This window comes from Coturnix japonica, chromosome 4, assembly GCF_001577835.2.
Source record: "Coturnix japonica isolate 7356 chromosome 4, Coturnix japonica 2.1, whole genome shotgun sequence".
NCBI classification, from domain to species: Eukaryota; Metazoa; Chordata; class Aves; order Galliformes; family Phasianidae; genus Coturnix; species Coturnix japonica.
The window spans coordinates 34972550-35258870 of record NC_029519.1 but is presented as its reverse complement, the minus strand read 5'-3'; the positions used below and the strand labels follow the sequence as shown (position 1 = coordinate 35258870).

Genomic DNA, 286321 nt, shown 5'->3' with positions numbered 1-286321 from the left:
GGTTGTAAAATGAGATCACATTTGTCTATTTCAGTAATGAAATGAAAAAGTCATTCTCACTTTTTGAAGTTATATCGAACTTGTAGAGGTATTTCCACGCGATCTTATCTCCTTCAGTGCCACCTAGTGGAATTAGCGTGAAATATCAAGGCTATGCACAGAAAGGATATACATAAGCACCACAGCTCGCTAAACAGCTCTGTATTTTCCCGAGGTACTGTTCCTACCAGGTAAATTGCAGGTTGTCAGGGATATTGCTATAACAATAATGAAAAACAGAGCCATGGTTTTCAATAGCAATAATTCAAATTAGATTTGACATTGTTGCCTGAAGTTTCAGGAAAGCTCCCTATTTCATTTCTAAAATAGTTATTTGTGGCTGCAAAATATGCAGTACATTCCAAACTGATAGTGGTACAGCATGGTATAAAGATTTCATAGCATCCAGTTGTGTAATGCAGCTATCTGCTGCCCAAGCCAATAAATTATTAGATGTAATTTTTCTCTTTCTCCAAGGCATGAATAGTTGGACTGAAGGAGCAAGGGTAACCAGATTTGCAGCTGCTTACACTCTCAATAATGCATCCTAAAAACATCATCACACATAACTACACTGTATTAGGGGTAGATGTGTGGGTGTGCTTGTTTGCATGGACATGCACATGTATATGTATGCATACAGAGATGTGCATGAATAAAAGTTTGTCTTCTTACACATTTAGATTCCAGTCGAATCACAATGAACTTCCACCTAAATTTGCATTATGATTCTTAATGCTGTTTTCTGGCATTTTCCATCTCTAGGGCAGAGCTGTCTGCCAAAGGCCTATGGCTTCCTATCTGAAAACCCTTTAGAGGTGGTCTTACAAGATGGCTTCCTACAGACAAATGGGTTCTTTTTCTTTTGGTTCTTTACTGCACATAGAAAAGACAAGAAAACACCAAACCATCTCATACAACATTAGAAAGGGAGAGTATTTTCTTCCTGTTAGTTCTGCCAGTAGATACTTGCTGCAATGGAAAAAAAAAAAAAAACTGATTGAAATGCTGATGTCTCTGTGCACCCTTTCCCTTCTCCAGGTCTGTTCAAATCTCAATGGTTCCTCTGTCAATGCTCTGCTTCCCATCACTGCTTGTCCTCATGCTCAGAGTTGAGCTTTAATTTTGTCTTTTTCTGCTCTGATTTCCTCACTGGCCTCCAGATCTATTATCTCTTAGTTCTAGGCTGCCGGCATACAGCCCCCTCATCTATATGTACTTGTCCCGCTGCCTTTAACTCTTCTTCATTCGCTTCTCCTTGAGAATTCAATTCCTCCCTCACCTATTGCAGCATTTGATTGCTATTTCTCACAGGTTAACCTTTTCTCCCTCCTAGCAATTTCAATCTCACCACATCCTCTACCTTAGTACTTAGTACTTAGTACTTCCCTCCCCTCATTCAGACCCTTGTCCTCTCACCACTCCCATCTGACACCCTCAAGCACCAGTAAAGAAAACAGCAGCTTCAGGGGAGCACAGGGAACATTCTCTGTAGCCTCACTTCCAGTTCTGTTACATCCCAGTCCAGTGTGGCAAACAGAGGACTCTTGTGCCCCTGCAAGCTCATAAGGGGAGTAAACTCAGCTGCAGTAACAAGAGTGCTAAGGGTGCATTCTAAGTCAGGAATGTAGACAATTCATTTCCCCAAAGCCCTATAAAATTTGCCAAGTGTATTCGAGAGACCAGACACCCTCCACATTGACCCTCCCCAATTCAGGTTTTCATAACAAATTCCAAATCTGTTCCAGAGCATGAAGACATTTAAGTTCTTCAAAGATCACCACAATATTTTAATCAAGATAAAGCAATTTTATTTTTTTTTCCTCCACCTTTGTTCTTAGATCACATTTTCTATCTGGAAAGCCATCCCAGGCTTCCACCTGCAGCATGGAAATGTTCATAGCAAGCAATGGATGTTTAGCAAGTTGTATGCTTTAACAAACTCACATAACAGGAAACAACTGACAGCCCTATTGTAGGCATTGCTATTTAGTTCACTTACAAAGTGTTACTAAATACAAAATAGTACTTTTAGCTGGTAGTAAAAGCACCAGTGTAAGTGAAAATGATTATCAGTACAGTTCTTTGTTTTTACCTTTAGTTATATCCACTGCTACGTCAGTCAGTTTTCCTCAGCGGAGAAGTCTCAAGAGAGTGGGTGGCTTCATAATCCACAGCTGCTTACAGTAGTATAACTGTGGTGAAAATGAAAAATAGATTTACTCTACCTTTCCTCCCATTGGCAAGCTTACATAGACATTAATGCTCTTTTAGCAAGTATTTTCTGCAATTCTAAGGGCTATTTGGAACGGTTGTATCTAACACACTTCCACAACCCCAGGTAATTAGATGAGAAGGCAGACGTGCACTGCTCCAACCCCCGGCTCACTGAACAGTAATGACAGGTTACCTTGGCACACACAGATGTGTCCCCCTGCAAGTGTTGTCCCTGGCCAGTGTAAGAGACCTTCAACGCTCTGCTCCAGCAGAACAAACTGCATTCTTAATGAACACAAGGCAGGGTGTGCAAGTGCTTACTTATTACAAGGATCAACCTACAGATGGTCTTCAGAGGATTTATTGGCCTGGGCAGTAAGGTCCCACTGACATTACCCTTCAATGGCAATAACTCTGAGTTTTATCTTTAGCACTGCTGTGATGTTAAGGGTACACTTCTCATATTAAGCTGAACAACGAGTGTCACTATATATTAACCTTAACAGCACAGAACATAATTGAACTCACTGGGGCTGCTGCCCTCTGTGTTTCAGCAGGACTTGACTCCGGAAAAATAATAATTCACTAGTTTACAAAGGCAGAAATAAACTTTATTATACAGCAAGTGCAAGTGCAATACTGTGATTATAGATGCCGGTATGATTCACCTTGAGATTTTAGTTGTATCTTGCCAAAAGAAGCTATTATCAAACCCCAAATGACTCTAACAACACTACTATCAATGTGGTATTTAGAAGATCCTTCCCTGGTGGGAACAAAAACATCTCTTTTCTTCCAATCTTAAAATTAAATGCACAGTATTAGCACCATCAATGAGGTGTTTAACTTCAAAATTGCCTTTCCTGGTGAGAACGAAAACACTACTCGTTTCCTTTTTTAAAATTAACAGCAGTGTTTTTCTCTCTTTTCTACTAAACACGCTTTTTTTAATCAACTCGCGACACAGTATGTGTCTAATTCTCAGAGAGCACGGCGGGTAGACAACTGTATGTCTGTGTGAGCACGTGCACGACATTCCACACTCTGGGGCTGAGATCTGGCCTGCTTCCAGCATGACACCAGCACTTGGTCGCCTTTGTCCCAAGAGAAAGGCTATGTTGATTCAGAAGCAGCATTGATTAACCACAAATAAAGGGTACAACGTGCTAGAAAGGTGCCAGAGCCCAGAAGATGCTCACAAAAACTTTTTGTGGCACAGAAGCGGGAAGGATTCTGACTTCTCCAGCTGTCATCTGTGGTTGTGTTCACCCATATGGTCAGAGGGCAAGGAAGCAGTCTCTTAAGTCGGGGAAAAAAATGTTGTTCTAATCAGTTCCCGAGTCACTCTAGAACTAGATAATGTGTCAGGCCTTCTAGCTGTACAGAGTGCAATACAGTCCTCAGAAGGATGCCTTTGGAGGAGCCCAGGTCTCACAGGTGAGACCATGTTACCTTACATGCATGGAGTGACCAAGAGCAGACACAAAATTCTCAACTGTGGGGGGCTATCTCTGATGTTTGGCACCAGGAGGCATCATTTCACCAGCAAGCCTGGAAATACCACTTCTGGAATCTCTCCAAGTGTATGGCATTGCCCCTGCCACTCTCTAGAGTCTAATTCACCCAAACTGCTACTCTTAAGTGGTAAGATACTAACCTAGCGTGGACTGGTCCTCAGTAGTTTCACTTGGCAGCTGAGTTGGCTGTGGAGCATTCAAGGTTGTGCTGAGAGCTCTGCTACGTTCACAAGATGACCAGTAACTCAGCAACAGCTACCCAGACCTGCCTGAATTCTTGCCATCCCTGAAGAGCAGCTTTCAAGTCTGGACCAAGCCCTAGCTGTGTTTGTTAGAAAGAGGACTGGTTCTTTGGAGAGCGTTACCAGAACGGCCAGCAGCATGGAGAGCTGGAGAGCACCCTGAGGCCTGTTTGCTAGGGCTTCCATTCCATTGGCCTTTGCCTTTCAGTGTCTGTATTAACTCTGAAGTGAAGAATTGTGGTAGCACGGAGTCAGAGGCATGGAAGACAGGTCCGCCCCATCTCCACATGGAACAACCTGAGTGCCAGTTGCATCCTTCAGGTATTTCAGGTTATTCTGCCTGATAACCCCCACAGGATGGACTGACATCTGGATAGAGTAGTGACACCACACCGGTGATGCGCATGGTGCCATTTCTGAACGTCCTGACACTGTGAATGAAGCCATGTCACTGAGTCCCCCACACAAGGCGCTGCCCTTTCCTTGCTCTTTGTGCCAGGTCCCCCTTCATGCCCGTGACCATTTGTTTGCTCCTGGCACGAGAGAACAGCGGGTGCGTTAACCGACAAAACAAAGGAAACACTTCCGTTCAGACCACGAGGACTGAGAAATCCCGCCGTATCTTTTCCACAGCCCAAACAAAGCCGCAGTGAAACCCGCAGCACGAGCGCCCTCCAGAGGGCGGCAGCGGCACATCCCGCTCTGCCCCGCCCCGCCCACGGCCGTTGCAGCCGTTGTGTCGGGGCCGCCCCTCGCGCCGGTTGTGAGGTCATCGCGCGCGGCCGGAAGGAGCGGGCGGTCGCCGAGCCGTTGTTCCGCCGCGGGGCCTGGCGAGCGGAGCGGGCGGGGCGGAGCGGGCCCCGCGCGGGCGGAAGGAGCGGCCATGGTGAGCAGGACGGCGGGCGAGCCGCTGGGCAGGACGGACGAAGAGGTGGCTTGGGCGGAGGCGCTGCGCGGGGCCTGCGAGCCCGAGCACCACTGGCGGTACCGGCGCGAGTTCCTGCTGCGCAATGTGGGCGAGCCGCCCGCGGCCGGCAGCGCCCAACTGCGGCGCCTCGTCTCCCTGTCCATGGTGTGGGCCAACCACGTCTTCCTGGGCTGCCGGTGAGTGCGCGGCGGGCGGGCGGGCGGGGGCGGCCGAATGGCTGGCGGCTGACGGCGCTCCTCCCCTCCTCCCCATCCTCCTCATCCTCCTCATCCTCCTCCTGTACGTCCCCCCTCCCGTCCCGCTGTCGCCCCTGCAGGTACCCGCCTCAGGTCACGGAGAAGGCGCTGGAAATGGCCGAAGGCATCCAAGTGACCGGCGCGCCCGTCCACACCACGAGAGACGAACTGGTTGCCAAGGTGAAGAAAAGAGGCATATCAAGTAGCAATGGTTAGCAGATAATAGCTGTGACAATACATAGGAGTCTAGAATATGCTTGTGTTGAATGTGCTAGCTTGGCCACGGGTTGACAAAGTAACGGGACGGCTGACTTTTAAAACTCCTCCTTATTTTTTTCCCCTTCTTTTTACTTGTTGATGCCTTTAAAACAAACGTAATGCATATACATTCAGTTGGCAATATCGAGCTCTTTTGATGGCAGTAACACTTCTACAGCTGTTGCCAGCTCCTTTAACATGATGTGGGTGGTTGTACTGTAGCTTATGTGTGTTCTTGTCTGCCTGGTGCTGAAAGCAAAGTAACATTAAAGCTTTGTGAGAAACTCGGTCTTTTGTTTCTTAAAAAAATATCCTAAAATAGTATTTTAAATACATGTTCATGATATTACTTAACAAAATACGCTTATTTTTAAGGTCAGCTAATATGTTAAATCTACTTTGGTCACTTTTGCTTTGGCCTTCAAGAATGCAAATACGTATGGGCCTTCAGATCCCAAACTGAAACTGAAAGTGTAGCGTATGGCTGCTGTTTGTTGGGGTTTTTTTTTTGCCAAACAAATGTTAAAATGATTTGAAACAGTAGGTTGTGTTTCCAATTTTTGTGTCAAAAATTACTAAAATATTCTGAAATAGTGGATAATTATTTGAAATTGCAATTGAAGGTATATTCCCAATAAATACATTTAATATTTGGAGGGATGACTGCTGGGTTTTTTTAGAAAATAAGATAAATCGCTTCACGGTGCAGAAACCCAAAGAGAATAACGTACCTGCCTTGTTTTGCAGAAGGGGTAGAGGAGCCCGCCAAGAAGCGAGCTGTTGAGAAATGCAAAGAATCTAAGGACACTGGACAAGATGTGAAAACAACCAAGGCTGAAGTCCCTATGGAAACAGAGAGCCCGTTGCCCAAAAAGCAGGATAAAGATACGAGCAAAGATTCGGAAAGCTCCCTGTCAACTTGCAGTTCAAATCAAGAAGCACTCACCACATCCATTGCAAAAGCAGAAGAAAAGCCTACTACTAATGCTGAACATACTGTTGAGCAAAGCCCAGCACCATCTTCATCAGAAAAAGAAGCAGGAGAGATTCCATCTAAGGAAGGCAAGTGTGAAAATGTGCCATCACCTGAAAAAGCTACGTTAAGTTCAGGGTCACCGACTGCTGCCCCACAGGCGGTAGCGGTGCCATCGGCTGCCAGCACTAGCGCCCTGCAGGCACCGGCAGTGCCGCCAGCTGCCACCAACAGCACCCCTCAGGCAGCAGTGCCACCAGCTGCCACCACTAGTGCCCCGCAGGCAGCAGAGGTACCAACAGCTGCCGCCAACAGCGCCCCACTGGTGGCAGAGGTGGCACCAGCTGCCACAAACAACGCCTCGCAGGCAGCAACGGTGCCAGTGACCCCTACCAAGAGCACCCCGCAGGCGGCATCAGTGCCGCCAGCTGCTGCCAAGAGCACCCTGCAGGCAGCATCGGTGCCGGTGACTGCTACCAAGAGCACAGCACAAACAAGTGCTGCATTGCTGTCTTCCAAAACCCAAGTGAGTGGTCTACCATCCGTGTCCAAGAGCGGCGCTCAGGCGGGCCCCTCTCTGCTGCTGGCCGCCAAGGGCAGCGCTCAGGCAGGCACATCACTGCTGCTAGCGCCCAAGAGCGGCACCCAGGTGGGAGCCTCGCTGCTGCTGGCTTCTAAGGGCACTGCCAAAGCGGGTTCCTCGCTCCTGGCCTCCAAGAGCAGTGCGGAGGTGGCTGCCTCATTGCTGGCTGCACGGAGCGGCACGCAGCAGGGTGCCTCGCTGCTCACCTCCAAGAGCAGCGCTCAGGCGGCAGCATCTCTGCTGGCCGCTCGCAGTGGTGCACAGCAAGGCCCCTCCCGCATCGGGGCTCAGGCTGCCAAGAGTACACAACTTGCTTCCAAGAGTGGTTCGCAGGCCAGCGAAGGCCCTGCTAAAGCTTTGTGCAAACCGTTAACCAGTGAAGATGCAAAGGAAAGACAGCCTTTTTTCAACAGACTGTATAAGGCCGTAGCGTGGAAACTGGTTGCTGTGGGAGGCTTTAGTCCTAATGTAAATCACGCGGAACTTCTTAACTCGTCTATCCAATCTGTCAAAGCTACGTTAGATGTCGCTTTCGTTCCCCTGAAGGAACTTGCAGACTTACCTCAAAATAAGAGCTCTCTGGAAAATATAGTTTGTGAACTGAGGTGCAAGTCTGTGTATTTGGGTACTGGCTGTGGTAAAAACATGGAAAACGCCAAAGCAGTTGCTTCAAGAGAAGCTTTGAAATTGTTCCTCAAGAAGAAAGTTATTGTGAAGATATGTAAAAGGAAATACAAAGGTAGTGAAATTGAAGATTTGGTACTTTTGGATGAAGAATCAAAACCCTCCAATTTACCTCCAGCTTTATTAAATCCTCGGGAGATCATCTAGGAGGAGAATCGCTGTTTGTACTGTGTATAGTATTTCGACACGAGGACTGAAGGTTAATTTTGTACTTTACAAACGTAGGCTTCCAGATAATTTTGTATTTCTTTCTCAGTTTTGCAAGACAACTCGATCCCTTTCACTTGGTAGCAATCGTATGAAACTTGTTAGAGATGACAAGTGTGGATTTAAAGGTATGCCTTAATACATGGCACACTAGTGTGCTCTTTTATTTGCAAAATAGTCTACCTACTTCTTCTATTTTTAATTAACCGGTTAAGGTACAACTCGCTGTTTCAAACCTGATGATTTTGTAATTCCTATGATACGGTGGCAGTGTGCTGAGTTGTCTGCCATGACTTTTTTTAGCCACGTAGGAGTGTGTCTGTAGGGACCATAATACTTGAATGATTGAGAGTCGTTTAGAAACTTCAGTTGAGAAGTTGAGTCATCCATTTCAGATGTATCGTTCATAGTGTTCACTGTTGCTATTATTAGGAGAGAAACGAGTCGGTTGACTATTTCTATGAGACCTTGTAAAATTTGCAATAGAAATGACACCCTGATCTGATTTAATGTTACACTAGCAGTGTAGATCCCATTTAACATTATATTAGCAAATAACCAATTAGCGGGCGAGTCACAGCTACTTCAGCCACTAAAACTCTGTAAGTAGACCTAATTTATATTGTGAAAAAAAATCCTTTGCAGTTTTTTCAAATAAACATGGATTTCTATACTAAGTATATTTGACTGCTACTGAACCAATAAAATCTCTGGGATGTGCGTTTGTAGTACTTTCTTGGAGCTGTTTGTTATTGGAGCCATCTCATTAACTGTGACACCCTCAGAGAGGTTTTGAGCAGCATCAAGGTGTAACCCCATAGCTTGAGTTGTCTTATTGGGATGGGTAATTCAGTACTGTACCACTAAGTGGATCAATTTGATAATAGATTGTGCTTATCTGGGCCTTAGTATGAGGTAGATGAACACAAACATGCTGCTGCTGTCTTCCAGATGCAGCGCTGTCAAGTGTTTGCACTGAGCCCCTTGCTGCTACTTTCTACGTTATATTCACAATGGTTTGAAGCAAAGCAGGAGGTCAGTGTTACTTTCAGTGTGGAAATACCTGCACAAATGGCACGTTCTGACTTAGTGGTTAACGATGTGTAATTGTAAAAGCATTATGTCTTTAGTGCTGTTGTGGATTAGTCTTGTCTAATTACAGTAGTTAGTACTGCTTAATGGTGACCTGGCATTGACTGACAGATCCACTGAGTGAGCAGTGCAGGATCACATAGGGATTGCTGGGATCTTGGTAGTAATAACTCCTCCATGTAAATACTTTGAGTTGTGACACTGGGACTAAAGCACAGCAGCGCTGTGTTGCTGTACAGGATGTGAAGCTGAATAGAAGCAGCTGCCCAGCCTCCAAACCCAGATGTGTTGGCCGGCCTTGCCTTCGGGTGGGTTTCTCAGTAGTTCCCCACACGTTTCTGCATTGTGGCCCACAGTTTGCACTGCAGCCTGTTACACTGCTTCCTATGCAGTGTGAAATAGACTCGGTGCTCACTTCTAGCACTGGGCCCTCAGGCGCTGTGGTAGCCTTGATGCCCAATGGCTGTGGGGGTGTCCCGTGTCTGTGCTGGGCTCTGGCTGCAGGTGGCAGCGTCTCATGTCCAAACCACAGAGCTGCCCTGGAGCGTGATGGGGTGACTGCAGGGCGCTGAGGGGCTCCATGGCTCCGGTAAAAATGGAGTACTTGAATTTATAAGCGTTGTTCCTCTTCTCTATTTGGTTATGATTCATCAGAAGAGGAGTGTGGGGCCACTCTTACAGTAACTCAAAGTCCGACTGTGGTGTTTTTATTGTACGTTCTGAGCGGGATGTGGCTAAACGCGTCGGTTCTACCAAGATCGAGCAGGCGTTACGGGCAGCCCTGAGTGACGAGCGCACAACAAACAAACACCCGCCCACACACAGACACTGCACCACAACGCGCATGCGCTGTCAGCCTGATTTGCATAAAGTACCCACAGGGCACCGCGCGGCGGAATTGCCGTCCGTAATGTATCTTTGCGGCTGGTACCGTGCCCGGCCGGCTGCGGGGTGCTGCACCGAGTTGCGGCTGAGCGGCTTCAATGTCAGTGCAGAGTTCTCTGAGGTCGGAAAGGGGTATAAACTACGTGCGAACTCACCGTAACCTTACAGAAACCCTATTTACAGAGAGATAAATAGTCTCTGTGGGACAGAGTTGGTGGGATGTTCTGAAGACCTGCTCTCTAGGCCACGCACGGAGGACACTTGGTTCCTCGAGGGCGCAGTGCCCGCCTAGGGGAAAGTCCCCGGACCGCAGGCAGAGAGTGCCACGCGCCGCGGGCGCCCGCCCCGCCCCGCAGCCCACGTGACGCCGCCGAGACGCCTCCGGGCCGAGCGGGTGAGCGCGGGGCGGGCCATCGTCACGGGCACAGACACGCAGGTAGTGCCGAGCGACCCGGCAGCCGGGCCGCAGCACCAACAGAACGGGGCTCACTCTCAGGCCATCCCGTTTTGTGGCTCAACTTTATCCGCGTCGGCTGCTCCGCCAAGAGTGAAAGGCTGCATCCAAAGCTGTGTGAGGCCAGCGTCAATGCAGGTACATGGTGTGCGCGGAGATGCTGCCCTTATTTTGACAAGTCTAACCCAAATCCTTACCGAGTCTATAACAAATGGCACATCCGTAGCTGGTAACTGTAGGCGCCTAATTACCCCATTTCAGCATACGGAATGGAATTCAATTTGCCGACATCTGTGACAATAGACCTGCGCTCCCTTGTAGTCAGTGGAGACATTTTTAGGGCAAGAATTGCAGTGAGTTACTCCCACCTTTATTTCCCTGCGTGGGAAGGAAAACATCCTCACACGTGACAGTGTTACGAATTCCTTAAGCCAGGCTTCCATCAGGTGACTGGTGTCATTTCAAACGCGTGAACTCAATTATCTCATGGCTTTATTCACTATCCTTCAAGATGTTTTTCATAGCACAGCAGTAATTAACTGTGGCACTAGGTGTTACATCAGCATAGAGTAACTCGGCGTGTTGAGAAATTCTTGAATGCGTCCTGGTAATTAACTCTTAACAGTCTTAATTAATAGCCTGCAGTCTGGATCTACCTGATAGGTGCAGCTGTGTCACGGGGCTATCAGGCTGCAGCACACAGTCTGTAATTAACGCTGTATCTTGCTTTACTCCTACGCTGCATGGCAGGAATCTGTTTCTCAGCTCTGTTTCCTCACAGAACCGCGACCATTCAGACTCATCGCTGCCCTTCACGTTCCGACCCTCCGCTAGCTCTGCCCACCCCCCTGTTTCCGTTCCTTTCCACGCTGCTGACTCGGGCCATTACTCCACACCTCGGCATAGCGCCGTGCCGGGACAGCCGGGCAGCACGAGCCGAGAGCCAAGGCTGAGAGCAGCCGGCTGACGAACGGATCCGCGCCTCCAACGCCCCCACAACCGCCGCCCGCCCACACGCGGCGCTGCCGGGGCACCTGGGGCGATCCTCCGCCTCACGGCCGTCCGTGCGCCCGCCGCCACGGCAGGTGCCCCCGGCAGGGAGCGGCCCCGCCACGCTCCCCGCGGAGTCGGCGCCCGGCCGTCAGCGGGGGGAGGAGCAGGGTGCGTGTGCCTTTAAGGGAGGCTCCGCCCCTGCGCTATATCCCGCCCCCCCGCCCTTCGGGCCAATAGGAGCGCGCGAGAGGGGAAGGCGGGAGAATGCGAACCCCTGGCGGCGCCTCTAGCCGCGCCTTATAAGGGCAGGGCCTCGCGCATGCGCGTAGCCAGGCGACCAGGGGCGGGGGCTCCAAGTGGGTTTCGCTGTGGCGGCGGCCGTTCCGCCGGGCGCTGAGCGGGACCCGAGGCGGGCGGCTCGGTCCGGGTGGGTCGGTCCGGCCCGGCGGTGCGCCGGTCCCGCGGCATTGAGCGGTCCGGCCGCTCGCGGGTAGAGGGGCGGCAGGCGGCAGGAGGCGGCAGAGCGGAGCGGGCCGGGCGGGGGCTGCCCCGTGAGCCGGTGCCGGCGGTGGATGTGCGGCTGGAGCGGCTGCAGCGGGGGGATGATGCTGGCGGGGCCGCAGCTGGTGGCGGGGCCGGCGGCGCCGGGCGGGGAGCGGGCCCGGCTGCTGTCGCTGTACGTGCAGGAATACCTGGAGTGCGTGGAGTCGCTGCCGCTGGACATCCAGCGCAACGTGTCGCTGCTGCGGGAGGTGGACACCCGCTGCCAAGGTGGGTCCGGGGCTCGGCCTCCTCCGCGGGGCAGCGGGAGGGAGGGACCGACCGGAGGGGAGGGGAGGGCGGCGCGGGGTGGGGGGGAGGCGGCCGCCCGCCGCACATGCGCTGGGCGCGGGGCTCCGGGCTGCGGCGTTAGGCCCCGGCCTCCCCGCTCAGCTTGAAATCCGGCGGGGGGTGGAAGGGGAAGCGCCGAGCAGGCAGGGCTGTCGCCTGTGAGCACGAGGTGTGCCCGGGGCTGCGGGGCCGTTACGAGCCCTGTGCTCCGCCCCGCCATGGGGGCCGTGCCCGCCGGGGGCACACGGGGCGGTCAGGATGGAGTGCTGGTGCCTGCAGGATTTGCACAGCTGCTCCGTGCTGACAGCGTTGGAACTCTCTTTTCTCAGCTCCACCAAACTCAAGCAGATGAACTGTAATGGACGCTTGGTCCTGGTCTGTTTTTCTTAGCCTCCTTTTTAAGCAGAGGTTTTAAAGCTGTCTAGCTGGACACGGGTACCTCCTCTAATTAATAAGGGGTTAATAAGGAAGTACTTCAGTGAACCTGTCGCTCTGTCACTACACATTTTCTAGTCTTTCTAGTTGTTCAGACTACAGAGTGCCTTACTCGGCACTTCTCAGAGCAAATATTTTATCCTGTCAAGGCAACAGATGCAGCTGAAAGCTGTAGGAAAGCGAAACCTGTGTTTTCAGTGACAGCTGGAGTACTGGCACTGTGAGTTATTAGATGGGCAGAGCACTGACTTCATCTTCCTCTGGTGAAGGTCTGCAGTAGAACAAAGTGCTGCTGGTTACTGTTTCCATACAGATTTCAGTATTTATAGTAAAAAGTGACCGTTCCCTCTTAAGGTGCTGTTTCAGGATGTCAGCAGGAAAAGAAATCACTGTGAGCAACGCTGAGATAATAACCGTGGCTTCCATTTAGCGCGAGCTTGAATCATTCTAAAACTGCACAAAGCGTTTAATTTAAAAATGAAAGGCAGCCTATAAACAGAGCTGTGCAGGATGAGAGATTGTTCCGTGTCCATTCTGGTTGTGGAATCAGTTGAGTATCGTTCATAAATTCGCTTACCCGTTACAGACCTGTAAGTTAGTTGTGAAGGGATCGGTGCTGTATCGAGCACCCCGTCACATCTCGCTGTCAGCTCCACTGATTTAGTTCCTTCTGCTTCAGCAGTTCCTCTGTCTTTCTTGTGTAGATGTAGTGTCGCTTTCCGTCTGGAAAATAGTATTTTAAAATCCATCAAAAGGGAAAATGTGGAGGACAAGTTCTGCCTCAATGTAACACACAACTGGATGTAACTTCTTGGTACAACCAGCACCACTTGGAGTGGTTTAAGTTGTCTTAGATCCTGATTGTACATCTGTTAATATGTAGCTTCCACTGTGGTACTTTGTTGTAACTAAGGGCTGTTGAAAAGGTAGTGCTAAACCCTCGTGTATAGAAAGGAGGAGGCAGAGGACCTGCATATCCTAATTTTGGATTGTAATGTGATGGTTACACGATTATAGTGAATTCTGAGATTCTTCCTATGGTATGAGAAGCTTTGGTTTGTAGGCCAGGGCTTTGTAACTACTCTAATATGGAACCTCAGCAAAAAAATCCTGCTTTGTCAGATGCTGAGTCAGAATTTGGACCATTCTGGCTTTGGCAGCAGCGTTCACCTTTCTGGGCTTACCCTTCCCTTTATCCAGTGCTCAAAAGCATCTTGCTTTTTCTTAGAACTTGAGAAGCTTTTTATGCAGTGGATTACCACCTTAAACACTGACTTGATGCTCAGGTGTAACTTGAATTAAATACCTGATGTAGCCCACTGGGGTATACTGTAATTAAAACTTGTACTGTTTCACGTCCGTTTGAACGTGCTCAACAAAATACAGATATGTACCTTCTATCTCGTGTAATTATTCGTACTGTGTTTGTTTTGTAGAAGCTTTAAAAGAAATAGACGATGTCTATGAAAAATACAAGTCTGAGAACGATCCCGTTCAGAAGAAACGCCTGCAGCAGCATCTCCAGCGTGCTTTAATCAACAGTCAAGAACTGGGAGATGAAAAAATTCAGATAGTTACTCAGATGCTGGAACTGGTAGAGAACAGAGCCCGACAGATGGAAACTCACTCTCAGTGTTTTCAAGACCTGTCTGAGAACGACAAGCCTCTAGAAAAGGCAAAGATGGAGTCCTGCCAGCCGGAGAGATCTTCACGTAGACCCCGTCGGCAGCGGACCAGTGAAAGCCGCGACCTGTGCCACATAGCAAACGGGATCGACGACTGCGACGATCAGCCACCGAAAGAGAAGAGATCCAAATCTTCCAAGAAGAAAAAACGCTCCAAAGCCAAACAAGAGAGAGAGGTTTCACCCGTGGAATTTGCGATTGATCCCAATGAACCGACTTACTGCTTATGTAACCAGGTGTCTTACGGAGAAATGATAGGATGTGATAACGAACAGTGTCCTATTGAGTGGTTCCACTTCTCGTGTGTTGGACTCACCTATAAACCAAAGGGGAAGTGGTATTGCCCCAAGTGCAGAGGAGATAACGAGAAAACCATGGACAAATGTACTGACAAATCCAAAAAGGATAGAAGATCGAGGTAGTGAATGCGATTCGTGTTTTAAAGAGTCGCCCCTTTTATATTGAAATGTTTAATTTCCAGAGAATGCTGTTTTAGGAGATGCATAAGACTATGCAATAATTTTTAATCTATTATATTAACGGAGTATTAAAAGCTGTCATACCTTCTGTGATCTTTAACTTTCTGCACTGAATAACCAAATAGTTGAAACAGGGTGGCTTCAGACCTTCACAGAAGACATTACAAGCATATGGCGCTTGACTGCAATTTAACCCCATTAGTGTTTTAAAAACAACTTGTGAATCTTGAAATAATGGTGGTGGGAAAGATACTGGAGAACTTCTTGTCGCGTTAGGGAGGAGGCAGTGGGATGCCTCACCTGACTGCTGTCATCTTAACAACTGCATTTGTTCTTCATTCCAGATCTTAAGTTTCCAGTTTGTGTGTTAACATCACGCATTTAGAAATAGGGGTTTTTAATTCAGCTGTAACTGTAAAAGTCTTCCGAGCTAAAAGCAGAGCTCTTCAGTGACTCTCACATGACCAGTATGTTATTTCAAGGAAGAAAATACCACTAACTTAAGCTCTTTTTTTTTTTTTGTCAATATTAAACTATTGTCTTTGTGACTTTACACTCAGGAGTCCATTTTTGGATTTGACAGACTTGTGGTGTACAAGCAGTATCAGATATTCCTAGTGCCTTTTGTTGGGGCTCTGCAGAGCATCTTGATGTGGTCTTTATTAAGATGGGTTTTTTTGTTTTCCCACTGTCTGTGTAAGCCTTGAAGTGGTACAGAAGGATCCCTTGAGAGGGGATGTAGACATCTCAGGGAACAGCAATTGCAAACGTGATGAGACTTCCATTATAATCACCTGCACACCTGCTCCAGGTGGGCTGCAAATGCTTATAAGTCTGCACAGTCCCCTGTTCTCTGTTGTTAAGGTCATCTATGAGGGTACAGGGAAAGACAGATCACCCCTGGCCGAGCCTGTCTGGAAAGCAGTTATACTGAGCTGAGAGCAGCCTGGAAGGTAGAGGACCAGAAACAGGTCACAGTGGAATCCCATCAGAACTCACTCCTGCATTTCCACTAGAGGGCTGTCCCAGCTGGGGTTGGAGGGCTGGGTGTGCTGCACATGGTGCTACTCAGTCGCATGGTATGGATCGATGTGCTGGTTTCCAAGTGCTACAAGCTACATAAAGTACTGAGCATATTTCCACAATTAGAATCTGATTCCTTAACGGGACTTAGCATTTGCCAGTCATATAGCAGGGAAGTGTGAATGTTTTTGAGTTGTTGCTCTGTAGTTTTAGTTTCATTATGTAGACCAGCTTCACAGGGGAGTGCTGTACTGCAGTAAACAGCACACAGAAAATGGTGATGCTTTCTAGCTTTCAAAGACACACAGACAAAAAACACACCCATTCAAGTAAACACTGCAATTACAGTAACAAAATAACAGTGAAACTGTAACTATTAATACTGGGAATTTATCTTGAAAGCTATGCTTGTATTTCTACTGGGTATTTCAAGAATACTTGCTTGAAGACATAAGAAGAGAGTTAAGGAGCCCTGTATGATCACCTGAAGTAATTGGTGAGGTATGAACAGTGTATGCTGTGGTGTTACAGAAAGGAAAGTTTAGACTGTTTCGAAATGGTTCAAATAAAGAAAGCATCGCTGCATTAGAGAGATTTTATGCTAACAGCCCTTCTGGTAGGGTGTATCAGTTCTTAAAGCTCCCAGTGGAGATATGTTGGGGAAACAGTGTTTGCTTTTTTAATACCTGAGATCACTCAAAAGTAGCAGTAATTTAGTACTGGTTTATAAGCAGGTCAGCAAGGTAAAATGACCTAAAATGACCACCTTTAAATAGTCCCAAATCATTGCTAAAACCTCCAAGAGAAAAGGCCTGATGCTACCTGGCATTTAGCATTTCACTGCCTTTTTAAGCCCAGATTTTGTGTTTTTACATCTGTTATTGTGCAAATTCAGTGGTAATTACTGAAGACACACAAGATGCTACTACAAAGAGCTCAAATGTTGCTTCTTGATGTTGCACTCCTTTTGTGACAAGCATGAATCTCACTAGTGAAATTGAAGTAAATGCTGTTACATCAGGTAAGCTTGAAAAATGTGTACTGGCTATCGTGAAGCAAAATGAGCTTCTTAGAAAAGAATGCTCAAAAAAAAAGTGGGGAAAAAAACCAACTAATAGGAAGCATAGTGCTTTGAAGGCCAGATGAGCCATTTAATTGTATTTACTACCTATACTGTGATGCCATTGTGGTACCTCCAGCACTTACTGCATGTTTCTGGGCTGGTCTTGAACGCTACGCAAGATCTGTAGATGACTCCTCCAGTTGCTGCGTTTTACTTTAATCTATTGTGTAAGGTACCTGAATTCAAATATGGTTGGTTATCAGTTACAGTAAGTACAAATACCTTAAATGTAGTCTTCTGCATGCCATCATGTGTTCATACCTGTTAACTGCTAAAAAGCACAATCATTCCTCTATTTAAGCTGCTTTTAACAGTTTCCCAGCCAAACATATTACCTACGCATTCCAAAATGGTGAATGTGGTACTGCCGAGTCTTGGAGCTCATACAGAAGATGGGTAAGTGGAAAACCCCAATTTTCCCTGGATTTAGATAAAGAGGATGGCGTTCGCTAATGTTGAAGATCTCCCCATTTAAAGGTCACTAGTGTCAGCAGGAAAGAAGGTATTACATTTCTCCTGAATTCAAGAAAATGAGCAGTTTGGCACCACCATTACTTGTACCACTACTGACAGTAGCAGACCAGATTAAGACTTTAAAAATCTGGGATTCTGCTCTTTAGACTCAGTTGGACTGAACTGTGCTCTGTTCAGTTTTCCCTGAAGTCCAACCAGTCTGTCTGGGAGAAAAATATAGTGACTGCCACATGAGCAAAGTGAAGGGCCTCGAGTTCTTTCTCCCTCTCATCTGCATACGTGTCTTTTATCTCTGGTAGCTCAGTAAGCTTTTGATACTGGCACCTGAAGCTGAAGAAAATTCCATAGGTTTCATATAAAAGCCCTTCTTGCTTTAAGTGCTGCAATTTAATGTAGTCTTTTTCCCCCCTCTGCGCTATCTGGCATACCTGTATCTAACAGAGCAATGATAAAAGCTCCTCCAGATCCTGAAGACACTTTATCATGTCAGGCAGTATGTCTGAAATTCTTCTGTTGCATATGTCAAAGCTAATGCTATCTTGGTAGCTCTTGCTGAGTCTTGTTTTCAGCTCAAGTGACATATATATTAGTCCCAGAAGGCAGCCTATCTAGTCATTGGCTCGGGGAAAAAAGAGAGAAAGTATGTGCAAAGAAAAACACAACTTGTCTGTTATAGCTTGGAAATAGAATACCTAGATCAAGATCTTCATCTTCTTGCATTCTTTCAGTTTACTGAGTGGGGAATGTTTAAAGTTTTAACTGCAGGCATTAGACTGAACTTGCATCTCTGTTCTGCTGCAAACAGCAAGGAATAGGGCAGCACTGCAATGTAGCAGAACGTCATTGAGTGTAGCGTGGCCAATTTTGTATTTCTCAGAGAGGTACTTCACCCTCTGCACACTTTTGTTCTTAAATATACATCAAGAAGTTATAAACAGCACATGTACAGATTCAAATGCAATTACTTCTCCTTTACTAACAGCCTATATCTTATGGTGTAGGGATTAGTGCTCACTGAGCACAAAGAAAACATTGCTGCCAAATGTTTCATTCTTATAGAACACCTCCACTGAAAATGGTACAACCAGTAAGTGAATTCACTTCAGCGATAAGCCACGTGTATGGAACTAGTAGAAAGTTACAGCTTATAGTTGGAGGAGAGGGGAAGCAACGGGGTACTTCTGTGTTTGAATGTAATGCCATTTAAGAAGCCTAAAAGGAAACTCTCATCTCCTGCCGAGAAAAAGAATAGACTAAAATGAATTTGAGAACTTCTGAGAATGAAATCCAGTAGGAAAATGAGGGAAAAATCCTGTCCCAATTTAACTAAAATTCAGTAGAGCAGGGCTCTACTCACCATGCAGACTTCCAGCATCCTTTGACTAAAGCCTAAAAAAAGATTAAAGCTCCATGGCAACTGCTATCTTAACTCCTGACAGCCATAGTATAAATTACATCTTGGAAAAACCTAACACTGAAAGTTTTATTTAGGTCACCATTTCTTCGCTTGGCTGCTAAGGATTACAGATACCACCCTCAATTTTGTTTTGCCCCTGCATGATCTCAGTGAGGCAAAGGTTTCTATGGGAGGCAAACAGGGTGCTATGTAATCAGATGCCCGGTTAATTTTAAACTGACGAGTTTTAAGTGCATTTATTGGTTCCATACTTTGGAGGAAAAGGCAAGGATTAACTTGCTACTGTAGTATAACAGTGAAGGATACAGCAAGGCTCATCTGGGAGGCAGCAGCTCAGAGGGGTACTGCGTGAGGTTGCCACAGTAACTACATTTGTTGGTGGTGGGGGAACAGTACTGCCTTGTTATTGTTTACATGGAAGGGGGAGGGAAATGGACAGATTGTATTGAAATGTGATTTACTTGCTGCCTGAGATATTCATAAGTACAGATAGGTTATTAGTTTAAGTGGTGGAAAAAGGACATCAGAAGTCTAGAGTAGAGGGGAATTTATGGTAAACAACAGCAAAACCAATTTTCTGCTGTTCATGAGATTACCTGGTGCTGTTATTTCTTAAGCCTGGCTTTCTCACTCTGACAACTTGAGCCCCTGTCCTTTCTGCTCCACGCTTCTCAGGCCTTGAAGAATCCATGTAATTGTGGAGCAGTGGCTGCGTGCCCCCTGCTCTGTCACCTGCTGCACAGTGCAAATGTAACATTATTCTAAGGCTTCTTTTGGCCTCATCAGAAAAGCCAAGCTTAAGTCCCCAGGATCCCACTTAAAATGAGAAAGTAACTGATCACTTTTCAAAACTAAAACAAAGATAACAGTAATAGAGCTGCAGCCCACTGTGTAATTACATTATTGCCTTCTCAAGGATATAACCTTGTAAACATTTTAACCCTGGCAGGACATCTATTTTCGTGTTCTGTAGGGGGATGAGAAATTAGAGCTGTAGAGGCATTACCAGGTACAAGAATCAGTATTATGGACCTGGAGTAACTTTGTCCCAGCACTCAAAACGAATCCAGAATTTTAATCCTAGGAAGAATATATTTTATATATATATATATATATATATATATATATATATATATTCAAATACATATAGGTGATAAATTCTATCAGAAAAGCAAACAAAAGACTAAAATTAAGGGGTTTTCCCCCTAGGATGTAATAGTGAGATGCTAACAACTGTAATGTCAGCTGAACGTGGTGAGTTATCCAGTAGAGCTAAGACGCTGGCCACAGATCATCTTATCAAGATTTTCAAGAAGAGATACCCACCTATGAGCACGTTAATTCTTGTGGCTGTGCTGCAGCAGGCCCTGTTTGTTGTAGGGAGCGTACTTTGATGCATTAGCTGATGACGTTTCATTGAGCCACAAGGTGTCTTCATTATAAGCAAGCTATGCGCTGTTGAAAGCTGAGTATAAAATAGGATGCTTCCTTGAAAAGTGTCATTTTAAGTATTCTAATTTTTCTGTAGAGAAACCTTGACTATTTTGTCACACACTTGTGGCTGTTGCCAGGGAGACATAATTGGTTTGGGGGAAGCAGGTCAGACATAAGTCTCTTATTAAATAGGTTTTTTTTGCTAACAACTCCCTTATATTTAATGACTTGTCACCCGCACTTGCTGGCAGGAGGTACAGCAGCAGCAAAGAAAGCACCCACAGATTTGAAAGGTGGATTTGGTGGAGTGCATTATAGAAAATGAGCTGCAGCTTCAGTAACTGCCAGCTGCAAAAGGCTACAAAAACCTACCAGGATTAAACAAACCTAAAAGAAACTTCAAACTTTTCTGAGTATTTTGAATTCTAGAAATGCATTGCAGGAGGAACTTGATGGCTGTATCCAGAAATATTCCTGCCTCTATTTCATCTCCAGATGAATTATTAACAAAAAAAAGCCTTTCAATATTTTGGCATACAGCTTCTAGGCAGAAGCTTACTTGAAAAACTAAATACAAAAATACGTTATTAATGTTAAGATCATGTTTGTGTACTTGCTGAAACAACAGATCTTTTGTTAAGGCTCTTTCTCAAGCCTTATGGCCAAAGTAAATCCACACAGATATGCAGTGTGTGCCCAGATTCTATTCCTGTTTTCCCTTCTCACTAAATGAAGCACAGCTTCCAAATGCAATTATCTGATGAGCAGAAAAACGACAGACATGCTTTCATTCAAGCCCTTATCACTGAAGCGAGTTCTGCCAGGCTGGCTGCTATCAGTTACCTTTTCTTTCCTAAGTGACACAAGCTGCTGACATTTTCTGTCCACTTGTACCTTTCTCTCTCAGCTGTTGCCCCTGAAGTGTTATACACATACACACCTTCAGCAGTCTGTGCCCCATCCAACAGCCTGAATAGCTGACTGAGGTGCACAGAGCAGATTCTGTTCAAAAGCTGGCTCAATGTATTAAAAAACCAAAAAAGATGAAGACATAATGATGTTGAAACTTCTTATTTTTGCCTTGCATAGCAAAAATGAGCAGAGACGCTGTGAAGAAGCTCTTGAACAAAAGCCAGTAATGCAAACACTGATTAATGAGATGGTACTAGGCTCACTCTTGTGAGATACTGTTTGTGCTTTCAGCAGAGAGCCCAGGCTTTTACTGAAGGTTTAAATGCATCAGCTGAATGCATTTAACTAACGTGGTGAAAATCATCTACTGCCGGGCTCTAAAACAGGGCCGATCTGATGGGTGAGGACTTTTACACGCAATGGGGAGTAACTGAATACTGTGGTATTGCAATATTTGTCATGCTTTTGAACAAGAGAAGAACATAAAATATTTAATAGGGTATTGCGGGTTTCAGTAGAGCACAGTGCTGTATAATCAACTCTTAAAATACTGACTGTAGAATTGCTTTGACATAGTTTTATTTCAGTTCATCGTTTCAAGGAGATCTCTGTTTAAACCTTAAAAACCATTGGAGGTCACCACATATGTTATACTTTAATCGCTACACAGCACAGTTATTAAGGCTGATTAAACTTCTAAGAGCTCTAAACAGTTTGCACAATTTCACTCAGTTGTCTCTCATTACTACTGTGCAAGGCTTAAAAAGAACAGTAAGTTTCTTCTAAATCTCACTTTGATATGAATACAGACAAGGGAATCCCATTGCCTTAGACTAGAATATCACTCGGTAGCTGGGGATGGAGGAAATGGCTGGTTGCCATTATAACCACTTTTTCCCTGGGTATCTTTATTTTGGTTATCGCTTGGACTTCTACATTGTACCTCCTTCAGCTCAGAGTATCTCTATGCTGTTTGTATCGAGACTACATATTTACTCTGGAATGGAATAATCAGGACCTACTTCAGCTGGAGGAAAAGGAGACTTCTCATAAGTGAGTTGCGCATATCCCATACATATATAGATAGATATAGACATGTATAAATACAACATTGCTTGATAGGAGTGTTCACCAACCTTGGAACAGTTTTTCAGTTCAAAAATTGATCTAAAAGGTGACAAAGATTAGTTAAAAAACAAACATGTAACCCTTGTGTAATGACTGCCCAGCTGTCCTGCTCAAATACAAACCAACATATGTGCCATTGCAGGCCATTGCTATCTGTTATTTGTCTCAATTTTAAGGTAGCAAAAACCTAGCAAGATACTCAACCACAGCTTAAATGTCTTTAGTGATAAGGTGCAGTTGAGTGGGAGAAAATGATGCAAGGGCTGTTTTATTGAAGACACCTCATAGCAATTTTTACAAACACGCATAATCTTTTAATCCCCAGCAGAAGCACAAAATCCATTCACTGACTCTTTGTATTTGTGAATACAAAGAATATTTGTATTGTGAAATAACTTTATCAGCATTAGCCAGCTTCCTCACTTTATCTCTGTCCAAGTGAACTGTTCCATAGAGGATTCTGAAGTAATGATTATGATGTGCCATACACATAATAACAAAACACAACTATTTTCAGGAGTTTACCTGTTTTCCATCATGACTCCAAAAATAAATCTACTGGAATAATCAGTAATTGTGAAGAGGTACAAATGTGGTTAATTCTTTAACCAATTTTAAATCTAAAATGAAAAAAAAAAAAAATAGCATGTCAGATAAAACACCATCCTTAGTTTGATATTCGTTTTAAAGAATAGCTCTTTATTAATGATTGATTACTATGCTGTATTTAATAAGTACCACTTATAGAAAAGCATTTGAAGAGGATAAGACAAATATGTTATTACATTTGTGGCACTGCCAAAGAAGATGAAACAAAGATTGCTGTTTTAAGACCTCCTATTCAGTTTCGTAAACTAGGCTCAATGTGTTTGAGTTCAAGTAAGCAACAGGAAGAAAGGTGTAAAAAACAAATATTTCTAATGAAATATAGAATGAAGTCAAGAAACAAGACTATACGATTATAAGAAAGTTTGCTGGTGAGAGGAAAAGGACAATCTAAGTCATGCCCTTCACAATGAGCTTTAAAGACTTAAAAAAGACTTAAGAAAAAAAAGAAGAATCACCCAATCATAATGACAGCGAAGCATTGGCATGCATTAGTTTGGAAAGATCTCCAGTGACAAAGCCACTATAACATAGGTTAGACAAACACGTCAGCATTGGTTAAATTATAACTGATCCTGCCTCTTGGCACGGGAAATGGATTGGATCAGCAGTTCTTGAGCAAGCTATGCTCTGCTTTCTTTTTGTTGCACAGGTAATTAATTAATCATAAAATAGTAATGTTCTTCACACTAACAGAATATATGATAGATGCTCAGGCATTTCAAGAAGCAAACCTGAATCTGATGCTTTGGTTTCTACTTATTCAAGAGTCATAGGAAGAATGTTTCACAGTATTTTCTTTGATAACTGCTCATTTTTGGTGGGAGATAAAGTGAATGGCAAAATGAGTAATAGTATGTGAATTTTAGGAACAAGAGAAGGCACTCAGTATACAATTCTAATTTGATGGTCATTTCTGAGTAGTTTCATGCAGATACCTGCGATCCAAACTCTCGGCTATTCTTATAAATATTACATCTAGCAGTAACTTTTCATGATGAACAGCGTATTTAAGCTTACAAACATAATGCCTACTGTTCCAGATTCTAGGTTGAACAGTGTGATAGCCAGTTTTCCCTTCTTCACTGCAGTTTGGAAGCAATAAGCTCTGGCCAATAAAAATCATGTCAGAAGTGTATTGGAAAAGGATGGATGTGTTGCTTTAAAGAATACGGGTTTGCAAACTGAACACAGCAAGACAGCACACGTGGAAGGAGACCTCTGCCAAGTTAGCCACAAACTCAAGAGCTTTTCTGCAGGCGTGTATTAGCACTTATTTTATATCTAATTAAAAGTATGTATCCTTTTCTCAGTTCTCGGTGTATCTATTTATGGGAGTAGTTAAGCGTTCAATGAGCCATATGGAGCTGTAGGAATAAGCCCTTTCATATGTATCCACATATGTACACATGAATTACTGTATGCACAAGCATATGTACATATGAATAACTTCTACAGCTGATCTGTTGATCCACTGTTGTAACTACTGAGAATATTAGGGTTAATTATGTGAAACTAACACAGGACTGAGACTGTATACAGTTAGATAGGAAAGTGTCAATAGTAAAGCAATCACAGTCCACCACTGGTATTTTTTTATATGCAGGTGAAAGTAAATAGCAAAGATAACTAATAAGCTTTGGCACAAAAGCTTTGTCTTTGTACTCTGGCCTCGGCCAACCCTTTGCAAGCCCTGCATCCAAATTCCCAATGACAAAAAGGTCCCTAGGAAAACAATGGGATTCTTTGATATCACATGAACCATGTTCTGGGAACAGCACCAAAAGATCTTATCGAAACATTTCTCATAGAAAGGATTGCTGAAATACGCCAACACAGAACGTGCAGTAACTAAAGAATATGGAATTATGACATTGATAATTTGAGATTTCCATCTGTATGATCCTTTTAGAAACGAACTGATCCACAGAAACGATTCTCATTTATTTAACAAGTAGCAACAGAAATGAAATTGCTGCCTTCCAAAAGGGAACAGAATGTAACTTGGTCACATGCTGGTGGTCTTCAGATTCCCAAATATCATCTCCGTGGTATTAGTATTTGGAATACATATGAATACAATCAGATGAGAACTCAGACGATTAATGAGGAAGGTGCAAATGAGGTCATCAGTGAAATCTGCTGCCTTCAGATGGAACTCGGATAGTAAAGTTAGGGCTAAAAGCAAGAATTTTACCAAGAATTAGGCACCTAAAGTTGCTGGGAAGCTGCCAGCATGATTTTCAAACAACTCCTACAGAATTCAGGAAGGATGTTCTCAAAGACAACATGGACCACTCAAGTATTTTTAACAACTGGGTGCAAATTCCTTTTCTGGAGAAGAAAGAACATGGCTTCTAAACCTTTGATACCTGGAGACCACAAGGGAGTACTCATTAATTCCCAGCTGCTTGCTTGCACACTGGCCACAGAATCTTGGCATACCAGCTTAGCAGGTACGTTGCTTTTGCTAGCACTGAATGTTCACAGTTTCTTTTCCATTTCAGTATAAAATAAGAGAATTAATATAGAGAGAAGTTATCTGTACCTTTATTCTGTCACAACACCAAATAAAATCTGGCACATACACAAGGAAGACTGATTTCTGCTTCCAGATATCCTTGTGTAATGCGCTGCAAGAGTGCAATGTGACCATGTCAGGTCTATACTGTTAGAATCAGCTATTTGGGTGCATTAAAGAATGAAACCCAGAAGCTCTGATGAAGCCTGATGGGCTTTTCTTGCCACATATAACTTAACTGGGAGTTGGGGCAACCTCTCTACTCTGGCAGTGACAATTAATGAATAAAAACTGATTACCAAATACGCTAATTAACACACAGATTTAATGGCTTCTATTTTCAGCTTCCATGTTATTTACTCCCTCCCTATCCTGAAGGGAGTAAATGCATCACCTCAATGCCTGATGACTAGTAGAGTTAATAATGTGTTTGCAAACTTTGAAGAAAATAATACATACACGAAAACATGCTGGCTCAGGAGATTTTATAGTAGGAGGCGTCTGCGATAAGCCTTCAGGTTTATCATAGATAAGTTAGCTATATCAACATACTGCAGAAAATTGAAAATTTGGAAAGAAATATTTCTTGTTGGACTTATCAGGCTCCTAACCATAGCACCCAGCTTTACCTTAAGTAATTTCTAGAAGCTTGGGCTCTTTTACATGTAATAATGAAAACAGAGCTTCATACAATTTAAAAAATGACTAACCTGAAGACAGAGGCCTGAATCCAAAACACTGTGAAGTGGGGGAGATGACTTTCAGTAGGGAATCCTCTGAAAATTGGACGGCAAAGCAAAATCTGACAGCTCTTGGCGTCGGCTCCCCCTGGTGGGTAATGCACACTGCAGAGAGCAACAGAATAGTACTGCTACAGGTAACAGCCACGAAACAAAACGACATTCAGGTTCTCATAAAATACACAGAAATACAACAACAGAGCAACGATTATAATTGAGATCAAAGCTTTAAGCAACAACTCAACCCACGTATGCTGAAAAGAGGATATTCTTGTTGAACAGAACTCTTCCAATTCAGAGGAAAAAATAGAGTCTGGCCAAGGTGGAAATCTATTTTCAGCACCTAACAGTTATTATATTAAAACAAGGAAGCAGTTAAACATTGCTTTTTTGACAAGAATATTTTCTAGGATTTCCATTCTTGACTGATACTTTGAAGCCTAAAGTTTGATGTCCTTTCTTAAAAACATTTTATTCATTATATATTTTATAAGTATATATTTAGCATAAATATAAAAGCGTTATATTCATTATTTCACATATTTTGTAGCACAAAGATTCTTCATTTGTCACAAAAGGTTTAGATCCAGAAAAGAAAAACAAGCTTTTAAATCTGCAATACCTTACCTACAAACCACTCAGGTCTACATATTTATGGGTTGTGAATAAAGGGCTAGTCTGTTACACTGTTAAAACTGGAAGAGTAGTTGAGCATGAAGGGTGTGCGATCATTAGTAAAGGGTGGAGTTTGGGGTGTAAAACAGGCGTGGATTATTGTAATGAACTCCTAGAATTACTTGTAATTACCACTCCTTGTACCCTGAACATGCATGTATTCCCTCTTTAAATAGGGATGTTTACCTGTTTTCAGTGTGCAGGCTATGAAGGAGCTATACTCCCTGCACCCAGCTGGCCAAATAAATGTACCTGCTCTACAACTACTTCATGGTTATAGAGTTTGTTCCACAAGTCAGTTGGATCATGTGAAAATTAAAGCAAACTTTATCATTTATATTCTTGAGCACATATCTCAGTCCTTTGACAAGAATGATGAACACAATGCATTGAAGTGTCTCAAATGCACGTGTTATGGTAAGTTGTCATAAGTATACTATTAAAATAAGCATGTGAAGTCCAAGTTCCAGGTCCAAATAAAGAACCTGATCTCAGGAGCTCCTGACTAGATAGACAGTTTTAATTGGAATTCAAAACAACAGATAGAATACCCTAGAAACCTCTCTGGAATTAATATAAGTACTTCCCTTTTCCCTCAAGCTGCTTCATACTTGCTTCTTACATTAAATAACGTAAGGCTCTTATGGAGGAAGTTGTATTCAGCACTGACTGGCTTGTCTGTAAGCATGTAGGACTGCAGCATCCTCATGGTCTCTGCTGACTAATTAATTTGTGAATTTATGTGGGTAGACTGGAGACAGGATGGATTTGTTACTGACCTGCTTACAACGCCCACAGTCCTGTGATAAGATACATGTAAGCAAAAGCCACATGTCTTTATAAACTTTCCTCCTCTTATTTCATACGCTGTGGGGGTTTGTTCCCCCATGAAAGACTATGCCAAGTGGAATGAACATTTTTCTAGGCTAGCCTAGAAATTACTGCAGAAGGCTGGTTAATTGCGGGTTCACCTTTCTACCCTAAGGATTTTGGCTAATTCTTGCTGGGATCAGACTAACCAAAATCCTCACCCCTGTGAGAATGTGTAGCAATAAAAGAGCAGATACAGATTTTAATTAAACATAAACAAACAACTGCTTCTAATATTTTGATTCTTGATTTTCATTGTCTTAATTTCACGTTAGTGCCACTGTTTTTCATGGGGTCAGTGGTGAAGTAGGACACCCAGGGCAAATTATGATGAAGTGACCCGAGCCTTCTACATCACTCTGACCCATCATGACTCCTCAAGGATTTAAAATGACATGACCTCTCCCCTAAAAAGCTTTTTTCTTGTAAATGATTACTGCATTATTAAGGATATTCTATAGAGCGTAGCAGTATCTTCATTCGCTGCAGTTAAACAGAATTTCACAGCATGTATTTTATTTTGTTTGGCCAAAACCCAGTGCTCTCTGCTTCCGTAGGAGAACCTAAACAGAAGCCTGCAGATTGTAGCAGTTGCATATGCTTAATGGACTGAAATACAGTGAAAAAAAAAAGGCATTTAGTGTTACTAAGAATTATTCTCTCTGAAGTTCTATTTTATATATATATATATCACAGCAATAACACACTTAGGTATGTTATTATAGGTACTGCTTATCCTATCCCAAGATTCTGCCAAAACCAGCAATGTTTAACTCATTTCATCACCAAAATTAAAGTTTTTCCTTTCAGGGAAATGATGTATCGTTAGTCATTCCAGCTGTGACATTTTGGGTTTCCAGTCTCACCTCTCTTTAAGAATCTCAGTGGATGCTTCCTGTCTGAGAGCAAGCAGGGCATACACCTGCAATATCTTCTGTAGCTTGGGGAAAGAGCTTTAAGCTTGCTGCCTGTATGCAGGATCACTGCAGAAAACATTCCTGTAGAATGTGCCACGAAGACCAGGAAACACAATAAGAACATCCTGAAAAGTTAAGAATTAGCTGATCATAAAACATAATTAAGGGACACAAATGCTTTAGGTAGGTGCTGCACAATTTGGTGCATATGCAGATACAGTTTGGAGTCCTGTTGTCTCTGCCCTAACAAGTGTGAATCTCAGTTACACCATATCTAAGACAAGGGGTCAAGTTTCATATTGATGACCCTGTTATAAACATTATTAATAAAGATTCAAGCTATATCTTCAAACTGTACACCTTATAATAGTGCTCTTCATAACATAAGCACTGCTTCTCATTTGAATAAAGATACCATTAATTTGCAGATAGTAATGCTGAAAGTAACTTCTCAGACTTAGTATGTCTTTCATGCAAGTGCTAACAACAAAGCTTCCAATGATTAAAGGAGTGAATCAATTTCAAACTAACAAAGAATATATTAACCTCCTTAATGGACTGGAAGGAAAAACACTTATTCCTGAACCAAACAACTTCAGAACTAAAAGATCTAAGCACTAACCTGATGGGCTGGAGCTCAGAAATACTTGAAACCACATTTCAGCCAGTTTGTACCACTGGTTAAGAAGCTGCAGCTCCCTGTTATATTTACCTGCAGGTTAATGCATGAGGAATGAAGATGACACATTAAACAGATCCTGCTGATCTGAAACCGATCATCATTTGAGTTGATTCTTTGCTAGATTGCATTCCAGCTGTATTTTCCTCTGATTATTTGCCAGTTCCCAGGAACTGCTGATTACATCTGCCTGATCAGCCATCCACCTTTTGATTCCCCATGAGATGCAACACTTAGCATTTTCTTATCTTTATTTCAGTTAGTTTTATTCTAGCAGTTATACCTTTAATTTTCATTTTATAATATGCCTGTGAAGACATGATCATTGGGCTTTTGCCCAACAAGAGCTGAAAGTAATGAAGAAAAAGAACACGTATGTAAAGGAGAAAAGTACAATCCTGATTTAATACAGCATAAAAGCTAATCCGACAGATTTCTTACAGTGTTAAGAATTTACTTCATTATCACTTCTTTCACATTCCAGGTTTACAATAAGCAGTTTCTTTACACAGTAAAACCAGCACTTACCATGCCCTCACCAAAATAAATAAATTAATGGATAAATAAATCCCCCAATACGGTCTCCGAAACATAACAACAACAATGGAAGTGGAGTCTTGTCTCTGGCACTTCCTCAAAGTTTCCTGATGTAGAACTGTGAGGTCATCACTTCTGATACTATCTCAAAAGCTCCCTCAGGTAGATCAGCTGGAAGTTAGGACTTCTTTGTTAACAGCAGTTGTATATGTGAAGATAGGATTCTTCCATCAATGCATTTCTACCTGTCTTTGAATCTTTGTGGTGTTGATTTTTTTTAACAGAGATGAGAGCATCTGTACTTGGAATTTGCATCTACACACTAAAATCCAAAACTATTAGAGCATTCACCCCATTAGTATGAAAAAGGACAACATAACCAGCCTTCTTTAAGAACACCACAGCAGCACGAGTTTTTCAGATAGAAATAATTCAGTGATGACCTCATATAAACATTTTCTATTATGTACTGAATTGACCAAACTTTTCAATAAATAGGCATTTGTTTCATGGCATTGCTCACGTTTAGATACATACATTTCTGACTCTGTAATTCCTATTGAGATAGCAAGTTCTCCAGGGTAGACTTTTCTTCTTCCCACTTCTTTCTCTTCCAGTTTCCTGGAAAGGAAGCAGACAACAAAGAAAGGCAATTCACCTTAAGTTCCAATCAAAAAACAATGAGAACCCCCAGCTTTCCCCATCATGCTTTTTTTGCCTTGTTTGCATGTAACATTTGCAGTAATAATTAGCAGACAACCCAGGAACTGACCTCCATAGGAACTGGGACCAGTTTTATAACAACATAACTCGATATCTTCTGAAAACAGAGAAAATTTCTCTCTGGATCATCATGGTATGTTGGTGTGTCCCTTAATAATTGCTCTGTGTGGATCGCTGTCTGGATTTCTGTTCTTTTTTTTCCAAGAACAGTAAACATATCTGAGCTTCATGGCAATATGACACTGCCAAGAACTGTTTTCTGCTTGTTTTAATGCTTTTTGGTTTGTTTGTTTTTTCAGATCTGTTTGCAGGCTGGGGTTTCTTTTGAGCCATTCTCTGTATTGAAGATAAACTTGGAAATAAACTTTAATGCTATCCCGGGCCATGTGTTCATTTCTAATTACAACAGGTTTTCGCTGCTGTATTTTTCCACAAGTGTGTCAGCACTCTATTTTCCATCTTACTGTTGTATATAAAGAGTTGCCAATGAAAACATTTCCATGGTTCTCAGTACTGGCAGACCCTCCCCATTTACGTGGAACTTTTTCAGTTTCTCTGGTAAGCATCTTTGGAGGAACGATTCCCTCCAAACAGCCGACCGAATGTGTCCTTATTTTAAAGTTGCCTGAAAAGAACACTTGGACCTCTGTACAAGCTTGCTGCTTTTCCTTTGCATTCCAGACAACTAAAATGCTTGTGTAAGTAATGTAATTACAATACACATCAAAGTAGCTACAGAGGAAGGCAAAATTCTGTACCATAAAGATACACAGTTTTCACCCAGGTAACTGGGTGACACATTATATTATATACAGTGTGACAATGACTGTGTTAGTTCCAGGTGTGAGTAATCAGCACCACTCAGTAGTTAATGTAACGTATTTTTTTCCTTCTTCCTCCACTCAACACACTATTCTATATAAAAGCTATGAGGGAAGCATGCAGTGATGCTAAGTACCATTCTTGCACATGCTGGGAAGAGAAGGAGGTCTCTCTAGAGGTACATACTGCAAAAGGAGCTGGAGAGGTCCCATAATGCCATGAAATTAGGCTAAAAAAGGCAGCAGTAGTTAAAGACCCAATTTTTGAACTCTTTAATTAATCCACCTGATAAATGAATATTAAATGGTAATTTAAAATGTTATTTGCAAATCATTTAGGGATGGCTTTGCTAAATTGGAGCTGCTAGATGGCTTTTCAGGGATGATTTCTTACTTTTTTTGTAGGATTTTATTTCTTAGCACTGACTGATGTTCCTGAGCGATTTTTGCAGCTCAATCAGTTAGTTCAGTTTTTGAAAGAGACAATTCAAACATCTGATGTTTAAAAATGCACAAGAGATAAATGTACAAGTGTTGTTTATCAGAAATACTACAAAAGTGTATACAAAATGTATGTAGCAAATACCTTTAAGTAGGCCTTCACATATGCACATAGTTCACATAGTTTTATCACTTACTTGTGTAGGGTACATGCCACAAGCAATGCTATCTATAGAAGTAACAATAATCAACAAAAGTCAGAAACTTACTCATTCACACTACTCAAACAATACTGGTCATGCTTTCTGCAAGTAATATTTTAATAATTTAAACCTGAAAAAATGCTCAATGAACTAAATTCATCCTAACCTGAATGGTCCATCTATCAAATACATTTCTGAAGATACGTGCACTGATTCTCCGTGAAGACTGAAGACATTAACTTTGGCAGTTGATCTCAAGATTGTGAAAATAGAGCTGTTCCACAGAAGTCAATTCCTCACATAGGTGCTCCTACTGTGAATCATTATTGGTCAGCTAAACCCAGACTGTCCTCTGTCACAAATAATCTCATTGGCATAAACAGTCATTAGCATGAGTGAACTAAATTGTTCCAGCTGTACACGGTTCTTTTCACCACTAGAAAATAAAGCAGAGAAATAAAGCAATAAAGAACGGCTCTCACTACACTTGTGATGGTCACAGTCCTATTAGTTAGTACAAGCTTTGAAAGCATGCTATCGTAAATTCAGAATGAAGAGATCAGTCAATCTCTCTCACTTTACTGCATAGTTTATCCTTAGCTACAAACATATTTAACAACAAGTAACTTTTGGCAAGACTTGCTAATATGTCGTTTGAATGCTTGCTATCATTGGATTTTCCAGAAACTTCCTGGAAACTGAAGGCCAAGTTGTTCCTCTGTATTCCTGAAGGAAAATACCGCAGTACAGAATGTCATGATACTCCTAAAATTATACTCAATTCCAGTAAATGCCTTTTCTCATCATCAAGTCTCTAACTCCTTGACAGCACTCCAGCTACTTATGAATTATTTGACTGTTTTGTGACTGCAACTTTATACAGTGAGTATATACACACACTACCCCGGAACTAATCTACAAATTAAGGTTTACCCATAATAAAAGTGACAAATATCATCACACATGGCTTAAACTAAGATTAGAGATTCTTACCATGCTTAGAAGTTTCTGAAGAAGAACTTTTCCATAAGCTGCACGTGGTTCATTTTTTGTTGTTGTTGTTGGGGTTTTTTTTTGTTTTCTGTAGAAGAGTTGAAAGAACTGATCATATAAAACCAAATAAACCAATGAGTAGAACCCAAGATAAAGCCCAATTGCAAGTGTGTCCCTATGGATTCTATGAGTAACTGAATCTCTTCTATTTTGCTGATACCACTGTGCAGCTGAGGAGGGAGAAGACTTTTGAGCCAAGGGAGTGTATATGAATCCTTACTTTCCCTCTCAGAATTAGGATCATACACAAACTAAGGCCTCTGTACCACTTCCCTCCTAGCAAGAACACTAGGAAGCAAGGCACAAAGCACCAGCTTGGATACCACTGCTGGTGAGAAGCATGTAGTAACATGTTCTATCCATTCTTTTTCACATAAGTATCAAACAGGCAGCTTTAACTTTGGCATGTCCTTACCTCTGATGGAGACTTATCTCCTGATTTGAGTGGATCTTTAACTTTAGCACTATTCTCATCTAGGAAATAAAATTTCTACAGCACAATTTGTACTTCTATCATCTAAAGATATATAGAAGAAGGAGAAAAATCATAATCATGCTATATGCCAGACAACTGAAACATGGTAATATTCTAGTATTGATCTTCAGAGAAGAATGTAAAACTGACAATGCTGTAAAAACGTATTAATTATCTATAGAGGCTATGTACTTTCTATCAGACTTTTATCAATGGGATGCTGCACCTTCCCTGCAGTTATAAAATCTCTCTCTTCAAGGTCAACTGAACATAGCTTTTCTAAAAGTAGAAATCAAATGGATCCCCTACAGACAGCAGCTCTTCAGATAGTAATGCTTTCATTACATTTGTTTTTCCTGCAGGAAATCATAAAATGCATTACTGGCAAAGGCACTTGATTTAAAGTAAGATTCTGCTCTGAACAGTGACTCCATACAAGACCGTGTTTATTGCTTCTCAGTGACACTGTAACTGATACTTGTTGTAGAAAGAAAATATTATCTGTTCTTGAATATCTTCCAAACTCATCCTAGAATGACTTTTCCCTGTCACTGATCATTACGAGTTATAAGCACACCACAGATGAAATTATGCCCTCAGAGATATCTGTGCAACCTCATTACTCTCCACTAAGGCTGTGCAGATATAGTTTGGCTGAATCTGTCATTGCTGTGACATTATCAGATCCCAAAAGCAACTTGCAGAATGAAATCATAGTAAGTTATAAAATTTCTGCCATACTGTAAAGATGAGTACATAAAACACACACTACTGTATCAGCAATAAGTATGAATGGTCGAATACAAGGGATAGCTAAGTAAAACTTAAAAGCAAATGACAAACTTTGAGTCTAGCATAAGACACTGGTATCTGGATTTAGATCTTCACGTGTCTGGAGTAATCCATCCATGAGGAGTCACTGCTCACTTTGCTTTGAATGAAAATGAGAGAAAAGAAACTGTTAATTCTTTCACTCTTGTAAAACATTCTAATGTCTTCTTGCAGTGCTAGTCAACACGTTTTTTATAAGTCACTGCTAAGAGTACAACAGACTTTCTTTCAGAGGTTCTTCAATGGACTTGGAAAGAATGACAGGAAGTGTAACAGTCAGAGGAAGAGAAATTCTTCTTACAGACACTGAGTAGTCCCATTCTGAAACAAAGCCAAAGCTATGTTGGTGAAAGAATAAAGTGGTGATGACAGAAAGAAAACCTATTACCCTCTTGTCTTTTGCCATATCCCAACCTCATCCAGAAATTTACAGCTCTGCAACTGTAAGCTTTGCTTTTGCTGTAGGTTATTGCCTCACAGAAATTAAGACTTACCTCCTGTGTGCTTCCTTCCTCCTCTACTTCTTCCTCTAATCCATCCAGAATTCTTGCATTTCTGATATTTTATCTGTTGAATGAACATTTCCTTGCCCCACATTCTGCTGCTAGGCACAAGCGCTGAGGGAGCCATACCATAAAACACAGCTGAAGGAAACAGTTTCCAGAGGGGACATATTCTTGGTGTAGTCCAGCTCAAATGATTTTGAGTTCACAGTACAATCTGAAACCACTTGTGCTGCCTTGGCTAAAAGGAGCATATCCTCCCTCTGCACTTCTACCAAAGGTCCTATCCATTTCATGAAATGCTGGCATTTTGCCTATCCTTTCTTTTAGTCACTGAAATCTAATTACTTGCCAGCCAGGTGAGCTTTAAATGCCCACCCCATATTGCACCAGTTACAGTGGTACTGCAGACAGCCTTCATTTCAGCATCAGCTCTGTAAGCCTACAGGGTGAGCAGCAGGTGCCAAATACATACTGGTGATCAATTACAGCTGTCAAGCACTCCACCCAACCTTCTTAAAGGCCGGCTGCATTATTACCTGGGATTTGATGCGCTACAGTGCAGTACAGCTCCTGGTTTTGGTACTAAAAACACTGAACACACACTTAATATCATGCAAATATGACTGAAGAGCACCTTTCAGCATCATCCAAGGACAGAAAGGTAGAATTCCAGTGTGATGGTGACAACCCTTCTGCTTCTACCATGCACTTCTAGTTTTTCAAATGTCCATTATCATAAGCAGCAAGAAATGGGCAGGTTTGGAAGCCGCTGTGTTTAAGGCACTAAGTTGTTTAACAAAAAATGTGTACACCCTTTGCAAACAGCTCCTGTAACTTGAGGCTGGGAAGGGCACTGCCTAGTGATGTGCACCAGGGCACTGTAAGGACTGAGAAAACAAATAAAAAAGGAGGAGAGGGAGCAGAGGCATTCCTCCCTCTTAACACCAAGCAAACAAGTCATAAATGGTGGATTCTACCCTCTCGTGCTGAATGGCAACAAACATTTGGAGTAGAAATGTACATAATTGTTCTGCTTTTCATAGTTGGAGAATTCAGTAGGTTTCTTTCTCAACACCTACATGATTTAAAGAAAAAAAGTCAGTAGACAGAACAATAATCAGTACATTCTTAAAGTGTAATCCTTGCTTCACAGGGAATGGATCAATCACAGAACAACAGCTTTCCAAGGCACCAGGAATATCAGCCAATGAAAACATGCACTGAAAGGCTGAAGCAATAACGTTCAGTCATGCATAGAATGACACGTAGATCTGCATTTCTTGATAAAAATCATTACTTTCCCACTCCTCCATTTCCAGCGCTCAGGTCTCTCCATCATATTAACAACTTGGACTTTTAAATAACTTTTCTCCCAAACATTAAACTACATGAATTACCTTTTAAAAATAGCACAGAAATGAAGAACCAATACACATAATCCCAATGCAAAATATTTCCTGTTCAAGCAGACTTCAAAACACGTTCTAAATCCCTGCTAAAAGAACCAGGAGAGGTTGCTAGGACATCTCCCTCCAAGCACGTGATACATAAGCAAATAAGAAGCTGAATATTTAGGCATTTCGCAAGGTTAACAAGTTTGCTGTTACAAACAGCAGCTCTATAAAAGCAAGAGATGTGGTTCTTATCTGTCTTTCCTGCGTGACCCCCAACTAAACTATTCACATAAATTGTCATGGCAACTTAAGACACAAGGATACTAGCAAAAGCACGTCTATTCCCCTTGGAGAGATTTAGAATAGCAAAAGCTCTATCCATTCTGATGCTGGCAGAGACTAAAGCCCTTCCCTGATACATGATCAAAAACCACCCCAACTTCTTGCTGAGGCGTTGCTCCCAGACACTTTTGCTCAGGTTGCAGTCGTAAGTCTCCAGCCTAGGTCCAAAATGAGAATGGATCATTTGGAAGAAGTTCTATCTTGGGTACTTCACTGACTCTTACTAAATTTGATTTGAGTTCAGAAAGAAATCAGCCTTTCCAAAATGAAGCATATAAGTCATCCTTAAAGCAACAAACACAGCTACACTGAAATGGAAACATGCACTAAAAGAGGGAAAGCATCTTTCTGCCAGTCATTAGGAACACTCTCAGTAAGAGAAAATCCTTTGCAAATTCAAGTGGAGCCTCATTAATACAGCAGGCAATACAGGAATCCAAAAAACAGAAACAAACACAGATGACAGCAGATAAATAAGTATTTATTAAGGTTCATCTCAAAACGCACAAAAATGATAAAGGACATTAAGGCATCTCGTAGTCAATAACCATTCATATGGTAAAGATGAGTTTTCTTTCTGATAATAAGAGCACAGTAGAAAAAAAGTTTCTCCAACACATTTGGCAGTGCTGACTTGTCACGCTGTTCCACCATTCAGCCAGCAAAACCCTTCAAAGAACGCCCACTTCTCCCGTAAAAGAGCTACAAAATCTAAGAGTCATTGAGAGACACACTAGATAACACTCTGCTTTCCCCTCAAACACACGACCTTCTGTAAAGATGCACACTGGAGAAAGACTAACAGATGCATACTTCAGAGAATAAAGAATGCAGTCTAGTTGGAACCACTAATTTCTTTGAGAAACTAGAGCACTTGTCCTTGCTTTCGCTAGTACTTGCTATTTCAGCCAAAAACGAGTTAAAAGAGAACAAATTCTGCCTCGGGATGCAATAATGTTAATGCTCTACTTCTACATTTGTATTAGATAAACAAATGACAAAAGTTTTGTTTCCATGGAATAATTTATTTGGATGAATTAAGCTGTCAAGTGAGTAATCACTGTTATAGTGCTGTTTTCTTCCATTGGAATAACAACATCAGGATGTTTACAGCATCATCAGGTTCACTATAAAAGGATTTTTCTACAGAGTAAGATATAAATTACTAAACACCGCACGTAGCACTATTCATTTTACCACATTCACCCTCTGTATCCTTTTTTCACATTTTTACCTCCATTTAAGGCAAGTTTAGTTTTCGAAGAAGACTGCGTAGTCTCAAGACAAACTTGTTTGTCTAGGTTTACGAGTTAGAAAATTGAGCTTTATAAAATGATTACTTCAACAAATAAGAAAGCTATTAAGAGAAAGACGGTGACCCAAAATTGCACTGTATTAAGAGGTTGAGTTTCCATGTACCAAAGTCCTTTATTCATCATCTTTAGAACCAGTTTTGCTTAACTATAGAAGAGACACAAAAAGAAAGTGTTCAAAGTTTAGACTGCCATTCCATTTATTAGGAAACAAGAACAACGTTATTTCCATCTTCCACAGACCACATGTATACTGAATTCATTCTATAGACTGAATGTGATAGTGTATCAAGGGATTGAAATGCACCAAAAATAATTCCTTAACTTTAAGCATTAAATAAGCTTATTTCCTGAACCTGAAATCCTATCTTTGTGTATTTTGCAAACTATTTGCAAAAATACAGAAAGCAAACAAGCAAAACAAAAAAAAACCATAAACAAACAACCAACACCCAAACCAACCAACCAACAAAACAAACCACAAAAAAGCTGAGGGTACAAGGTCTATTTCGTTTGACAATCAAGTCACCTGCTCTCCAAAATAGAAGATGTAGCAATTGAGAAAGTACCCCCACACATCTCTGGAAGACTTCCCTCGCAGAGATTCACACAACGCAAACATTAACTTATTACTTCCCTTTTTCTTTTTCCTAAAGCTAATTTTACAATTATTGAACATTGTGAACCTATTGGGAAATAGGTTCCAAGACATCCAGTAGAAACTGCTGCTTTCCATTCAGGAAAACTGCCTACAACCACCATCATCATTTGCTCGCTGTAATTTAACACCAGAGCTGGTGCTGGGCCTTACGCTGTGCAATTATAGTTGTGTAAAATAAAGTAGTTTGCTATCAAAATTGTCAAGCAGCTACATTGACTTCCTCTGAACAAACAAAACCTGGAAAGCATTTGAGGGCTACATAAATTAGAATCTAAAATGAGCAACAGTCTTACTGTTCTTGCTACTGCATGCAAATCTTTTCAATATGAAAAGGTAACTTGAAAATACTTACATGCTAGATGTATACACATATGAATCAGATGGCACGGTCAAATCCAAACAGAGATGGAAAGAAAAAGATCAGATTAATTTTCTTCAGATGTACAAATCAATTGAAATGCACAGAGGCAATATGCTCATAATACCGCTTATCATACTGCTGTACTACCTTAATGACGTCCACCCAGTTCCATCCTCGAGGAAGATCTCCTTTGTGATCTGCAGAATAACAAGGTCTTATTTTCAATGCACAAATGAATTAAAATCAACACACACAGTTCTAAAGACTGATAAATCTTAGTTTTCCATTACAAAACAATGAAGACAAAAAACATATTTCTGTCCTGAATGCATCCTGTACTTCAAAGTAATTCTGCTAAAAGGCCTCAGACAGTCCACCTGAATTAACAGACCATTTCAAAATGAGCTGACTCAATGATTAGAGGTGCATTCTTTCAACATGAATTTTAAACAGATTTTGCCATCATTACAGAGATTCCTGCATTTAGAATGCCAATTATGGATTTAAAGTAGGTAAGTTACACAGATAAATTGCTATAATGAGATATGATTTTTGCTGCATTGACAAAGCATTACCTAGGTCCTTATTAAAAACTGAAGCTCAACACAAAATTCATCAGCAGGGCTATGTTAAAACACTGAACTCTTTCCTATAAAAAATGCAGTATTTCAGTGAGAGCTCAAAGTGACTACAGCAGCACCTCTACCTTGAGGATACAAACTAATTAAAAGATTCTACTTTGGGTTCCAAGCAAACATAGTCATAGTTTCATAGTTTCATAGTTTCGTGCGGGTTGGAAGGGACCTTAGAGATCATCATTTCTTTTAGAAATTACATTTTTAATAACGTGAATTACTTATCAGGGTCTATCAACAAAAGCTGCTCCCTTTGTTGAAAGGGACTACTATGGCGTCCCAAATGCCTTCCCCAAACACTGTGTTTGAAAACTTTTGTCACAAACTGAAAGAACAAAATGAAATTAAATCAATGACACTTTGAAGTCCCTACTCTACAAGAAGCTGCTTTTACCAGAACTATCATCACAGGCAAGAATCATAAATCTCTGATCTCCTTTGCTTGTCTTAAGATTAAAAGCAGTTAATCACATAAGCAAGAGACTACTGACTCTAATTACATAAATGACATAACAATACTGTAGTGGACAAACCTGTTTTGTCAGCCAGCTTTCTCTTCTGGGTTTTGGATAACTGTTCCTTTTTGTCTTTTTTCTTATTTGCTGGTACATCGGGAGTTCCAATAGAAATACTATTGCTTACTGAAGTCTGGGAAAGGTGAAAACTGTTGTTAATATTTTGCATGCTAGTTCACCATCATACTCCAGAATCCAATACAAATACAGTGTAAAAACACATATACCTCTGTGTGCCATTGCTGTGAAAAAGAAAAGCCATCAGCAGTCAGCAGCTTTTAATCAACATACACTGATGACAGAAGTAGCTTTAAGAACCATGAAGAAGAGACTGGAATTATTCCCTTTCTGAATTGCAAGGGGTACTTCTTACACTATCAGAATTTGATGGTGAAGTGTGAATTAGTCTGAAGCAATTCAGACTTCCAAAATAAAAACAATGCTTTTTCCTCAAAGCAAGTCTGCAGCATGACAAGGGCCAATAAAGAGGAAGCTACAAAACTTGCTGAAGATCCTGAAGGTACATTCATGCAATTTATGGCATCCCAGGAAGCTTTCAATAACTGGCACCTGAGCAGGCATCTTTAATCTGGTCCAGTTCTCTTTAGCTTTGTTTCTGTTCCAAGTCTCCATTTTTATGTCACTTTGCGGCCCACTCACATTTTGCTATGACAGCAAAATAACAAACATGGCAGTTATTACTACAGAGCACTGTGGCACCATGATCTATGGGCCACTGTTTAGTTACAGACATGTATTAGTCAGTATACTGGGTATAAGCCCTACAAGTAGAGCAATGAAGTGAGTTTTTTACTAACTGCTTCTACATTTTTAAGTGAGGGATTTAAGTGTCAATTTATCAACTTACCACAGTGTTAACGGGCTGATTTTCCATGAACAACTCTTTATTATCTTTGGCATATTCAAAAAGTGTGTATGTCATAGCAGTTCCAAGATTAGCTTCAACTTCTACCATTAATTTATCCAATATACTTTGTTTAATAGCTGAAGATCTGAAAAAAAAAATAATCATAAAACTCATCTATAATCTAGACAGAAGAAAAGAAGCTCATCAACGAAAAAGGTCCCACGAGTAAAGTTAGGGAGCGAAGCTATTATACATACTTACATTCTGTTGTTGAAGAAAGCATCCATCGATATGACTGGTGCTGTTTGTGGATACGTTTCTGGCCAAGAAACTTCTATTAGAAAGGCTTTGGGATCTCCATTTTCGCCTATCTGAAAAGAAAGTGGGAAAAAAAACAACTAGAAAGCAACAATTTCCAGTCAGTTATCAAAGATTACATTGTCAATACACAGGTCTTTCTCTTATCTAAAACTAATCAAATTAATTAAGATAACAACTGTTTATTCATAAAGTTATTGGTCAGTAGTTAAAACTTTTATCTGGAAAATTTTTATCTAGATGTGAACATTAATCTCTAACCCATGGTTTTTATCCCAGGAAAAGCACAATAAGTTTTATACATATATATACATATTTACATATATATATTCAAGGCCAGGCTGGATGGTGGTGTCCCTGCCTATCGCATGGGATTGGAACTAGGTTATCTTAGAGGTCTCTTCAAGCTCGGTGATTCTATGATACATAAAGTTATTTCATTTCCAATGTCTGTACCAGTACAGCATAGTAGCTGACATTCAGTAGCAGCTGGCACAGAGGTAAAATACATTAAACTTCAAATCAGGCATCAGCAACATTCATCAAGACTTCACCTACACTGTAGCTGTCGGGTTCCCAGCAGTATCAAAGAAGAAAACCTGTAATATGGTTTACATACAAGTTCTCCCTTTCTCAGGAAAGCACTGTCTGTGCAATGAGTAAATCCATGCAGAAAGCTGCACAACCATGTTCCTCCTTGGCAGGGCATCTAAAAACCAAGCAGCCTTACTTTCAACAACACTACATTTCCCCACTACCTGTAAAGACTCTTCTTTTGTCTCAGTTTCTCAGCAGACACATTACAGAACACCTTTGTTTTATGTGTAAGACCCACCAGAGACCAACGAGACACCCCAACCCTTCTGACTTCCTCATGCATCTATTGCACTATGCTTTCTTAATCATAAAACTTCGTGTCAGACAAAAGCAATAAGGCACTTATTCTGTCACAGGAGTGATGCGTTACTGCTTTTGCCTGAATCACAGAATTATCAAGGTTGGAAAAGACCTAGAAGACCATCTAGTCCAACCATTACCAACACTTCCCAGCTAAATCATTCCTCAGCACCACATCCAAGCGTTTCTTGAACACTCCCATGGTTGGTGACTCCACCACCTCCCTCATTAAGTTTGATGATACTTAATTGAGTTTTCCTACATTTTGACTTCTTAACCGGCGACAACTAAAGCTGACAACATACAGAACGACGCCCTACAGGCTGGTCACGATGGGTCTTTTCGAAGAATAAAGTTTACTTAGATCAACGCTACCTGTGTCAAGGGAACAGCGACATCGGCCTATGGAGCACGGTGCTGCCTTACCCGGTACTGGAAGGACACGGGGCTGAGCTCCCTGAAGCAGCCGTCCCCTTCATAGATGGAGCGCAGCGCCTCCAGTTCCATCTGAGGGGGGGGCACAGAACACGATCAAAGACGTCGCTCCCTCCCGGCCCCGCATCTCCGGCTCTTCCCGCTTTCTCCCCCCCTCCCGGGCCGTTCCCCCCCGCCCCACTCCCCCATTCCCCCCGTCACCTCCTGATCCTCATTAGCCGCCATGGCGCGGCCGGCACCACGCGCGCACCCGCCCGGGGCTGCGCGGCCCCGCTGCTAGCGCGCATGCGCGGCAGGCCGGAGCGAGCGCCGCCGCTGTTGCCATTCCCTTCCCGTCCGCCTCATCTCTTCCGCCTTCCTCTGACTGGCTCCGGCACGGGGGCGGGGCTCTCTCTGATTGGACGGGCGGAACTGCGGGGGCGCCGATTGGTGGATTTTGCTGTCAGTCACCCGGCCGGCACCTGCTTCCTGAGGCGGCGGCCCGCCCCGCCTCCCGTGATCATCGCTGCCGCCGGGCGCTCCGAGCTTTGGCCTCTGAGGGCAGCGGGCAGCAGGATGACTGCGAGCCAATGGGACTTGCCCGTGGAGCTGTGCTGCCGGCCCATGGCCTTCGTCACCCTCACCGGCCTGGACGTGGTTTACAACGCCGTGCACCGGGCCGTGTGGGATGCATTCTGCGCCAACAGGAGGGCCGACCGCGTCCCCATCTCCTTCAAAGTGCTGCCCGGAGATCACGAGTACCCCAAGTGCAGGACCAAGGTACCGAGGAGGGAGCCGGGCTGGTTGGGAGCGGGGAAGAGAGGGCTCCGGGCCTGCCGGTACATAAAGAGAGCGAACGGAAACGTGGGGAGGGGGCCTTCGTCGGGGAGCGCAGTGACAGCACCAGGGGTTTGAGCTGCAAAAGGGGGGAGGCTTAGGTTGGATGCAATGAGGGTGTACTTCAGTGGTGCTGCTGCCCAGAGCTGTGGGTGCCCCATCCCTGGAGGTACACAAGGGACCATGGGCAGCCTGAGCTGGTGGGGGGCATCCAGCCCATGGCAGGGTTTACAGCTGGAGGGGTTTTAAGGTCCAGTTCAACCCAAACTATTGTACACTTCCATGACTCTGTGCCAAACTTAAACCAAGTCTACCTGGTACCTGTTGTTTGTTTGGTGCTATTGCAATGTTGGGCCCTGTTGCTGGGGGCTGAGATATGCTTTGCTTGAAGGGAAGGTTCTCAAAGGGAAGATAATAAACATAGCCTCAAATGCCAAAAAAATTGCTGCCAGTTCCTCTTTTCCCTATAACAAAAGGATTTAGTAGCCTGTTCTAATAACCTCAATGTTTTCAGAGGACCTCCTATGAGTGGTATATTCCAAAAGGGATCCTGAAGACGGGTTGGATGAACAAGCACCTGAATTTAGTTCCTGCTCTCGTGGTGGTGTTCTATGAACTGGACTGGGATGAGCCACAGTGGAAAGAAAAGCAGTCAGAATGTGCCACTCGAGTTGAAATTGTCAGGTAGTGCTCTATCTCCTTTGTAAGGTGCTAGAAGCTATTGATGAAACGTAAATTGTTTCTGTGTTGTAAAACACTTAAAGATGTAATCTGCTTATCTGCAAATTAAGGGGATCTAGAGTTTTCTTTTTAATGTACAGCTAAAAGTAAAGGCAGTTTTTTGTATGGCTTATTTGGAAGAGTCACTTAAGTAATAACAGCTTTTGAAGTGTTGTTTGTTAAACTCAATACATTTTTTTCCCTATCTTAATGAAGAGATGAACACCACGTTCTGTAGGTGACGTGGCGTATTGTGTTCAATTTGATTTCTTATGTAGTGTGCTTTCATTGCTTCCATGTAGACTGAAATAGAACTTTCATCTGATTCTTCACTAATATGAAGTGAAGCCTTAATGAGTTGTGTGATTTTTATTCTAGGCAAAGTTTGCAAGGAAGAAATACAAAAGTTGCTGTGGTCCTGATTCAGAAAAAAACTCCGTTACCTCCAGGTACTGGGAAGCTTTGTATGTAGTTTGATTATCTCCTCTTTCAGAAAGGCTGACTTTAGTTTGTTGCATTAAGTGCAGTTCTTAATGTAGCATCATCTGCATACACAAAATACATTGAGGCTGCAGGGAGGTGATGCTAAGTGCAGTTGGTTAAGGATGAAAGTTTCACATGTTTAATTACTTAATCTCAGATCTGGTCCCTCTCTTGATACAATGTATCAAAAAATGGTTTGTTAGTATAACGCTCATAACAACGTGTTTTCATAGTAAGTTATATTTTTAAAGCTTACTTGAGATGAAAAAATAAAAGCACTGAGAACAGAGAGTGACTGAAGAAGCCTTTGGTTGAACTCTGTATTAATCAATAAAACTTTGAAGCATAAAAGAAAATAGCTTGTGATTTTTCATGCATTCTCAGCTAGCATTGGGAGGTGCTTTTCTGCTTGGTGTGTTGTTGAGTATTCTTTGAGTGCCATTTTTGAGTGAAGTTAAGCAAAATACATATACATATTAGTGGAGAAATTGAGTCTTCTTTTCAATAATCTGTGATGCTTGCTGTTTTCCTTCTGAGCAAGAACTTTTTTTGGAAGAAGTGCTGCAGAAGTCACGTCTTGAATGATCCTTTCTTCCATCAACTTTAGATGTAGTAGGGAAGTCACTGTGTTTCTCAGATGGCTGCTACTCTTCTGTGGATTTGAAGAAAATCCATTGTCCTTTACGTAGGAATGAAGAAGCCTTTTAATATCAAGATTCAAAGTGGGAAATGTAGAGAAAAAACACGAGTCAAAGTGGGGCTGTGAAACTTGGTGTGTTTTAACCTTATGCTTTTCTAGTACCACTGTTTCAGCTCTAGGTGTGTACTTTACAGTGTCAGGCAAGCTATTATTTTACTTATGGTAGATGACATTCAATTTTAGGAAGCAGTTCAGAAATTTAAGGAAAGGAACAGTCATCCTTATGCCTTGTTGCTAGATAAACCGCTCCTAGAAGGTTTGTGTAATATGGCCCACTGGATGAAGCATGTAATATTCAGAACGAACTAAGAAGGAATTTGGCCTTTATTTTGTTTGTGTTAGGTTTTCTTGTACCTTGCACTGATCAAGGTTTTAGAGGTCGCTTGACATTGCAGCACCACATAGTGTTTACCTATGGTTTTCTTACCTTTACTAGGGGAAGATGTTATTGCATCAGAGAGGGCAGCAGCCTTATGTAATGCGTGTGACCTTTCTGGAAAATCCCTCTTTGTGCTTCCTCACACTGATCATCTTGTTGGCTATATTATAAGGTAAGTGACTGTAAATCACTGTTTTGCTCAGTGTGGCAATGGAGATGGTGAAAGTTGATAGGTTGAGATGATGGCTGTCTGGCACGCTTGTTGTAGAGCAGCAGTGAATGTTTCATCTGTTCACTGGAATTCTTTCTGTTATTCTCTGACCCGATGAATCCCCAGATTCTCCCCTTTCTAAGTAAGGCTGAGTTATGATGTTGGAGATGTTGCTCTGTGGGCTTCCAAAGGAATATTGTTAAGTATCCCAAGATGTTCCCTTCTTCGTGTCAGATAAAGGGAAAGCAGACTAATCTACTTCTTTCATGGCTTTGTTAGTGCTCATTCTAAACGTTTTTTCCCCACAGATGTTTTGTTAGGTGTAACTCTTATTAGCGAACATTTGCACTTTTTTTTCTCTTTGCCACCTCCACTTCCTGCCAGTAAAGCTATCTATTTCTATTTGTATTAAGTAGTATTTCTTTGGGTGGAAATACTGTCTTTGTCATTGTTATTACATTCATCATGCTTTTTATTTTATTGTATTCAGATAAATTATCAAGGCTTTTCAAATAACAGAGCAGGGAAGAGTCTAAAAACACAAGCTCAAGCTAAGGCAATTCATAACTGTCTCCAGCTTTTTGAAGGCAGGGCTACATTGTTAAGGATTAACAGTTCTTTATAAACATTAAAGAAACAAACAGTGGACTACATATTCATGTACAGAGTTTCTGATTCTAGTTGTATTGACATTTAAATTGATGTTTTTGTCTGAACTTATAGTTGTTGTTCAGTGCTCCCTTCCATTGTTTCCATCCACATCCTCTGTTGTGTGGCAAATAGAACTTGAGTTGTGATCTCCTTTAGCCTGTAGTCATCCCTCCTTAGCGAAATCACAGGTCTGGTACTTCATCCCTTATTCTCTCTGTGTTGCTCTGCTACTGAATGTATTTATCTCCTGTTCTCTGACCTTCTCTTGCTCTGGTTGATTTTACTCCTTGTCCTGATTGTGCAGCATATACCTCTTACATCCTCATTCGCTTTGTACTGTATTCAGTGCTCTGGGCCTTTTTGTCTCTCCTTTCCCTGTGACTTGTCATTAGGCTCTTATCTTGTGGACACAAGCTTGACCATCACTTTTATAATCCAGGTAGCTTTTGTTCTTTGGATAGAATGAGGAAACCTAGTGTACTTTCATTATCTTCTTACACTTTACAGCCTTTTGCCTTCCTTCCTTTCCTCTTTCCCCCATCTAGCCCAGACAAGAAAGGTTCTGACCTATTAAGACTTACCTCAGGAACCTCTGCAAGGTTTGCTTGCTTTGACTGACTCATCTCCGTTTTCTACTGCCTTGTAAAATCCTGACAACTTTTCAATTGAATTTCTTACCTTAAATATTAGAGACTGTTGTAATCAGTACATAAGGATCTCAAAGCTACTTTGTTTCGTGCTACATCTCCGTGAGGTTTTGTGTGAAGAGTTTTTGTCTGCGTGTACTTACAGTGTGTGGTAACTTTCAGAAGACTGTAGTAATATTTCAAGCACTTTTGCCGACCGTAACATAAGCATGTTTTAAAGTAACTTACTTAGAAGTTATTCAGATCCCTTCTATGTGAGAGAAACTTAGTGAAACTTATGGGCAACTTTGTTGCAGGTTGGAAAACGCATTCTATGAGCATGCGCAGACTTATTATTATACAGAAATACGAAGAGTCAAATCTCATAAGGAATTCTTGAACAAAACCACTCACCAGGTAATGTTTACTCCATTTTTGCAATATCGTTCAAGTTGAATTGCATGTTGAAAGAGGAAAATAAGGGCTGTTTGTTGCTTAAACATTTTTATTCCACTCCTTGCTGCCATCCAACTTAAGAGTCCTTCTGTCTTGGTGTAGAAAGTTAATTTGCTTTTGTTTTCTGCAAGCTAAACTTTGATTTTGATTGGTTCTGCTGCAGTTTTTATCTACCTCACATTTTAAAGGAGAAACTATAGCCCAAGAATGAAGTTCTCCTATTTCAAAAGAACAAACAATTATCTATATGATTTAACCAATTTGAATGTAGTATCTTATCAAGCTGTGGGAAATTCTGTCATTACCAGCTTCATACTTGATCTGATGTTTAGCTTTTGCTTTTTAATTTGTCAGATATTTACTTAGGTACACGACTGCTGTTAGGTTTGCTAGTCTCCCTCTTTCTATTTTGGAAACCGGGGTCCAACAGTCATGCTCTGAAGCAACATGCAGAAATTCTTGTGTTACTGAGCTTCTCCCCTTTTCCAGAGTGAGAAGCTTAATGTAGATTCAGTCTGTTGGAAGACTGATTACTACTGTGTCATGGAGTCACAGAGAACTAGGAAATAATTGCACAGTCAGCCTTTGAAGTCAATGGCTCTATTCTGTAAACTTCTGAAACTATTAACTGTATCTGCTTCATAGTTAAAAGACATGTTCAGATGATTGTGAATGATATGTGCTGGTTGTGTTTTGCAGCTTCTATTTGTTAGACACCAGTTCAAAATAGCATTCTTCAGTGAGCTGAAGCAGGATACACAAAATGCTCTCAAGTAAGACTTGTATTATCTTCCCACATCCTCTCAACCCCAAATTATCAGTCTATTGCTTAGCGTTAGATTTTTTTTCTCAAATACAAAATTAGTTAAATGTATAAGTAAGTAATACCTTCTTAATTGGGAAGGACACTCCAATTAGACTGTTTACTGCTGTAAGTAATCATGTTCTTGAATTGTATTATCTTGTATGAATTAACTCTAATTTAAGTATTTATACTTAGAAATTACAGGACTGCATATAATCTTGTACATGAATTAAGGGCTCATGAAACAAACATGCTGGAAATCAAGACCATGGCAGGATTTATAAACTACAAGGTAACAAGCATTCTTCTTAACTTTGACAGCCTGTACTTCAAATAAGTATATAATTTAATTAGTTAGTGCATCTTTAATGTTTAATCCTTTTAGTGTTCTGTTTTGGTTTCTTGTTTGTTTTGCTAAGGAGATAGTTTAGAAACAGCCATCAATGCGATACCAGTTACACTCAGGCTTGTGAAGACTGAATTCCACACAAAAAGATCCTTAGCAGAAGATAAGGAGTGTCTTGAAGATTTGCAGTTAATTTTAGGTGCAGTCATTTTGAAGACTAAACTGCTTTGACTCTCTGTGCAGGGGGAATGAAAATAAGTAACTCTTGTTTCTTGAGTGTTTTTGTTATAAACTTAAACTGTGGTAGTTTAGTTACTCCTTGTTTGGAGGAGGAAGATAGCCCTTTAAAGCAATCCTTTAAGAATCAGTTCATACTTTGTTGACATTCTGGGGGGTTTTAGGTGAGGTGGTACTGTTATACCATTTAAAATAATCCTGAGGATGGACTCCAAGTTTCATCATCCTTCTTGAAATGACTACAGGCTTCAAAGTTAATGTTCTTTCTAGTGGCTCCATTCAGCTCCACCCTGAATTGGCTGAATTTTCTTTCATTGATTATGTGAGGGAGGAGGGAATAAAAATAACATTAGATGTATTGGAGAGCCACATGGTTTCAGGTTTCATTTTACATCTGTTTTTCTTCCTCTGTTTCCCATCCTATTTGTACTCTTGAGAAATACGATAAATTAGTATAGTTTGTGTTTTTTGGTTTCTTCTAGATCTGTCGTCTGTGTTTTCAACACAATACTCCACTGGATGCAATTGCTCAGTTTAGGAAACACATAGACTTATGCAAGAAGAAAATAGGAAGTGCTGAACTGGCTTTTGAGCATGCTGCCTGGATGTCCAAACAGTATGTTTTTGCTTAGTAATATTTGTTTTACCTCCTATGTATAACTTTCTGATGTTCATTGTTTTGTCTGGGTAAGATAAACTCTGAACTCTTTATGTAAGGAAGAAGTGCACTTGTTCGTAAAAGCTGTATGCTATGATTTTTATTTTGGATTGATTATTGTTACCTTTTCATTGGGAAAGAATGGAGTACAACAGAAGTGCAGCTATGGAACTTAAATGCAAAAGTTCAGTGAAGCATCGTCTATTGTCTATCTTAAGTCTAAGCGGAACTTTTAGCTGCAATGCCCCTTGTGGTTTATATTGTTGTTCTGTAACTAAATTTAATTATTAACAAAAAAAAATCTTTTAATAGGTTTCAGGCTTTTGGTGACTTGTTTGATGAAGCAATTAAGCTGGGCTTGACAGCAATTCAAACTCAGAATCCAGGTTTCTACTACCAACAAGCTGCCTACTACGCTCAGGAACGGAAGCAACTAGCAAGTATGCTTTGTAACCATGATGTAAGTTGGGAGGGGAAAAATTGCTTTGCAGGTAACCAATTAGTGAATTACCTGTGTTATGTTCTCAAATGGTAGCAGAATATTCTGTAATACATATTAACAAAAAAAAAAAAAAGGAAAGATTATTTGTTTGCAGCTGCTTATTAGCAATTGCTTGTGATGTTTTATATTGGAAAGATTAGTCGTGATCAAATAAATTAGTTTTTATCTTACTACAAATTATTTTGCTACGTGCTTAAAATAGTTGAAATACCTTTGGGTATACAAAACAGTAATGTTTTATTTCTCTAGTGTACTTCCCTATACTTACACTGTAGTATTTTTATACACGTGGACTGCCAGGTTAAGTTTTAAAGTAAGTTCCTTTTGTGTGCCTGCATACTGAAGCATCAGATCACTTTCAGTGCTTTAAAATAAAGTGTAAATCTGTTTTTCTGACCATGTTTGCTTAATTTACAGTCCTCTGTGGTATATCCCAACCCGGATCCCTTGGAAACACAGACTGGAGTGCTTGACTTCTATGGGCAGAGACCATGGCGGCAGGGAACATTAAGTATGTTTTATTGTCTTGTATTTGTTCAGTTCTGGCAAACCTTTTGACTCACTGACCCTATCCGCTAGCTTAATAGACATGATCATATAATCCCTTCTCTACAGAGCAAGATGTAGGGCTGAGAATTCACTGTTGTGTTAGCTGGTGATGTGACATTGTGTCATACTGCCAGAGGTCAACTGGAAGCTCAAGAAATGTTTAATCTCTCTAATATATATGTGTGTGTGTATAAATATATGTCTATATCTATCTATTTATAAGATTGTCAGGCTTGTGCAGAATCAGGTATACAGCAAAACTGCTCAGGCCATACTGAAGCGCTGCTGCTGCTGTTTCTATTGCTGACTCAGCTACCTGTAGTCAATGTGCTGCAATGAACACATTCTGGGGAAAGAGACGCTGGAGAATTGGGTACAGCAAAAGTAACAAGTGTTCCTGAATTGCTATAAATTCATCTGTTCCTGTCGGCTGTAGATATTTTATGTGACTTTCTTTTTTTATTGGATTGCAAGAATATTGTGACTAGATTTTCTTCTAAGAAGGAAATTTATTTTTTTTCCTGCTAAAGAAGTTCAAACTTATATTCATATTTATTAATGTGCACATGTATATGCATGAACAAATATGAATATATATAATATATACAAATATATATATATATGTAGTTATGGTTGACTAATTTATTTTAGTATGTGTTGTCTCCTATTTCTTTATCCCTCTATTTTGGGCACTGCAACTTTTTCCCTGTCTTCTGAAGATTTTATTTCCTGTTCTGTATGTACTTGAGTCTGACCTGTTTTACCTTCAAGTGTTACTGTTTAAAAATGAAGTCTACTGCCAAGGTTAAATGGTTTAGGATGAAGAGAAACGTTACCTGCTAAGCAGTTTATAATTCTGGATTCAGGCAAGGGTGTGCCATCTCTTGAAATGTAAGCTTGAATTCTTACTTGAGATAATATAGGAAAGGAGCTACAATTTTTTAACATGTGCTAAATATTAATAAATGCAATCTAAAGACTTGGTTGCCTTACTCAAAAAAAGGAAAACATGGTAGCTTCAGGCCACTTATTTTGATCAAAATGTAAGATATTTCTTCCAGATCTTGCCTTCTAGAACAAGAGAAATGAGTTCTTAACTCCTTAGTGTTGTATCCATCTCCTAGGAAACAGAATGTTTAAGGATTTGAGTGTGTTTGTGCTTGACCTCGTATTAAATGTGTCTCCGCAAATATAGTTCCCTTTGAGCCTGAAAAAAAAGCTCAAGTGTCATGGATTTTTCACTGTCTTATGCAGGCTTTGATCTTTCTGATCCTGAAAAGGAGAAGATGGGAATTTTATCCCTCCAGCTGAAAGAGAAAAATGTTCTTCACTCAGTAAGTCTTATTCTATTAAGAAAGTCTCTTCTGACATAACTCTTAACATTACATATATAATAATATTAATTTTATCTGTCAGGAGCTGATAATTACCCTGTTGAGTAATGCTGTTGCGCAGTTCAAGAAATACAAATGTCCAAGAATGAAAAGTCATTTGAGTGAGTATAAGTAATCAGAAGTATATCTTAAATTCTCTTTGCAAAGGCTTCCAGCATTAGTCTTATACATCTTTCTTGTTCATTTGATTTTTAAACAGTGGTTCAAATGGGTGAAGAATATTACTTTGCTAAAGATTACGCCAAAGCTTTGAAGTGAGTACCTTCCCTGATTGCTTCTTTTACACGTTGCTTTTCTCACTGAAATGTCATGTCTTACTGATGTGGTGTAATGTTGGAAGCTTATCTGAGATGCCACTAGTACCTGGGTTTAATCAAAGCATGAGTTTTGAAGTGTATCAATCAACACAATTTCTACCGAAGAAAGCAAAGCAATGTGATAAGTCAGTTGCTTGAATAGGACAGCTTCCAGTGTACGTTGTGGTTGGAAATTACATTTTTGGCCAGGTCTTTATTACTGCTTTACTTCTGGCTCACTGATGGAGTACTGTCTCACTTCCGCAGGAATGGTTTCTGAATTGATTTATTATGGAGTAAAGACTCTGAAGTTACAAAATTATATGTATATATATGTATATATATATATAACTGGACTTAATTTTTATTTTACATAACAAGATAATTAGCTGAAGGATTTCCTTTTGGTGTCATTTTTTTCCTATTAAAGAATACAGAACTGGGAAAGCTTAGCACTGAGGTGTACAGCTGCTGTCTTTTCTGAAGGTGTCTCATTTAGTTCCTTAACTTTGTGTTTTTAAGGGGAAACAGAGCCAAGATCATATGAAGTTGGAGCTCCTCAATGTTTCTTTAATTACGTTTCAAAGATCACATATTCTAAATGTTTGAAAAAATATGTATGTTTTATAACAAACATATGTTTGAGCTTGAAGAAGTGCTTAGTGTTCTTGTTAACTAATTGTTAGCTACATAAAGGAGAAAATAGGGTAGGATAAGAGATCAATTTGTCTCAAGCCTGATTTTTGTGTGAACAAGGGTGAGTTTTAAACTAGCACTCCTTTGTGGTTAGGTGTACAGAAGCTGTTTTTAAATAAAATCCCTTCTCTGCAGTGAAAGTACTAAGTGAGAATTGCTCAGTGTTGAAGCTGTAGTAAGATGTGCAGGTTTGCATGATAAAGCCTTGTATGTTGGCTGGAGATTCTTGAAACCCGTGAAGGGAGACGGACATAGAAGTATGAATAAACATCTCAGCATGAGGAATGTTAAGATTCCTTGGTTTGGAAGGGAGCTTTTGTATGGCTTGGGTTTGTTTTCCTGGAAGCTTGCAGTAAATCCAGCGCTGAAGCATGTTTCTAATACAATGCTGGACTATGACTTGTCTGTTCAGTTATTTTATTTGTTCTTTGTGTAGTGACAGATGAGTCTTCCTGTTTTCTTGGGAAAGTTATTCTAGCCTGAAACAGAAAATCCATGCTGTATATTTCTTTACAGTAATTTCATGCTTACTGGAATATATACTTCCATATACAAATAATTGTCTTGGATTTAATCTAGTGTTTGTTTTAGTAAAGGTAATTTTTTTGTGTGTTAGTGATAACAAATGAGTGTCATAAAGTACATGGAGTGTATAACTTGTTTTTCCTCTCAATTTTAATACTTTGCAGGCTGTTAGACTACGTTATGTGTGAATATCGCAGTGAAGGATGGTGGACTCTTCTCACTTCCATACTGACCACAGCTCTCAAGTGTTCCTATCTGATGGCCCAGATAAAGGATTATATAACGTACTCTTTAGAATTATTGGGTAGAGGTACTGTCTTCAGAAATGTACTTAGTTTGCCTGTGTGGAAAAATTAAAGTACATATGTGTGTGGAAGTTTGACAAAGCATTGTCAGACACAATGCTTACATTACTTCATATTAGACTGCAGGGCTACAGGAAAGATGGGAAGGCCATTACAATAGAAGACCATGAAAACTCAGTTTTCTGCATACAAGAAAATGAGAAATCAGCACAGGCAGATACCAGTCTATACATACACACGCTTCTGCAATCTAATATGAAGTAATGTAAGCATTGTGTTAGCTAGGCATGCTATCCTACTTCATTATTAAGAAGCAATCATTAAAACAAAACTACCTTCATTCTTTTTTCAAGAGAAGACCACTTATTTTTAATTGGCCTTGAGCTGCTCTTTCTAATCTTATCCAAGTTTCTTTGCTCTTTTCAGACTTATTTGTTCTCTACTTCATCTGTTTTTAAATGACAGTAACAAGAAGCTGTAGATATTTTTGTTGGGGGAAAATCCCAAGGAATGTTATGAAATGCTGGTCTAACCAAACAATATTTTACTTTGTTCTTATGAAAATAAGTAGAAACACTTCAAAGGGGGACCAAAGTATTTCATAGCTGTGCATTAAATTGGGGGGGCAGGACTTATTTTTCAGAGTATAAGTTTTCTAAAATTCGAGCGAAAGTGTTTACTTCAAAGATTTAAGTAGTAAAGTAACATATTTCTGTGTTGTAATTCTTGGTTTTGTTTTGTTTGCTAGCATCTACTCTTAAAGACGATCAGAAATCTCGAATAGAAAAGAATCTGATAAAAGTTCTAATGGTAAGTGGCAAATCTCCTATTACCCTTCCTTGTGTCCTTAAAGATAGTATCAGTGCTTCATACCCTATTTTTTGGTTGTTTATAACCTTCTGTCTGGATGCAGAATGAAAGCCCTGATCCCGAACCTGATTGTGATGCTGCTGCTGTGAAAGCATCACAGAAGTTGTGGTCTGATCGTGTTTCTTTGGCAGGCAGTAATGTTTTTACAATAGAAGTCCAAGATTTCATACCCTTTGGTAAGTAATGAGTCTTCCAGTACATGTATGGGAAGTTAAAAAATGTCAATGTAGTTGTCTTTGAAATAACTCATTAGGAGAAAATATACACTGTGTATTGAAGTCAGCAGAAATATAACCCTTGTCAGCACTACCGTTCTTCATCTAAATGACTGAGAAACAGTGAAAGGACCAGTGATCTCTTACTCTCTGTGTAGACTACTGGAAAACAACTGTTTTGAGCTTCATGCATGATGGGGGAGAAGAAATCCTCTTGGTTTCCAACTGTGCCCATCTGTGCCTTCATATGTATTGGAAGTAGTAAACTTTTAGTTTTTTGACAGACTTCTGCTCTTGTGTGCTTTGAAATAGAACTCTGAGGAAAGAGAAGAATGTGTTCAAAGCACTGCCTTGCATGGGAAGAGGGTGTGAGAGAGAATTACCTGCTTAAGTGTCCAGGTTTTGTTTTTCTGCTCAATATCTACTTCTCTTCCCCTCTGCAGAAGTTTCAACCACGTGCTGAAATGTAGCTTTCTATGAGAGTGCCAGTAGCCAAATCTGCTTTACGTCTTCATAAACACAGAACAATTCTTTTCTATAATAGCTGGGGGGAAAAAGTGCTTCTGGAATTTAGTGGTGTTGTTTAACAACCCTTTTCTTGTATTCTAGTGCAATGCAAAGCAAAATTCCTTGCTCCAAGTTTTCACGTTGATGTTCCTGTGCAGTTTGATATTTACTTAAGAGCTGATTGTCCTCATCCTATCAGATTTTCTAAGCTCTGCGTCAGTTTCAATAATCAGGTAATCCTGTTTTATTTCTGTTTTTAGTGACAGAAGCTTGCAAGAAGAGCAGAATATTCTCGTTAGCCTTTTCAGACAAAAAATAATGATTTGAAAGTGCTTTTCCAAAACCTGTGTTAGAAGTTCAGATGGAAAGATGTATTTTCTTTTTGCATTATCACTTTTGATTACTATATTGATGTTATGTTTACTTCCCAAATCCAGTTTGATTAGCTGTGGTATCTCTGTTCTTCTATGAAACTGTTCACAATTATCCTTCTGAAACTTTGATGTCTTATTTCTTCTGATGTTTTTGCATAAAATTACATTAGTGTATGTAATGGATGTTTTTTCACTAGAAATTGTATTATGATGTACCTGCTAAGCCTGGCTTCAGCAGTGTGAAAGACATTAAGAACTACTATAGCCTTATCCAGTAACACAGAGCATTAATATCTGCTGTGCTGTTATTATTCTTGACAAATATCTGTAGTTACTAATGTTATTCCCCATGCTTCCACTGTAGGATTACAACCAATACTGTGTGGTAGAAGAAGCCTATCAAAAAAGCGATATTCTTGAACAGTCGTCACAAGGAACAATGTGCTTAGTCCCTGGTAAAACAAGAAAGTTCACCTTCAAATTTGTTGCAAAAACTGAAGATGTAGGGAAGAAGATTGAGGTTTGTCAGTTTGTTACACCTTTCTTACTGATGTTTGTGAAGAACTCAAAACTACAAAGCTATTTTTAATCTCGCACCAGTTATGACTGACACTGAAGTTCCAAATGATTGAACTTCATTCTTGAAACCGAATGTCAAAAAGCAAGCAGAAAATTTTTATTGAAAATGCCAAAACAAAAAATAAAACTTTAAGTTTAACTCCAAGTTTTTAAAAAGTGCAATGCATAATCTTTGCTCTTAAGTATATATGTGTATATATGTGTGTGTGTGTGTATACAACTACAGAGAATAGAAAGCTGGAGGATATTACACTGCACACACTTGATCCTTTTCCTCTAAAGTTTTTATTAAGTAAAATCTTTATGGTAGTGAGGTGTCATGGCTTCAGTGTGCAAAACCACCAGAAGCTTTTAGGTGATATACAGGTACAATTAAGGTGCTAATGTTAGAAGTCTGTGTTTTTACAATCATAGAATCATAGAATGTCCTGGGTTGAAAAGGGCTACAATGATCATCTCATGTCAACCCCCCTGCTGTGTGCAGGGTTGCCAACTACCAGACCAGACTGCCCAGAGCCACATCCAGCCTGGCCTTGAATGCCTCCAGGAATGGGGCATCCACAGCCTCTCCGGGCAACCACCCTCTGGGTGAAAAACTTCCACCTGATATACAACCGAGATATCAGTCTTAGTTTAAAACCATTCCTTCTTGTCCTGTTTCTTTCAATGCACATGAACAGTTGTTTCCCCTCCTGTTTATATGTTCTCTTTGAGGACTGGAAGGATCACAATGAGTGATCTCAAGTCACGGGACTGGAAAGTTAACAGTATGCATTCAAATTTTTATCTATCAGATCACCTCTGTGGATTTGATCTTGGGTAGTGAATCTGGCCGATGTGTGATTCTGAATTGGCGTGGAGGCGGTGGAGATGCTGCTTCATCTCAAGAAGCACTGCAGGCAGCCCGTTCTTTCAGGCGGAGACCTAAGCTTCCAGATAATGAAGTTCATTGGGACAGTTTGGCTATTCAAGCAAGCACTATGTAAGTAAAGTTTGAAAACTTATTGAGTCTTCTGTGAAGTCCTTATCACTGTCTAGAAGATCATCTACTTGTTGGGACTTCTTTAGTGTGAATTTCTTAGTTCTTTGCTTAACTGGAATAAGATAGATACTGTCTTAATTCTTTGATTTCTGGCTTCCAGATAGTAAGAGTTACAGATAAACCTTAATCTGATCTTTAAGCATGCCAAGTATGCTTTAGTTGTTCCCCTCACCTAACTCTATTAGGCAGACTTTTGATATTTTTGTGCAAACCAGGAGCCATCATATTCACAAAAATGCACACACAAAGTATGTTTTGTTGGAAAATAATCATTAGTAAGTGGTCTAACACTAACTATATCTAGTCAAAAGAATTAAATCAGATTGCTCTTGGTGGGGGCACTTGCTTATTTCCTGGCAGAAAACCTAAGCTATTCATGCTTTCTAGTGGGCTTTCAGTCAATATTTTTAAAGTTGTTGCCATCGTGCTGTTTCTCAGAAGTATTGAATCTCCTAGTTGAATAGCCCAGTAGCTGTCAGAACTATCAGAACAATAGGCTGTTCTAATCTCTTTTAAACTCTGCTTAAACTCATTATTTAAGAAACATACAATAACTGAGTCTTTTCTCTCAAAGGATTATTTCTAGAGTTCCAAACATTTCTGTTCAGCTTCGTCATGAACCTCCTGCCCTGACTAATGAAATGTACTGTTTGGTTGTGACTATCGAGTCACATGAGGAGACAGTGGCCAAAGATGTTAAGCTTACTGCAGGTTTAAAGCCAGGTATTTTGAGTTATTTTCTTTAATCCAGCATTATCCTAATAAATTTATTGGCTGTTATGCATTGAGAACTATAGTAAATGGCTCTCCTGGAGTAATTAAAGGCCAAGCCGAGTGTTGGGAACAATGAGTGTTAAAGAAAAAAGCTAGCAGTCTCATTTGGTTATGATTATCCCAACTTCTGCTTGTCAGTAGTGTTGCATTCTCAAAAGAGGGGTTTTACAAGTGTGAAAGAGAGTGTGGAAGCTTTGGTATTCTTTCCTAATCCCTTATTTAATTTGCTCAGAATCAAAACTGTGAGATTTTTCATTTGTTTCTCTTGCTGAGAGGTAGGCATAAAACTGAGCTGGATGAATATGTTCTAAGAATAGGTCTATGTGGGTTTTCTTCTTCCCCCACTACGCTTTCCTCCTCTTCCTCCCCTCCTCCACAGTCTGGAGAACAGTGAAAAAGACGATATTCCTTTGAGTGAGAGGGAAACTATACAAATATTTAATGTTCCATTTAGCTGGGTGCAGCTATTACTGGCAGTTCTCAAGATGTGAAGGCTAAATGTGTATTATCAGTTTATCAGTATGCCTGTCAGTAGTTGTTATTCTAAAAGGCAGAAATATTTTCTTCAGTGACTAGTATATAGGATGTGATGAGTGCTCTGAAGTAGCACACATCCTTCCAAGTCAGTGGAGTGTTCTTTAAACTTATTGATGTTTGGGCTCAGGTCCTAAAGCAGTGGGTAACAGTTGGTCTTTCATTTTATTTTTTTTTCCCTTTACCTCTCCCCTTTGATCTTGATTCCCAACCCTTGATGCACAAAATTGTTATGAACTTGCTAATTTTACAGTAAAAACAATTGGAATTTGACACTTCATTAACAGTGAAGATGGTATATTTTCTGCAGTTGAATTTTTTTTGCAAGATTTGATTTACTTTGCTTTGAAATTTATCCAGTGTGATTGCAGTAATGTTATTATTCTAGTCAACCCCTGACTGAAGAAAAGCGTCATTTAAGATTTATGCATTTTTCTCTGTTCACCTGTTTTCAATGCAGATATGAAAGAATAATTTTAAAAGGATTTTAAACCATTAAGTTGTACTTTTGAGAATGTGAGAATCACAGAACTGTGCAACTTAAATTCCTACTTCATGTAAAATACAGAGAAAAAGCTTGAATCATGTAATTATGTTGTGTTTTGTGGATGGTAGGGAATTTGTGGATAGGATTTCTTGTCGTTTTTATTTCTGGCCTAAATAAAATGGGAAGAAGCTGCAGGCTGTGAACCCTACATTTAATGAACTTAAGGTGCTGTCTGATCCCTTCAGTCTATACTTCAGAAAGCTTCTGTTAACCAAATGGCAATGTTAATTCCTAGTGTATTGCTTTCTGAGCTGAATGTTGTAGTCTTAGTTATTGCTTATAAGCTTCAGTGATTGTAAGCCTGTGTGGATATGTGTAGATATGTAAGCCTGCCTTTAATCCTAGGGCAAGATGCCAACTTGACTCAGAAAACTCAAGTGACTCTTCAAGGAACAGACACATGTGATGACTCCTTTCCTGCATTGCTCCCTGATATCCCTGTAGGAGATCTGCAACCAGGGGAAAAGGTAAAAGCTTACAACCTTATTTCTATATCACAGTAAGGAAAATAGGGTCAAAGAACAAGACTAGCGTATTTAGTTTCCACTCTCTGAGTTGATAAATGAGATACTCATGGCATAGTTTGCACAGTGTTTACTTGTAGCATGGTATTCCTTCAGCTAGATCACCTTTTTGGCTGATCTAGGAATAGGCATATTCTGGTGCTGATGATACATCTGAGAGGATATAAAATGAGGAGGCTAATCTCAGTTGTTAATTGAATTTACTAGCTACTGGGCAATGGATGAGAATCAGGAAGTATGATTCAACTTGGATAGAGTCAAATATGCAGATGCTGTACCAAATTGAGATTGTGGCTAGTTACCCAGAAGTCTGGTATATTGTGTTACATGGTAATGGTTCTTTTCTGGCACTGTTAAATAACAGATGATCAGTAGGGAAGTAACAGGAGCTGTATTACTGTAAAGAAAACCTTATACTCTGTGATTAAGATGATGCAGTTTAGGAGATTGTTAATGGTCAGAATAATATCCATTGTACTGTTGCTCTCTTGGCTCAGGTGAGATGATCTAAATTTTTGGACTGTTTTAGGCCTAACTAATGTAATTTAAGTAGAGCATGACTCCTATTATTTCCTTTATTTTGCAGCTGGAAAAACCGGTATACATTCGATGTGGAACAGTTGGTGCAAGGATGTTTCTTGTCTATGTCTCTTACTTGATCAACACTACTGTCGAAGGGAAAGAAATCCTCTGCAAATGCCACCGGGTAGGGTATAAAGATGCTCCAGTTGCTGGAGATTCAGTCTTTAGATTGAATATATTTCTTCCATTTTATTAGTGTAACTCCAAGACATTTAAAAGCACTTAGTAGATGGTGAAGTGGAGGCAGGAGGCAAAGTCATCAGTATGCTAATCTAATTTAGGATGAGCAGCTTTGTAAGTGTAATCAAAATAGAAAATTGTTGGTGTTTATTCCCTCTAAAAATTTTTAAAACATTAAAATAAAACCATGGGTGTATTCTGCCCTGGAAGAACTTAAAATGATGATTAAAAGTAGAATTGTATTAGTAACCTTTGACATCGGTTGCTTGGTCTGAAACTGCGTGTAACTTATTCCCTCTCTTCTTCTCGCTCCTTTTGTTACCTATACAGGATGAAACTGTAACTATAGAAACAGTATTTCCTTTTGATGTTGCCATCAAATTTGTCTCCACAAAGGTATGTGTTCTGAGAAGTTGTTGGTATTATGGAATCATGCCACTTTTAATAATCACGTCCTGTTTAGTGAGAAGTAGCCAGGTCTTGTGTTTGTCTTGACAGCTGGAGCACTTGGACAGAGTTTTTGCAGATATACCATTTTTACTGATGACAGACATCTTGAGTGCCTCTCCTTGGCCCCTCACTATTGTAACCAGTCAGCTACAGCTGTCATCTTCCATGACCTCAGTAGATCAGCTGGAATCTTATGTGGAAAATGGTAAGTTTTCTTAGGTTGTTTTTTGTTATGAGGATATTTTATTTATGTAAGTAGAAACTAAGTTTGGATGACTTTTGAACAGTATTTGCTTATCAGACTCTAGAAGAAGGCTGCTTAACACGTTCTTCATTTGCCAGAACACAATTTAAACAACTTTAGTAAAGTTCAAAATGTAGTTCTGCTTCACTTGGTCAACTAAGTAAATTTGATAGGTAGTATCAAAATCCTGAATATAACAGATAAAAGGGAAAGCACCAGTAGATATGTTTGAAAAGATAGGCAGTATTTCTACTATTCTTCTATTATTCTTCTATTCTACTACTTCTACTGAATAAGTATGTTTTTCATTTTAAAATGTGCCAATATCTTGGAGTCATCTGTGGAAGAGAAATACAGAGTTTGGTTTGTTGCAGGCCAAAAAAAAGTTGTAAAACAAACTCTGAATTGGCCAATACTTGTTCTGTATACACATGGAAAATCTTCACAATGCAGTCCAGAAAGTAAGCTGTCTATGTTTGTATATTCCACCCTTTTATGTGTTGGGATACTTCACAGCCTATTGAATTTGCGTATGGTGTAGCCATAGTTCACAAAGTACTTCAAAACCTTTGTCTGAATGTTTTTGTCTCAATAATATTGGCTGTTTAGGCTTAATAGTGTCTGAAGTATTGATTGTGCCTTGATTTTTAAACAAAATCTTGCTGATAGTTGTTTTACAGACAGGTGAGAGTGCCAGCGAGTGCTTTTGCCTGCGATGTCCTCCAGTTACTAATAGTGGTGGAGTGGCAACTGGATGCTATATCATTTCCTGGAAGAGGTAGGCAGCTCTTGGCCCAGACTGGGAGGTGGGGGGGAGAGTCAGCTGGTTTGATTTTGGCATGATGGTGTTTTTTGGCCTTTTTTTTTTTTTTTAATTGGATCTTCCAGTAACAAAGACTGTCTAGACTTTGGATCTTAGTAATAAACTGGTTAGGCTCTGGAGTAAATACCTATTTCACTTCTTTAAAACAAAACAAAAAAAACCCACAAAAGCTATATGATTATGGTTTTAACATTCCATGAAGCTTTATTCTTTGTATGATCTTAGATCAATTACAAAGCCTTTCACTCTGTTTTCACTAACCATGAAATATTTCACCTGAAGCCAAGTCAAAGTAGTAATTCAGAGATAGTAAAATGAACAAACTTTTAAAATGGGAAAACTGAATATTTTCCTTCCCTTGACACTGGGTTTGTATTTACTCCATTTTCAAAGATAAATGCTCGGGCACATCTGTCTTCTAGTTGTTTTTTAATGTAGAGCAGTTTAGTGTTCTTACTTGCCTATTGCTTTTCTTATCTCAATGCAGTGTCTCTGTTTGTGTTCATTTCCAAAATAAGGAGATTTTTTTCCCACCACTGAAATTACTGTAATTTTAGTTTTAGTCATGTATAAGTGGTGTTCTTTTAGTATAATCACTTAATGCTTCATGTTGTGTAACTCTCAATGTGTGTGTTTTTTTCCTGCAGAAGTTCACCTGTGGAAAGTGTGCCCGTTGTTAGTACAGTCATCACTCTGCCACATGTGATTGTAGAGAGCATTCCCCTTCATGTTAAAGCAGGTAATGTTAATTTGGCAACATACACCTTCTGCCTCAATGTTTTAAATCTTCCTGGGTAAATGAGTGCTGAATTTTGCAGCATCACATTTTGTACCTTGCATTTGCTGTAGCAATAGATGAGGAATTACCAGTTGATTCTATGGAGCTAGTGAAAGAAATAGTCATATTTCAGCTACATTGCTCCTCTTCTTACTCCTCAATTATAGGAAAGAATTGGGAAGGTAGGTGTGTGAATGTGCACTCTCAAAAGCTACTAAGTTGTATTGCGTGGCAGCACAGAGGCCACATTCCCTCTACTGACACAGCCTTCCCAGTAGGGTTTCTCTAGATGCCTTTGGCAATAATTGTTCTATCCACCCACACCCTGGCCGCTTCCCAGGAAAGAAAGAGCCTGGAGAACTGGAGCTGCTTGCGGGCAGGTGAACTGTTTCTCTTTTGGCACTTGACCTGCACGAGCGCAGAGCAGTAGTGCAGAGCTCATTGCACACACGCAATTCCTATGACTTCAGTTTGTTTTCATTTGTACTGATCTTCTATCATTGACTCTTTAGTTAGCATTCCTGAATAGCGTGAACAGCTGAGGCTTTGTAACTAGATATTAAGTGAAAAACCTAATAAATAAAGTTCTGATCTTTTTTTTTTTCTTCTTGAAAATCTCTTGAGAAATGCTGTAAATGCCTTGCTACTTTATCTCTTTTCAAACTTTTCACTGCTCTCTGGGCTTGGCTGTTTTGTGTATGAAACTTCTACTTGTGCTTTTTAACTTGGTGATTACTTTTTTCCTAAAGATTTGCCATCATTTGGTCGAGTTCGAGAATCCCTTCCTGTCAGGTATCACCTGCAAAATAAGACCAGTTTAGTCCAAGATGTTGAGGTGTCAATGGATCCCAGCGACGCATTCATGTTCTCTGGCCTTAAGCAGGTATAAACATGTCACATTTCTTAATCCTTTTGGTTAATCTAGTAGTGAAAAATATATTGATTAAACTTGCACTGATGTTCAGTGATGACAAATTCATTTTGCAAATGTTTTTATGGTAAATTCTGTCTGGAAGGACACATACATGAATGCTCCTTTATAAGAAAGGTCATAAGGAAGCCTGATTAGGAGTGTCTTCAATGCGTCACACTGTTTATAGGTAACATGGTCTTTCAGTGTAAGTTGTTAGTTTTAACCAAAAGAGGAAAATAGTTGCATAGTTTCCTTCCTCCAGCTCAGAAGTTGGGGATAATATATAAATTAAGCATAAATAGTAAACTGTTGTTTACCACAGAATTTACCTGTTTGTTTTTTTTCTCCCTTCAAAGATCCGGTTAAGAATCCTTCCTGGCACCCAACAGGAAGTATTATACAATTTCTATCCTCTGATGGCTGGATATCAACAGTTACCATCCCTTCATATTAACTTGCTGCGATTCCCAAACTTCACTAATCAGTTGCTCAGACGATTCATACCTACACATATCTTTGTAAAGGTAAGACTGTGAGAAGTGGTTTTATGTTCAAAGGCTAAAGTCATAGAGGTTGAGCAACCTCTGTGATTTGAGGTTCAGAAACACTGCAGTATTGCACGCCTCCCTAAATAACTTCTGAAAACATATCTTCTCAGTGAATCATCCCATCTAGATTTTCTTTAAGTGCTGTGGATCTGAAGACAGCTCAGTCATACAAGACAAACAGATCTTGTGCTTTAAAAAAAAGATAATAAGTAAAAATAGTACTTGATTGTTTTCCTGCTGCAGTCCCCAGAATATTGTATTTGCTTCTTAGTCAGAGTCTGAGCAAGCAAAGAACCTGAAGAGTTTGTTTATATGAGTAGAGCTGGACTTGTTCAGGCGTCTGTAATCCTGTTTTTCTAGGACACAGGCCTGGCATTATTTCAGTTTTATTTCAGCCAAGGGAGATAGGCAGAACTTAGTTTTTACATATGCTGTCAATCAGTGGCTTTTCTAGACTGGCTGTTGAGATGTCGTCTTAAGTCAACACAAGAGGCTTTTTTCTTCAACAGCTCAGTGCTCTCACCACTTCTGTTGAATCTCTTTAGGGTTCAGAATGCTTTTTGCTTTGGAGTTGTCAAGGCCTTAAAGCACCTTGCTCTAAGAGTGCATTTTTCCTTTTTGTTTTTCAAGCACTTTTTTCTCTCAGTCTCTGATTTTGCTTAAAACTTTACCAAGAAATTTTAAGTTTCATTCTTGTTTCTCATACTGCAGTAGTGCTCAAAGCTCTAATCAGCCAGGCCTTGTGTAACGTTGTTTGAATGTGTATGGAGATGCTCTTGACATTTAAACAGGACAGTCATAAGGAGCTGTAGCCTTGGCAAAGTACTGACTATGCCAAACTCATATTTCAGTTGGTTGCCATCCATATTTGTGCTACTTCTGGAAATCCTTAGAAATAAGGGTAGACTTAATGCCACACTTGTACTAGGAACCACATGATGTATTGTGAAGTTAGTTTCATAAACTATGCAGGTCAAGGCTGTTAAAACTCTCTTCTTACTTTCTTAAAGCCTCAGGGTCGTCAAGCAGATGAAAACTCAATTGCAGCTGCATGACTTCAAGACTTGCACCTCTGCACTTAAAGAAGATGGGAAGTTGGACAGAATATATAATGCTTGCTTTGGAAACATGGCTTTGATCAAACCATAAGAATTATTTGTTTTTAATTACACCTCTTAACAGTACTGATGTTTAAAATTAAGTCTTTCATAAAATGTCCTTAAGGAAGAAACATGGGGAAAACTTGGTGCTTTATTTAACAGGAACATTATTTTGAAGGTAACTTTGAATGTCAAACTCTTTAAAGTATTACATTATAGGTATATGAAATGTCTCGAGTGTTTAAGTGAAGAAATACAAATCTGTTTTACCAAAACCAAAAGATGTTTTCATAATAGTAAGTTGAAGTGCTGGGTTTGTACTTTACAGCGCTGAAAATGATCATCCTTTACAAAAACATGTTCTGTGCCACTTACGTGGAGGGCAAAACAGGTTGTGCAGTAGCATAGGAGGCTGAAAGTGATCAACTTGTGCTGTTGGGATCGAGTGGCTTACTAGTTGTTTAAAAGGGTAAATCTGAAAGGCACTTCTTTTGGGTAAGCCATACATCTGGATTTGAATTCAGCAGTATCTGGTCTGATGAACACAGATTCATTCATAACAGGTGGACTGTCCAACCTCAACTTGACGTGCTTTTGAATTACTTTGCACACACAGCTTCCAGATTGAAGATGTCTTGATAGCCCCCTGCTGTGTCAATTAAAAGAAAGACATCCTACCGTTGTACAGCTGCAGATGAACTGGTGTTTAAAATACAGTAAATCCTGTACATATTTAAAAAGAACAAACAACAAACATTGTGGAAACTTCAGTTGTTTAACTTTCTAAATAATGACATTTTGCTTGGAGAATATCTTATTTATTGTCAAAGTGAAGTTCTAATAAATAGCTTGTAACAGAGCGCTTCTGAAACTGTTGTTAGCTGCCTTGTTTCCAAAGCTATTGCTTCATAACTGTGTGATCTGTCTTATGGGCTGGCACATGCATTCATGGTATTGAAGTCTAAAATAACAGCTCTAATACTCAAAGGCCTTGGAGAAGTGTGGGAGTTTTCCTTACCAGGGGAAGGATTGTAGTCTCTCCAGCAATCCCAATCTAAGATATGAATGGGCATATATAGATTCTCTGTAGAGTACAGGTGGAGCTGTATTATGAGGTAGTTAAGCAGTAGTGCAAAGAGGGAAAAGATGACAGACTAACCATGCTTGGAAAAACAAATGAAATCTTTATTCTTTGCTGACATAGCATTCATGGTGTGGGTATCTTATCTCACTGTTTAAAAGACTGGAATGGAAAAAAGTATTTCGTTTCCAGAAATGTGTTCTTCTCTCAATAAACCACTCAGATTACAGTAACTTTGGCACCTATGCTACTGCTTCTTACCAGACATGTTGATGCAAGTGATGAAGTACAGTGGAGAACTATGATGCCTTTTTTTGTCTCCCCCCCACCTTCTGAAACAGCCTAACAATGAAACAGTAATGTGAATTCTTTTGAGAAAGGAGAGGGCATAAATGCTCTTGTGATTGCAGTGATACTAAAGTCTAAAATGAATTACGTAAATGTTATTTAAAATTGTGAGTAATAAAAATTGGCGCTGTGTAAAGAAATAATACAGAGATGTAAACTTAGGCTTTGGAGGAAAGATTACTCTATTACCATAGCTGCAGTTTCTATTCTTTTGCCCATTTGCAAAGATAGTATTTTCTTGTTTTGTGTGATCTTATTACAGCTGTGAACACTACAAAGCAAAGATTCTCATCTTAGCTGTCTGTAAAGTACTGGGCACGCCTTTTATGCTATGTAAATGACTGATGTGAGTAAAAACACGCAGAAAGCAGGAACCACCTTGCTAAAAATGCTTGAGAAGTGATTAATGATGGCTATCTTACTGACTCATGGGACTAATGCTGAGGGGGGGATGTTTGTGATTCCCTTTGGAAATCTTGAGGAGATAAAAAGGTGCATTTACTTAAGTGTAAGTGCAGGTTTTTTTATCGCTTACTCTGTTTTGATGAGCACCATTCAAACTTAAATGTATACTACTTAAATGTAGTTTATTTTAATTGGAACTAATTAAGCATCAAAGAAATGAGAAGCTACTTTTAGACTGGCTTAAAAATAACTTTAAGGAAAAACAATTGAGATCAACGTGTTCAGGCTGCTACTGAACATGAAACAGCACTGCCATCATCATTTCCTCCCCTCATGTTACTAAGTACATGAGGGGGGGAAGAAAATACCTCATCAGATTTGGCCTATAAGTGATGCCCTGAGCTGGGAGAGGTACTCTGGCCTTCTGTTTGCTCTGACTACTAAGCTCTACTTGTCAGAAGTTTAGGAAAGTAAAGGATTAAAACAAGGGTTATTCTGTTGTTTCTAACTTTTATGGTCTTGCACAACCTTCTCAGATCTCTGGTTTGCAGAGAGGCTTTGGAGAGCTACCAGTTGCGTGTTGTAATGAATAATGTGTTTCTCTCTATGGTTTCTTGGCCTCTCCTTGGGAGACTGGGAGTTCTTAGGCAAGAATACTGCCTTGATTCTCCAGGTTTGAGGTTGCTGTGTGTGTAGTAGGAAGAAAAAAAAAAAAAGGAAGTTGTCAAAAATCAAAGCTAGTACTTTTTCCAAGTACCTCATTCCTTTACCTGCTTTGTTTTCTGAGAAGCAATGAGCTTTGTGGCTTTTCAGTGAAGCCTGAGAGTAACAGGGATGAGGAACAAACTTAGTGAAATGAATAAACTTAACATGGTTTAATTAAGGGCTAGTATGCTGGACTACACCTCTGTGCACCTGCACAAAGGTGACTTCAGATAATGCAGATACAGGCTGGTCCTGATGCATGTGAACCTGTTAAGACTCATTTTGGCTGTTATGCTCTGCTTCTCCAATATCAGAGATCTCTCCACACCAGTCGGGTACCATCCATGTGGAACATGAGGGCCCTTCTCTTTGCTGGCAGAGGAGGCTGTTGGGAGCCAGGTCCCTGGGTTCCCAAGAAGGTTGTGTTTCGCTGAGGCTGTGAACTCTCAAACTCTGCGTTCCTGCTGTGCATCACAGCGTGCTTTACCAGGTCGTTTGCTGAGAACACAAATGTCACAGTTCATCTGAACAAAGAGGAGCTACAACTTCTGGAGGAGCCCTTTCCTCCTTATACCTGCTATCATCATATCTACCTGTGCTGTTTTTCCTTGCCTTAAGCTCTTAAAGGAAAAGCAGCAAAAGCAGTTTTAGGCCTTGCTGAAGACAGGGCACTACTTTGAAGAAGAAAGAGCAAATAAAATCCACTGAACAGTTGCGGCAGTCTGATGCACTATATTTGTAGTATGGTACAAAGTCAATAGTACATTGAAGAGCTGTGCTCCTTTATTATCAGTTTCTGAATCTCCTTTTGCACCTTACAGAGTATAATCTAGAGCTTAGAAAGCCCCTCACCTTAGTGTAAGTACATTTTTTTGGTCATATATCTGGCTGTGTCTCAGGTTAGCAGTAAGCAGACTTCCTTGCCTTTTACTGTAGAGGGCTTTGTCTCACAGGTAGAGAAGTCACGAAATGCAAGACTATTTTGCACTGTGGGATGTGAAGTTAGGAGTCTTGAGCATGATAAGCTAGATGAAGAAGAACAGGTTCAACTGTCTCCCCTTTTTATTTGCAAGTCTTAAGGAGGTGTGCTGTCCTGAAACAATTTTGATTTTAGGAGGTGAAAATAAGATATCCAAATACAAACATGAGTCAGATGTTAGAGAAGCAAAGCTCTCGGTTTCCCAATGTTGCAATTTTTCTTATTTCCAAAGGGCTGTCGTGTTGGATAATTAAAACCAGACATTTGTGTGTTTAAATAGAATGTTAAAATACCCGAAGGATTTGGTTAAGATGGTATAAATTCCATCACCTGCACAGAATGTAGATATGCCATTCTAGTACTTTAGAATGAAATTGTCTGGTTTCCTCACTAAATCTCTAGGCGTTTTGCTGGAAAACGTGATCCTGTACAAAGGCAATCAAGTCTGTCTAGCCAGGCTCGTAGGATGCATTGTATCAATGCAGAACTATGCTAACTATGTATGCAAGTTACCATTGTCTGAACTTGCCATTGGCATGGGGAAACCTGGGAGTCAAACGCTTCTCCCTGGAAAGTAGGTAAAAATGTAGCTGCCATTCTTCTTCCTGCATTTAGGAGTGATTTGTACCTGATTCCATTGGGATCTTCAAAACTGACCTTCAAGCTGAGATTCCAATTACTCTAAGAACTGAACTGTTAATCATCCAGCAGTTTTCTTACGCCAGAGCACGCACGTGCTTTCTCCCTGTAAACCATTTAATATGCAAATGTTTGCTTTTTACCTTCCCTGCACTTTTCAACTACTGGTTTTTTTAATATTTTTAAGATCTTGAACTTTTATAAAGAATATTTTTTCCATACCTGAAATAAATGTTGACTACCCGCTATTTAAATCATTCATTTCCCCAACTGTTGTATTAAGTTGTATGTAATATATTGAACTCAGATGTTTCTCACTATGCAGCTCTTATATATATACATATATATAAGGTATATATATGGATGTGTATATATATATATATATAAGGGCAGCTCCTCTCCAAGGGGTTATTAAAACCATTAGCTTCATCCCTACACTGTCATTGAAGCATTTGCTGTGCAGTACCCTGTTGGTAAGCTGTTTTGGCTAGCAGGTTGCCTAGAGGTCATCATTTGAAAATGTCTCTCTCCAGGTCACTGTTCCATGAAGGCTTTTATGTAAGGAGCACCATGATTGCCTATGTTACGTTCTGACCCTGGAGGTGCTCATCGCTTGAAATGCATTTGGATCTGAGAGGCTTTTAGCTCTATGCTCAGATCCAAAGGGGATGCTGATAAGGATGACTAATGAGCCCAGTGAAGGAGTTTTCAGGTAGTGAGACAGGAATGCTATCACCCCCCTTAACCCAGCACTTCTTAGCACATGGTAATGTAACAGAAATGCCCCAGTCTTACAGGTCAGTGACACATCCCTAGAGGCCATGCTCCTTACAGGGGTGTGTGGTACCTGCTTGCACACAGGGAAGCTCACAGGATTTCCTTGTGCCAGGTGGCACCAGGATTTCATTGCCACAGGGAATGCAGTAGGACTTGCAGACTCAGAGATGAGCTATCTGTGCTCTGGAGAAGGCATTGTGTTTTCCATATGGAGATGTACAGCTACAGCTAACCCGCGTGTATGTTACTGTAATGCAAATCATAGTGGTAAGCTTTGACTTGCAACTGCTGTCCAATTTCTAGATAAATGAGTCTGATGTTTTAATAATTTCTCTGTGTGAGGAAATCAGCAAACCATTTGAACACTGCTGTATGTCTGTGATGGTGGGTAACTTGCTGCCTTTGGTCACAGATCCAGTGCACACCAAGGCTGCAAGGAAGCAGGACTGCAAGATAAGGTTTCAGGGACACAGCTCTGAGTGAGGTCATTAAACCTCAGAGAAATGATTTTCTAAGGTCTCAGTTCTATCTGGGGGCTCTACTCGATCTCTTGAGTTTCCTCTGTTGTTTTATTTCCTGCCCACTTCAATAAACCTGTGCCATCTTCCAGCCCATGCCAGTAGGAACAACCTGAAGCTGTAGCATCTCTTGAAAGCAACAGTGGATGGTCTCAAAAAGGAACAGCTAAATCAAGCATGGTTTTAGTGACATTAATAATTGCAGCATCTCTGAATGTGTTCTTTCAGCTCCAGGAAGAAAAAACCTAAAAAAGCTACTTGGTAGGTTCTGTAACTAGTGAGATTTCCTACAGTAAAAAGAAGGAATAGTCTAAATGTGCCACATCCCCTGGCACAGCTCTTCCTCTTATGGTAATGGTTGCCCAGTCTTGCCTTTTCCTTGAAAAGAAATTATCTGGTTCTTGGCTGTTATCACCCATTAAGAAGAAATAGCAATGATTTCATTTTTATAATCAAATAGACAATCTCACTTCTGTGAAAACAAAGAGAAATTTGATGTACAAGGGTGGTGTCTTTGCCACCCTCTCTGGAAAAATTATTTCCCCCTGGGTTTCTCATTTGCCAGCGAAGCAGCTGCCAGAATTTGCTCAGAAATGAACCCAGGAGAGTTCAGAAATTCCCCACTACAGCTTATAGTGTGGATAGCTATGAGCTCTTAGCAGAATTTCCACTTGAGCCAACTCTGTATCCTAACAGGGCCAGGTAGGGTGTATCAGGTAAAGGTGAGGGGTTGCTGGCTGGTGCTGTGCAGGGAGGGAAGCAGAAAAGAGGAGCACAGTGGGGAGAAACTAAGCATTGGGGTGAACGTCCATTAGCATGCCAAGCAATAGGAAGAGATGTTATGAATGTTGCTCATGCTGTGATGCTGCTCACTGTGCCTGAGATGAGTTAAAAGAATAAAAAGAAAAGCCCTTAATGGCTATTGTTCCAGGAAGAACAAAAGCTGAACTTTCTGGTTTAGCGTGGTGCTGGGTCTGTGGATAATCTTCAAAGAGAAACTACCAAATTTAAAAGGCATTAAGCTCTGAGAAATCTGAAATCTGGCACACCTGCTTTACAGAGATTTTATTTCTTTTTTGCCCTGAATGCTGCTGTGTGTTCATTTTTCTGTCGGAGCGCCAAAGGCGTTTTTCTCTGTCAGATGTAGGCTCTTGACCTTGGGGTGGGATGACAAGGAGTTATCCCAGGGTGTGCCCTCACCTGTCAGGCAATACAAGGCACCAAATAGAGCTGTCCGTCTTCTTTAGCTGAAATGGTTTCACAAATACTTCATTAACGCCTGTCTCCACAGAGCAGAGAGTTGTCTGCTTTACCTTGCACGTCCAATATTGAGATTGATGACAGCTGGGGTCATTGGTTAAACTGCCTCATCCTGACAAGCTGAGGCAAAGGGAGGAGCCAGGCGAGCAGCAGGATGGCTGCAGCAAATACCCACTAGAGGCAGCAATTCCCAGTGCAGACAAAGCACTTCAGGTATTGGCATGACGTGCAGGCCACATCCTGCTGTTCACAGACCATGGTGCTGGGAGACCTGTGGCCGATGCTTGCTGGGTTCTCCAGTGCCCCACACCAGCTATGAGAGCAGAAGAGGATGGCTCATATGGGGTCCTATCAACCATTTTCAAGGCCCACAGCCTGTTTTAAAAGCAATAATTGTCCATTGCAGCTGTAAGGTACCTGATACTTTGCCATTTGTAAACTGAGTGTGGCCATGACCATGCTAGCTACTGAGGGTGAGGGTAAGGCAAATGGAAAGGGAACAGCTTTTCCTTTAAAAAGTTGTTGTTCTCATGGGGATATTTTTCTCAGAGCTTTGTCATTATCCCCCAGAGGCACCTGTGACATTCAAAGCAACACCAGATATTGGTAATCAGACCAAGAGAAGATGTGCTTTTGTTAAACACGTGCTGGTAGGGTGTCACTAGTTGGGCTGGGAGCAATGAACTGATGAATGAGGTAGGAACTCACATGGACCTTGGCGACTGCTTTGGGGTGCAAGCTGAACCTCTGCTGAAATGGGCAGATATTTAAGGCAAACAAGCATGATATTTTCATAAATAAAACAGCATGCTACCTGCCGATATGGAACCCTATATGGCTGTGGAACTGCGCAGTCTGAAACAAAACCCTGTCACTGTCCAACGATTTATTTCACTCTTTGCAGCTTCACAAATAAATGATATTAAAAGGCCTTCCAATCCCTGAGTTTCAGTGCCCCAACCTGACCTGGGCTGGAGGCGACAGCCCCATCCCTTGTGTTATTCTCACCCTGGAAGCAGTGAGGACCTGTTCTCCCTGTCTGCTGGGAGGCGATTTCACTTCCCCGCTCTACATGGTCTATTGTTAAGCAGACAATAGCTAATTGAACCCTACCTGCTCACCTACCACAATGGCATCCATCCCCATGCCAAAACTCAATCCTGTTGCCAAAGGTTTCCTGAAGAAGGTGGCACTGTTGCCACAGCTGGGAATCTCCGCTCCCTCCTCCCTGTATTCCACCACATGCTATTGCCCCCGTATCCTTCCCAGTGCCAGCAGGGCTGAGTCGGGCAGAATCGTGAAGCTTAAAGCTCAGCAGTCAGCTGCTTCCTGTGCTGCCCTGTAGGTTTAATGACTGGGCTGAAAGAGGCTCATCACTCCTCACGCAGGAGACTCCCAGGGATTTCACTGCCTGAGTAAGGGCTTCTGTGCAGGGCTGTTGGTGAAGGACGGCAGAGCAGGGCCCAGCACAGAACATCCTGGCACCTACCAGCACAGAGATAGTCAAGGAGCACTTCCTGGCAGGGATTTGTAAGAGCAGGTCTCCAGGCATTTCACAAATACGAGCAGTATTACCATCCTCGAGTTACAAAAACAAGCTACCAGAACCAAAGGGTAAAGCTAAACAAAGTGCTGCCTTGTGAACCCTTGGTTGCATATCAGTGGTTTCATGAAACACAAGCTAAAAAACGAAGCACTCTTTTCACCTACAAAGGCTGCCACAGGTGTGGGAAAAGTTTTCAGACACACCTACCAGAATGCCTCATCCACCATCTTGCTTTTCTCAGAAGCTGCCATTGCTGTCCACTATTTCCACTGCTTTAAAGCATTCACGTAACAGTGCTCCTGTGTTTCCCAGGTTTCCTGGTCCTTCTATTCCCTGCACATCTCCTGCAGCAGAGCCAGAAGCCCGAACCAGTTTGCATCGACTGGGTGCGCACCAGGGCAATACTGGCCGTGCTTTGCTGGGGTGGGAGCACAACAATGAGATCTCCAGCAAGGCAAACTTCTGCATTTCCAAGCATTTGAGAGGCACTTAGAAGCATCACCCGGGGTACAGAAACCTCCAGCCGGGCTGAGTCCACAGTCCTGCCGGGACTGTGGGGTGGCACAGAGCAGCCCGGCACAAGGCTTTCCGGCCCGGAGGAGGCGGGGGGAGGCCCGGCCCGGTGGCAGGGCGGGGCGGGGTTGTGCCGGAGGTGCACCGGGGGCGGAGCGGCCGAGCCGTGCCGGGGCCGCGCTAGGGGCGGCCCGGAGCGGTGCGGTGCGGTACAGTACAGTACGGTGCGGGAGGTGACGGGGCATGCCGGGCGGCCATGCCGCGCCGGGCAGAGCGGTGCCTGCAGATCGCCCCGCACTCTCTCGCCATCGTCCTGGGCGCCGAGGCCGGGGGGCGGCCGGCGGGGCCCGGGGGTGCGGCGGAGCTGGGCCGGCACCGCATCGGCTACGAGATCTTCGCGGACTTCAAGCGGGAGAACATGCAGCACTTCTGGGACCAGCGGGCCACGACGGCGGTGGCCGAGACCTTCTTCCTGGGCTGGATCGACGAGCAGGTGCTGCTGGTGCAGGGCAAGGAGGAGCACCTGGAGGTGCTGCGGCAGGGCTGGGCTCGCCGCTCCCTCAAACCCCCCAGCGGCTTCCACATCAAGTGCCTGGGTACGTGCCGCGACGGGACGGGAAGGGACGGGACGGGACGGGACGGGACACCCCCGCGGAGCGACCCCGTTAAGGTCGCTGTCCCCGTGTGCTGCCCCTGCCCGCTGTGTCTGTGCTGTGGGCAGCTGGGGCGGGACACAGAAAATCCCACTCTGCGGTAGGATTTTCAGACCTTTAAAATGCTCTGATGCAAAGTTAACCGGGCGAAGTTCGTGCGGAGAGCAGAACTCAAGTGGTCTGTGTTTCTCAGCGCCTTGTTTCTGGATGCTGCCGAGCAGCCTTTCGCTGTCACTGTTTCCCTCCGACGGCTGTCTGACTTGTGCCGAGGAGCAGGCACAGGACCAATCTCCCCCTCGGAATAGGAGGTAGATCCTATGCTATCGATAGAAAGGTTTTTCTGTGCTTTATCACTGTTTAGAAGAGGGCCCTGTGGCCCACAGCGCTTGGGGTTTGGTTTCGGGGTGCCCCATCCCATGTCTGCCCTCTGGCAGCATTCCTGAGGCACAGAGTGCTGCGCTCTGACCTTGGCATTGCCGGCAGGGGAATGCAAACAGCCCTCTGGAGCCCACTCTGAGATACGGAAATACACTTCTGCCGGGAGTTGGTGTTAATAAGTAAACTCCCCTGTGTGTGGGTAATACACGTTCCTTGGGGGTTATCTTTGCTGTGGATTTACAGAAAACTTGAGCCAAATGTTTTCATTTGACTTTAAAAACAGAAAGTGCTTTGCGGTGTTTGATTAAAGCTATGGAAGTAGAGCTGGAGCCCTCCCTGTCATGTGTGTCCTCGGCTGCACTGAGGGAGATGGGAACAACTGAGCTATGGCTTTCCACTGCATTCTTCCCACTGGAGCCAAACTGACCCTTGGGGTTACAGGAGAAAGCAGGGCAGCACTTGCTGAGTGCTTCCCAAGCCTCTTGCTGCTTGGAGGGGAGCACCTCCTGCTTTTCCTCACATATGTGCATGTGGAGGCTTGGACAGGCCCGAGCTGCCCTGTGCCTTGAAGTGTTTGGTGAGCCCAAGCTGGGTTTGGCTTCTGGTCCTCCACAAGTGCTGCTGATGGTTCTTACCAGTAAGAACAGCCCCTGAGTGCTCTGTTGCTTGTGGCAGGTGTGTCTGGGCCAGCAAGTCCCTGGGAGGGTCTGATGTCCAGGGATCCAAAGAGTAACAATAAGCCCTGCTGTAGTGGGCAGGGACATAGAGTACCTCAGAGGGCTGTTTTAGCTAGCTCCTTTCAGCTTGGGGTTTGAGGATACAGGGTGTGAAGTTCTTGGTTTTAATGCTCACCTCTGGGGCAGTGTAACCCAAGGGTTACATGAGAGCAGCCTGCCTGCTGCCTGTTTTTGCTGGGGTCGGAGTTATCGGGCTGTTAGGAAACTGGGGATGAGGAGCCCACATAGGTTTTGAAAAGAACAAAGCCCCAAAGCCAGCACACTGTATGTTTGCTGATTCAGAGGCCCAAGAAACCCATCCATAATCCTATAGGTCTTGGAATGAAATTCACTGTCTTGGGTAAGAGTGACTTGACGCTTTCTTGTAACTTTGCAAAGCTTTTGTAACTTAAGTCTTTAATGAGCGTTATTATTTTAATAGCATTTCTTTGACACGCCTTCCATTTGCTCCCAGATGTGTTTGTCATCCTGGAAGCCGGATTTTTTTTCCCATTTTCAGCTCTTTCGTGCCTCCCAAGCAAGGTTTGCGAGTGCTGCACCTCAGTTTGCAGTCTCCATCTGTGTTCATGGATGAAACTTCCTTCTGCGTTCTTTGCACTTGATTTTTGCCTTTTGGACAATGGGCGTCTTTGAGAGGTTTCCATCCGCTTTGTGGAAGGGCCGTGCCCTTCTATGAAAGTGACCAGACTTTGTAACAGCCTCGCGGTCACGCTCGGAGCCATTTCTGCAATTAGAAGCTGATGCTTCCAATGGCATTTTCAAGAAATGTATGGGCAATAATTAAACTAACTAGCACGAGTTACAATTCAGCGCTTTCAGTGGGGCTGGGCTGGTGTGCATTGTTTGTGCTCGGCCAGGCGTGGGGGGGGGAACGGGGATTTTACTGCTCCACGAGCTGGAGCTAAGCGTTCCCTTTCTTCCTCTGCCTGCTTTCTTCTCTCCTGGCACCAAAAATTAAATGAACACCCAGCCAGTTGAGGTGCGTTAATTTTCACAGTGAGTTCCCCCATCATTAATGGGTGATTATGGTGCTGTGCAGACTACTGGGCATTATGTGTAAAAATGTTATTCATTATAGCCAATCTTAAGATGTTACTTGACTGTTTTTGGTGTTGTTTTTGTTTTTTCCTCCCAGTTATCTCCTTTAAATGATGAACATTTCAGTTGTCTGCAGGCTCACCTACACATTATGTATGCCTCATGGGCTTGACTTAGGAACTTCAGGGGATCCAAGCTGGTGACTTGATTGAGGTACTAAGGAATCTGTTCCCAGCTTTGAGCAACAAAGGAGTTCAGAAGTGTTGGGTTGGGCTTTCAGTGTATTTTCTAAGAGCAGTTGTTAGAGTCTGGAAGAGGAAAGAGGTGTGTGAGTATCTGAAGGGGGGCTGTGAGAAAGAAGGGGACGGACTCTTTAGCAGGGTCTGCTGTGGTAGGACAAGGGGAAATGGTTATACACTAAAAGAGAGGAGATGTAGGGGGACATAAGGAAGAAGTGTTTTACACTTGGGGCAGTGAGGCACTGGTGCAGGTTGCCCAGAGACACAGTGGATGTCCCAGCCCTGGAGGCAGCCAAGGTCAGGCTGGAGGGGCTCTGAGCACCTGACGGAGCTGTAGGTGTCCCTGTTCAGTGCAGAGGTGTTGGACCAGGTGGCCTTTAGGGGTCCCTTCTAACTCAAATGCTTCTGTGATTCTATGAGAATGGGCTGTGTGTGCTGTGTATGACTTCTGGGTATGTGGCTGGTGCTTGCACTCTGGTTGCAAAACTTTGGAGTTAGAAATGCTTTTTGTTCTTTCATGAAAGCTGCAGATGCATTATATGTATAATGCAGGTTACCATCTTGATCTAAAATGCACAGCGAAAGTGAAAAACACACAGGAAGGAAAGATAAGACCTAATTCATTTCATTTACTTCTCTTTGCTTCTTCACTCCTCATGAAGTAGCAAAGTCAAACACACTGATGCATTGTGCTCATTGAGCAACACGAGTCAAGGATGTGTGAGGTTAATGGTCAGCTCGTGCTGTCTCTCCCCTTTTCGGGCTCTTCTCCCCCACAAAGTGTGCCATTGTGTAGGACAGCCCTTCCTGGTGGCTAGGATTTAGCAGTGAACTCTTCTTAAGCTTTTTCCAGGCTGCCTTCACTGCAGACTGAATAAGCCCATCTTGCTCTTCAACCACCCTTTCACTTTTTTTAGGAGGGAAGCAAAATTTTCTGCTCCTTTTTAGTCTTTTTCAACTTCCAGTGTAGTATCGAAGCAGTTCTTCCTTTTGCATCATGGTTAGGTTTTCTTAGCTATTTACTTGTAGAGGCATCTTGCCTAATATTTGTCATCTAGGTGATGACCCCATCCTCCCGGCCAGCAGAGTTACAGCTTGTCCCTGAGGTGGGGCATTCCACAGCTCTGCCACATGCTTGTCTGCATGTGAGACCTCTGTTAGGGAGGGTAATAGGGGAAAATGTAACCCAGGTGTCATGCAGGGCTCTTGGCACCCTGTGCCTTCCCAGCATGCTGTTGGCTCCTGCAACTTGTGCCATGCTGCTCTCTTGCTTGATAGTCAAGGAAAGCCAGGAGCTTTCAGAGAAAGTAGAATAAAAACTGCAAGCAGACGGTGCCTTCCAGTGCAGAAACAGTGGCTGTGAAAAGTGGGGATGGAAGGGATATCTTAGTAATCAGTTTCTGCAGTAGCAGAAGTTTAATGGGCTTCGGAAATTTGCAGGTCTCTCCAAACCATTCCTGCTATAAATACAAGAACATAAATGTTTTGATTATTTTCTAATGATGCTGACTGCTGGGAATCATACTGCAATATCCAGTTTCCACTATTGAAACTGCTCCCTGGGTGGGCCAGATCTGCAAAAGTTTTTAAGGATATTCTGTTCTTCTTGGAATAAGTCCCTTCACCTACTATGTAAACATGCCCACTGTACCCAACCCTTCAGTTTGACCAGGAATTTCACCAGAGACCTCTGATGAGAAGTATATGAATGCTAAGAATGTACAAGTGTGTATGTTTTGATGCAATGGGATGCTTTCCTTCGGACATTTGAACAGCTCTTCATGTTCTTTTTTTAAATCAGATTCCTGCTCTGAGCAGCAATAGAGTGTGCAATCAGAGGTTGATTCAGTGGCTCTTCTATTTGCTTTTTTTGGTAGAGGAAAAAAGGTGTAATATTGCCTTCAGCACTTATCAAGTATATATTGGTCAGGCTCTGGACTGAGCTGTGCAGGGAAGTGATGGAGTCACTGTCCCTGGAGGTGTTCAAGAAGCGTGTAGATGTGTACTTGGGGACATGGCTTAGTGGGCAACATTGGTGGTAGGTGAACAGTTGGACTGGATGATCTTCGTCTTTTCCAACTTCAATGATTCTGCGATTCTATGATTTTAGTTTTTCTTAGGGAAGAAAGTTAGTATATGGTGCACTTAAATATGCTCTATATAATAACTTCTGCAGTGTTTCCTGGGGCTGGGTGTGCTCCTAACTGTGCAATGTGAGACTGTGTTGTTCTTTTTCCTTGGGGCATAGGGACCAAAACAGAAGTCTGGAAACAGTAGTGCAAAAGTACTGGTGTAGCTTGACCTCAAATTTTACTGTCAGCTGGTTCATAGATGGCTGTCAGCAGTTACCCTTTTAGAGAGGCAAACCACTTAAATGAAATAACTCCAGATTTGTTTCTTTACAAAATTTATATGCTGTGGCAGTGAAAAATGCTAATATTTCAGGAGCATGGTTTGGGTAGCTTCACAAAGGTGTTATTTTTGAAGCAGTTTTTGCCAGCTCTGAAGTGTTTCTTGATGTCCTTAGACTAGCTCATGCCTGCCTTTGGGGGAAGGCAAAGATGCTGAAGGGCACAGCACTATCCTTGGAATGTGGAATCCCATTGGAAGAGAGGAGGGGGATGGTGACAAGCCTTGGTGGATTTCCCAGTGACCCAGCAGGTATTCTGGAGGAAGCCCTGGTTAGGGCTGGACTGTGTATGGCAGAACAGTGACTCAGTCTCCATGTTGGTAGTAGAGCAGTGCATCACTGCATCCATCATTGCTTGTACCTGCAGCTGTGGGAACTCCTACTCCCTTGGGGTTGCACATGCTCTCACTGAGTGTTCAGAAGCTAAAAAGGAGTGAGACTGCAAGAATGGTGTTTAACACTGGGGTTGTAAAACTCCTAATATATTATTAGCATCAGGGGAAGCTGGCTGTGACCATTGTGTTTGAGACCTGGCAGCAGAGACTAATGCGGTATTGTGAGAGTATAAAATGAGTATTTTATTTAATAAGGGAATTCTTTTGATCCTTAAAAAAAAACCAAAACAGAACGAAAAACAATGTCAAAGCTAGAGAAACTTATAGCTTAAGAAAAACAGGCAAATTATTATTCACTCTTGCAGACTCCAGCTGTATTTTCTAACTTTGGTAATGCTATCTATGAATATCTCTGATTATCTGCAAAGGATGTAGAAGAAGCTGGATGTGTGAGACGCTCTCCAGGTCACTATGAGGAAGACCTGATAGCCTAATGAATGCATTGAGTCTAACTACCTGCCTTGTCTTACTCGTATCCTTGGATCCATGTGGTTACAGAGTCCTGCAGCAGTGCAAATAGCAATGCATTCATTATCAGTGTTGCGTACTGAAGAGATTAACCCAGCATAAATAGGATTTATTGCTGCTTGGTAGAGGTAACTTGAATCTTGTTAGCTCCACATGACACCACTGAGAACTGCTGAGAGTTTGGAGTATTTTTTTATCATTTATTTCTACTTAGAAGGGTTCTCACTGTGTTATTTTGGCTGCTGCCTTACCAAGCACTGCCCAGCTCATGTGGAAGCAGCCGGGCTTTGCCTGGTGCTCTGGCACTGTTCGGTGCTTGCTCCTGCGCTTGCGTACAGCATGGTTGGTGCCCAAACATGTTCCCTTTTCACTGACAGATGACACAACAATAGATGGGTCTGAGAGCAAGCCTGGTGTTTGCTTTGGGTTTCCCTGAAGGGCCTCCTTTGTCTCCATCGGCCCCACTTAGGGAAGCCCAAACACCTTACTTAATCCCAGGGTGCAGCTGAGGTGCTCTGGCATCTGAAAGTAGGCCAGCACCCGTACAGAGGGCTTGGGAGCTGATCACAACATGTTGTGCCAAAGAAGGAGCAGACAGGGGATAGCTGAATGAGCCTGAATGGAGCTTTGCAGGCACTTGGTGCCGTGTTATGTGTGGCTGTAGTCGAGTCATGAGCAAACCAGCAACTGGCTTCCTCTGCTGGCTTGTCCTAATTAGCTGCATGTTCACAAGGTGGTTTAACGAGTTCAAAATTGGAATTTTATAAGGCAAAGACATTATCATAGAATCATTAAGGTTGGAAAAGACCTCTAAGATATTCTAGTCCAACTGTCCACCTACTGCCAGTGCAGCCCACTAAACCATGACCCTTAGTGCTGCATCTGCATGGTTATTGAGCACCTCACATGCTAAGCATTATTGGCATGAGTGGTTCTTACATTTTTTTTTTCTTTTGAAGTGTGTGAATTTCCCCTCTAGAGTAATTTGGGGGATAGAATTTGAAGGAGCACACTCACCTACTGTTTCCAAAGCAGAGCTGAAAAAAGCTTTGAGGACTGAGCTTTCCTGTCTACATAGGTCGTTTGTCATAATATTCCTTTTGGTTGAAAAGAAATACATTGTTACTGGCTGAAAAATCCTATGTGGTGAAAGAGGAGAAGACTAGTTTTGTAAGAAACTGTGGCAAATAATAGAAGTGAAGAGGTAACATAAACAGCAAGTAAAGAGGGAGCTGGAGAATAAAAGTTTCCGTTTCTGCAGTCTGAGATACTCAAGAAATAGGGGCAGCATTTCTCAACTGGGTATCTTTAGATGTCACCCATGTGGAGCGGCCTCTTTGATGTGTACAAACATCTGGAAGGAGTGGGAGACTGAAAGAAGAGGGAGGCCAGACGGGTTTTCAGCCATATAGAAGGATAACCTTGAACACAGTGCTTCATGTGGTAGAGAAGCCAGTTTGATTGGTGTCCGGTCTGTTTTGTTTTTATCAAAAGTGTAGACTTTGATAGTATTTAATGCATTTTCTTAAGAGGTCTACATGGTATGACAACACCTGTTGTTCAGCCATCCTGCGAGGGGTAGAAGGAAATGCATAGGACTTGTAAGGCTCTGAAGCGTTGCAGCTTTTCTCAGAGAAATTTTAGGTGCTAAAGCATCTCATGGGGAAAGCTTAGGGCAATTTTCATTTGGATTCCTTGCTACCTTCATATAGGTGAGTCTATAGGGATGTATACAATGTTTTAATCACTGCACAGATAGAAGTTTCTCATTACTTTTCCTTGATTAGTCACGAGTCAGCAAGGCACAGATGCCTCTGTGTGAGCTCAGCTATTTAAGTCTGGCTTCAGTGAGAGGACTGGCTGTTTCAGATGTAGGCACACTGCGTGTTCTTGTGTTTGCCTGACTGTCATTAAGAGGTTCACCTGACAAGTTAATCTGTCTGGTTACATCCAGAGCAGATTGTCTGCATCTAAGCCAGAAGCTCCTTCTTTGAAATCTAAGCTTGCAAAATCAGAAGTCGTGTTCTTTGCATTTATTTTTTTTTTTTTAGTACTCTGAAATCTAACAGCAGAAGAGTTCATCCAGGTGTCTTCAGGAAAAGTATCAAGTAGAAGCCTTAATTCTTTGCGAATTAAACTATCAAGAGTAAGTCTTAATTAATCCTTCCCAATAAAGACAAAGTTGCCTGTAGGTCTTGGGTTTACAAGTTCCCTTGTAAGTTTGTTCTTTACTTTTTTTTAACTATTAAAAAAAAAGGTGAGGTTTGCATAGGTACTTCTGTGAGATGACCCGTCTTTGCTTCATCATTAAGTTGCTTGATTTCTTCTTGGCTGTGCTGCAGCCAAATATAAATGTACCTGAGCTAGTTTTGAACTAGACAGCTCAGGTACAGTTTGCATTCCTCAGCTCCAGCCATAATTATGGATTTCAGCAGTGGCTAACTTGTCCTGCTGAGCAGGCAGCCTGTGATGAGCTGCTGTATTAAATGACTTAAGTCCCTGGATGAAAGCTAGCTCAGGTTTATTAGACTATACTGCGATGCTGGGGTACTGCAAACTTCCTTTACAGACTGTTACAGTGAATTCCTTGTGGCTTTCCAGTTCCTGCCTCTTGGATTTCTTTTTCTGTCGACTTAGCAAGTGTGGCTTTTACCTTTATCCGTAAGTGACCTTTTCTCAGCACTCTCTTCCCTAGTTAAATCTTGTGCTGACATGCAGGTTCTGCTCTTCCTGTCCATGGGTGGCTTTGTGCCAGGATCACGCCAGCTTGATGAAGCATGGAGAGCAGCCTGGCCCTCCTTAGTGACACAGTTTTTCTCTGTGGCTCTTCTCTAGCTGATTCTACAACCACCATCTTTCTCTGTGATATCAGGTTGCTCCTGGTGGTTCCAGAATTGGTGCTGCTAGCCAGGGCTGTCAAAGTTGGCTCTTAGAGCCAATATTGTATTGATTTGCTGTTTATATTTTGTAACAGCGTGGTTTTGGCCTTAAAAACATGTGGAAAGTTCTTGAGCCAAATCTTTACCAGTGTTCCCTCACTTTCTTTTTTTTACTTTAATTTGCTGCTGCTTCATTGAGGAACATGTAAGTTTCCCTTCAGATGACTGACTGCAGGAGTATCATCCTTTCTTAACTATTTTAGCACCACTGAGGTCTCCTTGCCTCTTGCTCCAACACGAGAGCCCACAGTAAGCCAGCACCTAACCTAGATTAGATATTTGAACAAATTCTTATAGGCATGAAGCCTATACACCCTCTGCATTTCAGTCTACAAACAGGTATTGAGGGTTGATAAGGCAGTTCAGGCGGGAAGGGGCCTCTGGAGGTCCCTGGACCAACCAACCTCCTGCTTGTTTCAGGGCCAGCTGTGGAATCAAGCCTGGCCATCTTGCATGCACCACTTATGACTTGGTGGCAGCCATCTGAAGATCTGGTGGATGGTTTCCATGTTTTCTGTGTGTTTTGCTGTGGATGGGTCCTTTTGTAACTGGCTCCTGTTGAACAGGTTCCCCTGGTCCTTCTACGGGTTTCTCTGCATAAATGGGAGACCCAGAAGCACGGAGCATGTCTGGCTGTTCCACCCACGCTGCATGGACAACTTTATTTTTTGAGGCAAATGGAGCATTGCACAGATACAGAGCAAGATAAGGCAGCTGGTGCCTTTGGATGCAATGAGCTCCTTCTCGAAAGAAAAACAAAACAGAGCAAGAAACACCACAAAGTATTTGGCCACCTCAGCCTTGTTAGTCTGTTCTGACATTCTTAAGGTGACTGGCAAAACCATAGCTGCCAGCAGCTTTATATAGCATGATCTTTCTTTTATGGCACTGCTTGTTCTTGTCAGCCATCTCCATGGTTTCTTTATTATTACTTTTTCTTTTTTCAGAAACCCAGCAATAACTACTGTATGTAGTTGTTACAGGCCTTTTGAAATGGCCAATGAGCCTGACCTTTCCTTAATTTTAAATGCTGAGAACTGAGGTTGTAATGACTCTGTAAGGGATGTTAGAGGAAACTAATTAACCAAATGTTCTTTTTTTGTTTGTTTGTTCTTGGGTTTATTTTTTTTTCACTCATAGCTTTGTTTTTTGCAGTTGACATGGTCCTTGTGCAAGCACAGCCTTTGCTCAGCTCACAAAGTTGTGTTTTCAGTCTGGCTTCAGGCTTACTAACTACATTGTTAGGAAGCATTTCCTTCTTATCTCTTGCCTTTTATTCTTATCTCAGCCTTTGGGCAGAAAACACTTGACAGAGGCTGCAGGCCTTGAAGTTGGTCTCCCGGAAGGAAAGGGAGAAGGAGGCATTGACCGTTCAGTCTTTTATTGTTTCTTGCAGCCTGGCTGATACCCTCTGGGCTATGAGAATAATAATTTTCATTCATCTTCTGAATAAATGATTAAAAATCCCACACAACCTTGAACCCTAGTTACGTATTTTTGCATAGACCAGGATGTCACTGAAAATGTAGGGGCTGTACAAAACTTGTAAGCTTTCTGGCCCACCTGCTACTATTGCTATTAGAGCAGGTCAGTCCTCTTCCTAAAACAGAGGTAGGCTGGTTGTGTTCAGTGACTGACTGGAGATGGGACTACACTGCAGTGAGCTGGGAAATGACTAGTTGAAGGAAGAAGCCATCCACATGGATGACTGTTCTGCATTTAGCAGGATTTACCTAAGCCTTTCCAGGGTGCTGTGGGAGGACTTTCTTAAATACAAGTTTGGCTTTTATTTGTATCAGCAGGAATTTTCCAGTCATAGTGCAAGTTAGACTGGTGAAATGGGAAAGAGAGATGCCTCAAGCTAAGTGGAAAACAGGAGAGAGAATATATGAAACCTTGATTATTGTTTCTTTTGACTTTTTTTTTTCTTACTAATGTCATTTTACCTCATTCTTGCCCAAGAAAATATGTTTCCCTGTTGATTTATTAACAGATCAGTTTCTGAAAATCCAGCCAGAAGGTACTTTTTAAGTGTCCAGAAATGAATGATCTTTCAGAAACAATTTTCAGCTTTTCTTGTGGTTGTGAAGATAGCGTTAATAACGTTGGTTAGGTAAAACTTTTCTGTAAATGATGGAACCAAACTCACTCTGGACTTGATAGGAATAGGAAGTCATGCTTTTTACTGTTATTCCAGGGTAACTTTGAAGGTGACTGGTAAAATTGATTGATTACACACGTTATGTAATTGCTAGCAAAAGTAAATACTTTTTTCTTTCCTGTTGTCTTCTGGACAAACTGTGTATTTCTTGCAATGCTGGAAGTGTTTCAGGTGAGTTGTAGAAGATGCACTGAGATAAAATCAAACAACTCCCTGCTTGTGTCTCAGCTTTCCCATTGGAGGATGCGATTTATATTTATTCTGGCTGGAAAAGAACATTAGACCAAAGGGTTTTGCTCACCCTTCTTTAGGCAGCCTCCCACGTACTCAGGCACTTCAGTCTAAAGGATAGAAGCATACTCAAGCTAGCAGTAGAAAATGGGAGAAACCAAGAAGGGAACTTAGGCTCTGATTTTTGAAGTTCATGGTGTTTTAATAGTTTGTTTCAACTTAGTAGTGTGTGATTTTTTTGTAAAGATATTGCATAAAAAATAGGAAATGAAACTAAAGATGACATTATGCAGCCGGCCCATAGCTACTGTGGTATGTAGGTATGTCAAAGACTTTGTGAAGTGGATTTCCTCAACTTGGAAAAAAAAAAAACAACATCAGAAGAAAACAAACATAAAAAAAGAAGTAGAACTGGAAAAGATATGAGGAAATGTAACAAGGATACTCCAAAGCATAGAGCAGCTTCAGTACAAGAAAATACAAGATAGGTCCCAACTCTATAGCACAGGGGAGAGATGTCTGAGGAAGGAATATTGTGAGAGCTTGCTGAGTTATGAGTCCTCTGGAGAAAATGAATAGGGAGATGATGTTCTGTGTTTTTTGATGTAAGAATCTGGGAGCATGCAAATAAATTATTAGATGGTAATTTTGAAAGAAATGAAAGAGCTGCTTCACAACATATAATTAAATAATGAGAAAGTCGTGCTTTATATGTTTAGCCTATGCCACGGTTCTCTATATTCCCTATGTCGTGGCTGAATGGGGTCAGTGCACTGGTATGCTGCTTATTGTACAATCTTCCCTTTACAGACACATCATTTTCTTCATCTGATAATTTGCTTCAAGGACCAGAAAAGTGAGTCTGTGGTATTTGCCCCTGTCACCAAAAGAAAAACACAGGGACCTCCCAAGAGCTTATAGAATTGCAAGATCCTACATGAAACCAAGGTTTCCTGGTGTCTAAGACCCTTTACAAAAGGGGTTATTTACTGCAGAATTAGTTTACAAGTGGACTATTTAACTTACAGATGCTGTGAGTGCAACAAATTGAGTTCAGCACATACACAACTTTCAGATTCTGATCTCAGCAGATGCTGATAAATATTTCTTCACAGGAGTAGTTATAATAACTTCAGTGTGATTACTCATGTGAATATTTTCCATAGCATGACGGTAAAGTACAAATATTCAGGGTAATGTGTAATCATGGAGGTGAGGAGAATTCCTTCTGCTACTTCTTCCAAACAGCACAAGCAGAACGAACATCACACAGTTTGTTTATTCCCCCAAGAGACAAATGTTAAAAAGATGCCACTGCCTGTGCTCTGTGAAGCTGTTTGGCAGGTAAAAATTTTCTTGCCAGTCTTTTTTTTTTTTTGTTGTAGCACAGAATCTCATTTGGATTTATCTATTTATTTATTTGTTTTGCTAATTTCTAGTTGTTGCTTAGGTTGCTTTTTTACTAGTATTTATTTTAATGCACCTTTTTATTGTTTCTGGAGAAACTGATAGTGCTGAGTAACGTGGCATCAAACAGTGACAGTGGGCTTTCTTTCTGTTGCTATCATTCCTTCAGCTTGGGTCTGGCAATAGTAACAGTTTGCCAGTTTTTATTTATTGTATTGGACTGCATTTAAGGGGTGATAAGGAGGATGGGCAATAGCTGGGTTCCCTATAACTACTCTAGGGAATACCAGGGGTGAGTTACTCACATGAGAGAGGCCATCCAACAGCTTATGCAGTGGTTTGACAGGTAATGACTTAGGCTTCTTTCTTTGCACAGATCTGATGAAGGAGTTGTTCCAAAGGATGCATCCAGCTGAGTTAAGGGCTTGCCACATCCCCTCTTTCTCCACTGTTTCTGCTACTTATCTTGTACTGACATGAGCTCTTACTGGGCCTCTCCAAGAGCCGCTTTGATTTGCTAGTCCTAAAGAAAACATACCCAGCCCAGTTTTGTCTGTATTCTCTCTGCCAAATAGTCATTGTGCACCTGTAAAATACACAGAGCAGTGGGAGGTTGAGCATAAGGTCCATCCCATGTGGAGTTTCAGCAGCATGTAGGAGTTAGGAAAGAAGTTGGGAGCGGAAAGCTGAGTGACTGGACAGAAATAGTAAATGTGAAAGGAATAGCTAGAATATGCATTCATATGAAGAGGAAACCCACTAGAAAGCAAGTCAGCCTCTGGACATTGTATGTGTGTGTGTTGTGCTGCAGCTGTGTGCCTGGTTTGGCTGTGGCTTCAATGCTTTGGGCTTCTGATCACTGTCAAAAAGAACCACTGCTTTGAAAATCTAGAAACAGCTTGTAAAAGTTTAATATAAGTTTGAATATTGTTTCCCCAGTCTACCAGTGTGCTCTTTTCACCCTGAACAATTGTTCCTCATTAAAAAGTTCGAATCAGATTTGTTATATTAGTGTGGCTTTCCTTGTTGTCCAATAGGGTTGCTCCTTTGAGTGCTCATCCATGTTTTAGGGGTTTTATCCCTGCTTGGCTCCACTGACATTATGGCTACTCATCCTGAGCTTTTAAGACGGTGGCACAGCTTTGTAAAATAGAGCCTTTATATTCACTTTTGGTAAGCTTCTTTTTACTACAGGGCAGCAGTCTAGCAAAAAGTATCTTCACTCGCACTGGGCTGTTTAAAGAAATTGCTTTGACCCTCTCCTTTGTTTCTGTCTTTGTCCAGCTTATTGGCTGCCCTATGGAAGCTAAAATATGTATGTCTTGCTGGCTGATGTGTAGAATGAAGTTCATTTTGCTCTAAAACATTTATTGAGTTCATATTACAAAGGGTAAGACCCTTTGACGCAGTGCAGAGCAGAGGTTCAGCTATTATGGAAGCAATTATCATGATGAAGAATGAAGGGTGTTTAAGTGCTGTTGTCAAGCTGTGCCACATTTTAAACATAACTGACAGGTAGAGAAGTCTAAGATATAGCCATGATGTTTCAAATGCCAAAGCACCACCCAGCATTCACACTGTGGGTCTTTGTTTTTTTCCATCAGCTGCATAGCTGGCAAAGCTGCTCTGGTCTATAAAGGAGGCATTTGGGAGGGCACAACAGACCACTGAATTCTTTTCCACAGCTTGAGGACCCTGCTTACCCGTGTCTTGCTCCAGTGTCCTCAATGAAGGTGATACACAGCCTTCCTCCTGCTTTTCCTCCCCTCCTAGAAAAACCCATAAACTTTGATGAGGAGCTGAGCTCATGTTCTCTTCCCCCCGCAGTTATGTGAGCAGTTCCAGCTTGGCGAAGAATGCTTGATGTAATCTCCTGAAATTATATGTGTAGGTGTGTTGTCATTATTAGCCTGCTAGTGGCCATTTAGCTGTTTTATCTCAGTTGTAATTAAATGCTTGTTACCTGGGAACGAGTGAGAGGAGGTGGGTCAGGAAGTTGAGCGTGAGGCTGATCCCAGGCAGGATACGTTTGGGCCTGCGGACAGGAAGTGGCTGGCAAAGAAAGTACCTGCAAGAGTCCTCTAGATACCATATTATCTTTTTACTGGGAGAAAAAAAAAGAGATTTTTGGTCCCTCAACATCCAATTTGTGCTGTTATTTGAAGAGTTTCACTTGCCACTCTATAGGGATTTCTTCTGCGTAACTCTCTGTACACCAGTCTGTCAGTGTATAGGATGTTGCTGTCCAACTGAGTGGAAGTATTTTCCTCCTGATAAAAGTACTTATTTTCCTCTACAGAGAAGTGAGAAGGGTTATGGAGTTTAAAAATGACCTGCACAGCATATGTGTTTGATCTGAAGTGTTTTAGGATCCCATACAATTATGACAGATTCTAAGGGCAAAATAATCACCACACATGCAACCAGTAGTATTGGCAAGGAGGTGGTAAAAGGATACAAGGCAGTTCTTCTTAGTGTCTGGAAAGCTGTGCAGAGGAAAGAGATCTGGGAGTGCTGGTTGATGCTTGGATGAACATGAGCCAGCAGTGTGCTCTGGTGGCCAAGAAGGCCAGCAACATCATGGCTTGTATCAGAAATAGTGCAGCCAGCAAGAGCAGGGAAGTGATTGCCCCTCTGAGAGAACTGGGGTTGTTTAGTCTGGAGAAGAGGAGGCTCAGAGGAGACCTGAAGGGAGGTTGTGGTGAAGTTGGTGTCAACCTTTTCTCCCATGTACCAGTAATAGGATGAGAGGGAATGGCCCTAAGTTATGCCAGGGGAGGTTCAGGTTGGCTTTTAGGAAAGACTTATCCAAAAGAGTGGTACTGCATTGAGACAGGCTGCCCAGGGAGGTGGTGTAACCACTGTCCCTAGAAGCGTTCAAGAAATGTGTAGATGTGACACTGAGGGACACGATTCAGTAGGCAACATTGGTGGTAGGTGGACGGTTGGATTAGATTATTGTAGAGGTCTTTTCCAACTTTAATGGTTGTGTGATTCTGTGGTTTTCTTCAGCGAGGTTGTGGACCAAAGTATTCTGGTAGGAAGCTGATATCTCTTTCTTTAGAGAGCAAGCTGGGATATTGAGACAGATCCAGAAATAGGCTGAGCCTCGGGGCTGTGCTTATCTCCGGAGGAAGGAAACTGCTGCAGCAGTTGTCAAGGAAGGGGTGCTGCTCCACACAGCCCAGAGGAAAGGGTGTGAAATGTGGCAATAATTGTAGGAAATAATTGTCACAATTGTTCTGGCTGCATAGCCCATTGTGAATGGAAATAGGCATGGTCCTTTTGGAATTGTTTCAAACTTCATGGTTCAAGTTGTTACCTAACCATGAGCTAAAAGGGATCTGACCAGACTTTTACTTTCCTTTGTGGGAAGTTGAGCAGGCTTTACACTTGCCCTGCAAAGTATATGCATATGGTTTCAGTACTTCATGGCCCTGCACTAGGCAAAAGACCTATATAAGCTCCTGACTTCTTGTACCCATGGGCTACCTCAGTTTGGAACTCTGGTTTTAGCATTATACATTAGGGTGGTTTTTGCTGTGCTTTTATTTTTTTTTCTTCCTCCCCCCCCATCTTTTCTTCACTCTTCCCTGTATTTTTCCTATAGGCCATGACTGCCCCCAGATACCCTTTCCTAGTCCCTGGACACCTTTGCAGTCCCTTCCCATGGGCACACAAGACATAGGTTCCTGCCTTTCCTTCATCTCACGCATCCAGCTTATGTGTGTGATCCCTCAGCTGTGAACTTTCGAGGAAATCTGCTGTCTTTACTAGCTTAGACCTCTGCAGGCTGTAATTATCTCTTGCTGTCATTGCTGAGACCTCTATCCTGCTGGTTTACCTCATGCAGGCACACGTGCACACACATACACTTACATAGCACCCCTACTTCCCTGGGTCTTGTTAGCCTGGGCAGCTGTTGGATCATCCTCCCTGGATCTTCAGTCACTGTGCACCCCTTGTTGAGCTGCTCTGTGCTCTGCCTGATTTTCCTGCTGTCTGCTGAGCCAGGTATCCCCCTTGAGTTACCCCTTGCCCATCTGGCCCACGGGGAGGGTTTGTGTCCATATGCAGTGTCTGTCTGGGCTGGTCAGGCCTTACTTCTGCTACATTGAAATACCCTTGATGGTTGTCTCCTTGGAATGTTGTCCTTGATCGCTTCAGTGTATCTTGTCCGCTTGCAACATTCATCTTCATAGTAACTACTTTGCTTTTGTTGTTTGGCTTCTCCTGTTGTCCGAGGCAGGCAGGCCCTCAGCTAGACGCAGGTGCTTTCGTATTTTGGTCTTTGGAAAGTGCACATTTGGTACTGAAATATTTATTAGCCTTATCCCCTGATGACATTTCCTGTCAGTGAGGCCAAGTTCTTATACTCACCCTTGTGCACCAGAAAACAAACAAATAAAAAGCACCCTAGAAATTAGTTGCAGGGGTGTCTGTGAATTTATGGGGTGTGTAAAAAGGAAGTAAAAAGTGTGTAAAAAGGCTTTCCTGAAAGGAGCACGTGGCCCTGCTTAACCTAACCCTTCTTTCCTCAATTAGTGCCATTTTTTGAAGGAGCTGGGGCTCTGATTCCTTCAGATGTACCTTGGCAAAGCCTTTGGAAAAGGAGATGTGCAGGGACAAAATGGTGTGGGATGCCTTCCCTCTCCTCCTCAGCACTGGAACCTACATGATGCTGAAGGGCTTTTGGTAGTCTGAGCTGACTGGCTCACTTGTGCTTATTACAGACAGAAAAGCCTGTGAATGTGAGACACAAGGTAGCATTGCTACATTCGCTCTAGCTTGGATGCGCTCATCTGACTTTAGCATAATTGTAGTGACCGTGGTATCACCCTTCATTCTCTCCGTGCCTTTTTCCATGTAGACCCTCTGACAGAAGAGAGTATGCATTCCAGGATGAGCTGATCCTGCAACTGAGAGCAGAAATCCAAGAAAGCATCATTTTAAATGCACATAAATCCATGCATACTCAAGTGGGAGCTTCCCTGCCCCATCTTTTGTCCATTGGCTTCCTTTTCCCAGCTCCTCTAACTGTGGTGGAAGTGAACTCATATGCTTCAAGCAGTGGGGCAGCAGAACAGAGCAGTTTTTAAAGAAAAGAAAGCCATTCATTTGCTGGTTTTCATTTGTTTTTCTTCTATTTGGTAAGCTGTACGATATTAAATAATGGAAGACTTGCTGGTTCTTGTATCACAGGCACTGAATTATTAAATCTCACAATCTCTGATTTTGCTAAGAATAATTAATGTGTGCGGAGTCTGCTTGATAGATGCTACAGATGTAATCGTGAGCTGGGGTGCTCTTAGCAAGAGCTTTGTTGAAGTTTACTTTAAAATACCATCTTGCTGGAAAAGGAAAGAGCCTGTAGTCATGTTTAATATAAATAAATAAACAATCTCAGAAACTGAGAGATTTGGGAAGGCAGGATCAGGTACGAGTCATGGTAAAGTCTGTTCCCATCTACTGGATTTATTCTCTGTTAAGTTTTCGGTGTAGGTCCTCATAGTAGAGTGTCAGCAGAAATGTAGGCAAAGCTTAAAGGATTGCTCTGATTAATGTGAGGATGCGAGTTTGGGGTTTTGCTTGTTTCATTAGAGCTGAAGGAGCCGTCTGGGTGCTTAGCTTGGACTCCTGCCCACCTGTAACCATATGGTGCAGTACTTGATGGAATGCAGATAATAACTTCATTTTCTTTGCTATTTAGGTTCAAACTTGTGCTAACAGGTCCCCTCCCAAGCTTTATTTCTACCCACTGAGTGAACTTAGTAAGGAGATTCACCTCTCCATGCCTCAGTTTCCCTATATTGCGCACAATAATGACACACCTCTTCTTGTAATGCATTTGGACTGTACAGATGAAAAGCCCCAAATATGAGCTTGCCATATAATTATTGGGTCTTCTGCTTACACTCCAATTTGTCTGACTTTGAAATGGAAATACCCATAGCTGCAAATTCTGGTGGTGAATGGAGTTAAATACAACTGGCAGCTGGTCACAAGTGGTGTTCCTCGGGGGTTTGTTGGTATTGGGGCTAGTCCTGTTCAATATATCTATTGACTGTGTGGACTAGGGGACTTATCTTATGGGTCTTTCCAGCCTTAGTGATTCTATGAGTCTCCTTCATTAACGAATGGCAGATAATGACCTTGCACATTCCAAGCCCTCAGATACACTCTATGAATGCAAATGGTGTGGAGCTATTCCTTTTTAACAGGATTAAACTTGAGAAGAATCTGCTTTAGGAGTTGCTCTCAAATTTTGGAGGCAGGCTAAAGGGGCTCCTGGGCTGCTGATAGCAATGTGTTTGCTATCTGGATGTGCTATGATCTGATGACAGATGTACGTGATCTGATACTCTCTGTACTGTTTTGCATCATTCCAGTTAAAAGAAACACTTAAACTCTGCAAATAAACCAGTGGTTGCACGTAGTATGGAGCAATTGCACAAAGCACTGGGTAGTGCTGTGGTGTGACAGTGGCCATACAAAGTCTATACACAAAGGCTGATTCCTTGGATTTAGTGCACTCATGATGTGTCATGATCTCACTGCAGAAACTGTTCATGGGAGGCAACTGGTTTGTGAAAGCAAGACGTGTTGTTATTAGCAGTTCCTCAGTTTCCTCGGTACAAAGCTCCTTGGCTTGAAAGCAACAAACAATCTATGAGGCCATTTGACGTAGCTTGGAGCTGATCTTCAAAGTCATATAATTTTCTTTTTGTCTTCAAGGAACAGTCTAATTACAGTTGCATGTTACTCTATGAAAAGTTAAGGGGTCAGAGAGGTTTGCATGGACATCAGTAGATTAGACCATAGCCATGGCATCTGCTTTGATTTTTTTAAATCAAACTTACATCCCTGTGTTGCTGTATCTGTGTTTTGCTAGGTTTCACATTCTTCTCATCCTGTGCTGTTAGGTAAAGTGAATATGAAGTATAAAACTAGATCCCAGTGGCTCTAGCTTTTACAAGTCCTGAGGTGTTTTGCCATCTAGGAGCTGATGATTTCTATTTGCCATGGTTTTGTCCTCTTGTGTTTTTTTCATTTCAGTGTGCTTATCCAGTTTATGCAAACAGTGGTATCTTTCAATAACAAATGTATGTTCTTCAGATAACATAGAGATTCCTATTTCTCTTCTCGGTATGTGAAATAGAAATTCATGGATACAGTCTGAAAATCTCTGTTTCAGAGTATGCCTGCTGTCTGTGAGCTTGTTCCAATCCAGCCATCCTGCTGCATCTCAAGCACTACCTGATATATCACTTGTCTTTCTTCCCTCATTTTCTCATTTTCCAGTTCCACTGCTGCTTCACTTAGGTGGAAGCAATGACAATATTTTCTGTTCTGTGTGTGCAAGCTTTCTTCTTCCCCTTTCCTTCCCTGTGTCACTGCTGTTATTTCTTCCACATACCCAACCTCCCTAATACAGCCCTGGGTGCCTTTTCTTTTCCAGGAGCCCCATGATAAACTTTCCCATAAGTGTAAGCCAGCAGTCCCAGTCTCCATTTGGGACAAACAGATTGAAGTGCAGCAATGCATGCGCTTCTTCTGTGTCAGTTTTTGATAATACAGTGAAAGTGAATTACAGTTAAAATTGCCTGATATTTCTGGTAGGTAGACTCCCAGTAGCTGAAAAGCATGAAATTGAAGTTATTAAATTTAAACAGTATCTCATCTGTACCTAAAAGATAAGTTTTTATGTACAAATAATGAAATTGTTTTAGCCATAAAAGAGTTAGGAGGACATGAGTCTGTGCTTGATTTTGATGCAGTAAGTAATTGCTTGTTTATCTGAATGCCCTAATTAACTTGGGTCTAGGTTCTGCTAATGTGCATGGTCTGCAGATATCTGGGCTTGGAGAATTATTTGTGCGTGAAGTAGTTTACGATAATAAAGCTTTCATAGCAGTGGTGTTAGAATGTCTTGCAATGCCTCTTTCAAATACCTTTCATACATTGTTGGTTTTTGTTGTTGGTGGTGGTGGTGGTTTTTGTTTGCTTTTTTTTCTTTGGTTATGGTTAAATTGCAATCCCAGAACTCGTTCCTAAACGGTAGTTAAATATTTGCTTGGTATGCAAGCTGTCTTACTACATGGGACTGAAACCACGGTAGCATAAAATCACAGTGCAGAATGCCAGAGCTATGCAGAATCCAGGTCGCTAACCATGTGAGGTGAGAGAGGAAAACCCTGCAGCATCACTCACCAAAGACACCATTCAGCAAGCTGTCAGTTGCCGTCCTCACTGGTGTTGTATGGGACACAGTTCATATGCCAAAACAGTGGACAAGCTTGCTCCCACCTATTATTTTAATGCTTGTGGAGAGAAAAATAAATCCTCTCTTGCATCTCTGAATACATTTCTTCTGAATGAAGCGAGGTGTTGCAGTGTGGTGTGGCAGGCATGCAGGGGACTTGGAAGTGCTGGTGGATTTCAAATATTTTTCCCCCCTTCCTCAATGACTTTTACAGTATTTTCTGAAGGTCAGGAGCTGCAGGATGCTTGCTGTCAAGCTTCCACTTGTTCAGCTGCTTTTGAAATTGGAGCTCGTTTTGCCTTCTTCCAGGCTTCCTGAATGACTGTGGGCCCTCCAGGTTTGGGGCTTCAGATTGCTGAATGACTGTCTGCTGCTGATGGTGTATGCTGCTGGCTTCTGGGCATGATTCTGAGGCTCATCTCACTGTGTGCTCTGGTCTGGAGGCACCTTTGGTTATTCTCTGGTAGGAAGCATATCCCACAGCTCTCAGCAATGCTTCAGGGGTTCACAGAGCAGCACTGACGCATCCAGCCCAGCACTCTTCAATGGAGAGCATGAATGAGGTGGTGAGAATTAGCCTTTTAGCATCGGCTAACACTTTGGAGTTGTTTGAACATGTCCTAAGCTCACCGTGCTTTCAGGCCCTGGGATCCTGGGAACTGCAATGGCTACGTGCTGGGAATCCCACGGTGACACAGTAAACAGATTCTGCTTTTCGCATGCAAAAACATTCACAGCTTCTCTGTGGTCAGAAGGACACAACATCTGTACAACTCTGGCCAGGCCTATGTGGCTGCAAGATGTTCTCTTAACTCATTGATGGAAAACCAGATGTCACAATGAGAAGTGTTAGCAATAGGACAAGAGGTAATGGCTTTAAGTTACTCCAGTGGAGCGTCAGGTTGGCTATTAGGAATAACTTCTTCAGAACAGTGGTGAGGCACTGGAGTGGGCTGCCTAGAGAGATGGTGCTATAATTGTCCCTGGAGGTGTTCAAGAAAAGGGTAGATGTTGCGCTGAGTGACATGGTCAGGAGTGGTCACAGGCATGAGCTGATGGTTGGACTGGGTGATCTTAGTCTTTCTAACCTGAATGATTCTATGGTTTTATAAGTTCTGGGGGAATGTTGTGACCTTCCTGAGCCTGATTGTGCTGGACCATCTCTGAGATACAGCCCAGGAGAAGTGTTGGGCTGTCCAGGGCTATGAGAAGGTGTCACATCAACCTGGGAGTTTCCTTGGTGGGAACATCTGCCTAGATTGACCATCCCATCAGCATGCTGCCTCTGAGCAGGCTCTGCAGGCTGGTCATGTCACAGAGTGGATCAGGAGATCTTTGTGCAAACCTACGGTGGTGTTGGCCTCAGGAATTTCTTCTGGCACCTGCTCACCTACCTGAGTGCAATGCAGCTTGTGGAGCAGAAGATGGGTTGGGGAGCAGAAACAGGAGGAAAACCAGACGGGGAGCACAATGGGCAAAAGTGTCTCCGTGGGACTAGAGTTGGTAGATGACATTTGTATTGATTTGTGTGGTTGGGATCACCTTGAACCTTAAACACTGCTGTTTCCTGATGATCATCATTACCTGTCAGGAAACAGGTGGGAAAATTGTCCAGGAAAAACAGGACAGATTTTTATGTGATTTTGGCAAATGGGGCAAACAGTTGTGTTTCCATTTGCCATTGTGTTCTCGGTGCAAAATGGCAGGAAATGGGATTGAGAGATCACTTTCACACTTGTCTGTGCATTAACTCAAACACCTCAAATATTCCCCAGAGGAGAGTGTCATCAACACTACATTCAATCTCCATATTGCAAAAATCTGACATAACATATTTTGGTTGCTCATACCAAAAACGATCATTGCCTTCTGCTTCCTCATTTTGGTTTGGACACCCTCTCCATGCATTTCCCCATAACAAATCTTTCCAGTTCCCTTGATTGTGGGAGTGATGCAAGGGTAGTGGTAATCCTGTCTAACTCCTTCCCTCTAGATTTGTGCCTGCTTAAATGTGCTTTGCGTAACTGCAGGTGGATAATCTCATGTGTTCCTGTGGAGGCAGGAATAAGAGGACTGTCAGGAAACTCTAGGGTCGTGAAGACCGGTGCAACTTCTCAGGCTCTGCTTTTAACCAGAATGATTGCAGAGCCCTGACATTTTTGTGTTTGAAGACTTGTTGATCGAGGTTAGGACTGTGAGCCCAGAGGGAGGTATAAAAGAGTGAAGCAGAGTCAGGGATGCTCGCTGTCGATGTTCTGCCAGCAGCAGTACTTGAGTTCATTGCATGGCCACCTAGGAAGGGTCCTGATCCACATGCCTGTGCACCTGTGTGCTGAGCAGTGGTAACTGTCACGCCTCTGTCCCATGCATCCCGTAATAAAGCAGTGCCATCTTCCTTCAGCCTGCATCAGACCCTGCTTGAAAGCCCTGCACCCAGCATCTCCTTCTCCACCACAGTTTCTCTCTTCTTTCCTTTGCAAATGAGTATGAAGTTCTGCTTTCAAACTTCTTTTAGTTTGTGGGGTGGTCAAATCCCTTCTGCAATGATCAGCAGGGTTACATCTTTAAATCACTTGAAAATGAGAAATGGTTCTCTCTAATGCTACATTAAAGCAGTTTGCAAATACCCAGCTACCCCTGTTAGCTGAAGATACCCTCTTTCTTTTTCTCTTTTATATGTTTGAGCTGCCCTGAAGCAGAGATGGAAACTACTGAAATTGCAGCGTGACAGTAATTCTACACAAATGTATAATCTAGGATTTCTTTTGTGTCTCCTTGACGGACTAATCTCTAAAAACAGCTGGAATGAAAGGCATCCAGCGTTGTGCTTGGAGAAAATAAGTCTTGAGGTATTCTTCCCATTAATCGCTGAAGCAGAGAGCAGGAGGTGGTGGTGGGGCCCCTTGCTGACTGAGCACTGCTCTCCTTGCATTTAGGCACCAGTGGCCCTGGGGATGGTGCTGCTCTGGACTCAGAATTCCCTTCTGCAGCAGCTACCTCTGGTGCTCTGGCTGGCCATATTACTGCGGGGATTGTTCTCTACAGTGTGGAAATTGTTGTTTCTTTTTGTTTGGCCTTCCACTGGAATATGCTTCCAGTGAAAGTGTATTGTAGAATGTTTGAAAAATATGTATATACTTGTGCTATTACCCAACACAGAGCAGTAAAAGTAGTTCCATCCAGACAGTGATGGCTTTTCTCCTGAGTGAATTTTGTGATGTACATGGCTTACTATGACAGCCTGCATGTCTGCTGCCCAATGCATTTGTCTTTGCTTTGTTCCATTGCTTGGCATTGCTATTTACGGATGGGGTCTGCTAGGGAAGGGTGCTGGTAGAACTCTACTTTTTGGTAGCACTTATTACGGTGCAGATCCTATTATATTAACCACAGAATGGTTTGTGTTGGAAGGCACCTTTAAGATCATCTTGTTCCAACCCCCTGCTATAGGCAGGGACACCTTCCACTATACCATGTTGCTCAAAGCCCCATCCAGCCTGGCCTTGAATGCTTCCAGGGAGGGGCAATCCACAGCCCTGTTGGCCAGCCTGTTCCAGTGTCTCACCATCTTCACAGTAAAGAATTCCTTTCTGATATCTAGTCTAGATCTACCCTTTTCCAGTTTAAAGCCATTTCTCCTCATCTTGTTGCTACAAGCCCTTATAAAAAGTCCCTTCCCTGATGTACTTCAGAGATTAAATATCTATCACTGAAGCTTTCAAGTTTTTCCTTAGTGGGGCCATTTTGTAGACCTTGGCTCTCCAACCCAGTGTCCCACCTTGCTGTTGGAGATATTTCCCACTAGTAGTGCTCATCCTGGATTCATTCCAATGTTTATCACAGGTGAGAGTGTCACAAGCAGAAAGAAGAGGCTGAATGGCAGAACACTCTGCTTGCTGAGCTCTTCTCCAAGTGGTCGCCACGCATACTGGCCAGGCAGGCACAACAGTGGTTCACACACCAGCGATGCTGTGATTTGTGCGGCCTGCAATTGAGCAGCCACTCCTCTCCAAAGAATGTGCTCAGGAACAGTGGCCTTATTAATTTATTTTATTTGGCATTATTAGGGGGAAAAAAAAGCACCCTGTGTTGTCAGTATTTTCTTTAAATAGTTGATTCTGGAAACAGGAAATTCCTTTAACTCTGGAAAGAGGAAGCAGATATGACTATGACATATTTGTTTTAAATCTTTCGATTATCCGCTACAGCCCTTCACCTCTGACTTGCTTTCAGCTGCTCAGCAAAATTCTCTGTTTTTGATAAGGCAGTGTCCGTGGATACTGTGCAAGATCCAAGTGTATGGTTAGCTGCCATGTAATAATTCAGAGTATTTTGTCACAAAGCTGGCAGAGCTGTTGTTTTTTTGTATTCATCACGTTTATTACATGTGCAAACAGCAGAAGTTCTGTGCAGTGAGGTGTGTGACATGGAAGTATGGTCTGACAAGTCAATAAAATCAAAACAAGAGAGAAAATGAGGACTGTCAGGATGAAACTAAATTAAAGATGCTATTTTATTATGTTATTAATTTATTTAAGGCTAGAATAGACTACTTTTAGACATTCAGGACTAGAAGGGAGCTTAAGATATCTTCTGATCCTTGCCTCCAAGAAGGATAGATGCTTGTCTCCAGAAATTGATACCTATCTTCAAAAACCTTGTGATTTCCCAACCTGTCAACAAGCCCAGTTCCAGGGTTTCATTCTCTTGGCCGTCAAAAGGATTTTTACTGCTACCCCCAAATTAAAACTTCCTGCCCATAGAGGAAGGGTTTTTAATGCTTGTAGGAAAACTGTTGTCTTTCTTTTCGTATGGCTATCTAGTCTCAAGAGCATATTCTCAGGATGTATTTGTCACCTCTTTAAGCCTTCTCTTTATTCAGTCTTCAGAACTTTTGCCTACAGTTCATGTTTCTAAACATGTTGCTTGCTTCTTGGATCCTACCCCAAACGTGCCCACTTTAGTCTGCAAGGGTTATTTCTCAGGCTGGGCAAAGTCTTCCACCCAAAGCCTCACCACAGCTGAGCAGAGAGAAGCAGCTGCCTCTCAAGGTGTGCCTGTGGTTTCCTATGTGTGCCTTGGTTGTCTTTGCAAAAGCAGTATGTCATTGGCCCTAGACTGGTTTGCCATCCTCTGTACCTTTGGTGTTTTGGAGGAACTGCTACCTCCCCACTTTTATTTTTGTGGATTTTTTTCCTTTTAAGCAGAGCAATGTGCTATTAACGATCCTGGGAATGTGTTGGCTTTGAACTAATTGCAAGCAGGGTCACAGTGCCAGGTTTTGGTTTGGAGTAACTGTTTTTTCTGCTTCCAAACCTTGATGTAGCTCCAGGAGAATAAAGGTGTTTATGGATGTATTATGAATTAGCACCTTGGTTGCCAGCCCTCTGCAGCCAGGCCCCAGCTCTGGTGGGATGCCATGATGCCTTTCAAGCTACAAAGTCCTCAAGCTACAACAGGTGTGTGGACCCTGCTGCTGTGGCTGGGAGGCCTGTCTTGTTCAGCAGCTCCTCAGATGTATTATGGTTTTAATCCACTTTAGGTTAGTTCACAGTCCGTAGTATCCCATCCATGATTTTAGCAGCATGTCAGTTTTAGGGACAATACTCCTCATGGCTCCATCATATAGTCTCTGTGTGATCCCTGGTGCTGGTCTGGCCCAGGACACGGCTCCTTTTGAGGTTAACTTCATTAGTTCTTAGCAAAGAATTTTCTGCTAGAGATCCTGAAACAGTTGCCACACTAGTGATGTAATAAAACAAACCAGGGATGAGGCTTTGTTTTAATTCCAGCGTAATGGATTAGAGCAGTTCAGGTGTGCTCTGACATACCAAATGTTCATGGGGATTTTTCTACATTCGTTAGTCTGAAAAAACAGCTATTGAGGGCAGCTGAGAGAAGATGCGTGTCTCCATACATCTCTGAGATCAATGGTTCTGTGGCTCAAGGGAAGACTGCATTGAAGCTTGTAAATGGAAGAAAAACAAGAAGGAGAAAGAATTATTTCTTTTTCTCCATCAGTTTTGATTCTGTCTTCTTGTGTTGCAGAAGGGCAGGTGACTCTGATTTTTATTCAGTGAGTCCTTGGGCCAGGGTACTGAATTGTGCCCACTGTTGTGCAGCAGCTCGTGACTGTGTTGGCCCACTGGGTATGCTGGAGTTGTGTTGTACAGCCAGGGGACCTGAACAAGTAAATGGGACCAGCCTGGGTGCAGTATCACCCTGTCTCTGCCCAAGGATGTGGCTCCTGGCCATAGCAGAAGAGAACTGCTCCCAGAGAACTTGCCCAGGTGCCCTGTGATTTCTTCACTTTTTGAGTTTTGTTCAGGCCTCTCATCTCTGCTAGAGGTGAGTTTTGCTGGTATGCAGAGGGAATGGGTCTCATGCAATCTATCAGCTCTACATTTTCTCAAAGTGTTTTGTCACTGGATGCAGTCATGCAAACTTCAGGTTTCAGCCAGAATTTCCTGGAAGAGATGTTACTCCCACTAACGAATGCTCTTCTAATGAATGCAACTGCCAGTGATGTGTGTGAAGGTGCCAGTCATCCCTCTAACTTTCCCTGAGTTCAGGGCACTGATCGTGGTCTCTTGGACTACAGCACGTGTTTGTCTCGTATGGTGTCTGTCTTGCTACAAATAATTTACTTGTGTCGAATTACCATCATACTCCTTTTTGGTTGTAAATCAGTGGGCTTCTTGGGTATAAAACACACTAGCATTTCAGAGCATGACTCATACTGAAGACAGTAAGTTTTAAAGGCATTTAGCATGCTCATGTGCATTTCATAGTGAGTCATGACTTGTGAAAAATGGTAGCTAGGTTCCCTCTGCTGCCTTGACGGAGGGTTGCCTTTTTATGGCAACTGCATATGATCTCTGCTGCTGGCTTTTCATTTCAGCAAATGTGTAGTTAACTCTGTTGCTGGTTTGTTAGACAACCACCTAATCTTCCAGCTGTAGCTTCACACATGTGCATTTTAGCATTTGTAGTCGTTTATATAGGAGTAGCAAATCATGTTTACCAGTCAAAGTACTGGATTTTCTGATGGCTGAGGCCTGGAGCACCTGCCCTGTGAAAGAGGCTGAAGGTCAGGGCTGGAGATGAGGTGGCTCTAGGGGACCTTAAAACAGCCTACCCATGCTATGGGGATGTTAATGAAAAGATAGAGCCAGGCTCCAAGGGACGACCACTATGAACTGAAGAGAGATTTTCAGAACAAATATTAAAAATATTATTAATATATATTTTTTAAATCTTTGTGAGGATAATTAAAAGCATTGAAAATTTGCCCGTAGAGGCTGTGGGAGAATTTCGAGGTCCAGGTAGACCAGGCCCTGTGCTGCCTCAGGTAAATAAAATATAGAATGAATGCAGAGCTGCTGGAGCAGGTCCAGAGGAGGGCCATGATGACGATCAGAGGGCTGGAGCACTTCTCCTACAAAGACAGCAGCATGGGCCTCAGGGCAGCCTGAGCTGGTGGGGGACACCCAGCCTGCGGCAGGGCTTGGGGCTGGGGGTGTTTAAGATCCTTTCTAACTCAAACCATTCTGTGATTCTATGCAGTCAGGGTTGGTCCTTCTGGGAGCAGAAGACTATGCTGGAGGCCTGCAGGGGTCCCTGTATGCATGTCCTGTTCCACAAACCCATGAGTGAATGCTGCAAGGCTGTGCATATGACTCAGTTGAGACTTTGAAAGCCCAAGTTTGGGAAAAAACAAACAAACAAACAAAAATGTTCAAAATGGGGGGGGGGGGGGAGAATCTTTGGTTCTGGCTGGAGGCAGCTCAACCTGCATGGCTCTCACAGGGGTGCCTGTCCCTGTGCTGAGCAGAGAGCTCGTAACTAAGAGCCGTGTGCGGGTGAACTCATACTCAGCACACAGCTCGACAAAGGCTTCTGCTGCTGGTGCCGCTAGGGGCCCCTCCAGGCGTGGGGATGGCGGCTGAGCCTGCCTTTGTGTGAGCTCTCTGGGATATTTAGTGTAAAACTTACATCTCCTCCTCCCTTAAAAAAAATAATTATATATATATTTATGTATGTATATGTGTGTATATGTATGTATATGTGTGTATATGTATGTGTGTGTGTATATATATGTATGTATGTATATGTATATATTAATGTGAGGCAAAATATACCCTCCTGCTTTTAGCAGCACTTGTGGATGGCTGGCCCAAACAGATACAGTGCTCTGGTGCTGCCAGGTGAATTGGTCTGTATCATGTATCCAACTCAGCTAGGGATCAGAGAGTGGCTGACCCCTGCTTTTTAGCTACAGATTATTTTATTCTGGCTCCTTTTGGCGTGTTCTCCAGGAAACCTGTGTTTGTTTGTTTGTTTGCTTGGTTTTTTTTTTATCCTCATTTATTCTTTGTTTTCTTCCTTTTTTCCCCCCTTTCTTTATCTGTGACTCTCCTACTTTGTTTGTTCACTGCTTTTTCCTTTCCTACAGCTCAACTTTTGCATCCTGTAGTGTTTTGGGGTCAGGCTGCTTGTGGATTCAGATAGACACAAAGTACTGGGGTAGCCTTGCTTCTTATCCTGTATTTTTCCTATATTTTCCATTGGTCCTTTAGAGTCATGAAGGCTTTAAGGCAAGTTACCAGTGCTCTGAAATTTCAGCTGTGCAGTTCTATCATATGGACTGTGTTTGGCCATTGCAAAGTATATTTGACAGCAGCACTAAGTTAAGTGGCTAAATACCTTGGTGATTTATAGACCACTTGTGGAGGAAACACAGTTACTCATTTGCCTCATCAGAATGCAGATAGTGGGTGTATAGTATGTGAATAACTGTAACCATCCTGCATTTAAAAACTGTCCAAAATTATTTTTCAAATGCGGGGTAACCCAACAGTTATAGAGTCACAGAATCATTGAGGTTGGAAAAGATCTCTAAGATTACCTCGTCCAACGATCAACCTACCACCTCTATTCCTCTATTGCTCACTAAGCCGTGTCCCTCAGTGCCACATCTCTAAGTTTCTTGACCACTTCCACCACCTCCTTGGGCAGCCCATTCCAGTGCCTCGCCACTCTATTGAAGGCATACAGAACTGGTGTACACCTTCACGTTCAAAACCTCTGCTGAAGATCAGGCTAACACTTTTGTCAAAATGATATCTATCTATCTATCTATCTATCTATCTAGAGAGAGAGATGATTGCTTTCATCAACTGATTAAAAGCACCTTTTATGCTGTTCTTTCCTTCCTTTACCTTTATGAAATTGTTTCAAAGTAAACATAAATGTGTATATTAGAGACTCACCAAATCAGGTTTTTCAGTATGTATGCAATTCTTTCATAAATGTAAGTAATGGCAACATGAGGAATGTACTCCTTAGCTGAAACTTGAGCTCCCGACTTCCAGCCTTACAGTGAGACTTTGTATTTGCATTTTTAAGCTTGTAAAACTAGGGAGTTAGAAGTTCTGGCAAGCCGTGTGATAGCATGGTGCAATAACGCTCTGGCTGCAGTGCATGTCTGCACAGCTCACCATCTGCCTGTCTCCAGCCTTTCCCTTTGTTTTCTCTTTGTATTGCTTTACTTTAGTTCTGCAGATGTTTCTCTTTAGCAGTAGGGAGTATAGATGGTAGGATTTTGTTCATGAGCAACCTATGGAATAGCCCAGTGCTGTTCCTAGAAGACTCTTTTCCCTTGCTAAATGGGTCACTGAAGTTTGGAGCTAAATACTGCAGCAGGAAGAAGAGAGAAGCAAATCGGGAAATCATTTCCTGAAAGTAAGCAGAAAGAGGTGGCTATATGTACTCACCTGTTTGTTGAGGCAATCTCAAGGTGTTCACCTGATGAATATGTCCTCCAGGGTTGAGGGACTGACCCAACTGGAGGTGCTGCCCTTGTCAAAGAGATAGGAAAAAACACCGCTTGTAGGGAGCTGGGCAAGTGCTCCAAGCGGGGCATCTGTGTTGCTTGCAGGGAACTGAGGAATTGGGAGGGGGTGAGTGATTGTATTCCTGGGAGGGGAATAGGTTGTGTCTGAGCTTGCACCGGCATGCTGTGATGGTGATAGTGTCCTACTGCAGTCATGTCCAACCTGTGGCAGCCCAGCCTGGCTCTCCCTGCGGCCATGTAAGTTTTATTACTTATATACATGAATTACTGTAAATGTGTTATGAGGGCTGCTCCAAAAGTAATGCCTCCCGTTTTATGATTTTGGCCCATAAATTCAGTAGAGGTTGAACCTTCCCACGAATACTCCATTACATGTTGTTGCCATCTGACAGATGGCAGCAGAGAAGCGCTTTGACACAATTATGACTGTCATGGAAGAGTGTATGAAGGAAAGGTTTTTCACTAATCTCCATGCAGAAAGAAATGGCATCCACTGACATTCATTGACACTTACTGAACATTTCTGGAGAACAAACAGTGGGTGCTCTTTGTATCTGTTGTAGTTTCCATGGAAATAAATAGGAGCCATTACTTTCAGTGCAACCTACATATATGCAGCCCTAGACAATTCCTCTTCGCTCAAGGCAGCCTAGGCAAGCCACAAGATTGGATGCCCATGGTGTAGCATGGTGTCCCTGTTAGCAGCCACAGAAGGTATTGCTATAGGCTGCTTTGAGTTGGATGTGCATGTTGGTGGGCTTTTAGTTGTTTCCTTAGTTATTTGAAAAAGTGATAGAGATCTTAAGGGTAGATATGCCAGAACAGTCATTCTCTTTGTAAAAACTGTGGAGATGCTGGCCTTGCTGTACCTGGGTGACAAGGCTATAGGTGGTGGGAAGAGCTGGAAAGTGGAAAGAGTTGGAGAGTGGAAAGACAGCATGGGTGGTTTGGTGGCCGTCCCTCCATGCTTTTGTAACATGGTAGGTCTGGGATACAAAGGCTGCATTGGGATTTAACTGCCATGTCTATTTTGTAGCTAGAAGGAAACAAGGTACATTAATGTGCAGCATCTGCATAATCAAATTATGCTTCTTTGCCATATTTCACTTCTGCAGATGCTTCTAATAGGTGCTGATGGGTATGCCATGGCAGAAGAAAATAACATTTGTGGTGCCTGTTAAATTAATTACACTGATAAAATGAGGCTACTAAGATGAGCCATCTGACTCCCGTGATATTTTTATAAAGAACCAAATTGAGTTCTGCTGTTATGATTAGTGTATTAAAAGTATTAGGTTTGTTGTCTTAGCTGTACTGTGTCTTCTCATACTCTCTGTTATGCTGATTGCTAATGACAGGTTTTGGCAGGAGCTAGAATAGGCAGTCTTTCCTGAGATGGGAACCAGATGGATGGTTTTGCTCTGGCTACCCCTCCCATCCAGCAGAAGGAAAGGGAGAAGGGGAACCCTTTAGGGGGAGGATTGGTGGAAAAGTAAGTGAATGGTGGAGGACCAGTTCTTCTTTATCCTCTGCTTCTCTTGCCTTGAAGCTCCTGGTTTTGCAGCTTTCAGTCTCACCCTTGGCATAGACTTCTTGGCTCTCAAGGGATTGTGCTGTACGTAACATTTTCATTACTGGCACAATTGATGGAAAAATCACATTTTATTATGTGAAAAATGCAGTGTTCTTGACTGTCAAAGCTCCGTTCAGCTGGAAAAAAAATCTATGTGAGGCACTCTTTTATATTTCATGTATTTTGTGCATTGGTTGGAATGAAAAAATAATGAAAGGCTATATTTTGTCAACTTCTGCATCTGTGTGACTGGCAGTGCTGACTGATTTGTTTTTTAAATGTATTTATTTCTTGTACTAAGCACTATTGTTCTCCACCCATTCACGATAAATGCAAATAGTATGTGGAATGTTGGGAAAAGATAGATGCAAATTAATCAGTCCCTCCAGGTAGGTCCGCAGAGGAACTGGAAATGTGACTGCAGCATGGAAAAGCTTGGAAAAATACTGCCTTTAGATGAGCTGCAGCAATGATAACAGGGCGGCCGTCTGTCTGCATTTTAGGTTTCTGTTGACACATCTATTTTATTTTGTTTCCTCTTATTATTTTTCCCTTTCCTCTTTTGCTGTGAACGTTTAAACTCCAGGAGCTTTGAATACTTTCCTGAGATTTATAGATACCAGAGCAATAGTGGAACTCCTTGCTGCCTGGCCAGAAACATCAATTGCAAAGGCAGAGTTGATGGTGACCCATAACCTGCATGAAATATCAATGAGCACAGGGCTGCCTGTGCCTGTGCTGCCCATGTAGTCTCTGGTGCTTTTGCTGTAGACCAGAAGCAGGGATTGGTGGTGTAAACCTCACTGAGTGTCACACAGCCCACAAAGAGACATTTATCCATGCACCTGGCTTACGCTGCCATCCTCTTCTTCACCGCTGTGATTGCCTGAGCTACCTGGACTAAACCTGGGGGAGCTGAGCTCTTCTTTTCTACACCACACCTCTGCCTGTGGGGTCAGTGTTTCCATCTCCTCAGCCCAGACGGACTGCTTGATTTTTGCTGATGACTGGATGCTTTGCTTACGTCATATGAGATGCATCTCACTGTCCATAAATCCCTCTGTCTCTCATGGGACTCCATCAGCTCAGGATGATGCTCTCCAGAAGTGCTGAGGTGATTGGGCTGGAGAAGGCTAAAAAGTCACAGTTGACAATGAGAGTGACTAGATATATCCAGACAGATAAACCTTTTTGCAGGAATCCATCTTTCCCTTAGAGGAGAAATATAGCTTCCTTCCCTCCACAGCCATGTACCAACTGAGGTCAGAATAGTAGAATTGTTTGAGTTGGAAGGGGCCTTAAAGACCATCTGATCCCACTCCCAGCACTGAACTGGGACACCTACAGCTCCATCAGGTGCTCAGAGCCCCTCCAGCCTGACCTTGGCTGTCTCTAGGGATGGGGTTTCCACTGCCTCTCTGGGTAACCATAATAATATCCATGCCTCTTTTCTCCTAGCCCTGTGTGTACTGTGTGTGCGCACCTAAAAGCACTTTCACATACCTGAAGTTAACACAGTTTGACTTGGCTTCCTTTTCTGATAAACTGATAGTTGTTGAAGAAGAAAATGAGCTGAGAAAGACAAACTATCAGTTACATTGCCCAGGCCAAGGGTGAAAAGGGCAAACCTGTTGTTCCTGGCTGCATTTGCACATCGAATTCATGACATCATTTCAGTTAAACTAGCACATGGCTACATTTCCCAAAGCTTTCTGCACAGCTGCAGGAATGGCTTCACGGAGATTGTGTAAGGCTTTGGGGGCATTTCAGGAAAATTATGGGGAACTGACCTGTTCTGTGAGTTACAGAAGAACTGTCATTTTCTCAAAATGGGAGCTCAGCTCTCTACTTCCTTTACAGAAAAACTGATGTAGACCAACTGGAAACTATTCATCAGGAGACTGCCATAGAGATGGTTTCTCAGGCTATCTGAGCAGCCAGCTTTTTGTCCTTGAGGCCATCTAGTTCACTATGAGCTCTTCAGTGAGGACCATGAGGGAAATCTTAGAACCTGGAACCTTCCTGGCCAGAAGGAGAGTGCCTTGCTCTGCTTTTAGAGTGATTTGGCTTTGAAATCCTTGTGCAGGTTCTGGATTTATGAGAACTTGCTGGCCTGGCTGGTAAATGGTCATTAGTGCATTTGTTTGATGATGCAAGGAGTCCAGAAATGAGTGAGGATGTCCAACAGAAGAGGATCTTACTTTTTTTGCAAGTTTTATAACTTGACACACTATTTATGCAAGACTGTAGTGCTGGGATTTTGCTTCTTTGCTTCTTTGCAGGTGAGGAGCTTGGCAGAGAGGTCAGGGAGATGAATGGTGTCTTGAAGAAGTACAGAAGAGTCAATAAGATGAAGAAAATAATTGTGGAAGAGGGAGTGAACTGAAAATGAAGAAGTGCAAGGTGGAGGGAAAGAAAGGTGATTGTGGTAGAAGAGAATCATCTTAGGGATGAGCAAGCAGCTGTTCACAGTGTAGATGAGAAGAGTGAATACATCCAAACTAAGGTGGGGATGTTTGCCCTATAGGGATTTGTTGCTTCCTGGTGCTGGCCCCAAACCTTCAGCCCTGTGCTGCTGGCAGGGGGCTCCATCTGAGCCCTTTATCCTGGCCAGACCCATACAGAATGGAGCCTACATAGGTCTAAGTAGCAGTGGTGGCTGCCAGAATCTGGAGTGCATACACATTTGCAGCAAATGTCCCTTGCTGTGTGGTGTGGGGATGAGTTCACTGGTTCCTTTTGTTACAGTGTCTTCTCAGAATTCATTCTCATGGCTTTCCTTCTGCTGCAGGGCTGGGGACTGGGGATGCCATAGTGCCTTGCTTGGTGCCCTGGTGTAAGAGTTCAGATAGTTACACACCTTCCAGTACCCGGGTTGCTGACGGGAGGCCAAGTTCTGCTGGCCACAACACAGTGCTGGACTCTGCACATTTCTGTTTTCTAATCTGCTGCTGAAAGCGCTGTGTTGCTTGCTCAGGCAAGTCCTTCACCACATCAGGAGTGTGTGGGAAAATAACCGAGTCAGTACAGCTGGAGGAAAATACACGATTGTCTGCTTGGCCATTTGGAGCTGAACTAGCTTGTACTTTCTTTGTTTTTCCTTTCCTAAGCAACACCCTGAAAAAAAATGTGGTGTGAACGGGTATGAAATACAGTCAGAGTTTGCTTCTGTTAACATACAGCCAGCTACTCTCAGTTACTCTGGTACTTCGGTATGGCTTTAGAGAATGCCAGGGCTCAGCAAATGTGACTGGTAGGGTACTGCATCTTCTCTGCTCAAATTAGCTTTGTGTGTAAATCCGTGGTGCTGAGGAGACACTGCGTGATCACCTGGGCTGTGTCAGCTGTGCCACTGGTCGTCAGCAGCACGCTTCTCTTCTCCAGTCTGTACTTGTACTGAAGGACCCAGGCATCAGGTAAGCACGGAAGGACAAACCATGTCCTGGGCTAATGGGAGGAGTAGGGGGCTGTGGGTGGTCAGGTATAGAAAGGGACTCGGAAAGGAGAGAAATGTTTCCAAACTAAGGCAATTCTGAACTCCTATTGAAAATTCTGAGTTATTTCACTTATTATTACAGATGTAATCTGTACCTCGCAGCTCCTGTTTGCTGTTAGTGTTTAAGAGATGCCAATGAGACAGAGCAGGATAATGGGCTTCTGCTGCAGCAGAAATGACAGCGTAAATAATTAACTTGCTAATTAGTAGACACTGCTCTAATGAAAGAGAATTTTTACAGCAGATGATTTGTATCATATCAGACCCTGTATTCTAGAGGTGGCCATTCATATTGGGCTTTCTTTCCCCTGCTGGGTGTTAGCGCAGTGGTGAGGATTAATCACTCTGTTATGTGGCAGAGCTGCTCTCTACCAAGAGATTCTGGGAGCTGGGGCTTTGGCTTGAGGAAAATCCCATCCAAGTTTTGTAAAGTATATTTTGGAAATAAAGGCTAAAGTTTAATAAATAAAAACTAATAAATAAATAGAAAGAAAGAAAGAAAGAAAGAAAGAAAGAAAGAAAGAAAGAAAGAAAGAAAGAAAGAAAGAAAAGCACTTCTTTTTCTTTTCTTTTTTCTTTATTTTCCCCCCCACTAAATGAGGTCATGCAGCCTGATTGCCTCACCCATCTGCTGCCATTCATAAGTATGTTATTTTTTAAAAGGGCAATACTAAGTGGTATTATGTAGCCTACCTACTTTTGTCTGCCTCTTGGCTTGTCAAGCGCTGTCATTATCATACCGACCATTGTTCTTAAAACAGAATTTGGGTTAAAACAGTATATACCTTCCATCTGGTTGAAAAAATGTAAGCTTCCTACACAGCTAAGCGGAGTTGTACTGTGATATTAGGAATAGCTCATGTTCTCTTGAAAATAGCAGCTGATGGCAGATTGCAGAAATCAGCCAGTTATCAGTTGTCATTAAGCTATTTGATATCTGACACGTATGGAAAACATGCTATTTATAAGCATGCGATCGTGTCGTATAACTATTCCTCTCTTTTGCCCTTTGCTTGTTTCAGTGTGTCTGTTGGTCTAGACTGGAAAGCAAAGTTCTCCTTAATATCATAGAATCACAGAGCTGGGAGGGACCCCTAAAGGCCATGTGGTTCCACTTCCTGCAGTAAACAGGGAGTTCACAGCTCCGTGAGGTGCTCAGAGCCCCTCCAGCCTGACTTTAAGTGTCACCAGAGCTCGAGTCTTAGAAGCAACCAATGCTACAGCAAAATAATCAGGAACATTACGGGAGTAATTAATTGCTTGAGCTGCACGACACTCTGAGGACTGTCATTAACCTGAGAGCTTAATGCTAACCACCAAGCAATGATTTTGCCTCTGTGTACAGTGCAGAACAGAGTATGATGCTGGAGGAGGCGATGTGATGTGGTGATGGCTTGATCCCTTGCAGTGTTTTTTGAGGGAAACTCTGTTTGCAGAGAAGGCGAAGAGGAAAAGCATTAAGTATCATGTCTACAAGTGGAAACATGAATATTGAGAGAGCCAAAGGAGGATGGTGTGCTGTAAAGACTTTTGTACTAAAAGATGGTATGAGGAGCTATTATTTTAATGTGGGCTGGGGGTTAGGCCATGTTAAATATGCTTCAGTGACACTGAAATCTTGTGAGCGCATCCTGCTTGACTTGGTCAAAAATGCTGCAAATAGTAGCTCGTTACTCTCTCAAGATTTTGGCTCTATTAAGGCAGAAGTGTTACGAGAACCATGAGGAGTTGTTAACCCTAGCAGTGGCCTCCAGGATCTCCTTTCCTATTTGAGGGTTTTATTCCACTGTGGCTGGTAAATTAAGCTCTTTGCTAGTTTGGTGTTTTCTTTCAGCTCAGTCTCAGCTGGGCCTGAATCTGTGGGCTCAGACCCAAACCCTCCTGGATTTTCAAATGTCTGCTCTGAAGTTGTGGTCACAAAAGGTATTTAGTTACTTGGCTTTTAAAAGTTGTCTCTCTCACGACAGTCCATCCATGGCAAAGATGCAGTCAGCTTTATAATTACAGGATTTAAGGTGTTAGAACAACCACACTTATGTTCTAACAGAAGACTGGGCAACAATACTGAAGGTCAGAGGTTGCGATTTCTCACCAAAAGAATATTTGGAAGCTTTATTACACTGTGTTTGCTTTCCTTTGGGCTCCTGGAGGCCTTTGGAGGCCATCAAAGCAGCTGCAACAAGCTCAGCATTTCAGCAGTTTCACAGCTACTTCTGCCACAGGGCCAGTGCAGAGGGAAGTGTGCAGGAGAGAGGGCAGTGCCCAAGGCAAGGGCAACTCTCTGTCATGGCACACGGGGACTGAGAGCCCTGAGAAGGAGGAGTGCATCTGACTGATTGCTTGGGGCAGTTTGGCAGCAAAACCTGCTCCTTGCACCCGCTTCCTCAGTGGCTGACAGTTATTTGCAATTCCTGGCTGCTTATTCCCTAGCGTAGCTGCTAACCACCTATCTGCTCAGTGCACTCCTCCTCCCGCCCCACCACCAGCACACCCTGCTCGCTCACTTGCTTGGCGGCTGACGGCAGCGAATTTTGTGCTCAGGTCTGTCCATCAGCTCCAACCGTCCCAGGCCATTACAGCTCCCCAGCTCTGGCAAAAGGTTAGTGAAAGCCTGCTTACTTTCCTCCGTGCCTCCTGTTTGTAATTTCTTTGCATGCTGTTGTTTAATCCAAGATTTGGAGGGGAGGGTGGGGGGGGGAGGAGGCATTGAAGAGAAACATGGCAGGAAGAAAATGCACTCATGAGCCAAAGCTGAGTACGCAATCATAGGATCACTGAAGTTAGAAGGGGACCCTAAAGGCCATCTGGTCTAACTCCCTGCAATGAACAGGGACACCTACAGCTCCATCCAGCCTGACCTTGGCTGTCTCCAGGGATGGGGCTTCCACTGCCTCTCTGGGCAACCTGTGCCAGCATTTCACCACCCGTAGTGTAAAAGGTGTCTTCCCTATGCCCAATCTAAATCTCCCTTCTCTTAGTGTGAAACCATTTCCTCTTGTTCTGTCACAGCATACCCTACTAAGAGTCTGTCCCTTTCCTTCTTACAGCCCCCCTTTAGGTACTGAAAGGCTGCTCTCAGGTCTCCCCAGAGCCTCCTCTTCTCTGGGGTACACAGCCCCAGCTCTCAGTCTGTCCTCGCAGGAAGGTGTTCCATCCCTTTGGTCATATTTGTGGCCCTCCTCTGGTCATATGGAAGGACAGAACACAGCATGGCATTCTACTTCTCACATTTAAGGAAAAAAAATAAATTAAAATTAAAAAAACAGATTATAGTTGAAGTAAACATTTGAAAGTGTCTCAGAGCTTGGAAGGACACCCAGAAGGGGTGTGTGGTCACTGAGTGTCTGTGTGAGAAGCACTCTGGCAGCTGGGGATGTTTCTCGGAGAGGTACTTGATGGCTTTGCAAGTGCATCACAAAGTTTCTGTGCATAGAAGGCAGATGCCAGTAGTGCTGGACAATATGGTGGTAGCATCTGAATGAGGAGATTAGGGAATGACAGCAGGATACTGCAGCAGAAAGGTAGTGTTTTTTCAGGTGGGTTTCGTGTCCAAGTGAATTATTTTGTCAGGTGTAAATGTGAGAACTTACCCTCAGCACTCTTGAGCTGCTAAACTTTCCCCAGTAGAAGCTTGCCTTTAAACGAGCTTTCTGGATCATCATCCCAGTGCTGCTCTCAGGTTAATTGTTCCAGGTTGAATTTTCTTTTGGAGACTTAAGTCATTTCTCACGTTCTCAAATTATGACCTCTTTGCGTCAGCAGGGCATCTGGTAACACCTATATTTAGGCTACCAAATGCACCGTGTTATGAAAGGGTTTTTTTTTTCTCCCTTTTTAGGGGAAGCAGGGGGTGTGGGAGAGGAGCTCTAAAACTGGTTCTGTTTGTAGCAGGCTTATTTCTGCCTGAGGAGGTGCCTTTGGCTTAGAGGAGAATCTTTTCTTCAACTCACGAAGTTCTAATCTTACCGAGAAAGGTTTGAATGTGAATTGTTTTTTTACTGTGGCCTCTATTCCTTGAGAAAATTTGAGGTGTGCTGGAATATATGTGCTCTGTCTCACCACACAGCCTTAAAGCAGCAGCCAGAACAACTCTGATTTCCTAGGAAATTGCAAGGCTGAGACTAGCTTCCCAGCACATACCCGGAGTGCCTTGCTGAAGGGCTGCAGGTGGTAAATGAGTGTCTCATCTTCCAGCCTGGAGCTGGCGAGGGGCACCCCCAGGCCTTGCATTTGGTGCTGCCATTGCAGTGATTTCTTGTTCCTGCTTCCTCCCAGAGTAACCACAGCCTTTCCCTGTCATGTGATGTTACTCAAGTGCAGAACATGCATGCTGAAGCTCCGGATCAGGTCCAACAGGCAGTGTCCAATGTGACCTGTCTAATGTGGGATTTTTTTTGAGTAGTTTGTTTTTGATGAGCATAATGTAGTAGGTGCCGGTGCCAGTAAGCATTCTGCATATATATTACTGAGTATATTGCACAGAAAATTAGTGTTTTGGCCTGAGATAAAACAGAAGAAAGGAAAACTTCAGAAGTTTGATGTAAGCCTGTGTACTTGGCACAAAGCATTCTTGGTGGCAGGAGCAGCAGAAGCAATGCAAGATTTGCCTTGGGTAGTGAGGCCTACCAGGGCAGTGCTTTCTGGAATAATGGCTTTCATGATGCAAAAAAGCAGATATCCAGGGTTGTACATGTATAATGCGTGTGTGTGAGGATAATAAGCCGCCTATTTTCCTTAAGATAACTTCAGAATTTGTGTGCTAAAACCTAAAGTTAAAAGTTCTGAAGGCAAGTGCTAGGAGAAAAAAAAAAAGGTGGGGGAGGGGGGAAATTTGTGATTTCTGGTACAAACTTAACTTTTGACACTCTTTTACCTCTGGATTATGACAGACTGAGGCTCTGTTGGGGTGTATGTATGGGGTTCACTATCTCTGTAGTAGAACATATATGATGGTTTTCTGTTCTGTGATCAGAGAAACCGCTTGAGGGAAGGAAGTCATGCTGCTAACATTTCGCAGCTGAGAAACAGAATTTGTGATCATACACTGTGGTGTTCCACAGGTCTTCTGCCTCGTACTAGCTGTGCAGTAGGTGTATGAGGAAAATACAACAAGGGCCACTTGAATTTAGGCTACTGTGCTGTAGAACATGTCTTATGTCAGTGGACTTGTCTGACTTGTGACATTATTACGTTCCCATAGGTGTTCCTACATTTTCTCAGAAACAGGTCATCTTTGTAAGAAGACAAAGGGAAATCAAAATGCTTTCCCTAAAACTATGCAAGGATCCTTGTTAGGCACTTTCAAGGAAGGACTCATCTCATGGCTGCAGTTATTATGTGCAAATGAAGAACATTTGACTTTGAAGTATTCACTGCGGCCTGCTGGAGAGCGTGGCTCTGCCATGTGACTTTCAGTGGACTGGGAAGGAAATGAGCTGCATCTTCGTCATCCTGTGCTGTTTGCTTTGAAAGAAAAGTATTTCTGTTCCAGATAGTATAGAGAATTACTGTAGTGCTTTAAAAGGGTATTGCCCTTTGGACTACTTCATCATGAAAGTATTCTTTTTCATTGACTACAGGAAAAATGCAGACGTTGGCATGTCCGTATGCCATGCATCACATTGGCTGCTGAAGTAGCGAGCAGCAGCCCATGCAGCGCTGTAGTTGAGGACTCATTTGGTTGCCCTTGGGTTAGGGCCTTGCCTAGATGAAAGGCTCGTGTTGAATTATGTAAGGTGCTGAAACTGTGTCATGACAAACATAAGGCTGTTTGACTTGCTTCACATCTCAGGGAAAAGCCCCAGAGCTAATAGCACAGAGATGATGTTCAGATAGGTGGCTCAACTACAAATTGACTACTGAGGAAAAAAGCAGGAATGCAGGTATGTGCCCTGCCGGGTTGGCTTTGTCATGCTGACTGGGCCCACCTGAAGCCTTACAGTGCATTGAAATGCATGTTAGCTCCTGAATTCTGCCATAGCTGTAGAGCCTCCTGCCCCCTCCATTGTAGCATCTGCCATTTAGTTCAGGTCATACTGGCATCCTCAGATTTTAACAAAAACATTGCAAGCTTTTAACTGTGGCCCTTTGCCAACCAAGCTTATGGAGCCGAAATGGGAAGACTGATCCGTGCCTTCACTTTGGGGGAGCAAGCATTCTCCTATCCCTTCCCATTTGGTGGAAAGGAAAGGGGAAAGACAAGCATAAAAGCTGGACAGTTCTGTGGATTGGCAGGCCAGAACCAAGCATGGACATGATGTTAGCAAGCTGCAGTCTGTGTAAGACTGTAAAAAGGGTGTATGCATGAATTTCTCCCTCTGAAGAGCTTCTACTCCTTTTCATTCCAGGTTAGGGCAGAAGTTTTCTGTTTGGGAAAACTTTATTTATTTCAGAACTTTTTTTGCTGTGACATCTTCACGTCTGAGTGTTTTTCAAGATCAACTTGAACAACTTATTTATGTTTTACTCTCTGTATGTGGGTGCCGTGTGTTTGCACCATGCTATATGTTCATATGCAAATATTACTTTTAGGATGTAACTTAGAATCACAGAACCATTCGAGTTGGAAGGGAACCCTAAAGGCCATCTGGTCTCACTTGCCCGCAATGAACAGGAACACCCGCAGCTCCATCAGGTGCTCAGAGCCCCTCCAGACTGGCCTTGGGAGGCACCCACCACCTCCCTGGCCAAGCTGAGCCAGTTCCTCAACACCCTCATTGTAAGACACTTCCTCCCTATGTCAAATCTAAATCTCGCCTCTTAGTGGGAAACCATTTCCCCTTGTCCTATCATCACACACCCTGCTAAAGAGTCTGTTCCCTTCCTTCTTATAGCTCCCATTTTGATTCTGAAAGACTGCTCTGAGGTCTCCCTTCTCCAGGCTGCACAGGCCCAGCCGTCTCAGCCTGTCAGCCTTCCTTGGACAGATTTCCATTTTGACCACCTCTGTTAAATTAGATTTTGAGTGGGATGCTAATAAAATTAGTTAAAATGTGCAAGTCTTACTTCTTGACAAATATTTGTAGTTCTCACAGTGGATCAGAAATTCATAGTCTACTACAAGATAATTTATGTTAATCTTCTTAAAGGCAGTAGATAAGATTTCAGAATCAGATTAAATGTTTGTATGCCACATTAGGAGACCTCACTGGCTCCATCTGACAATTGATAAATCCTCTTTAGGCTCTCAGTTCTTTGGTCTGCACTTACCCCTTTCATGTTGCACGTGAAGGACCTTTCATAGGCTCTTAACGCACGTTTATTTGGAAGTTGGAAACTACATCAAACACTTGACTTCTCTTATGTCTGTTTCTCTTTGTTTTGTTTCTTCTAGCTCAGAGCACAGAGATGGGTGCTTGCAGCACATTTGAGTTCATCACTTCCAGAATCAATTTCTTACTTTCCAAGCATTTAGGACAGGAGCAGCCGTGTCACACTGTGCTGTTCAGCCCTGGTGACTATATTGTAATTAAATCTTACCATAGCAGGGCTGGACAGCATCTCTGCTCCCTCTCAGCATGATATTTCCCAGTGCCCAGAGATGGGAGGTGAGGTGGCAGACAGGCTGCAGACCCAGCATAGGATGGTGGACGTGCAAACATCTGCTGTGAGCCTGTACTGAAGATGTTTGCATCATTTGTCAGTAATTTTGGAAAACAGCAGTAGTTAACAAAATAAATGTCATGCGTACAGTATATCTTGTTTAATATCCAATGATGTCATTGTTTAGCTGTGTGTAGCCTATTGCTTGTGTATGCAGCAGGGGGCACTGTGTGTTGCTTAGCTTAGACTACAGCAAAATTCTGTCTGCTTCGCTCCGGGAGCTGCTTTGAAAATCCTTCTTCTGTGTCTCTATCATCATTGAGTATATTTTGTGCATGTGTTTTGCTAGATTCTACCCACTGTGTCTTCATAACACCTAGAGAGGCCACCCATCCACGGGTAGTCTGTCAGCAGTTTGCATTTTGAAGTACACATATATAATATAATAATTTTTATTTAATCTGCAGTCATCTTTGTCGTCATCAGCCCTCACAGTAACAAGGAAGCACAGACAGAACCCTGGCCCTGCAAGATGTTGTACCTGATCCTGCTGTGGTGCTGTAGATGATCTAGAAAAAGAGGGTCGGAATTTGAACCATTTGCCAATATAGAGCTTGGAGACTGAAGTGTTTTGATGGCTTTAGAGGCAGGCTGTTTTGCACAACGCCATAACCACTCTTCAACTGAAAAATAATCTGAAAATAACTTTTTGGGAAGCTGTCTGATATAAAAAGTGTGTGGGATGGTTCATTACAAGTTTCATCACCCTACACTAGAAAGTAGTTTATATCTCTATCATCTTTTTAGTACGTTCAACTTGTCTGTTTCAAAAATAAAGCAAGGCAAGAGTTCATGGTGTTTAAATGCAATGCATCAGGGATGAAAACTTTCTTCAGGAGATGAAGTCATTCTCTTAAAAACGAGTGTATTGTGATCAGAGTGTCATGTGGGTTTGTGAATGCAATCTAGGGTGTATGTTTTGGTATCCAATAATGACACTGCTGGGTTATTTCTATGCTACAAGTGATGCCCTCAGTATATACTGAGGTTTCAAGTGCCCAGTAGCTGATATTTTATCCAGTCAGGAAAGGTCATTAATGAGTGTAAATCTGTGGTAGTACATGGAGGCTACTCACCAAAGCTCAAGTCCCTTGAGCTGGAAATGGCAGGGAACAATAAGATGTTAGAGGGAGATGCTGCTGTCTCCATATTCTTCCTTGGCTGTGCACTGCTGGCCACTTTAGGAGACTGAATATGAGGCCGGAAGTGTATTGGAGTTTGCCGTGGCCTTGTATTTTAGCCTTATAATTCAAATAGGGGAAAAAAAGAACATATGAAAGTGTTTCTTGTGCAAATGAATCATACATGTAAAGCAGTCTCATGTGCCTAACAAACGGCGTTCACTGCTTGGCTATCAGAACATAAATCACAGTTAAAACCCACACCCTTGGAAGGTTTCTGCTTACTTTGTTCAGATGGCTTTCAATCCTCCTTTAAAAATGTGTTTTGTTAGATGTTTTCAAATGCTTTTGCGTATTTTTGTTGTTGTTGTTGTTGAATATCTTACTAAAACTATATTAACTGGATAATTGTGATATTAACATTTCCTCCCCCCTACCTCCCATATTCCGTCAGCTTCACAAATAGCTCTCTAATTTGCTGGGTGCTGGAACAGCAAGCTGAATTAGTTGCTTTATTTAATGTCTTTGTGTTGTCTTGAGAGTCAGTGTATTTGCACAGGTCACAAATGCCGTCTGCTTTTCAGATGACAAAAAAAACCAGATGTGGGGATGGAGTACATTGTAGGATACCCAAGGCAGTCTTTCTTTCAGCCTGGGTGAATTTCACATTCCTGTACAGGTGTCAGCATTGTGAGTATTTGTGCCTCTTAACTTTTAACTAGAAGAAGCTCATATTCATTTACAAAACTAAGAGCAGTATTGTGGGAGATGAAAAGTACATTTGGACTTCTTTTTTCTTCACACCGTATAGGAATGGAAAATGTAGGACTGCATTAGTGTACTTTCTACTGTCACAGACTATTACGTGCCGGGGGGAAAAAAAAGTCAGATCCACAGCTGAGCAGATGGTGTTCATGAGTCTCCCTGCGTAACACCTCCCACATGGTGAGGTGGGTGGTGAGCTGGGGCCCAGCACTCGGTGCTGGAGGCAGGATGGGTGCTGTGCAGGACACAGGGCTGCCTGCATCAGGCCTCTATGGATAGTTGCAAGTGCCCGCGGCCCAGCTTCCCACCCACATTGCTGCCAGCTTCGTGCCCCAGAGGCTGCATGCCCAGGCTTGGCAGGTGATAGATACCTTTTTATCACTTTACAACAACAGTGTTGGTTGCTAACTGTATATAGGGCCATGGCGTTAGTGTTGCTGTGGATAGAAAGTACTTTCTGCTGTTTTTCAGTGAGTTAAATGGGTGCACAGTGGCATTTCTTTCCATAATGTCAGCAGCTAATTTGTCACTGAAGTACGTATATATGTATAATTGTTATGTGCCTGGGAGGTAATAAGAGCAGTCAGAGAGAAGGTAAAGAGAACAATTCTGAAGAAGGAGTGAGATGACCTAAGAAGGACCCGTATTTCCCAGCATGGCCCATGTGACAGGGCTTGCTGACACACAAGCTGTGCTTTCTGCTTCACACCCATCTGATGGCAGTTTCATCATGCATCACACCGAATCAGCGTGGGGTTTGCATTAACAGTTTAGTCAAGGATAGCCTAGAAAAGTTTATTGCAAAGCTTTGGTGACCAAGAAGCAATGTCATGGTGTGCACCTGCTTGCCCACTGACAACAGCTTTAACATGACAAGAAGGTGTTCATCTTAATACCTCAGTTGCTCATCTCCTAGCAAGGCCAGTAAGGGCTGGTGGTCCCCTGCCTGGGGATGCTGCTGGTGGTTGGAAGGCAGAGCTCCTGGTTGGCAGGAGGCTGCAGTCAGCAATCACTGCCTCCACTCACTCCCCTGCCCTGCAGTGACTGGCCTCCTTCTGTCCTGCCTCCAGCAGGAATACTGTGGGTTCCTGTTAACCCATTCTTGAGCTCCAGCAGTTGAAATCCTTGTTGCTTATCTCCTTGGCCGCAGGAGGGGTCAACAGTGACTTTTGTCATCGTAGGAGAACATGCAGCGATTTGAGGGTATATGCTTAATCCCTTGATGTTGTGTGTGGGCAGTGGTGTGTTCTGCATAGCTGCGGCTGCCTCAGGACCACATTCAGAGCTGCTGCCAACATAAGGAACACTTCTTTTTTGCAAATATGTAAGTAAATAAACAAGTTCAGCCCACATAAGTCATCAGACCCAGAGTGATAACTCACTGGCCATCTGCTTCTCTCTTCGACATTGTTTTTGTTGTCTGCTTTTCAAATACAAAGTGTATCATGGAGAGCTCAGCCTGTCATTTTCAGATAATTCAGTTGTTACTGTCATCCATGGAAACAGCAGGTGACTGGGGTTTGTTCCTGGACACAGGATTCATGGTATCCAAAAGAAGATGACTTCTAAGAAAGCCGAGCAAACCATGAAGGCATGCATGTATTATAATGACTTATGACTTTATGTCATATATATATGACTTAGTTTGTCAGAACAATTATTTTGTTGCTGGACTTGTTTGTTTTTAATCTAAAGACAGTAATGATCTTTTCCTGCAAATATGGCACCCAGGCTTGTGCAGGGAGAGCTTCAATGGCGGCTTAACAGAATTAAGTTTCTCTAGGGATGTTCAGTACCCAGTAAGTGGCTTCCATCCCTTGGAAGATATCCCTACTCATAGTTCTTGTAATAATTTGTATTCATGTTTCTAGCTACATCTCTATAACTGGCACTAAAGATATACACTGTTTCAGAAAGAACTAGCACAGTCCCTTCTACTCCACCTGGTATTTAATGTCCCTTATCCCCCCTTTATAACATCAAAGAAAGTATCTGAATTTCTGAATGTTCTACTTTTTCAGCACTGGAATGTGTCACCATTGGTGAGCCCATGTTTCTTCTCTTAAACGTGATGCTGTGACCTAGAAGGTTTGGGTTACTTACCTGATCATTCTAGGGGTGGTGTGATGCTGCTATTATAAGACGGGCATGGTGAGATTTGTGTTTCTGGTAAAGTCCTTTCTCAGTCTGTTCTCAAATCAGCAGGTTTCACACTAACTTTCAAGACTGAGTAATCAAGGCAGAGTGTAGTTTTCTGAAGTGGCACAGATAAATAGGAATCTGTTCTGGCACCTTCTGAATCAAGGTCTTATCACTTTTGAAGTGGCCTGCTCAACATCTCGTCTTGTTGAAAGGAGATTCTGCATTATTGCAGCTGTGTGCTCAGAGGCCACTGTTGCTGTTTGGGTTTCTTTGTCCTTTAAAAAGGAAAATATGTTTGAAAATTGATCTAGGTGGTAGCACTGAAATGAAAAGTAATGCTACACATTTAAATGAGTTGTACGTCATGAACATCATGAAGAAATCAAAAAGGGCTACCCATTAGAAATACGTGTTTGTTTGCTTTTTTACTAAATATTGAAACCATCAAAATGATTTTGAACCAAATGAGTAGTTGATTGCTTTAATTGAGGATGGTGAGTACCAGTAGTTTTGTTTCATAGCGAATGTTTATTTTGTTCTTGCACCAACCAGGTTTTTGTTCATATTGCAAGCAGTGTGAGTCATGGCAAGCCTGAAAGAACTGTGCTTATGAATCGTTTCTCCTGACTCCTGAGGAATTCTACAAACCAGATTTCCTCTAACAATGAGGTAGTGACCCAACCGGATTCCTCTAGTGATGCATTTTTAGCTGCACACCTTGCTGTAGCTTATGTGCAGCACGATGTGCAGCTGAGAGTGTTGCCTCCCTCATCCTACCTCACCAAATCCGTGTTCCTGAGCTCACTATCACCTTTCACTCTTTTCTGAAACATTTCTTATTTGGAACATTTCTGTGAACAGACTTTCCCTCCTAAACATGAGTAAGTGCCTGTAAACCACTCATGTCTAGAAGGAGAGGAAGGCAGCTCATCAAACACACAGGCAGGCCCAGTGATGGCTGTTTCTGTAGGCTGGATTGTGTTAGGTTGCAAACAAATCAACATTAAATGGCTTGAATAACTTTAAACTTCAGCAGCCTGGCTTTTCAGGGTCACCAGTGGTTTAACTATGCATTGGCTGCTGGCCGGAGTGCTTGCTTCCATTAACCGCTTCATCTTATTAAGGGTTTTGTTAAGTCTTGGCACCTTTCCTGAGAGTGAAATCGAGTGTTCCTCAGACTGCTGCTGTCGCTGTGACAGCCACTTACCTTCCTCCTCACTTACGCAGTCTGTGAATCTGGACGGCGATGTTTCTTGATTTGTCTGGTGAAGCAGCTAGCCAGGAGCTAATATGAACAGGGCTTGCTTACAAGATAAGCAAAGCAAACGTTCTCCAAGTGAACGCAGAACTCATTTTTCAATTATTTTGAGATTAACATGCCCAAATGGAGAAGGGGAGACATCATGTGCCTGGGCTAGGTGAGGGGCCTGAAATACATCTCCTGCCATCCTGCTTACCTCCGGAGCATGCAGATAGACAGGAGGACTGGGCCACCTACCAACAATCCAAGCTTTGTCCATCACCTCCAGCTTGGTGCCAGGACACCATTTTGGTTTGCCTTCTGCCCATCCCTGGAAGTAACTCTCTTGTAGTTTAAGCTGGCAGTACTTCTTGGCTAGGTTGCTAAACTTAAGGTTTTTTCCTCTTACCTTGGAAATCTCATCCTCCTACATAATTACCTGCATTTGTTGAGAGAAATTGCAGCAGAGAAAAGGCTTGTTAGTTTACAGGATGAGAGGATAAAACAGCTCTCTCAATCCTCATTCCTTTTGTGTGCATTGGAAGGCTCTTGGCAGAGAGGCAGCTGGATTTCCAGTGCAGCAGGGAGCCATGCTGGCTTGCATTGAAGTGATTGGTAGATGCTACAGAAGATTATGTGATAAAACTTATATGTTACTTTTAAGTGGCCAGGCTTTTGATAATTGCCCCAAGGACCATTTATTAGGTAAATAATTAGTCTTTCTAGATAAGGAGTAGGATACAATTTACATTTGAGAGATTTATGAATGCTAAAAAGGTAATACATGCACATATTGGCAGCAGTGTTCAGCACTAATTTGTATGTTTCATTTCATTTCTGAATTTTATTTCCAAAGCTTCAGACAATGCAGAATTGAGAGTATGGAACTGAAAGCAAAGCAATTGAGAAATATATTTGAAAAGCCTGCATATGATATCTGTTCCTTTATAAGGAATATTTCCTTTATGACCTCCTCCTGCTTTGCATTTATCATTTCAAAGAACTTTGGGGGACTGTCTGTAGGCTGCATCTTCATGAAGCAAGTAGCCAAGGATTTAAAGTATTGTCATTGCTGGCCTGCAGCAGAAAACTGCAGGCGGTTTTAATCTCAGGGTGGGGGGGTTAAACCCAACCTTTTGTGTTCAGATTAGGAGTGCAGGAGGATAGACTTAAGGGGTGTTAGTGGGAGTTTTTTCATTGGCGGTTCAGTAATAGCATCAGGCTTTGGAGAAACTTTTTTCCTCTTCTTTGTTATTTCAGTAATTACTATGTGGTGGGTAGAAATCCATAGGGTTTGTGTTTCTTTTTAAGTACTACAGCAGTGACACAGGGGTGTGGGCGATAAGAAGTACTTGCTTTTATAACTTTTTACTCCTTGGACAGCTGAGGGCCCCTAAATGCCTTCTCGGATAGTCTATCATTGTTTCAGTCCTTGATGTCTGTATTTATTTTGAATCGGATCCGTCAGCTGGGATAATAACAAGATCCATCCTTGAGGGGAGGTAAGATAAAAAAAGAGGATTTGGCATTAGCATCACACTGGCAAATATGAAATCTACCAGAAGATTGCCTGACCTACCTTACACTGCCTGGGTGATGGAAAGGTTCCCAAACATCTCCCTGGTCAAGAAACAAAGCACAGGCAAGTCCCTGCATTTTTGTTTGTGGAGGTTCTTCTGCTTTCTTTTAGAAACTAGGAACTGCTTGGCTGAGTATTGGGTGATTTCTGGGACAGCTGGGGTAAAGAGTGCTTGCAATTTTTATGTATGGAAACACAGTGACTCCCTACTGGAGCTGCTGCGATGAGTGCCATAACTAACAGGATTTACTGCAGTTGGTTTGGAAAGTATTGAGTTCAGCTCAATAGTGATCAGTTTTAATGAAGCCTAAAGACTTCCCAGCTCTTCATTTTGCACGTAGTTCTACTCAGTAGAATTCTAATGCTAAGAAATGTATCCCTTTCGTGTAAATTACCTCACTTAAGATGCTTGTTTCTTTTGAAAAAGATCTTTCTAGATATCCAGAAATATTAAGTATAAGTGGTTTTCTGTGCCTCACAAAAAGTCATTATAATATGAAAAGCATTTTGAAAGAAACCTTATCCTATGCTAGTGCCATTCACGTGCTTTAAAGGATATAAGTACTCTTTTGTGGTGGGAGTGAGGAGTATGCTTTTCAGAGCTAGAGTGGAGATTGGGGATTGTTTGTTGTTTTGTTTTCTGATGAGATTTTAGTTTATTTTTCTTAATTTCACAACTTATTATGGCAATATTCCTTCGTAATATTATTCATTTTCTTTGTAACATCTCTATGTTTCACTTGTTCTCAGCCTTGACTTTGGTAGGAAGGTCGTAAGTTGAAAAATTCACAGCAGAGACTGCTCTTATATCCAGCGTGACACTGAAGTGCTATGTTATAAGCATTTCTCTAAGCTGAGACTTTGGGTGCTGCTTCCTTCTGCTTAGCACATGGAGGAGGTAAGATCTTGTATTGACCTTCTGAAAATCTGTGAGATAACAGTGCTCTGTTGGAAGCAGGTCCCTCTTCATGTCTAAAAACAGACAAATGAACAACAAAGCAACCAACAGCCACCCAGTAGTATATATAGATAAAGTAGCGAAGCTTCCTCTGGCTGGTGCTTCCAAAGTTAAGCAGAAGGGACAGCAAGCCATGGTGACCAGCAGCAGGGCAGGGCAGCTGTCCATGCAGTGGAGAACAGGGCTTCTCCAGCATCCCACTGAAAACCAGCAAGTAGAGTGATGCCTCCATGGGGACACGCTGCATCTGTACTGCAGTAGTCTGGTCTAGAGAGTGTTCAGGCTGAGAGCTTTGTGTTGCCTTTTGGTCAGGCATGTGTTGAGTCACCTAATTTCTGTCTGTGTTTATGGCTTCTCTCTTGAGATTTTTCTGCTGCCCAAATACTGGGTTATGCCAAGACAGCCTCTGAATCTAAGACTATAATAAAATATCCAAGAAGTAATTGAATTACTCTGCTGTGAGGTGATGAATCAGTGCTTTTTCACTATTGGGAGCTTGTCTTGCTTGCGTTCTCTTCAAACTGTTGAGTGGGAACCATACATTTTCAGTGCTAAACCTCTATTTTGAAAGCCTGTTTGATACAGGCAGAACTTCATGCATGCGTGGAAGTAAATTCATGACAAGAGGTTGTTTACAGAGGGTGGGGTACTCTATATTCAGGCTTCCCAACTTTACTAAGGCTTTAAAGATCTTTGTCTGTTATACACAATATATATATATATATATACATATATACATCTATAAAATAGGGTTGCTATATGGCACAGCTGTATAAGCAAGAATTTTTAGAGGGAGCTTAGTGCCGGGTTGTTCAGCAAATGCTCTGTGGAGCTAGAGCAGCTGCTGGGATTTAGTTCCCTTGGTATGCTCCTTTGGTTTTGAAGGCTGTCAAATATGTGCATTGCCCCCTTTTGCAAAGATAGCTGTGGCTTTTTGTTTAATATGTGACATGTGATCCTTACAGACAAGGACTTGGAATTTAAAACTAAAGTATGGTTAAATCACAACCATGCAATGAGCAAAGCAATGTCCACTTGCTATAGCCAATGGCATTCTCTTCTTTCTCAGTAGATTTCTCCTTTACAGGTACCTACCTAACATGCAGAACCTGCTGGTGCTTTGTGTTGCTGTAGCACAGAGGAGCTTCATCAGAGCCCAGGGCTTGCTTGTAATGGTATGGTTGTATGAACTCTTCTGCAAGCATGCAGCAGAAACACAGGCTTAGGGAGGAATGGGAAGAGATGTGTAATTAGGCTTTAAAAATATGATCGATAATGGCTTTTACTGCTGGTGAGTTCTTCACTAGATACTTACTTCTTGCTCTCTGTTTCAAACTACCAAGCTAGAAGGATTGGCTGTTTTTCTAACACCGTCCAGCTGGCCCCCATATATCAGTAGGTTACTTAAATACCAGAGTACTAATGACATGTGACACCAGTGGAAAACAAGAAAGTTGAGGTCAACATTTTTGGCAAATCTTCTGCTTCTATATCCTTTGTAAGAGCAGCCGATGAATGAACTGGGCTGCTGTAGCTCTACTTCTCCGAGGTTTTGAATTCTATTATATGTGTGGGGTCTAATCAGTGCTTGGAAGTCCTTATGCTATTCATGGCTTCCCTCTGTCTCCAGTTCTGTATGTTGTGGAGTTCCAGACCATCTCCCATCCACTTCAGGTATCCTGATGAGGAAACTAGATGAGAAGTGTGTGGTGAGGCAAAGACTGGATCCTGCAGTCTGTGTTGCAGTCGGGTTAGTCTTGGTATCTGACACTGATAAGAAGAGCCTCAAAACTCTTGGGTACCCAGATTCACAGCCCTTCTGCATCAATTATCTCCAAGGCAGAGGGAGCACAAATGCAATCAGAAAGGTCTGGACTGAAAAACATACAGGGCAGTCTTTCTTCTTATAACAGAGGCAGGTTTTTCTAAAAAGTCATGCACGTTAAAATAAATAGCACAGTGTATAAGCCAGCACACAGAAAAATGAATCGGTGAACTACAGCATGTGTGCAGCAGCAGCACTGCATTCCTGTCATCACGCATTCCCGAAACATAACAGTGAGAGAAATATGATCCGAAACTGGTTTAAGAGGTGCTGTAATTAAGCCAGGATTACTATGCCAGTATAACACAACCTGATAGCATTCTGGAGCGAGACTGCAGACTTGCTTGTGATAAGCTCTGAAATATTTTTCTTTTCTACATTCGAAGCTCTTTCTGTCACACCTTTGACTCGGTGATCTTTCTCTGCTTTTGGCAGAGTTTCCCAGAAGTCCTGGTTCCAGAAGTCAGAGTCAGCCCAGCTTCTTCAGTCCCACAGACCCAGAGGGGCTGCCTTGGTTTGTGAGCTGGGCCACAGGCATGGGCGAGTACTGGGCTTCTCTTGAATGTGTAACAACTAGTGCTGCTGAGAGGTGACAAGCTGAAAGCGTTAGTGGGGGAAGTCTGAGAGCTGCCAGGAAAAGGGATCATAGAATGAATCATAGAATGGCCTGGGTTGAAAAGGACCGTAATGATCATCTAGTTTCATCACCCCTGCCACAGGCAGGGTTACCAACCACTAGACCATGCTGCTCAGAGCCACATCAGCCCAGCCTTGAAGTGGCCAGGATATGCTGCACTGTGAGCTTTCTGCCTGATTATCTGCTTACAAAGGCTGAGCAGGGGTAGCAAGTACTTCCCAGAGCCAAAGACAATTGCAGACTGCTGCCAGAAAGGGGTGTCTCAAAAGCATCTTATTCAGAGACCAAGTTCTGGCCTGTTTCCATGCTAGTGGCACATCTTATACCGAGCCATGCATAAAAGTGGGGTCAGTTATGCAGCCAGCTGTTTTTCCCCTTCATGGATATATTAATATATATGATGTATATCCATGGCTGGAGGATGCAGGTTGTATCTTTTCTCAGGGAGGTCATTGTGCAGAGCTATACCTCTTAACAAAAAACATATCAGTCACAGGCTATTGCCAAGGCCTATGATGTTAAGCCTCAGTTCAGTGTTTTACTCCAGTTCTTAATTTCATATTTTCCACCTCTTCTCTCATTAAGCCTTCTCCCCTCTCCTTCTTTTTACCGCTTTTCATCTGCTTGCACTACAGACTTTTTTTCAACTCTTTTATTATTTATTTATTTACTAATTCATTCATTTCTCCCACTTTCTTAGGTCCTGCATTTCCTTCCCAGCATCTTGCAGCACACCATCTCCCACATTAAATAGTTGAAGTTTAAAAAGCTTACAGAGGTTTTCCCTATAGATGTGCTGGATAAGGGAGAAACTGGCCTCAAACGCATAGGCTGAGGTGATGATTTTACAGGGGAAGCACGCAGTCCTCTTAGCAAAGAGGGGCACCACTTTCCTCCCTGTGTGTCCTATTTCATCTGTTTTGACGTTTTTATGACAGTGCTTGCTCTGGTTGAAAACTTCATGCAGTTGGTCTCCAGGCCAGTCAAGCTGACCTGGCAGCAGCAGCCTTCCCTTCTATGAAGTCTGCTCCTCTCCCCTACAGAAACCTGTTTGCCAAGGGGGGGAAGAAGAAATGCTGCACTGACTGAAACTTGAAATACCAGATTACATGAGAGCAATTACCATGTACACACACATACACAGAGCTCAGAACATATAGTATTTTTCTATATTATAGAATCGTAGGTATATAGAATGGTTTGGGTTAGAAGGGACCTTTAAGATTATCTCGTTCCAACCTCCTGCTGTACGCAGGGACACTTCCCTCTAGACAAGGCTGCTCAAAGCCCCATCCAGCCTGGCCTTGAATGCTTCCAGGGAGGGGGCATCCACAACCTTGCTGGGCAATCTGTTCCAGTGTCTCACTACCCTCACAGTAAAGAATTTCTTCCTAATATCTACTCTAAATCTACTCTCTTCTAGTTTAAAGCCATGTCCGCTCATCCTGTCACTACATGCCCTTCTAAAAAGTCTTTCCCCAGCAATCCTATAGGCCCCTTCAGGTACTGGAAGGCTGCTATAAGGTCCTCCTGGAGCCTTCTCTTCTCCAGGCTGAAAAGCTCTCAGCTTGTCTCCATAGAGGCTGTGCTCCAGCCCTCTGATCATCTTTGTGGCCCTCCTCTGGACCTGCTCTAAAAGCTCCATGTCCTTCTTGTGTTGGCAGCCCCAGAACTGGACACAGTAACTCCAGGTCTCGTCTCACAAGAGCAAAGTAGCGGAGCAGAATCACTTCCCTTGACCTGCTGGTCACACTTCTCTTCATGCAGCTCAGAATATGCTTGGCATAGCCCAGGATACAATTGGCAACCATATGTAATTATTAATAGTTGCCAAATATAATTATTAATTTTCAACAGTGGAAAAATAAGCTTATCAAAGTGAAGTTGGGATCTGTGGTTGTTTAGCAGTGTTTTTGTCACTGTCTTCCTATGCTGTTTTGGGCCCCTTGTGTTCTTTTCTTTTTGCCTTTTTCCATCAACAAAATGGGAATAGAACTGCTTAGCAACTAGTAAGTGCTTATGAAGATAAAAGTGATGGATACCAGGACTAATATTTGTTTTTTCACTTTTTAAGAGATAACATAGAAGGATTTCAGAAGTTAGCATCTTTATTGCTTCTCCAAAAGCCATCAGGCTCTCAGTGATGAATGTTGGCTGAAGTAGGGTTGTGATGAAAAGCTTGAACCTGTAAGAATCATTTATGGTGTCTTAAGCTTACCTAGACCCCTTTTCATGAAATTCAGAATGTTCAACCAGTGCCTTTGGAATGGCTGCTGTTATGTTACTGATTGGGAACTGTTAGGCTATGATCTATGGGTCTATTTAAGCTAGTTTCACCTCTTCAGTAATTCAAGAAGGTACCTGCTGGACGTTAAATACCAGTTCTGTCCAGGGATGTGGTGGAATCACCATCCCTAGAGGTGTTCCAGAAAAGGGTTGATGTGGCACTGAGTGACATGTTCTAGAATTAAACAAAACTTTACCAGTATGCCATGGGCAGGAAAAATCATGTGTAAATTACAGCAGAATTGCACAACTGTTTCAGCCAAATAGAATCAAAAGTCCCCTGCCTACCTGTTGGAACCTTCTGATTGATCAACAATTTTGTATTTGTTGCAAACTGTGCTTATAAGACCACCATAATGTCATTCCAAACAGGAGAGTTGCTTGTAGCTGGGAGCTCTTCTTTCCCTACCTTGCTCTAACGTAACTCAGTATGAGTCCACGCATTTATTTTCTTCTATTAAAAACAACAACAACCTACACTAATTTGAAATGCTTAACAATGTCATGTTCTTTTTTTTTTTTTTTTCCCCCAAAGCCCTAAAATTTTAGCTTTCGATTCCTATGAAGGAAATTACTTCATTTCAGTTTGGTCATTGAAGCAAAAAAATCAGTTATACTCACAGCTCTAGCTCTTTTTCCAAAGAAAACAGCCAAAATTTAAACGTGGTCTTTAATTATATATTTGATTCATCCCAGTAACAAAACTCGACTTCAAACAATGCAGAAACAGGAGGAAACTTGCTCTGAATTCCTCTCTTCAAAGCAAAGAACTCTTTCAGACACCATGTCAAGAAAACTTGCAGCTGAAACCTGAAAAGATGGAGTAGAAGAAGCTTTAGCTTTAGCTGACCATAGCCATAATGTCTCAGGGCTGAGAGGAGGCTTCCAAAATGGTTTTAAATGTATCTCCCTGCACTTGAGAAGGTGGGCTTTGCTAGATGGATTCCTTATTTCTTCCCCCTGCCTCCAACTTGAATATGAAAAAAAAACCTTTTGTAGTCATGGGAGCAAAATATTACTTGTTCAGAATTGTCACACACAATGGAGCCTCATCCTGTTAACCATCCCAAAACCAGCCTGACTCTTACAGTCAATGAGTAGATGACATCGTATGTAAATTGCATACACTGTACTGCTCTTGTGACCATTCCTACAAGTGTACAACTTAAATCAGTTCAAAGTACTCAAACCATTCCTGTGATCTGTCACTGGTTCATCGGTGTACGACAAATTACTGGAAAAGAACTGAGACATGTTTTTCCCTGATGGTTGCAGTGGGGCACAGCTCTGACTGTGATAGAGCTGTCCCCTGCTCTCTGACTTGTTCAACTAGCCCTAAAACTAGACTCATGTTTTTAGTTTAGAATCATGACACAGAGAGACAGTGTCAGGATCGCTGTGGTCTTGTTTGTCGCTCCCCCAACCCTGCTTTGTTCTGTCTTTCTACTTCTTGACCTCATTTTTCCTCCTCATTGCTTATTCCTATTTGTCTCACTCCTCACATAATGCATCTTTTTCCCATGTCTTTTTTAATGGAACAGAATGATATCTAGGGCTGTGTCTAGACTAGAAGAAAGGTTGAGTTTAGTTCAGACGTAGGTTAAAGTCAGCCGGACAGCTAAAGGCTGCCTTCAGCCACTTCCTGTACAGCATGGCCATCATTTGCTCAACTTCCAGACAGCGGGAGTTCATGCTCCTGGGTAGGATTTCATTTCCTTTTACATTCAGTGAAATGGGGCTTGGGGGGGGGGGGTTGACTTAGTTAGGTTGTGTTAACCAACCTATCCAGATCTGTCTTGGATTAGGAAAGTTGAGCGATTCTAGAAGTTCTCCTTAGGTTTTTTTCTTTGAGTCTGTGGATGAAGATGTTCTATTATAAGCCTTGCGTAGGCTGATGAGTAAATTGCTAGATGAGTAAGTTGCATGATGGAAAATATCTTATATTTTCATTAGTGATGATCTGGACCAGCTTTTTGCTCATCTTACTTCTTTATGTTTCTCCCAGTATACGGACATCAATGGAAAAATGTAGCCCTCCCTGGTTTTTCACACTGTTGGAAGGAAATGAGAATGAATTAACAAGGACCCAGTGGTGTTTGATTTCTTGCTGGGTTTCGTTCACATCACTTCAATACTGTGTGAACAGGGTGGCAGCAAATGGAACCGTGAATGAGTCTTTGGTGCATTGTCTGTCCAGAGGCAGAGCAGGGCCTGTGAGGTGGAGGATGGGGGGTGAACCCAAGGCTTCATGGCCATGGCCGCGATGGGAGTGTGTCTCCAGGCCTGTTTGCTTTGATGTCCTAGTCACTCGCCGTCATCTTTTCCGTATGGTGACACTACTGAAAGCGTTCAATTGCTGTCCAAATTACAGACCTCTGATTTTTCCATGCTTTTCGAAATGAGACCAAACCCCGTGGGACGGAGCGTTCATTAATTATGTTTTAAAAATAACAATAAGAAGTAAGCACAAGTGATTTATTAGCTGAGCTCAGGCAGCATCTTAACATCCCTGCATTGGAGTTTCCTTCGCAGGTAACACTGCAGCATCACCTGACTCCAAGTGCACCCAAAGAACCGAGTCCCTCAGCGCAGTTTCGGTCCCCAAACCCTGCTCCATTGGTGGCCGGGGGGGTCGCGGTGCTTCCGCCGGCCCCGCGGCCGGGCGAGGCGCTCGCTCCTCCTTCCCCTCCTCCTGCTCTTTCCCCTCCTCCATCTCCTTCTCCTCCTCCCACCGTGCCGGGAGCCGCCGCCGCCTCTCCCCAGCGCCGGGCGCGCTGCGATTCGGGTCACAACCGGCGGCCGTGGGCTTTTCCTCGTTTGTTTGGGTCTTTTGTGTGGCGGCTCACAGTTGGCTAAGCACGGCTAGGCTGAATCGGGCTATTGTTTGGGATCCCGGAGCGTTCACGCCGCAGATCTCCCCCCTCCCCTTTTTTTCCCCTTTCTTTTTTTCCGTTTTTTTTTTCTTTCTTTTTTTTTTTTTTTTTTCCTGAGCAGCCACATAATGTGCTTTTCCTCCTCACGAATCTGGATGCTGTAAGCCGGACTGATTGCAAATGAAGTGTAATGCATTGTGGGACGTGTGTAAAATTGGATCATTCGAGGGGGAGAGGGAAAAAAAGCTCGGCCGGGCCGTGCCGCCCGCGCCCTAGAGCAGGCAGCGGCACCATGGGCGCAGGCTGCGCCCCGGCGGCGCCGGCGCTGGGCTGACGGGAGCGCCGCGAGGCCCGGCCCGTGCTGCGCTGCTGCGGGGGGCACCGCTCGGGCATCCTCAGCATGAAGAAGACGCGGAGCACGACCTTGCGGCGGGCCTGGCCTAGCTCCGACTTCTCCGACCGGGCCTCCGACCGCATGCGGTCCCGCAGCGAGAAGGACTACCGGCTGCACAAGCACTTCCCGCCGGCTTTCATCTCGCAGGCGTCGCGGGGCTACATGACATCAGGTTGGTGGCACCGCCGGCGGGGCTGCGGGGTGCGGGCGTGCGGCTGCGGGGAGCCTCGCTCGCTATGAATAATGCAAAAAAATAGATAGCGTACATCCACCATTTTGTACCTCGGCGAGATTCACGGCGAGGCCCCTCGCAATATGGTGTTTAAAATCTATTAGCGGAGTGAAATAAGGCGGGGGGCCCCGAACGGTCACGTCTCAGCGCCGCGGAAGGGCAGGAGGAGACGAGCGGAGCGTGGAGCCCTTTGCTCCTTTTGTGCTGGGAGCATGTGCTGAGAATCTGCTGCCGCATGTTAGCTTGTAATGCAGCTGGCCCCGCTGCAACACAGCGCTCTGCCTGCCAAGGGAAAAGGGTCACCTGCACGGCCAGCTGCCCCTCGTAGGGATATAGAACCGCGAGGGTTGGAAGAGAGCTCTGAGATCGTGTGGTCCAGCCGCCCGCTAACACCGAGCCGGGCTCCGGCTGCGCGTTCCTGCTCCGGTGCGAATGACTGTAAACACGTTTCCGTTTGGTATCCGAGGTGCAGGAGGGGAGCAGAGCCGCCTATGCGGGCAGCGCACACGTGCGCCTATGTTCCCCCGGCCGTCACCATCGGGGGAGGCCGTAGGGAAATAATGGGCACTGCACCAATGTGTTTGTGCGTGGGGAAGGGAGGGCACGCACCAAACAAAAAGCAACGCGGGGAAAGGCGGGCATCGGGAGAGGCTCGGCCTCGGTGCCGCTGCGATGTCGGAAAGCCTCGGTAACGTTAATGGAAGCTGCTTCATCTCGAAAAGCATCCGCACGGGCTCGGGATTCAGACCTGTCATAAACGGCAGAAGGAAGACTTGGGAAAACGCTGATGGGGAGGGGGACGGGGGCAGAAAATCCTGGAAACCTCCTTTGTTGTTGTGCTGCCTGTTTATTGTGATGCTCGGACATAACGTTTCATTCCCACTGCATCAAATCCTAGTTTATCACGAAGGCTCGTTTTCCCTCTAAGGCTCGATTTAGGTTTAGTAGGCGGATTCCTTTAAAGGAGAGAAAGAGGGAGAGAGAGAAAACGAAGGTATTTTTCATGCATTACTGAAAATGTTTCCAATGCCCCCCTTTACCCCTCCCCCCCCTCCCAATTTCTGCTGCAAAGGTTGAGCCAAAGATTGTGGCTGTCAGTTACACACTCGCTTTGCTCTCTCTGTCTCTAATAAACGTCTCTCCTTGGTTCTCATGGTTTGGAAATGCTCTTTCGTTAACCTCCAGGCAGAAGGGGAAGAACATGCATTTCACTGCAAAATCTGCCCGCGCGAGAAAACTGTGCCATTTTGGCAGTAGCCCTTCTGATTTTTTTCCCTCTTTCCTGGGAAACCACGGATCGGGAGGAAATGACAAGTGTAATTTATGCCTGAGCAGCTGAAGAAAAGGAGAGCGGTTGTTGGGAGGGGGTTGTTTGTTGTGTTGGCGCTGCAGGTTCTGCAGGCAGCTGGAGAGCCAAACCTGAGCGTGCGGCGAAGATTTGTGTTGTTCTGCGCGGATGCAGAGATACGGAGCTGTGTTGGTTCTGTGCAAGTCAGTGCTTCGAGGCTGGAAACCCGTATTTAAAAGAGAAGGCGCTCACGTGTGCCAAGTGGTGTGGGTTTTGCTTGTTTTTAATTCTTCAGGGAAACACTTTGGCTCTGTAAAAGCTTTATCTTGGCAAGGTTGCCTCAATCCACGTAGGTGTTTGAGCACGAGCGATCCTCAGAATGAGATGTGTCACCCAGCGTTCTCTGGCTGATGGCTGTGTTTTTAGGGGCCTGTGGGTATGAAATCCACCCTAAAATGAATCTCTGGACCCCCTGGGTACTGTGTTTATCTGGCGCGTCGATTTAAAGTGCAACAATTGAAGAAGGATGAACGTCACTTTTAGTTTGAGCAACCTGCTCGAGTTGTTGGAGGAATGCTATGCTGAAAATTGAAGTCAGTACCCGGTTGGCTTCTAGCTGGAAATGCAATTGTTCTCTCTTGATGGATGGTTTCCACGCTCATTTATTTTTAAAGAATCGTAGTCCACTGCCTTGACAAATATTAGTTTTGGGAGGAATGGCCACTGTATCTAAACACATTGCACCGTTTGAAGCACAGGGGCTTTTCAGAGGGCTGCGTTCTGTTTATCCAACCATTTAACCTCACCACCATTAGTGTTGTTGTGGTTTTCTTTTAATTAAATGCTGCATTGTTTGAGGTGGGGGTGGAGGGTGGGAAAGAGGCCTTGGGTTTTTTTGCCTCAGTTCCTCTTGGTAGGAAAGCAGTAGAAAAGAGCCTTCAGTAAGATGCTAAGAAGCTGGTTGCACTACTAACCAAGTGTGTCTGAACTGGGCATGGGGAACATATAGGTATGTTTCTTTCAGCAGCACTGAACTACCGAGCAGTGGTGTTGCAGCCAACGCTATGGTGCTTTCTTGGAGGAGGAAGGGCAATCTCTGTGGAGAACCTTGTTCATAGGGGAAATGCAGAGCTCATGCTGGAGTGGTGAAGCACACCTGGCTTTAAGCAGCATTTTCAGCAAAGCTGAGTAAGGACCAGTCTGAGGCTTATTTGACAAGAAGCAGCACTGCTGGCAGTCACGCTTTCAATACTTTAGGAACAAACTGCCCATAATTACAGAAAATGACTGCGGATGCCGTTGCAGTGCGTGTGAAATGTAGAGATTGTTTGACAGATGAAGGCAGATGGAAAGAAGGAGAGGGAAAAGAAAAAGGCAGGGAATTTAGAAAATCACACATTTTTACTGTTGAATAATCTCTTGATACGTGCTATTAAATGCGCTGTACTCCAGGGTTCCTTTAGGCCTCCTAGCAACCGCGAGGTTCAAAGGCCACGCGAGGAGTTCATTGTTCATGCTGAATATTAATTTCCCAGCGGAGGGCTGACTTGGGGAAAAAAACCCACCAGAAAAGAAAACTACAACAACGTAGAGCTTTGACCTTGTGAGAAACGAGATGTTGAAAAGTTTGAATCCAATCAACGTTGCTGAAAAATGGGAAATAGACTTGATGGTTTTGATGGATTGTTACTTAATTGAAGGGGAAAGAAAGGAATCATATAAAACTGCCAAGCAGGATAAAACTTGCTGAAACTCAGGAATGAGAGCTCTGAGAAGTCACATGAAATAATATGCGTGTAACTCGAAATGTCAAAAGCTTTTTTTTTTTTTTTTTTTTCCCCTCCTAAATAAAGAAGGGAAATCCTGGATTTTCTTGCAGTGGAGAGATGAGCTGCACGCTGTGGTTGACCCAGCTGTAAAACGTTACCAGACGTGAAGAGTGATCTGGAAAGAAATCCTTTATTCCTGCAGCCTTTCCTGAGCTGTTGGAGCTGAAGGCCTTGGTGGTGGAAGCAGCATGTCAGGTTGGGCTGGAGGTGGTGTAGGGTAACAGCCTTGCGGACACAGCATGAAGGAATGTCTGAAGAACTCTGCAGTGGTAAAAACTAATGGCGGAGCTTGCTTGTTTGAAGGTCGCCTTCTGAAAAGTTTGCAATGACTTTATTGCTCTTTGCTGCAAAACTTCTTTGCAGGCGTTTTGGTGCTCTGAAGCTGAACAGCGGAATTCAGTCTCAGTGTTGCCCTATCATTAGTGGAGCTTGGTTGGCAAGCTGAAGCAGAAGAGAGACAAGAAATGCCTAACCCTGGGAAGCCTACTGGGGTTGTTTGTGTGCAGACTATGATTTGTAGGAGGAAAAGGATGCTTAAAGGATGTTTGTTGGAAGTGCTAGGGCCACCTCTTCAGCCTTCTTGAAGAAAATAGAGGATTTGGGGAGTGAAATTTGAGCAAATTGGTGAATCATGAACCATATCTTTTCCTAATCTTCAACTCCTGACTCATAAAAATTAATCTTTGGAGATAACGATGCATGATCTGAAGAAGGCAGTTTAATGTAATTGGAAAATGACAGGTGTGCACAAAGCCTTGGACCTCTTTCAGTTCTCCCCTCACTTAGTTCACTTATCTAGGGGAGAATGTTCTAACTTGAAAGTAGCTGTACTGTAATTAATATTTAGTGGAATAATTGGTATTGCATCACTTTTTTCTCTCCATGCAGAATTAAGAAACACCTAACTTGTCTGCTTACCAATAACGTGAATATCCCTCAATTCTGAATAGTTTAGGTTTAGGCCAGACCCATTCCTAGAACAGTAAAAGCAGAAGAGCAGGTGGATGCCAGGGACTAGCAGAGAGAGCTGTTGCCCCTTGGCTCCTGTTTTGTCTCCCTTGCTTCAGCCTGTGCTGAGCAGCCCAACCTGGGTGGCTCAAGCTTGTATTAATGGCTTAGGAAATTGCTTCTGGGCTGCCTGTGCCTTCCAGTTCATTTTGGTCCCTGGGGTATCCGCTTTCCTTGAGAGAGAAGCAGGAACTTTAACTCAGCCTGGTGTGGAGGGAGGAGGGTCCCGTCCTTAGACCACAAACCTTGCATAAGTTCATGGGCCAGCCTTTTTTTGCACAATTTCTGGCTTGTTTTCTTCTCTTGGTTTCTTGCCAAGGAGAATATGAAACACAGTCTTCTCTAACCACCATTTGTGGATTTCACTGTAGCGGTTGCTCATGCAGTATTGACTCCGGTATTAACTCTGCGGTCCTGGTCCTTTCTGACCAGGCACCAAGATGTTTCCTGCATATCCACAGCACTTTACCTTCACACCAAGCTATGGACAGTCTCCTTTGTGTTAATTGTGCTTTCTCCCAGCTGAGTGAACTACATTGGAGTACATGTCCTTCCTGTCTGCTGTGACCTACAAGCAAGTGGATCCAGGGCTTTTTCTTTTGTGGCGGTGCAAGTCAAATCTAAGAGGAATGACTGTAAGAAAGAAACAGAAGTCTGTGTGTGTGTCTATCTCACCTAGACCTGCTCAGGTTTCCATCTCACTTCAAAGCACTCCTCTCTGCTGGGCTAAGTTTCAGGTTATTTTTCTTTCCTGGCCTCCCTCACTGCTGCTGGGAGCCCACTTGCATTCTCAGGCTCTGCATTGTCTTTGCTCAGTCGCTTGCACCTTGGGCCAGGTCAGGGTGTACAGAGGGGACTGGGATCAGATCACTGAAGGGTGTTTGCACAGAGATGGCATCCTGTTCTGAATCAGAATACGTTTCCAGGTGTGTTTTCCAATGGTCATGTGATTGAAGTGACTTCTTGTATTCACATTAGACATCATGATATCTATTGAAGGTACAGGAGGCTCCTCTGTCAAGGACAGACAGGTGCTCAGAACAGGCACGATACTGATTTATCGCAAATAGCTCCCGAGCTTTTTGTCACAGGTGCAGAAGCTTCAGTCTGCCTTTGCCAGCAAGTTGTGATAAGCCTGAAGGGTGTTGAATGTCTGGCCATTTTGGAATTGAATTGCAGCTGCATCTTTGCAAATTGTGATAAGCGTTGAGGGAGTTGAAATGTGAGGATTTTGCAGATTACCTTGGTTTAGGCCAGGGACTGTTATCAGCTGTGGGCAATAAGCCTTTGTTTGTAGGCAGGAGAGTAAACTACCATCTTTGCAAAGTTCTTCACACGATTAAAAGAGAGATAAATAAAATCAGGTAGGAAGAGTGGAAGAATAATACTTTGCTAAGCACACTGTGGAAGTCCTCCAAGAATTAGGCGTTTCTCCTCAGTGTTCTGGGGATGTTCTTTAGGGTGACAGCTGTTGCGTAACCCATAGCAGGTTGTAGGATGTTTCTGTGCACAGCACTAAAGTTGAGTCAGCTTCCCGTCATCAAAATTGTGGGCCATGACGTCTAACCTGTAATTGAAAGACTGGAAAAGGTGTTCTGGTACAACTTATTTGCGGCTCCTCCTGAGCCTGCTTTTATCTCGTTGCAAAGGGCCAAGCGATATTAAAGTCATATGAGAAAACGCTGATCTAGATCTAGTGCAAGAATTGCTAAATAATCCCTTTTTTTTTTTCCTTTCGTTTCCTTTTTTTTTCCCCTAGAAAAGCATACATTGCATTATTGTAAATGGTCAGGCTGCTGTTGCACTATCAAAAATGTCTGCTTCCAATGGGGTAGACCTAAACCTGTCTCTGTCGCTGTGGTCCATTAGAAGTATAGGTAGCCAGGCAATATGTTGCATGTTTTAGCTTTCAACTGTGAAGCCGCTTTGAAATGGTTAAGTTGTAACTGCTGTTAAACATCTGCTTAAAAGTTGCTCGGATAACTTGGAAGAGCTTTAGCCCTTGCCCTTCTTTATGTTTTGCTGTCAGAAATTTACTCTGAAAGGGTGAAAGTGCGTTATCTACCAGAGTAGAACAGATTCCTTGACACTAACCATCATGTTCCCAAGGGTGATGGTGATTGCTGTTTGACCAAGATGCCAGAACTGAAGCACTGTGAGAATCTATTCCTCAGTGTGGGTACAGTCCTCATGTCTGTAGAGCACCTCACACTCCTACATGTGGGTTGTGGATTAGAAACGTACACTCAGTGGTCTCAGAGCAGCTCCTTCTGCCACCGTTTTCTTTCCCAGTTGCATCGCTTAAGGGAAAAGTTGAATGGCCCTTTGTAGTGAATTTATCCTCAATGTTTTAAAGCACAGAGAGTATAATAGACAATTCAGAAATACTTACTTAATGTGGCTTGGAAAAGGCAAAGTTCAGTAAGAAAGCTTAGTTCATCATAACACAGGAAGCAGTGTTGGGAGAGCCCAGATTACATAAACTACTTTTCATGCCCATTTGTGTTCTTTTAATTTCCTCCGTAATTTCCTATGAATTTCCTGTTGATGACCTGTGACCTCGTTTCAGAGGATGAACTTCTGGCCATACATGATAAGGCTTTAGGTGCCATAAATGGGGTTGCTTATCTTACAGGCAAGGGAAGATGGTGGACTAAGTTTCAGCATGGTGCCCAAGGGGACCTTCAGCCTTTTGTGTTTGCTTCAGGGTAGGGTGACAAACATTTAGAATAGAATAGAATATAGTAGAGTGCAGTACAATAGCGTGGCTCTGTTGGAAGGGGCCTACAGAGATAACCAAGTCCAACTGCCTGCCCACCTCAGGGCTAACAGAAAGTTAAGGCGTATTTAATGAGGGCATGATCCATTTAATTCTCTGCTTATTTGCAGAAACATTGCTCAGTATTAACGTGTCTCTTGGAAACCTCAGATTAGAAAGCATGTTTGTAATTACTGCTTTTCACAAAACAGTGCATTGCTTATTTTAAAAACATGTATAATAACTTTTCATTAGATACATGATCTGCTGTAAGTGATCAGTTATGCAAGCTCACTTGTTACATTTTATGTGTTGCTAAATATTATGTGTCATGGAAGTGGTCTCTGTACATCTTCACTAATTGTCATACACTGGAAGGCATGCTAAGTCCACAGGGGTCCAGTTCAGTTTGTAATGGGAAAGTGAACAAATCTTTGACTGCTCAGGCAGGAAACTTATGTGCACTTCCTGCTGCCACTCTTCCCTGGGTGATGTGTGTACTTGTCTCTCTTGCATGTATCCTTTGCCTCCATCAGGAAATTGTAAAGGATGAGGGGGGAATAGCTGCTACTTCTGAGTGATGCTCCGCTTTAATTGAAATTTGCCTTTGAATGAGGGTCATAGATGGGAGAGGTGGAGAAAGTGGGACAGGCTAACCAGAAACAAGGGCGGATATGATGTCAGTGAACAAAAATAATCAGTGTCAGTGCGTTTCTGTTGTGCTAGAGCAGGCTTGAGTCCTGTGTTGTGGCCATAAGTAGGTTTCCTCAGCTCACCTTTAGATTTCGATGTAAGTCATTTAACTAACTGGATTTAAATTACAACTATTGCTCCTTCACTTGAGTGTCTCTGAGCTCATTTCAAAGGCTAATAATTGATCGAAGTCTTTTCTGCCTATCAGATAAAAACCTCATTCAGTTTCTGTCCTGTTGCTGATTATTCCAAGTATGCAATGCAACAATACATGCACTCAGCTTTGCATGATTATCGCTTTTCATCCTAGTAGGTTTCCCTTCTTTTATGTCTTCCAGAAATGTGTGAAAGTAAAATGTGGTGTTTCACTGTAGCATGCCTTTAAATATTGTAAAAGTAAGTTTAAAAAGTTGAGGAAAGAAGCTTTGCCTTCCTGTGTTGTTGTAATTCATTCACTAGCTAATGGGGCAGTTGAATAGGATAGTATCTTTCAAACAGGACTAAAGCATACAAATTGATTTTGACTGTTAGATTCTACTCATGGGTTGGTATCAAACCAAGGTCTGTAAACACTGAGGCAAAACTGTCTAATGCAGTGGCCCTTAGGAGCTGTCATTTGTCCCTAGTAGAAAACCCAGCTTTTCAGATTGGAGTATTTGACCTGGGTATTGTATTTCTAAATAAATGTATTATGTGTTCATGGTGCATAGAGTTAGAAAGGCTACGTCATGGGACCAGCAGGAAGAAATAAGTCTGAAACCACTTGGGAGTATGTTGCCATACAGTGGTGTGTTTCAAAGCAAAGTGCAAGAGCTGGAAGGAGCACAGAAAGGGCAATAAGGCCGCACTTGTGAAGAAGGCTGTGAGGATTTTGGTGGTGAACATCAACATGTTGACTTCTAGCTTGGGAGGCAACATCAGTTCTCTTTCTCCAGATACAACACACATGAGCTCTAGAGTTCTGAAACTGGAATATTAATAATGTGCACGTCATCACACATTCTCTTTTTACGTAAGATAGGTTGCGAGGTTGTGAAAGGAGCATTTCTTCACTATTTCTGTGATTCCACTTATTCCTGCTTTCAATTAGTTTTATTCCCTGAGTTTCCTTCCCTTCCCCTCTGAGTTCTGAGCGTCGTGAGCCGTCTCATCTCAAAGGTGACACATGCCTAGATGAAAGGCTTGCATTAAGCAGAAGCTTCTTGTTACATCAACTCTTGACATTCCGAAAATGTCAACTCTTAATTTACATTGCAAGTAGGATCTGGTGCCAAGACATTACCAGTTTCCAAGTCTTCCACTTATTAATCAGGCAGAGCTGCTGTTGTCCTGAGAAAGTACTGCAGAATTGGATCCAAATGTTTCATGCCTCTGAGGCGCCGCTTTTCCTTGTGTTGGAATTACTGGCTGGCTTGTGAGATAATCTTAGGTGAGAAGCAATTGTTCAGCTAATAGGTGAAGACCATAACTTTTCTACTGTGACTTCCAGAGGCTGTGACATGTTGGATGTCTCAGCAAAAGCCCTAATTTTCCCGGAAGATGAATGTCCAGTGTCTTTGAGAGCTGTTAAATTGAGCAGTGCAGGTTTCAAAATCTGTTTACCTGGTTTTGCATCTGAACTGACCCTGTATGCTTGGCAATTAGGCTGTCTTTGAAAATGTTACCAGTGTGTTGAGCTTTTCAGGTGCCATCATTTCTCTATGGAGGTACTAAGACAGTGATCTTGTATGTACATCAAATTTGTGTCTCTGAACCCCATTAGTTCACAGACCTGCATCACATAAATGTGTTGTCCGAAATAGATTGTGGGTGTACAGTGCAGATGAGGCTGGTGGTGATGACAGTGACTCTTTCCCTGTCACATAGTGAGCTGCTGTACATGTGCCACGGGCCTTCATGGAACAGGCAAAATTTGCATGTTTGTGTGAACATTTATATGCATGTAAACATACTAAAGCGCACAGCATAAATGGCATTTATGTAGGTTATAAATCATTTTACTTTATTGTTAGTACTTGTAATTGATGTTGTAGACATTTTTCCAAGCAAGACTGAAGTATAAACACTGGAAAAACAATGCAAATGGTAGAAAATAAGTAGAATGCAGAATGGTAAAAGCGTTGGGAAAATGGTGAATTTTTAGGAAATAATTCAATTTAAAAAAAATAAATTAAGAATTCAGTCTCAGATTCTTAGAATCTGTCACTTCTTGCTTGCTCTGCAGAAGTGTTAACCACCACTGTGCCACTGAGATTCTCATGATGTATTTTCTTCCCTTCAGTTTACAGTCTAATGTCTTTCTAGTGTGCAATTAAGCAGAACAGACATCAGTAACTCCCAATTTCAGATTTTTAGAATATGAAATTAGTATTGCATATTAAAAAAAATTAGCATTTTAAATTCAAGTGCACAGTAATAATGTATTCCTTATAGGAACTAAAGACTGTTTTACTCTTGAAAAAAAATTATGTACTTTTAATCGGTACTGGCTAATCTAGAAGCAGCAACAGAGTTTGAATGTTGAATGTTTAACTTGACTTCTGAAGTTATAGGATCATTTAAAATGATCTGATAAATCATAGGATCTGATTCTCCTTTGCATATGAGTGCAATTCTGTTGATTTTAACTGAATTGTTACTGGTTGATTTTAGAATGAATGCAAAAACAAGGTCCTTGAATCCATTGCCAGCAACAGTAGAATGGTTTTTCCAGACAGAGCCAGACAACAAATTTGGTGACACTCAAAAGATGAAGAAAGACTAAGGATCATTTTCAGAATGACAAACAGCACTATTTAGCCCTTTGTTTATTAGCGTTGGTTTACTGTCTGTTGCCTGATTTGAAGAGGGGTGGTCACACTCATATTGGGTACTATGATATCTTTGCAGTAGTGTCAATGAAGTGATAGATGTTACTGCTGTGGAAGTGGTGGGCCCCATTTGGTTGTGTGTATGAGCATAGACTGGTGGTCTCCCTTTCAGGGGACCTGGGCTCTTGGTGTTCAGGGAGGGGAAGGAGAGGGCTCTGGGCACTTATGTAAAAAACATGTAGGTTAGGAAAGGGGAAAACTGCAGCCTCAGGTGGCTATTGCTGGGTATTGTAGGCAACCAAAATGTGCTACGGTGCAATGTCATAGAGTTTACCATTCTCTCCTGTAATGCTGGGCTGTCATTTGCCATCATATCAGTATGGTAGTCTCTCCCCTTGATTTTACTGATAATTTGGTGGGCAGGGAGTTGGACCAAAGGCTGATTATTATGTGAAGTTTGGAAGTGGGCAGTAAACTCTGGAATTCAAAGGATGATTTACTCTGAGTGGAGGCTGCAGGGTTACCCTCAAGCAGTTACTCTCGAGTAGCTATGAAAGGGAAGAAAACCAGGAAGTTTTTGTGAACTGTGGGACTTCTGAAGCTTAGTTTCCTGTGGTTTTCTTTCATAAAGCTTTTCTCCCATGTGGGTGCTCTGATGTTTTCTTATGTGGCTGAGCTTTGGCTTCAGTCTTTACCTGAGAAGATCTTGTGATGGGTCACGGAAAGTTGTGGTGACATAAGACATGTGAGATTACCCCTCTGCCAAATTTGCTTGATATTATTGAAAAAAAAAGTACTGTGCTAGGTTACACTCAAAGCATTTTGTTATGAGTAAAAGGTTAATCTGATTAATTCCAATTTCAGAGCTCTCCAGGAACAAGCTGTTTAAGATTTCCCCCCTGCCTCTTCAGCAGTGGAAAGGAATTAGCTGGATGACTTGTAGAAGCCTGTAGGCCTTGGTCTATATAGCAGAGTATAACTGCCCTGTTATTACTTTGAACTGTAGAATCACAGACTATCCTGGGTTGGAAGGCACCCAAAAGGGTCATTGAATCCAACTCCTGGCTCCACACAGACTGAATTCAAGCCCTGTGTCCAAGAGTACTATCCAAATGCCCCTTGATCTCCAGCAGCTCAGGGCCACGACTGCCGCCATGAGCAGCATGTTCCATGCCCACTGCCCTCTAGTGAAGAACTTCTTCCTAATGCCCACCCAACCCTTTTCTGATGCAGCTCTGTGCTGTTCTTTTGGTCCTGTTTGTGTCCCCTGTGAGGAGCTGCAGGCCGCAGCATCATCTGCTCTGGGCTGAACAAACCAAGGGGCCTCAGCAGTCACATATCTTGCCATCCAGCCATCTTTGTAGCCCTCCTTTGGATGCTCTCTTGTACCAGATTTGTGTCCTTACACTCAGTGAATGTAGGCACAAAAAAACAGTTGAAATTCATCAGAATTTCACAACCCTGAAACAAACTGTACAAAGTGCTGTGTTAGCAAATGTTTATATAAAATGCTGCCGTGTTAACACTGAACAATTATACTTCTCATATCTCAGGCACTTATCTCTCACCAAAGCTAAGTGGCTTCCAGGTTGGAGCTGCTCACTGTTTTTGAAGTCATTGTGGTAATGAAATATGCTAAGCAGCTTGGTTTTATGAAAGAGCATTTTGGGTAGATTTTTTGGCTTGACTCCTTTTATCTTTGAAGATATAAAAGTAACATTGCAAGGAAAAGGCCAAATCTTAATGAGTTGAGTTACAAAGAAGTGATATTTGTAGTTGCATTTATATCTTACTTCTAGGATATGTATCTCAACTTAGCCATTCTTGGAGGTCTGTAATAATATAAGTCATATACATTTTAAATTTTATGGATAATAAAACCATATAAGTATTATATAAGGATATGTCCTTTACTTTCTCCTGTCACGTCTTCACAGCTTTGCAGGGCCCTGGTATCAGTGGGTAGGCTGCTCCTGCTGGTCTGGGGCAGGGTATAGGACTCAGCAATCTTCTGTGCAAGGAGCTGGTGGCCAGCCACCAAGCCTGTCTGACCAAGCTGTTGTGGATGGAGCATTGCAAGCTAATTTGCTGGATGTGCCCAGGCTCCTCCTGCATTGTATATATTATGAAAACTTCCTGAAAGCAGCTCAGAGAGCTGCAAAGAACATCTAGGGACAGCTTTTTAGAGATCTAGAAAATGTAGTTACACTCACATTTCTCTTGGTCCATGTTAATTCATTGTATAATTTTTTTCTTCTGTGAAAAGCAAAAGGAACAAACTGCTTTTGGAGCTTGCATTCCAGTAGGAAATTAATGTGTACTGTAACATTTAGAATGCTATAGGTCTTTTTCTTTTAATACATGAACCATAAAAGTTAGGATCTTATGTGGCTTGTCTTCACTTTTAGAGGACAGTATCATCACTTGTTTACAATAATGGCTCACTTACTTTTGCAGCTATAGTTTACATGGAGGAATGACATTAGGGAACAAATTAATACACTTACAGCTTTTCTTAAGATAGACCAGGCAGCTCTTCATCTGAAATCAGCAAATGTTCTGTGGCTTATACACAGAGCAAACCTCAGTAATAATGTGGTCTAGTGTTGGAGGTCTGAGAAAGGATGCACTTTCTTATGGTTCTCAAAGCATCAGCTCTGAGAAACAAGTGGAGGTATTTTTGTTGTTGTTGGTTGGTTGGTTTTTATGGTCTTTAAGTGCACGTGCCTTTAAGTGGCTTTTTTTGTTGTGTTTTTTTTTGTTTTGTTTTTATAATTTCAAATGCAACATTCCTGAATTTCTCATATTGACTTATTCAGAGTTATCATTATCATTTACTCTGTACTAGGGCAGGTGAAGCTAAAGAAGCAGGTACTTCCTTATGGCCAGTGAGACAAGGAACACAGCAACTTGGTGTTGTTTAAGTGCTCATGCTGGTCTGTTGTTCTTAACACATTATTCCATGTCTGTCTTTCCCACACTGTGATATATTGTGGTAAGTTTATATACTTTGTTGATATCTTGAAGTGCTCCCTTGAACTTCTTCAGGCATCTCAGGACATCAGTGTCCTCCCACTGAATAGCTGAATTATATCATCGATAAAGCTTTTATCTCTTCCTCTGCGCTTTCCCTACAGCTTTCAGATTTATGTGATGTCTGAACTGTTGTTGTGTCTTGTTTTATTATTTGTTTGAAAGTATTTTTGTTTGTTTTTATGTATCGTAAAACTACATAGAGGCGAATACGTGTTTGTTGTGTAAGAGTTGCTAGTTGATGACTGTAGTAAAACTATCTCAAATTAGTTTAGCTAACGTTTTATAGTAGGAAGCAAAGAAACTTCATTCCAGTAATATCAATCCAGGTGTTGAATGATATGATCATAGTTTTCCTCCGTCTCATGCCTTTCACTAAGAAGGATAAAGATTGAAATGCTCTGACCGTCATTCTAGTTATTCTTCTGTGCAAAACAACATTATTTGAAGGTCACATGGCTCACTTATGCTGCACTTCTGTTCCAGTGGCAAGAGTACTTGTTCTAATTTGAGTCTTGAAGATTTTAAAGTAGCTTATTCAGACTTATACAGTTGAACAAAAATAAATAGGCATATGGCAAGTAGAAGAACATATAATCACTCTGTCGCCTCAAAATTCTTTTGAGGCCAAGAATTTCAAAGCGGGAACCTATAGTGAGGCTTGTGAACACAATAGGAACAGCTGGTGCTCAGCACTTTTGAAAATGAGGTCACTTTATTCTTGGTTGAAATGTGCAAAATGGGTCATCTGGGCATAGGCTTAAGACAGAGGCAAAGTGTGTGGCCCTTCATAACCAGGTTGTCCACGTTTCCAGAACCACTTGGTTGACAGCATCCTTTTGTACAGGGGAACACTCTGATACATCTGGATTTTCCCAGCTTTTGGAAGCATGGCTCCCACTCAAACTAAATTGCTACTATACATTTTCAAAGATCTGCTCATCCTAAGGATGACATCATTGATATTTTCTGCAACCACCCCTCCCTCTCTTGCCTTTCTGCTCATCCTTCACATAACCTACTTTAGGAAACACTGCTCTATTGTATGGTCCTTGAGAACACCATCACTCCACCATTCTCAGCCCTGGACTTCTCTGGTCCTGCCAGCAAAACAAATGAGGAAATTCCAAACATGCACAAATCTAATAACATCATTAGCTGAATCTATAGATGCATTAGGAATGATAACAGCAGCTGTACTTAGATTCGACTATGGCATTCTCATTATAAAAATTCTGTTGAAAAGCTTTGCACAAGTGGTAGGGCTAAGGTCCAGTTTCTGCACATTTGCTTAATTGTGCTGCTGTCATTGACGTGCCTTAGGGGATGGTGTGTATCACAGGATACAGCTATGTCAGAGTTTGCAAACCTCAGACATGGTATTGATCACCATTTACTGTTGCATAACAGGCATCAGAAGTTTAGCTTGAGAACTGATCTGTATTTTCAATAGAACCATGCAGGTCTTGGTTACTAGACCCTGCTTCCAGTATAGAAATTGGCATCCAATTGACCATCTGTGTACTGGAGTAGGAGATTAGGAGAATTTAGGTTGGAAGAGATCTCTGAAGTTTATATTCTGATCTCATGTGAATACAAGACATTCCTCTCAAGTAGATTAAAGTATTTGTGCACAAATAGTGCTTTAAAACTAAACTAAAGTAAATTAGCTGAGGAGTAGTACATGCAAAATATGCCTTTGACAAGAATAGCAAGACTAAGCAAAGCAGAGGGGGGAAAAATGCTCTTCAATCTTGTACAGTCCACCTCCTGAGACAGAACTGTAACAGTTAGCCAGGGCTATATATCATAGTACCCGATTTCAGATGTGCCCGAGAGAATGGTTCTCATTATTTTATTATTATTGTAAGTTCAGTTTACTGGGGCAAGCTTGATGACTGCTTCTGTGTAAGTGAGGTAATTTGGTCATATACATCAGACTTACTTTTTGGCTAGTTTTTAGCAAGAGCTGTCTCAAAGCACATGGAGGAAGAAGACAAGTGGTAATAGCAGCAGTGCATTGGATAATAGCATCGAAAAAGCAGAATACAAGAAGGCAGCTCCATGGCTGGCAAAGCACAGCTGGGGCTCAGCACACTTCACCACAGAATACAGTGCTGCTTCTATGACATGTTTGTTCTGTGTTTGGTTTCAAAAGCGCTTCATGTCCATGGAAGGAACTTTCACAGAAAACTTTCACATGGACATGGGATGGGGTAAGTATTGAGTGGCAGCTAAGTGGCTAATATGAAGATGCTTTTTTCTTTCCCTCTCTCTGGGACAAGATCTTGGTTATCTTTCATTAGGCAGAATTAGCATCTTCATTTCAGCAACCAGAAATACAATATAAAGGTTCCATGTGGCTTTACTCCTTGTATTTCCACTGGTTGAGGAAAGCACTCAGAAACATAAGATTCCTACAGTGTCTTACTGTTTCCAAGGTCTGGATGGATGAATTGCTCTGCTGAAGAGTGATTAATCACTAGCTGGGAGATGGAACAAGGGTGGCTGGCATACCACAGAAGCAAAATTGTCTGCTGAATGCCCGCATGAATGGGCTGTGTCTGGAGGAGCCGTAGTGGTGTCTCTCTTGTTTAATGTCCTAAATTGTGTTTTCCTTTTGACTGTATCCCAAGTTTTAGTAGATGGTTTTCATGTTACACAGGAGGATGCCCCAGCTTTTTCAATCACTGCAATTGATTCTTGCTTGGCAGAAAAGGTATTTAAGGGGAAATGGCAGTCTCTACTGTTCATGTCACAGCTCATTTTGAACTTAATTTCATCCTCATTTCAGGCTGTTGCTGGATGAATAAATGTAATGCTTCTGGCTATTTCTCTAGGATTTCACATGTGATCATTTCCATCCCTGTAGAAATTGCATGTTCAAGAAGCTGCATACAGTGTGAGGGATGTTTAGGAGGTAACTGTTTCTGGCATCTTTGCAAACTTTTACATGACCAAGTTTTTCATTCTTATTCAAAGCGGAATAGTTTGTGAGTGTGCTGTAGGAATGCAGATAATTTTATCACTATAGAAATATAGCATTGATTCTGGAACTCTGTATTATATTTCCCTGAGAGTGGGTTGTTTTCTTTTCAACTGTGTGCAAAGCCAGTGCTTGAAAGCAGCCAAGATGTAAGTACTAGTGTAGGTTGTGAAACAGATCTAGTTGTGCTTTAATTTCTGTCATTAGGAACTTTTAGTCTGGATTTGGCCACATACCGTGGAGTGAGAAGAACAGTGGCAGCTCCTTAAGGTGTGTGACAGAGAATGGTCCTTGAGGGATATGGCTGTAATGAAATCCTTGACAGTTGTAGTCAAGGTACAGGGAACCCAAAGGGGCTTGGAGTTGCCTTCAGTGGGCTTGGTGTTCCCTGTGCAAGCAGCAAGGAGAGGGTAACCTGATGTGCTAGATGTCTGCCCTGCAACAGTAAAATGCATAGATGTTAAATGTATATGTTTTAAACAAAGGTCAGACAGTCTTCTGCAATGCAGCTCTGCCCAAGTTACAGTTAAAGTGCTTTTCTTCCTTAGGTACCAAGGGAGTGGCTGCATAACAGCTCTGATGCCTTCTGTGAAATGCGGCATTTTAGCTTGCCGTGCTGAGTGTTGCATGATGTGCCTAACCCCTTGATTTAAGCGATATTCAAGGCCTAGTGACTTTTGTTTTCAATAGTCTGGTATAAGCTGTCATAAGGAATGGTACCAAGCATCTTACCTTTGCCAGAGTCTTTCTTGCCTATGCAGGACCTCACACGTCCAGTTGGGAGGAAAGTTTGTTCAATAAGTGCTACACTTTTACTTGCAGTTACACATTTTATAGATGTGCACATGCTTCTGTTTATGATTCTGCAGTTTTTCTCTTCTTATTTTTCCACGCTTTTTTCATTTTCTGTCATGTTGTTCATTTCAGCACGGCGTACTGTAGTGCTGAACTCTGTACCTGCTTTGATTGATTTTTGTACTGTTTTCACATTTTCTGGTGAAAGCAGTGGGGGCCTATATAGATTTTTCTTTTTTCTTTTTTTGCCACGTGTACGAGCGCACTACAGGCTTATTTTGTTCACCAAAGAACAATTCAGATTACTAGTTACAGTCTGCAAGAGAGACTTCACTTTGGAATTTGAGGAGTGAGTAATAAATCATTCTCTGGGAACTTTTTTGTTTTGTTTTTTCTAGCAGAGCCATTATCTTTCGTATCCTCATAGTTACATGCAAAATAGCTGAGTTAAAAACATCCTCCAGAAATGATTCCTTAAGTGAATTGGGTTTTGTTTGAAAAAATACTAAAAAGAGGTAGGAGTCATTTTTAACCTTCTGTCTTACAACCATTGTCCAGTAGTGGGAACCTGTGTGTATCTGAGGGTAAATACGTAAGCGGAGTAAAATTTTGTTGGTATAGACATGGTCCTGTCAGCAGCAAGGGTGTAGTCTTCTTTTTAGCTTTCAGGTCACCTCACTCCTGTGGCTTAATGTTTATCTCTCTGTCTTTCCAAGACACTGGAAGGGCTTAAGGTGAAACTGGGAATTGCCTGCCTGCTTCCCTATTACTTTGCCTACTGACACCCGTAGTCTGTCAAAGTATTCTGATTTGCTAACAAGCTGAATTAAAAAGATAAATAAATAAAATAAGGCTTTTGAGGTCATTCTAGCTGCTGTATTTTGCTTTAAATGTATAAAATGAAGGATGTCCTAGTTCATGGGGAAAAAGAATTTCTCAGTTCTAACTGAGCTTTTAGTCCTCATATGCGGTGGATACAGGGTCTGGTATGAGAAGGATGGGGCTTGTGAGTGTATAGTACCTGGCTGTATATTCACAGGAGATGTTATTTGTTCCCTGTGTAACTTAATGTATACCCAGGAATGGAGGAGGTTGGTAACCCATTGAGGCAATCACTGGAAAATTAATCTACCTAGGGTCTCATAAAATGCTTCTTCGGGAAGAGTTCTCAGGTGATACATGCCGAGACTGGGAGATATTTCAGGTGGATATTAACAGGATGTTGAACTAATCGCTGACACAGAGCTGGTTCCCCTTCTTTCTTTCTTTGAACCTTAATTACATCCTGAGAGTGGAGACGACTAAGAGAGCAAGTTCTTGGGAATCTGTATTGGATAGCAGATCATGGGGCTGAAAGCAGGGAGCTGCTGCCTGCAGCATATGCTGCCTTCTGCAGTCATCTGCATAGGAATCCCTCCTCTCTCCACTTGTTTGTCTCATGACTGGAAGCACAGAGTAGCATTTGAAGTCTGTGGGTTTCATCCCACATATGGTGCTGCCTTGCCCAGAGCCTGCAAGTCAGGTCTGTGTTCAAATAGATGTGTGGAAAATGTGTTCAGGATGCTCAGCCTGCTTAGTGGTGAGGGACAGCCTAGGGCTTCTGCCATGAAGGGCTGTTCCTTCACTGCTGGCCATGTGCATCACTGGAGAACATCTATTGGAATCACAGTTCTTGCTCTCCGTGTATTCAAGGCTTGAGAGAAGTCAGGTGTATTCTTTTGGGGATCTTTTGGTGTGCAGAGTGAGGTCTGCCCTGTTGTTAACAGTGTGGGTTCAGCTGTGCAGAAGTGTCCTGCAATATCTATCTTCGTTGACTGCTTCCATGTGACTCCTTTCGCTGTGAAGACTGTCGTACTTGTGTGCAGAAGTGAGAGCAGGCACTGCAGGAATGAATGGTCAAAGCAGTATGCTACAAGAGAGCATCTGCTGGGGCCCTGCGAAGACCTGGTGAGAGCTGGGAAGGATACAGTGATCATGCTTTGGCTTGACCAATGACCACACAGCAGTCAAGTGAAGAGCTGGTTAGTTTTGTCTCTTTGATCTGGGTAGCCAGCTGGACTGTTCTGCTGGTTTTGTTTCCTTGCCTTTAGGTATCCTGATGATAGACTTGTTCAGGTTTGCTCGAAGGTAAAGCATTTTCTGGACATTTTCTTCTGCAAATGGCAGTGCTTCATAAAGGATGACATTAGCATCTTTTGGGAACCTCCTTAGTAGAGATACCCCTCCCTCACTTTCTCTTTCAGATCTTTCTGGTCTTCTTACAGCATGAATCTCAAAAAAAAACCAAAAACCAAAAAACAAAAAAAAAAAACCAAAAAACAAACACACATCCATTTAACTAATACTTTACATGATTTCTCTCGGGAATTTAAAAACTGATGTTTTGCTCCTTTGCTCTCTCCTGTTGGAGCCCTCCCCAAACCTTCTTGTGCCTTCCTCCCGACCTTTCAGACATGACAGCGAGCACTTCTCTCCACTGTACTTTTTATCTTCTTTGTGAATCTTAAGCAAACCTTTTCTGATCTCTGTGTGTGTTCTGGAGCAGAATATGCCAGGATTGGGACAGGGCTGAAATCAAGATCACTGAAGAAACTATTGAGAGCTGTCTGGAAAGCAATAAGTTAACACTGTGATTTGTTATCTTCTTATGAGGGCTAGATAGTTCTTCCTGTGTCTGCACATTTCATGTGCATATATTTTGAATGAGCTCGGGAAGTTCATGTGAAGAGGTAAGGTATTGGGATGAGAGTTTTAAGTGCATTGTTCAAGTACATTTAAATCTCTGTTTTGGAGTCTGGTATTTGTCACATCAGTACATTTAAATTGTTCTCTGTTGTTTTTTTCCTTCTCCTCAAGGGGGTGCAGGGGGAGTAGTCAGAGAATCAGGATAATGGCTTTAACAAATGAAAATAGTTTGTGTGAATGACTCTTAAAGCAGCCCCCTTGTTACAGGCATAATTAGAAACACTTTTAAAATATGACTTTCACCCATGCAGTTCAGTGGGCATCCTTTGGGTTTGTAAATAGAAGGGAGCACAGAATTAACTTTCAGGTTCAGATCTTCCCTTCTGAACAGGCGGCATAGCTTCATCTGTGCTATTCCTGAAAATGCATCATTTTCTTAACACCAAATTTGCCTGGATTTTTTGGCAGCTCTGTACAAGATATGAAGTCCAGTTAGTTAAAGTAGAAGTTTGGGGTGAAGTTTTTAGCTAGATTTTTTTTTTTTTTTTTTTTTTTACCTCTTAAAATTTTGCTGTGTCATAGTTTAACTGCAATTTCTAAAAGCTGGTGCTGCTTTTTAACAGACGTTTTATTTTTTTCAGCTAATAACTGGTTAATGAATAGCCCTGACTGTTACAAGAGTGATGCATCCAGTACAACAGAGGCATGGGGATATTCCCTGTGGTATGTCTACCTCATTTTGTGGGACACTATCCATCATTGATTTCCACTGAATTATGCTGGTGTTAGGTGCTTGTCGTCATGAAAGGCAGTGAGATTGTCATAGGACTTTCTTATTTTGTGTTAGTAATGGATAATTGATAGTGAATGATGCTAGTGAGGATCTGGGCTCCAATGCAAGAGATGGTAGGAAGACTAAATGAGGGCTGGCTGTCCCTCCTGCAGGATCGCTTGGTTTGACAATCCAGCTCCTGTTCCCAGGAGCAAGCTGTCTACTCCCGAGCCTCCTGCCTCACTCACTCAAATTGCTTAAACCACTTTTTTGTAGCATATCCTGACCTTACCAGACAAACTCTGCTAGCTCCACATTCTTTGGTGAGTTTGTGTTCTTCCAGCAGCAAGCCCAGGCTGCTAAGCTTTATGGTATCCTCCCGGCTTGATAGGCAATTCATGAGGTGGGGAAGATGAAATCATGTTCCAGACTATTGCCAATCCGGTTGCTTTGCTCGGGGCTTCTCTTTATCAATTCAAAATCAAGATTTGAAATTAAAAATAAACATTTCCAAAGCAATCCTGCTGTCCCTCAGGGGTTTGTCTTAATGCTTGTTCCTTTGTAGTCTGTCTTCCAGGTATTCAGATCCCTCTCCAGCTAATGCCTTTCCCACAGCTGCCTTCTAGTAGGGGCAGCTACTGAATCTGAAGTAACGAGATTTTGGGGCTCTTGAGTCCCGGTTCTTGATGTTGTGAATGAGTTAGAAACTTTCACCCAAATAAATGGCTCTGGATCCATTTTGAAGCCAGGCATGGATTTTGCCCCTACTGCTTCTGCTGGAAGGCTGTGCCAGTATGGCACCGTTGTCACAGTTAGCAATCTTCATCTCATATCCCAGCTGAATTTTCTGTTTGCTGAAACAAGATGTTTTCTGGGTGGCGCATGTTGAGGGGCTTCTTCAGCTCTGCCTTTTTTGGATCCTTCCTGTCAGATCTGCCTTAACACATAGCTTAGCATAAAGAGTGATAAGCTTCCACCATGCAAAATAGGTCTGTTTTTTCTAAGGCTTGCACTTTAAATTAGAAGAAAAATGATTTAAGCAGTTGTTTACATTAGATGCTGCTGACTAAGTCTTTGGAAAATAGTCTATAGTTTAAAAACTGTTTCCTTTTGATTTCTTTTCAGTTTGTTTTCTCTACAAATGTGACATAGGAGATCTCTGTCTCATACATGAAATATTCCTGCTTACTTTTTGAAACATTTCTTCCAACCTTTTTTATTGCATGCATAAAGTACTTAATGCCTTCAATCTGCATGAAAATGTTTTGCGTAGAACTCTTAAAGTTCCCTTAGGACTGTAGATTTTTTAATGGAACAGTTTAAACATTTCCCACACAAATGGGCACTTGGGGCAAATGACATTATAAGATTTATATGTATACTTGTTAGATATTTTCCCTTATTTATTTATTTATTTATTTATTTATTTTCTCTTAAAGACCTGCATCTCCAGCCAGTGTGTTTCCTGTTAGAGGCTAAGAAGTATTTAGTTTGTAAAGCTAGGAAGTTAGATGTTAACAAGAAAGAAAAACAACAGGCAGCCTTCCCTGCTTCAGTCACCATGGTGCAGGTGTTCAGACTGATGTAATGGTGTTGCTGCTTTTCTACTCTGAGCCGTACATGCATATTTATAAACACATGCAAGCCAGTCAAGTATTGCATTTGCAAGATAAACTAACAGAACAAGGAGTGAGATACAGAAGAAGGCAGTGAAAAAGCTTCAAATTCAGGTCTTGCTCAGTCTGAATGAAAGTTTTCATTTTGCAAGTAATATGTGAAGATTCTCAAGTTTCGCATGAGGAAATATATGATACTGGATATTCTTGTTAGGACATATGTTGAAAGTCATGTTGTAAAACTTGAGTCTTACATATGGTTGACTAGTAGACAGAAGCTCTATTTTGTAGAGGTTTTCAAGATTTAAAGGAAATTGTTTTCTGATTTGAAACAGAGCACCAAAGTAGTCAAATTTCATGTGGAAGAAAATCCCCCAAACAGTAATTTGAAATCAGATGAAATGCTTAATTCCATCAGGATCAGGCTGCTTTATTTCATATTTGACTGCTTAAATGTTTCAGATATTGCTCTACCTAGTGCAGCCTTTCAGAACAAACTAATGTGAAGAGAGAGAAAGAAATACTTCATTTAGCAACACAGTAACTGGAAGTTTCTCAAAGTATTCCTCCCTCTCTCAAATTAGTATTTCATAAAATCATTCTGACTTTCGGATACATTTTCATTGCAGTGGGTGCTGTTCATGTGAAGCCATTCTTTCTGAGTAAGTGTAATCTTCTGGGTTTTGGGGAGATTCTCAACAGTAGTGGATAAATGCAGTATTCTGCCTTCTTTCTCTGCATGTTATTTTCCCTGAGAATGATTGCTTTCTGATGTCTAATATACCGTATTCCTTAGGAAGCTCACTTTTTGCTGGAGATGTTATTTTAACAGATCCTTGGTACTACTTGGGAAGTTGGGTACATGCTGTCTCTGACAAACCAGCACTATTTTTAAGCATGTTCTTGGAATGTGTGCTTGCTACTTTTATCCTTGTTTATTCCATCTATGTGTCCTTCCTTGGTTCAAGTCCTGATGGTCTGCTGGGTATGACAAACGATGCTTGCCCACTCCAGGGAGCTCTTGCAGAGGTTGCTGTCTTGATAAAACCAGTACTGATGGTCCTAAGCCCAGATGGAATTTAGTGAACATTGTTAAAATGCTCATTGTTTGAAAATTCCAGCTGCCGTGTGGACTTGCTGTCAGGAGGTGATCATGTCAGTCAGTTTTTGTTGTGGGTGACCACATGACAGTGCAGTGTCATAGTAACTGAGCAGTTCTTACATTGGGTGGCTACAGGGCTGTAGGCCATGGTTCCCATACCTGCATTGGCCGTGTGCTGCTGCCTCTTACTTTCCCTTAAGACAGGGCCTTGCTTGTCTGAACAGTGAATTTAAAACTGATTTTGGGCATGCAGCTGTTGAAGAGAGTCTAGTTCTGTTTATACTGGATCTGCTGCCAGATGGACCTGTTAAAAGCACCTAGTTTAATAGCAGGATTTTAAGCACAGACAGGAATATATCATTTCTAATGTATGTCCCTCATGTGAGTGTTTCAAGGGCAATAAGGAGATGTATGTTTATCTATTGGCTGTTTAACCCTATCTGTCTGTTGTAAATGGAAGATTTCTGGCATGGGAGGAACCATTTTGCTTAAACCGTTCAGCAGGGTTTTCCAGATGCTTAGATTTATTTTAACTAAATAAATAAATAAGGTCTAGAATGGCCAAGCTTATGACTCCAATACACTGCATGCTAGGGGATGTAAGTATGATTTCATTTTGTACATGCGGGGCAGTGCTAACTCTAGCATAGTCAGCTCTGGTAATGTAAGCAGTGTATTTCTGCACCACTATGTTCGACGCAGCAAAAAAAGTTTGAATGGCTGGGGAGTTACTCCATAGGGGTAGCATAATGCTGGCCCAAGGCACATTTCCATCATGTCATGGCATTGAAACACTACAGAGGTGTTTTACATCATCCTTACCTCCCCTTGCTTTTGAATCAAAGCTGTTTCCTGGTGTACTTGAGGGAATCTTGATGATTAGATGATCTTGATGAATTTTTTCTTGGAGGCTGGCAGAGTTGAGGTTTGCTGTTTGTGCATCTCCTCCTGGAGCTACTGCTGGTCAGTGCCAGGCCTCATGTTTGTTTCTTGCTACGACTGATTTGTTTGCTCATCATTCAGATATTTCAGAAATATGTAAACACCTATTTAATTATTTTCTTTGAACACAAACAAGAGGTGCCAATAGAATTTATGAAGTTCAGTTGTAGGTTTATTATCCTTAAGCTAACAGTTGTGGCATTTCTTTTATGGATTGTGCAATTTGGCTGAGCAGTTGCTGGTTTTGCTGGAAGCTATCACTACTCATCTTGTCCTCTCTTGTTTGCCAGGTTCCTTCTCCTCTACTTGAGGACAAAGGGAATCATAAATGTTTATTAACTAAAGGTTTATGGTTGGTCCCAAGGCCAAAAACCAAAGCTGGTACAATCATGAAGAGCCCTTTTTTCCCCCTCTACCCCCCCACACCCCAAATGAGCTTCTTAAATGTCATCAATTGATAAGTATGTGAAGCTAAAGATCACACGGAGGAAATGATCTCATGCTTGAATGGCCTCATAGATTCAATCTGAAACCCACTGGCTCTCTCTGAAGCAGGCTGTAAACTCCTTGGGGCAGGACATGCTTTCTTCCAGATCTTACAAAACTGCTGATGTTTCCCTGTAAGGAACCATTTCTTCATACCTGAATTGTGGAGAAAGTGATGCCTTTCAGTTGTGTCGATGGAGAAGACTGCCAGCATTTAAGGGTCTCAAGTATTAATGACAAATGAGTGCCAAAGCAATTCTGTGGGAAATCAGTGTAGGCAAGAAAATTAGGTGGACATTTTCAGTGTGTAATTGCAGAGCAGAGGAGATCCTACCTAGCACTTCTGGTGCCACATATCAGTTCTTAGGCCAGCTTGAATGGTGGTAGTTGCTTTTCAGTGTTGGTAATGACCCTGCCATGTTACTTCCTTGATTTTTTATTTTTTATTTTTCCCTTGATCAAGCAGAAAAATTCCACTTCTTTCAAGTTAGCCAACTCCTTTAATGGGTTGCATGTCAGCTACTGGAACGAAAGCATTTATGCAGCTTGCATAAGGGATTCAAATGATGAGTGAGCTCATAAAGGGAAGAACATTGAATTTCAGGCTGAATCAGCGGTTAATTGGCTGCTTGTCCCTTCTCAGCTCCTCTCCTTTTGTCTGAGCACTAGAGGAGGATGAAGTCATTGTGCTGATTCTTGACCACAGTGCACTGCTGACCTTCACTATTGCACTAGAGCTTGCATCAGCCATGTCTTAAACACCAAGTTGCTCTGACATAATCCCTGCTTTTGCTTTCTCATAAATATCCCCCAGCCTTGTGTGGTTGATTGTTGATTCTAGTGGACTGTAAGACTGACCAGCCCTAAAAAACCAAGATGACTGTTTATACTTGAAAGAAAGCCTTTGACCCACATTGAGAGCAAAACTCACATTCATCGCTTGGATCCACAGCAGGGCACCTTTGCTAGCCTGTGATTTGGCTCAGGAAACAAAATCTCCTGCTTGCCTACAAGCCTGTATAGTCAACACTTTATAAGCAGAGGTAAAAGCAGATGAGGATGTTGTTGCAACTTTCTGATTAGCTCTACAGCTTTGGGTTTTGTTTGCTGGTTTCTGTTTTTACAAAGCATGTTTGAGAGATAGAAACTCCTGCATATGTTCAAGATAGAGGTAGCTGGTCAGTTCACCGTTCTTGTGCAAAAAACATTCCTTTTCCAATAGTCTGTTTAGATGGCGACATCTTTTTAGACAAGCAGAATGCCTAAATAGGTGTAGAGCCTTCCTTAACAGCAGCCATAGAAGAATAATTTTGTTGTTTTCGTAATTAAACCTAAAGACCAATTGTGAAGTAGCATTATGTTGAAGTCACATAAAATACTTAAGTGTTTTGTCTTCTGTCAGCAAGGGCAAGTTATTTGTTTGTCACAGCTGCTCAGGTTCACTTCTGGAAGCACCTGGCTGGCATCACCTGCCCTGTCTCCAGAGCGTGGTCCATCATGTGGTGCACAAAAGGGATTTTTGTGGTGTTTTGTCTCTTGGAGCACCAAGAGCCTGGTATGCCTGTGCTTCAGGTGGGCATTATGGCATATTGCTTCTTGGTGTGTAAGCTCTGCTTGTCAGCTGAGGGCAGGGCTTAGTGTGGGAACCCCTGACGGACCAGGCCCGGCGATGGGCTGCTTGTGTTATTAGTTCTGTGTGTGTGTCTGGGGGGGGGGGGGGGGTTATTGGTTTTTGTTTCTGTTTTACTCTTGGCCCATTGTAAAATAGAGATCTGTGCTTTCCAGACCCTACAGTAGGACTGCAGGTGAAAGCTTGATCAGCAGCTGCGCAGCTGCCCACCATTTTCTACCATTCCTAGAGTGTATGTTGGCATTGCTGCTGGCAGTCAGTCCTGGACTTCTCTCCAGGCCAGGATAAGCTGAACAGGGCCTTACAGTTCTCCTGAAGCTTCAAGATGCTCTCATGCTGTAAAACCATTTCATGGTTGCATCGCAGCTCCAGTTGTAAATTACGAAACAGGCTGCTTTAGGTTTGCTAGATTTTTATCTTAAATCTGGGACAGTCCCAGATGGATAAATTAAGCATGGGTAGTGCACATGATATGTTGGACCTGCTGCACATGTGAGATGAATCTGTGTGCAGTTAGTTTCCAGACATTAAGCTGCCTGAGTTGCCTAGTGTCTGGAAAAGTGGGCAATTACTACAAAAATATGTGAAAAGTGATTTGATGTACAAGCATGCATGGAGTGTAGGATCTCTGTGAATAGTCATAGAATCATTTGAGTTGGAAGGGACCCCTAAAGGCCATCTGGTCCAACTCTGCTACAGTGAACAAGGACACCTACAGCTCCATCAGGTGCCCAGAATCCCTCCAGCCTGGCTTTGGCTGTCTCCCACCGCCTCTGTGGGTAACCTGTGCCTGTTCCTCACTCTCCACTGCTCTCAGGTCTCCCCAGAGCCTTCTCTTCTCCAGGCTGCACAGCCCCAGCTCTCTCAACCTGTCCTCACAGGGAGGTGTTTCATCCCTTGGGTCATTTTTGTGGCCCTCCTCTGGATGCACTACAACAGGTCTATGTCTGTTCTGCACTGAGGACTCCTGATCTGGATGCAGTGCTCCAGGTGAGGTCTCACAGCACAAAACAGAGGGGCAGGATCACCTCCCTGACCTGCTGGCCACAAAACTTTCGAAGTTGGTATTTTTTTCCTTTTTTGTGTTTTTTATTTTTTATTTTATTTTCTTTTAGCGCCTGCTTTGAACACCTGTGAAGAAAGTACTAGCAGAAAGTGGGAGGAGAGGGGTCTGTCTGCACTTGCAAAACCAAACAACTGATGAGTCAAAAGATATGAAAGCTGTTTCAGGCTTCATCTGCTGTGTAATAACTTAAGAGACAGCCTCCAGTTCACTCAGTTTCTTGGGAGCTGTCAATGAAAGCAGGATCTTATTTTACAGTACAAGCTAAGAAAGGGAACTTGTCAGACATAGACAATTTACAGCCCGTTTATTTTCAGCATTCTCGTAATTCCCTTTATTTGAAGTAAAATCCATCTTCCTGACAGACCAGCCTCTTACTTCCCTTAATCCTGCAGCAAAGTGATAATCTGTTATTTGTGACCTCATAGGCTGTTGCTACGGAGAATGCCGTGATATCACAGGGCCTGTACTGTGACTTCACTGCTTCACTTGGAAGGAGCCGTCCAGCTCTCTGTGCTTGTGTATTTTTGGTGTTCTTTTAGCATTTCTCAAGGAGTGCTGTCTGGCAAACACGTGTGCATCATACCTGTCTAGGTATGCATAGGTGATGAACGATAGAGGCTGTGTGTCAGGGGCAAATTTGTGTTGATTATTTTTGGCAGAGTTGTTCCTACCCTCAAAAGGTTTTATGTTAGCAGCAGGAAGATGTCACTGGGAAGTTAGACAGAGCTTTCTCATCCCAGATCACTAAAGACACCAGGAGAAAAGGACACTGAATAGTGGAATTATTTTGTCTAAACCCAAGAATTACTTCTAACTATCCTCCTTCTTCCCCTGAAGACTATAACTTTGTAAAACCAAAGTGTTTCTTGGAAACACCAGTGACACTAGAATTTCCACTGAGAGAATTTTCTCAGGTACAAGATGAAATACATATTAGTAAAACATTTATGCCATTAAGTTGACTCTTAGGGTCTTAACTATTTAATTAAAATATGAAGGAGATGCATAACGTTAGACATTAGGCCTGAGACCTTCAGATATTACTAAGTAACTTGCATATATAGATTCTGTTTTCGTTCAAGTCTGAGCTTTTTTGCCATATTGCAGGAATGAGTGCCCAAAATTAGACTCCTCCATGACTGTCCTTATTTTCAGAAGTACTGAGAGTACAGCAGCACTCAATGGAGATAAAGGGAAGTGCAAACCTACATCGGTTTTGAAACACAAGCTGTGACTATTAGAAACAACATATGGCAATAGGAACCAAACTTGGCTCTTTTAATATCACTGCCTTTGACCGTAGCAGTAACTTTAAATCTCAGTGTTTTTCTGTCTTCAAGAGTGAAGTTACCAGAACCCAGGAAAAAAAATATATAGATTATTAAAAGAAGAGAGTAATTCCTTTGTTTTAAATGTTTCCTTTTTGGATACACTGGGAGGGATGTTACTGAACAACAGGAAGACATATTTCCATCTCTATTAAAATCTGTATTCTGTTTTGACTGTTAATTACAGTCGATTTCATTCTTTGTTTTCACTTTTTTATTTTTTTAATGTGTCATATGAATGTTCCTGCAGAGGAGTTTAGTGGGATTATATGTGCAGGTATTTAATATATGGAAGGTATTTAAGCTAAATCAGGTTTAAAAAAAAATCGCTCTTATTCCAGAGTAAGTGTGGATTTCCATAGGTGTAATTACGTGGTGGCAATTCTGCCAGTGAATTATTCTTTCAGATGAAAGCTTTGCAGTCTGTCCCCATCTTATCTCTGTACCCAGAGATTCCCCAAATCAGGGTCAGGGAGTGTACCAAACCAGATGCTGCATAATAAAGCTGCAGTGCAACATCTCAATTAAACATAGTACCATAATTAAAATACAATACCACAAGTTAAGCGAAATCTTCGTGCAGAGGCTTGGCAGGCCACACGTGGCACACATGACACACTTTGGGAAGCCATGTTTTTTCAAGTGCTGGTGGATTACACCTTCTTTCTAGAAACTACCTGTGTGTGTGTGTGTGTGTGTGTGTGTGTTTTGAAGAGGTTCTCATAAAGCAGCAGTAAACTTCTGAAGACAGTATTGGTGATGACATGTTTAACTGCTTTCATATGTTTTGGTTCAGACTGCCCAAAGTGTTTGCTCCCTCAGTGGAGTGGTACTGCATATGTACCTTATTAGCATGCACACTAATGTACTCTGTTTTCTCCATTGTATTCTTAAGCCCCCGTCCTTCCACTGGCTTTGCTCCTGCATTATAAAAGCTTACAGGCAACACATTGAAGAACGAGCTGAATGCTTCTTTTTAGGAACCTTACAAGCTCCAAAGAGTGACAGAGCCCATCTGCAGTCACTGGAGGATGCAGGTTCCCTTCGTCAGAGCATGAGCTTTGGAGGATGCTCCCTCTGCTGCAGCACTGGCAATTGGGTTTCAGCTCTGGACTGACAGCAAGATGTGTTCATTCTCTCCAGCTTTTAATTGGGGCTGGGAATGGAGGCTTTCACTGAGTCCTTTGTAGCACAGGGTGAAGGTCAGCCTGGAAAACAAAACAAAGGCAAGCGCCTGGTGGATGCAGAGCACATGCAGATTGGCTTGCAGAAAACAACTGTCCCTTTGTTCACTTCTCTCTTCACCAAAACACACAGCCGTTCCCACTTTGCTTATTCCAACAATCCTGTAGACCCTTGGATTTTCCCAGCCTTCGTACAGCTGGAAAGTTTATTTCTCACCATTTGGTTGTTATTCCTGCTTCCGTTCAGCCCCGCTAAGCATTTGGATTCTTTTAGCAAGTCTTCTTTCATCATTAGCATCACATCTGCTGCATCGCCTGCTTTAGGAGTCAAACAATATTCATCTCTTTCCTTGCATTTCCTTTTAACCTTTCTTGTGTTTTTCTTTACGTCTGTTGTTTCTTGTTTTGCCCTGCAATCTGCCACCGATCATATTTCAATCTTCACAGCCTAGGCTTTTCTTTAAGCAGGCTGTACGTCAGCTCTAAGGCTAGCATTTCTAGGTACCAAACAGAAGAAACAGCACAGATTTCAAAACCTACTTTTAAGGCTGTGTTTAGCCCTGGTAAGTGGGGGCTGGTTAGTGCAGCATGTTCTCTTCCCGTGCCATGAAATGTACTTAGCCAGAGCTTGGATTTACACATCCCCTATGTTTTAATCTAAGAATTTCATGTGAGTGTTTACCAAACTTATTCAAGAAATTACTCATCTAGCCTTTTGCTTTAGTTCAGTGTCATTTGAGACCATCAGCAGCTCTTGAGGTCACTTCAGGAGCCCAGTCTAATATCCTACTTTAGTTTTCTCTGTACTGGATAAGAGGGCAAACACACAACTATTTTTATGTGCTTTCGTCTTTCAGAAAACTGGGTCATAGCAACACTGGAGGAGCACAAGGATGCCCTGTCCCTGGAGACTTCAAGGCCAGGCTGGAACAGGCTCTGAGCAACTTGATTGAGCTGTGGATGTCCCTGTTCATTGTATGTAGTGGAGCTGGACTAGATGGCCTCTAGAGATCCCTTCCAACTCTAAGGATTATTTGATTGTTGAGTCCTGCTTAGAGTACAGGGGAAGAAAAAAAAAGGAATTTCCAGTTCTTATCCTAGGAAAGGGTTAAGTGTACTATGTGCAGTGAGTGTTTTGTTTGTAACAGTTGCATTAGAAATCTGAAGGGTGAGCTGTATGGTCACAGTTGCTCAGGTTCATTAAGATGGCTAATGAGGGCCTCAGAAGAGCCTGGCAGGAGCTGAGTGAAACAGCTGAGCCATTTGGCAAAACAGTGACGTCAGCAATATTGTGGAAGGCAATGCAGCAAGTGTGGGAGGGTGTCATGCTGTAATGCTTTCACTTCAGGAGCGTGGTCTGCATGTTGCTAGCGTCAGATTGGTGGAACTGCTGGATGAGTGATGATCATTCAAGGTGTAAAATGAAGGTGTTAATCTTGTAATAGTAATAAAATGCCCATTGGAGGTATTGGTTTACTGTAATACAGTGAGCATTCAATAAAATTAAGCAAAATCCATGAGAAATGGACAGGAGGAAATGCATTTAATCTAGTGTACTGTTTAACCAGGGGAACCTCGGTTTCCAGATATGTCATTTGTTTGGGGGAGGTAGGTTTTGGTTTCTGCATTTGCTGATCGTTACACTAGTTGGAAATGACCCAGTGAACTCTAAACTGCTAAGTCTTTGGAGTGTCTAACCTTTTCTTTTTAAAAATACTTTGGCACTATTATAATTGATTCCATCCCTGGCCTTTTCATCAGTTCTCTCTTAGCCAGGAAAAACTGGGCTGTTAAAGGCTGCTGCAGTACCATGGGACTCGGTTCAGTATTACAGACTCTAAACCTGAAGTTATCTGCCAGTCATCATTATTTGTTTGCAAAGCTGTAACCACCTCAGTGTCATCTTTGGGATGAAAATCCTGCCAAAGTTCCAGCAATCAATACAAATAAGAGGAGGTGCACTGTGTAGTCAGCTTGTGTTGCTGATCATCCTTTCACCTTCCAAGAATTTCAGCTGCTGACTTGCTGTGTGTGTGCTGCAGCATTCCCAGCCACACTGACACGGTGCTGGCTATACTGAAGTCAATAGGGAGGAGTGAGGGGCTAAGGCAGCTGACTGTTGTGCTCCAACAGCCATGTTCTGTGCTCGCAGGGCTGTTGGCAAAGGGATCTTTATAGTTATTGGTTTTCTTTTGTTTCTCATGTGCTCATGCTGTCTTGAGAAACATCAGGTGCTTTTCAATGCTTCTATCTTTCCTTGCATTTAAACTATGTACTGCCAGAAAATAGGCAGGCTTTATCTATCTATTTATCTGTCTGTCTATCCACCTGTCTGTCTATCCATCTATTTCTTTATTTTTAGGTTAGCATCACTGTAGCTTTAGTATTAATTCAAAGAATTTAATAGTAACATGTTTCTGTGCAAAAAAATAAATCAATATATTGCTGTTCTTTAGTCTCCTCCCATCCCCCAGTCCCTGCTGTAAAATCTAGCATAGAGAATTCTTCCTGTGATTTAAAATGTTACTTGCTTTCCAGTGAGGGTGATTGTTTCAGCCGCCAGCTATCTTGGGTGGAGTATTGTGTGTTGTTCTGTTTCTCCTGTAAAGGCTGGTGGGCTCATTCAGTCGTTGTTCACTGGGTAGTAACAAGTGTTACTTAGCAAGTGTTGCACTGAGTCCTGGTTTTAACCTGGGTAGGCAAGGTGTAAAGTGTCACTTGTTCTGCATCTTAGTTTCTTTGACTGTTCAGCACATTAGAAGACTGGCTTCTTAAAGCCAGGAAAGTGAGGTCTGAAGAGGGGAAGCTGCACTCTCTGCCCATATGTTGGAGTCTAAGCAGTGTGGGGAGGAAAGGAGTAGGCTCATGGACAACATAGCACAAAACCAGATGGGCATAACTTGCTGGGATACTGCCTGATTTAATATCCTAATTGAGTTCCCTCTTGTGCTTTATGATGTGCTTTCTGAAAAAAACAGAAGAATTGTGCAGGTAAGCCAAAGGGGAGCTTCTCAGCATACTGCCAGCGTGCCACTCTTAGCGGGGCATTAATATTCCCAAATCTTCAGTATGAAGAGATTTCCTAAAGAAACACAAGCATGTATTTGCATCTTTCTGATGTTCATTGGTCTGGTTTCTTCTGGATCCGAGCCATTAGTGGGCCATTTTCCCCAGGCTGCTCAATGAGGCCACTTCTGTTGGATGCAGTTGTTGTGGCCTATGGCCTGTGATGGGTAGCCATGGCTTCTTCATCTGCAGGCTCCAGCAGCTGAGTGCTGATGGGCAATGGTAGCCTTCCACCTTCGGCATCCTCTGAAGCTGCTTCTGTTTTTTCATGCAATAAGTGTGTGCTGTAATTCACTTTTAAGCCCACAGAAATGTTTCTTCTTGGAATGAATTTTGTTGCAGTGCAGTGGATGTGGGCGCAGCAGACAAGCAAGCCGAGTTTCCATGGGGTGATCATGGGGGATCCAAACGTTGGCAGTGCCAAGTTGGATTTATTGGAAACTTTGTGGCTGATCCTGCAGCCCTGGGGAAGGAAAAGCTCCTGTGAAGCTGAAGGAAGATTTCCTGGAATGAACATGGGAACTGGTGACTGTGTATAGCAAACTCTCAGCTTTTAATGTGGAGATCCTGGCTGTTGTGTGACTGCAGGTGTAGCAGAGCACCCTGCATGCCTTACATTTGTAAATCAGCTTGGTTATGCTATGGCTTTGCTGCATAACAGTTGGCACAGAGCTGTGAACAAGAGTGATCTTTTAGTGGAGCAGCCCAGCTCTGTACTGTCCTCTTGAAATACATGGAGCTATTTTGGGCTGGGTGAGATTCTTTCACTGCCTGGGTCGTTGTAAAGCTGGGCTGGCAGCAAAGTGCTCACTCTAGGGGGAAGCCAGTTGCCCACCTGTTTTGACCCAGCATATGTGGGTCCTCAAGTGCCGTGCTTCAGGAATGTAGGGGTTATGTGTCTGCTACACTTCAGAGTGCTTGGAATACAGGAGCCTTTAAAGAATAGTCCTATGGCAGTGCTCCTTGTTTTGTTTGCTCTTGTTTCTGCCTTCCTGGTCCTCTCATTTTGACAGATCACCTCTAGAAATAGCTCTTTTGCAGTAAAGACAATTCTAAGTGTTTCTTTCTATTGACATTCCCAAATAACTCAAAATGTTCCTCCCAAGCTGCATCTGTCCCTCATCACATGCTGTTCCTTCCTCTTCTTCTGTGTTTTTCCGATGCTCCAGCTTAGCATATCCTTTAGCAAGCAATGGAAAACCTAGCACTGGGAGTGAGATGGTGACACAGTGACCTCGTTCTGAGCATTACTTTCTTTGTCAGGAGCAGCAGAAGCTGAGGCAGCTCTGCTGGCTCTCAGCACTTGGAGCAGTTTGACGTTTTCTGCCTGGCAGGGTTTCAGGGCTCACTTTGTTATGAGCCCAAACGGTGAATGGAATGATGAAAAACGAGCTTGCAAGAACTTGTCCACTGCTTTTAATTTTTTGATAAACAGTTGCAGCAGCACAACTTTGATCCAGTGTGGAGTAATGCTGTCTGTTACGTGCAGGGCTGCAGCATTCTTCGGGACTGACAAAGGAGAGTAAGTCTTTTCTTTAAATCAACAGAAGAAAAATTAGTGTCGTGTTTAAATAGTGAATAATTCAGGAAAATACAGCTCTGTGTAAGTGTGTGTGTGTATGCGTATGTGTATGTCTGAGCATTGGTGGTTTTGTGTGTTGTGGGGGTGTGTGTGCATTAAATCAGGAAGAGATGTTGGGGGGTACATTTTTTATCTTGACCGGAGGGTTAGAGCTTTAACTTGTCTTTGCTAATGCATGTAAATAGCTTTCTTGTCCACTTAATGAGGAGGCTGGCTTGTTATCCTGTACAATGCAGCTGGGCACGGTTCCAGAAGCAGAGGCACTTGGTTTCAAAGACAAAGAAGCCAGCGCAGACGTAGGGAGAAACCTGGAACATTGCGCGGTGGATTTTTTCAGAGCGATGACTCATTTCAGTTCACAAAGGATTCTGGGCAGGGTAGTGAGAAGTCAGGTTGGCTGATCCATTCCTATGACTTCACTTTGCAGAGAGCCAGGCAGAAGAGGAGTGACACTGCAGAATCCTGAGGCACTGCAGTGGAGAGGTGCTTTGCTAAGAATGTGAGTGCCTTCGAAATAGGGGGTGGCGTCAGAACGGGATTCCAGCTGTGCCGAGGAAATGGGGCAAAAAGGAGAGAGATGTTTTCAAAACACCGTGTAGGAGTTGTATTTGTAGGGCCCCTTGGATTCTCTGCTTCCTCCTCCCCTTCATTTCTTAACCATTTATTTCTTGTGCTTATGTGAGAATTAAGTGTGCAATGGCATTCCCTTCGGTGGAGCTGCACAGATCCTACATTCTCTTTTATTTTCTGGAAGCCTCTACTTCTTTCTTGAAGAGGTGGGTGTTCGGCATATTGCTGCCTATAAGCGTGTTTTGTTTTTCTTCTTTCAGGTCCTGTGGCACTGATCTCTGCTCCTGCCATCTTCCACAGTGATATAAAGCCCCAATATGCACAGTGTTCTTACATCACAGCTACTCTGGATACTGTACTGGAGCATGGAACCAGATCATAGGGGTTCAGGTAAGTCCCCCTTTTTTAACATATTGTGTGCCACGAATATAGACACGGACATTTACTAAGAGATGTGTTTTAAAATTACAATTTGTGTAAATACATTCTAGAGCACACAATATATTAAAAAAAAGTAATAATAATAACAAAACAGCAGTTCTACCCTCCTTCATCTCAGAATAAGCAGTACCTCAAAAATCAAAACTGAATCCTCTCTGGGAAAGTTCCGTGCTCCAGCAGAAACTTTTTATGCTTCTAGTCATAACACGTGCTGGGATATATATCACTTTGGATCAGGAGGCAGCTGACCACTGGACATGAACCGAGGAACGAAATCCAAATTTCAGGAAATGCTCAGGAGGAATGTATGTAAGACAAACCTGGATACTGTGGGTATTTTAGCACCTCTTTCCAAACACAGTGTGGCACTCAATGAACCTGCAGATTGTGCTTTTAGCTGGGTCTGACCATGTGAAAAGAAAAGTTTACATAATTGAAGAGCAGTTCATAACTGGTAGAGAGCTAGAACTTTGTTCAGAGGCAAGTGTTTGTCATGTGGTTGCTCATTGTTAGGGTTGCTGTATTTTCTTCAGACTGGTTAAAATTGTACTGGTCATACTGCCGGGTTGCATTCTTGAAGTGTATCTGCAAGAGGAGGTATATTTTGATGTGCATGCATTTTGGGGGTGCAGAATGAGCTTCCTGTTTCAAGAATGTCTGCTACTTGTACTGATGCACCTCTGTTTAACATGCTCTTAAATGTAAGTAAATGGCAGAAGCTTTAACTTTTGTTATTGAAAATCAACCTTCTAATATGCATAACTATCCAGTAAGCACAGCCTGCCGCTTTGTCCTGAAAATACTCCAAAACTGGTTTAAAATGAGGATTTAGCTATGGCTGAAAACAGTGAAAACAATGTAATTTCTAATTTTCTTTATTAAAGATTTGGTTAGTAAAATGTGTTCTTTCTTATGATGTGCTAGTGCAGATCCAAGGCATTTCAGGGTAATCTGGGTAATATAGAAATCTGCACGTCCTTCTGCTCCCTCATGTTGTTTAATCAGATGAAAGCATTATCTGGCTTAAAATGGCAATTGTATGTCATCATTGTGGGTGTACGTATGAAAAGTTCAGTTTGCCACATCTAAGCAAGTATTTTGTGATTAGTGTGATTCAGTTATGTTGAGGTGTGAGTGAAAAGGGAGTGATGTGCAACCCTGGCCAGGTATATTACTTGTGGGGCATCTGTCGCTTCTGCGAGTCAACTTGAAAATGTACTTTTCCTAAAGGAGACTTTTCACTTTCAGTGTATTTGGGGGTTAGGGGAGAGAAGGAGGTGAAAAATACAGTAGTTGAATAATAATAGTGAATAATATTAATAACAGTGAAAATACAATAGTTGAAGAGCCTTCTTTCTGTCCCCTACTGGTAGTTTTGTTTTTGTTACTTCTCTTGTGTTTGAAGAGCAGCTTTGTCTAGTTCTTCCTGGAGTGAAACTGTGGTTGATTGCTGACCAAAACATGTTGTTACCAAGAAAACGCATGTAGGGAATTTTTGTTGAAACTACATCTATGGCCACAAGGCGCCATGAATTACTCTAGTTGTTTGATGCTTTCTGATTAGTTCTGTAGCTCTGTAAGTGGCAGAAGTAGTAACCTGATGTGTGTTTTCTGACGAGGTGCTCTCTTGTCTGGTGGGACGTGGTTTTGCCCCATGTTCCAAGCAGTTGGAACCTGTGTACCAAATGTTCAACGCTGTAGAGTTTCTGTTGTCTACTGAGTCTCGACCTCTCTGGCACATGCATGTACTCAGAATGTGTTTGTGCAAGCTTCATTTCCCTTGGAAACCAGGCCAAAAATTATGTTTAGAGCTTGTTTTGAGCCACAGGAGGCAAAAGGGTGGAGAGGTGTTGAGAGCCAGGATGGCCAATTTGGCTTTCTGTGTTTCACAGGATGCATAGTGTAATCAGAGGATTTATTCAGCATTTCAAGGAACGAATATATATAAATTCTAATAAATTGTGGCTTTGTGTTGTAATTTTGTGAGTTTTCCTTTTGAATGGCTGTACTGAGTCAGTTTAATTTATAAGTCAAGAGGTGATTATTCAAACAGTCCTCATGCAAACTTCATGAGGCAGGGAGTCTGACTTTCAAGTCACTTCTTTTCACCAGCAGAATCACTAATAAAATTTCTGTCATCTGTATGTAGTTGGTAGTTTAATTACTGATAGATGGTGAGAAAGACAGTCTAGCTCATTTCCTGCTGGGATGGTGGTACCCTGACTTTCAGAGAGCAGAGACAGTAGGTCAACTGGCACAGGAAAGCCTCTGGTTCATATGGTTTAAGGAGAGGTAAATTTTCTTTGCCAGCTCAGTTGCAGACTATCACTTTCTCATCTGTATATTGAAGATAGCTATGGTTACTCTGTTCTTCTGAATATTTTTGAATCCTTTGAAGAAATGTGCTATGTAGGAGCTATGTGTTTATTTTATTTGCTACTTAACCTCTTGTTCTAAGTAACAGAAATTATTGTTTTCCCACAGGGTAGTGTTATAAAACCCCCTATGGCATAAATAAGGGCAGCCCCCATTTATTGTTTGTTATGTGCTTAGACTCTTTTTAAAATGAGGTACCACTTAAAAAGTGTAGGAAAACTTTTAAAATTTATTTAAAGAGATCATTGGAAAGGCACTGCAGTCACAGAGCTGAAACTATATACATATACGTATAAATGTATAGATAGTATTTAAACAAAGCTTGCAGTCAGCTGGTGAAAACTGCTTTTTGAGCTTCAGTTTTCATTTAATTGGGAACATAAACATATGAAAGTTGAGGATAGTAATTTGGTTTCAAAAGAAAGCTGCTTGAGACAAGCATCAGCCCGAGCTAACAGGAGCCATATGGATGGTTTGTGGATGGTTTGTGTAAGCGATGTGATCTTCCAAAAGGGGAAAAAAAAAAAAAAAAAAAAAAAAAAAAAAGAAAAGAAAAAAAAAGTAGGAAAAGCAGATTTTTATTTTATTTTTTAAACAGATCTTTTCAATTGTAGTCAACCTTCCATTCAGAAGGCTAGACAGTGTTTGTACACGTAATTGATGTTAATATATTAAATCATAGACACAAGGAAATGTTGTGTTGTTGTGCATCAGAAAAGTTTGTTCACTTAACTATAACCACAGAGTGCTTGTAATTTCCCAGAGCTGTGGGCTATTTAAGATGAAACCTGGCAAATTAGAGCCTCCCTGGGTGAGGGGCTTCTGGCTTTCTATCACTAGGTCTACTGCAGGCGTTACCAATGTGTGTCAGCCTTTTGAAACCCAGAGTCACTAATTAACTCCAGCAGACCATTACCGACTGAGGGCTGCAGAGTTAATTTGGACTCAACAGAGGTGAAACAAGAGTTGCCTTGTCATAATGGAAGGTTGAAAAATATTCCATGGAAGAGTGTAAGCCTTTACAAAACAGAAAGGAGGGCTCTCATATAAGCAAATACTTGTTGACCATTTCCACTCCATTTAAAGATATTTAAGTTGTGGTTTTATGCTCAGTTGTCATCTTACTTTCTAGGTAGTGAAACATTTGTTAACTAGCAATAGCATGCTCTGCTAGAGGTTGTGTTAGTGCTAAGCACCTGGTAGGTGAGGCATGGGAAACAGAAATAGTGGAAACTCTCAGCTTGTTGTTGACATTGAGGACCCAACTGGCAGCAATCAAATCAAGTAGGCTGAGTGTTTTCTGCATGCTAACCTAAAAGTAATTCTGTGCTGGAGGCCTGCTTTGGAAAGGGAAATCATGCGCAGTGCAAGGTGACTGACATCCAGATAAATGTTACTGTTGCGTAACCCATATTTACTCAGGTTTAAGTTAATGAGCCCCAGCAGGGTGATCCCAAAGGTGTGCCCTGCAGATGTGGTGCCATCCAGGGAGAGGGCTGGGTTGCTCCCAGCTCAGGTGTGTTCACAAGGGCACTTGTGGCACCCATCCTGTGCATATGAAGGGCAGAAGCTTCTGAAATCACTTACCCCAGTCTGCATGATTCCTAGTATAACTCTGATGCTTTTTAGACATGAAGCTAACCATTCTCCTAGACAAAGTGCAGAGGTGACTTGTTGTGTGTCTTGGTGATAAGAGATGAACAAATTTCATCTGATAGCAGGCACAGTTATCAGTAAACGGTTATTAATAAATGTGATGTTCTCCAATGATGATGGGACAAACAGCATTTGTTCCTGAGTCATGTGGAATTGCACCTCATTGCATTTCCCTGTAAGCTGTCTACAACCTCTCTGATTGATACTTCTTGCATGCAGAGAGCACTTCTGGCAGGAACTTCTCGGGCAGTTGTAGGTGAAAATATCCAGAACAGATTATATGTTAAGGTCATCGCTCTGTCATCACTCAAAAGGAGGGTCTTGTGGTGTACTGTGTTGAAGCTGGAGGAGAAGTGCTGTGATGGGACTGTCACAATGACGTGGTCAGGCCTGATAAAGCAGCAGCAGTCAGGAGGCAGCGTAGTGCCAATGTGTATTTTAAATCATTATTGTGCTTGGGTAATGTGTATCACTGTTGCACACAACAGATTGTACAGCTGGTGCATTGAAAAACATTGCTGGTATGTCTCACTGAGACAGTTACACAATTTGCTACTCTCACCAGTTCACCAGTTCCTTTCTTTAACAAAGTAACGACTATAATGCAAGACTAAATGTATTTTGATAATCACTTTCATGGATTGAAAGTCCCTGTCTAGTAGCTATTCCCATCTAGTAGAAGTAATAGGAACATAGAATTCATAGGGCAAATATCAGATTCTTAAAATTACAGAGAAAAGTTTGAATATTATTTGTTTTCCACTGTCAAAGGAAATATTTTAGTTTGTTTCTCCCTCTTTTGAGATCATCAGGGATATAATAAAATCTCCTAAAAATATATGATCTCTACAGAGGCATTAGACATGTAGATCTCAGACAGACTTATTAAAAGTACCAGACTTTAGGTGTTTGCTGCTTTTGTGCCTTTAAAGAGTGTGTTCCGCTTCACAAACTGAGTGGAAATTGTATTCATTAACACATCAACGTATTTTTGTAATCTCTGTTACTAATGGATGTATTCTGTCCAATGGAAGTGGTAGGCAATCCATACCACTAGCCAGTGAATGGGTTGTGAAATCTCTGCACCCAGAAAAATGTGCATATATCTTTTGTGTATGGATTTACCTAGTGGGATGTTCAAATCTAAGATTTTGGAACCTTAAATGCCACTTTGTAGGCATTTTTCTATTGCACCCTTTGAGAAGCTGTATCTGCATTGTATATATCTCCCCTCCTCCAAAGCTCACCGTGTCCAAGTTCTGAAACAAGCACATTGATTGAAATAAGTTGGATGGTTCTCATTCTGCACTGTACAAAGACTGCAGAGCTGTATGCATCGTTTGCAACTGTGTCTCTTCATCGTTGTTCTGTAAGCAGCATTTTTATATTAAAAAAAAAACAACAATGCTTCATTGCACATCTGTTGTCTTTTTGCAGGTGATGTATCACCAATCAGCATGTCTCCCATCAGTCAGTCACAGTTTATTCCACTTGGGGAAATCCTTTGCCTGGCCATCTCAGCAATGAACTCTGCCCGAAAACAAGTCACACAAGAAGCACTAATGGAGCACCTAACAACCTGCTTCCCAGGTAGCTGTGCATGAATAAATCATTGGTTGGAAGAGCTCATGCCTGTAAAAGGGCAGTTAAAGAATCCCCCTCTCACTGCCTAAAAGATGCTTGTCTGTTTGGCTTTTTTAGAAGATGGAGTTTCAGCATTTAGTAGTCTGTTTTTCTTAACTCTCCTGGATGGGAATATCGATTAATCATGAGATGCTACCCAGAAGTGAAGGGAAGGTTTTGAGTTCTAATCTTAAAACTTTCTGTGTTCTTTTTTCTTGTATGTACAGACAGAGAAGTTCCTTTTGATGGGGCCATTCATGTGAGATGCATTTTGCAGGGTCAATTCCTGGCTTTATGTAAATACTATAACAACGTCTTGAGATACTAAATCGTAACTTGTGTTGGAGTGTTTGTTTCTTTTTTTTTTTTTTCTTTTTAACTGATATCAGAATAAGTCTATTTGTCACTTCTATCACAGAACACCTTCTTTATCATCATAATCAAGAGAGTTTAAGACTTTTGTATTACTTAAAGAGAATGAAAGCATATGTTGGAGCCAGAGCAGACTAATTCCACCTCATGGCTTTCAGTCTGGTTTTAAGAGCTCTGTTAACTTCATTCTGCTGTTTCATGTACCATCATTCGCTCTGTGTAGGGCTGACCTCACAAAGGTCTGTGCAGAGCGTTCTCTTTAAAAGAGCAGGTTTCCCACATCCTACTTGTGGAACAGACTGTTAAGTCTGGTGGGGCCTGATAGATGTGCTAGCGTCCAATGGTGATGATGTGTCTGCCTCAGTGAGGGGCTGTTATATTTAAGCTGAGAGGAGACTGTCAGCTTGGTATGCAGAGACTTTTAGAGTCATCTTGGATGCAGTTCTGGCTTGAAAACCTTCAATTTTTAATTTTTAATTTTTTATTTTTAACTTGGCAACTCTCCATGACAAAAAGGTTTAGGGAACCATAGATGCTTGTTCTTTCTGTCTCTCAGCTTACAGGTCTCTGAACCTGTAAAATTCTTTATTGAACTTCTTTTAATGACACAAAAGTGGTAATTACAATTTCTTGAGTAATAAAACTACTGATGCATCTGCTTTTTCTAGGCATCCTAATCATAACCGTGATCATAACCGAGTGAGCTTGTGGATGCACCCTCCCTGGAAGTGTTCAAGGCCAGGCTGGATGGGGCTCTGAGCAGCCTGGTCTGGTGGGAGGTTGGAACTAGGTGATCTTAAAGGTCCCTCCCACCCAAACCATTCTGTGATCCTATGTGTTTCCGTGTCTTGATTTTTTTATTTTATTTTATTTTATTTATTTTTATTTTTTTATTTTTTGCTTTTAAATTACAAAGCAAGAGTTAACTCAGAGCCTTAAAGGTTGCTTTGGCTTTTTCTGCAACTGGCACTTGCTTCTGAGGTTTTAAAATGTAGTTCTGGATCTACAGCTATGTTTGAAGTAAACAGTTCTGTCTGACATTTGATAATTGTACTTTGGAAAAGATTACTGCAAGTATATTTTGTAAATACTATCTCTCTGTCCTGATTTGTGGTTTAGCTTGCAGAGGGTTTATTTTCAGTATGCTTCGCATGTTTTGAAAACAGCAGCAAAAGTTGTAAGGGATAGGATGCAAAGAAGGCAATGTTCAGAATTGTAATTCTAGTTGAATTTATTCTGATGTTTTTGTTTTTTTTCTAGGTCACATTTTTTATATAGCTATGTACTGGAAAGGTTGCATAGATTGCAAGTGTTTTTTCCAGTGATTCTATCAATACGTTTAATAACAACGCAATTGCGTGGCAGAAATGATAATTTCCTGGTGGCATCCCTTGGGTTTCCTGGGAGTGTGGTTATCAGGTGCCGTGGTGCGTTGTGCTATTCTTGCTAGACAGAGCCATGCATCAAAAATAATTCAACAGGCTCTGCTGCTGCAGACTGCTCACAAGGAGCCTCAGGCAACTTAGCACACAGTCTCTTGCTGCTTCTTTTTTCCACTGGCCATGGACATGTGCATTTCTCAAGCTGGGGATTAAAAAAAGGAGAGCCTTGTTTTTCCCACTCCACTTCCCAAAACATAAAGGAAATTATAGTAAAAAAAAAAAAAAATTCACCCTTTGTTGTTCAGTTTTTTTCCCCTCTCTAGAGGAGTGCCCTTCTCTTGAAGCCATAACGTGTTTAACAGAGAAAGTGTGCATGTTCTCTGAATGTTTGAGCACTATCCACGCATCTTATACCTTTATACGATAAATGGAACCTCTTCTCATGTTGTGATGTTTCCACTTGTCTGCCCAAACTCTTATAAACCAGCCATGGTTTTTTGAGTCCTTCTGTTCACTGTGGCTATTTTCAAATATCTGATGTCCTCCCATATTCTGATAGTTTATTTTTCCTAATTGTGTTACGATATGTTGAGAGAGAGGAAAGCATCATTGGTGTAGATGTAGCTGTCATTGTCAAATAACCTCTCTGTATCTCACCCTGTAGCAGCACTTGTCTGCCTGTGCTGTTTCTGTTTTAATGAACAGATGCTTCACTGCTCTTCATGGCACGTATAAATTTCCTAAGACCCCAGATGCCATTCTCAAACTGCCTAAGAATAATAAACCTCTTTCCTCAGTGCAGTTCTTACAAGAGCAGTCTAGCCCTCTAGTTTGCTGAGCCATTGTGCAGGCATAAATCTGGGCCATGGCTCTATCTGAAATAAGGTATGCTAATTATTTATAACATCACATAGCAACCACTCCACATCCTTAACTAGTATTTCATGAGCCAATCAGAGTATTTCTTTTATCCCTTGTTAAGCCTTAGCATCAGCTCAGGAGAAAATCATTTTAGCAGACTTAACACCATTTAAATACTACTTCAGATGTATTTTTCATGAATTTATTTTATTGAAAAAGTTTGTAATGATAATGCACGCCTTATTGATGGCATTTGTTATTTTGCAGGCTTTTTAAAGAACAAGCTGCACGTGCTCCCATTATTCTAACTTGGAATTAACCAATGAAATGTTTGTACAGCCCTCCTTTATAATTTATTGACCGCGGTTTAAATCCTGTGCACTAAATGTAAATCTTTGAAATCCAGTATAAGGAGCTAAGAATGTAACCTCTGTTCCTGTGTTTAGCAGCCAGACCCTCTTATCTGTATGGCTATGTCTGAAGGAAGCATCGAGCTTTAGACTATGCTGTCATTAGTAACAATGCTTATTTTCTTTCCAAATTTGTCCATGTTGTTATGAAAATTGTTTTAAGGTGTTCAGTATTTCAGTGCAGAAGCTGTGTTTGTGTATTGGACTGGATCACCTTTTGAAGCAGTTTTCTGAAGGCTGGCAAATTTTTCTGACGTCCACATTCATATCTGTTAGCTCTTTAAATCTGTGAAATGTATATGTAGCACTTAAAATAAGTGTCATACATTAACTGAGTTCACCCTAGGTCAGTGTTCTTTGTGAGCAGCAAACAAGACATAATCTTCTGTCTGGAAGCTCAGTGGATGGCATAGTAGACTCTCTTGAGATGCAAAAAATGTACATGTCTGATGATTCAGTGTCCAGACAGTTTCTGCTTTTGAATTATTTAAACACTACATAATCTTAAATAACACCACTGCTGTCATGCAGTATTTTAAATGATAGAGCCTCTGAACTACTGGTTGGTAGGGGGTTTTTTTGTTGTTGTTTTTTTTCTTCTTGCACCTATTTAATAGGAGGAAGGAGACCCTAGGTAGACATCTGAATGCAGGGGCAGGTTATATATAGAAATGATGTGGGCAGGTTACTATGAAGAAAAAGATCTTGAGGAAGCCAGGAAATCGGATTTCTTCCTCTGCTTGCACCTCTGAGTTGCCGTGATCTTTGACAAGTCACTTGCCCTCTATCTATCATTGTTATTTCCAACCCAGTAGGGCTGCTAAGTCTTTGTCTTTGATTAGTTTAAATGCTTTGTTATCCTTGGGGTGTCAATCACAAGTCGCATCTATCCACACAAGAGTCAGACAGCTGAGATATTGTGGGAGAGTTCCAGATCTAGCTGAGAAAGGGGCTTGATTTAAAAACATCCCCTGCATATCTAGCCCTGACTGCAGTAAGTGTAGAGAGACTGTGCAGGCTTGTAACTCTTGCTGTCCTAGTTTCCTCATCAAGTTGTTGCACTGTTAGCCTCCCATTTTCTCTCTGGTTGACAGTGATCTCTGGCCAGTCCTGAAAGTGCAAATTTTCCTACTTGGACTTCTCACCTTGGGATAATTGACCTGTTACATTGAACAAAATGCTGCTTTAGCCCCTTGCTTCCCTGGCTCACAAAATGCAAAAAGGTGTAGAGCTGTTGAATGGTAAATACACACCGAAAAAAATGACCTCCTTTTCATTCACTATGATCTTTTGGGCCTGCTCTGTGCCTGTTGAAGTCAGGAGAATCTTGGCCAGTGGCCCTAGTTGGAGCAGGGCTGGTCACAGACTTCACATTGTACACTTTCTCCTTAGTGTATTTGTTGATGTGCTGCATTGCAATTGCCGAATGAAGAACAGTTGAACAACACACTCCTGTCTTAGGTTCTTCATCCACAGCAGGACTTCCCTCTGGGGAATACAAAGGACTCTCTTTGTATTTCATTTTTATTTTTGACTGCATTAATATGAATTGCCACACGAGAAGATCTCTCTTCCCAGTGCTTGTATGGGAAGTTTGGGCTTCTACATTTGCTTAATTCTGTTGCACACCCAATGTCACACTTCGAGATTGGCGACAGAAGCTAACAACACAATAATTATTAGGCAGGATAGGTGTTACACTTCTTAACATAAATGAACTACTTGATCTTTGTGCTCATTTGGCTATGGTTACAAGCAATGGGAACACTCAAGTGCACATTGCTGAGACTATGTTGTATGCAGCCATGCAGCCAAGCATTCACCTAAAGCACTAGGTATAAAGGCATACATGAAATACCACCAAAGGGAGCTAGATTAATTTCATTGCTCCTGTTCACAATGCTGAACAACCTAATTCAAGTTTGAGTCTGTTTCTGCTTTTGTAAGTACCTGAAAGAGACCTGAACAAAATCTGTAGGTAGCGTTAGCAGTACTCCAGAGATCTGCATCTGTCGTCATCGCAGCTGGGGGAGTAAAATGAAGGGAAGTACTGCGTGCAGCAGGCAATAGGAGTGGTAGTCTCCAACTCAGGAGAGAAGGCTGACACAATTCACTTACTACAGTGTCTTCAGCTTCCCAGGCATGCTAATTACTTTTTCCTTGATGTTTTTCTGCACGTTCTCTGTCCCTACGATTTAGTCATTTAATGTAGCCACAGTGCATCCAGTATTTAGACACTCAACTAACATACTGTAGTCATTATGGTTTGTTAGGTGAAAAAATGTGTTTATTTTTACCACATTTTGCAGGGTGTTTTTGTTACAGTATTAAAAAAAGCTAGCTTAAAAAATGAGATGATCCATATCAATCTCTTTCTCACATTCCTAGGTGAATGTCTTTCACCTTTTTCTCCATTTTTTTTTCTTTTTTTCCTCGTTCTTTTTTGTTCAGTGAAAAAAGGATGAAGGACCAAGTTCTTCCAGACAAAGGTAGTAGGTATGTGTTGAGGTATTTATTTGTAGGCTCCTGGAGGATACAGTGGCTTGGTCAGATTATGTATAGAGAAAGGCAGAGGGATTGGCTGCTGCACAACAACTGCATCTCAGTAAGAGAAGGGCTGGACCCTGCAGTCTATTTTCAGCATGGGATGGAGAGGCATATAAGCTTGAGATTGGGGTCATCTACCACTTGTGATGCAAAGTGTAAGGGGTGGTACTGTCCAAGCTGACCCTAGATTTCCTTCAGCATGCTCTTTGTAGATATTAAAGGTATGTCATGATAACGGGCTCATGCATTACTTCTTGGAAAATGATGAATAACTTTTGCTTGTTAATTATTTTCACTTCCCAGGTCAGTACCCCAAAATAAGTTTAAACAGTTCTTAGTTCAGCAAAATATACTGGTTGAAGATAACAATTTCAGCTAAAATTTTGGAAAGATTATTATTTCTCATTCAGTACAAGCAGATTTCTTTTTAAACCACTTTTGTTAAAACTCTTGTTCCCTTAGCTCTACATGGAACTTACTCCTGTGCACAGCATGCTAACTTGGTATTTTATCTAATAAAGTATTAAAGACTTGCTGCTGCACCACTGAACTCAGCAGGAGTATTGGTAGTGGGAAGAACTGGGTTCACAATGCCATGTTTCATATGTGGTTAGTGTGGCAGTGATGCGTGGCTGACATACTTGACCATCTCTTGGTATGTGATATTACTTACTAGCATCCTTCACATTACACATGAAAAGCAAAAGCAAATTTTTAGGAGCTAGATCCATAACTTCCAGCATAGTGGAAATGTTTCTTTTGTAACTGAGCTGTATTGTTCAAAACATGTATTTTTGGAGCAGCTGTTTTAGTTGAGACATGTTTTAATGGGAGAGCAAACCAGTTAAGACTGTGAAGGGGGGCAATTTTGGGGAATCCTTTTTTTTATTTTTTTCTCCCCTTGTGGTATTCTTATGTACAAAAACAAACTTAGGCATCCGAATGAACAAATAACCATTATTTTACACAAGGCTGTGCATTGTTATAAATAGCTGCAGTGAAATGAGATATAGGTATTTGACTGGAAGAAAAGTGAAATATTCCCCATAACACCCTTTGCTTTCCAGTGATTTCACCCTGTACCTTAGGGTCACCTGTGAGATGGAAGTGACTAGAAGTTCTCCTTTCTTTTTTAGCACTCCATTAATGGCCTCCTTTCTCTTAATAATTCATGTGTTTGAAGTGTAGGAGATAAGTGAAAAAACAAACAGACAAGAGAATGCCTAACAAAGTACTTTGGAGTTGTTTGTTCAGCATATTCCAGCTTGCACATTAGAAAAACATGTTTACGTAGGGGAGGGAGGGAGCCAGAGTATTTCGTTGTTTACACACTCACTGATATTTGTTTGCTGTCATTTCTAGGGGTTCCAACACCCAGTCCAGAAATCCTTCGACATACCTTGAATATGCTTGTACGGGAGAGGAAAATATACCCAACTCCAGATGGTTATTTCATTGTAACCCCGCAGACTTACTTTATAACACCATCTCTCATAAGAACTAACAGTAAATGGTACCATTTGGATGAGAGGATACCTGACAGGTCTCAGTGTACCTCTCCACAACAAGGAACTATCACTCCCTCCACCTCGGGATGCGTCAGGGATCGAACACTACCCAAAAACCACTGCGACTCCTGCCACTGTTGCAGAGAAGACATGCACAGCATGCATGCGTCTACCCTACAGAGGAAGTCAGCAAAAGACTGTAAAGACTCATATTGTCCTCCTTCATTATGCCAGGTCCCACCCACTGAGAAAAGTAAAAGTACTGTCAATTTTTCTTATAAGGCAGAGACACTCACAAAGCCTAAAGATGTAGAAAAGCAGACTAAGAAATTTGGACTCAAATTATTCCGATTAAGTTTTAAGAAGGACAAGACAAAACAGTTGGCGAATTTCTCTGCCCAGTTTCCTCCAGAGGAGTGGCCGCTGAGAGATGAGGACACCCCTACCACTATACCTAGAGAGGTAGAAATGGAGATTATCAGGCGCATTAACCCAGATTTAACTGTGGAAAATGTCATGAGGCACACTGCACTAATGAAGAAACTTGAAGAAGAAAAAGCTCAACGAAGCAAAGCGGGATCTTCAGCTCACCACAGTGGACGAAGTAAAAAAAGTAGGAATCACAGAAAGTCTCATGGGAAATCGAGGTCACACAGCAAGACTCGGGTATCCAAAGGAGATCCATCAGATGGCTCTCATTTGGATATACCTGCTGAAAGAGAGTATGATTTCTATGATCCCTTGACTCGATCCCCACGGGAAGGCTGTTTCATAATAGAACACAAGGGAGATAATTTTATAATGCACAGCAACCCTAGCATGATTGAATCTCACTTTCCCATGACACCGGAATGGGATGTGTCTGGTGAGCTGGCCAAAAGAAGAACTGAAATGCCTTTTCCTGAACCTTCCAGGGGAAGCTCCCACTCTAAGGTCCATCGGAGCCACAGCCATACACAGGATAGACGGTCAAGGAATGAGCGGTCTAGTAAGGCTAAAGAAAGGTCTAGATCCATGGACAACTCTAAGGGACCTCTGGGCTCAGCTACTTTAGGCACACCTGAAGACATGGGTGAAGGCTGTAGCCCAGATGACCAAACAACTAGCCAAACTTACATTGATGATAGTACTTTAAGGCCATCTCAGTCACTCAGTCATCAAAGGGCTCTGATTTCATCTGCAAGCTACAAAGAGACTTGCATCCCTGAAATAGCTAGTGGCAGCATAGAAACCCCCAGTTCCTGTAGTCTGTTGGAACAAAAGCCTACAGAGAATTTGCCATCGTATAGTGAGCTCAACTCCTGCACAACAAAATCTGCAGTTGATGACTATTTCCAGTGCAACACGTCCAGTGAGACTGTGCTTACTGCTCCATCACCACTAGGAAAGAACAAAGAGGATCATGACACGCTGACAGGGACAGATGGGCTCAAAAAAATGACTCCCTCAGAAAGACAGTCTCAGCATATTGCCAGAGAGCCTGGGGTGCACAAAGAGGAGTCCCCAAAGGGCCCGAGCAGCGGTTCGGCGGTTGTTGGCCCTACTCCAGAAGTGATTGCAAATGGACGGCTGGTTCAACACCACAGTGCTGAATCAAGCAGCCTTGATAAAAGGAAAGAAATATTTAGCAAGGATACACTCTTCAAGCCTCTGCACAACACTCTTTCTGTGAATAGTTTCCATAAGTCTAGCACACCCCTGCTAAAACCCCATCAAAAGACCCCTTCAGACACGTTGCCAGTCAGATGTGAGAAACTTGAACAAGCGATAGTAACCTCAGTCACACAAGTCATGCCTGTCTCACAGAGACAGCAAGAGACAGCTGGGAACCAGGAGGCCTCATTCGACTACTACAACGTATCAGATGACGACGACTCAGAGGAGGGAACCAACAAAAACACCGAGGAAGAGAAGAACAGGGATGATGTTGGCACAATGCAGTGGCTCCTGGAGAGGGAAAAGGAGAGAGATCTGCAAAGAAAGTTTGAGAAGAATCTCACTCTTCTCACCCCAAAAGAAACAGAAAATAGCAACAACCAGAGAGCCACCCACTCGGCCCGCCTGGACAGCATGGACAGCAGCAGCATTACTGTGGACAGCGGGTTCAACTCTCCACGGTAGGACTGTCACATTAATTGCAGCTTTACAGTCTAGAAAGTTCAATTTTTAGTTATTTGTGTGTATTCTATTGGTAACAGAATATAGGGCCATGTTAAACAAATGTACACGTCCTCAGACAGTGTTTTCTATAGCTCTAGAATCTGATATTCAAATGTGTGTTTTTTTCCCATACTGTAAGCAACCAGTGACCATTTGTGATACAAACTTTATATTAACTCATTTTTCTTTTGCTGAAAGACCTCCCTGTATCCATTTTTTTTCCTGTTTTAAATTTGTGTTTGCATTTAGAGTAGAAGGGATGAGCGCCTGCATATTTGCCCCTTCTTTTACTCATCAAGACTAATTGGAAGACTAGACATAACTAGATGCCATAATCTTTGGCTCAGATAAAAACAAAACAAAACCCAATGATGTCTATTCTGGCTTTTGGCTTTTTTGTTTTCTTCTAAAATTTTTGGAAGTGTATCTGTTACCATTCCAAACCAGTGAGTCTGGAACAGCTGCTTCCTCTGCACTGCTGAAAGGGCTCAAGATATTTGACCTTCAGAGATGACCCAGTACTGCACTAGCAGAGAGAGAGATGTCTTGCCTAGGATGCTTGGGAAAGGGCCCAGTCGTTTGTGTATGGTGGCAGGGGTTAGTCATTTCCATCCCAGGGACTGCAGATATTACGGAAGTCTAGGTGCACCTGGAGTCTGACAGGCATAGTGAGGAGAGAGTTTCTGGTGTGTTTCCTACCCTGAAGTTTTGACAGGCTCATTTCCAGGTTAAGAATCCTTCATTCGAGCTTTCTGGACATTCTTCTCCTTCTGGACTTTAGCAATCCTAGGTCCCTGCTGGAATGGAGCTTGCCTGGTTTTGTTTGCCCTGGTTAGCAACCCATCAGAGTTCAGTACAATGACTCTAAAACCACAGAAATAATTTACAATGCTTGTTCTCCTATAGTGTCTTTCTTAGCCTTAAATTATTTATTGCCTGTGTTTAAAAATAAAACCTCCAAGACTGGATTTGCATTAGAGGAATGAAAATTGTTTTCTTTTAACTTAAAAAGTGTTCTTAATCCTCAAAATTACATAGCCTTAAAAATCTACTGCAAAGGCTCACAGAAAGGCACATGAGGAGTTTCCTGCTTCTACGCACAGGACTAACTTTCCTTTTCAGTTAAAGTCATGTCATTCTGAAATAAATTCCTTTGGATTTGATGGTTACTCCTGCTTGATGTTAGTGACAAGGCAGGAACTGCTGGGCCTGCTGCAGCACACAGTGGACATCAAACTACCAGAGTGGAGTTTTAACATATGTATGATTTTTTCCTAAGTAAAAAAAATATTAAAAGTATTTTGAGTAAAATCATCATGTTTGCACTGAATGTAACTTAAAGGAGGGGATACAAGAAGATTTTGATGTTGCAGCTGTTACTGCTCTGCAGATACTCGGCATCTTTGTCACATACATAGCCTCTGTATGAGGCTATTTGTGCTGTTTATTTTAAAATGTAAACTCTTTAAGTTGAAGTTCTACATTGGCAGTCAGTTTTTGCAGAGAAGTATATAATGTTTTTTACTGCTTTCCCAGCCCGCCCTACTCCTGCTGAGTGTGTGTAATCTCCAGGACAAGATGTTGACTGGATAAAAATCACTTCTTCGTTTTGCTAGATGCGTGCTAACTGAATATAAGCTTGCATTTCTGGTTAATGCAAAGTCAGGCATTTTCTTCCCTAATTATGTATACAAAAGCTAAAATTTCTGTTGAAGTTCAACTTAAACTTAGATGGAAAAGAACAGAACATTGTGAGCTTACTGGATTCAGCTGTACCGCTTTAAGATTAGAAGGGAAACAGATAAGCAGCTTTTAATAACGATGTTGTTCTACACACCCCGTTTTAATTTTACTGTTTATTAATTATGATTTGCTTTTTGCAAGGCTACAGAAAATAAGCTTTTACATTTAGAAACAAAAAACAAAACACAAAATAGCCCCAAACGCCACATTCTGTAGGGATTTTTTTTTCCTGTGTATTTGTTTTGTAAGGCCAGCATACAGTCCAGATATTTCAAAGGCTTTTAAATATCCAAGTCATGAGTTTTGCATCAAGATGATTAAATTGGATGCTTTTGCTCACTTTTGGTCTATTAGAATTAACTCTATTAAAATAAATGAAGATGAGGGTGATTTGGGCCCTCTGGCTATAATTACCATTATGTTATTACTTGTCTACCTTATAACAAAAAATGTACTCTACAGCCCTTCTCCAGGAAATGTAAAAACACCGTCCAGCATCCATCTGTTAAGATTCACCTAGCTCTGACAGCATCCATTAGCAGATGCCTCAGGAAGAGGATAGAACCAGGACCTGCATCTGGTGATATCTCTCCAGTTTACTCTGGTCCTCCGCTGATGTGCACCTCTGGGGTTGTGTCTGCTGGGCTGTGGTGCTGTTTGGTCACGCAGATTTGCTTGGGGAATCGGAGTCAGCAGTTCTACACTGTGAAAGAAAAAGAGTATTGAATGAGATTTGAGCACTTCATGTGATTTGCAATGGTCATTTGACTTCAGAAGTGTTTTGTGTATGAAATTAATCAGAACACTTCTGTCTGGAGTTCAGCCTCTCAGTATTTTTTTCGTTGCATTTATTCAGGTGGTATATGGTATCCACTAGCTCACCGTATTCATTTTACTGCTTTATTTTTAGAGCTTATATAATACTGCTGTTCTTTTGTCACCTAAGGAAGGAGCTAATTTTGGTATTACTCTGCATACCGAACTCACTGCAGTCGTTTTGCCTATAGATGTTATGACGATCAGTTTGTGACACTTGAATTGAAATTGTTTGAAAATGTGGAATTGGCGGTCCCTTAAAGAAGGATACAATACCAAATGATCTTCAAAAAGCAAAGATTGCATCTCTCCTTGTTTGTAAGCAGAAGGAAAGGAATCAAAGACCAGGAGCATGCCCTGTGTCACTGCATCTGAGTGCACACGTCACCTGTCTTAGCTGTTTGGAACTGCTTACAACAAGGCAGAAATTGGCAGATGATCAGTGCCATTTTGATTGATGTTAAAAGATCAACAAGAGCTTCTCTAAGAGCGTCATTCTAGTTGTAGTCAGTTTAAGTTGACTTACAGCTAAATTTATTACTACAGCTAAACAAGACATTTCTTCTTCCCCATGTCATGCACTGACACATTTATCCCCCTATTCTTTGTACCTCTGGTTGTAGTGCCCATTTAACCCCCAGTAGTAACCTAAATGTACTCAGGAAACATCCTTAGCAAGTCGTGATGTCATTTTCCAAAGAAGTGGGGCTGTAGGTGAAAAAATACATAACCAGGATCCACACAACTGTTTGAAAACCAGAGCTCTCTGTGCATGTGAAACCATGATTTAGAGACTGAGTGAAAAGAGAACAAAAAGAACAGTAGTGCTGAAAACTAGCTCAAGCATATGGATGAGTTTTTTTGAAGCTGTGGGCTAAAATATAGGCTTTTCTGCATTCCTAGTTAGATGTACCATTTAAAGGCATAATCTTTGAAAGTGCTAAGTGTGCTGTCACTCCCATGGACAAACGGTGTGATAGAACTAAAGGAACTCAGTCCATTATCTAAGTGAGATAACAGAACTCCTTGCTCAGAGAGTGATTGTGGCTGTTCTGATTTGCTGGCATCTTATGAGCTGCAGTAGTCTCAGCTGTGAGGCATGATTCAGGTGTTGCGTTCAAAACTGCATTATGTGTTTCATGTAAAGTAGCGTTTTTAGTTAAAAAAATAATCCATGAAAGATGTAGGTAGGGAACAACAAAGCAAGTTGTGTTGCATGGTTACTCTCCTAGCTGTACGTATTCACAGAATTGATTTGATGAAGTTACTTTGTGCAAAAATGGACCAGTGAGGGAAAAAGATTATAATGTTCCACATGCAAAATAGAAGGTATGTCCTTGGGAAGAAATCCAGATACTCGGCAGTGGTTTGGTGTACAGACTCTGTGTGACAGCTCCAGCTCTGCTTAGTGCTGTCCCTGCATTACAGCATGGTGACTGCTGAGTACTGCTGGAACGCGTTCTGGAGGAACATATGTGAGCCATCAAAACGAGATGGTTTATTGGTGTGACACTGCATACAAACACAGGAAGCCTATTATAAAACACTCTATTCTCCTTTCCTGTCTGGTCAATAGATATATCGGCATGTCATATATGAGTGCGTATATGTATTTCTTTTCCGTTCTAGTACTCGGGAGAGCCTGGCATCCAACACTTCAAGCATTGTGGAAAGCAACAGACGTCAGAACCCTGCTCTGAGCCCAGCACATGGCGGTGCGGGCCCAGCGTTCAGCTTCCGAGCCACCGCAGACCCGCCGACAAGCGAAGCTGAGAAACTGCAGAAACCAGCTAACTGCCTGCAAGCTTCTGTCACTAGTGTCTGATAGTCAGCCTGCCTCAGAATTTCTGTCTTATCCCATACAGCAAAGTTTACGACACTGGGACTGATGTTTACATCTTTGGAGAAAACAAAAAAAAAAAAAAAGCATCTCAACCACAGTTTTAGTATTTACTTAAACTGTGCTGCTATGTAGACTAGGGGCAACGAATAAATCTTTCTTTCGAGGTATTGCTTTTCACATTTGCGGCTCTGTAGCAACAGAATAGCAGTAGGGATTAATATGTACACTTTTTGCTTCACTTAATTGTAACTGAGCACATATATGAAAGTCTAGACACTGTAAGTGTAATCTGCATTCTCAATGTCCATGCAGTTGCCAACTTCATTTTAAAAAAATGCCACAGATGTGTGATGCCCCTGGTCAGAAGCTAAACTCTGCTGCAGAGTTGGTTTCCTTCAAAAATTGAGCCAGTGCTGAAAGTAACCAGCCAGGATCACCGCGAGGAAATACAATGCCAAACATGACGAGTGATGACCTCGGCTCTGTCTGTGAATTATCAGTAATGATCAGTCATTTTCACTGTGCGTTTCTGTGACACAATTTTGCAAATACCTGTTGAAGTGGATAAGAAAAGGTTCTTTTTTATGAGTGCGGAGCGTGAGGAGGGAGACAGCTTTCCCGTTTGTGTTTCAAAAGCCTGAGAGATGTTTGTGTACTGAAGCTCGCTGCATGACCTTCCACAGTCACAGATGGGGAGGTAGGCCTTTGTGTAGAGGGGGGAATGGGGAGGGAAGGGAAAGTTATAACTGTCGTAGAGCCGCAGCGCGGAGTGACACAAAATATAGGAAATATCTTCACTTTACGTCAAGTATTTTAAAAAGATTTAAAATCTGATTCTCGTGTCACTTCTGGTATTGCAACTCACCATTAACGCAGGAACCAGAAAAAATCTAATTTCTTTGAACAAAAATATTCTTTATGATATAAATGACAAGTATGGCCTGAAGAACTGATTTCTTTCTAGTGGAAGGACATAAATCTATTTTATGTAGCTTATTAAATAGAGTGCCTAAATTAGGCTATTAAAAATAGCATACAGTGTAGTGATTATCAGAGAACAAAATTTAGAGAATTATAAACTTCTGGCCTTTTTTATTCAGTGGATGTTATTTGCAATTTAGCATTTTATGGACATGTTTAGTTTCTAGAAATTAAATGTGTCTGTAAGGCGGGCAGTAGAAAACTGAATTCTGTAGGTATGGTTTATCCTAATTGCTCTCCCCGAAACTGTTACTCCAGAGTAATTCACACCATGCTAATTACTGCAGAGTAACTTCTAAGGATAGTTGAACTTCAACAATAATTTTGAGGCGTAGGGTCACGTTCTGCTCTGTTCCTCATGCAACCTGGTAGTGCAACAAACTGACTTCAGAATGAATTCTGTCTTTGTTTTCTGTCAGAACAGACAAATTGGTGGAAGGATAACAAAGATGCTAAAATGTTCAGCAGTCCAAACTGTTAAATAGAAAAGGGATATTTCCACTGTCTAGCTCCTGTAGTACACAGGTATTAAAACCAACTGTACAGATTAAGAACCAGTATTTTCATCAGGTTCTGGTGACACGTATTACTCTGTATGCAAAGTCCTTTGAGCTTCACTCATGTTCTATATTTTCATCAGAAGTCTTCACTGAAGGTTCAGCCTTATGTTACGCAGTTGGATATAAGTTCATTTACTTACCAGCCAGCTTTCTAACTGGACACAATCAGTTTCTAATTCTGCCAGGAACATCTCTAATACCCAGTAAATGCACGGGTCTGCTTTCCTTGCTTTCAGTGTACAAATTCCATTTCATAGGAGCAATAAGACCTTTTGGTGCACATAAAGGAAATTATTGTGCTTTTGGTTGGTTATCGAAGTCACTTGGCCTTTAGCCTTCTGCCTTATCATACCTTCCAAGATGTGCTCTAATGACCATATAGCGCTTTGCATGACGCATCTTACTATTCAGTGTGTAACTCCAGCCGCGCTTACTCCATGCAAACTGTAGAGTTGGAGTTTTTGTGGGGAGTTGTCATGTACTATGCAGTGGCCGACTGCGATTTTGTTTTCTGAGACAAGCTCTGACATCAGTAGTATGTATCCATTCAGTAAATAAAAATGTCAAAACCTGAAAAAAAAAAAAAAAAAAAAAGAAGTAATAACTACAACCAGTGATCTGAAGCACTAATGGCAGTATTAGAATGTGAAGAGCGCAAACAAATTTCATCTTTTGGAAAAGTGTTTGTCATAAACTAATCAGAACTTATGCAGGCAGCTGGTTGTACAGAAGACATAATGCCAACAAAATATGACAGTACATACCTACAAACTCTGTAGTATGTAGTTTCCTAATGTTCCCAGAGACCAGCAGACAACATAAATGTCATATTAATGTTGACGTGGCATTGTACCAATATTAATGTGACTCTTGGAATATGGAATGTAAACAGAAGTTTCAAATAGAAACGTTCTAATCTTGAATTCCTTTTTTTTTTCTTTTTTTTTTTTTTTTCTTTTTCTTTTTTTCTTTAAAAAACAACAATGAAATATGAGGAAATTCCATCTTGAGGTTCTGGTAACAAAACCACGAGAGTGGAGCTTGAGTGCTTTATGTCACCCTAATCCTTTGATGAAATCATAGCCTTGTATTACATGGTTGCTTATCTATCATTCTTCTAATGTATCGATTTAAAGGTTTACAGAGTTAGATTAGGTTGAATCTGTGTTGTGTTCAACTGTAAAGGGTCAACACAAATCTGTCGGCATTTTGCACACTTGATATGTATTGTTATAATACAACATGTTACTTTTATGGTAATTTTTTTTACACATATAACTACCTCCATGAATTTGATGAAATGCAGCAACATAAAAGCGTATTGTACAAAGCAAGGTTAAAAACTTCGAAGCATTAGCTCATGGCGTTCTCTTGTGTGTCAATGCTTGCGTATGAAGTCATCGTGTTTCCATTGCCACGATTTCCTTTTACAAGATTAAAAATCTGTCTTTCAGATGAGTCACGTAAGACTTTGACAAGGCTGCATAATTGGGATAACGGTGAAAAGGGAGGCTGAACCCTCCCATCCTCTCCCCAGTTACTGCTACAATTTCTGCCTGGTAGAACTTGAAAACGTGTATGAAACTGAGCAAATTAGGAACATTTACAGTCTGTGAAATGCAATTGATGGTGTGGGGGTTTTAAGGGAAGACGTTCCAGATATTTTCTTGGCAGCCTGCAAATATACTGGGCCCTATTCTGCCTCTGTTTTTGCCAACAGGTCAGGTCATGGCTTCTCAGAACTGTCAAGGGTTAGAACAGCGATACATGCTCTGGTTTCTGGAGTGCATGCATCAGAACTACTCACTCTTGTAGAAATGACCAGCAGCTCTTAATTGACTTAGCTGGGAGCAGCAGTAGGGACCCTGCTCGGGGTATGTGCCTGTTGTTCAAAGAACATGGGCGGGTTTCCAAGAAAAATGAAGCTGGCCTTTGAAAAGTAGCCAGCTTCAACAAGCCACCTTTCAGGAGGGAAAAAATGAAAGATTTTCTGAAAACCAAAGGAAGAAAGTGGCAGCTGACCTTACGCAGATCATATTTGTATGCAAGCCCCAATTTATGAACACCTCTTTCAGCAAATCTAGTACCATTATCCCGATGCAAGTTAATATACAGTCATCAGTGGAGCTAATTTAGCTGTTAAAATAATTCAGCAAAAAATCATAAGAGGTCATCCATTTGATTCCTTACATCATTGTAAAACGTTCATATAACAAGCAGTGATGCTCGCTCAACTTTATAACATATCAGGAAACAAATATTCTAATGAAAAACCACGGCCTAGTGCTTGCCAGGGCGGCCATTCTTATAGCAGAGAATGAAGAAGCCAAGGTCATGCTTTGCACCCAGATCATGCCTTCTGGCCCTGGAGCCCTCCATGTGATTCAGCCAGGGCAGGCAGGTGGGTGGCACCATCCCCATCTTGTGTCAGGGCGCACTGAAAAATAAGGAAAGGCTGAAATCTGTGGACAAAATTATTAATCAGTTTCCTTCATTCTCTTCAAAAGTCATTCAAGTAGAGTTTCATAGTAAACCAAAGTGTTGATACTCTGAAGTTTTCACACAGTCGGTTTAAAAGAGGAGCTGCTCTGTGGTCTTGCGGGGACTCTCAGGCGAGCAGTGCCAAACAGGTTCCAGTCACACAAGTACTGCCAGCAGAGGTTTTAGGAACAGGGTTTTTAATTAAAAATGTGTTTTTCGAATACATTTCCCGGAGCTTTTCCTAAACACGGTTGTTCAAGTTGTGCTGAGGAAGCAAATAGCACTCCTGATCTGGTGTCACCCACACAGTTTACAATTCTCTTTGCTCTTCTGAAGAAAGCTGTACAGTATTAAGAGAGAAAAGTTCTATTTTTTACATAATTCTTTAAAAAGAAAACAAAGTATATATCTAAAGTGTTCCCCCTGAACAGAAGTAAAGTACATGGATACTGCATCAGAGAGCTGCGTGGCACGCAGGACCCAACTAAAGCCAGACTGGTGCTAGAGGAATCTGGGACTCGCGCTTCTGGTAGCGGCTCCGAGCGCTGATTGCAGCCCCACATTGTAAATCTGGCGGTCACTCCCCGCTTTCCCCCTCTCACAGAGGGCGGAATTGCTCGCTAACTCCATTGAAGCTCAGTTCTGAGCTGAGGATTTCCGTGTTCCTCCCCCCAAGACACTAAGGGCAGAGAAGGAGCAGAAGGCCACACGCATATGCCCGGAGCTGGAAGAGATCCCTGTTGGAGGGCAGCAGCCCCATGCCCAGCCTGGCTGCGGGCAGAGCTGGTGTAGGGGTTACCTTGGTGTGTGGAGGAGGTGTGTGCTGGAAGGGATGGTAATTCTGCAGGTAACTTCCTGTGAGTGACTGAATGTGGCTGTTGCATTAGGTCTAAATGAGTTAATAAATGCAAGTGGGACTTACTGTATGTTAGAAGGGAGTTTTGCAGCCAAGACTGCCTTGTATAAATGTGTTTGCACTGAAAAAAAAAAAAAAAAAAAAAAAAAAAAAAAAAAAAAAAAAAAAAAAAAAAAAAAANTTATTGGGTGTCCACACAGCAAATAAAGAACAGGGGAATAGTTCACAAAGAATGAGGTTAAGCATTCTGCTATGTCTTCTCCCACGAGCTACAAAAAAAAAAAAAAAGAAAAAACAAAAAAAAAAGAAAAGAAAAAAAAAGAAAAAAAATTAAAAATTACTTGGTCTCTGGTTGCTGTAAAGGTCATCCAAGATGGATGTTCTGTTTATATTGTATAGTATTTCATATGAAATAATTACGGTTCATGAAATGTCTTCCCTAACGTTACTGATTTATAACAGCACATTTGTAACATGGTTTTTATTGTGTCAGTGTACCATATTGTAAATGATGATAACTTGTCATGCTTAGTATAATAATTTAAAGGAAAAAAAAAAAAAAAAAAAAAAGGACAGGGATTTTTGTAAGTCTATATTTGAAAGTCCCTCCATATGGTAATATTGTGTTCATGTTGTTTATGTAGTGTTGTGTGAAATATCCATTTTGGATTGTGTTACTTTTTAAGATATTAAATAACATTTGGTTATATGTTTCAAGTGGATTTCTTGTACCCATCGGTGGCTTTTAAGAGAAAAGGCTTTCCATTCAATGCACCATTCTCTCAATTAGGAAACCTTGAGTTACAAATCACCGGTCTCAGAAAAAAAACTGTGTGTGTTCTGTGTCTGGATGTGCTTCCCTGGGGGGCCCTGAGAGCAAGGGGGAGGAAACTGGCTGCATTTGAGAACCCCAGTGGTCAGGAGGAGGGCTGGGGAGGTGCTGGAAAGCTTCACGCTCATCCTGATGCCCAGCCAAGAGGTTTTGGATAGGTTTGGGCTCCGGGATTTTGCTACTGCTACCATGGTTTGTCTTTGTTTTGCTGGCTTCATCCATCTAGAGGAATGGCCTCCAGTTGTGCCATGGGAGGTTCAGGTTGGATATCAGGAAAAACTTCTCCGGAAGGGTGGTCAGGCACTGCAGCTGGGTGCTGCCCAGGGAGCTGGTGGGTTCACAATCCGTGGAGGTGTTCCAAAAATGTAGAGATATGGTACTGAGGGATGTGGCCTAGAGGGCAGCATTGGCGGTAGGTAGACTGTTGGACTTGGTGATCTTAGAGGTCTTTTCCAACCTTTTTATAACTGTGTGATTCTTTCTTCCCTTTGTAAGTCATCTCCCTGAATTTGTGTATTTTCAATTATAGGAAAAATAGCCGAAGACAGGCAGGGTTTGGTTGGGGATTTACATTGACCGAGTCAAACTCTGTGCTGTTCTTTCCTATTCTTCCTTTCTGGAGACATCCTGGCATCCTCTACCGCTGCAGGAGTGGGATTTGAAGAACTGTGGCTGACCACACAGCCAGACAGCTGAAACGACACCCACCTGAAAAGTCCAAGCACACTGCTTTGCTGAAGAGCCATTCTGCTTTTGGCTTGTGCCTTTCTGCTGGGAGCAGGGACCCCTGGACAGATTTCCATCCCTCTATCTCTACAGATACCTTGGCAGGTGATATTTTTACAGTTCTCCTCTCCGGTGTTGCTCTTTTCCATTGGCTTCTCAACTGTTTCTATTGTGTCTGACTTTTTTTCTTGGTTTATTTTGTGGGATGTCCTTCTCTGTCAGAATCCCACCTCTTCTGCTCCACTTTGGCATTTTTACTCCTGCTGGTTCTTTTCTTTTTCCTGTGCATTACTTGACATGAGACATCCTTGGCTCCTTTTCTCACCCTTTCTGCTTAAAATGTCATCCTACTCCTACAGAGCCTTTTCCTCCCTTTTTCATTCCTTTTCACTTTCCCTGCTCATTTAAAGACCCCAGAGAAGAAAAGGAGCTCCTGTCAGCACTTCCCTTCCAACCACGCTGCTCCAGGTTGGTGACTTAAAAAAGATGCTGTGTGGAAGTTTGCCTTCGCCGTTCATCTCTTCTGTTCTGCTTTCCTTTTGACTGCTCCTCCTGTTTTTAACTATGCTTTCCCGTCCGACTTCTCTGCATTTTGAGGGTTCTGAAAGGAGTCCCCAAACCTCAGCTAAAGCCTCGTCTCTCGCTTGTCTTCCAGTGCTGAGCAAGGCCCCAGCAAAATGCTGAGAAAAACGATTCCAGAAATACCACTGGCTTTGTGCTGGGAGGGCAGAGCTCGTGCTGGTGAGCAGCTTCCTTCCAGGCTCCAAGTCCTCACGCTGAACAAAGTATTTTTAGCCCTGCTGTCACAGGAATGACAAATGGGGACTGGGAGCAGGAAATCCCAAGTACATTTGTTAAGATCTTTTTTCTCATCTCTCATCCTGGTAAGCACAAAAGCCATAACCCTATGCTGGCAGCTATTGGAAAACAAGCGCAGTAAATGAATCAACCAGCACGTACATGTCTGTGCTCTAGGAAGAAGCCCGTCCTTCCAGAGGGGATGTTGTGGAGCAGCCTGCAGACAGGCTGGGACGCTGCTGAGCTTAGCATTTGGGGTGCTTCCCCCGCAGCCAAGGGACTGGCTCCTTGCTGCCTCAGCTGTGCTCCATCCTCTTCATGCTGCTCTCCAGCAGGCCTCAGCTGCTGGCCCAGCACAGGGAAGCCATGCAGGGAGAAGCTCTCCTGTGTCCGGTTTAGTGCTTGCCTCTGGATTGTTCCCAACATGAACTTGCCAGAAAATCCCTATTCAGCATCCAGCTGCCCCAAGTCCCCGTGCTTCCACTGGACACAAGCTGATGATGACTTTCAGATGCAGGGGTCATGCAGTCAGCCATGCACTTGCTGGCCCTGCTACCTAACTGAGGCCAGTCTCCCTCTCCAGCCTACAGATGACCCCGGTGTGTGTTGTTACCAAGCTCTGCCCAGCCTTCCTTCATGCTCAGCCCTGGGTGCTGCCCCAGTACATTCAGCCTTTGCTTTCCATCACCTTCTCATCTTCCTCACCTACTTCAGAAGAAGGCTATTTTTCCTCCAGCCGAGGTGTTTTATTTCTAAGTAGTCTCCAGTGGGCTCTAGAGATTTATTATTTGTTCATTACAAGGAAGCTTGAGAGCTCTCGCACCTGAGGTAGCCGATGTATTTATCGCTCCTCCTTAGAGGCAGAACACACTGCCATTACTTTTTTATTATCAGCCATAACCCAACTTGCAGAGCCCATATTTCTCATGCTCTGGCACCATACAGCAGATAACAGTTCCTCCAAATCACAGAGCGCAGGGAAATGTTTGAATATAAAATGAAAACCCTTCTCACTTTTGATGGCAGAAACAAGAAGAAAAAGAAGACAAAAACCGAAAACTAGAGCCTTACAGGATGGCAAGAAACAGTTTTACAGCGCTTCCACTGTGTTAGATGTTAGGACAAATGTCTAAGTGGCTGGGCATTGGAACAGGGTGCCCAAGGAGGTGATGGAGTCACCTGGAGGTGTTCAGGAATTGTGGAGATGTGGCTCTGCTGAACAAGGTCAGTGGGCACGGTGGGATGGTTGGGGCTGGGATAGATTATCTTAATGGCCTTTTTGAGCCTTAATGATTCTACGGTTCTATGCGAAGGGCTGGAAGGGTCTCATCTGGCAGGAGTGCTGCCAGCAAACCCCTCCAGCCTGGGCCCTCACTGCTGGCCCACAGCACCACCTGCTGCGCTTCGGCTCAGGGCTGGGAACCAGTCCCTGCCTGCAAAGCAGCAAACGTCCTCACACTGCTGCCAGTATTCCCCTCTGCTCGGGCTGCCCCCGAAAACAAACACAAGGAAAAGCTGCTTATCTCAGCCCATCACTGGCCTTCCCCCTTCCCATGCGCATGGGAGGTTTCCACTCAGGAAAGTTCTGAACACCACAAGGCTCTCACGTTCGCCTCGCAACAAAACCTCCTCCTTCCCTTCTCCCCAGTCCCCACTGTACGTGCAGCAACTTGCTGTGTGTTCCCTTCCAGAGGATGTGGAGCGTCTCTGTGCTTACTTTGCGTCCAAGAAAACCATCCCTTCTCTCCAGGAGGAGAAGGCGTGTGATGCATCCCAGATGTCTGCGTGAGGCAGCGGTCTGCAGACATAACAGATTGCGAGAGGGAGGTGGGGAAGCAAGGAGTGACTGCTGCCACGTGCCCCTCTCGGCAATGGGGGCCTGTGAGGCTGACACTGCTGCACAGGCATATGAGATCCTTCACATGGTACTCATCGTTTATTTTCTGGCACTATCTATACAATTGTTGAGAGCTCCCAAGTGATGATCCCCATGGTAAATTATAAATACTTCCCAATTTGACTCATATATGAATTATTGTATGGTTTGGGTTTTTTTTTGGTTTTGTTTTTTTTTTCAATGGGACAGCAAGCACCGGAGACCACAGACTGCCTGGAAACCACAAGAACCACCCATGCAACACAGCCAGCTGCTTGGCTTCGGGCAGCCCCATCTCCCACTGAGACCACTCACCCAGGAACAACCAGCTCTGAATGCTGCCCTCACCCTTCACCATCACAGGGTGCCGAGGAAACAGAGCTGTTCAGAGAATTCAGAGCTGTCTTTGCCGTCGGTTCCTACTGCCACACCAGGGGACGCTGTGGGGTGCATGGGGCAGCATCTCCTGCTGGGTGTGGGGTCGTTCAACAGGGGCTTTGCTCTGAGCCCATCCAAGGGCGGCCCTTGAGGACGACGCAGACATGGGGCTGTCACAGCTTTCCCGGGCTGACCCCTGCTCCGTCCTGCACAACCTGGCACCTCACCTGCCATGGCATGGCCCCTCAGCTTCTGCACTGTTAATTCATCCATCTTCCTCTTTCTGTATGAATGTTTGAAGCTGTAGCTGTCACGTCTGCACACTCACCAGCTGCTTTCCCATTTTTAATTGCCCTCGGAGGACTTCCCCAAGAGCCACACCTGCTTTTCTACGGCCCTTCATTTGTCACTGTCCAAACTGGAGAAGGGAGCATTTCAAACTCAGCCTTTATGACTGCGTTGTGTTTCTCCGCACCAGTGATTAATTGCTGGTCCCTTGCAGGCTGCATCCAGCAGCGCCTGCGAGCAGCAATCTGTGTTTAGCTGGGAAGTTCCCCACATCTCGGCCGTATAATATCTTCCTGGTGGACGATATTAATGCCTTGCATTTCTACTCCCCGCTTGGTGTACGGATATGGCCGTATGAGACGGGAGGGATCAGCTCCGACCTCGGAAGGCACCTCTGCGGGCAGAGGGAGCCCAGGGCCCGGCAGGGGGCGCTCCGAGCCCGGTAATGGCATTTTGGTGATGAATCAGCACATCTTCAAGCGCTGCTCGTCACACGTCGATATAGCAATCAAACGAGAGAGGCAGGGTGTTAAGGCTGCTTCTTATTCTCAACAACCTTACAGTATTTACAAAAAGACGCGTATTTTTATGACAGCATTCTTAGAATTGTTCACTCATTCACAATCAGTCGCACAAAACCCCCATTCAGAAACACACCCACCTCAGCTGCGTAGTGCACAGAAGAAAAGACACGGAATGAGAAGTAATTCAGAGGCACAGAACTTCAAAGGAAGGCAGACGCCTCTCCAGCACAACCCACTGCCGTACTCATGAAGCTAAAGAGCTCCTTGCAGGTCTGCTGTCCAATCTCTGTTACAGATCAAGTATATCTTGAGGCATAGCAGAATACAGCTGTGTGCTTTCGGGATGGGTTTGGGTTTTCTTCTGTAGGAGGATACTGGATTATTCTTATAACAAGAGTTAGAGCTGCAGACTGAAGGGGCCCACATGAGCTGCCTGCATCCTGTTGGTTTTACAGCCAAACTTCCCTGTTTTGCTGTGTGGTTATCTTGCTTTTGCTGATGATTTTCTCGCTTTAAAAATGTGCTCCAGTGAATTCATGGAGCCTGGTTCATTAAAGAGCAACAGGGAACTCCGAACACTGGATGCTTGTTTTACAGCTACTGCAAATGCTTAGAAAGCACTAAATTGCCTTTTATACTCAACAGTCTAATAACAAAGACTGATTTTCTCCCTTTTTTTCCCCCAATTGATTTGATGGTTCACTTGAGCTTTAAAAAACACATTACATAAATCTTTATAGCTATTACAGAAGTCTTTTGTCAAGTTTAATTTGTTGTGCTTTTTTTTTTTTAATCTTTTTTTTTTCCCATAGTGTAATCATTCACCCTCAAACTCACTGTACCAGAATGTTACTTGACTCTGGATCCATGTGAATAACAGGCCTTAAAGGTTTATTTTGCACGGGGAGGGATCTAAATCCTTCCAGAGGCAGTTTTTCATTGGAAGCTTTTGGTTCAGAGGTATTTGAGAGAAGTGTCGAGCCCCTCTGAGGGCATTGCAGAAGACCATGGCCTCCCAAGGAGGAAAGGACACTTTGCAGGCTCTGCTCTGGAGCTGCTAATTTCACAGCAGAAACTTAATGATGCCAAAACACCACCTCTTTACTGACCCATCGTGGTGTGCATACAGCCCGTGTTTAACACCCAGGGCTGTGACAAGCGGACAGTTTAACAATTCGGTGGCTTTAATCTCCTGAGCTCACTGAGCTGTGCTGCTGGTTTTGCTGCCAGCCATGTGCTGAGCACTGCCCCAGGGTAGATCCAAGGCTGCACTGGAGTGAAAGAGTAGGAGCAAACTGTTTTTTCTAGGGATTTACTGCACCTGCTGTGATGATGATTTCAGGATTACGTCACCAGTTTGACTTGCATTTCAGGTGCCACTGCCTCTGAGAGCAGCTCCATGCTCTCCTGGTTGCATGTAACTTGACTGTTACAACTTTCTTTGGGCTTGGTAATCCAAGGTAGGAATAGCAGCTAGGATTAAAAGGAGGGAGAGATGGAAAGAGGCGCATATGTGTAAACCTCTCTCCCTGCTGCAGAACACTACATCTAAAGAAAAATGTGTGAAGCCCAGCACAGCATTTTAATGGCAGAGAGCAGGAGCTGGTCAAAAAGCAGGAGTTGAAAAACTTCAGGAACAATTGGGTTAAAGAAAAAAAGAAAAACAAAACAACTAAGCAGGTGGAGATCATCTTCACCAAGGGAAACAGGGAGGCTGCTAAATGGCAGGCGTCCTCACTGTACTTTGTCTTGAGTGCAATGTGTCCAGGAGCTATTACAAGTTCTTCCTCTTTCTGATACAGAGGATTTCCATTGCTCTCCATCCCCTGCTCCAGCCTCACTCCCTGATGCAGTCGCTGTCCCATGGGCATGCAGTGCCAGGGCTCACCTTAAGGAAGAGTGAAGGGAGAAAGGCTAAGAGAGGTAGGATGCTCTCCCTGCTTTCCTCCTGATACACCTTTGTTGGCACTCAGATCACTCAGCATCTGTTTAGACTGGGCCTGGCTGGCATTGCAAGGAGAAGGTGGAGGTCTGCTGGGGTAAAGGACAAACCAGAAAGAGTGCAGGTAAATGCACTGAGATCTGTCTCTACATCTGAGCTTCCCACTACCAGCAGCCAGGCTCAGCCTCTCTGTTAAACTTGCTGGGTCAGATGTGTCTGATGTCCAAGGGTCTCCATATGCACCCACCACAAAATGTTGCTGGTAGATGGCCTGAATCCTCCTCCTGTCACCAGTGCTGTACATTCAGAGCAGCAACACTGGCTTTTCTGGCTGTGTTTAGAGCAGCACACAACTTGGCTCTGCATTGTAACTGCTGTAGAAGCCGGTTGGGTCAGATTCACGGCCTGGTGCAGCACAGCAGATGGATGAGGACAGCACGCTAGTAAGGAAGCTATTATTCAAACGAAAGATTTCAAGTGGGGTGGGGGGGAAGGGGAAGAAGAAGGAAACAAAAAAAAAAAAAAAAAAAAAGAATCAAGTTGCTGGCAACACTGACAGACATTGTTTGGGAATCACAGCAACCAGAAGAGCAAGAGCAGAGTCAGTGCCAGCACACAGCCGCTCCGTGTGCAGAGTGGCACGCGGACAGCCGTGTTCTTCAGCATGCACTCCACCCTGGACCAGGAGCCATTGTTTGGCTGTGGCTGCACTCCTGCCAGGCTGCACATGACGTTGTAAACATCCACGGATCTGATGGGAGGCGCACGGTAGTTGGATCTGAAATCTGCAGAGGAAGAGCAGCAGAGGAGAGGCATCAGCAGCTGCAGCTGTGGGCTCTGCTGCTGAAATGATGGGCAAAGGGCTCTTCTGCCCTTCCTGGGGCTTAGCCAAGAGGCTGGGCTGCTTAATGTAATATGTATTATTTTTTCTATTGTATTTGATCATTATAATATATATAATTTACAGTATAACTTGGCAGAAGCTTTTGTTTTGGATGTTTTCATTCACTATCCATTTGCTCAGTGGAATGCCCAGCTGGGGCAGCCCCAGCCGTATCCCTGACAGGGATGGGGATGATGGCATGGTACCTGGTCCATATGCGAGGAAAATGCCCCTCATCTCCATCAGCTCATTGTCATAGCCATGCCAGCCATTCTGCCAGGCCTCCCTCTTCCCTGTGCCATTCTCCCAGAAGGGCAGCTTGTCCCTGCTCTGGGAAACAGCAGCAGAATTCATTAGTAATACAAATACAAAATTATCATCATCATCATCATCATCATCATCATCATCATCATCATCATCATCATCATCATCATCATCATCATCATTATTATTATTATTATTATTATTATTATTATTATTATTATTATTATTATTATTATTATTATTATGGATGTATCATAATATGTTGGTATGCAAATTTTGTTATGTGCAAATCTAACTGATTCTCTGCTTAACAAGCTCTCAGAATTGCCATGTGCACACTAGATATCTCTAGATGACCCACAGTCTCACCCTTCTTGTGGCCAGGGGGCTTGGGAGAAATGAGGCACTTTTAGGACAGAATCTGGTGAGCGGGGAGGCTGGTGGAAGAAAAAGTAGTGGAAGTAGAGCTGAAGGAAGCATAGTGAGACCTCAAGACCTTACTTAATGGGAACAGTCTTTTCACATCTGGCAAGAGCAGAACTGGCAGATGAATTGGCAGAAGGAAGAGGAGTAAATCAACACAACTATAATGGCAAATTATGGAAAAGGGGGAAGCCTATTTTAAGGATCCAACTTAACAATTTAACTTTGTCTAGCTTCAGTGTAGCTGTCGTGCCCTCAGGCTTTTTTATGCTCACAGCAATATTTGATGTGAGCCTTGCTGTCAGCCTCACTAAATGATGGAATAATTTGACTCAATGTCCAACAAAAAAATGATCATAGAATCATAGAATCACCAAAGTTGGAAAAGACCTCTAAGATCATCCAGTCCAACTGTGCACCTATCACACAATATTTCCCACTAAACCATGTCCCTTATCATAACATCTGAATGTTTCTTGTACAGCTGGAGTGGCAGTGATTCCAGCACCCCCCTGGGCTGCTTCAGTGCCTGACCACTCTTTTGGAAAAGCTGTTTTTCCTTACTTCCAACCCAAATCTCCCTTGATATGTTCTTCTTAGTGTGTTTGTGTATGGCACCTTTTTACATTGATATCTAACTATTTTGCTTCTGTACCTTACCTCTACTATGAACCATCCCTCTTCAGCCACAAGAGTTAGAGGAGACACAAATTTTCCTTTTTTATAGAAAAACCTCTCTGGAATATCCTCTATGTTGTAAACATCCATGTGTTCCACAGCTTTCAGTTTTTGGTATATCTGCAAAGAAAACAAGTGTTAGCACAGCACGTGGCTGTAAAGAACATATGCACACCTAAAGGTCCATAAAAACACCTGATTTTTTTTAACTGGCTAATCCCCCCCTTCATCATAAGGACATCCAAACTGGACATCAAAAGGTGATGGCTATGCAGAATCTCCTTATAGGTTTTTCAAGGTTCTGAGGACTCGGATCATAAATACATAAAAAAAATAGGTCATAATGCGTACTTACAATACATGCACTCATAAACGTATGCGTGTGAGTACATAAACCTACAGAGACATTAATGGAAACCATGGTGAAGAGAAATGCTTGAAGGTTCAGTGTGACGTTTATCAGTGCTATAATCCCCTGCAGGAACTTTGAGTAGTAGTCTTAATGTGCCTGGCACTAACTTACAATGTTCACAATATCCCAGATGAACAATTCCTGGAGAGCCTCTCTGGGTTCAAAAATTGGCAGATGTTCTCTTCAACAAATTGCACAACTGACAATGCACTGCAATTTGCTAAAACATATTACAGAAAGCAACATTTCTCACTTGGAGTGAGGATTCCCTGCTTGTGCATCCATTTGTCTACATCCTGAGGATAGCAGTAACGACTTCTCAAGCTCTGGATTCTGGTTCAGCTATAACTCACAAATGTATTAGTTACAGACCTTGCATTATCATTCTTTTCAAGTGGTTTCAATATTTCTTTATGTATTGTTTTAATTTGCCCCTCAACACTGTGTAATTCTAGCCTCAAGTTTTATGATGAATTTCACCCAACATGATTATTCATCTTTTCTGTTGGTAATTCTAGCCTATATGAGCTGTTTACTCAATGTCTAAGGGTGTTCACTGGAATAAAAATGCCTGACCTCTTCCAGATCTCTTGCTAATCCCAGCCACTGAGTCAGTAAATGGATTAATATATGTAAAATTTTGATTTAAAAACTTCTAGTTATTTATCAGAAGCAAACATTGGTGGGTTTTGAAAACTCATGTCTATGTCAAATGATAGTGGAAGGTTATGCTTTTAATTAGTCTGGTGTGAATTCCCTTTAGAAACCTCTGTTGCAAGAGTGTAAAGTCACAGGGTCAAAGTGGCCGTGGAGAAGAGCCACTTCTCTGAGAATGGAATTTGGATGTTATGTTCATACTAAAGAAACAAGTGTTGTAGGAACCAAGGAAACATGAAATAAAATAGATCAGCACCAGCAAGTTGCACGTACCTCTGTATGCTTCTCTGCAACTGGCCAAAGGCTCACAACAGGACCTCGGTCCTTCATCTGTATTGTATCACTCATATTGATGTAGTTTTTCAGCTCAATCACTTTGTCTGTCCAAGAGATGTCTGTCATCCCGTGATCAGAGAAGAGGAGGACATTGACGTCATGCTGAAGGCCCTTGTTCTGCGAAGTGAGTGCACGACAGCCATTATGGTCAGGCTTCATACTGTCTGTACCCACTGGTATATTTTAAACCCCATTTGACCTCCTTTGATTTTAGTGCAAGTCCCCCAGAAGTAGCATGGCCAAAATTATCCTGCAGTGAACCTGGCCACCAATATCAGTGGTTGTTTGCTCTTGCGTGCTGCTCTGAGAGAGCCTAAAGGATTAACACCAGAGAGAGATTTGCCAAATACTCTCATGTTCCCCACCACACACACACACCAAATAGCCAGATTCTACATCCCAGCCCCAGAAATGGTTGACCCAGTTAGGCTTAGATGGGATTTTATCCAGTTATTCATTGTCTGTAGGTCAAAATGGCTGGGGAAAAGAACCACCTGTGGCAAAGGTCTTCCCCACTCCCTCTCCTAAACACAGACACTTGGCATTACAGCTTTTTATCATTTAGTGAAAATGGAAAAATACATTCCTCTATCTTCAGAAGCACACAGAGAACTCTAATGTGTATTTAGCAATGTGAAAAGGGAGCAGAAATATTCATAGACTTGATATTTACCTAAAAGCTTGTTCTCTTCCTCACCACAAAATAACTTGGATAGCGTTGTTTATTTTTGTGTGTTTCTTTTGTTGAAGCAAAGCTTCATTTACAGAGATCTGAGTGGTACCATAAAAACTACCATAAAAGTTAATCATCAGATTTCATAAACCTTACAAAATGAGCTGTTCTCGTTCACTCGCCCACTATAAATTCCAGCCAGCAACATGAGTTATAAACAGCCACGTGTAGATTGATTTATGGCCTCCTGGGGCTATTGGGGTAACAATCCACTGGGAGGACTATGTCACCATCTACAAAACTATGAATCAGGAGAATGGTGCCTTACCTTCCACATGGTATCAATAGCCTCTCCTTTGGAGGAAATAAAAGTTTATTGCCAATACGTCCAATTAACAGGCATTAAACAGGCTCTTCGCAGTGCCACAAAGAGCAGTTTTTAAAGCTTTTTGAAGGCTGTGTTATGGTCTCAATTAATAACCAGCTTTGAAAAGGTTTCTCTAACAACTCCTTTTGGAATGGCAACATTATATGGACTTTGGAAAGAGACTCTAAGATGACACATGCATGGTGAACTGCAGATGCTGGTACTGTCAGTACTACAGAGCAGCTACTAAGGATCACAGCACACAGAGAAGCAAAATGCATCCAGAACTCTGTTTTCCAATGTCACTGACCTTAATCTGTGTGATCATGTTGCTCATGGCTTTGTCCACCTCCTTCAAAGCACTCTTCCGCTGCTCGGACCAAGGGCCATAGTGGTGGCCTTCCACATCAATACGCTCATAGTACACAGCTGCCATTTCAGCACTGCCATTGCTGGAAGATGGAGGGAAAGGAGAGGATGATGAGTGTGGGGGTGGTATAGGAGCTTTCCTCTCTTAATAGAGTTAACATAGTTCTCCTCACCAGCGCTTAGAGCACTGGAGCCCTCTGCTATGTCTTCAAATTAGGAAGGCAGCTTGTCACTTAAAGACAAAGAGCCTGAAAAAATACTGATTTCTGTGCTCAGTGTCCTTTTTAAAAGGTCTGAGGGAACTACAAGTAAAATGTGCTTTAAATTATGGTTTGATTCTTCCAGCTTTCTCCTGTGCGAGGTCTTCCAAATCACCCAAATCAATTCACGACAGGCTTTTCCATGACCCTACGGAAACCCATGTAGCGTGATTTGGGGTGACATTTTAGGTGGGGTTTTTGTTCAGGAATCTGATCAATGAACAGAGCAAAACGAGGGTGATCACAGGGTTGCACAAGGTTAGTTGATCACATATTTTTGCACTGAATTTCCCTCAGCCCAATTAGTAGCAGATCCTACAGTGCTTAATTACATTTTCATGACTACTGTACAGTTCACTGCAAAGTTTGCTGAGAGCAGTTGTGTGGATAAAATCACAAATTTACATTCACGAAGCTCAAACACAGCCTTTTTCTACAGTACTTAATATGCAAGAGGGTGAGCCATCCATAAGATATGCCCTGATCCAGATCAAGATCCCTACAAAAAGATTTTGTGTGACATTGTGACAGGTCTGGCTTCTCTTATTAAAGATGTGCAGGTAGTCTGGGATGACAAGTGAGACAGGAGACAAAAAAAAGGAGGTGAGGGACTGAATGAATGAAATTAGGACCTATTAACTACACTAGGGAGTTTGCTGTAGGCCATAGAAGAGCAGTCCTGTAGGCAGCTGAATGCCTCTGCTTTGGTGGGAATGTCTCTGCCAGTCATACTACGTGGTTTTAAAACCATTCGAAAACATCAGCCCTCACCACACTCAATTTCATTTAAATTGTTACTTTCCATCTATCATAGGCACAAATTAATTTCTAAAATGTAACCCTGTAATTTCTGTGCTGGATATGCCCTCAATGAACTTCTTTAAACAGTCTTCTTCTGCAGCAATTTCATGGGAAATTGGTAATCACAGCCTGAACCTCTGATTAATCAGCTGAGGCAAGTGTTGGGTCAGCTGTGGGAGCACAGGTGAGAGTAATTTAGCTGTGCTCCCGGAAGGGGTGGAGCTTGACTCCTCCTCCTCTAGACCTCATTTAAGGGCTGACCACCACTAAGGCAGCATCTCTTGGAGATTGCTCCTTGGTGGAGATTGCCTCAGCAGTTCCCAGCAGATCAAAGGCTTCCATACAGGTGAGTTTTTCTTGTAAATAACCTTTTGGATATTTACTACCATGTTTTTGTTATTGTCACCATACAAGCAATGCCTGTTATTTCACTGCTGAGACTACTTTGGCTCCTCACTTGCAACTAAAAGACCATTTTGCTGTAGGCAAAAAATAAGAGAAATCTTGACAGAGTAAAACAAATGGTCTTTCTTAGACCATGGTGAGATTTTTTCAATGAGGGCTCAGTGCTCTAGTGATACATATTGAACCTTACATACAACTTCAATTTACGTTAGTCCTGTATTCTCTTATCATCAGTAAACTTCAAAAAAAATAGAAAAGGAAAACTTGCTAAGGAAAGCTGAACATCTGTAATTGTAACAAGAAGGGTTTCATTTTATTAACACCCTTTAAAGGCACCATACAACCTTTATGGAAAGAACCCTGAAGTTCTAGATGGGGAAGAAACATAAAGGAGGCTTTAGGGGGAGAGAAAGGAAGCCAGACAGAAATTGTAGAGGGGACAATGCGCAAACAGAAACAATTCAAAGAACAAATCACCCTTAGCTCCTGCAGGATCTGTAGGATTTGGGCACTTTGGGAAACTTGCTGCAGACAACATGGTAATAGAGATCTACCCTCCTCCTGAAATGGCCAACTCTTATCTCTTGCAAGCTTTCCCACAATTGCATGTCTCTGCTCTTCTTACTGCCAGCTGCAGCAAATAGCCTTGTGACTCCAGGTGAAATAGCTACTGAAACATTTTCAGTGGATTTTCAGGTGCTCTGAGACAGCTTCCCTCTGAGCTTTCTAATGGCATTAATTTGGGAGCATCTTGCAGCAGAACCCTGTGTGCAGCTGTGAGCAACACCCCCTGCAGCTCTCCCATCCTCTTGGAGCCTTTCTGTCAAGGACAAGTAACCCTCAGCACCTGCATGCTAGGCTTTTCAGATTCCATTGGATAAATAATGGAACCAATGAGGTTTTAAATGAGAAAGTTGATTTAGAGCAAGGGTAAGGCTTAGGCTACACACATGGTGGTGCAGTGTCAACACATGTAATTTTACAGACTACAAGGAATTCTTCCTTGTTGACCTTTGGATAAGAGATGGTGCAACTGGACAGCTGGGTGTGGAATATGCTGTTTTCCTAAGAGCCAGATGAGAGATGTGTTATCATGGTATTTGTATTTACACAGAATCAATGTCTAATCCAAAAGAAATGTGCCTAAGATGTTTTAAAATGCAGAAGGAGCCAAAACATTGGTCTTGTAAACTAGGGATTAGAGCTGAATGTCTTAGGAGTGTTCTCTACATCTTTGCATTACAAAGTCTGCTACTGCAGGTCAGAGGAGAGACTCTCACAGCCTGATACTGAAGTTGTTTGGAATAGTAAGTCAGGTTGTCTCCTCCGTGTTGTAACCTGCTCACAATAAAAGGAACATGTGTTTCTTCCCTCTGACCTTAATGTAACTCTCTGTTCCTGTACGTGGTCATGTTTCTACGCCAGTATTATAATCTACTCTTGAACCTCATCTTCCTATGTGGGAGCTAATCCTGAAAATTGCTCAAGAGCTCATAGTAAACCCAAATATTGGCTTTTAGGAAAGGAAAGAACCCTATGCAGAATTTTAGTGACATACTGGAGAGCCTCGAGAGCGTCGCTGATAGCATCTGCAAAGTTTTGGTCCGTTGGGACACTGAAGTATTCGCGGCAATAACTTGGTCTGACTCCAAGGATTTCAACCTCACAACCTATGAATGAAAAATATGGTAAGTTCTGCAGTTACACCTTCATTACAGACCCCACAGACTGTTATTCACAGTAAATTCCCTGTGACGTTACTTACCTTACACTTTCCATGCTGGAAACTGCGGTTGGGAAAGGAAAAGGGAAAAGAGGGTTGTTGGATGAGTGCTTGCAGCAAGTGGAACATTGGAACCCTTTATTTCCCTCTTTAAAAGGAAGGCATGACCTTCCCAGAGCACAAAACTTCGATGCCCTTGTGGCCCATCATTTCCACCTAAATCACTTGGTTGTTTGCATCTTAACTACTCTGGCCACATATCCTCATTTCCAGACTTCCAACATAGTAGATTTCGATAATGTTCCCTCAAAGGTCAGCAAATATTTTCCACTTAGATACACTGCATCTTACATCGTAATATCCTCTATGAACTGTATTTTATTATGTGATTTTGGCACTCTGCTATTAAATCTGTTTCCCAGGAGATCTTGTTGAAACAGTATAGACCAATTAATTCTCTTGGTAACTTGCATCCTTCCTTGCAAAATACAGTCCAGAATTTAGTGGCAACAAATCCTACAGGAGAACATGGCCCTGAACACACAAAAACTTGTTTCTGTGGTTTTCTGCCCTTTTGCTCTCTGGTTCCTGTGCTGATGAATAACATTAATATTTAAAAGAACGGTGCTTTCAGAAACACTGAACTCATGCGAAATATGTTTAGAGAACCCCAGAGTGCTCCCATCAGAGCTATGAATTTACATGTAGGTTACTGGGGCGCAAGAGAAAAAGTAGATCTCTTGGAAAATGTACTCTGTATACAGCAATACTGCCAGGTCAAAAAGGCAACTCTAAGCGGTACACTGAATCTGCCTACATTTAGGTCACTTTGCCTTCCCTTTGGGATGAAAGAGAGAGGCTTAAGGACTTTCAGAAGCTGATACATTGGCTGGGAGGAATTAAGGTTGCATGGGATGTGTAAGTCTAGAGAAGACACTAGGGCAAATTGCAGAGCTCTTCTCTGAGGCATTTCAGAGCAGTTTGATCCCTGGGACATTCAGCAAAGAGAAATTGTCTGTGTCATGTGCCTCAGCCTGCAGTAACTCGTATTGCTGAGATGCAATACTGGGATACAGGGAAAACATCTTGCAAAATAAGCTGACCAAGAGACCTGGCATTGCAATGCGAGTCTCAACAGGCGATTGCAAGGGATGTAGTATTGCAGCAGATGAAATACCACACCTTTTGGCTTTGTTCAGTTTAGACTGTCCATACTAAGTCTCTCCTATTTAGGCAATGACTTGCTGAAAACAGGCCTTTGAATACTACTTTTGAATACCACCAAAACAGCCAACAAGTTTAAAGGGGCATCCAATTCACATGCTAAAATGATGAGAGACCCATTTCTAAAGGATCTATAGTCAGTTTCTTCTGCTGCTGCAGTCATTCCAAACTTTTACATCTTCACTTCTGGCTAGGCACATACCTATCAGCATGCCCATGTAATTAATATGGTTGCATGCCTCGTACAACATCTACCTGGATGGAATTACAGACAAAGTAATTCTTACAATCAGAGGTGTAAGACTGAGTTCTTCAAACGCATTCCTCTGCATGATGTCCTAGGTGTTGCCAGCAGCAAAACACAAGCTTTTAGGCACCACATATACTAGGGGCGATGCAGTATTCCTCTTTGATTTTGCTTGCATTTTAGGACTGAACAGGAACTTCACAGCCAGTTTCTTCTCTGGCACTTCAGTCTTGGAAAAGACTGGATCCAGCTCCATTCTTCTGGTAAGGACACATTTGGAAACACAAGGCCAGTCATACCTAACTTGAGAACTGACGCCTAGAATTTTAGATTTGATGGATGGTTGCTCATAACCAGTGACTCATAGGTTGACTTTTCCTCTTCAGGTACTGACTTTAGATTATAATTTTCTCAGATATTGCTCTCTAGAATTACATAATACTTTTAACTGACAGCATCGGCTTCTTGGGTACCTGGACTATGTTAGTATTTTAGTTGCTTTGATATCTTTGCTATTTCTAGATTGTCAAGGGATGAGCATGACGTATGAGACTACAGAAGCAGCAGAAATTAGAGGTTTTGGCCACTTCAGTGGTAAATGAGAAAGAAAAAGCGGACAAAAAGCAAGCAGTTCATTGTCAGTGTTCTGTTTTGTTTGTTTGCTTAGGGTTTTGTGGTTTGGTTTGTTGTGGGATTTTTTTGCCTCTGTAACAAACAGAACTTAAAATTGGATTTGTGATGTTCAGGCTTGTTAAAATTCCAAATGACTGGCTCTGAAGACCCTCTAGTAATTACATTACATCTTGGTAGAGGCCAGAACAGATGGTAAATTTTTTCATTTAAAAATAATGGGAAAGGATATTTGAAAGCATTTGGAGCCAGACAAAGGGAATGTTAAACTTTCCTTGGTTCAAGTACAAATAGATGAGCTGTATGTTCTGAGATTTAACATTAAATACTTTTCCGCATAGTTTTGTAGGAAATTAAACCTTTATTTTCAAACTTCAATTTCTGGAGCAGGAATAAGGAATTCTTTTGTAGTGATATATATGCTCTATCTGACATGGAGACTTGAGACTCTGCCAATTTTAAATTGTGTTTCTAAACATTGATTTAACAGTTGGACACTTCACGTCATAACAAAAAGTTTTGACAACTTTCCAGACTAGCTCCGTGGTCTGGAAAACGTTGCGTCCAAATGACAAAAGGTTGGATTTGGAGTTTATTTTTTCCTTTCTCTCATTTCAGTATTTAGGAAAGACGTCACTGCACTTCAGCTGAAGCACACAGTGCTGAAAAATGAACCTCAGTACGGTGTTAGCAATTGTGTTTTTCTGAGCAATTGGACATTCAGAGGGTGCACAACATTTTCCCCAGGAATGCCTTGAAGAGCAGATGATTCCTGATAAATACATAATGCTTATCTATGAAGTGAGACTGTTAGTTGCCATTAATAAAAATTAAAAGCATCCCCACAAGCCAAATGCTTATGACAAGAGCTTTTGGCACAAGCAGCACTGGGACACTGAGCACAGTGGTGTTTCAGAGCCTCTGCTTCCAGGGCTGGGATGTCCTGAATGAATACTGCCCACTTGGCTCTGTTTATGTTCAGATGTGGATGTGATAGATGAGTGTTCACACTCAACAACCAGCTGCTTGGTGTCCCCTTGTTCTGGGGTTTAGACTTTCTTCTAAGCACTGAATGTGCACACCAGTGGAAGAGAGGGAAAGATATGAAGTAGCAGATTTTGGATTCCAAATTTGCAAAGCTTGGAACTGGCACTGATGAGGAAATGGTAGTGAAGTAATTTGGCACTGGGAATTAGTTCTCTGGCATTCACAATACATTGCCATTACATTTGATCACTCTTGTTTGGGTCATTGTCTTCTGTGACTGCTGGCTAGAGAGAAAATAGCATCTTGCAGAGCAAAGTACAATGAACTTGGCACCATATTGCTGTTCCTGCTAACAAAGGGCTCTGAACAGCAAAGAACGTGCAGCCAGGCTTTTTGTTCTCATAAAGGAGTTTGAGAACAGGTTTCGGGATTGCCAAAGAAAGTGATCAATTAATGTTTGTGACATCATTTTCAACTGACATAAGTAGTTGACCTGCAAATTTTCAGATGGAATGTATGGACTTGCAATTGGATATTCAACTCAAAAATTTGATCACGTCTCTTTACCAGACTTTTATAAGCCCTCTCTTACCAGAGAGAAATATCTCTAACTTCACAACCACACCTGACTCATGTCATTGCCATTGGCATTACACATATTTGTGAATAGTGATCAAACATGAAGTACAGGAGGAACAAAACTTTATCAGAAATCTCTGACAAACACCTTGAGAGCTCAATCAGGGTTGCAGCCACTGCCATCAAACCTGCCCACTGTGTTGGTGTCCTACTGATTTTATGGCTTTGTTCCCCACTTTTTTTCAGTTTTTAAAGAAAAAATGTTGAAATTGAAATGTTTTGTTACTTAAATATTAATAGCACTCTATGTTTTATGAAGGTTGCTCTGAAAGTAATGCCTCCTGTTTAATTATGTCGGCCTATGATACCAGAGGTAGATGTTGGTGGTATGGCAGTAGGAGCTGAACCTTCCCACCAATATTCTGATACATGTTGTTGCCATGTGACAGATGGCAGCAGATGGGCACTCTGACAGAATGCTGTCTGACATGGAAGTGCCTACAAAGCAAATGAGTGTCACTGAATTCCTCCTGGAAAAAAAAAAGCCACTCAGTGACATTTACTGATGCTTTCTTGATGTTTTTTGGAGACCAAACAACAGTGGGTGCAAGCGCAGTGAGCGGTGCATTTCAGCAGTGGCAATAGTGATAGTAGTTCACCTCCACCGAGGCAAATAGGCTCTTGCTCATCACTGGTGAAAATGCACAGCTGATGGTGGAGGGTATGTTGAAAAAGAGTACTTCATAGCCAAGGATTTGCTTTATTCTAAAAGCGTCTAAGTGTTACTTGTTGTATTGGTTGTATTTTCAGTGAAAATAAATAGAAGGTATTACTTTCAGAGCACTGTACGTGCAGCTCAAGACAATTCCTCTTTGTTCAACATGGCCCAGACAAGCCAAAAGGTTGGATACTTGTGTTCTATCTAGTCTACAACTACAATCCTCTGAGATCTCAATGCAATATTGCCACTTTTAGAGCCTTTCTATCTGGATAGCTTTTCTGTGTTCTTCACCTTGGTTCTTCCTTCCCATTCCTAAACCTGTGGCAGTTTTCCTGGAGAGAGAACACTTGGATGGTGGAAACTGGCTGGCTGGGGGCCCCTACAGATTTTGGTTGTCCAGTATGCAACAGACCGGGAATGGAAAGGCAAAGTCCCTCCGAATTAATGGCTCATACTTGGAGAAACTAATCACAGAAGAGCTAGTGATGAAGAAGACGATGCTGATTCCTGCTCACCAAAAAAATGCTCTGCTTTCCACTGGGAATTTTGCTGCCTTCATAATACAGGTTGACAGCCTTCAGCTCTCAGCTACTAAGTTTCAGGTTAAAAACAAATAAACATTGGGAGAAGATGGTTACTGTTTAGCTTTGATCAGTGATATGGCCTATGGCACTGCTCTGTGAACCATTGAGCACAGCAGGGATACAGGTGGACAGAGGGGAGGAGCCGATGGGGAAGAAAGAGGTGCTCTGCAAGCCAGCAGTGTCCCTAAAGGTAATCTTTGATGGAATATTACTCCCAGAGACACCTTAGTCATTTTTTCTCTTAGGCCAAGGCAAACTGCATATGGCTTAGAAAAGCAAATTCATTTCCATAAGTGATTAGTAAGGTATTCATAATTCTTGTCTGTATTTCAGAACTGTAGTGTATGAGAAAGCCACCCCATGCAGTACGGAGCACTTAAAGATACATCAATAACTGGTATTAATTTTTGACATACTAACCTGGCCAGTAGTACATGAAAACATTCTTCTTTTCTTTCATCATTGTGACCCACAAAGGCTCTGATCCATTCCACCAGAGAGGTAGGAGGCTTTCTTTATTCACACCAATATCAAAAGATACATTCATCTTTGGGTCCCACATGTAGTTTCCAATCATCTGATGAACCTCACAGTGGCGACCTTTAGGGAGGGATAATAAAAAGAGCACTGTCAGAGCCGCATTCTCCAGCAGAAGGATGCCATCAGCAACACATCCCTGTTACCGCCTGCTCACTCAGCAAGTCAGCTGAAAAGATGCCTCTGGGATCATGAATGGTGCAGAAAGAAAATGTAGTTAGCTCACCTGGAGCCTGCCAACTTTTAGGGACCTGCAGCCAGAAGAAGGAACTCTTCCAGCTTGAACAACTCGCTGCAGCAGCAACCACAGAGATGCCATGTGTTGGGCTGAGATCTGGCTTCTCTGCATCCAACATCTGCCAGGTCTGAGACTATTTTAAGTCATCTACCCACACACAGCCCCAGTACTGCAGTCTGTAAACAGGAAAGGATTAAAGTGTGATCTGAAAACGTAGAAGGAATTTTGGGAAACTCACACTTGTCCTCTGCTTCATCTAGTGCATGTGCTGCTCAGTACTGATACTTAAAAAAGCAGGGCAAAAGCACTCAGAATATGGGAAAAATAATAAAGAGCAAGGCCACCATCCTTCAAGTGGCCTGAAAGCTCCATGATGGTAAGGAGTAAGGGAATCAGACAGGACACTGCTGGTACAAACAGCCCTCTCCATCCTCACTTCATGCTGTCCCTCTAAACCAGGTACTTGCTCCCCTGAGGCTCTTTTTGTCACCAAGCCCACCCAAGAGGCCCTCTACTCCTGGCACACACCTTAGCTGCAAGCCACAGACCCACAGGAGATCAGGCCAGAAGGTCCAGATGTGCAACCAGTCTGGGGCTGGAAGAGTCCGCTCTCTTATTTGAAATAATCCATGTTCCACACTGTTTTTTCCTCATATAAGTCAGAAATAGGCTAAAACCTTTACACACTACTATTAATTTCCATTTTTGTTTGCTGGTTTTATTGTTTTTAAAAACACAAATATGCTTTGCTCTTGGTTCTTAGACAGCAATCATTGCATTAGACATTTTCAAGCCCCCTCACTGCACATTGGGTGTACTTGGGCAACTTTATATTACAAGACACTGGTATGTATTGGCTGAAAGCTGTCAAAAGAGAAGATACAGTACATTAAGAGTTAATCTGCAAGTGAGTTAATAGAAACGGAAAACAAAATGTTAAAGATTAAGTTGTACTGGAAGATAATGATTTCCTCATCTTAAAAAGCAACAGCTAATGTATCTATGAGACACCACCACCATTACCTGGTGACTCATGACATTTTGGGGATCCAGATTACAGACATCGATTACTGTGAGAACAAGCGTGGTGAGCAGAACTGAAATAACCTTACTACGCTTGTTTTTAAAAAGCAGAGGACTCTGTATACTTAGTGTACATGTGACCTTGAAATGGATCTTGAAAACCTCCTTCCTATTATACACCGCATTAAAACAAGCAGGCTTCTCCTTCCTATTATACACCATATTAAAACAAACAGGCTTAATTTAGGAGAACTGTTGGACTGGAGGGGAAGTAATCTGTCCTCCTCAGGCTGCCAAGTGCTTTCTTCACTGCAAGTCTAAAATGAACTAGTAGGAAGCCTCTGTAGTGCCTCAAAAACACAAGCTGCTTATTTAGAGGGCAGCCTCATCTCTTCAGCTTCTTGAAGTCCATCAATTCCTAGCCATATATCAACTTGCTAAACTGCAGAGCCAGCAGCTGGTGCCAGCCCCAGAAGCCTGCAGGTTGGGTTGAAGCTGGGAGGCCACGCATCTGTTTGATGCACAGTACAGCTTTCATACAAAAACAATGAGCTCCAGCTGCTACTGATGTCAGCTCCCTACAGGACTGGAGGTCTACTGGCTGCTGGCTCACCTCTTTAAGGAACAGAACAGAGACTGTTCTATGTAGCGTTGTTGCGAAGTTTCATTATGTGTGTGCTATAATACAGAGGACAGTATCTTCCTGAACACCACATTAAATGAGTCCATTCTTCCATAGGTTCCAACTCTTTTTACACTAAAGAGACACCTCCAAGACTGTAAGGCCTATGTTTTCAGTGTTTTAAGAGGAATGTGATTCAATTGTTGTTTTGGAAACATCTGCAGTACATGCCAGGCTCCAAAGCACTTCTATATACTGCTAGTTGTGCTCTTGGAGAACCTCTACAGCAACAAATAATTGCAATACATACATAATAAAGCACAGAAATACCTGAACTATCTTCACCTTATTTTAAAGGATGATGCAAATATTTTTCAAGTTTACAGACTCACAGGGCCAGGAGGGAACATCAGATAAGCAGACAGGACCATATAACGCTGCCCAGAGCCATTCCCCTCTTCTTGCCTGGAGCCGATGTCCCAGGCAGACCTTAGATATCCTTGCAAGACATCAGTAACCAACTAATAACCTCTTCCATGCATTGCTCACCCCAATATTCATCATCAGGAAACACCATTCAAAAAGTATGTCTGCTCTCTAATTTGATTTTTGTCCTGTGTTAATCTTCAGCCATGGCACTTTCATGACTCACTCAGTAGATTAAAAAGCCCTGCAATAGAAAGGATATCTCCCTTAAAGACGCATACATGGAATTAAGGCCATTTCTCAAATGTCTTCTGAGCCACACGTGCTTCCCAAGTTCCTTTACATCCTTTGCTGTAATTCATTTCCCGCAGCCTGAGAAAATGACCTCTGGTGATCCTCTTTTTAACAACTGTCAAAATAGTACCATGTTGTTATACAGTCACCATAGCGTGCTGAATTTATTATTGCTTCCATTACTGCTGCCTTCCTCTGTAATCAAATATTAACTCTAGAGCTCCAAAAGAAGAAGCAGGGCAAAACCCAAATGCAGCGGACAGATGTTGTGAGTTAAACTCACTGCAGGTGCAGTAAAAGAACAACCCTTCCTCAATTAACAGAGGAAAAGAAAGAACATCTAGTTCCCAGGAATATAACTGCTGTATCCCTCTGGAAGAGAGCCAGGAGAAGAAACTGAGTTCCTTCATGCAAATCCTGTGCACAAATCCTGTAAGTTTATACAGCAGAGTAGAAGAGACCTCCCAGTTACCATACCAGTGTGTGGAACTGAATGTCTCATACCATTGCTTGCTGCCTAACCCTGGCATCACACTAGTCCCATGAGAAGTCAGTGGGAGCCCATATCCTGACAAAATGGCCCTACCACTTGCAAGTCCCCAGTTGAAAACAGCTCGTGCAAGATGTGAGCAAACTATTTATGCTCCCAGAAGAGCCTGTTGGCAATGCCATTCCATTTTTTTTATGGCCCTCAGTACCATACAGCTACAAAGCTGAAACACACTAGCCTACGTCAAGTGAGAACTTGCTATACAAGTAAGCTATACAAGGTATACATAGAAAAATCTGCTGTGGGCAGCATTTATTTATTTCTAAAGGGGATTTTTTGATCTGCAACTCCTGTGCCTGAGCAGCTACAGCTCTAAGCAGCTCATGGATCGGAGCACAGCAATGTCCAGTGCTTCTGAGTGCACCATTAGAAAGAGAAAAAGCCTCTGGCAGCCTTCTTTCCATCACCTTTCTTACTTTGAATTCTAGAGAGGGAGATACTTTGACACACAAATGTCCACTTACTGCTAATAGCTGGTAGCAGCTGTACTAGCTATGGGCTGCTCATCCCTCATCACATTCATTCCATTCTCCTGTCTTTTTTCCTGTTTGGACAGGGAAGCTGAGGTCATTTTGTTTCTCTGGTACTGATAACCAGCCTCTCTCTCATACTCCTACCCCTGAAATTTTTATGTCTCAAACAATGTGAGTACTGTTAATCCCCTCTCTGGTATTTCATTTGGTAGCCTGAGATAGATTTGAATGAAGCATGCTCTAAAGGAAAAAATAACAACCAAAAACATAAAAACTAGGCTCTTCAAAATTCTCTTGTCTTTGGCTCAGGTAAGAGCTTGCTTAGGTAATGAACAGAAGCTGTCAGCATGCTTTCTGGGACCAGCCTGGAGCTCAGGTTCTGTCTAACAGACAGCAGACACGGGACATCCACTGAAACCATCACTAGCAAAAAGGAGAGCCATGTTGGTTTGAGCACTGCAATACTGACCACTACATCAGAGTATGTAGCTCTACAGTTCTAAAGCAAGAGAAAGAACAGGTCTCAAAGTGAAACACACTTTCACAGCTCACAGAGATGGCTGTGGTAGGGTAGTGGCAGCATTTGTGTTTTGCTGGTTTTGGCCACATCCCCTGCTGACAGAGCTCAAAGGGCACACTCGCAGTGGTGACAGTTAATTATTAAGCATGCAAATCCCTATCCTCCATCTGTGCTGCACAGCCATGACTTGTGCTGCCTGCAGTACCATGCTGTAAGCCAGGAAACAAACACAGGATAAATGTGCATGTGAGGGTGAGCAGTCTGCATGGCACACCAGCATCACAGTGCACAGCAGGATTGGCTGTACTGGAGGGAAAATGGGAGTACACTGAGCTATGGCAGCAGTGGGATGGCTCTGTAAAGACCATAGACCTCAACCTAGGGTTCAGAAGACCTGAGGTGCCTTCTGCTCCACTTCTTCCTCTATCTCACATGATCCACGGGGCCTTGCAGCCTCCTTGCCAAGAACAGACCTCTCAGAAAAGAAGCATGGATGCTGCTTGCCCACTGCTCTCCACACACCTATTTCCACCATCAGGATCCACTACCCTGTCCAGAGGCCAAGAAAGGCCACACAGCCACCAGAAAGGCCTACATTTGTTGTTGGGATCTCAGAAAATAAATCCTGCCCCAGTCCCCATCTCAGGAGCAGTGCTGATGTTTACAGTGGCTGGGGGTCAGCTCACAGGGGGCCTGCAGATGGTGCAGACCTGGCCTTGGCCAAGCCAGAAGAACCGCAGGGCTGGGGTGCACCCACAGGACCCACTGCCTGTGGCTGCCTCCAAAGCTCTGCAACATAAGCAGCTTTTCTTCTGAGAAAGAGCACACATGGCTCCCCAAATAACTCCTGTTGTGAATGGAGACCTCAGATTTTCCATTTACTTTGGCATGAAACCTCCCAGCAGAGCCATGCCAAGACAGAGAAAGAGAAGCACTAAGCACTTTCCATAGGATAAGATCCTGAGGTGGCTTGTGCTCTTAACTCCCTTCTTTGCAAAACAACACATGGTGTGCCTAAGTGAGCATTCTGGATTGTCAAATCTGTGTTCCTTCTTTTCCCTATTGTCAAACCCACTTCTAGTTCCACACAGCTCTCTCCAACACAGCATCAGTGACATTTTTTGCCTATTTCACCATTTAAGTGATGCTTTCCATCACTAACACAGCCTTGCTTCTCCCTTGTGAGCTCCTTACATGTACTTGGATTTAAGGCCATGCAAGCACCAGAACTGTTTTCCAGCTTACCCAGTGATGCCAGATATATAAAGTCAAAGATTCCAGTTTATACAATTTCAGGCTGCCATTAAGCTTTTAGAAGGGGCTCAAGTACCTATGAAGCTTTTGTCACTCTTATAAAATTTGCCTGGAAAACTTCATGCTCTAAGGCATCAGAGTTTTCTATAGTATTTTTCTTCACAGCTTTGCTCACTGATTCAAAAGGTATTTGCCCACAACAAGGATGTTTCTGTTGCCAGAATGCCTTCCTGCCTGTGCTCATTTCTCACCTGCAATCACAGAACTCTGTGATAGTAGGAAAAAGAAGAAAGAAAGAAAACAATCAAGCTGCAATATCAGATATGGAGAATGGTAAGTTAGGACATCAGGTAGGATCTAGATTAGCAGCAAAGGGGAAGAATTAATTTATTACAAGGAGGGTTAACACAGAACACTATTGTCTTTGAATGACTCCAATTTGAGGATTAGCAGTAAAAATGTTCTTCTGTTTACTCTCTCTATATAACAAGCAGTCCCATCTCTGGCAGCGCTCTATGGCTCATTGCACTTATTAGCCAAACGCTCTGGCTGTAGCCTGGTCACATTTCACTGCCTGGTGGTTGTCATCCTACCCCATCATTCCCTGAATTCATCAGTTTTAACAGCTCATAACCCTCCCAGTTTCACAACCATAGGTTTTCAATTAGCTTTCCCATCATTACCATGCAGCGCAGCACGATCATGACAAGTCATCTCCACCCCATGCTTCTCAATATTTAACCAGTTATTTCACCAAGACTTTTTGTAACACGTTACCTAAGCTGTGTGCTCTTTCTCCCACTGCAGCTAGTAAGTACTGACAGCAAAATGGGGTGTTTTATGTTGCTTTTTAGATCCATGCATCAGTTTTGGTTAGACCATCTTTTGCTAAGCCTCAGCGAACTCTCCCGTGGTAGGCTGCTGGTTGGGCTTGGTGATTCTGAGGGCCTTTCCCAACCTAAATGCTTCTCTGGTCTGAACCACCCCCTCCAGATTCACAGAGCTCACACAGACACTTAGCCAAGGGCAAAGAGCAAAAAGGAGAGACCTTGCTCAGGAGAATGGAAGGAAAAAAGAAGAAAATGCATCTCAGCTGCAATATCCTCATGCGTAGGCTCACAGTGAGCCCAGGCTGGGGCTGTGAGCATTCCTGAGTGGATGTGGTTCCTCACAGGCTTGTGAATGCACAGGGAAAGAAGGGATGGAGTGCTCAGAGTGAGAGATGGGACGTAAAGAGCAAATTAGAGTGGAAGTGTACTGATGTTTGTCAAGCTGGTTTACTGAATATAAGCCTATGGACTATGAAAGCACTCTTAGAAATGCTGAGATGCGGCAATTTGAAGGTTGGAAATGAATTTCTTAACTCATGATACAGCAGCTCAGGACAAGAAATACAGAATAGATTGTCCTTGTAGTCCCTGATTTCCAAGAACAAACTAGTAACATTTAAGTCCTGTGTGTGCCAGTTTCTAAAGGAAGAAAAGTCAGTTACAGGCATCCCCCACTGCACAGATGCACAAATTGTGGTGTCTAATGGGAGATCAGATTGAACATGCATGTATGCACTGAGCATACAGCTTCACCCCCACCAGCACTACACCTGCCTTCTGCCTCAGCATCTCCAAAACCTGATAAAAAGACACAGGAGAATGGCATCCTGACATGAGGCAGCAATGTGCACTTGCAGCCCAGAAAGCCAACAGTGCCCTGGGCTGCATCAACAGGAGGTGATCCCGACCTTCTGCTCTGCTCTGTGAGACCTCATCTGGAGCACTGTGTCTGGATGGGGATGGTCCTCATACAGGAGAGATGTGGACCTTCTGGTTCACATCCAGAAGAGGGACAGAGAAATGACCCAAGGGATGGAACACCTCCCCAAGAAGACAGGCTGAGATTGCTGAGGCTGTGCAGCATGGAGAAGAGAAGGCTCTGGGGAGACCTGAGTCAGCCCAGAGTATCTGAAGTAAGAAGAATGGGGACAAACTCTTTTAGCAGGGTCTGCTGTGACAGGACAAAGGGAAATGGTTTCACACTGAAAGAGGGAAGATTTAGATTGGGCATAAGGAAGAAGTGTTTTACGCTAAGGGCAGTGAGACACTGACACAGGCTGCCAAGAAAAGCAGTGGATGCTCCATCCCTGAAGACAGCCAAGGTCAGGCTGGAGGGGTTCTGAGCACCTGATGGAGCTGTAGGTGTCCCTGTTTGTTGCAGGGAGTGGGACCACATGGCATTTAGGGGTCCCTTCCAACTCAAACAATTCTGTGATTCTATGAAATATACACCTACATATCTGCTCAGGAGCAGTCTCAGATCTTCCCCTGGGCTTGTTTGTTACCTGAATCCAGTCCTCATTTCTTGCTGAACTGCTTAACAGTGCTGTGGCTCATGCACCATAAACGTTAATTACTGTTTGCAGGCCATTTGTATTTGCATGGAGAGCCCTGTCATAAAGGTCAGGAGACTCCAGAAAGCCTGTGAGACAGAGCTCTATCTCATGGCTTCACATTAGAAGCTGGTACCCTGGAATGTGACAAGTCTGGTAGGCATGATTCATTGCCTAAAACAGAACCCCTTTCTGAGTACTAAACCCCCACAAAGGGCTGATGATGAACATTGCTCTGCACACATACACTTAACAGGAATGACGACAAGGTGTGGGAAGGAGAGAAAGCAGCTTCTCCCTGTTCCTCTTAATGACTTCATCCAAAGGCTTTTCACAACTAGAAAGTGTTAAGCACACACCTAAAGGAGATGGTCCCCAGTGGAGCGGCAGTCTTCCATTGATAGTTTTCTACTTTTTAAAAAAAAAAAAACAAACTCATAGTTGAAATGAGCCCTGTCAGGCATTCATTCCTCTCTCAAGAAGGGGAGGAGGGAGTTAAGCAGTTTCAAAACAAGCTGGACACCACTGATGTCAGGTCCTGCCTTACAATGGCATCTCTTTGCCCTCCCAGCAAGCAGCGTACAGACTGCCGGGCTGTGCATTGTTCTGCAGGCAGCAGAAGATGCCACCAACCCAGGAGGGAGTGGACTCTCTCACTGTTCCCAGATAGCTGAAAGGCCCTGTATGTCAAATAACTGCAGAGAAAGGATCCAATCTGAAACTCCAGAAAAACTTTTCTGTCTCTTTATGTACTTGGATCTTGTTTGCAGAGTGCCTTTAACTGATAGGGACGGTTCAGCCGCACTCTGCATCTTCCTAGTGCCTCTACAGAGATATATTGTCCTGTTTAGGTTAAAAGGAAACGGCTTTGGGAGCATTACAACTCTTCTCCCACTTCTTCGAGTGCTCAGAAGAAAGGAGCCAGGAGGGGAGCAGCAGCGAAGCTCCCTGCTAGCTTTCTGTTTGGCTTCTGGAAGGACTCGTAGCAAAGTCAAGGCAGGAACCAATGACGGCAAAAAGTAAAGTCTATAAAGAAGTACAATACCGAACTTTCTGAAGCGGACCTGCCGGCTGCAAACAAGCCTCCTCGTAGTCTCCCCCTCAGTACACATGCCTTCTTATTGACTGAAAGCTGTCTGAGCAACTCCGTGCTCGCTGCTTTCCGCTTATTTCTGCGTTCAGAGCGCAGCAGGCTAGACGGGGAGCCCCGCGCAGCAATAAAACCCTCTGTGAGCGGCGTTCCCGGCTCAGGACAGCTCTGATTATCCGCTCACCTACAGCAGCAGCACCGTGCTACCGTACCTTTAGGCTCCCAGCTAACGGCATGACCGGGACACTCACAAGTTCTGCACACGGAAAGGCAGGCGAGATGCCCTCCGCTTCTGCACGGAGCATCGCGGCAGCGAATCACTCACCCGTCATCAGCGTGTAGTAGTTGGGGTAGGAGAGGCTGGGGAAGTCGGGCGTCATGTAGTCCACCTTCACCCCCATGCCGATGATGTCCCGAAAGCCCGGCAGGGACTCCAGCTCCGCGTCGTCGATGTAGTCGAAGCGGAAACCGTCGAGGAGGAAAAGCAGCAGCTTGCGGCGGGCAGATGCGAGGGAGAGGAGGGCGAGGAAGACGAGGATCGCGCGGCTCCCCATGGCGGGTCGAGCAGCGAAGGCTGTACGGCGGGGCCGGACCTGGAACCGCTCTCTTGCACCCTCTTTAAAGCTACAGCCGCGCTGCGGCGCCGCGCGTTAATTGCTGGCGGATGATGGGTTGCCGGGCTGCCGGGTGGGCGGGTGAACTGCGTGCGGGGCACCGCCAGGGACCGTCCTCGGCGTGCTGCGGGACTGAGCAGCTCCTCGTGCTTTAATAGAAGGCAGCCTTCACTGAGCGCGCAGCGCTTTGCTGCCTGCCGGCACCGCTGGTAGGGGTGAGAGCTGGGCGGTGCCAAATTTCATATTAATTAAGAGTTGTTTGCGCCTTGGTCGCAGTTCCCTGCAGGGTCCTCCTCCCGCCAGCACAGAAGTGACGGTGTCATCTCAGCCCGGCTTTCCTACAGCGCAGGACGCTGCCTCACATTAACCCCGCTCAACTCGGGCCGAGCGCTGCCGGCTGAGCAGCCTGACTCCCCTTCGCCCTGCTCCGAGCTGCCCGCACCTGTGCAAGGGCTGAGCACAAAGCACTGCCCCTTCACTTAGCATCTACAGCTGTTACCATCTCGGCAACTTTAGGCTTTTCTGTATTTTCCCTTATCTTGCCTGCCTTTATTTTTGTCTGTCTCTTGGCACGACTGCAGCGCGTAGCAGAACTGTGCAACCACACTGCAGCCCAGGTCAGACGGCTGCTTTGGGGCTGCCAGTAAATCCTATGCCCAGGAGAAGGCCTGCTCTGCTGGGATGACAGCAGGTCCTGAGTCCCAGCCCTCTCCTGGAGCAGACAGTGCCAAGGCCAGCAGGGCACAGCACCCTACTCCAGCCAGAACTACAGGGCTCCCAGCCTTCCTGCAGCTCGGGGCCAGACCCTCTCTGAAGCAGGCTGCCTATATAAACACCACCTACTTAGGCTTTTCCTCGTGCTCAAGAATCCTCCGAAGTATTTGCCAGGCTGGGAGAGATGCCACAGCTCTCCAGAGGTGTGAGTGTGCCAGTGAAATATAGCACAGCCAGCCCCAAATGCCAGACACGAGAAGCTTGGCTTGCCACAAGCAAACATACAATTCAAAAGCCGGCTTTTACCTTGGCATCTGTTTTGACTTGTTGCATACTCTTCTGTCGTGCATTTAGGTTCTTCTTCCTCTCCTAACACTCAATAGCGAGAACCCTGTGGTTTATTTTAACCAAGGCAGCAGCTAGGAAAAGAAGGAAAGCACACACTGTGCAACAGGAGAGGAAAGCTGCATGAGCAGGAAAGCCGAGTTGTGAGCATCCCAGTCTGTGAGAGGCTGCTGCAGCAACCACAACTTCCCAGGTGGGGCTGCAGCTACGTGCTGGGCCAGAGGGTGATGTGACAACCCAGGCAGAGTGGCACGTGCTGCTTGTCACCTGCACCTCCAGGCATGGCCAGGCCTTGCCAAAGACAGAGCCCAGCAGAGACAGTGCTCAGGGACAGGTCTGCTAATGCTCACTGCGGGGTGTCACTATAGCAAAAAGCATGGGCTCAAAATCACTGATCACTTCCTATAAGCATATGGAAGGTGAATGAACTCATAAAAATGTCCAGAAGTGGGGAGGAAATTGTGATTATGCATTGTTGGCAGAGTAAGCACATTAGTGCTAATGTCCTAGCTTGCCCCATGGTCTTGCCAGGGGGACTTGGCAGAAGCTGCAGCTGCTACTTATCAGGGGGAGGGATAATGAAGGAGAATAATCAGGTATCCACGCTGGACTCACCTTGAAAGGATGACCTGGTGTTTGAGGTGGCAATGCTAAGAAGCTGGGCCTCCATCACAAGATGCCACTAAGCAATGTCTGTTTACTATTTCACAGCCATAAAGAGATAAATTCTTCCTTCAAGAGAGTTGGAATCTGCTGATTGAGAGCTCCTAAGGGAAAGCATTACCTGAGGGACGCCTGGTGCAAAGTGCCACAGCTTCAACTCTGTTCAGAGTGGCATAAATTCACAGGTCTCCACTCACAAATTGCAGCAGCACGAGGCCTGAGAGGGGTTAAAGGCACAGTGAGCTGTGTAACCATGATGCCTCACAATGCCAAATTGTGTTTTGACAGACAATCCCCCTGAAGAGTGGGACCGGGGCCAAGCAGTCTCGCTTGGCAGAGACAGACCCCAGCAATGCATTTCATCCCTGCCAAGCAATGTTGATTTGCTTTGGTTCACATTCATTTGTAAGCACCCTGTCTGCACAAAGCCCCAGATGGCCTTGGAGACTCCAGCACAATAATATTTTGATACAAATGCTCTTACAAAAGCTATCAGAGCCTGAGCTGGGGTCCAGGGACAATAGTGTGCACAAGTTAGCAGCAATGCCATGTTTTGGAAGAAGCATGAATAAAGACAATCCTTAAGCCCGGCCTGTGCAATAGGAGATACCCCACTGATCACAACTGTGTTTGGGACGAGATCCTCAGCCACTTGGGCTGCTCAGGAAATCCTCTTGGCCAAGAGCAAGTTTTCATTTTTGGAAAATTGTCCCCAGTGCCCTTGGATGGCCTATTTCATTGTGTCCTACCATGGTAGAATTGAAAGAGTGTTCTACAGATTCACACTGCTGGCTCATTTAGGGTCACCAGCGAGTCCACAGCACCACGTGACCTGTGTCCTTAGGTTCAAGAGCACTTGTGAGGACAGAAGTTGCTGGAAATAAAACACTGGAGAATCTAGAGTGGAAATTCTCATCTGGAAGAAAGGTAAGAAGGCATAACAAGACAGTCATCTTGTATCCTGCTCTTCCATATAGCAGTGCTTAAACATTTTGGCCTACGCAGCCTGACTTACTCATTTGATTGCATTTTCCTTAATTGGATAAGACAGCATAGCCACCTCCAGACAAAAACACCTTGATGGGAATAATATGGTGCTTGTGTATCTTTGAAGAAGAGGAAGAAGTACATGTACAGGTGCATACAAAAAAAAAAAAGCCCAGTGGTGTTAAACACAACACCCAGTGAGAAGAAGAAAGGAGTTCAAGTCAGACAAGGCTGGGAAGCCCACCCCAAGTGATGGGATCTCGTTGCTGCATTCAGCACCCATCCCCTCCCTTGACCATGGTGTGCTGGCCTGAGCACAGGACTGGCCAGCTCTGGGAGAGCGGGTCATTGTCATGGTCTGAAAATGGACTTCATTCCATCCAAAATATTTGAGTTTTGCTTAGATATCAACCCAAAGAATCATAGATTCATAGAATGGTTTGGGTTGGAAGAGACCTTAAAGCCCCCCACAGCCCCAACCCCTGCCATGGGCTGGGTGTCCTCCCATCAGCTCAGGTTACCCAGAGCAAAATAAAGTCTGTGTTATGAAACCTACTGTGCCTTGACTCAAATGTGTTCCTGTTGACAATGAGCTCTGTGCATCCATTCACATCCCAGTAGCTCCTCCAAGAAAACAGCAGCATGCTCTGCATGTCCACAAGCATCCCACACATGGGCTTCTGTCAGTGTCAGACCTTATTTGGGCAGCAGCTCTGAAAGTTTAAAAGTGTAAGACTGAAGTTTAACAATCTGAGACACATCTTGTGCTAGTCAAATGTAGGCCCATTTCAGTAGAGTATTAAGATTTCAGACTTTCCCACTAATTAAGTGGTAATCTGAGAGGCTATACATTTAGCAAGTCAGCAATGATCTACCTACTTTCCAAGAATAAAATGATATTCCATGTTTGATCTCTCTGGTACTCTTCTACACTGGGTGCAAAAGAGACAGTGTTGACTTGAACTTACTATAAATACAAAGGAAACTATCCAGGACTAGCATAAATATGTACATGTGTGTATATATATTTCATATGGCATCCTTTATAGCCTGGAGGTTACACAGAGTTCAGCTACAACTTCTGACATCAGCACTTAAAAGCCATGGGAGTTTGGATCTCCGCATGCCAAAAGAAGGAAAAGGGCCATTATTCTGACAGTAGTTATTGAAGCCAGCCTGGTGGTTGTCATACTTTTGTCCCCAGAGGCTGATCTCTGCCCAGCTGCCCCTGCTACCAAGCAACTTGCTGCCCCCAGATACCATTGCTTTTGCCCTGTGCTTTACCACAGTCGTTCTGGCTTTACGTTTCTGATGGCTTCAGTCCTGAGTGTTGGTTCCTGGAGGTTGAAGGTGTTACTGGAAGGCAGGTTAACGGCTTGTCTTGCAGCACAGTGGGTTCCAACATCTTATCTGATCGCCTGGTGAATCACCTTTGGAGAATTTACCGTGCCAAGAAGAGCCATCAATTTTGCAACCCGTCTGTGTTTGGAGTAGAATGATATTTGCATGGCAGCTGCTTCCCAGATGTGGGTGTTTACCAGCAAGTTCTCAGATAAGGCTGGATCTGCACCAGGATTCCTTACAGGTAAGGTCTGCCTCTGTCCAACCAGCAGTAACGTTCCTTTCTGTAAAAGGGCAAGATCTTATCTTCACATCAGATGGATGCCCTCACTAGCTGAATACTTACAGAATCCTGGCCTGCTGCTTATGACCAAGTTGTCTCCTTGAAGTTTTTTTCAAACAGTAACAAGAATCTCTGTTCTAGAGCTGAATAATTCAGTTTGTTTGCTGTCCACGTCCTGTTCATTTTCTAGATCTTCAAAACACAGAACTGATAGTGAAGAGCAACAAAGATCTACGAGCAAAAACCATGAATTACATAGCAGTGAAAACTGGCAAACATGTAATGCTCACACACACAGGCTGCTCCTGCTGTACCAGCCCCCTGGGGCAGCAGGGTGCCAAAAAGCTTTCCTTTTTCATGTTCTAAGAGCACATTCTGTTTTCCCACCCAAAACTGTGGAAGCAAAAACAAACCAGCTGACCCGCCATCTTCTGTCATTTCCAGTTTCTGGGAATGGACACGCTATAGTAACCTACAGCAGCAGTCACCCTGTGCTTCCCCTTCCCAGTAAGGCTTTATTTCCCTTGGCATGGCCAACACACCATTTATTTTCAAGGGTGAAAGTAGGTGGCAAAGTACTTAGCTCTCTCAAGGAAGTTTGGAGGCGATGGAAAACAACCCCATAATATGTGAGCACGGAGCGTGGCTGTCCAGCTGCCAGCCAAAGAAGCAATAAATCACCCCCTGAATGCCTGCCACAGGCACCAGATCACCACAGAGACACTATTTTCCTTTCTCTGTGACTGCCCCTGCTGCTAATGCACTTAGCAGGGGCAAGAAACAGTTGAAAATCAGTATTATTAAGGTTAGGGGCCCATTGCTCTGCCTGTTTGGGTTTTGGCTTATTTCTTCCAAGTCCTGCTCAGCTGCAGGTTCCCACCTGGGCTATTTCCAGCGCTGCTGGCAGGGATTCAGGAGGGGCTTTCACAGGTCTGTATTAATCCTGCACAGCTCAGGTCTCTCTGATGCAGCCAGCTCTCAGCGAGGTCTAGTCACCATCCCGCGACAGCCGCCTCCACCCAAGGGACACCAAGGAGAAGAGCTGGTGAAAGCTTTGTCCTGGAAAAGCTTTTTCTTCGTTTTGGTGAGTTCAGCGCGCTGTTAGAGGGCCAAAGCCAATGGGACAAAGATTTCCACTCTGCCTCCGCAGGGAGGAGAGAGCCGACACCGCCGCTAGGTGTCAGCCCGAGCACGCGGCTGCTCTCCTGGGAAGGTGGAATCACAGAATCACAGAATGACCCGGGTTGGAAGGGACCTCAAGGATCATGTAGTTCCAACCCCCCTGCCTGGCAGGGCCACCAAACATACACCTTTACTAGATCAGGTTGCCCAGGGCCCCGTCCAACCTGGTCTTGAACACCTCCAAGGACGGGGCATCCACAACCTCCCTGGGCAGCCTGTTCCAGGGCCTAACCACTCTCCTAGTGAAGAACTTCCCCCTAACATCCAACCTAAATCTTCCCTCTTTTAACTTTAAGCAGTACCTTCGTCGCGCTTGCAGAACAGCTCAGCTTCCAGCACGGCAGTTTTCAGCCCTGGAGAGAACCGGTGTGGCCAGGTGGGAGGTCGTGTTGAACGCCAGTAGCTTGATGCCATGCCCTTCCCTGCCGGCTGCTGCCTGGTGGTGGTGGTGTCTTCTTTCCTTTTTGCAGCCCTGCTCCGGGCCTGGATCCTGGCATTACTGGTGGTCACCATGGCCACCAGAGAGGATGAAGCTCCACAGCCTTTGGGCTGTACAGGTGCATGGGTAGGTGGCTGCGTGGTTGTACAGGTGGACATCTCACTAAGGATGCTCTGCAGGCCTCTGGCACAGTGCTAGAGACCACCACCACTTGGTGCACTCCTTCAGATTGCATTGTGTCCTGCAAAACTCAATAGTTCCCCTGTCTTGGTAGCTTTATAATCCAAATAGATTTGCTTGCTCCTCAAGCCAGTACTTCTTAAATGTTAAATGCTGCTGTTTGAATCCCTTCCAGTTCCTTGCCATGTGTTCAATGCCAAAGCAAACAAAATGTTCAAGATGCAATATCTGCTGTGACACAGAAGCAAGAGCATTACATCTGAAGGTTAGGGCTTCCCCGTGCACACAACAGCATCTCTCTTGGTGCCTCTTGTGACTGCACCTTCTTTCTTACTGCCTCTCTGAATGAGTGGTCAGGCAGCAGAATGGGCTGCCCAGGAAGGTGGTGGAGTCACCAACACCCCACGGTGCCTCTGCTCACCTCATGAAACATGAGCACTGCTCAGTAGGAAGTCAAACCAGGGTCACTCCCAGATTGCTGTCAGTGTCCCATGGCATGGTTCTCGCTCCCTAACAGGACACCGAGAGCTTGGACACACACCACAGAAGCTACTTAGAACATGCTCCATTCCATAATGCAATAGGCCATTGAGTTGCATCATGGTTACTTGCTGTTGGCTCACACAGAGCCACAGCAGAACAAAGGGGTGGGAAGTGGTCTGTATGACCTCTCTGTCCACTTGCAGCCTTTCATTGCAGCACCTGAGTTTTGCTTTCTAAGGCACATGCTGACTTTTCTGAAAGCTTTTCAGCACAGCCAGCTCCTTCTAAAGAAATGAGCTGACGTGAAGCCTGGCAGCAAGCAACACTGCCTAACTGGGCACACTGAGGGGAAAAATCTCTGCAAAGGGGAAAGATGACTTCCTTTCTTTCTTCTTTTCCTTCTTTCTTCGTTTCCTTCACTCTCCCTTTCCTCCTTTCTTTCCTTCCTTTCCTTCTTCCTTCTTCTTTCCTTCCATTCTTCATTTCTTTCCCTTCTTCTTTTCTATCCTTCTTTCCCTTTCCTCATTGTTGGCTTGCTTTTTTCCTTGTTTCCTTTCTCTCCTTCCCACTTCTTCTTCCTGTTGTTTTCTATATGATTTCTATTTCAGAACCTTAATGCAGACAAACAGTCAAAAAGTGCTACACCTCCTTCTACCAAAAGATACACGTGACTTGTCATGCTGACCATGGCAGACGTACAAAGCTGTACCTTCTTGTACACAACACTTCATTAACATCCCAAAACAGGAACTGATGTGAAAGCTTTGCTGTAGGGCTAAATTTCACTCCAGAGAGGGGCTGAGATTTCCCCATGCATGGAAAAACATCAACCAAATGCTCATAGACTGTTAGCAGGTTAGCAACTGGAAATAAGGAGCTGAACCTTCCCCCCCCCCCCCCCCAGACCACAGGATGGGAACAGCTCCCTGTAAGATTAGCATGCTCACTCTACTTCACTAAAAGCCATCTTTTTCAGTCACAATTTCACTTCTTCTCCCAGTTTTGTGATGATACGGTCCCAAAAAGCAGTTCCCATTTCCTTTCTTCTCTGCCCCCCACTTTGGTGAGGCCTGTGCCAGGTCTCTTGGGCAAGCAGTGATGCCAAGGGCTTAAATTGCCTGAGCCCGTGGCCACTTCCATCCAGCCTGCAAAGAAGGGACAGAAGTATTTGTATGGAGAAAGTAGGAAAGAGAAACAGCCAGTGTCACCTTGTTTGCTTTTCAGGAGTTAAGGGTCAACTTAGCAACTGCGGGGACAGCCTGTGTGCATGCCCATGTGTGCATGGGCACACCTGTGTCATAGCAAAGCAATGCTGCAGCAGCCCATGAGCCTGCAAACCCAGCTTCAGTGAGGAGCTCAGCACCAGCTGCTTTCTGAGCAAGGAAAAGTGGGTGCTGAGCAAAGCCAAGCCCTCCTGCCACCTCCCCCACCCAACGGCAGGCCTGCAAAACCAAATCCTTTCTGAGCACCTGCTTCCTCTTCGAAAGAAGGTAGTGCTCTTCAGCAAAAACCAGCCAGAAGGCTGAGGAGCCTAAAGAAAAATACAAGCTCTAATGCAGGTTAGCTTGATGCTCACAATGGGCTTTTTTGTCAGTGTGGTCAGAAATGCAGATGCAGCAGGCACTTGCATGTACTGCCTGTTTGATGTTGCCTGGTGGGCTCCCCTGATTCGGGCTCCCCCAAGCAAGCAGCTGTCTCCATCTAGCACCCTGGCGACCTACAAACCCAATGTTCACAGGCATCAGCTGGTCCCCTGCAGGCTCTAGCCTGCTCTGTGTGCTAAGTGAGAGCAGCTGAGGACTTTCACATGGTAAGGGTTTGCAGAGCACGTCTGAGGTTTAAGGTGTGCTCAAACCACACACATGGTTCTGGGGAATGTGAGCACAGCAGCACGTTTTCACTTTCACTGCCTTCATAACAGAAGATCTCCAAGTGTTTATTTGATCATTCAATGATCAGGGAGTTGCTGTGGGGAAGGCGAAGAGCAGAATTTTTCCACAGGATGTGTGCCTGGATGGCAAAACTCATTGCTGTGGGATATTCTGGTGACTAGAAGCGTGAACAGGGTCAAGAAAGAACTGGAGAAACTCACATGCATTCATATGGACTCTTGAAACCAGTTGAGATACGACCTCCAGCTCACAAAGTCTCAACACTGTTGGTCAGTGATTGCTCAAAGGATTTCCCAAGGAAACGGTTTCCCCTAATCTTGCCCTGGGTCTGACAATCTTTTCCCAAGTGCCTGTTCACGCCATTGCAGGACACAGGATACTGGTCCGGCCAGGCCGCTGGTCTGACGCACATCCCCGTTGTGAAAGCCACCGGTCCCTGCATGGCTGTAATAATTAATCAGCTGGAAACAGCCCAAAACCGAAGAACAATACCACAGCACTGAGCACATATTTACTCAGTCAGGGGAAGTAGTGAGAGAACAGGTTTTGCTCCTGGAGAAGGCCCTGGGGAGACCTCATTGCAGCCTTCCAGTACTTGAAGGGAGCTTGCAAGTAGGAGACAGACAGACATTTTAGATGGCCTTATCATGACAGGACAAGAGGGAATGGCTTTAAACTACAAGAGGGAAGACTGAGGTTAGATTCTATGAGGAAATTCTTTACTCAGAGGGCAGTGAGGTGCTGGTGCTGCTGCCCAGAGCTGTGGGTGCCCCATCCCTGGAGGTGCCCAAGGTTGGAAGGGCCCTGGGCAGCCTGAGCTGGAGGGAGGCACCCAGCCCACAGCAGGGGTTGCAGCTGGGGGGACTTTAAGGTCCCTTCCAACCCAAGCCATTCTGTGATTCTCTGATACACCTGTACAGAAACACCCAGCAGAGTTAAGAGAGGAGGCTGGGAGCACAGTGCCCGTGAAGGCCTGGCCAGACTGAGGGCACTCCTAACAGACAGCTCTTCACCCAGTCATCCAGAGGAGCTGGTCTCTCCCAAAGGATGCCAGAAGCAAGCAGCACCCTGGACTCTTCATGGCTAGGCAGCCCCTCATTGCATAGCACCAGTAAAACCCCCCCTGCTGACACCATGCTGCTGTTGGACAGAGAGATAGACAGCACATCTGGCAGCAGGGCCAGTTTCCTGGTGAGGCACTGAGGCTATTTTGCCACTGAGGGAAGTCAGTGCACATCCTGTTGGCTTTACCTGGAGTGACCCATTCGGGAGGTTGTTTTGGCACAGCACATGTTTACATGCATAGACAGTGAGAGGGGCTGCGGCCCTGGCCATGGGATAGGAAGGCACTGAGCCCCAGAGCCCCCCGCAGCCCGCAACTGTGCATGCAGGGAGATGATTTTCACTTAATTAAGGCCTTGCCATACAAACACCAGCACTCCGGATGCTCCTTCAGCTAATTCCCTTCACAGCTTTTTTTTTTCCCCCTTTCATCAAGGCTGCACTGCTTTACCCCAAATTAGCATTTGGTGCAGACAGTTGGAGCAGGCCAATAACATGGGGCAGCTGGTTCCAACTCGATGTCAGCAATGCCTGCTTCTGAAGTCCTTATTCAGAGGGAAGCCTCACAGGTTTAAGTAACCTTGTATCAGCTTTACTTATGCCTGTCCCTTACATTTTCCCTACTAATTTTGCTTCATCAACCCAAACAAAGAAACACTCATAAAATCTCTGTGTAGTACCAAGAAACTCGTGTTTCCACACAGAAGTCACTGGAGACATAGCAGTGCTCTCCCCAAACCAACCACGCCATGGCATCACAAGGCCTTCCAGCAACATAGGCATTATCTCATTTTTCTCCAGCAAACTTTGGCAAAGGTGAAAGACAGCTGCAAGAAGTGAGTGCCCTTCCACACAGAAGGACGAGTCATACTGCAGGCACTGGGGCACTAAGCAGGCCAGCTCAGGGTTGATTTGGTTGATGTCCTTCCTGTGCTTGTGCTTTGGGACACCGAGATGCAAACAGCACGGTTTCCTGCCAGCTCCAGTAGTGCTGCTCTGTGGGTTTGAGGCTGGGCAGAGCAGTCGAGCGGGGAGAATGGCTCAATTTACTGCTAGAGTAAACAGATTTTAACCTCTCTGAGGCTCGCACTGCAGCGGTATTATTTGTGTGTCAATATTTTCTTGCCCTCAAGAGAAAGGTGCTCAGGAAAGCAGGCTGCCTGCTGCACCCAATAGGCTGCCAGCAGTGGACTGGGTGGGTTGGGCTTTTTATTCCTTTGGGGGAAGAAAAATGTACAGATTTGCCTGAGAGTAAAAATACTAATGAAATCTGAAAGTTGACAGCACTGACTGCAAGAGATAGCATCTTTAAATGGGCACATGCAAAAGCCCGTGCTACAGCAAACATGCTCAGCACCCAGCCAGCTTCCTGCTGCTGTGCTCGGTCTGATAGCAGGAATGGTGAGGTTTTAATAACACAGCACCTTACAGCCTGGATCTGACATGTGAAAGCCTGAAAAAACTAACATATAGGGGCACAAAGTTTTCAAAACCTGGCTGTATTTTAAAGGATGCAATCAACTGGTAAACCATACGTCAGAGAAAAGCATGGAAATGAACCCAAACCTACCAGCTATCTTCCAGAGAAGAGTTGTGACACTGAGGTTTGAGAGACATAGTCATAAGGAAATTCAATTCAAATAGACAGAGTAATTACTACCTTATAAAAAGCAAAGCCCTCATTTCCTTTAGCAGCCCCAGCTGTAGCCAGGGAGTCCCACAGGACAGAGGGAGGGTTGGGGACACACAGGTGGGACGCACAACCAGGAGCTACATCCACTGCCACACACTGAGCAGAAAGCCAGGGCCTGGCCCTGGGCAGGCTGAGCTGACTCTGCTATCATCATTTTGAATGGGATTGAAATATTTTTGTGCACAAAGATCTCACCATTCTCCAGGGGGAAAGCAGCAGTGGCACAAACACTGTACCTGGGTTAACACTGTATGACTCATAAGCACACCTGGATACATTTAGGCTTGGGGCTATCATTTCATTTTCTTCATTCCATTGTTTCGGTTGAGTTTCAGAAAGGATCATCCTGCTGTAAAAAGAGTCTTCAAGCAGCTCCCTCTTGAAAATTGCAAAAAACAAGCCCAGGTGAGGGATGTTCACAATAGCTGAGGGCAAAGGCTCCTACAGTAAAAGGGGGGTGAGTCCCCTTGAGCTGAATCCACAAATGCTGGAGCAGTCTCTGTTCTCTCTCTCCTTTTTCTTAAATGCCACCACTCCTCTTTCCCAGATTCAGAGCAGTCCTCCCCGTGATCGCAGTACCTCGCACATACAGGACTCCAGCCTCCAGCAACACGGACAAAGTCCTTGGTTTCCTAAGGATGCAAGACTCATGGTGTCACACTGTGAGCGTGACCATGTCACTCTGTGCCTTTCAAACACTTGCTGCTTTGAAACAACTGGGCATTGCAGCAGTCTCCATCCATGGGGATGCTCAATATTTGACCTAACAAGATTCCAAGCAACCTGACCTGACTCTGTAGTTAACTCTATTTAGACTGGGCAGTGGGCCAGGTGACCTCCAGAGGGCCCATCCAACCTGAATTATTCTGCAATTACTGTAAATCAGCTCTGAGAGAAGGAGAGGTGTTGTAGAGACAAGCTCCTATTGGCCTGAGATAGAAGACTGCTTTCACTAGGTCTGTGCTGAAGAGGTTGCTGTGCAGATTAACCTTTCACTAGAGACTAGGAAGTTAATTAAGAGGGATAAGATTGTACACATGCCCTAACAAACTGCAGTGTCCTCAGAGCGAGCAGCAAGCACGCTGCTGCCTCCCAGCCGCAGTGGATGCGCATCACCACGCAGTGAGGGATCAGTGCTGTAGCTACGTTCAGCAACTCCCATGTGTGGACATCTCTTGGAAGAGCTTCAAACACCTAAGGCCTGGCAAGAGGAAAATTTAGCAAGTATGCACGCCCTTCCCAAGCACACATCTATCTCCTGTTGCGCAGCTGCTCAAGCAGGGTGGGGGCTGCTGTTTTTGGAGCTTAGCTGCCTTCCTTGCTTCTGAGAGGAACCAGAGTTGCCTGTTTTTCTCCATCGACTAGTCCTACTTTTCAGATGGCTGAAGAGCAGCAGAGCCTTATCCTTGCACGTGAGAGTTTACATTGGAAACAAACATTAATCTACCTAGAAAAACTCTGGCAGCCTTCTGGTAACGAGCTCCTTGCTTACCCAAGCTCACAGCGGAGTTTGTTGAAGCCAGACTCTCACTCACAGCCATGTAGGACACACTGAAAGGCAAAAGCTCAGGAATAAAAAGGGTCTTTTGCAAGCAGCAGCTATTGCTAAAAGGCACAAAGCCTTCGAGACACTATGTTAGCGTCAAGGGTGAGGGGTAGGGAGCTTAACACACAACTAGAAATGATGAGCTACTGCAGCTTTCGGTGTGTAATGCATAGGGCACTGACACTGCCTGGAGGCCTGCAGAGATATGCCAGCATGTAATGCAGCCAATCTGACCCGAGAGAGAGCAGGCCACCACTGGTATAAACAGAAGTCTTGATTTTGGAAAAGCGAAAGCCCAGAGTCAGCTCTGTTTACTCTGGGAGATGTTTTCCTGTCCTCACACCACTGCATCTCTGGGCTTTCAGCTATAATTCTAGCGCTAAGCCCAGGCTGAGCCAGAGGCAGGAGAACCTCTCCATCCACAGACTAAATACTCCTGAGAGGAGAATGAGAGCACCAGCTCTGAGTTTACATTACAAGATGCTTTCCAGCCCTGTGCAACTGGGATGCTTCTTTCCCTAAGCCCTGCTGCAGACTCAGTCTCAGCCCAGGCACTGCAGCCCTTCCTTTCCCACAGGATACCTTCCCCAGAGGAGAACTCAAGCCCTCTTTAGCCCTCTCTTCCCAGGTCACTGGTTTGGTAAGATAAAATTGCAAGTTTCATGCAGACTTGTGATGAAATTTGAAATTGCAGCATCAGATTAAGAACACAGGAACATTCTACTGGCCAGAACCTGAGCCTATTAAATAGCCAGTTCGTACATCTTCCTTTGATACAGCCAATTTTGTGCCTATTACCTCATCAGACAAATATACACAACGCTCCATATGTACTCAGCAGTTGAGACAACCACACTTGAAGCTACACATCACACTTTGGGCTATCACCTTGTGTTCACAGGATCAATGGCATGGTTTGTCTACTACCGCCATGCAATTCTGCAAGCTGCTACACACCCTCTCATTAGATACAGATTGAGGGGAGATTTAGATTAGATGTCAATGGAAAGTTTTTCACAGATGCGGTGGTAATGTGCTGGCACAGACTGCCCAAAAAGGCTGTGAATGTCCTGCCCCTGGAAGCCTTTAAGGCCAGTTTGGATGGGCCCTGGGTAGCCAGATCTGGGATTCGATCTAGCAGTTGGCAACCCTGTCAGCAGCAGGGGGACTTGGAACTAGATGGTCTTTGAACTTCCTTCCAACCCAAGCCATTCACCCAAACCAGAGAAATCAGAATTTGCCATCATGCAACAGATGGAGAATGTCTGCTTCGAGTATTCACTTGACTTCTGATTCATTCTACTAATAAGAAACTGCTACTGAAACAAGTAAACTGAGAGCAAACTAAACAGTTATCTACCAGGAATGGGGCGAGCTCAGCTGTGCCCACACGAGGCCGCAGATGAACACCCTGAAGTTCCCTTCAATGAGATGCTTTCCTCAAAGCTAAACCATGGAATAGCATCAGGAGAGGTTCTGCAGTTCCCAACCTGTGCACGTGAGGCCAAACTTGAGCTGGTTGCCATTAAGCACTAGTTCCTCTTTGCACCTCAAGATGTCTTGAGCAGAGCACTTCCCACTCTGTCAGATGAGCGCTACAGAAACTGTAAAGGTGGCTCATGCTAATAGTTCGCTCTGAGCCTTCATATCCACCTATCAAACACCCACACCATCTGCGGCTTCTGAAAGATTAGAAAAGAGAGACAAACAAGAGGGTTATTAAAAATTTAACTATATACCATATTTATTATCAATCCACAGGATAATCTGATTGCTACATGAGCTCATAAAAGCTATTTCACCTTTACAAAATTAAAAAAAAACAAAAACAAATGTGCCACAAGGATGTAATAACTGCTGATAACCAAGGATTGAATCTTAAAATTATAAATTTGCTGTAGAAAAGATTAAAAAAAATTATATTCACTTTAGAATTTTATTTTGAATAAAATATTCCCCTGTATAAAAAATAAAAAAGCTTGCTCTGGTTAGAATTAGAGTATTCTTCTTTTTTTTCTTAAATCTGGGAATTTGCATAACATCTCTGTAATAGTTTCTTTTTTCCCTATTGTACCACGCGGCATTCAAGCATAGCAGATTAGAAAACAAACACGAGAAAAGCAGTCTTAAAATGTATGAAATCCACATGGGAAGTTTTAACTTTCTTTCCTTTCCACTATTCTTTAAAGACACGTTAGCAAGAATAGCCTTGGAAAAGAATACAGGTGGGGAGGGACCTTCAATGTGCCATTAAGTAGAGCAAGGTAATAAAAGGCCTTTTGTAAGTGCTTTCTTAATAAGGTGCAGAAGCAGACTGCAACGTTGCTAGTACTGCACTATGTACAATATTCACAATAGAATTTTTTTTTTTTTATTTAAAAATATTCCAGCTAGTTCACATTTTCTCTTCCATTCTGAGGCTTTCAGTTCCATCACAGCCTTGACAGCAAGAAGCGCAGCAGCACCACTTCCCTTGTGGTCAGTTGGTCCTCTTATGAAACACTGAAACCTGCAAGTGGGCCAAAGTTCTTGTTTTATTTTCCTACGTAGCAACCTTGCAAGTCCACCTGGGTTCAGATGTACACACTGACGGCTGGAGTCCTGAGTTAAAAACACTCCGGCACTGGAGTCAGACACAGCAATGTTTTATATTGCCAAGGCTTTCTTTACCTTAGATTTGTCTAATGTGCGTCAAGGGTTGAACCTCTCCTAGAGAAACGTAAAATACAAAACCAAACAAAACAAAGCTAAAAAACACACTGTCAAAGGCTTAGCAGCTCTTGACTCTTGACTGGGTGATGTCTGACGTCTTCTTGATGACGCTAGCCCGTGTCTCGCGGTCTGGCCGGCTGCTGCTCGTGGAGGCTGTGGACACTACTTGTGGCAGAGGGATGTCTGGGAAAGGGGGCCAGGAGCTGTTGTAAGGCAGCGGGCAGCTTTCTTCTTTGATGGTGACCTGGAGGTCAGGCTTGTTGGCTACAAAAGTAGCCATGCTGGGAAGCATATGAGAAGTGTTCCGCATTCCCAGATTGCTGAGATACTGTTTGCCTTCAATGTTTTTCTTCTGCCAATGAAGTCGTCCCTATGAAGGGGGAAGAAGAACGAAGAAAGACTGCGTGAGTGAATGCGCTTTGCAAACTGCCAGCAGTAAGATGAAGACAGAAATATCCACAAACTGCAAAGGAGTTGCCCCATCTCTAAAAGCCTGAGTCACCAGCAGCTGGCTTTGAATGTCTTTGCTCTTTGTCAGTTCTCCCTTTATAAGTCCTGTATCCTAACCCTGGTGGCTCTCCAGCACTCAAAACACGCTGCCTATTCCTCTGATGGAAAATAAAGACCTTATACACAATATGCCATTGACAAAATTCGACATAGGTGACCTAAACCTCAAGAGCTTCAAACTGAAGTCTCCTCCATTACTGGGGAGAGCTGGCACAGAGACTCAAAAGCTCTGCCATCAGAGGTAAAGCTGCCAGGAAAATCCCTTGGTAGCATGTCCACTCATCACAGGGATTAAGCATCCTGTCCTTTCCCCATCACACATACTGCAGTGGCACATCCTGTCAAAGGAGGGTTTTCACTAGGTATGGGGAGATGGGGAGCCCCCACCTCAGCCACCATTGGTGCAGTAGTTGGGGCATTTCTACACTTTTCTCTCTTCCTTGTGCCATGAACTCTCACAGATACCTTATTTTCCACCTGCTCATGGGAGTAGGAACATTCCTCTGGTCCAAGGCAGAGGAATAAACACTATTATAACCATGCAGACAGAAGGTAGCTCTTGCTGTGTGCTAACTCAGTCTTGCCCGCTCAGGAAAGCTTTTGGCCTCACACACCTCAAACATTCAAGTTGTATTTCTATCACACGTGTAAGCATTTCCTCCAATTGTACGAGTTCACATGCCATTTAAGGAGAACAAAGCGAGGATGTTTTCAGCTGAGATAAAATACTCACTACCCATGTGTGTGCTTGTGTACGCTTGTCATGCATGTGTGTGCATGTGTGTGCATGTGTGTGCTTGTGTGCTTGTCATGCATGTGTGTGCTTGTGTACGCTGCAACGTCAATGCAGCGTACACAAGCACACACATGCATGACAAGGTTCGATAGTTTGCTCCATATTAACAAACTAGCTGGCACTGCTGATGGCTCTACAGAGTATAATCTCATGAAAATCAACCTCCTTGTAGCTTCGACAGATGAGGAGGAATGAACTTGCAGAGATATCTGTTCTGCTTGAAAATCATCCCAGCATTTGTCTCCCCAGAAGCTTCCTACTTTTTCTTTCTCCCTCAGCTATTAAACAGGAACGCTCCACTAGCAGACAGTTGCAAATGTAGAAGTGGAAAGAATACCACAGGACACTACTTGGAGATTTTGCTCCAAAGCATTCAAAAATGCAGAAAACACTTACCTCTGCATTTTCTTCATCGCTTGGAACGCTGTCGGTCGTTTCACTTTCTGTCAAGTAAAACAGAGGCAAAAATGAAACCCAAGTAATGTTATCTACAGTAGCAAAATCCAGCTCAAGAGGCATGATTCACTTCAAGCAAGCACAAGCAAACATAGTCAAGCCAAACAATCAGAAAAGAATAGTAAACTATGTATCCCCTGTAAAGTAATCTAAAGGTCAGACAACACAGTACCATGGAACTATGGAGTAAATTCATGTGGTTATCATGGTTAATCTGGATACACTCTGGAATAGACTGCAGCAGAGGTGGAAGAAGCAGGTCAGTGTTATTGCTCATACTTCTGGGCAGAGAGAAACTACTGCCAGTGGGGAATGCCCCCTCTTCCCTTTTCCTGCTCTTGGTGGCTCGAGGCCAGTTATGAGCAAAGTCCTCTGCAAATCCTTATTTTTATGTCCCTGCAAAACCATCAACAACACCACCCTAGAGGAGATAAGTGTGGTATGTTTCATGAACTGTTATCTCAGTTTGCCACTTCAAGACTTTGTTATCAGTTCTTGCACTTTATTACTGCTGTTACACTTTGCTCTTATGTCAGTTTTGCCCTGCCCCCTGCTCTATATCTCATCCCTCTGCCCACCACTCCAGCACAGACAAATGCAATTACCTCCTGCACCACAGCAGGGCAGCCCCAGCACCTCCTACCTCCAAACAGAGAACAGAGACACACTGCCACCCTTCTGCATTGGGGGACAGGGCAGCAGCTCCACGAGGATGGCCACCCTCCTGCAGCCTCAGCCTTTGCTTGCAGAAGAGCCTGAGCCCCACTGTATTTTCGAGCGCTCTAGGTGGCCCTACTTGAGCAAGTGGCAGGACCAGATGACCTCCACACAGGTCTCCAGAAAGACTGGCAACTCCCTGCTCTTCCCCATAGGCTCAGCTAAGGACCAGGTTTAGGCAAAGGGCCACAAACTCATGGGCTCAGTTGTTCTTTCAGACCCAAGGATCTAAACTGCACTCAAAGTCCTGCTGAAATAAGTAAGCAGGCAGCTCAGCTGCTAAACACGTTAACTTCCATAGCTGGCACCTTGCCTACTCCAGAGACCCAGTCACAACACGCAGCAAGGCAGAGGATCTAACTGTGAAGTGCTATGAAGTTAACACTCTGCAGGGCTCCTCATTCACTGGCGAAGGTATAGAGAGATGTGACAACGTGATAAAGTTGGCTAATTAAGCTGGACTAGGAGGAAGGGAAAGGGGAAGGAGAGGCAGAAAGTAATCCGTACAAAAGGAGAAATGGCCCCAGAGACAGTCAATAGGAGGAATCCACACAAGAGACAGGAAAGATATTCCTTGACATGAGGAAGCATGTGGCAACAGAAAATAGTGATGTAGATGAAAAGGAATCCATCCTTGATGTTTATACATAACAAAATGCTGAGCAAGAGAGAGCACTATAGTTAGGAAAAGCCATGGAAGCTAGCCACTGCAGTATGGAAAGTGAGAGAGGTCATTTGAATCAAGGAGGTTATTTGAATCAGCGTCAAACAAGATGAGGTTGACAAGAACAGCCTTGGTACTAAAAAAAATGGATTTCATAGACGTCAATGGAAATATGAGGAAACTCATAAAGGCCAGAAATATCATTTGCCTGTGTAACCTCAGAAAGGAACTAGAGGTGTTTTTGAAATAAAGCAGATTTATGTAGGACAGCTGATACCTACGGCTACTTTTTTTGTTGTTATTTCAGAAGAGCTAAACTAAGTGCTCCTGTGCAGCTGTTATGGTCATCCTCTTTCCTGCCACTTAGTGGTAGCACCTGACAGAGTAGGCAACTGTACTCAGAAGAGTCACAAGGGCAGGTTTAGGACTCCATATCTATATGGTTTTGTGTATAACAAGATAAAACTATAAACACCACGAGAATAACCTACAAATGTCAGGGTTCTGAAAAATCCTGTGGTGAAAAAAGCGACATATTTTCTTATATTCAGTTGGACCAAGTTCTATTGCTTCAATTTCTGCCTTTTACTTCTCACTGTGCACCACCATGAAATAGCCTTGCTCAACCTTCTCAATAACACTGCTGTAGATGTGGACAGCCTGCTACGAGGTTACCAAAACCATCTCTTCACCAGACCGAACACACCCTGTGCATTCCACCACTTTTTCTGCTCACTGATGAAGATATTAAAATGGACTTGTCCCAGCACAGATTCTAGCAGCACACCACATCTGACTGGCTCCCCAGCTAGGGTAACCAGGATCTTCATCCTGTCTCAGGATGCGTTCAAAGACATGTTGGTGGCATGAAATCATCTTCTGTGCTATCTTAGTAATGGTTTAGTAGGCCCTGATACAAGTTAGGAAAGCTGAAATCCACAAGGATACTAAGACAGTGTAAGGGGATAGCAGAAGTTCTTCAGTCATTCTTTTTATGTCTTTTTTCAGTTATTCTATTTATGTAGATTTCTCGCATTGACTTTTGAAGAGGTAACTCAGGACTTGCTCATGTCAGGGCGATTCTCCTGTCACCAGATCATCCCTCTCTGTTGTCACAGCCCAAGCAATTACAGTGACTTTCAGACCTAGATGGTGACTTCTGTCTGCATTCCAAGAGCTTAGACCCTTTAGCCGAGGTCAAAAAAAAGCATCATTGTTGCTTTTACACAGCCAGGAACAGTTTTGCAAGAAGCATTTGGAACAAGGACAAATGTTTCAAAGGCCCTGTCTCCCACCGCTAGTAAATTAAAGCACCCCTCCTTATGCTTTGCAAAGCCCTTTTAAATGCTCTGACCATTACAGACTAAACACACGGGGAAGCATGACCGTGTATCAACGTTTGAGACTAACATTGGAGGCTATTCAACAGAACATCATAATATTCACCCAGACCCAAAGATAAAAATTCCTACATACATATTTTATAAAAATGCATCTGGAAGTAATTCAGCATAATGAGTCAAAGGCAAAACTGTGTATAAAATAATAAATTGCAGTGGGAACAATACTCGAGTTTGCCTAAGAAGATGACATTTCTGTTTTTGCCTCCATCTCCTGAAGCTTGCAAGTTAGCAACACATTAAAAAAGGAAGGACAGGTTGAATATGAAACTTTTCCTACTTTTAAACACAGTTTTGCCCTGCTTTCTATAGAAATAAGGCTTGTATGATTGCAGGAACTCTATGGTATGCCTATGTGTACATTTGTGTTTGTTCTCCCCTAACAGCTTCTGAACAGCTTGTCAGCCTTGGATAAGGGATAAATAAGGGCCAAGACTCTTAACTTCCTACCAGTTCTATGAAAATAATGGGCCAGATAACAACAAGAAACCATTAGCACCCTGACTCAAGGGAAAGCTTGTTATCTCACCCTTTTTTTAGATATCAGAGAATCCAGATGGGAGACAGACACTGGAAGCCAGACTTCCACAGACCCCTTCTTATCAGTCATGACATAGATGTTCTGGTCTGCAGACTATTTGTAACAAGACAGATCCAGCCCCCCAGGGCCTTCAGATTCACATTTGCATTACATATCATTAATGCAGCCTTTAGCACTCTGTACCCACTATGCCAAGCACCATGGAAACATACAGCAGAGATTATGACCTCTTATCTTTAAAAGATCAGGCTGTCGGGGAGGCAGAATATATTTGCAGCGTATCACTTGTACCACTGAAAATGTCCCTCTAATAAAAGATGAAAAGGCCTCTCTACATTGCATCTAAAACCGCTCTTTTTCCTTTAGTCACAGGCTAAAAACTGCAGCTTGTATTTCCACCCTCAGCTCTGTTGAGCTGCTTTCCAATGTAAAATTACTATACAGGACCCTGAGTTTTTGAGTTAAAAATACAGAAGTCAGCAGAACAGACATTACTGAATCCATATCTGTACCAGCTGCCCTTAAAGAGCCTTCCCAAGAGACCCCTGCCTCTGGGCCTGGCACTCCTTAGAAAGTTCAGTGTCTTTCAAACATTTCTTAAAAGCAACTTAAAGAAACATGGGCATGCTTACCTGCATAGGACGAGACAGGGGAGATCTGTAGGGGGTACAGCTGGCTCATGCTGAGAGGCTGCTCATCACTTTCTGTTGTCACCTCTACCACCTGGCAAACATCTGGAGGATTGGCAACTATCACCTGCTCCTCACTGCTGCCATCAAGGTGCGGCTGTCCTACAACTGGGAGTTAGAAGAAAAGAAATGATTACTCAAAATACATCAACTCTGTTGAATCTAAGAGCATGCTCCAAGGACAAGCTTGGTATTTGAATGAACTGGAGTCTTTAATACAGTCTCAGCACTTTCTTCCACTTCCACCACCTGCTTTCAGTGGGACTTCTACAGGAAAACTATGTGATTTATTAAGTTTCCACCACCTTCACAGAAATTTCTTTTCCACTTGTGACAACTGAGAATGCCTAACTCTTTCCTGGCTCCCACTCAAAATGCCCTTGAGCCCACCCCAACACACCCTGATGCTTTCCTAGGGAACACCATAGCCACGCTCTTTCCTTACCAGGACACAAAGACCGTGGCAATCTCTCTTAATCTGGGGAAGCATCCTCACCTAGCAAGCTGCCAACATCCCATAGCATCTGGATGCTTTCACATCAATTATGCGCCATGAGAGCAAATAAGTCATAACTGGTACACAAAAAACTAGCCTTGCAGTCATGTAAAATATAGTGAAAAGCCAAATAATACATGACGTGTTCAAAAACATATTTCTCCAATTAGATGCTTATTCGCAGTGATACTTGCAATGTCAGTGATGGAATGTAGAAAATCACAGCTGAACCTATACTCTGTAGTCCCTATGGCCCATGACTGACAGCTACTGTCTGGTTAGTTATGGACACGTTTTTCCTATCTCCTACCCCAGGAAAGTTTAATACCAAAGAAACATTTTTATTTCTTCAAAGTAAAGGTACCACAGATGCTTTGCAAACACCCCAAAGTGTTCTGCAGGCACTAGCTGTGCTACAGAACACCCCTTTTGGTCAGTATGAACACGTGACAACTGCATTAATCTGGCACTGAGCTAAAAGCCACTAACCAGATCAGAACAGCAAACAGGTGAGGAACCACCTCATGGAATGGCACAGCTGTCCAAGAGAAAGGGAAAGACTATCAGTATTCTTTCACTGCACCATAAAGCATCACAAGGAACAATTTTCATACAGACAAATTCCTACTAATTTCAACAACAGTTTGGGAAGATTTTGTGACAGAGGAACTGGTCCAGATTTATTTGCATGCTGTGAACTGTCTTAAACACTATTGCACAGTAAATGCCTATTTTGAGTTTTATGCAGCAACAAGTTATGTCCTTTCAGGCACCAGCAGCCCATCCCAACTGGCCATGTCATTCCAGAAGCGGCCAGTACTGGATGTTTCAAGGAACAGTCACAGTTAATTCACCAAGCTATATGGCACTGAATTATTAGAAATTCAGACAGGGGGGTTGTTTGTTTGCTTTTTACCAGAACGATGAAGAAAAATGTAGTAAATGAAGCGCAGCACATCTTGGAATTCTTCAGTTAAGTGACCTAAGCACTCTGATTATTAATTTAAAAAGGACAGATGTATCTTTTCCTGGATGAACTCAAATAAATATGCATGAATGCACAATCCACTCCTGTCTTCTATCTTCCGGGCAAGGTTAGAGCACGATGTTTTCAAAAAGAAAAGTGGCAGGGTTTTCTCCCAGGGAAAAGCTCAGTGAAGTGCCAGCCAACTACTGGAAACTCCCTGAACCCGGCTGTGTAGTCTATGAGACAATTCCAACATACAGAAAATGACATACATATCTGATAGCCTTTTTTTCAGCTTAGTCACTACAATTATTACCATTTTGTTCCAGATATTTTGTTTTGAAAACATCTGCTTTACATCGGGGTGCTGGGGGTTAGAAGCACACACACACACAGAGTTAATTTTTATCCACAAGAAACCAGTATTGTGCAACCTTTTCAGGATAAGAGCAGGCCATCTGCAGTGTTTTTATCTTTCTCCTCAATACCTGGAGAATTCTTACCCACCCCAAGAGATAAGTTTAGTGCAGCAAAACATACTGCTCATTTGGGCAATATGCCACCTCTCTCCTTTGAGCTGCACGTACATCAGAAACAGTGCAGGTGCTGTTTGTCTTTTCTCCCCTCCAGCTGACTTCTGTCCTTTCTGCAGAATATATCTATTTTACCCTTTCCCCCCTGTTTATATTAAATACTGGCTTGGAGTACTAAATAAGGACTTCTCTCTTCAGTTTAGATAAGCAGCACACTTCTCTAACCATTCATTAAACAATTTTGGATCACAGTTATCCACCCAATCCTTGCTGTCATACCCCTGAAAATGGATATTGGGCCTATCCATAGGAGCAAAGGGAAAAAAAACCAAGCCACTAAGTAGAGGTCTCCCTCGTGAGCCCAAAGGAAAAGAAAAACCCTTCAGGGACAATTAATTCTGCTCCTCTCTTGGTTTCCATCTTAGACCTTTCAAGAATTCTTATATCCCCCCATCTGGGTTCTGTTCTGTAACTACTGAGATTTTCTAAGGTGCATCATGGATTCATCTCTTACTTAAAACTGAACAGGAGTTCAGGATGTGTTGCATTGTAGAAAACTGAGCTGTTCCAGTATAACGACTCATGTATGCTTGTAGATTTTGGGAACACCAGGTACATGGCAGAGGTTGCTGTTAATTGATCTCTGTTTAACTTGAAGGCTTTACAACGAAACTAAACTGTAGGAAGTTTCCTCTTTGGGGCTGCATAACAGCCTTGATGTATTTCAGATCTGGATTTGAGTCAGTCAGTGCATGTAATTCATTTTAGTGTAATTCCTTCAAGTTATAAAGCTCTCTGTAACAGTATGAACAAATTCATTTCCTAACATTCTTACAAAGAAATAACTGATTAAATAAACTGTCATGAAAAGAAAAAAAAAAAAAGCTCATGAACTCAACCATGGAAATGTTTGTGGGAATGACTTAACACAGAGCCCTGTGACATCAGCACATGCAACTACTGCCATCTTCACAAAAAGATCAACTTATTTTTCAAACACTTTTTTTCTCATATGTAGAACTCCAGAGAAAATATTATATGGGTCACATTTCTAGGAGCCCTCACTGCAGTGACAACCTTAGCCCTGAAAGAGCTGTCAAAACCAACCCAGTTATTCTACCAAGGGCCAATCATTCACATTCTGAGATGACATCTAATTCCTAATGCACCTGTTTCTAAATACAGACTTCACTGATCTTTCTTCTTAGATCTGCAATGTTAAGAATTAACTCAATGTTAAGAAAAAAAACCAAGTTCTTCTATTTCATATTTCTGATTAAACTCCCAAACAAAATGTAATCCTATATAAAACTGTTCTTTGAGGAAAGGAAAATCATTTCCCAGCTTCGGCATAACCTCCCCATGGACACTGGGTAGTATCTCGTCACAGCAGAGAACTATATAAGCTGATGTCAGGGAAAGCTACCTGAAAAAGCTCCCACGTGCTTTGCTCTCAGAGAAACAGCCACGCTGCAGTAGTGCTGCTCGCCATCCCTGCAGAGTGGTGGAGCTGGCCTGCAGGCAGGACCTCATGCAGCTTAGGCTAACAATGAATACATAGACATGATTATACCTGGGATTTTCTCCAAAGTGCACAGTGCTGCTGGAAAGGTGAGTTTGAAACAGAAGTTTTTTGGTTCCTTTTTCCTGGCATTACCTATTTCATGTATTTGTCTTTTAATTCACCTGTATGCTTAGCATATATGAAAAGCAAAGCATAGGAGTACTTACCTACAATGTTCACTGTACTGTCAACTTCGTTTTTTATACTGGAGGACAGGAAATAGTCAGAAGTAACATCATTTCGCCCATTAATCCCAAAAGATGATTCAACTGGCTCTTGCTAGAATGAAAACAGTACAGTTGGGTCAGGTTTGATTTATTTTAGGAGCCTGGACTAAGTTCATCTCATTGTTCAGAGATGGTAATAAATCAAATTGCTTCTGTCTGCCCCATTCCCACTGTTCCCTGTTAGACAAAGTATCAGAACAAGCAATTTGGTTCTCTGAGAAGAAGCAGCCAGAGTTTACTTCCAAATCTTCAGCTTTGAAACTCCAGCTATTTTTAATTTTCAGATTTAGAGTGAGTCTTCTGGGAGCAAGAAATTAGCGTGCTATTTATTACAGGAGATTGACATTTAGAACAAACAAGGAAGAAACATTGCTTGCAAATGTATTCTATTTCATTTTCATCCTCGTTCTCTTCCAAACACGCTCTATCTCTCAGTACTCTCTGCAAGGAAGCCCTAGCTTCAGTTTAAGAATTACTAAATTCTATCCTTAATTTTTCTCATCAGCAAATCAAAGTGTTTACACAAAATACAGCTTTTTAGATCACATCATAAACATTACCAGTGGGCAATAGCATTGGGAAAACACCACCTGCTCTATATATACTGACCTGCCCACAAGATGCACAGTGTAGGTCTGGTACATTCAAAAGGGAACTGAAAAATCTCCCTTCAGACTAGACACCAAAAAAAATGTTAATTCCACAAACTCAGGATTTCTTGCAAAAGCTATAAACACTTTTAAAGAACTAACTACATGCCCAGCCTCCTTCCTGATACTGACACCCATACAAGGTTATCAGGTAAGAAGTCTAAAGCCTTCAGCTCTCATTCTGGGCTATCAGAGCTGCCACTGAAAGCCAAGTTCCGCATTGCTGTCACATTGATGACATCTTCAGAGAGGTGCAGAACTGCTAGTTTGATCTGTTGCCTTGGCATGCTCATATTCACTGTTCTAAAACACCTCAGTAAGCGCAGGGCAAAGGCAAACCTCAGGACTCATGGTGCGAGCCCTTCACAGCACTAACCATATGAAGGGTTATCACGGGGACACAGGGGACAGGATGACATGCAGTTTTTGGATGCCACATGCAGTGACTGGGACCCACTCATTAAGAGCTGTCACTCGTACACACGTGTGCTTTCCCAGCCTTCCAGCAAGGCCAGAGTGCAGTCACACAGGCTGTTCCCAGGCCCCTTTCTGCACATCAGAAGAGCGTAAGGCAGCTACAGTGCTAATGGCACATGGTCTCCAATGAGCACCACTGGTGGTGTCAGCCCACACGTCAAAGACCCAGAAAGCAGGAAAAGATCAAATTAGCTGCTATTGATCCATCCAGGCTCACCGACTGCAGACACATGCGGACTCCACACTGGAGCCATGGTGCTGTGCAATGCCCTGGCAAACACAACAGCCCCATGGGAACGCTGCTTGCACCATAACTTGCTCAGCTTTGCTGAGGCTTTAATAAAGCCGAGTTTATTTAGCTGCCCTTTTCAGTTGCAGAAACAAATGTACATCCTAAAACCTGGGTGATGGGCCCAGGTCCACAGAGGGACATGGATATCAGCACAGTTGGTGTTACACTACTTTTCAGTGTCTGGATGCCTGGAGGAAGCTGAAAGGATTGGGAAAGGTGTCACTTAGACTTAAAAATTATCTCAGTGGGGAGCTGCATGCATCATCAAAATTATGCATCTACCATAAGGTAGAGATTACATCTCACACAGGCAGTTCAGCCTTCACCTCTGTTTCAGAGGAAAGAGCCTATTCATGTCTCCTTGGACTACACAGCTACTTCTGGTCTCTTTCCCATATGCTCAAGAGCGCACTGACCAGGAGACACATCTGCAAGGTGGGAGATGCGGCCCCCTAACCAGGAATTAGGTGCAGGCTCTCACAATACCACGAGGGTCAGGGAAGGGAAGAGTCCTGGCTGAGCATCCTGCTCAAGTTCAGCCTCACCAGCCAGATGCAAGCAGGAACCAAGGCCTCACAGTGGTGTCTGGCAGCACTCTTCACTCACATCAACAGTCACATTAGGAATTTGGGCATGCACAGAGTCTGGCAGCAGTGACATTGGGGAGTTCCATGTGAGGTTCTGTTACACTGGAGTCCCTTTTCTCTAACCCTTAGCTTCTCCCTCTGTTGGTGTTACCCACATAATAATCTCCCAGACACTACAGTGATACTCTCAGCAACTAGCATTCTTGAGGTTCATTTGAATGAAGAGGGAAAGATTGTGCAGGTAACTCCACAGTTTTTCAGGTATTTAATATTTTGACTAAAAAAGCTATGAAGAAGGGGCAGGGCAAAGTTCTGCAGCCAGCTTTGGAAGGCATCATGTGCTGCCCAGCTCCGACCTGAGCAGTTTACTGTATCCCTGGCTATCAGTCACATGATAACAATCACACGTAGCTGCATAATCCATATGTAATGGTTAAAAATTGGTAGCTCATAGGCAATTTGAAATCACAGACAATTTATAAAACAGTATTCCGATATGCAATTATACAAGTCACCAACACCAGAAGAGATTTTTGCCTTCCAAATTCAATTTTAATAAAGGAATTTTCCCAGCGCTCAGTTTTCACCTCTCCGCTTCACTGAGACGTGAAAGCCACAGTCCTTAACGAGCAAGCAGCAGAGCACTGAGCTGTTGTTCTGTTACAGACACTGCTGCATGCTGCCATGGGTTGTGCTTTCAGCACTCAAATCCCCAGTTTCAATGAAAGAACAAAGACTTCTGTGAATCCTGAAAGTTTGGAAACTTGGATTTGCTGTATGAAAACACTGATGTTGGACCAAATCCTGTTAGTACATTGCACTGACCATCTCAGGGGGGCACCAGTGTAACTGCAAATTGTAGGAAATACCATGTTTTGCCAGGAAAGTAAATGTGAGTTTGGGTCCATGTTCTGAAGAAGAAATATCGTGCCGGCTGATGAGCTTTACAGCTTTCCTCTGTCTTACAAAACATGAGCAGAACATAAAGCCCTGACAGACTTCTACTATTTTCCTAAACAAAAATGAATTTCCAATGCCTTCTGCACAAAAAGCTAATTGTTCCAAAAGGTACTTCCATTGTTCTCAAGCACTGCTTCCATTATTACTGTATTTCTACTTACACAGACAAATGGCAAACATATTGCCAAAGCTGCCAGTTTTCCAACCTCCAGGCATTGCAACACAAGGGCTGTGTCAACTGATGATGTCAGCTGTGGCTCTAACAGGCTTTGCGTTTTAAAAGAAAACAAAACTACACCAAAGTAACTGCAGCTACTTAACCAAACCAGAAGCATGGGAGATTTGCAAATATCCACCATAAGACACTACTGGGACTATTAAAAAAACAATGGCAATTGATTGTTTTCACAGGCTTTCATACTACCAAACAGCTGCTTCTTACCTTAATTTGTTTGAACTTGTCATCCTTCTCAGACTTCGTTTTTTTTCCTGCAACAACAGAAGGAAGATTTCTTAAAGCCCTCCGTGCCATCAATCGTCCTCCATGATTTCTATATTCACTAAGAAATAGCCTTCAAATGTGACTCAAAATAGCAACACCTCCTAGGAAAGGGAGAACTTTTTTTGCTTAGTTTCAAATTCACTTTAAAGACCAGGCAGTCAAAATTCACCTTGAGCACAGGGTTGTTTCATTTCTGAAGGACCAAAGAAAGCAATTTCTTTGGTCAAAAAGAGCAAGGTGAAAAATAGGAAAGAGTGACAAAGAACCAGGGACTGTTAAATGGGAAGGAAAGAGGAGGAAAATTCTCAAAGAAAACAAATCCAAATATATATCTTGTCACCCTTGAGACATCCTCACTGTACGTTAGCAACAGGAAAAGGGAGATTGTTCTTTTATTCAATGAGTGAGAGGAGATCACAGGAAATTTCAACACACATTTTTGCAAATAGTTGCAACATAGGAGCATAAATTACAATATATATTCCTCCCAAAGTGATTTATGCACTCATGCTGGACTGGAGAATCCAGAAGAAAACTCAGAGCACACAGCCCTCACCAAATCTCCTATGCCTTGTAAGACCTCAGCACTGCTGCCCCTGCTCCGTCCTGAGGAGACCCTAATGTAGAAGCTCAGAGCTGCTGATGAAAGCTCTGCTCTACCCGCTCTTTGCACAGACGTGTCCCAGGAATTGCTCCCATCCCTACTACAAGATAGGGCTTAGAATTAAAAATGTTTGCAGACAAATTCTTTTGCCCTCACTCATACATAAATTTAGCCACACGTCATGTAGAAAAGATAAATGAGAAGATATACAAGGGCCAAAAGATGTCAGCTATATAGTAGCTGGATTTGCAGTGGAATCTTCTACTGTTATGATACAGAGATCCAGAATCTCAGTTTTCATTATGAACTGTTCTGGTTCTTACAGCTATGAGAGGAATCTGCCACAATGGGTCAGATTATGGTTCGTGGATATATATGCCTGCATGTACAAAGCACAGCACAGATGAGAGAGAGAAAACAGCTTCAAAGGAAATACTCCACTTTTTTCAGATTGATCTTCTTTTCATACTATGATTCTGCCCCCAAAATGCCAAAATTATTCATTTCCATTCACATCTAAAAATTAAGATGAGCTTTATACACCACAATTTTAAAAAACAGCAAATTGAGCTATACCAAATTTGATTTTAGAGGAATGTCATGCAGAGGTACAACATCTGGATGGTAGGTTATCTTTTCAACTAGGGCATTAGAAGATATCTGAGGAATAAGGAAGCCAATTTTCTACTCCAAAAGCCAATAACAAGAATAAAAAAATGCTTATACTTCTGTTCAACACGAAACCAAGCACTCCTTAGACTGACCTGGAGCTTAGATCCTCTCCTGGCATGTAGGAGACTCATCACCTTAAACCAAATCTAGGAAATTTAAACAGTCTCCCATTTTACCATTACCACGCTGTGGGGGAAAAGAGCATAGACTTCTTCCTGTTTTTTCATGGCCTAGGTTACCTACCTAAAGAAGTGCCTCTATGGTTTAATAAAGTGTTCCCCAGGATGCCAAACTTTTGAGTTTGCTCCTTGTATAGGAAACCCAGATGCTGAGTTTGTACTCCCAGTTCCAAGTGGCAGCTGAATTTGGTTCCTATGTCCTACAGAAACAGATTTTCAGTGCAGGCCACAGCTACACTTAAGAGCATACTCTCTCTCTGCTCAGAAGAAAAGAGCGCAAGTTTATTTCTATCCTTGCTTGAAAAAAAGATAGTAAACGTCTGCCATCATATTCTGAATGAGCTTTACGGTACAAAATGTATCAATCTCTAATGTGCCCCAATCACTCTCCTTAACCAAAGGAGGCCACGTTATCTCATGAGAGATAGGAAACAACCAGATATGGCTTTGTGCTGCTTTCATTCACTAGGACACCTCACACACTCACACAGACTGTGATTTTGAAAGCAGTGCCACAGATATTAAATATATTGGGGTGCTCCTTTGTGGTATTCTCAGCTTCCTCAAACCATGATTTAGTTCAGCACTGATATTAACACCTGCTTCAAGAAAGATTATTCCTGATTTAAGCTTGGGATGTTGGTAACTCTGCAAATCTTCAGCTGTTTATGCTTTACAACTGCCCCAAAAGAAACTTCAGCCATTTGGCAGCAATTACTTGGCAGCCCAACATTCAAACAAGCACTGTACCTGCAATTAGCATCTGAATACAGCTCCATTGGCTTTAACAGAACTATCACCACTCAAGCAGCCCAGCACCCTATGTTGTTGATCTCTCTCAAAGCAGCTCTTTCCCTTAACTGAATGCAGCCCATTTTTCTCGGAGAAATTCCTGAATTCCAGGGAACAGCTGGATAAAAAAGTCTGACTTTACAGTAGGAGAAGTCAAACTGGCACATTATTCAGGCTCCATAGTAACAATGCAGCCAACACCAATTTCACACTCACAAGCTCTCTCCTCTACCTTTTTTGGAAGGTCTTTCGGATAACGGCAGCATCCGGTACACCCTGAAGGCATTGTTTCCTTTCTTTATACTTCTGTGCTTCACTTCTTCTATGTCAGGCAGAGAGTTCATAGCACACCGGAAGTTTGCCTTCCATGTCTTTGGGTCTGGTTTATCTACTCCTGACTGGTATTTTCCTAAGCAAGAAAAGAGAGTTAAGCATACATGATGCGTAACTGAAAACCTAAGATAAACTAATAACAGCACAGGTTAACTTCAAGGTGTTGGCCTTTGGTTGTCAAGACAGGCATTCAAACAACAGCTGAGGTTGCAAGAGAAAGTGAATATTGTGATCTCATTCTGAAGCACGTTTCCAGAACACGATTAACAGTTTCTGACCAAGAAAGACCTAGGGCACTGCAGATCAGATGCAGCTTTACAACAACATGGAAAAGCTTGCACAGCATTTACCTTTATTAAGTCTGGCTCAAATATATTGAAGCACATAAAAAGCCTAAGGGACTGAGTCTACAAAGTGCTGAGCATGCTCTACTCCAAATGATTTTGAACCCGATCTTGTTAACATTTAAATCAATTAAGTTTTACTGTGCTTCTCGATGCAAATGAGTTACAGCCATTCAATAAAGCTGGAGATTACTGCAGACCTTGAAAAAAGCATTTAACCTCCCACAGATCTGGAAACTTCAATTCACAGTCTGTGTTAGTAAAAACAAAGACATGAAAGAAGGAAAATATAAATCTAAAAGGGAAAACCAAGTGAAAATCTGTCCTGCAAAAAGAGAGTTCCAATACCTGTGTGAATTGCCCAGTTTCTAAATAAGGGAGCATCTTTTTCAACATCCCACCCATGTCTTGCAGCATGCATCCAGGGAATCTGAAATATCTTCTTCTCCTGGAAGGGAAAACAAACAGGAAATGCCAACGCTGATTGACTCGATGGATTTTCTGATGACTTTATGTCACTTATTTAAAAATGCAGTTCCAGGATCTGCAAGTGTTTTGCTTTCTTCTAACACAGCGCTGCTGTCACTGGACTCAGTAGGAAAATATCCTCTGGCATCAGTGAAAGCAGAATTCAGTCCCAAATATACGAGATACACAGATGCCCCTTCACAGACTATGAGGTTGGCAGCTTCCCAAGCTGACACATGGATAAAACATGCAGTGCTAAACATTTCTAAACATTGAAACGAAGGCTAGTTTTGGCAGCACTGACACTCGCATGATTAGAAAAATCAGATATGAAAATAAACAAAGATAGGAACAGAGATAATTCAAGGGACTTAGAATTCAGTGAGTAAAACACTAACACGGTGAAAGAAAGGGATATTTAAAATTTACCAGCCAAGCTAACATGGCATATATCAAAAGAAGACATCTCTGCAGCTGGCACTAGATAATAAATAAATGAATTTGGGACACTCATGTGGAGGGGTGGGTTTAATGGTAGCTGTGCTTTCTAGTTTAGAAACTTTGAGCTGAAGAGAAGCAGATTTAAAGCAATCCAATGGAAGACTTGTTTGTCCTTTGTTTACAAAGCACAGTTAAACCAGGACATGCCTTATATGGTACATACTGATTCACAAAAACACTACTGGAAGATAGCACACTACTAAGTCACTACCAAGGATGACAGATTTGACAGAAAAACTTGTGGAAGAATGTACACTGGTGTCTGTTAAGGATGACGAATTTGGATACAGCTCCAACTCTGGAAATTCAACAGATTTCAGCACTTGAAAAGCACAGGAACAGAAAGAATTAAATCTCTCCTGACATGTTTCAAATACTCTTTCCATTAGCATTTAGGCCCACGCCATCATCACAGATAGGACACTGGGCCAGACAGATGATTTCATGGGCCAGATGTGCTTTCATGTCATATAACACAGCAGAAGAACACTTTATGCTCATTTCTGCAAAGCCATGCAAAAGGGCTACGTTCCACAAACAAAATCCTCCTCTTGAAGATGCACCTTAACCTGGCTTCAAACACAGACATGTTGCACTTAAGTGCCATCTCTACAGGTTTAGATTCCGTTTAAAACTGGAGAAGATAAAGGCATTTTCAGGGTACAACTTACCTCAACTAACCAACTCAATTACACCCTAAAAATGACTATTTCTCTCCATTAAATGCAAACAACTGTAGACAGGCAGCCCTCATTTAAGCAACTGCATTGCAGATGTCTAAGGTCAGGGCAGAAGAATCCTTTGCCCTTTCCCTAGCAATAGCACTTCTTCCTTGTCTGTCTGGTTAATATTTAACTAATGTCAAGGTTAGGTTTCCTTCTTTTTTTTCTATGATCTTTGCTTTCTTGAGCATGTATTTTTTTGACAACTTTCACCTCTTTTCTAGGTGCTAGAATGGGCTGCCCAGGGACGTGGTGGATTCACCAGCCCTGGAGGTGTTCAAGGAACATTTAGACATTGTGTTGAGGGACTTGGCTTAGTGACAACTACTTGTGATAGGCAGATGGTTAGACTGAATAATCTTGTGAATCTCTTCCAACCTAGGTGACTCTCTGATTCTATGATCCCTTTCACACATTCTCATTATTTATCTCATGTGCCTTCCGCCACATTATTCTTCCTCTTCTATATAGTTAAACCACCCTACAGAGGTGCTCCCCTCTCTCCCAAGAAGAAGAGGTCTAAAGGAAGCTTCAATCCCACTGTCCTGCCATCCACAACTCTACTGTATTCACTGGAGTTAGAATAAGCTCTATTGGCTTATCTGTCCTAAAGGTGATCATCAGTATGAGAAAAAGAAAAAAGAAAAAAAGAACAAAAAAAAAAAAAGGAACAAGTCCATTAAAAAACAACAAAGAAACTATCAAGAAGACTTGTAAGACTAAATAGTCTTCTCATGTTTATCTAGTTTAGATTCTTCCTACTTAAATACTGATTTTTTATTTCACTCATTATCATTTTCTTATATCCTTCTTCATTCCTTCTTCATTAACAATGACTAATAGGAAAAAGCTCATCTCTGCTTCTTCTTAGACTTGAAAAAATGAAACACTATTTCACACATCATCATCAGGCACTTCATCATCAGGCATTTTCGTAGGAGTCTTGTGTTTGTGCATAAAATTAGGCTCAAAGTCAGAAGCACAACACACAAAACTGCTGCTGCATAACAGACATTGCTACCACTACCTGCAGGGATATCGAAAGGGAAAGAGGCATCACATTCTTAGAAATAAGCAGGAAGAGGAAAATAGTATTGAAAACTTGAAACTCTAACTGCAAAATGCTCCAAGCAGGTGAACGAGTGTGAGATGAGACTAGTTAGGAAGTCATAAGACAGATTTTAAATAGTGACCTCTGTCTGGTTAGTAATACTCCAAGCAACCATCACAGCAGCAGGTTGCTTTTCAGCTCCTGTTACAGCTACTTCGCATGTTTCCACTCTAATTTCCTTTTCCAGACCCATGAGGGATGCTGACCCCACATTATCCTCCTCCTCACATCGCCTCTGCCCTCTGCTGAACTACGTAACTTCTCTCACGCCTCCCAGTTTTGTCTCCCTGGGACGGTAAAGAAAATCCCTTCCTCCCTTCTGCTGTTCAGCAGGAAAATATTTTCATAGAGGAGGAAGATAAGTATTCATTATTTAAACCCTTTAGAGGAGGGAGTGTAATCTGGAGGGAAAAAACATCAACAATGCAGTGCAGAGCAAAGCAAAGCAGGCGGTATAGTGTGACTGACTGACAGTAGGGAAAGGAAAGAGGTACATCGGCTGTTGCCTGACTTATCATTGTTAACTGAAAGGTTTAATTCCTCCCTAGGTCCAGAAAAATTCCCAAAGAAAAGACAGCTAATAACAAACCTAGATTGATACTCACATCTTCAGTATTTAAATCTTATTTCCCATACACATGCCATTTTCTTGCTAATTTGCCCCCATCTTCTTTTATTTAATGTGAACTGTACTTTCCCAATCTCTAATTGAAATATACAAATTCTGAGATCCTATGATTTCCAGAGTCAATTCTGTGCATACATAACATGCTTTGATACATATTACATTTTATCAGAGATTCCATGCATAGCTTTGCTTATGGTCAGGATTTACAGTAAAAATAGAAATATTTTAGGTTCTATGATTCATTGCTGGAATTAATTTTTAAGCATTTTAAAATAGAAACACTCAGAAGTACTTTTAGCTTGTTGATCCAGGTAATGAACTATCTGCATGGATGTGCCCAGAGTAGTGGTGAATGGAGATAACTCCAGCTGCCTACTGGCCATGAGTCATGCTCCCCAGGGGTTGGTACTGGGGCCTGTCTTGTTCAGTATCTTAGGAAATACTTTGTCTCTAAAATTTAGAGTAGAAACGGCTGCCCACGGAGGTGGTGGAGTCACCATGCCTGGAGAGATGTTCAAGAAACGTTTAGATGTTGTACTGCAGGACACAGTTTAGAGTGGAAGAATTCTGAATGTGGCATTTAAATTATGAAGACAACAGTAAAATCTGTTCTCTTTCTCCCCTTCAACTATGACCCCATTATTCAAGAATAAGGACCTACTCAAATGAGCAGGGCAGCTAACTTGGGAATGGATAAATAAATATTTATTTACCCAGCCACAGCATGTGAGAGTACCTGATGCAGGGCGCTCCTGAGAAACAAAGTTTGAAAGCTGAAGTTGACAGGGCTGTTGCTAATTGTATGGTTACAAGTATTTTTAACTTTGTAAACTGAAATAAAAAACAATAGTCTTAGTTGTCATTCTCCAGTCTTAAAATTGAACATCTGAGTGCCACAACTACCATGGGCAGCCTTAAACAGAATGGCAGCTCCCACATTTCTGCACCCACTTCACATCATTTCCACTGTATTCATTTTGATAATAAAGTGGTTTCTGTTGCTAAGACTGTGCAATGGGGAATAACTAACTCTTCTGCACTGTATAATTCTGGGGTTTATTACAGCTCAAAGTCTCAAATACACTGTTTTACCAAATCAACTAAAAAAATGCAACTGGGTTCCGATGTGCTCACAAAGTTTCTAGCACTCTCACTATGAGCTCTGGATATGGAATAGTAAGTTGGGTCTGATATAGGAAAAATTACCTGATTTTTTTCTCAGATTCACTGCTTTAAAAACTATTAAGAGATTTCATACAAGTCTGAAAGAGATCACTACTTCAGCTCAGAGGTTAATGCAGAACATAACGTTCCACCTCAGATGAGCATTTTGTTTAAAATCCCTCTGACACTATTTGGTAAGCAATTTGTTCCAGCTAGAAAACTTCACAGATTCTACATTTTTTTCACCAGCAAAGGGTCAGAGGAGAAAAAATGCTTAGAAACAAGTCACAGATCTAACAGGCAAATGCAAAGAGCTTCAGATCTGGAACATAAGGCCAGAAGAACAGGTTCAGCAGGAAGCATTCAGCATTGCCCTTCCTCCTTATGTTGTCCCTTTGAAAACTAAGAACACCAATGTACACTGCTATGAAGGACCTCATTCACACACAAATGCAGGCGTGCTTGCACAAACACACCCCTTACCTTATTTAGCCATTTCAGCCCCGGTATTGTGTTAGAATTTATTTGTTCTTCCAGCCATGGGCGCATCCGCATTCTTTCGACAGGCATTGTTACCTGCGCTGGAAGGAGCTGAAGGGAACAAGGGACAATGTTACTTGTTTTCCTGGCAGCACTCGGCACAAAATACACACAGACCTACTTATTAGCAATTTGCAGGCACTTAACAATCGTAATAGTGGATTTGGATCTACGCAGGAGACTCCTCTAAGAGCAACTGAGATGATAAGGCTTTCTCCATAGCAGAAAGTGGTCAGTCTTGTGGTACATCTGCATTAGTAAACCCCTGTCACCTGAAGACACGTGTCAATGACAACAGCTCTTCTAATGACACAGGCAGGATACCACAAAGCAAATCAGTTCTCCTCCTGCCGAGACCTCTTTCGATGGCCTATGAACCTGCATTTGCTGAATACATTTTTTGCCAACAAGAGAAAACAACAAAACCAGAAAACAAAGCCACGCAGGAAGCATCTCTGTACTAGCTATAATTATGTATGTATTAACTAGAGTGTTTTCAAATGGCTGCTTCTGTTGCACAAACTTGATTAAGACAGCAAACACTATATTTTTCATCGCAGTACTTTATGAGACAGCTTGGTTCTGGTTGCACAGTACAACCCCTTCTCTCCATCCTTCCCTGATCAACTCAGTCACTGACTTTTTCTTGAACTACATTCCAATAGTGCTTAGCTAGGAAAGGAGCACTTTGCAGCCCCCTTAGATGCATCAGGACACGTTATGTTACTCAGCTAAGGCTCCAACCGTCTTCTTTGTCTCTCTCTCACACACACACACAAGCACACGTGACCCTGATGCCACTTCCCCATTTAGAACAGTAAATTATTGACAGAAGAGTCCAAAGTCTTGAAGTCAGGACAAATAATTTTAAAAACATTAACCTATCTCAAAGTGCCAAGCAGCACTAGATGCAGATTAAAGTACCGCATTAAACTCCTGCTAACCAGCCTGCAATCAATCATTTCCACGTTCAAGTACTTGCATTTAGGCTTCTTCTTCTCTCCCCCACTACACCAGGCTCAGCTCCTTCCTCTCTCCTTTGTTCTTCACATCTGCGTTCTCTGCATCATTCTTAACTTCTCTGCTCTGCTATTCTTGTCACCTTTGATCTTTAAAAATGAAAAAAAGAAAAAAAAAAAAAGAGAAAAACAAAAAGACTAGGCTACACATCTGAAAGCACACAGCAATGACACAAATGTAAATGCATTTGTTCTTTTTTCCTATGGGACTACCAGCATCAGACAAACTAACAATCAGGCAGCACCAAGCCCACACCCAGCACAAGAGGAAGAAAAATGTTCAAAGTTTCCTCTCATTGCTCTGAGGACATGCATTTCCTGAAACCAGCAAAGAATTAGAACCTGAGTGCAACAATAAGGCCCTCTAATATGTTTCCAGTGACCAAAAAGGTCTAAAATAGCTTAGAAAATGCTCGCAATTGCTCAGCTTGCTTTCAGATATGAGAAAGCAGACAACCCTGGAACCCAGCAATGGCAGAACGCTCCTGCGAAGCCCCAGATTGTGCAGGAGCAAAGCTCTTTTCTGAGTGACAGGAACACAGAATCACAAAAACATTAATGTTGTAAAATACCACTGAGATCACCTAGTCCAACTGTCAGTGAAGCTAAAATGCAATATTCCCTCTTCAAATATGCAAGAAGTACAGGTACTTTTTTACAAAGCAGATGCAGTCAGGCCCTGGAAGCCCTTTCAGTACCAACTGTCCTGTATGGAACACTCAGTGCCACTTCTCACCTATCAGAACTAGGGTCAGAGTTGAAAAACACCAACGACTGCACTAAAAATGCGAGTGCTCTTCTACTTAGCTGTCAAGGAAGAAGTACACAGATGCAACTACCATCTTATAAGCTTTTCTTCATAAGACTTCTTCAAATATACGTACACTCTGAGACAAGTCAAGGAAACACTACGTATAATCTTCAGATTTCAGTTTATATGTGTGTGCACAGGATGCATCCTGTGTTGTGGCTAACAAGCCTCTAAGACAAATGTCAAACCTATCTGAATGAACCAGTTACACAAAAAGCAAGGCAGTAACCTATAAGGTAGCAGCAGCAAATTCCACCTGGGGGAGAAAAAAATAAAAACTGCTTTTGTGAAAAAAGTGATGAGTTTCAGGAGAGGAGAAACTGCTGGCACCGCTGCTACTAGGAAGCAGGCCTTGCCCAGAACAGAAAGGTAGAGACATTTATCTCATCTCTCTCACATCCCCAGGGGCTCTGCCAGCTGTTCCCTGCAGATGCTCATCTCCTTCCCAGTGCCTGGAATCCTCTGAGACCAGCACAGCATCCATAGCCAGCAGCATACGCCTTCGCATCCATCACCTGCACCACTTCAAATTCCTCAGCGCTAAGCAGAAAAGCGGTTTGGCTTGTGAGAAGGGAGGAGTGGCTTCCAAGATCTGTTTATCTGAAAGTAAAACCAAACCCAGCTAAAAATAACCTGTGGTGATGTGCAGCGGAAGGGAGCTGTGGGCATCTTCTGGGGAGCTGTATTTCACAGAAGGGCAAATGCAGCATGTGTGCATTCATCAAAACATACCCTGCGCTCCTCAATGACCACGAGCTGAAGAAAATAAAGCCTGACGTTTTCAGAAAGCACTCTCAGACCATTCTGCCTTCGGACAGCACGGCCCATAAAGACATTAAAATGCTGTGGTTTTTTGACTGCTGTACGTCAGCAACATCTCTGCAATGAAAATAACTAGTCAGCTCTATCTAGCAATTGTCTGTGCAAAATGAAGGTGCCACATCTTCCCTCCAGGGCTGTCAAACACGTGCTTTGCTCGTATAGTAAAAAACACCATGATTCTGCAGCGCCTCAAAAAGTAAACCCTGTATTTCACTAATGCCTTGCAGGATGTGTGACACAGTTATGAGGCAGGGTTAATAGGTGCACCTGGGAGTCTCATAATGATGGCTCCTTTCTGTATTATTTTTGTTGTTGCCTTCAGTGTCAGCTTTAAATCCATCCCTCTACAAGTGGTGGCACAATCACCTTCTACCGCTAATTGTTGCTCACGTTTTTAAAGATCTCTACATTTTCCCTAAACAGGCAGCAAAGGCACATCAAATTTAACTAGCCATCACTAAGCATCAAGTCATCTTCACCCCAGATTAGAATATGTTAACTATGAAGCAAACACAAAGCCACACAAAACACAGGGCTCACCAAGCCCCCTCACTCCTGCTTCTCTCTGGTGATTACCCATCAGAAAGGAAAAAATGAAACAGTGAATCCTTTTAAGGAGAACGAAACCTTAACATTTAGAGTCTGAAGCAGACCTGCAACACCAGGAGCGCCTCTGCACCTACCGCCCACTGCTGATCAACCTTCACGGTGCACTTCCCCTTCAGATTCACAACCCTGGAGTCACCACTACATGTGAGTACATGCATTTTGTGCTTAGAGACTGCCTTCAGCTCTATCTCAGTCTCATCATGAGACTTTTCTCACCCAGATGGCTTTGTGAACACGAAGAAACTTTGTGAACACTGGGAAGTACCCAGGTTGCAAGCAACACCTCCTTCTATAAGGTTTGTTCATTCATCTGAAAATTAACCAATGCTCCCATCCTGACCAAAACCACACAGCAGAGACAGGAGTGCACTCCAGCATGAGAGCAGCTGGAGAGGACAGGTGGCATCCTCAGTATCCACAACTGCTAATGAAGACATTGTGCTTTATACCACAGCTACAAACTTGGGCTGTAGTGACCTCCAGCACCTCTCCAGGGAGGGCTCAGGAAAATGCTCAGCATTTCCAGAGAACCATGCTGAAGTCAAGCTTTCTGGCATGACACTGAGAATAATTTCTGTCTGTTTTTAGTTCTGGACTATAATTGTCCTGTGGTGGGGGGAGGGGAGGTGTAAAAGCCAAGAAACACAATCAACTACTAATGCAGATGGGACCCAAGAAAACATTTTTGTTTCCTACAAAAAAAGAACTCATTTAGACATGAAAGTAGGCCTACCTACTGGGAATTCACTTTGTCAACACTTGCCATTCTTAACAAGAAAGCACATCAACAAGAACCAGAATTTGTAACTATACATCTTAGAAACACATTAAGCTTGATAGCTCTGTTAATATAATTTCCCTTTTCTTGCTGCATTTTCATCAACAACATCTTTCTTAGAGAGGGCCACAGTCAGGGGCTGTTGACTTCTCAGCTGTGGGAGCTGGAACATATTGACTGACGTTACTTCAGAACAGCCATTACCCTACACTCAGTGACTTCAGTCTGTGGGGAATAATAACAGTACAGTGACACTATACAACAGTACTATAGCACTAATACTGCAGCAGTACAGTAATAGTATTTTAAGGTCTTTTGAAGGTTTGTGCTAGTTCTGCAGTCAGCGCCTACTTTTTGTTTTTGCAGTTAGACACCATGAAAATCTGATGGAACCTCCTCTCTGACAAGCTATAAACTGCCTTAATCCCACAGATGCAACTCAGAGAGAGGTGTTATCGAAGAAAGATAGCACAAGTTGCTGCAGTCTGTGCAGCACAACCCAGCTATGAATACAGAAGCTTGGAGGAGGTCAGCCAGAAACACAGCTTCTACTACAACACATCACACTGGAAAATAAGATTTCTACATGGGAATTGTAACTGGGGTCGAGCATACAAGCCAACCTCTCAAGAAAGTCAGCTGAAGGAAAAGAACACAACAGCGTACAAGACCGAAGAACAGATATAAGTGCTTTTATGAACAGTGATACAAAGAACATTGAGCAGGCAGCTGCCACTACAGCATCCTTAAAACATAATGTTCTATTGAATTTCAGCTCCATACGTCTTTGCAAGATATGTTTTTCTAACATTCTTTATGTAAGACTCTTTAGAAGGAAACTTATAGCAATTGTTTGTTTTTAAAGAGATATGTAAAGTAATAGTTATTCTCAAGAGAGATTTCCCTGTAAAGAAATACTAGAAAAGCTGCAAACAACAGTTGGGTTACATTCTGTCTATCCCCACAGCTTTAAATATTTTCATTCGGTAATGTTCTATAAACAGCTTGTAGCCGTCCCTGCTGTATGCTAAGACATACTAGTAATTTCCTTGATACTAGGTAACAAGGAAATGACACAACCAACATATAGAAAGCACAAGCTTTGAGAAAGAAGAGCTCCTCAGTAGAATTATGGTAGCTGTAGAAAGAAAGTGAAAGCACAGTAGAGCACATAGTAAGTTTGAACAGCATAAGATGTTCTTTCTATTCCCTTCCATTTCACTCTGTCTGTCAGCATCTGGATAACTGAGAGACACAAAGGTTATCCCCAAACCACAGACTGCTCTATGCCTACAACAAGAATGGTTTTTGAATTTATCTCTATGGAAGCAAAGTAAATATATGAATAAATAAATAAATAAATAAATATGGAGAAAACAACTCTTCTTTCCCTATCTGGATATGGAAGCACAGCTGTGAGAAGGCAAGGTGAGGTAAGGCACTTGGGGGCATATTTGCGACACAGGTCACAGCCTTTCCCAGAGGTATGAAAAAACATCTGTTCCCTAGAGGACTTGTGCAGAATATTGCACGGGATCTGGTTCTCCTTCCTCTGTGAATAGAGAACTGACAGTATTTAAAATAACAATAATAGTAATTTGGTATCTGTGCTGTGCTGATAATCTTTTAAAGTATTCCCTTTGCTTTCTAATGCTGGTGCACATCAGAAAAACATCAGTCGCTCTGTGTGACCAAACATATGCTGTAATGAGACCATACACTAATTTTAGGATTCAGGGAACTGGGTTCTGTACTTGTCCACGTGCCAAGACTGTTCAGGGATACAAAGAAACATGATCTTATTCTGACGACCAGCACTTAGAAGCAAAATTCTGGCCCTTGGTCACAACAGACTCTGCCTTCACACAGCATTTTGCGTGTATGGACTCTGAGCAAACCTAGCTTGCAAGTCACCCTATTCAGAGATATTTCCCTAGGTAAGAAAACCTGTTAATGTGACCTGGTCAGAAATACTTCTGTAACATAAACAAGATTTAAGTTGAAACAGATGTAACTGAATTCACACATCTGAACTGCATCCTATAAGAGACTTCTGCCTGGGTATATTTCACATCTTCCCAAAGCACAAAGAAAATCTTACCACCGATGCTGTCAATGCAGAATTAACATGCCTGCTTTCTGACAACCCCAAATTATGCAAATACACGTTATCTTTATTGGAACCTACAGCGAAACACTTAATTAAAGTAACATTAGTAAATGAGGAAAAGTATACATATCCGCTCTCACAGGAGCATGGGTTAATAGTTCCAAATAAAACCCTGAAGCACCCGGAGTTGTAAAATAGAGATACAAGGCAAGAAAGAAAAGGAAACCCTAGAAAAGACTTCCTAGACTCATGGACAAATTCATGATAGACAGCAAAACAGGTACCCTCTCTGGTCTTTTCTTGTCATGCATTAATGGTGCCTCTCTCCTCTGCTCCCTACAGACACTGACTACTAAACAGGGACAATGCAAAAATCCCAACTCTGCCTTGTGCTCCCTTCCATTTAAAGCCTACCCACTGCTCCACACCCCCTGGCCGTACTTCTTGATCCACACCGCTGCAAAGCCAGTACTCTTCCTGCTCTTTAGCAATGGCAGCAGCAAACAAGGTCTGTGTGAGTGTGCTATGTCCTTCCTGAGTGTCACCAAGAAAAATAACTCACAAGAGCCAAGGAACGTTGTATCTCACTTGCTCAGGTGCCCGCAAGAAGGAGGAGACTCCATCAAGACAGGCTGGAAAGCCAACAATTAAATAGCAGGCAGGCTGGTAAGGCACAGGCTCTCACAGTACCTGGCCTGGCCTGTCCATTAGTAAGAGCAACCAAGGGCAACCACAGAGAAATATTCACCTGCTTACCGCAGCTCCCAAACCACAGGCCACACCAGGATCATGGCTGGAAATCTGTGGGATGGTGCCAGCAACAGCTACACAACTTCCAAAGGTCCTGCTCAGCATGGGCTGGTGGTGCTCACCTCGGGCTGTAGGGAGGTGTGACTGGATGGAGAAGGGGGGGATATTCAGCATTCCCCTCTTGTGCTGCTGCTGCAGGAAAGGAAGATGCAGGAAGGTGGAAGGAAAACAAAAGTCTTGTGTCCTCAAGGGCTGGAGGGTGGAAAAACTCCCCAACCACCCCAACATTCCTTACAGAATAAAAAAAACTGAACAAAGAAATACCTCAAACGTACTGAAATCAGCACTATACACTGCACGACAAACAAGCCCAGGAAAATGTACAATGGGAACTCCTACTGTATAGAGTGTATTTCATCAGCCCTATAGCATTTCTGTTCCACCCAAAGGGTGTTAACATGTCCTGGCTGGGTTTCAGACATTACACATCAAAACAGACTCTTTCCTTTGGTTTCCATGCAAAGCTTATTTTCCTTCAGCAGCAAAGATGTGAGCTGTTGTTTTGTAGTGATCTCAGGCATTGTTAAAGGTAGCCCTTGGATTTGTAGACTTGAACTGCACCGAAGAAAAGCAGAGAGATTGTAATACAACAGAACCAGGAGCCTGACTTGTACCTCTGCACTGAGCTGCTATGAGACAATGCTTCAGCTTCTCCATACCTACAACAAGGTTTCCATTTTACTGTCTCTTATGCTGAATACAAACATAACATAAGATATGAATATCTGCTGCTGAGCCCATTCGCTTCTTTGGCAACACAGTGCCTTACATCAGCTGGGAACTTGGCCCAGGCTTCTAACAAAAAGGTTGTTAAAGATCATCCCTGCAGTATCTGTGCCACCAAGATCGTCTGTACACCCACAAATGTCCCCAAGTCTGGTGAGCATACAAAGCTGCTGCTTCACTTTAAAGGAATACTTTGTTTCCTTCTTTTCTCTCTTTTGTTTCCCTGGTCTCACCTTGACTCAGGATGGAGATGTCAACTTCAGATGGGGTCAGGATGACAGCACGTCCACACAAGCGGCAGCCAACAGCATGTGATTACATACAATTCTTTCCCTGCCACCTTCTCTAGAAGTCTGAAATACAGCCACAATTGTACCTGATTTATTTACTCCTTAAGCTTTGTTTTAGGCCTGGTGATTGCTCAAGATTTGTTTTCAGCACCTGGGAAGTGTCAAGATTTTTCCCCCAAAAGCTGCCAGAAGTCAAAGTGGTCTTTTTTTTCAGTAGTAGATCAGTCCTTCACTCAGACAAGTTTAGAAAGGGTTTGTTTACAACAGGAAAAATAACAGGCGTTGTTGTCAGGCAACAATTAATTCCATGCATCGGGGAAGTAGTTATCCCCAAATAAATCAATTCTAATCTGGAATTAACTGCTCATACACAAATTCACTCCCGAACACCCACATATAATAGCTGATGCGGCTCCATTGCGGCCAAACCCAGCACATTCTTAAATCTGTCAGGAAAACTCAGCATTTGACAGCTGATTCACAAGGAATTTTCCAGGCTGATGAAAACTACAAGGCTGTTAAGGCTCAAACAATTCTCAAGAATCACTTATTTTATCACACTAATGCAGCTCAGCAGCATTTTTTCAAGTCCCTACCCAGTTCTGTTAGGCTCGGTGCTCTGTGAGGAGGCTTGCAGGAGACATCCCTAAAACATCTGCCCAGCACACATTTCCTCCATGCAACTGGTCTTTATGAAAGCAACACAAAATCATATGTGCAAGTACCTAAAAGATGGGGATTATACACTGTAAACATCCTTTTAAAAGCCTGCAGCATTCATCCCCTGTCCTGTCACTCCTCTGACTAAATACATGGTCAGGACACCACAAGTAAGAAAAGCAGCCGCTGTAACCAGAAGTCCTTAATCTCAGTGTTCCCACACTGGGAGCTTGTGAGGATTGGGCAAGCCTCCAGAAAAGACGGTTATGTTTTAAAGGCACTCAGAGAAGCAGAAAAATTATTTCAGACAGCTAACATCGAGAAATGCATTCAAGGAAGAGCTTTCACATTTACTGGCCATGACCTGAACCTGATGTAATCCACCTTGCTCAGATTGGACTCGTTTCCCACAGCTAGCCTTGTTTGTGTAACGTACTGTTCTGCAACGTGCAGCAAAAACTATTTGCACACTACACTAAAGTACGATTTAATATTTGTTTAAAGCTTTCACTTTATTGTCTGGGCAAAGGCAGCCTCTACCACCAAAGTTAATAGCTAATCCACATCTTCTTTTGCTACCCTGACTTCTGATCACCAGCACAGCATCCAGAACCAAGAGCAAAAGTCAGAAACCATCCCTGCCTAACTACTCACCGAGCACCAAAACCAGCCCTCTCGTGAAAGCAGTTTATCCCTCAATTCCAAGGGAAGGGATGACTTCCAAACACCTGGCTAAGATGGTTCAATTAGTAAAGAGATATATATGCTGTTTTGGTTTAGTAAAACACACTTGTGCCACTTGCTTAGCACGCTTGCTTTAAGGACAGACCACAGAAGGCACAGACTTAGGGGCTGGGATACTCTGAATCATCCGCACTGCAAGCTGGAAACATGTCTGTCACATGCACTTATTTATGCTTACAAAAATAGCACCGTGAAAGAAGCAGATGTGTGAGCACAAAAAATAACTTAAATTGAGTTAGTTATCCCAGAGATACTGGCAGACAGCGGTGAATTTAACAGAGAAACATTCCTCTCTTGTATGTAAATTGTAAAGGTCTCCATTTCAAGGGCACTAAATAATAAAACGCTTTGTAAAGACACGTGTTGAAACAGTATGTTGTAATCCTACTTTGTACAGATACATTAGTCTTCTCACTACCACAGGACATACAGGAACTTCTTCACTCATTCATGTTGAGATATGAATGGTTAAAGGGATCGCTCATACAATATGTTCTTCCTCTAACGTTTGTGTCAATCACAGACTAACAGCAATGAGACAGCCCCAATTCCTGATCTGCAGCAGCTATTTCTATCTTGGAGGTTTCCTAAAATACTGCAGAGGTAGAGTGAGACCACTCAACTCATCTTCACTGCTATGCTGAGCCAGATAAACAATATTAAGCTAAACAAAGCCAGTCTTCAGCAGTTTCCCTCACAAATCCTGAATCTCCAGAACAGGTTTGGCACCCAAACAACTAAGTCCTGATACCCAATCAACACTTTGTTCAATACAGCCCGTGAATATGCGTCTCTACATACGAGAAGGACACGCATTCCAGTTTCCCAGACACGCCAATGCCAGTATTACTACAATGTTTCCAAGCGCTACTTCCCCACAAGAACAAGGCCACATTGAGCACCACCGGGTTATCACAGGGAGAATTAGATGGGAAAAGCATTAACCAGTGGGCAAAGCTCTTACTGCTTATCCTCTATTCAGTTAAAGGAGTGTTGAAGTCAAATTTACTAACAGATGAAATAAATAACAACGTGGAATTAAACATTACCAAGTCCAGCTCTCACGCTTCCTCGCTCTGTGTTTATTCTTTCATTTTTGCCAACTTGGAAATGAAAACCAATGGAGTCAGTTTCACTTTTGTTTATATTTGGTTTCAATTTTATGCTCAAGTTTTGCTTTCACGTTTTTAACATCACAGCGTGTGGATCTCAAACCCCGCAGGAAAGATTTCAGCAGCTTTAAAGTATTTGCTTCCTGTCGTCCCCTTTTTTCAACAGTGGAATTGTTTTTACTTCAGATAAATTTCATAAGACGCTGTTACAAATTTGGAATGCTTCTGGCAAGAGAATTGGCTTCTTTTGCTTTTCACAATTGATACGCCACGCTGCATTTGATTCAATAGTTCTGTACTTTCCACTTGTTTCATCTCAATTAAATTAAAGCACATCTGTACAATTCAACCAAACATCTTGATTAAGAGCAGCAAGCTCTTATAGCAAGTCGTAAGCAAACCCTCCTTCTCTTGTGCTGTACCCATGCTAAGCATGTCGGTCTTTAAAAACTACTGGAAATGATTCTATAGAAATGGTTAGACAACACCCACTGCAACAGACGTCAACAGTTAAAATCAATACTAGTTTTTCCTACTGGCTATTTTAACCCTAAGACAAGAGCTCACACACTGTCAGTGCAAGGAAGAGCCCTCATAAGGGTCACAAGTAATGATTCAATGTATCTGAAGAAGAGAAGGAAGTTCTTTAACTACACGGAATACTTTTTTCCCCCATAAAGTCATTCTTACAGGAGGAACATGCAGTGTAATAAATCTGGTTTCCTCATTCTTCTTGCTTTGCTGATTTTTTTGTTTTCCTTTCGCAGTTGTGATCTCAAAAAACAAAACATCTGACACTAAGCAGAGTTTATAGCAGCACAAGCTATAATAAAACTTCTGTAAACACTGCCTTATGGCTTATATCCTCAATATAACAATTACCACAGGCCTTTGAAGAACTGAGTTCTAAAAGGTCAATCTTTAACAAGTCACAGAGATAAGTAAGAGTCCCACAAAACAAGTAACATGTGATTAGTTCTCCTTCTTTATCTACAAACAGATCCAGACTTTCAGCACTGAAAGTCCACAAATGGAGGTTCCAATCCTATAAACCCCCCAAAGAATTTTGCTGGAACACCACTCCCATGCAGCTTTAGATGCATGCATGATGCATTGAACCTGTGCCTGGTTAACAAGTCCAGGTGTAACCAGCATAGACTGAACAGGAGCATCTTGGAAACATGTTCTTTATCCTGAAATTACCTAAAAAGCTGTGGCACAAGATTATATTCACAAAGGTCAGTGCACTCTCTCACTTCTCAAGGTAACCTACAAGTGGATCACTTGTCCTTATCCTCATGTAGGAAACCTCTGCCTGCAGTTAGTTCTCAGAAAGAATTCTTGATCGGTACCTGCTGTAGTATGTGGATATTCAGTGCTCCAAGTTTGAAACTGACCTGTACCGACTGCTAAGCTGCACGGCAAGTTTCTCTCCCACAGGCTGCCTAATCGCTTGTGAACCCGCTTAAACTGCTGGCACCCACAGCACGCCAGGGCAGGGAGCACCGCATTTATGGGCTGCCCAACAAACACCTCCTCCTGTACTGAGTGCCTCTCAATTGTTTTCTGAGCAGAACAATTACCTGTTCCCCACTGCCTGTTCGTTCTTCTTATTATACTGGTGATTTCAAGGAACATTCCCATATCCTCCTCAACCATCTCCTGGCCAAGCTGAGGCGCCCCAGTCTTTCACAAAAGCTGTTCTATCCACCTGATTGTCCTCAATGCCTTTCTCTGCAGCTCTGCCGGTTTCACTGCACCCTTTCTGAGATGGGGAAACAGAAACCGTTAATGCTGTTCAGGAGAGGGGAGCAACAGGGGTTTATGGTGGCATGATGGTGCTTACTTTTCCATGTTTTACTCCTTCCTAATAATTCCTAACCCGCCTTCTGTTTCCTGAGCCACTGCTGGGCACAGAGCTTATTTTTTTCATAGGATTACCTTCGTCCTGTGATCTTTTCCCCAGTAAAAACAGTCAGTTCAAGCTTCCCTCCTGTATATAAAGTTAAGACTACATTCCCTTCCATGTGCATTACATTTCATCTGTCTGTTCTGAATTTCATCTGCAGCCTTACAGCTGGGCTTTCAATATAACAAGATCCTTCTGCAGGCTTTGCAGCTTGGCCTTTGGGGTTTTACTACAGGGAACAACAGGTGAGTCCAACAAGCAAACTTGTTCTACGACCACCCAGCCCCTCCTGCACCCGCTGACCAGCAGGGACAACCAGCACCCCCTTTCCATCCAGCAGGCATGGGCTCAGAGCAACCTGATCCCACACTGAGACCAGCCCTACTCAGGGAAGGGCGGTATCAAGGAGATCTCAACAACAGCTCAACAACACCTTTACAAACCCCACAAGACTGGTGACGCACAAAGTCTCCTCAACAAAAGCCAGGCCTATTCTTCGTCAAGATATCACATTTATACCTCCCGCTTACTAATCCCATTCACTAACTTCTGGCAAACAAACAAACACAGAACCAACTGCCCTAGAGCTTTCCGTCTCCACAGAAAACTTGAACAACTGACAAGAGATTTGTCACCTTCTATTCCTGGAACACCAAGGCCAGCTCTAAGCAACAAGTGACACACACCACGGAATGCAGTAGCAACTTCGCATTTTAAGCATCACCTCCTCCATCTCACCCTCTGTTTCCAGCAGTTTATTGATACCCCTTTAGACAGTCACACCTATTGGAGGGCAAACCCCAAACACGCTGACTCCTTAAAACAGTAAAAAGCCTCCAACAAAAGAACCTCTCCAAGCTCTTCCTAATGCACACGACTCAAAGACCTTGTTTCAGTCTTGTGTTGCGACTTTATCTTCCTCGAGCACTCCTTCTGCACATGGATCATTTATCAGCAGACTTCCTGCTTTTGATGCACTTCAAAGAGGATTTACTGTTTGTTTTCATGCTTCTAGCAACTCGCTCCATGACTCTGTTTGGCCTACCTTATTATGTTTAACACAGATATTACATTCTTTTCCATCCTTCTCACTGAGCACAAAACATTAACTTGCTGAAAGATGTCTTTTTACCTCTGCTGAACCACTCCACTTTGCTTTCTGGCTTCTTCAGCTCTTGTGGTATTGCTGGCAGATGCCATGCAAGTGCTTTGAGCCTCTGTTATGCTGCCTTTGAAGAATTACATGCCACCTGCAAGTATTTTACACTTCTGAGTGCCTCTCCCCCTTAGAAACTGTTTTCTTCTTTCATGAAGATCTACTATGGAGAATTACCCACAGACGCCCCTGGTTTTACTGCTCCTGAAACAACGCTTCTCTGCTCTACTTTAACATATGACAGCCAGTCAACACCTTGAACCACGCAGCCTTCATCTACGCTCTTCCTATTTAGGCCAGGAGCACCAATTCACGAGGTCCTGTGCTATTTCCTGTCACAGGCGGCCTTTAACAACCAGCACCCGTCGTGCACATAGATGCTATCCCATCCTTAGGCCACCTGTAGGCTCTGTCACTACAGTATCTGAGCTTCCACTGCTTCTGATACTCCAAGTACTGTATCCCGGAGATGTATTAACAGCATTGTTAATGCCACAAGGATGGCCCTCTCCAAACAGAGGCTATCTCATAGCAAACTTCACATTCTTCACCTATATGCCTCCATTCTTCACCTATAAGTTTTCCTCAGTTTTGGTTTAAAACTTTTATTTTTACACATGCATATTACACATACATAAGTGTACACTTCAGCTTTAGGCACACATGGATCTATCTAGATAAATCTGTTTTCCTAATGCAGGCTCCTTCTATTCTGAATATATTTCCAGTTCCTCTTGAATCTTAGCACCCATCTTCTCATTAAGTCTCATTAAGACTGCTTTTCTGACGCCACAGACATCTGCAGGCCTCCACACAGCGGAGATTTGGATCCTTACCCCCTGTCTAACAGCAATATTTTACTTCTCAAACCTCCTAGTTACCCCTTTCTATGCAGCATGATCCACCCCACAAGGTTACCTGGCTGTGCCTGTAACAAGCCAAACGCATGGAATAGAGCCTCAGTGAAGCAATGCCGTGCCAAAGGACTCACTGCACACTCGTGCTAACCACACTGTGTTCTGTCAGCAAGAAGAAGCCACAGCATGCTGGGGGCACATGGAGCAATGCCTCTGACAGACACCACCACTATGGGACAGTGAAGCCTCAGAAGGGGTCAGTGGCACGGAAAGGCTGTGATTCAGACAGAAACCATCTGCCTCCCCGACCACTTGTGCTAGTTTTATAATTGTGTCACCATTTCCGCACCAGCGTGAATTCAAATTTCGGTGCTACTTTCAACTCTCTTTATTTGGTACTGCTAAAGGATACTACATGCAAATCTAATTAGATTTAGTAACTAGCATCTTAAACATGAAGTATCTCATCTCTGGTTCTGCTTTACAAGAGCTCCTGTGTGCAACAGATCGCTGTCCAGAAGACCTGAGCACAGTATAAATGACAGATGTATAGGAGCAGCGTTCTGGGTGCTGAAAATGAAATCGATAGAATCACATTAATGGGAGCTCAGCGTATAAACAGCTCAGCCTGAAACTCCCTGCTGCGTCTGGTGCTCAGAGGGATATAAGGAGCTGAACGCCGCTGGGATCCGGCCCTGCTGGGCGAGGCAGTCGTTCATTGCAGAGCCTGGATCCCGGCCGTGTGCCCAGACACAGCTCGGCGCTGCAGTGCAAACAGAACTCCGGCTCCCGACTTCTATTCGGGAAGCTGTCCGGCTCTGGGCCCTTCTCTCGCCGCCTCCCTCCCGGCAGGGCACGAGAGCCGAACGGGAGCAACGTGACAGCGCCCCGTATAAACAAAAGGCCGCTGCTGCTGCCGGATCGGACGGGGAGCGCCGTTCCAGCTCCATCTCCGTTAGGTGCCGCCGATACCGGCCCGCAGCTCGTTCCCACCGCGTACTAAAATGACGAGCGCCCGCTCCCCACAGCCGCGTTTCTCCGCCGGATATTTACAGGCCATCCGAGCGCCGGGGAGCGGCCCTGGGCCCCGCGGCCTCTCGGCCCGAACCACCATCCTCGGCGACCATGGCCGAGGCCGTCCGCTCCGCCCGGGCCCGGCGGCAGCGAGGCGGCAGTGAGGCGGCAGTGAGGCTAACACGCTCGGAGCTGCCGGCCGGTCGGTCGGAGCGGAGGCCGCCGCGCGGGTCGCACCGCCCGCCGCTGGGCGTCACCGCGGCGGAGGGTGGGGGGCGGGGGAGGCGCGGCCGCCGCTTGTGTAACGGCCGGGAGGGGCCGAGCAGCGCTCCCCGCCGCGGCCCTTCCCGCAGCCCCTCGGCCCGCTCCGGCCGGGCCGCGCCCACGCCAACGGCCGCGGCAACAAGTGCGGGGCAAGGGGCGCCGCGCGGCCGGGGGGATCCGAGCGAGGCCCGCTCGCAGCCCAACGCCCCGCCCGGGCCCGCGGCCTCCTCCGGCGCCGGGGCCGCGCTCGGTGCTCCCGTGCCCGCTCCTTTGTCCCCACGGCCAGACGCGCCCAAGCACCGGCAGCACCGCGGCCTCCGAGCCGCCCCGTGCCGCTCTGAGCCGCCCCGCTCCAGGGCCGGGCTCTGCCCGCAGGACGCGCGCACCGCCACGGCGGTACCGGTGTAAAAAAACAGCACGAGCAGAACAACAAATGAGACACGAAATAAATCACACGGCTACGGGCGCTCGTTACCTTTCCGGAGCGTCTTCGCGGCACTTATATAATTCCTCAAGGTTACCGCCGTTGCCAGGGGACGCGAAATGGAAATGAAAACAGGCGCTGAATAATCGCGGGAGCAAAACTAAAAGTTACTCCCTCCGCCCGGGCCGCGAAAGGTCCAGATCGAAAGCAAAACAAGGAGAGGAAGCGGCGAGCCGCCGGCGCTTGGAAATCCCCCCGCCTCCCGCCGGGCCGGGCGGCCGCGCAGCGGCGGGGGCAGGGCTGCGGAGCCCGTCATCAAGCGGCTCGGCCCCGGCCCGCCCGCAGCACGCCCGGCAGCCACGGACACGGGGCCCGAGCGGAGCCACGACGTCCCGACGGGGCCGGGAGCCGCGGGGCGTTCGGAGCCGTGGGCCGCAACCGTGTGGGGACAGCAGGGCGGGACTAGGAGCGCTAAGCACGGCGCTTAGGAGCCGGCATCGCTTCGCCAAAGTTCTCGGTCTGCGGCAGGTTCTGCCAACCGCCTTCAGTGTCTGCGTGCCGAGGAGGTGCGAATGGCTGAAGGGAGACCGGGTGCGTCATCTCTGCCCAGAGATGATGAGGGAAAGGCCTCGAGCACGGTGGGAGATAAGGAATAACTCATTGTAAAAGGTCCTGCTTAAATGCAGTGTGTGGCATCCACACCTGTCCTGCATATGTGCACGTCTATACATTACCTTTACATTCTTGCACACGTGTTCAGGTGGGTGAGCTGTATCCACAAAGCCAAACCAGGTAACTGGAAACTCAGGCTGAATCTTTACGGGCTTGAGGTCTCTGTAGGAAATGGTGGCGCACTGAGCCGGCAGTGCTGACCCCAAGCAGGATGGAGGCCGCCCCTACACCAGCTGTGACCAGTGTGAGAATCCACCCAGCTCAGTCATCATCACGCTGGGGAAGGTCAGCTGGGTGCCCCTCAGTTGTCACGAAGCTGGTGTGGAGCTGCAGAACAGAGCACAACCAGGAGCCCATCAACCTCCCAGAGCAGCAGCAAAGGCTCAGGGGAGAGCAGCAAAGACAACTGAGAACATGGAGTGCCCCTGGTGCCCCAGTGACTGCACAGTCTGGGGTCTTTTAGGCTGCAGAGACTGTAGTAGAGAAAAGTAGGGATGCGTTGCTTGCTTTTCTAGCGTAAGAACTAGAGAGCATCAAACGAAACTAGCAGGTGTCGGGTTAAAAGCAGTCGGGAGGAGGAGGCTCTATGCACAGCAGTTAATTGAACAGTAGTATTTCCTGCTTTAAAGTTCCAAGAGGTCACAGGGCATCAAAAAGCACCCGAGCACGCTCGCAGAAGGAAAAAGCACGAGGTGCTGTTAAGCGTGAAGACTGCATCAAACTACCCCCTAAGCAAGTGATTTCTAGAGGCTGGAAGCTGCTTTGAGGCTGCAACAGTATCCATAGACCTCTGCATCTCCATCTCAGTGGGATGTGTTTTCTTAATGGGTTTTGCTTCGAGCACTTTGCTGTGTGGCACAAAGGGCCCAGCCGTGAATGCCTGCAGCCTGCCCAGCACTGCTCAGCCTGCAGAGGGAAAGGTTGGCCTGGCTGGTTCTGCAGTGCTCTGTGGCTATTGGCATTTCCAGTGTACGCTCTTAATTTGTTTGCAGGATGAGTGAGCTATGAAAGTCCGTAGTTGATGCCTCAGCAGATGCCGTGGGAAGAATGCTTACAGTCTCACTAATAATTTAATCTCACATTCAGAGGACACTTTATTCACCAAGTGGGCAGCCTGTGAATGACACAGTTGCCTTCCTGGAGGAACAACAACCAGCAGAATTTCCAGCTCTCTCTTTCCACTTCTTCCCGCTGCCTTCCTCTGATCTCCACAGGGCTCATGCAAAGGCATTAACAAAGACATTCCTCTCCATGTCTTCTGCAATGAGATGTTCCCGGGATGTACTAGAAGTTAAATCTGCTGTGGTACTTTCACAATGCTGGAAGGTAATGGGAATGCTTTTTGATACAGAGCTTCCAACGATGACTTCACTCCACCCAAAGGAAGAGTTCTGGCTTTCCTAACTGCTGTTTCAGTAAGACCTGGCAACGTTCAAATCAGAGCATTTAACCACAGAGCGTCTGATATTCAGAGCATTTTCTCTCCAGAATTGCCAAAGTTTGCAGTTTGCGCTATTCATCATCTTCCACAGGGACTCAGTTGATTCCATTAGCACCCTGCTTGCTGCACGCAGAAGATTAACTGTGCTGGCCTGGCCTTGATTTCTACAAGAAGAAAAGAATATATCCTTCAAAATGGGAATCCATGAAGTTGCAGAGGGTAAAGAAACCATCCAGCTTATTTTTGCAGTTTAATAATATTCAGGGAACTGCTCAGCACTGCACACCAGCAGCACCCCAACACTATCTGCAGCACGTAGAGTGCTTTCTTAAGGCATTTCAATGTAAACTCATCCGTGTGACACCTCTGCTCTCAGCAAGGTGCTTCTGGCCAGGAGCTCTGCCCATGAGAGCATGAAGAGGGTGTCTTCATTACAGAGTGCTCCTCAGCTCTCGTGTTATTTCAGCTGCGCCAATCTGATTGCTGAGAATGTGGATGGTAGGAGAGCTGCTCTGTTGTTGTTGGTAATAATGACATAAAACCATTCCAGGATGGAAAAAAAACACAAAAAAAAAATCCTGTTGCTATTTTAGTGTTGTGAAAGGATGTTTCGGGGTGACTTCACAACAGGAATGTCTGAATTAGCTGAAGAAAGTGCTCTGAGCAAGATATTTTTAAGCGACACTGTAAACACAGTCCTCTGCGGCCAGCACTGAGTGCACTTTGCAAAACGTGCCAGCAAAAATGAGCCAACAAAGAAAAAAGACTGATGTGAGAATGAAGCTTTTCTTTCGCAACACAAAGCCTCTCACACGTTACGTAAAGGTGGGTGCCCTCATTCATTAAGCTGCTGCTTTACCGAGCCACTAGGGGATTCAATCAGAAAGAGACAGGATAACAACACGGCTGAGTGGGCAGGTAGCCCCTCTGCCTCAGTCCTGCTCAGGCAGAGACACCCAGTGCAGGGGCCCAGGCTCCTTTGGGAGCCCCTCTCCATGCTAGGGGTGTTGAACCGGAGGGCAGAGGGGCATGGGGAGCAAACCAGCTGTGGCACCTTCCCAGGGTGTCACCTGGTCAGATGGGTCAGCATGGACTAATCAATGCCCCACCTCTTATCATTGCCCCCATAGCTCCTGCACACCTGCTGTGGGCAGCAGAGCAGCAGCACAGGCTGTCACCCCACAGCCCCTACCTCAGCAGCACAGAAGAATTTGAAGTTTTCTTAAAGCATTTCTGGCTAAGGCTTCCTCCTGATGGCAAGCAAGGCTGTGCTCTGTGCCCACACATCTGTGGGGCTAGGTACAGACAGCTGAGCCTTTCCTCTCTGGCACAGTCCCTGTCTCACCCTGCAGCACAGACTGGGCGATGGCCGAATGTGATCCTGAAAACAAAGAAGCCAACTGTAAGGGAGTGAAATATAAATGTTTAATTTTTGACTCTGCTACCTTAAGCAAAAATGGTCACTGCAAGATACAGAGCCATTTCCAAGACACACAGTCATAGAATCACAGGATGGCTTGGGTTGGAAGGGACCTTAAAGCATCCCCAACCTCTGCTGTGGGCTGGGTGCCCCCCTCCAGCTCAGGCTGCCCAGGGCCCTTCCAACCTTGGACACCGCCAGGGATGGGGCACCCACAGCTCTGGGCAGCAGTGCCAGCACCTCACTGCTCTCTAAGGAAACAGTTTCCTCCTCACATTTAGGCTCAGTCTTCCCTCTTGTAGTTTGAAGCTTTGCACTTGCCCTATCACTATCAGACCATGTACAAAGGCACTCCCCCTCCTGCTTGTAAGCTCTCTTCAAGTACTGGAAGGCCACAAAGTCAGAACCACCTTTGAGGTTTTGGCTGTTTTGCCTTTTCTAATCAGTGTTTAATGATTAACAGATGAGTAAGTGCTGTATAAGGAGTGCTGCCTGTGTTGGAGCTGCCCAGGCTGACCTCCAGAGCTTCAGGACAGCTTCTGCACACTCGGCTTTCCGTTCTTCTCAAGCACAAATGGATCCACCTTCTGCTTGTGCTGAAATAGCTGAAGCCAAGTTCATCTACCACACCTCTGCTGCCAGCCTGCAGAGCCCAGTAAGTTCATCTTCTGAACAGCAGCATCTGGCTCTGTGAGCTGTTTCTGGAGTGCAGCTCGGCAGTGACTCATCTCTCCTGGAGCCCATCTCACTGCATTTCTCCCCCAACCAGTCATTTCTGTCGCTCTGACCGTTGCCCCGCTCTCAGGTTTGCTCAGCCAGCACAGCCCAGTTGAGGCTGTCGAGGCGGGATGCCAGGGCTGGGCAGATAACCAGCAGCGGCAGCACCGACTTGCAGCCCTCTGTTCCCAGAACTGGCTGCACGCTGGGGTCCTGCCAGGGTGGGCTCATGGGGAAGCATTGCAGCAAAGCAGAGGGAGGTGCTGAATCCTCGTGTGTCAGCCCCCAGCGGGGTGCTCTGTATCTGCAACAGAAAGAGGTCAAGGCAGGGGATGGAGGGAGGGAAAAGAAAAAGTATTGGCTATTAATAGCAAATATGAGTAGCAGCTTTATTTTGAATGCCTTATTTAATCAGTGATGTGCAGAAGGCTCACGATGCACTTTACCTGCTGACTTGCCACGTACAGATCAAAGAGGGACCGACAGATTAAACAAACTTTGCAAAGCAGGGGAGTTTTAAATAGGCTGAACATCCAGACTCAAAACAACATGGGGATATTGCTCAGACAGCCTCAGCGCCAGCCTGGGCTCAGGGAATTCAGCCCCCTCCCCTTCCCAGCTGCCGGCATTGGGTTTCCTCACCGCTCTCAGGTTTGCCTTTGTGTTTTCTGTACCTGCAAGAAGTAAACAGCAACAACCAGAAGCTCATCCAGGGCTATGAGGCAGCACAGCAGGTGGGCTCACTTCCTTGGCTCTGGAGGTCACAGCTGGGCCCAGGAGACCAGCTAAACACTGCTAGCCCATTAAGTCAGGGGGAGGATTCCCAAATAAATAACTAAAGCTCAGATTCTTGTGGTAATTATTTGCATATTTGCACCTTGCTTTAAAGCATTCCATGCAGGGCAGCAAATCCTCCTTTTAACCAAAGGAGCACTCCTCAGGTATGCACGCTATTGAGCTGCTAAGCAGCAGCAGCTGCCCCAAGGGAAGGTTGAGCAGACAGAGAGCTGCAGCAAAGGCAGGCGGCTGCCAGGTGGAGGCAGAGCTCCTCCTCTCCCATGGAGGTAGGTATAAGGGAGTGCTGAGTCACCTACTCCCTGCAGAAAGGAGCTGGAGAAATGTAATTTCCTTGCTTTTCTTTGCTCCTGCACCATCACTTCACTTTTGGAGTGAGTTTGGCTGTCGGGTCAGGAGTTTTCTTTCTTGGAAAGCATTGTAGTCTTGTACCTTGGGCTAATATGTAACAGCCTGATAAGCTGGTAATGGTAATAGTTCTCAATCAGCTTCAAAGCAGGAGTAATCTGTCATTCCTTGGCAAGAAAACCTTTAGAGCACATAAAATAGCTGTAAATACTTTGTGGAATTCTGTCAAATAACATTGACACAAAGCCGTTAGCTCTGTGGGTGAGGTTCCTGTGGGCTTCCCTCTCTCCATTCAGGTATTTGGTGTGTCTGTGATGCTCTGCCCCATCTCTCCCTGCCTGCATTGCTCTGTGGGCGCAGCCTGGTGGCCCAGCAGATCTGCCAGCACCCGGCACCCTCAGGAATCCAGGGCTGCTCAAAGCCGTGCCATGTTTAGCTCCATTGCTTTCAGTGTCACATCAGCACCTCTCCAAGCTGCTCCAAAAGCATGTCCTTAATGCTCCAAAAGTGGCCTGTAAATGGAAGGCTCCCTTAGCTGTGTTGGCACGGGCCTGCAGCCAGTGCTTTACATGGCAGCCAAACAAATGGTCGTCCAGCTTATTAAGGAGGGAAGTGGTGAGCTCCACCACAGCCACGCTATCTCTCAAGTGACGGTGATGAAGACGCAGTTGAAGTCCAGAGGAAAGCCAAGGAGTGAACTAAACGCGTGGCTCTCCGCACTTTGTACATGTAAGCTCAGTGCTGGATACCCAAAGTGGATGGTTCACTGGGACTGTTACCAGCCTGTGTTCCCAAAGCAGGGAGGCCCCATCTCTGCCCTCAGCAGCTCCATGCCCATTTCCAGCCCTGTGGGCAGGAGCAGGCAGAGCCTCAGGCAGGCTGTGCTCAGGGCTCACCCCTCACCATGCGTGGCACAAAAGGAACATAAACAGGAAGCATGAAGCCACAGGAAGTTCGACTACAGAAGTTTCAGTGTTCATAGAAGCATTATTTTTAATACTTCTATCGCTGTGCCTCGTGTCAGGAAAGAGCATTTGATTTCTCCCTCTGCTAAGAACTTGGGGAGGTAAAATGTTCCCTCCAGGTTATGCACTGTTCCCCAGCCTGATTCTCACTATGTTACAGCGTGGTGGCACCGATCTGTGGCTGCTCACACCCTTATGCTGGGGGTGCTGGGATTAGACGATCAGTTTCTCCCACATTCTCCATCTATCTGCTTTCTAATTTCTCCTTCTCTGGGCACACCTCACCTCCAGGATTTCCTCATCCAAACACAAACTCAGCTCCATCCCCTGCCCCAATGACAGATGGACCACTGCCTGCTCCAGACACAGTTCTCCCATCACACTAAAAGCCAGACGGTCTCCCCGCTGATTCCTCTTAGTAGCAAAATCTTCACGTAGATAAAATACTATTTCTGACTTCCATTGCCCAGCTCCTGCGCTTCCCTCCCTGCTCGTTTGCCCTCCCTTTCCCCCCATCTCCATCACGCACCACCAGCTGAACACAGATCAGCACCAGTGGTTTACCTGGAGGTTTTTAGCACTGTTATCTATCAGGGCATTCCCCTGGTCTGATGGTTTTGCTTTCTGAACACTCGCAGTGACCACCCTCCCTCCTCATTAATTCTCTGCTCCCCAGCCCCTTCCCCCCATCCCACACCCCTCTTTTGTAAGCCACACGACTTCCTCCTTCCCCCTCCCTGGGAACATTTTCGGAGCATTTTTCAGCCACTTCCCTTTTTCAGGCTCAACACGCAGCCACAGACAAATGAGCACACAGCATCCTGGGCACACACGGGAGTAACCCCTGCCTCCAACCGCCTGCCTGCCGCAGCACATTTTAATCTCATCAACAACTGCACCAACTATTTATAATCAGCTCTCTGATTACATTCCTAAGGTCAACGTCCAGCTCAAAAGACTTGGACTGGCCCGAGCTCTGCTGCAGTTTCTCCCCTCCACAGGAGTTTGCAGAACGTGCTCATTCCTATGTGCCACCTCCCTCCTGCTGGCCTGCTCACCAATGTGTTTTCATGATGTCAAAGGCAGTTCAAAGCCCTGTGCTGGCATGCTGAGCAATGAAGCCCATGCTGTTGTCTGCACACCATGAACCCCAGCAGGACCCCAAGCCGACTGCTGACAGAGCAAGGTGCTATCTCCTTTTAGCCAGCCTTGTTGCATGGTGCCATGCAGAAGGGGTGCGGACTGCAGGAAGCTGCTTTCAGCTGAATGGGATAAAAGGGAAGGCAAAACATCATCGCTTTAGCACCGGAAACTGAAAGGGAGAGAAAGAGGAAATGCCCGTGTCTGTTACAAGGGATCCTACAGAAAGAAATTTCTCTGTAAGGTAGCTGTCAGTGTTTAGTCTTACTTATGTTCTTGCACAGAGTGGTGCTGGTTGTTTCCACTGCTCTCCTTAAAGGTGTTATGGTTAATTAAGTAGATCCTGTACATCCCTAATGACCATGAAATGCAATGGGAGTATCCTTCATACACAGGTCCACCCTCACATCAGGTCCTCTCAGAGCACTCAGCTAACATCACTGCTTTGTGCACAAGAGAAAACCAACAATTTCAGCCTCCTTTAGAGGGAAGGAGGCAACTCAGAATGGGATGGCCCACTTCTATATACAAATTGAGTCCAGAAGAACTATTTATATAATCTAGGTTGGTCTTCTCACACCACATGCTGCTGAATTTCACTGGCTGAGTCTATATGAAGCTCACCATGTTCTGCAGACAGCAGCATCTCAGCCTCACAGCAGACAGGTCCCAGTGAGTCCTCCCAGCTTTGCTGCAGCAGCGGTGACCTACTGAGCTCAATTCCAAGCATTGCCTGCAATCGCTGAACAAAATGCTTTGGAAAACGAATACTGTGCATCTTTCTTCTGAGGCAATTACGTGACCAACTTCATGACAGAACACAGTGGTCTCTAGCAAGAAAGCAGATATGATTTGATGGGAAAAGTTAGGCCTCACTACAAAATTAGGTTTTTAAGACTTGTGACTTACAAAGCCACCAAGAGCTGTGTAAGAGTTGCTTCATTCAGGGCTGTTTCGGTTTTGTTTTTGAGTTGTTTGTTAACGGGAGTTTGGGAGATTACTGTGCTATCTACGGTGACACCCCGTGGTGGTGAAGGGTAGTTATCCATGAACCCTTTATCTCACAACAGCAGGTTCTGCTATGACTGTCCTGCTGCTCACCCTCTGTAACAGCAGGAGATACACCACTGAGAGGTAGTTTCCCATCAGAACAAGCATAATTCATTTTATGATATAAGGATTAAAGTTTCCTGCCGCGATGCAATTTGTCCCTTACTATCTATAAAGTTAATATTTCCAAAAGTGATTTCATAAGCAGAAATCAACCACAAGTAACATGGCATTTGAGAATATAAACTCGATATAAAAATACATCTGCAGTAGAAGAGATTACAGTATGTATCCTGATGGAAGTGCCACAACAAGGCCACAGGCTGCGGCTTGGGAGGCTCAGGATGGGTGCTGGGAACACTCTGGGGGCTGTTTTAGCTGCGTTCTTGGGTGAGTAGCA

The 286321-nt window shown here is 43.2% G+C and overlaps 7 protein-coding genes and 2 long non-coding RNA genes across 23 annotated transcripts; 6 read left to right on the top strand and 3 right to left on the bottom strand.

Annotated features, from left to right (window-relative positions):
* Nucleotides 1-4787: 4787 nt before the first annotated feature.
* Nucleotides 4788-8615, top strand: CDKN2AIP (CDKN2A interacting protein). Its single transcript, XM_015861438.2, has 3 exons — nt 4788-5119; nt 5260-5390; nt 6185-8615. The coding sequence occupies exons 1-3, from the start codon at nt 4899-4901 to the stop codon at nt 7822-7824; spliced, it is 1992 nt and encodes a 663-aa protein (XP_015716924.1). The 5' UTR covers nt 4788-4898; the 3' UTR covers nt 7825-8615.
* A 2933-nt stretch (nt 8616-11548) lies between these two features.
* On the top strand, nt 11549-15291 carry ING2 (inhibitor of growth family member 2). The gene is made up of 2 exons (XM_015861439.2): nt 11549-12079; nt 14011-15291. Exons 1-2 carry the CDS (start codon nt 11881-11883, stop codon nt 14679-14681), a joined length of 870 nt encoding a protein of 289 aa, XP_015716925.1. The 5' UTR covers nt 11549-11880; the 3' UTR covers nt 14682-15291.
* Nucleotides 15292-34353: 19062 nt separating this feature from the next.
* Nucleotides 34354-42897, bottom strand: RWDD4 (RWD domain containing 4). 2 transcript variants are annotated; one of them, XM_015861440.2, is made up of 8 exons: nt 42788-42896; nt 42578-42658; nt 41198-41307; nt 40937-41081; nt 40087-40201; nt 39066-39115; nt 38910-38912; nt 34354-38044 (listed from the first exon to the last, which is right to left on the bottom strand). In XM_015861440.2, exons 1-8 carry the CDS (start codon nt 42809-42811, stop codon nt 38012-38014), a joined length of 561 nt encoding a protein of 186 aa, XP_015716926.1. In that variant the 5' UTR covers nt 42812-42896; the 3' UTR covers nt 34354-38011. The 2 variants fall into 2 exon arrangements, with proteins under 2 accessions (XP_015716926.1, XP_032299916.1); XM_032444025.1 differs by lacking the exons at nt 34354-38044; nt 38910-38912 and adding an exon at nt 38919-38990 and having other exon boundaries at nt 42788-42897.
* Nucleotides 42898-43046: 149 nt separating this feature from the next.
* TRAPPC11 (trafficking protein particle complex 11) lies at nt 43047-66396 on the top strand. Its single transcript, XM_015861452.2, has 29 exons — nt 43047-43345; nt 43917-44086; nt 44501-44571; nt 45742-45856; nt 47490-47589; nt 48328-48401; nt 48629-48725; nt 49499-49632; nt 49987-50134; nt 50594-50687; nt 51980-52059; nt 52142-52220; nt 52319-52373; nt 53801-53946; nt 54690-54751; nt 54855-54987; nt 55636-55766; nt 56272-56427; nt 57281-57468; nt 58103-58251; nt 59729-59850; nt 60494-60613; nt 61000-61065; nt 61168-61324; nt 62033-62141; nt 62834-62925; nt 63714-63847; nt 64234-64401; nt 65436-66396. The coding sequence occupies exons 1-29, from the start codon at nt 43142-43144 to the stop codon at nt 65478-65480; spliced, it is 3399 nt and encodes a 1132-aa protein (XP_015716938.1). The 5' UTR covers nt 43047-43141; the 3' UTR covers nt 65481-66396.
* Nucleotides 66397-74527: 8131 nt separating this feature from the next.
* STOX2 (storkhead box 2) lies at nt 74528-191625 on the top strand. 10 transcript variants are annotated; one of them, XM_032444106.1, is made up of 6 exons: nt 162182-162284; nt 169281-169352; nt 169684-169813; nt 175334-175486; nt 182454-184716; nt 188948-191625. In XM_032444106.1, the coding sequence occupies exons 3-6, from the start codon at nt 169741-169743 to the stop codon at nt 189141-189143; spliced, it is 2685 nt and encodes an 894-aa protein (XP_032299997.1). In that variant the 5' UTR covers nt 162182-162284; nt 169281-169352; nt 169684-169740; the 3' UTR covers nt 189144-191625. The 10 variants fall into 10 exon arrangements, with proteins under 10 accessions (XP_015716928.1, XP_015716929.1, XP_015716931.1 ...); XM_015861445.2 differs by lacking the exons at nt 162182-162284; nt 169281-169352 and adding an exon at nt 134071-134134; XM_015861444.2 differs by lacking the exon at nt 162182-162284 and having other exon boundaries at nt 169228-169352.
* Nucleotides 191626-199459: 7834 nt separating this feature from the next.
* ENPP6 (ectonucleotide pyrophosphatase/phosphodiesterase 6) lies at nt 199460-225440 on the bottom strand. 2 transcript variants are annotated; one of them, XM_015861454.2, is made up of 9 exons: nt 224362-225440; nt 215047-215226; nt 209490-209601; nt 206407-206548; nt 204994-205173; nt 203634-203771; nt 202920-202987; nt 202493-202616; nt 199460-202188 (listed from the first exon to the last, which is right to left on the bottom strand). In XM_015861454.2, exons 1-8 carry the CDS (start codon nt 224588-224590, stop codon nt 202529-202531), a joined length of 1137 nt encoding a protein of 378 aa, XP_015716940.1. In that variant the 5' UTR covers nt 224591-225440; the 3' UTR covers nt 199460-202188; nt 202493-202528. The 2 variants fall into 2 exon arrangements, with proteins under 2 accessions (XP_015716940.1, XP_015716939.1); XM_015861453.2 differs by lacking the exon at nt 202920-202987 and having other exon boundaries at nt 224362-225397.
* On the top strand, nt 207769-213311 carry LOC107313316. The gene is made up of 4 exons (XR_001554917.2): nt 207769-207872; nt 209452-209619; nt 211309-211388; nt 212374-213311. It is a non-coding gene; the product is annotated as an uncharacterized LOC107313316 (long non-coding RNA).
* Nucleotides 225441-239176: 13736 nt separating the features above from the next.
* On the bottom strand, nt 239177-277669 carry IRF2 (interferon regulatory factor 2). 4 transcript variants are annotated; one of them, XM_015861404.2, is made up of 10 exons: nt 277425-277669; nt 262241-262367; nt 261202-261309; nt 256473-256572; nt 255680-255856; nt 253141-253187; nt 249673-249784; nt 245889-246053; nt 241875-241921; nt 239177-240542 (listed from the first exon to the last, which is right to left on the bottom strand). In XM_015861404.2, the coding sequence occupies exons 3-10, from the start codon at nt 261286-261288 to the stop codon at nt 240231-240233; spliced, it is 1047 nt and encodes a 348-aa protein (XP_015716890.1). In that variant the 5' UTR covers nt 261289-261309; nt 262241-262367; nt 277425-277669; the 3' UTR covers nt 239177-240230. The 4 variants fall into 4 exon arrangements, with proteins under 4 accessions (XP_015716890.1, XP_032300389.1, XP_015716889.1 ...); XM_032444498.1 differs by lacking the exon at nt 277425-277669 and adding an exon at nt 273333-275678; XM_015861403.2 differs by lacking the exon at nt 262241-262367 and having other exon boundaries at nt 277425-277668.
* Nucleotides 277670-277841: 172 nt separating this feature from the next.
* On the top strand, nt 277842-285868 carry LOC116653390. Its single transcript, XR_004307097.1, has 2 exons — nt 277842-280311; nt 281370-285868. It is a non-coding gene; the product is annotated as an uncharacterized LOC116653390 (long non-coding RNA).
* The last annotated feature ends 453 nt before the right edge of the window (nt 285869-286321 follow it).

What these genes read in the sequence shown, in the direction of transcription:
- CDKN2AIP (XM_015861438.2), top strand. Translation starts at nt 4,899, where the DNA reads ATGGTGAGCAGGACGGCGGGCGAGCCGCTGGGCAGGACGGACGAAGAG. An exon ending in CACGTCTTCCTGGGCTGCCG is followed by an intron (nt 5,120 to 5,259) that starts GTGAGTGCGCGG and finishes TCGCCCCTGCAG; the next exon opens with GTACCCGCCTCAGGTCACGG. An exon ending in AGGCATATCAAGTAGCAATG is followed by an intron (nt 5,391 to 6,184) that starts GTTAGCAGATAA and finishes CTTGTTTTGCAG; the next exon opens with AAGGGGTAGAGGAGCCCGCC.
- ING2 (XM_015861439.2), top strand. Translation starts at nt 11,881, where the DNA reads ATGTGCGGCTGGAGCGGCTGCAGCGGGGGGATGATGCTGGCGGGGCCG. An exon ending in GGTGGACACCCGCTGCCAAG is followed by an intron (nt 12,080 to 14,010) that starts GTGGGTCCGGGG and finishes TTTGTTTTGTAG; the next exon opens with AAGCTTTAAAAGAAATAGAC.
- RWDD4 (XM_032444025.1), bottom strand. Translation starts at nt 42,811, where the DNA reads ATGGCGGCTAATGAGGATCAGGAG. An exon ending in AAAGCTGGCTGACAAAACAG is followed by an intron (nt 39,116 to 40,086) that starts GTTTGTCCACTA and finishes GTTATTCTGCAG; the next exon opens with ATCACAAAGGAGATCTTCCT. An exon ending in ACTGGGTGGACGTCATTAAG is followed by an intron (nt 38,991 to 39,065) that starts GTAGTACAGCAG and finishes GTACATCTGAAG; the next exon opens with AAAATTAATCTGATCTTTTT.
- TRAPPC11 (XM_015861452.2), top strand. Translation starts at nt 43,142, where the DNA reads ATGACTGCGAGCCAATGGGACTTGCCCGTGGAGCTGTGCTGCCGGCCC. An exon ending in ACCCCAAGTGCAGGACCAAG is followed by an intron (nt 43,346 to 43,916) that starts GTACCGAGGAGG and finishes CAATGTTTTCAG; the next exon opens with AGGACCTCCTATGAGTGGTA. An exon ending in AGAAAAATGTTCTTCACTCA is followed by an intron (nt 52,060 to 52,141) that starts GTAAGTCTTATT and finishes TTTATCTGTCAG; the next exon opens with GAGCTGATAATTACCCTGTT.
- STOX2 (XM_015861442.2), top strand. Translation starts at nt 74,553, where the DNA reads ATGCCGCGCCGGGCAGAGCGGTGCCTGCAGATCGCCCCGCACTCTCTC. An exon ending in CTTCCACATCAAGTGCCTGG is followed by an intron (nt 74,893 to 175,333) that starts GTACGTGCCGCG and finishes GTCTTTTTGCAG; the next exon opens with GTGATGTATCACCAATCAGC. An exon ending in AGCGGGTTCAACTCTCCACG is followed by an intron (nt 184,717 to 188,947) that starts GTAGGACTGTCA and finishes TTTCCGTTCTAG; the next exon opens with TACTCGGGAGAGCCTGGCAT.
- ENPP6 (XM_015861453.2), bottom strand. Translation starts at nt 224,590, where the DNA reads ATGGGGAGCCGCGCGATCCTCGTCTTCCTCGCCCTCCTCTCCCTCGCA. An exon ending in TTTCATGTACTACTGGCCAG is followed by an intron (nt 209,602 to 215,046) that starts GTTAGTATGTCA and finishes TTTCATTCATAG; the next exon opens with GTTGTGAGGTTGAAATCCTT. An exon ending in TTTCCTCGCATATGGACCAG is followed by an intron (nt 202,189 to 202,492) that starts GTACCATGCCAT and finishes CTTCCTCTGCAG; the next exon opens with ATTTCAGATCCAACTACCGT.
- IRF2 (XM_015861404.2), bottom strand. Translation starts at nt 261,288, where the DNA reads ATGCCTGTCGAAAGAATGCGGATGCGCCCATGGCTGGAAGAACAAATA. An exon ending in CAGTACAGTGAACATTGTAG is followed by an intron (nt 246,054 to 249,672) that starts GTAAGTACTCCT and finishes TCTAACTCCCAG; the next exon opens with TTGTAGGACAGCCGCACCTT. An exon ending in GCGATGAAGAAAATGCAGAG is followed by an intron (nt 240,543 to 241,874) that starts GTAAGTGTTTTC and finishes CCCCCTTCATAG; the next exon opens with GGACGACTTCATTGGCAGAA.